Source organism: Canis lupus, chromosome 8 (assembly GCF_011100685.1).
Source record: "Canis lupus familiaris isolate Mischka breed German Shepherd chromosome 8, alternate assembly UU_Cfam_GSD_1.0, whole genome shotgun sequence".
Taxonomy (NCBI): Eukaryota; Metazoa; Chordata; class Mammalia; order Carnivora; family Canidae; genus Canis; species Canis lupus.
The window spans coordinates 64523264-64809020 of record NC_049229.1 but is presented as its reverse complement, the minus strand read 5'-3'; the positions used below and the strand labels follow the sequence as shown (position 1 = coordinate 64809020).

General features: G+C 50.4%; 2 protein-coding genes, 2 long non-coding RNA genes and 1 other non-coding gene across 19 annotated transcripts; 3 read left to right on the top strand and 2 right to left on the bottom strand.

The window, feature by feature from the left end:
• The first annotated feature begins 75221 nt into the window (after nt 1–75221).
• LOC102154374 lies at nt 75222–81107 on the top strand. The gene is made up of 4 exons (XR_005362949.1): nt 75222–75366; nt 78453–78521; nt 79668–79708; nt 80230–81107. It is a non-coding gene; the product is annotated as an uncharacterized LOC102154374 (long non-coding RNA).
• A 6979-nt stretch (nt 81108–88086) lies between these two features.
• Nucleotides 88087–98190, bottom strand: GLRX5 (glutaredoxin 5). Of its 2 annotated transcripts, XR_005363742.1 has the most exons (3): nt 97451–98190; nt 89515–89635; nt 88595–88733 (listed from the first exon to the last, which is right to left on the bottom strand). XR_005363742.1 is itself a non-coding variant. In XM_038545655.1 (2 exons), exons 1-2 carry the CDS (start codon nt 97743–97745, stop codon nt 88555–88557), a joined length of 474 nt encoding a protein of 157 aa, XP_038401583.1. In that variant the 5' UTR covers nt 97746–97809; the 3' UTR covers nt 88087–88554. The 2 variants fall into 2 exon arrangements, 1 of the variants encoding a protein (XP_038401583.1); XM_038545655.1 differs by lacking the exon at nt 89515–89635 and having other exon boundaries at nt 88087–88733; nt 97451–97809.
• A 176-nt stretch (nt 98191–98366) lies between these two features.
• On the top strand, nt 98367–98643 carry LOC119873129. The gene has a single exon (XR_005363921.1).
• A 16195-nt stretch (nt 98644–114838) lies between these two features.
• Nucleotides 114839–221685, top strand: SYNE3 (spectrin repeat containing nuclear envelope family member 3). 6 transcript variants are annotated; one of them, XM_038545651.1, is made up of 18 exons: nt 114839–114933; nt 149620–149777; nt 159411–159583; nt 160495–160804; nt 168975–169136; nt 171188–171535; nt 175141–175277; nt 176416–176590; nt 185259–185441; nt 186738–186881; nt 187771–187905; nt 191214–191375; nt 191531–191703; nt 192121–192250; nt 193810–193968; nt 197851–198000; nt 199030–199068; nt 210045–210444. In XM_038545651.1, exons 2-18 carry the CDS (start codon nt 149634–149636, stop codon nt 210261–210263), a joined length of 2943 nt encoding a protein of 980 aa, XP_038401579.1. In that variant the 5' UTR covers nt 114839–114933; nt 149620–149633; the 3' UTR covers nt 210264–210444. The 6 variants fall into 6 exon arrangements, with proteins under 6 accessions (XP_038401579.1, XP_038401577.1, XP_038401581.1 ...); XM_038545649.1 differs by lacking the exon at nt 114839–114933 and adding an exon at nt 220801–221685 and having other exon boundaries at nt 210045–210280; XM_038545653.1 differs by lacking the exons at nt 114839–114933; nt 210045–210444 and adding exons at nt 202859–202929; nt 221193–221685.
• A 25581-nt stretch (nt 221686–247266) lies between these two features.
• Nucleotides 247267–253617, bottom strand: LOC106559136. 9 transcript variants are annotated; one of them, XR_005363735.1, is made up of 6 exons: nt 253406–253617; nt 251500–251573; nt 250305–250536; nt 248115–250188; nt 247684–247747; nt 247267–247426 (listed from the first exon to the last, which is right to left on the bottom strand). It is a non-coding gene; the product is annotated as an uncharacterized LOC106559136 (long non-coding RNA). The 9 variants fall into 9 exon arrangements; XR_005363733.1 differs by having other exon boundaries at nt 250305–250516; XR_005363737.1 differs by having other exon boundaries at nt 251500–251568.
• Nucleotides 253618–285757: the final 32140 nt, after the last annotated feature.

Here is a 285757-nt window from a genome sequence, read left to right as displayed (position 1 = left end):
GTTTTTGGAAGGACAGAGCTGGACACTGTCGCCTTAGTAGGCAAACATGCCACGTACACCTTAGCTATTGTTTTTTACCTTTTATATTTTCAATCTAGAACTAACTTTAATAGGTCACATCAGTGGGAGGAGTTCTCCTCTGAGTCCACTCTAAAGTGTGGGTTAATTAGCATAGAAGGCTGAATAATGGCTCCCAAGGTGCCCGTACCCTAATCCCTGGGACCCCCTAAATGCATTATTTCATGTGTTAAAAGAAGACTCTGCAGGTGTAATTAAGTGAAGGATCTTGAGAAGAGAGATTATCCTGGATTATGTGGATGGGGCCAGTGTAACCACAAGGAACTTTCTAGAAGGAAGCCAGAGGGTCAGAGTCAGAGAAGATGTGACAGGAGATGTAAGAGTTTGGAGTGAAGTGAGGAAGGAGCCACGAGCCAAGGAATGTGAGTGCCTCAGGAATCTGGAGAAGGCAAGCAAAAATATTCTCATCTGAAGCCTCCAGAAGGAACCAGCCCTGCCAACACCCTGGAAGACTCATTTCAGACTTCTGACTTCCAGAACTATAAGAGAATACATTTGTTGTTTTAAACCAGTAAGTCTGTGGCAGCTTGTGATAGCAGTGACTGGAAACTGATGCAAACAGTATTAAACCAGAGGGGAGAGGTATCGCCGGCTAAGATGTGGCCCAGGGAGCTGCATGGAGTCCAGCACAAGGTCCACAAGGTCTGATGAGTGCCCGCTGCCCCTCTGCTCATGGCTCACGTTGGTTAGATGGGCAATAGGGAGCCCTAACTAACGATCGACTGAACAGGGATGATCAGAAATGACGTGAAGAGACAGGAGCAATTCTGTTTGACAGATTAGGAACCAAAGAGCTCCAGTGTTGAGTGGGATGGAGAGTTAATGGCAGGATGCGTCCATAGCCAGGGTTCTGCACTGCTGGTCCAATGACTGTCTCCATCACTCTCCATCCTCCGTCAATCAACCCGACACCCGAGACCTGAGGGACGAGGCAGTGCTAGCCTAGAGAGAAGAGAAGAAAGAGAGGCAGACACCATAGTGTAAGGACCCACTGATGCTCCCAATCCTGGGAGGCAGGTGCTGTCATTACTCCTATGTGACAAATAAGGGAACGGAAGCACAGAGAGGCTAAGTTAACCTGTCCAGAGTCACTCAGCCACTATGGGTAGACTGCACAGACCTCAATTAATGACTGCTTTGCACCCACTATCTTTCTCTAACTCTGTAGACCCCGTCCAATCCCATTCAGGGCTTTAGCCAAAGTGATGTGATGTAAGCAGAGGCTTGAAAGCAAGTACACGGCTCCATTGGCCCTCTTCCTTGACTAGGCTTGCTCCCTCTTGGATTCCCACCGTCACCATGGAGATGCTCCAGCTAACCCATTAGAGGTGTGTGGGAGGCATTTGAAAGGAGAACCAAATCAGCAAATCACCATACCCAGCCTGCTCTAGACTAGCTGGCCCCCAGGTGACCAACCAGCTGATCCTGGACACACGAGCAAAACACAGCCAACATCAGCCAAGCCTGGCCCAGGTTGGCAGAACCACACAACTGACCTGAAGACTTGCAAGTACCAATACGTGGTTGTTATTTTAGGCCACTGCATTTTGAAGTGGCTTGTTACACGGCAATAGCTAACTGAGACAACCAATCAGGAGCGGAGTGGTGTATTTGGGAAACAGAGTAGGCCCACTTAGGAGGGACTTTTGGTGCATATTGAAAAGAAGTACCAGCAGAACCAATAGCTTAGGAGCTGTTGGGTGGGTGTGAGGCCTGGTGCTGTAGAGGTCATTTTGTTACCACGAGCAAAGCCAGCCTGAGGACACGGCAGATGCTAGAAGGAGGAGCAACCAGAGGATTGGTGGAGACCTCATTTTCCCATCTGACCCCCCTTCTGTGCTTGCCCATGGCACAGATATTTGCCACCCAGAGCTGGGACAACCATCTTACAGAAACAGGGAAAGGAAAAATGGACCACAGAACATCAGCTCGGTGCCCTGACTCAACACACCCACGCCAGGGGCTTCCATGTGTTATTTCAGAAACATCAGCCAGGTTTTCCCTTACCTGCAGCTGGAAGTGCTCCTGGCTGATGCATTGCGTCCGTGTGGTCCCTGCAACAGGCCAGAGACAGCGAGGTTCACATTCCGTCTCCATGCCAGAGGTCTGTGCCCACTTGGTGCACTCTGAATTTGCTAAAATGCTTATTTGTGCTCAGCTCAGATGTGGGACATAAATGAATGCTCATTTTATTTTTTCTCAACTGGTTTTTTTTGTAAAAATTTCTTGGCCTGGGCTGTGTCTTTTAAACCACCCTGTGTCGGGGATCCATGGGTGGCTCAGCAGTTTAGCGCCTGCCTTCAGCCCAGGGCGTGATCCTGGAGTCCCGGATCTAGTCCCACATCGGGCTCCCTGCGTGAAGTCTGCTTCTTCCTCTGCCTTGTGTCTCTGCCTCTTTCTCTCTCTGTGTCTCTCATGAGTAAATAAATAAAGTCTTTAAAAAAAAATAAACTACCCTGAGTCACCTCCCCAGAATAGCACAACCTAATAAGGACAGGCACAGCTCCAAATCACTCTCCACTGAAGACTCATAAAAAGTCCAAAAAGAATGTGGGGCGGGGGGATAAGCCACAAGACCCAAAAGCTGCTGCCACTCCCCACCATCCTCAGCTCCACATATGCACTCAGAACTTCCCATTTCCGATTTCAGATGTGCAGCCAGAAAGTGAACAGATGTAGAGTATGAAGACGGGCAGCTCGGGGTGCAGAAGGAACATGGAAGCAGGAACCAGGGCTGCTCGACGTCAGGTGGTCACGTGCCCTTGCACAAGGCAGTCCTCCCCCTGGGCCTCAGTTTTGTCCTCTGTGCAGGGGCTTCTCACTGAGCCCCTCCCCACTCTGCTCTCCTGAGTCCACTGAGGGTCTTTCTCAAGTTCAACCTCCATCTGCAGCTACAGATGTGTCAGGGGAGTGCAGTGGGATGGAGGATGCTCAAGAGACAAGCAGGCGACCTGAGTTTTAATCCCAACTCGAGTGCCTAAGTGCTAAGTTAATTTTGAACAAATCCTTAATCAACCTGATCTTCATTGTGCCATTTGTAAAAGGGGAATAATGAAACTACTTTAATCATTAGAGATCCTGCACAGGAGGTAGATGCCCATAGCAGATGCTCCACGGATGGTGAACGTTCCTCTGTATTATTAGTGTTATTGGTGCAATCTCTCATTATATGGCTATAATGGAAGGCAGATGGGCATTTGCCTGGAGGATGGGCAAGTGGAGTCCACAAGCTCATGAGAGTAAAGCGACTAGAATGGAAACAGGAAATTAGGTGCCCCATATGCTGTAACTTGCTCTTGGCTGGAAGTTGCACAGACCTCGGTTGGGAGCATCATTAAAAACTTGGAAAGGACCGGGGATGACGGGTGCAGGTGTCCGGGCTGACCTCCGTGCAGTGGTCCTTACGTCCTGTCACATAGCAAGGAGAGCCGGGGCGCTGGGGGCCTAAGATGTGAGTTATATGGACTTATTCTGTGCGTTGTCATCATAGAGTGAGTCTCCCAGTCTACTTGCCAAGAGGGGCAAAGACTCTCCAGCTGCAGGGTCTGTTGCAATAGCCCCAAGGACTATGGACTTAAACCTGAAGTCCGAGTGTTTGTTGTAGAAATTGCATTTGTCAGAAAGCTTGTGGTAGGAAACCGTATTTGTTCACTTTAGGTGGAAAACCACCTTTGTCATGGGTGGCTGTTCCCACTCAACATTCTTGGTGATGATTAACTCACCCCAACCTCCCAACCCCGGCTCTCATCAACATACCCCATAAAAAGGGAGCCTATTGATATCTGTAAAATTAGGAACATAGCTAAAGGCAATTTTCTCCAGTTAGGTACTCATTCTACAAATAAGAATAAAGGGACTTTCAACAAATGTAGGATAGTGATTTGTTTCAACCACACTAAAGCCCCAGAGGAGCAGCAAACAGATAGCTTTCAAGTTCAGGTGCCATGGCCATTGGGGCTTTTCATTTCTGAGCCATGAAGCTGCTCTGTCCCCAGCCTGAAACCAGGGACCATGGTCTTTGTGTGGGTTTGTGTCGTGTCAACCTAGCCAAGCTGGAAACACCCTCCAGAAGCTCCTTTCCTGCAGCATCCCTGGTCAGCATGGTCCCAAGAGCGAGGAGGCATGAGATTTGCAAGCAGGAGCAGCAGCCCTACTCTCAGACATCACAGTGTCTACTTACGAGGAGCGAACCCTGGCCAGGGACTGGAGGTGAAGGAAGACTAGTTTACAGGCCTCATCCTCAAGCAGCCTGCAGTCTGGGGGACGTTTCAGCATGGGCACAGCTGCTCCCACAATCAAACACAGCAGACAGCGTGGAGAGGGGCCAAGAGCCTCAGGGGTCATGCTCACTAACAGCTGGACAGCCCAGCTGTGCCCCCCAAATCCCCAGGATCTAGTCCCTCAGACCTTATGTGGCAAAATGGAGCTTGCAGGTGTAATGAAGTTGGGGATCCTGCGATGGGGACACGATCCTGGATTATCAGAGTGGGGGAGGGGGGCATGTGCCATGCAGGTGTCCTGCCATATGACATGGAAGCAGGGAGAGATGCTCCTCTTGATGATGGAGAAGGGGCACGGGCTGCAGCCACAGCTCTAGAATCTGGAAAAGGCAGGCCTGTGGATCTTACCCTAGATGCGCCTTGGTGTAGGCCTGCTGAAACCCATTTCACACTTCTGCCCTCAGACCAGTAAGAAAATGAACAAGGGAAAGGAGGGGAACTGAGTGGGGAAAATGAGAGAGGGAGACAAACCAGGAGAGACTCCTAACTCTGGGAAATGAATGAGGAGTAGTGGAAGGGGAGGTGGGTGGGGGGATGGGGTGACTGGGTGACTGAGGAGGGCACTTGATGGGATGAGCACTGGGTGCTATACTGTATGTTGGCAAATAGAACTTCAATAAAAACAAATGTAAAAAAATGTCTTAAAAATAAATTAAAAATTAATAAAAGAAAACAAACAAAAAACCCGAAAATGGACAAGGGTTGTTTGCACACACCAGTCTGACAGCAACTGAAGGAAACTAGCACCGCCAGTCCAGTCGGGGTTCCAGCTCCTCCCCAGTGGTGGGGAGCACGCCCCATCCAGGAGCTGCCTTAATCCTTAATCCCCGCACATTTGTTTTCAGGAAATTCAAGGGAAGCATTTGGCAGAAGGTGAGCTCTTAGACGTGGAACAATGAAGTGACTCGTCATAGGCCAGAGCAGAGGATTCTAATGTGTGCATTAAACAGGGTGCCACAAAGCATTTTAAAGATGCAGGGGGAGGTCCAGGATGTGACATCAAATCAGTAGAACAAAGAATTTTCCAAAATCTGTAGAACAGGAGCTCTATCATGTTTTTTAAAAAAAAAACTGGAGAAGCGGAGCCTGAAGGAAAGAAATGAGAACACTGCAGGTGTAAATGATGGCTGTCTCTAGGTGGGGCCCCCCCAACTCTTGTTTTTCTTAATGCTTCCTGGGGTCTCACTAGGGAAAATTCAGAGCCTCGTAACAGTTGCTGCCAAACGAGCAAGATTGTGGGAGCATTTTGAAAGGTCAGCAGGTAAGAAGCTCCCGAGTCAATCCAAAGCCCCCAGTGCACAGGGGGACTTCGGGTCCCCCCAGGGGACAGGGGAGGGAGGCAGATTGCAGACAGTGACCCACCAGGCAGCTTTCGAGCCTGCTAGCCTGCACCTGCCATGATGGCCTCCTTTTGCAGAGGGAAGGACGAAACACAAGGCTCCCTTCCCACCCCCCCGGGTCTCTGAGTTACTTGAAGACACACACATAGGCAAGCAGCAGGCTTGTGTGAGCAAGGATTTTTTTCTTGTTCCTTATGCTTCTCTCTAATACCACGCCCTTCCTGGGGCCTCCTGGGATGTGGCCAACCTTCTTCCCTGTCTCATATCTTAGCTGGGACCCTTCATGCCAGGGCCCCGGTGACACTTGCCTCCAAAAGGACCGCTCCTTTTCCATGTAGTCTCGGTGTGAAGCAGCCCGGGACCCGAGAAAGAAGATAGGGCAGTGTCTGGGGAGACTGGGTACTGCTGTGTCTACCCTGTCCCACCTCATGGGCTGACCAGCTGACATCGGTGCCAGGACAGTTGGACCAGAGGCATGGGCCCAGTCTGATGGGTGAGGGGTGGATATACCACCTGCGGCAGGCTCAGGGTGGTAGAGAAAGGCCTTCCAATCTAGCAGAGCTGCGGCTGGAGGCCCGGAGCGGGGGAACTGTCTTTGGCACTAAAAATTAATAACACGGAAAGCTGAGAAAGAATGAGTCTGCGAGCCTGCCCACCAGGTGCCGGGGCAGCAGTAGATCTGTTCTATTTTTATCTAGAAATGCCACATTCTATTACGCTACTCGAAGGGAGATGCTCGTTTTAATGTGGCAAGGAGGTCTCTGTCAGGGGCGGCTCTGAAGGAAAGTCCAAGCTGCAGGATGCGTGTGTGTGTGTGTGTGCGTGCGCGCATGCACACATGCATGCAGATATGTGTGCATACTTGTGTGGGCACATGCATGCGTGTACACGTGCACACGTGTGAGCACCCACGTGGCCTATTCAGAGAAGCCAGGAAATGCTACTGCGGTGATTTCTAGCACCTGCTGCCAGCCGGGATGGGAGGCCCTGCCCTGCCGGTGGAGTCTCCCGGGCTGGATAAATAACCCAGCACCCCTCCCAGAGGTGCCTGCCTGCATGTTTGTTCCAAATTCCCAAGGAACCCAGCTGAGCACCTGTCATCCCGGCCCAGCTTGCCAGTCCTGTGCTGTGCCTGCTTGGCCCTGCACCCTGCCAAGGCATGTCCTAGACTCAGGCTTCCTTCTGCTCTGTACCCATGCCTGGTCCAGACCCTCCCAACCCAGCCCTGGGCTCCCCCTTTCCACTCACCATCAGAGTAAATACAATGCACTCCCTCTCTCACCAGCTGCACACATGAGCACCCTCTTCCCTCCTACTCCCCTCACATCCCCATGTCTCAACAGCCAGCATAGCCTTTCAGCTCTGCCCCTGATGCCCCACAACTGGGGCAGACCCTGGCCAGATACAGTAGGGTGACAGCCATATCCATCTCCTCTCTGCTCCCCAGGCCCCACGAAAATGACAGTATGGGGAAAAGTCAAAGCTGCCAAACCACAGGGAACAGGATATGGGTGCTCAGGCCAACTCAGATGAGGTCCAAGACACGGGGGAACAGCCTTAGAAGAGAGGAGGGCAGTGTGTGGTAAGGTAGGGGCAGTGGGAGGGGGCGCCAGGAACAGAGATGCCCAGAGAAGGTCAGGGCTTGGAAGGGCCAGGCCCAGGAAGGCCTTGGTGGTGAAAGCATGGGTGTAAAGTTACTGGTTAGACCCCTCACACACAGACACCCCTTCCCACACCTGCTACATTCCTCTATCCACATGTGTCAGGAGACTGGGTGATGCTGTGGAGAAGCCTTACCTGTCCAGGTTTGAGGACACCAGGTACTGAGGAAGGAAGGAAGGAAGGAAGGGGGTGTGGCTGGGTGTCGGGATGGGTGTTAAGTGAAACTTTCACCGTGAAGTGTGGCAGCCTTTGCTCCCTCCCCCACCCCACAAGCCTCAGGAGAGTGCAGAGGCAGAAAGATTCATCTCTGGAGCATCTGATAGTGCCAGGGAGGAGATTGGTACCCACTGACATCTGGGGGATCCCCCAGCAAGAAGTTCTGCTTATCATCCCGTTCCCTTCCACTGAAACTCCCAGGTGACACCCCCAGCTGTATGCAGACTGTTTGATCCTAAAAGTAACAGTCAATCCGGAGGAGAGATTGAGCAAAACCTTGTAGAGGAAAGAGAAAAGCCAAATTAATTGAAGAAAGTGGAAGGAGGGAAGGAAGGAAGGAAGGAAGGAAGGAAGGAAGGAAGGAAGGAAGGAAGGAAGGAAGGAAGAAGGAAGGGGAGATGGAGGAAGGGAGGGGGAGAGGAAAAATTAAGGAGAAAGGAGAAAATTAAAATAAGAAAAATCAACTTTCAATACTTAGAATAAGTATCTCCAGAATGACAAGAAAATGGGGAGCCCCCCCACACAGCAAGAACCAGGAGGCCGCCAATCCAGAGACAAGGATGACTCTCAGATCAAAGAAAAAAAAAGATAGGGCAAACAGAATGAATACTTCCTCAACTGGCAGATGAGGAAAACAGAATGGAAGTCAAAAAGATAGAAAATCAGAGGAAAGAGGTAATGAGAGGATCAAGCCAGTCCAACATCTGACTTGACCGTGCTCCAGAGAGAGGGGAAGACAGACGCGAACACTTGTCTGACCAAGTGGTCTGGGCACCGTGTGGAGGCTGACACAGAAGAGGAACCATCCCAGGGGTGGGGAGAGGAGCCCAGCAGCTGCCGTTGCCCTGAGAGCTTTGCTGAACCTGAAACTCAGAAGGGGTGAGAGCCCGGGAAGGGCAGGGTGAGGAGGGAGACCCAGCCAGGCCCTGCCCGACTCACTGGGGGAAGGATGATGGAACTACAAATTGCTTTTTTAAAAACCCCTAACAAAGCAGTTTTCACTCTTCTATTTTCTCTGCTGCTCAGCAGTACAGCCATTCACTGACTTTCATCTGGACTGTCTCAAGAGCTTCCAGAATCTTCTACCACACGTGTGTCCATGCTCTGGTCCATTTTAAACAAGGCTGCTTCCCAAATGGCTTCTAGAGTCTAGGACAGGTCGGGGATGCCTGGGTGGCTCAGTGGGTTGAGTGTCCAACTCTTGATTTCAGCTCAGGTCATGATCTCAGGGTCGTGGGACTGAGCCCCATGTCAGGCTCCGTGCTCAGAACCAAGCCTGCTTGTCCCTCTCCCATCTCCCTCCGCCCCTCTTCTCTGCTTGTGTTCTCACTCGCTCTCTCTCAAATAAATAAATAAAATCTAAAAAAAAAAAAAAAAAAGTCTCAGACAGGTCACTTGAATTCTTTGCTGAGACCTGCATCTTGAATGAAGTGCAGGTTCCCGATCCCAGGGCCCCTTTCCCTGGTTCTGGGCTTTTCTCTTGGGCCTTTTAAGAAACTGAGCCCCATGCCCTGGGGGCAAGAGGAGGTGGGAAAAATCCATTCCTCAACCGTTTTTGCAGTTTGGCTGCTGTGTCCACTGCACTCCCCACATCACCGCTCTATACAGACTCAACAAAAACAACAAGACTTGAGTTGGGGAAGCCTAACTATCGGGACAGGATGCTCAACACGGTCATGGAGGAGGTGACCATGAAGCTGGTAAGAATCAGCAGGGAAAAGCCATTGGTTAAGATAGAGGTTGATGGGTGACGGCAGGGGCTCGTAGGGTGAGAGCACACCCACTGGCTCTCGTATAACTACACCTAATGGGAAGGATCTTTGGTCTCTCTTCCCCAGTGGACTGTTAGGGGCCTGGGGACAGAGACAATGCCTTTCATGTAGGCACCCCCAGAAACCAGCCCAGAGTGAGACATCTGGCAGCTGGGGAATATCTACCAAATGAATGAATGAAATGATTGAATGATGTCTCCGGGCATCATCTGCGGCGCACCTGCTCTAATAGTACCTATTTAATCCTTCTCTTTTGATGTCCAACTCGGGGCCCCCAGTGGGAATGCCCGTTAGCATCGTCTCTTTCACCTACCTGAGCTTTCAGCTCTCAAGCCCCTTGTGGGCTGATCTGCCATCACGAGGACCTGTGGTTCGGAAGAGTTGCCCATAGCTGGGTCCCCACAGCATCGATGCCACAGGCCACCGCTTGGTATTGCTGTACGACTTTGTAAAACCAAGTACTCTAGGAGGATTCAACCCTGGATGGTAGGTTGCATAGACCCAACTGAAATAGATTTTTCTGCTCTCTGCAGTTGAGAATTTCCTTACTGTGGCTCCTCCAAAAAGGTCAGTGTGATCCTTTTCACCAGGCTTGACTGCCATGGACATGCTACATGTCGGAACTTCCCTCCTGCACTTGGCTAGGCCAGCCTAAGGCCAAGGAGACCACTAACCTACGGCAACACGAAGGCCAGTCTTACCATCCTCATCTCCATCTGGATTGTTTCTAGATGTTGGCAGAAATCTCTGGGTCTCCTTTGGTCTGTTGCGAGGCTGTCATATTCAGAACAGTGTCCCAGACAGACATTTAAAAAGCAGCCGTGCTTCTGCTGGCGAAGTGGGGGTGAACACCAGGATACATCCTTTGGAAAGCAACTTGAGCTCTACATTACGAGTCTTAAAATGCTTATATTTTTTTATCCTGTAATTCTGCTTCTGGGAATCCATCCTAGGGAAATGACCTAAGTGCTGAGATTTATGTAAAAAGATGTTGTAACAACATTATTTATAATCGTGAAAAATTAGAAAAGGCCTAAATAATAAAAAAAAAAAAACTTTATGGGATGTTTAAGGAAATTATGGTAAGGCCACTCCATGAAATATTATGCTCCCTTTACAGAAAGGTTTTTAGTAATATGCAAAAAAGCAGATGATATATTAGGCTTAAAAACAGAATTTAAAGCCATGTGATTGTAACTACGTATAAACATGAATAAGAAAAATACAATGAAAGAAATATGGCAAAAGTCAACAGGGATTTTCACTGGGTAGTAGAACTACTAATTTTTCTTTTTTATAATTTTTAAGTTTCTCATTTTTATTTAATGACATTTAATATTGAAAATTATTTTTTTAAAGAACAAGAATGGGGCAGCCTGGGTGGCTCAGCGGTTTAGCGCTGCCTTTGGCCCAGGGCCTGATCCTGGAGACCTGGGATCGAGTCCCACGTCAGGCTCCCTGCATGGAGCCTGCTTCTGCCTGTGTCTGTCTGTCTGTCTGTCTCTCTCTCTCTCTCTCTCTGTCTCTCGTAAATAAGTAAATAAAATATTTTTAAAAATAAAAATAAATAAAATAAAGAAATAGAATGTCCAGATTTGAAATGGCAAATGGTGGACAGCCCCAGTGCATTCTTTTCCAGCTTCCTCCTACGATAGGAGGCACAGCAAACACTGGAAACTCAAAATACCATCCATCCCAAACTGAAGCTGACAGATGATCTAATGCCAGAAGCTGGGTATCTCCAGGAATTTGGAGACATCCGGGGCTGAGTCCAGAATGCTCTGACCAGGCTTTGCTTTGTGACCCAGAAACATAAAATGGCATTGCCCCCACCTCAGAGTCTTCCCCAGCCAGATAAACTGCCAACTCATTTCTCTCCTGCCTGAGCACTGACTTCCCAGGAGATCAGAAATGTTCTCTACCCTCCCCTCCACTCCCCAATACGATTGATTCTACAACCGTTCCGACTCAGCAACTCCAGAAGACAGCTGGGAGGAAGGGGCAGGATGTGGTGTGCACGGTGGTCCGCATCCCCGATGGGTCATCCCTAGGCAAAGTCCTGACGCAGGCCGGAAACACAAGCAGTGCTGGTGGACACGTGCTCCCTCTGCACGGAGCACCAAAGAGACAGGGGCCAGGGGAGGGAGGGAGATGTCCCTGGTCATCCGAAGCGTAGGCCAGAATCACTCAGTGCAAAGGCTTCTAAACATGGGCTGACGCCCATCCAGACCATTCCAGATGCAATCCACCAGTGGTCTGGACAGAACGTGCCCCACCTGAGAAGGAATTCAGAGAATGTGTTCATTTTCATTGCAATGGTCCTAATGGAAGTGCTGCAGGGAAGGTGGAGGGGAACCATCACCCAGAAAGCTCAGAGAAGGAAGGACCTCTAATCCTCCTCTGAAGGAGCCAGGAGGGAACCTCACAAAATTGGCATTCTGGATGAAATAGCAGGCTGAGAACCAACTGAGCTAAGAAGAAAAATGACAACGTTAGAGAGACATGCAGGGAAGTTACAGCTGTGGGAACAGAAGGAACGCTGACCCTGAAGGCAGTGAAGATTGGAGCTCACGTAGGAGAGACTGTGTCCCGGACACGCTGTCGTTGGTGCATTAGAGCTGTCGTCATTTTCAGGGCCACATGGGCTGAGAAGCCACACCACCTCCCTGACACCACATGAGGAATTATTGGAGGACTTGCTCCGGCCGACCCAGAGAAGAATCACACCTGAGAATTCATGAAAGAATAGCAAGGTTTATGGTTTCTCTTCACTCAACATGGACCCCCGTTGTGGACTCCAGTTAGATCAGGCGTTACCAGGTGGATCCTGAAGTTCAGGAATCGAGCTTAGATTCCTTGAGAAGTGTCATTCATTCATGTGGGGTGTTTTTTTTTTTTTCATTTATTCATTTATAAGTCCAGGGACTCTTTACTGAGTGCTTCTCTGTGCAGATGGTACTGGGGGAACATTAAATAGTTGGGGGAGTGACATGATCATGTTTATGATCCAGGAAGATGCCTTTGTTATTAGCCCTCCACTCCCGCAAAAGAGGAAAGGAACCAAATCGTCTTAGTCAACTCTTCCGAGTAAATTACATCCTTATTATCCTCATTGCACAGAAGAGAAACCAAGATGCAGGGAGACTGAGTTAGAACCCAAAGTTTCCCAGTATGAAGAAGCTGAAGCAAAGACCCAAGCCCAGCGGGTGGGATTCTACCATCTTCACGTTGCAACCACGGAGCAGCCAACTTGTCTACCCCTTCTCCTGGAGAATTCCCAGGGCTCTCCACAGTGTCCCGGTGTCTTGGGTTTCTGACTTTGTGTTCACAGAACATGTCTCAGAGATCTATTTCAGTCGTTTGGAATTGGGTCCTCGGAGTGACAGCACTAAATATGGCTCTGCCGGCCTGGCAAGTGACTGCAGCCTCCTCGAGGCAGCCCTGTGGGAGGAATCGCCAGGGAGGGTGGCTCCTGTGCCTGCATTTCAGCACTGCACGGTGTGACATCAGCCCAGGGCAGAGGAAGGGGCTGTGCTGTATGTTTCCTGCCTCCTTCTACATTCACGGATCAAGAAGAGGGTCCTTCCATTGGAGAAAGGGAGAAAGAGGTGAAGAGAAGGCAGGAGGGTCCTACCAGGAGAACGAAGTGGTGCCCCCACTAACACCCTCTACCCCTATGTTCTCTGAACATATTGGTCCCCTTTGTGAAGTCTGGAGATTACGAGGTGTGATCAGCCCTCAAAGGTGGAAAGCAGCATTTTATTCAAGAGGCCACTCCCCCAAAACCAACCATCCATCTCTTACGGGTCTTCCTTGAACCAGGTCTGCCAGCCTGGGTTTTCCTCAAAATGTTCCCAAATGGGTCAAAATACCACATTATTTATATCAACTCCCAGGCTAAAATTCCACCCCTATTTTTTTTAACTTTTTATTCTGAAACTTTTGTAGATGGGCGTGCAGTTGGAAAACATAATATGAGAGATCTCATATACCTTCCGCTCAGCTTCCCCCAGGGGTCACATCTTAAGGAACACGAGTGTAATATCACAGCTAGGAAAGGCTACCGTACAATCTATCACTCGTACACAATTCATCTGTTTGTGTGTTTGTTTTATTCTACACACATTTGCACGTGTGTACATTGGTGTGACCACCACAATGAAGGCACAGAACAGCTCGTCTGTGGGATCCCCTGTACTACCTGTTCAGAGCCAGAGCCATCTCCCCACCCCCCAACCCCAACAAGCACTGTTTAGTTTCCATTTCTATAGTGTTACTTCAGGAAGGCTATAAAAATAGAATCATAGAGTGTGTAATCTTCTGAGATTGGCTTTTTTCACTCAGCATAATTCTCTGGAGAGTCCTCCAAGTTGTTGTGCATATTAAGAACTCACTTTTTAATGATAAATTGTATTCTGCGCCACAGATGCTCTAGTCTGTTTGAGCACTCACCTGGTGAAGGCACTTCAATTGCTTCCGGTTTCTGACTGGTGTGAATCAAGCTGCTATGAACGCTTATGTACAGGTTTTGTGTGAACATAAGTTTTCACTTCTGGGTTGTACAGTGATTGCATGTTTTATTTTTTTTAAAAATGGTCAAGCTGTTTTCTGTAGAGGCTATATCATTTCACATCTCCTCCCCCAATGTCGGAGTGATCAGTGTCTCCATATTCTCACCAGATTTTGGTGGTGTCGTTATTTTTTTTTATCATAGCCATTCTGGTGGGTGTGTATCAGTATCTTCTTATGGTTTTAGTGTGCATTTCTTTCAAGACTAATGGTGTTGAACATCTCATGTGCTTATTCTCCATCCCTATGTCTCCTTGATGAAATGTCTATTCAGGTCTCTTGCCTGTTTTCTGAGTTTTGAGAAAGTTTTGCATTGTCTGAGTTTTGAGCAGTCTTTGTGTATTCCAGATACTAGTCCCTTCTTGGACAGTGGCATGTAATAGCTTCTCCCTGTATTAATCTGCCTTTCCATCCTCTTCATGGGATCTTTCATGGAAAAGAAACTTTCAGTTTTAAGGGGGGGGTCTGACTTTTTCTTAATTTTTCTCCTTAGTGATCATGTCTTTGGTGTCAAGTCTAGGAAATTTTTACCTACCTGTAGGTTCTATATATTTTTTCCTGTTTTCTCTCCTCTATTTTCCTTACTGCTCTTTTTCTCTTGCCAATTCTCTGCCATATTTCTCCTGCAAATTATATCCAGCTTGTGTTTTTTTTTGTTTTGTTTTTTTTTTTTTTTAGTATAGCCCGTCAGAAATTCTGAAAAGAGGATCCCTGGGTGGCTCAGCAGTTTAGCACCTGCCTTTGGCCCAGAGCATGATCCTGGAGTCCCGGGATGGAGTCCTGTGTCGGGCTCCCAGCATGGAGCCTGCTTCTCCCTCTTCCTGTGTCTCTGCCTCTCTCTCTCTCTCTCTTTCTCTCTAATAAATAATAAATAAATAAATAAATAAATAATTTTTAAAAAAATAAATTAAAAAAAAAGAAATTCTGAAAAGAGATAAATGGCAACCTAAGGTGCCCTAAATTTCACTGACTGATCATTAAGGTGATCACTGTCCCTTATTCATCATTAAAGCAATGTGAATGAGGGAAGCTCAAACTCCCAGCTTTTGTCCCAATGTCAAGGGCATTAAGAGCCAGCACAAGGCTCTGGTCATCTCCCTCCATTGGAATAAGGGATCAAGTTTGCCTCCCGCACTGAGCTGGGCTCATCAAAACAAAGACCAACATGTGTAGTTAGCCATGAATATTTCCATTTCTTAGGATGGAAAGCCCTAGACTGTGACGGGCAATATATAAGCCTCTATAGCAATTTGCTCAGTGGCGTTCTCTACAGATTTGAATGACTGGTCAGTGTGTGGGAGAAATCCTCAGGTTCAAACCCAAGCTGGGTGACTTTGAAGACCTTACTCAATCAACCCTCTGATATGGTTCCTCCTCACCTAAAAAATGAAGTCATGAAAGGGAAAAATAAAATAAGATGAAATCAGAGAAGGAGACAAACCATAAGAGACTCTTAACTCTAGGGGAAAAAAAAACTCTGGGAAACAAACTGAGGGTTGCTGGAGGGGTGGGGGGTGGGAGGATGAGGTAACTGGGTATTGGGCATTAAGGAGGGCACATGATGTGATGAGCCCTGGGTATTATATGCAGTGGATGAATAAGTGAACTCTACCTCTGAAACTATGTGGCCTTTTATGTCTACTTGCTTCACAGAGCGTAACTGCACAGCTCATCCATAACACGGTTAGCACTTCATTCCCTTCGACGGCCGAATGATCTTCCTTGTATGGATGTACCACACCGTGTCTCTCCATTCATCGGATGATGTCCATGAATGCCAGGGGAGTGATGTTCTTACTGGGGAGCAGGGGCTGTGCCTGAGACGGACCTATGGGGGCTTCTGGAGGGACTAGGGTGGTTATAAAGGGATTCATCTTAAAATAATTCACTAAGCAGTACTTTTATTTTATGCAGTTTCTCTAAGTTACATTTTTATACTGATACAGAATTTTCAATCTCTTGGCCCATCTACTGAGCCCAGCCATTCCAGGAAGCAGACAGGAGCCTGGTTCTCATCTATCAGGTGCCAACAGCCTCTATGATGCAAGGTGGACCCTGATCCACTGACCATCAGCTCATTACCAGCCCCAGTGCCATCCCCTACTGCCTTCCTTCTTGCCCAGGTAACCCTGGCAGGAGGCGCCACCCCAGCCCAAGCCCAGAACAATTTATGAGCCATAGTCCCAGGGCTCGGTTTTGCCAGTGGAATCAGAAATCTGGCTCAAAGGCTGCTGCCGTATTTCATCGCCCCACTTCTCTTTGAATACATTTCAGGGCTGTTAATCTTAAAAGTAAATGACAGACCATTTCCAGGCTCAGGGCACTGGGGCACAGAAGAAAGCCATTCTGGGCAGTTCAGACAGCCAGCGCCCCATATTTCCACATACCTGCACTGCAACACATGTCACCTGCATGGTGGGGTGGCGTCCCACCTGGGAACCCCCCCCAACAGTGAACACAGGACAATTAAAAGAGGCTGAGCATGGACAATACCATAGCAGGTGTCTGAGCCAGCCCCAGGCTGCTAGCACAGAACGCTGTAGACTGGGGCGCTTACAAACAACAGGATGTTATTTGTCACAGCTCTGGAGGCTGGAAGTCCGAGCTCAGAGCACCTTCACAGTTGGGTTGTGGTGAGGGCCCTCTTCGGGGGTGCAGATGGTCATTTTCTGACTGTGACCTCACATGGTAGGAAGAGAGAGAAAAGGCAAGCTCCTGTGTCTTTCTCTAAGGGCTCTAATGCCATCATGAGGCTCCATCCTGGTGCCCTCATCACCTCCCAGAGCCCTCCCCCTGCCCCCGCCATATCATCACTTAGGGGTTTAGGATTTCAACATGTGAATTTTGAGGGGACACAAACATGCTTCCCAGTGCCCATCAGGCTCCCACATTTCAAACACCACATTGCGGTGTTGAATCCAAACACTGCCTTAGAATAGTTGTGTCAGCCTATTTGACATTTTGTGCCAGTTGGCCTCCATGAATTTAAAGGAAAGTCTTGCTGGAGAATAGAAGATCCTTGGGGGACCAGGGCCCCAGAATGGATCTCTGCCAGGGCATGTGGTCTGAGCCTGAGTCAGCCTTAACCAAGAGCCTGAGAGCGTGGTGCTAACCTGGCAGCTTCCCCACACTCTCAGAGTGGAGCTCGAAAGGGGTGCATGTCCCAGGCATGGAGGGTTAGAGGGAGACCTTTGGGGGGCGTTGGGGGCACACCCAGAGAGAGGGCTCTGCGCATTGTTGTGAGTTGCGGGGTCCATTCGCCAGCTAATTGGTGCCAGGAATCTCAGCTGCCCAGAATGGCGCCTCTTACACTCACAAAAAGAATTTAGTTTTTCATAAATAATATTTCTTTTAAATCAGCATTTTCTTTTCTTCTCTAAGAAGCCTCCCAACTGCACCAAAAAAAAAAAAAAAAAAAAAAAAGAAAGGTTTTCCCAGAGATTGTGGTTTCTGAAAGCACTACAAAATCCCAAGGAATGGATAAAGCTACAGAGCAAGGTCTCAAAACCGTGACCATCATAGCCTCCCGGGTGGCTTGAGGCTGCTGCTGGCCACCTCGGCTGTCAGACGGGGATACTGAGTCCCACGCAGCACGGCTGCTTCAGGGAGTCACCATAACCACGTGCAGTGATCGGCAGCCCCTCGCCGGCTTCCGCCCTCCCAGTGAACCTCTCACCCGCGGGGGGAGAGTCCAACTATGTGACCTTGGACCAGTCATGTACCCTGTTGTGACCTTGCGTGCCATGCCAGGGTGCTGGGAAAATAGGGAGCCACGGAAAGATTTTAAGCAGGAAGGAGACAATCGGGTCTGCACTCTTTAGTTTCCTCTGGGGGCTTTTTGGGGAGCAAACCCTGTAAATGGAAAGAACTCTTGTTTGGGAGTCAGAGAGACCTTGGGTTCTCGTGATGCTGTCCCCTCCTGCCCCTCCAGCTCGGTGACCTTGAGCCAGTCCTTCAAACAGGGGATCTTAACATGCAGAGCTGATTCAGCCGGTCTGGCCCAGGCTGAGATTTCGCATTTCGCACAACTTTTCCATGTCCTCCCCCATGATCCTTCTGCAACAAGACCCACGTCCCTGGGTATCCGCAGGCCTCCAATGAATGACGCCCACCCTTCCTTCTGGGCCACGGACCACACTTGGGAGTAGTGAGGCTCTGATGTCTGCGAGCCTCAGTGTCCCCACCTGTACAATGGTGTCGATCAAGCTCCTCTCGGGCAGGGGATGCTGTGTGGGGCAGAGCTGAGGCCCCATGGCCGCTGCAGCAGGATCTGCGCCCCGCTCTCCTCACCCCCTCCTCTCGCATTACCACCCTGTCTCAGGATGATTCAGGTCTATTCTAGGCTCAGCACCACCAACCGCTCCATTTCCGCTCCTCCCTCTTTTGTAATTGGCGTGCTCTGGAAGCTTGCTTGGCACCGGACTCACCTTTCAAATGCCCTAGAATCCTTCTTTTGGCTTCTCTCTCTTTTCTATTTAAATTCCAAACTCAACAATGCTCGCCCCAGGCTCCTACCATCCTGGTGCCATTAGGAGATTAAAATTTTGCAGCACCTGCCTCTGAGGCTCCCAGGGTCCCACTTTTCACGTCAAGCGAAGCACAGGCCACGCCACCTGCCACACGTTGGCCACATCCTCCTTCCAAGCAAGGGAGCCACCCACGGGGATGGGCTTTCTTATAAGGTTTTATGTCTGCAGTGCACCTGGGTCACCTCCCAGGCCCTGTAGGGGGGGCCTCACAGAACCCCAGCAGGATGGGGAGGGAGGGAGGTGCCGTGCGAGGCCCACTGGCTTGAGAGCTGGGGGCCTGAGAAGTAAGTACTGGCTCTGCCTCTCAGTGATCCTGGGCACGTCGTGACTGGCTTGGGACTCAGTTTCCCCTTCTCTAAGAGAGATATGTGACCAAACAACCCCGTATCCTCTGTGGTTCCTGTTTATAAGTGAGGAACTCAGGGTTCCTGGCAATCAATCAGCCAGGGCTCCCTCCATCTGTGACATATAAGGTATCACACACCCATGACAAATCACACGTGTCTGTGATCAACAGAGTGACCGTCTCCGCCTTGAAAAAGAACAGACTCTTTCAACCCAACTCCTCTGTCCAGTGGTGGCACCATTTTCTGGTGTCCTTTTATTGCAAAACTAGAGCGGCTTTTAAATATATCTGTTGGGGCGCCTGGGTGGCACAGTCGGTTGAGCGTCCTACTTCTTGGTTTCAGCTCGGGTCATGAACTCAGGATCATGAAATCGAGCCCTCCATGGGGATCCACAGGCAGAGCAGAGTCTGCTGGGGTTCAGAGCCACTCCCAGCAGGACGGACGGAAGGAGACCCGGGGTCAGCCCCCAGCTGTCCCAGCCGCAGCCACTAGGGTACTTGCCGTCAGGATCATAGAGTAATCTGCCTCCTGAGAACAGAACTATTTCAAGGCCCAGCCCTTTTACTGGAATTTCACGTTGATTCCACAAGATAGGAATATAACCCCCATGTTGCAGAGGTGGAAACGGGGGCTCACGGGGTAGTGGACATCTCCTGGAGTCACACGGAGTCAGGATCTAAACAGTTCCAAATCTCCTTACCTGCTGTGCAAATCGACAAGTCCACAAGTTTCTGAAAAGAAGCACAAAGAGGGAAGAGATAACACCCTCTGCACACACACACACAGGTGTGTGCAAGCGTACACTAGCGTGTACAACCAGGAACCTAGTTTGCTAAGCTGAGATGTTGGGAGACATGCCTCCTCTGGGCCACCCCCTGCCAGGCCTTCTGTAGCTGACACGCAGCATGGCCGGCTCCTGTCCCCTGCTTAGCACGGCTGCCACTGCACCCGCTCCCCACACGGGTCCCAGGCCTGGCCTTTCCGGTGCTGGAGGGGCTGCAGGACACCCCAGCGCCTCCCCGCTGAACATCAGCGGCCGCTGGTCAAAGCTAGCTGGAAGTCAGAGCCTCCCCCGGCCCCAGATGGGAGCAGACGGGGAATACACAACCCTGGGACAGGCAGGAGCCTCGGCCTCGGGCAGACGGCAGAGCAGCCACCTGGAGAGAACAAGGTCCCCAGGGATGGCGAGAAGGGACATCCCTGTGCCAGAGTGACCCTCTCCCCCCGGCAGCTGAGCATGGCCTGTTTCAGAGCAACTTGGGCGCCCACTGGTCAGCACGATGACAGGAACAGGCTCTTAACGAGGACCCTCCTTCAACACCTTTCCTTTGAAATGTCAACATTCATTCATTCAACACCTTCTTATTTTTTTATTTTTTTATTTTTTTTCCTAAGCACTTACTATGAATTAAGCTCTGTTCCAGGTGCTGGAGATACAAGAGTGGACAAAGCAGGGACTTCTGGGGGACTCAGCGGTTGAGCATCTGCCTTTGGCTCAGGACAGGGCTCCGGTCTGGGGATCGGAAGAAGGGAGCCTGCTTCTCCCTCTTCCTATGTCTCTGCCTTTCTCTCTCTCTGTGTCTCATGAATGAAGAAAGAAATAAAATCTTAAAAAAAAAAAAACCCACAAGAGTGAACAGAACAGACAAAGGCCTGGCCTCATCCATGAGGCTAATGTTCCTGTAGGGTAGACAGACAGACAAGCCACACACACAGATAAAGTACCCTGTGTGAGCCCAGAAGTGACAGACATTGTGGATTCAAGGGAAGGACAGGAAGGGAGTGGTTGCAATTCTACATCAGTGGCCAGGGAGTGGAGGCCTCATTTGGAAGGTTTTGTTGGAGCAAAGACCTAAAGGAGCAGAAGGAGATGGCCAGGCAGGTATCGGAGTGGAAAGCATCCTGAGTAAGAACCTGACATGCAAAGGCCCTGAGGCAAGTACCGCTTGGCTTGTTCAAGGAACAGCAGGAGGACAGCATGAGCATGAGGAAGGAGAGGAGAGGATGCGGGGTGGGAATGGGGTCAGGCCTTGTCGGCCACAGGGCACTCTGCCTGTCTTCTGACCTTCACAGGAAGTGACTGGAAGCTTTAGAGCAGAGCAGGGATGTGGCCTGACTTGAATCGTGGAAGATCATTGGCTGCTGTAGGAACAGACGGCAAGGGCAAGATGCATGCAGAGCATCCCCAGGGCCGTTTGCAGTACCCCAGCCGAGGGGAGGGTGGAGTGGCTTGAGGTAGGAGCTGTGGCAGGAGTGACAAGGGGTCAGATTCTCACACCGGTGCGTTGATAGCATATTCGTGTCGTCTCCCACAACCACGGCCCAGTGGGGGGCCAAGGGGGGCCTATGGCGTCCAGCAGGCCTGCTGTGAGTCCTGCTCTTCCTTTCTAGCTGCTTCTCTCTGGAGAAATTGACTGAATCCCACAAAGCTCCCTCGTTTCCTCATTGGAGAAACAAGGTGTTTTGAACCCCTGGGCACAGCTTCGGGTATGCAGTAAGTGCCCACTAATGACTAGACCTATGAATGCTCTTCCTTTTTATCGTGGTGCGACCAAGATTTGTGGGGTTGGACGCCACGACAGTTGTTTCCAATAGTGTGCCCCGAAATGCCCCCCTCGTAAAAATGTTGCCCGCTCCGAATGAAACCCCAGCTTCTGTTTTGAAGCTCGGGGTACTCCGACCCTGTGGCCACGCCAGCCTCCCAGTTGTGACCTCGGGGGCAGCATAGCTCATGTTTAGACTTGCAAACTCTGAAATAAAAATTATAGGGAGAAAGACCTTTGGGATCAAGAACTATCTTTGGCATAAACTCCACTGAGCTAATTTAAGTCCTTAGCCAATTTTCACGTAGTAGGAACTATGTTCGGTTTTTCCTATTCCCGTCAGTAGTTTTCCAGAATAATTTCACAGGACTTTGTGCATGGAGCTGTCACACGGCACAGCCACAGAGCCCAGCAGGGCTCAGTCGTGCAACAAAGCTTGGACTCCTTGCTCACCGGGGTCACCCTCTCGTGGCTTCTGCGAGGCAGGTTTTCTTCGGCAGCCACTATTTCTTTCTTATTTATTTATTTATTTATTTATTTATTTATTTATTTATTTATTTTTATACATGTATTTTTTATAATAAATTTATTTTTTTATTGGTGTTCAAACTATTTCTTTCAAATTCAGTGCAGATCTTGCCACACGGTGAGGTCAAAGCAGCAGAATCATAACATAACATCAAAAAAAAGGGTCGAAATAGCAGGGATTTCGAAGTCGAACCCTTGACCCTGGGTCTGTTCCCAGCACTTCAAACTCCCCAGAGCTGTGGGACTCCAAGATCTTTCCTGTGACCGTGGCCTTGTGGGGTGCGTTTAGCGCTTTAGCGCCCATCCCGGCCCTCCGCCCACCTTCTCCTGGTTCCCATCCTGAGCACCCGGGGAACCATCACCAACGTCACAGTGAGCTCCTCATCTTTGCCATCCCCCGAGGATGGGGGAGAGCTTGTCCCAGCAATGGCCCACCCTGTCCTGGCCTTCCCTTCTCTCTCCCCGCCTCTGCTCATGGGCAAGGGGCTCCACCTAACCACACAATGCAGATGCCCAGGTCCCTGCCCTCCAATCCTCCTACTAACTGAGAGGGGATTTCTGCGGACAAGCTTTGCCCCAGGGGGACCCCACCAACACCCCCAGCTCTAGGCGGCAGCGGTGAGTCACGCACAGCGGCCCACCACCCTCACCCAGACTTTACGGCAGACCCTCAGCATCCTCCCTCCTCCTCACCCCAGTGTGGGCACCACGAGGCTGCCAGGGGGCATCTTTAGGAACCTAAGTCCTATTCTACTTCTGTGCCCACCCAGGGGCTGAAGGCCACCCCCTTGCTCATCTGGGGCTCTTTGAGGCTCTACACCTGACAAAGCTCCTCGCCTAGGACTCCCTTCTCCCCTTTGATCTTCCAAAGTTGGCACACGGGCTCTTCTGCTATCCGCGAGGTCGTCCCGGGCTCCTCCCACCCTCACTCCCTGTGGCGGGTGCTGGGGGGCCTCCCAGATCCTCCTCCAGACCCTCAAACTCCAGCTGCCCCGGTGATGGATGCCGATGGCTCATGGCTGAGTCCCTCCCCAGGAGCCACCATAGGGACGTGACTTCCACAAAGTCATGCCCTCTGCCCGCTGGCAGCCTGACCACGTGAGCAGTGGGGTCGAGGGCAGAGTCGGGGAGCAGGGGCAAAGGCCCCTTCTCTTGCCTTGATTCGGGAGGATTCTGAGGAACATTCGGGATCTCCCTCTGTTGCAGCAGCATCACAGGGCAGCTCCTCCCTCCGCCGTCCTGCTTCCCTCCCTCCCCCGACACACCTCCTGCACACAACCTCCCCTTCAGAGCCTGCTTGTGGGGAACAGACCTGCAGCACCCCTTACCCAAGGCAGCACCCCTTGCCCCAGCACCCATCACGCCCCACCAGGACTCTCCAGGGGCCTGGTTTCCCCCCGCAGACCCCCATCTCCTTGGAGTATTTACTCATTCACTGCACAATGCTTACTAAGGAACCCTGACCCGCTGTCTGCCTCTCTCATTCATTCATTCATTCATTCATTCATTCATTCCACAAATCTTCAATGAGCCCACAACTGCGTGATAAGTGTTAGGAATGAACCAACCGGCATGGCACCTAGAATGCACCTCCCCTGTGTCCTTTTCTTGGGGTTACTGTGACTATGACCACAAACTCAGAGGCTTGGAAATACACGACTCTTGGCTGGAAGTCCCGCGAGGGTCTCCTGGGGCTAACATCAGGGTATTGGCGGCTGCGTTCCTCCTGGAGGCTCTCGGAGGGAGGCCCCTCCTTGCCCTGCCAGCTGGAGGGTCTGCCCACCTGCTGCATCTCTCCTGCGCCGCCTCTGTCCCCACATCTCTCCCACTGACTAGCTCTGCCTCCCTCTTCCCTAAGGACCCTTTCAATGACACTGGGCGCCTAGACAATCCGGGACATGCTCCCTACTCAAAGGTAAACTGATCGGCGAATTTAGCTCCCCTTTGCCACTAACCTAAAACATTCACAGTCTGGGGATTAGACCATGGGCAGCTCTGGGGAGGCGCCGAACCCCCCTCCTTACGTGGCCTGGTGCAGGGCATCTGGGGACAGCACGTGCTCTGTAAACACCACAGTGAAGGGTGGATGCACAACCCCAAGCTGTCCGTCCCAAGAACTGCTGCCCTTCTTCCCTCCCATCCTCTGTCCTGGGCCAGGCTGTTCCGGCTCCTGGCTGTGGTCGGCCTCTCACCTTGGCCTCTCTCCTGGGTCCTACCTGCATCGCCGTCTTCCTGGCAGGGAATCCAGGAGGGCTGCCCCGTCCCCTGTGCTTCTTCCCTGCTGGCTGCCCTTTCGGCACTTCCCCCAGGACGTGGAGTGCGCCATCCTGGGTCCTGCGGCCACCTTCTCCCGCCCCCAATCCTCAGCTGTCCACTCCGATCACAGCCCAGCATCCTGAGTCTGTCCTCAAGGGCCCCCCTTGGTGGCCCCGATGTCTGGCTGTACGGTGTGCTGCAACTTCGCCGAGCAAACCCCTCCCATCGGCTGTGCTACATGGTAAGAAGGATCGAAGGCGGCACATTTGCTTTGGCATTTGGACAAATCCCCACCCACGCCCTAACGCCCCTCCCGCCTCGGCTCTGCAAAATTTACAATCACCTCTTTTAGGAAGCAGGAACCATTTTCTCCATAATGACATTCAATACCCTAAACGTTTTCACTCATGCTAATGTAATGGTATCTTACGTTGTGAAGCCTCAAAGGAAAACGAGAAATCATTGTAATCCCCTGGAGACGCTGTGTCTGGTGAGTTATTGATGAGAACTCCTCCGGGACAAAGTTCCAGAGCAGACGTCGTCTCTTCTTCACCTGTGAACACACACCCTCCGTCCCCACCACTCCCCTGAGAGTGCTACACACCCAAGTTGTGTGCTCGACACACCTGCCTCATTGTCTGGAAGGCAAATCTTCCACGTAGAGTCTATCGTTGAGTTTGGATCTCCTTGCCTTGGAACTCACTAGATTCCCAGATGCACCTTAAGGGTGATGCTGACCAGAATTTCCAGGCATTTGTCAGGACATTAAATTTGCAAGACAAACTCGCTGTTGGGGATCGTGGGTGGCACGTAACACCACTGCTTAGTCCCCCCCCCCCCCCCCGGGGGGACTGCCCTATGGAAAGGAAGCGAGAAACTAGGAAAAGAAGAGCTGATATTTATTTAAGAGCATCTGCTAGATGCTAGATAGTTTCCAAATGTTAACTTGGTCGATCATGGCAAGTCCTGTGGGGCCAAAACTCTCCCCAATTTAGAAATGAGAGCTGTGGGAGCTCCCTATGGCTGCAGAGCAAATTATTCCAACACCTCGGGACTGAAACAACAAACATGTGTCTTCTCTCCGTTTCTGTGCCCCAGGGGTTAGGGAGCCACTTAGCTGGATGGTTCTGGCTCAGAGTTCTCACCAGTTGGCAGTCAGGGTGTTGGCAGGAGCTGCAGGCATCTGAAGGCTTGACCGAGGCCAGAGGATCCACTTCTGAGGGAGGCAGAACAATGGCCCCACAGTAATGTCTCCATCCTAAGCCCTGCACTTTGTGCACGTGCTGGGTTACACTGCAGAGGGTAACTAAGGTTGCTGACCAACCTCTGGGGATTGTCCTGTATTATCCAGGTGAGGCCAATGTCATCCCAAGAAGAAGGAGACAGGAGGGGAAGGTCAGAGCAAGAGAGGTGACAACAGAAGCAGCATCGAAAGGATGTAACATTGTTGATTTTGGAGGCAGAGGGGAAGAGGCCACAAGCCAAGGAACATGGGCCGTTCTAGACCCTGGAAAAGGCAAGGAGATAGATTCTCCCCTAGGGACCCTGGAAAGGCACACAGCCCTGCTGACACTTTGATTTTAGCCCAAGGGGATCCCTGTTGGACTTCAAACCTACAGAAATGTAAGATAAATTTGAGGTGTTTGGGGCTGCTGGGTTTGTGGTCACTTGTTATAGTGGCCGCAGACAATGAATACAGCTCCTGAGATGGTCCGCTCACGTGGTTGTGGGCAGGAGACCACAGTTCTCCACCAGGCGGCTTCCTCTCTAGGCTGCTTGAGTGGTCTTCCCACAGGTCAGCTGTCTTCCTCTAGAGCAAGGGACCCAAGAAAGAGATCCAGGAGCAGGCCTCGATGCCTGCTGGGATCTGGTGTCACAGGCCAAACGCCAGCATTCCCACCACATCTGGCTCTACTCCTAAATCCAGCTCACACCTAAGGGGCGGGACTAGGGCTCTACCTTTGCAAGGGTGGAGCATCCAGGCATCCCTGGACTTTATCACACTGTCCAAGACCACCCTCAATTGAGCAGTAGGCTTGACATTTTAAAACACAGACACAACCAGAAACAACCCCCAAAACCCTCAGGTCTCTGACTCCACCAAGTCCGTAGTCTCTCCCTTTCACCGAATTGCAGAGTTGGCTCTGAGAGGCAGACACCCTGTCCTCGCCTCATGAAGAGGGGGACCGAACCTGTGTCCCCAGGTGCAGAAACGGACAGAACGCTTTTCAATACTTTTAAATTCCCAAGTGAACATTGCACTCCCAGCCAAGATGAGGCCTCACCGGCATTTGCATGAAATGACATCAATTCAATTTGCTGATACTGTGACCGGAAGCTCTGGTTGGAAGTTATGGAGGTCTTTAATAATAAATGCAAGAATTAACGTTATTAAAGAAGCTCTGTCTGACAGACAACATCTTTCAAAAATGTGGCCTCTCTGGGCAGCAAAGAGCATCTTGGTGTGGGTGAGGTGGGGAGTCAGCGATCTATAGCAGCCTTCTCATTTTACTAATGGGGAAACTGAGGCCCAGAGTGGAGAAGGCCACCCCCAGGCCACCATGAGAATTAGATAAAGCCAGGACTGGACCGGGACATCTTCATTCTCAAGTCAGTGCTCGCAGCCTTTCAAGGAAAAGTTTTTCCTTAAAGAGAGAAGGACAAGCAGGGACATTAATGAAGAATTTCTAACTATTCCTCAGGGGCAGGCTTTGGCAGTTTTTAAGCCAGAATGCTGATGAGGAGAGGGCATTAATGCGTTTCCATGGGAACTGACTGGAGGAAAGTGATGCTTAGTCTTGGAAGTAGGAGTTGGGGAAGGAAGAAGGTGGGGTCTCCTGACTGAACAACCAGGTGGCTCCTGGAAGAGTAGTCCAATGGGCAAGACCAGACTGTGGGCTGTGAGTTTCCTCTCCACCCTGGCCAGTCCCTGAAAGAGGGGGATTCAGATGAATGGATGCTTTGGATTTCTAGAATAATTCCCAGGACCTACCCTGGCACCTGCCTCCAGCCAGGCTCAGAGCTGTGTAGAAATTCAAAAGAATCATATCCCTTTAGAAATACTCGTGACCTTCTATCCGTGTCCCCGCTCAAACCATGTCCTCCTGCCTTCCTCCTGCTCTCCACCTGACACCTCCCACATCTACCCAGCTGTCCAGGCCCGAAGCCCGGGAATCGCCTTCCCAAACCATCCAGCCAACTGGACCCTGAGAGACATCTCCATCAGGAAGGTCATTTTGCTGCAAGCAACAGAAACCTGGCCTGTCTTATTAAAGGGACATTGGGCTAAATGCAGGATAGGATCTTGGAACTGATCCTACAACACAATTAGGACATTGGTGTATAAACTGGCGAAATCCAAATGAAGCCTAGCTACAGTTTGGTTAATGGTAACGGACCAGTCTTGGTTCTTAGTTTGATCAATGTACCATATGGATGTAAGAGGCCTGCAGCAGGGGAGCCTGGGTGAGGGGTATGTGTAGGGACTTGGACTGTCTTTGCAACTTTCCTAGAAATCAAAACTTATTCCAAAAGAAATAAGTTTATTTAAAAAGTTTTAAGACTAGAGGCACCTGGGTGGCTCAATCAGTTAAGGTCTGCCCTTGGCTCAGGTCATGATCCCAGGGTCCTGGGATGGAGCCCTGCATTGGGCTCCTTGCTCAGCGGGGAGTCTGCTTCCCCCTCTCCCTCTGGCTCTACCCCTGCCCTCTCACTTATACTCTCTCTCATTCTGCTCTTTCTTTCTCAAATAAATAAAATCTTTAAATAAAATTTTACAAATAAGTTAAAAATTTCAGAATGAATGAACGGATAAACAAAATGTGATGTATACATACGATGAAATATTACTCAGCCTCTAAAAAACAGGAAATTCCGACACCTGCCACAACATGGGTGAACATAGAAGAATATGACGCTCAATGAAATAAACCAGTCACAGAAGACAGAGGTAGGATGTTGATTGCTGGGGCTGGGCGGAGCAGTGGGGAGTGGGGAGTTAGTGTTCAGCAGGGTTCGGTTTCAGTTGGGGAAGATAAAGAAGTTCTGGAGGCGGATGGTGGTGTTGGTTGAAAACGTGTGTGGACCTAAGACCACTGAACTGTATATTTAAAGATGGTTTAAATGGTGAATCTTGTTATTTGTGGTTTACTATGATTTTTTTTAATTAAGGAAGACCCTGTGGAGATCACATTCTTGGGGAGGGCTTGGAGGTGACACAGCCAGCACTGAACCCCAAACTACCCCTGCAGACCTGGTTGGGTGCAGACTCCCGGCCAACATGGCCTGGCACAGACAACCCCAGTGCTGGCCCGCGGCCCCAGACACAGCTGACCTGGAGATCCAGAGGGGTCGCCGTTGCCACCAGCCCCCTCACCAGCGTGTCCCTGCTTCTTCTCAAACTTCTGATTCAAAGGGCAGAAGCTCCGTCTTATGTCCATGGGCTGGAGGCAAAGCCCTCTGGGAAAAGAAGGATGTGTGACTTGCATCACTTTCTATTGTGCACGGCAGTTTCTAGCTCACAGGGCAAGAGATTCTCCCAAATAGTTTGGAAATATAGCCTTTCCTTCCATCCACACACTTCCAGTTCAGACCAGTTCAGACCAGCATCATGTCTTAGCCCAACAGTCTTTTTTTTTTTTTAAGATTCTATTTATTTGAGAGAGAGAGAGAGAGAGAGAGAAATCATGGGGGGAGGGGCAGAGAGAGAGGAAGAAACAGACTCCCCACTGAGCAATGAGCCTGATGCGGGGTTGGATCCCAGGACCCTGGGATCATGACCTGAGCCAAAGGCAGATGCCTAACCAACCGAGCCATCCAGGGTCCCCATTGGGCCAGCATCCTAACGTGCTCCTGGCTATCTCTGTCTCCAGAGGTATCCCCTTCTCATCTGACCTCCCCTGCAGCCTCTGTGTCCCCCTAAGTCCCTCTCTCTTCCTTGCACACATCCACTGTGTCACCAAGGATAGCTAGTTCAGCACCCCCATACCTCTTCTCCATGACCTCCTTTCCACTTCTACTCTAGAACCTTCCGACAGGCTCTCATTATTTCCTCACTGGTCCCCAGGACCAGGAGTGATCTTGACCACTGTCAGCTTCCCACCGTGATGCTTTTAGAATATAAACCAGACCAAGATGCTTCCCTGGTCAAGGCCCACCTACCACTGGCCCCTCCAGGCCTTCAGGCTAGAACACCAAGGCCTTAGCCTGGCATCCATGAACCTTCCCCCACAGCTTCCTCTCCTGTCCTAACAAGAGCACATCCAGCTGCCGGCCCCGTGTCCTCTCTCATGCCCCCAGAGCAATTAGGCTGCATATTCTAATGGAACGCCTTGCCATCATTGTTGGCCGAGTAAAAGACACCACTCCAATGTGACCTCATCATTGAAGATTTCCTCACAACTCAGGGCCAGGGTGGGACCCTTTGCATCCCCCTTAGCTCCAGCATGGCACCCATTCCTGGACTGGAGCATGCTACTCACTTCGTGCTTGGAACGCACCCTCACTGACTTGGGAGAGCCTTTATGTCTGGGACAATACGTCTTGTTCACCATGACATCCTCAGTATCTAGCACAGAAAACAACAGGCACTCAATAAATGCTCCATGAATGAATGAGGCAAGTGAACTTTTGGACCTTAAAAAGCCTCAATATCTGGGGGACCAGTCCTGGTGGAACAGACCTGGCCTTTTAAAACTGAGGGATTTTGCTCTCCTCCCGCTGGCACCTCCTGACCACAAGAGCTCTCCCCTCAAAGCCACCAGGAGGCCAGCCTTTGGCTTCTCTCTGGAACTTCCTGTCTGAGCTCAGCCCAGGACAGCTCAGAACCAGCTTTCTGCTTCCTAAGCAACAGCCCTGCTCTGCCCAGGCCGGCTTTGGCTCCACCCCAGATCCAGGCCCAGACTTCCATGATCAACCCCAAAACCTGCCTGGACATCCAAGCCCCACTTGCTACCCTCTCTTCCTCACCACCCTGCACCCTTCCTTCCTGCTCCTCTGCCTTCTTTCTCTCCTTTCCTCCCTCTTGTCTGTCCACAGACGTTTCTGGGAGTGCCTTCAGCCTGTCGGGCAGGAGGAAAATGAATGAATCAATATGTCTTGGTGTAGCTACTCTGCCCCTGTGCCAGACACCTAATACAGAGTACCTCCTGCCTCCTGCCCTCTGCCCACAAGCTCAGATGTCGGGATTCTGGTGCTCAGCTTACAAGGGAGGAGCATCCACTTCAACAGGTGCAACCATTCATCCAACCCTACTTATAAGTCACCTGGCCAGAGTTCAAACCCTGATTCCAAAGGACACCCTCTTTTCCTTGCAGCATCTGCTTCTACTTTGCCATCCATGTCCTTCTGCAAGAGGAGGACGGCCTGAGCCTTCTGACCTTGAAGATCTTTCAGCACCACAGCTGGCGGAGAGCTCCCCGCCCTCCAAGATTTAGACAAAACACAGCGGAAGCCCAGCAGAGGAGGGGAGCATTCGCTTGGGTGGGGATGGCAGGGAAGGTGGGACTTGCGACTTCAAAAACAGATTGGGCTTGGGCTTCAGGGAAGAAAGTTCAAGGGTAGAACAGGCAAGAAGGATGGGGTGAGCTGCACAAATATGCTGACTCCCCAGAACACAGTGAGGCCTGTGCGTCACTGGGAAGTGATGCCCTTCTCTGCAGACCACAGAGGAAACGGAAATAGCAGGCCATGATAAAAATAGCACCAGGAATGACGTTGACTTTCTGGGAACCACGTGGAAAGTGAGATATGGCTGGAACTCCACTGGTGAAGTCATTCGGATTGATCTGCCCTCTTGCAGGGGGAAGGTGGGGAGGTTTAGCTTCAGATGGAGGGAGGTAAAGGTCTCCTTTGATACCAAGATAATTTTCCAAGTCGCAGAGCCTGGCCATGCCTAAACCACTTTTCGGTTTTTAAATAAGGGGGCTTTGTAGCCTAGGGCAGTGAAAGTCCCTCCTCAGGGAGGGTCAATGAAGGAAACCCACAGTCATTGTTCACGCTGTAATGACAGTTAAAAAGATAAAGCAAACCAAGCAGGAGGGCCCTCTCCAGGAAGCCTCTGACAGATGATGAAGTGCAGGAGGGAGGGCCAGGGTCAGATCAGCAGCACAGGAGCCCACCCCCCTGAAGAGGCTGGGGGAGAGGGGCTAGCCTTCTCCAGCTCCAGCTCGCTGGAGATTTTGTGTTGTTCCCAAGTCTTTCTTACCAGAGTTCACCCTTTGTAGAGATTCTCCAAATAATAGATTCTCATAATAAGAGAGAGAGTGAAACATAGATTAACATGCTAATCAAGCCCTGGGTAATTAAACTTACTTTAACTGATTCTATAGGCTTTCACTTGTCAGAAAACAAAAGTAATCTCCCCTCAGTGCCTTTCCTCGTTTCTTTGGCTGCCGGCAGGAAAAATCAAGTTGGCGTCTCCTCAAAGGGCATATATCTGAGGGGCCTGGTGAAAGCTATGGGATCCTCTTCCTTTATGAAAATAACCATAATCACACACACAAATACTGTTACTACTAAGAATTTTACTCTGCATCCAGCCGACCCCAAGCCCGGTTCTTATATGCATTACCTCCTATTTAATCCTTGAGCTACTCGATGAGTAGGTACTTTGTGTTATCCCCATTTTATGGATAAGGAAGAAGAGGCATGGAGAAGGTAAGGAACATACCCGAGGTACACAGGCCATTTGTGGCTGAGCAAGGACCCAGAATCGGATGGTCAGCACCCAATTCTTAGACAGCATGGCATATGCAATTTGGGAAGATCTCTGCTTTTATTCCTAATGTCTTATTTTGTAAATGCCTTAGACTAGGAGTCAGTAAACTATATGTGTGAGCCAAATCCAGCCCTTGGGCTTTTTTTTTTTTTTTTTTTTTTTTTTTTTTTTTTTTTTTTAGTAAATAAAGCTTTATTTAGCCATGCTCATTCATTAACATCTTGTCTGTGGCTGCAGCCGCAGACTTGAGTGTTTGTGACCAAGACTGGCTGGCTTGCAGAGCCTGAAGTATTTATTATCTGGCCCTTTTTAGAACCCCCCCCCCCTCAAAAAAACCTGTCAATCCCTGCTTTAGATCCTTGGTCTTCACCCTGCAGGGGAGGGAGAGTGGGTTCAGAAACTACCCATATCTGAGGCCCACCCCTAGAGATCCTGATTGAACTTGTATGGGGTACAGCCTGGGCATCCAAATTCTGGAAAGTGCCCCCCCCCCAGTGGGGGCCCAAGTAATTTCAACTACAGCAATATTCGAGAAGCATTGCCTTAAACTGGAAGGGACTTACCTCTTGGAAGTAATTGCAAAAGTTTAGTTTGCACATAAGGAACACTTTACGGAGCACTGATGGATAACCCTGTCTTTCCTGGAAAATGAATAGCAGCCTAGAGGGTACCATGCTTGCAAGGAGAGTATAAGCCTACATCAGCGGGCCAGGGAAGACCAAGTGGCAACGTGTATCACTGGCACATGTAGACACCAGGAGGAAACCTTCCTTCTGCTCTCAGTGTTTCCATTTTAAGGGACAGCAATTAGGGTACCATTCTTGGTTTCTGCTCATCCTTCGGTCACTCTGAATTCTGATCGGAGGAAGGGGAGGTGGGCATGCCCCCCTGATCCCCTCCTTCATTTCTCCCTCCCCTCCAGAACCAAGGTTACCACAGGAAGTGTGTATTTGGGGCTGCCTTTCCCTGGGTGTCAGGTTTATAGGGACAAGTGCCTGCAAACAGTGGTCTACTCGTGCCCATGGGCAGTGGGTTTGACTTTCTGATAAAGGGTTAGATGTCTCCTTTGTTTCCAAGCACCAAAGCCATGTCTCCACGTAAAGCATGTGACTTCCTTCCTTTTCCTCCTTCCTCATCCGTCCTCAGAGTGGTTCACTGAGCTGCCGACCTTGGCCATGTGATTTGCTTTGGCCAATGGAACATGTAGGAAAGTGCCAGTTTCAGGCTGAGACTTTAAGAGGCATTGCAAGTGACCCTTACCCTGGGTGCACTCCCTGCCAGGAGAAAAGCATGCCAGCATCTCCTTGCATCCCAGAATCCGAGGCACACAGAGCAGAGATGAACCCTATCTGCGGCTTGAAGCAGGGCTGCCTTAGAGGACCCAGACCCATCAGTAGGAACAATAGGGGCTTTTGGGGTCATAACTGACTGAGATTGAGGGTTGCTTAAAATTGTGGCAAAAGAAAAACCGAATATATCCTCCAACCTAATGTTTAGAGGAGATATTTTGTTCTCTATCTGCTGAACTCATGCTGAGAAAGAGGTATTCTTTAAGGACCCCTGGAACCAGAACAAGAAGCAACATTGTGTGGAACTGGGCTGTGCTTAGGAGCTACTTCGGATTTAGATCAACCCCAAACCATTTGCACACAGGCTATAAGGTTTGAGATGGAGAGCCCCCCCCCCCGCCCCCCAGGGTGGACAGAAATAAACGGATTTGGGAACATTAAGCTGCTCTCAAAATGATAGTTTGGGAAGAATTCAAACCATCTTGCTACCTTGTTGGGCCATTTGGAGTAGGGTCAGCATCAGAACCAGGTCACTGGACAGCATTTTCAAAGCTTCCAGTTTTCTCAAATGTTTACCCCTCCCCTTGGAGTATCTTCCAATGCTGCCTCCCAGCCTGGGCAGAGCTGTACCACGATGACCTTTTTATCTGTCTGTTTTCCCTTCTATTCTGGAAGCCACTTGAGGGTACTGTACAGACTGGTGTCCTACTCCCTGTCATATTCCTAGAACCTAGCTCACTGCCTGGCTCTGAGTTGGATGAATGAGTAACAGAGAGGCCCTCTGACGTTGGCAGGGCAAGCCGAGTGCACGCTGCCTGTCTTATAAGTGATGCTTCCCTCGGTGTTAGCTTTCCCAGGCTGTCACAGTCAAAGGAGAAGGCTGACAGAAGCACAGATTCCCAGCTCCCCTCATCTGCTCAACTCTGCAGGAGGTTCCCAGCTAAATGGATGAAGTTGAGCTCCTGGGGACCATTTCCACCATTCCCTAAAAGGATGAGGCACAGCGATCTAAAATGAATTATTCTTCACAGGAGACACCCTGTTGGCAGCCACTAAAGCAGTGTTTCCAAGGATATGGCATGCGTGCTTTCAGGGGCAGAAGTGGGCATAGACGTGGGAACTTTACCTCTGTCCTCTCTAGCCCTGTGGCTTTGGGAAGGGAACCGAATCTCTTACAACCTCTTTAAAATGACCATCATGCTGCCTGCTTCAGAGTACTTAAACCATACATAGTAGATGCAAAATGTCTTGTTTGTAGTAGACACTCATTAGAACTGAGGGTCTTTTAGGGTTTTTTTTTTTTCTTAATGTTTTGGTAACAGCTGGACTTTTAGCTGAATGGGCTTTTTATAACCTGTTCGGCCCATAGACTCAAAAGGTAATCCTATTGTGTTTCAGTACATCTTGGATCTGCCTCGTTTGAGGGGATGTGAAGCAGAGAAATGCTGATTTCTTTTCTAAGGACTTTCGAGAGCACGACACCTCTTTCAATAGCGAATATGAAAGCTTTGCAAATTAGAAATTAAAGGAGTAGTTTTGAACCTGCGTGTCAACTGGTAGCCTGACCTCACTCTGCTTTTCCAACCTTCTTGACCACTACTGTCCTCATGGAGCTTGGTGGCTGGTGGCCCGCTCCTTCCCTGAACCCGTTCTTTCTGGCCCTTTCCTCCAGCACAAATAACAGTTCCTATACATCATCCTTGCCATGTCCATACCAAGTCCTGTTTTCAAGGTGGTCTGGATGCCACCTCCTCCAGGAAGTCTCCCCTGAAGCCCAGTGCACTTACTGTTTCTTCGTGCGTGCTGTGGAGCTTTAGAGGAAGACAACCCAGATTCACGTCTCTTGAGCTACATGACCTGAAAGTAAATAGCTTAACCTTTCTTTTTTTTTTTTTTTTTTTTTTTTTTTTAGCTTAACCTTTCTAGCCAGCCACTTTCTTGGGCAAAAACAGAACGATCACTTAAATTTGTAGTGTGGTTGTAAAGATTAAATGACAAAGATCTTTTATATAAAAGTCTCTGTTCGAGAAAGAAAAAAGTCTCAGTTCATGGAGAGCACTCAATAAGCATTATTTCTTTCCTTCTTCCTTCCACTGGCCTGTATCACTGTCTTCTCTGTCTCAGATGCAATGCTAAGTTCTTCTACAAGTCCACAGCTTGTCATTCATCCACTAAAAATGCCTTACTGATCATCTATTAGTTGCCAGGCCAGCATGTGGGTATATGCATGAAAAAAGTGTTTAAAGATCTCTGCCCCCCCCCCCAAAAAAATTCCCTGCCATCTTGGGGCTTAACTCCTGGTCTGGGAGACAGAAAGTAAACAAGAGATGTAATAAATCAGTACATTGTTTTCTGTGTTTGAAGGTCATAGGGTCTGTTGTGGGGTGGGGGGCAGGGAAAGGGGGAATCACAAGGGCTGGGGGGGGTACAGGTTGCAGCCTTGAACAGGTGGCTGGGGAAAGCCTCCGGAAAAGGTGAAATCTGAGCATAGCCTCCAAAGAGAGGAGTAGATTTTTTTTTCTTAATAATAAATTTATTTTTTATTGGTGTTCAATTTGCCAACATACAGAATAACACCCAGTGCTCATCCCGTCAAGTGCCCCCCTCAGTGCAGATTGTATCCATTTGTTGAATGAGTCAATCCATAGAAACCCACATTTCGTTTATTTCTAAGGGAAAATGACTCATCGGCAAGAGCTTGAAATGTTTAAAGATTTCTACCAGACCCAGATCGTATCTAATTAATAGAGGGAAGGAGACGTGTCCGAGTATTAGCCCTAAAAGGCACACCCCGCTTTATGAAGAAGGGCCTGTTGCGGGGGGCGGGAGGGTGGGGACGGGGACCTGAGTCAGCAGGGAGACATTTAATTGACTTCCTTTTGTAAATGATATTTACAAATTGCCTCTGACAAGAGGAGTCTGTTTGTATAGTGAGTAATTCCTCCAGCTAATTCTAAAATGAGTTTGAGGCCCCTGGGCTGAGCTGTGCCAGCTGCATTCGAGAAGACTCCAGAGCTAGAGGACCATCTGCGGACCCGGCCGGAATTTTAAAGATTCTCTTGGTTCGGTCGGCAGCGGAGGGCCGGTAGGGGGGCTTTGAGCCTGGGGGGACTGCGGCCCCATAGCCTGCCCTATAGGCATCTGCGGGACATTGCGGAGAGAGCTTGCAGGCCGGTCTTCAGGGGGTCCTCGGGCCAGCCCAGCAGGTGGCAGCCGGGGCTCAGAGAGGGCAAGGGATTCCCCAAAGTCACGCGGCCACCGCCCACGGGTCTTGTGATGCCCACTCCAGTGATCTGCTCGGTCCTATCCACCTTGGGCCCGGAGACCCCAGTGCCGGGAGCAGGTGAGATGAGAGGAGGACCCGCCAGCTTATTCTGCCCCCCTGCTGGAGGGGTGCTCACAGCGTCACAGACCACGACCGCCTAGTTCAGCTCCAGGGGGCCCGTGGGAAGCGTGTCCACCTCTCCGCATGGGAACCAGCCTGTCTCAGGGGCCAAGTGCCCCATACGTGAGACTCTTAAGGCGGGGGCGGGGGGTGCAAGTGGAGCCTCAAGCTGTTGACCTCACTGCATAAAATTTTCCAGCAGCAGAAAGAACGGCTTCTTCACCGGTTCAGCTCACAAATCCGCAGGGGCCAGACATCCATGCAGATGGAGCTGCAGTATCCCTTCTTTCCCCAGGCCCAACCTCACCAGGAAAGTGAAGGACACTACTAAAGCAGTTTTAGGACCTGAAAAGATCTCACTCTTTTCTTTTTTTCTTTTTTTTTTTATAAATTTATTTTTTATTGGTGTTCAATTTGCCAACATATAGAATAACACCCAGTGCTCATCCCGTCAAGTGCCCCCCTCAGTGCCTGTCACCCAGTCACCCCCACCGCCGCCCACCTCCCCTTTCACCACCCCTAGTTCGTTTCCCAGAGTTAGGAGTCTTTAATGTTCTCTCACTCTTTTCTTGATGGGACTTGAGGCTCATTCGTTCATTGCAAGCATTTGCTGAGTACCTGCTGTGCACCGGGACCTCCCACAGGCATTGGGAACCCAAAGATAGCAAGACCCTGGTCCTGCCCTTACCCATGGTACCCATGGCCATGTCTGAGATACTAGGAGCAGAATAAATACTGAGAATTAAAGGAATCGGAAGAGGTATACCTAGCTGTGCCTGGAGTAGAAATGGGTGGTCATGGAAGGAAGGCTTCCTGAAAGAGGCGGAGCAAGCCTGAGTCGAGCCTAAGGACAGGAGCAGTTATTAGGGCGAAAGAAGTGGAAGGGAGAGGGGTGAGTGGGAGAGCATGCCATCAGAGGATGAGAGCAAAGGCCAGAAGGAAAGGCCGTGAGTGGCAAGCGCATATTCAGATTATTAGAACATGAGTTTCGGAGTCTTCTCAGGTTGATGGAGCCAAGCAGTGAAGACCAAAAGAGAAAGGGAAGGCAGGGGGGGAGAGAGAGCGCGCCTTGGGAACTAGACTGAAGGAGCTTGGACTTATCTCCAGTGGAGCAAAGAGAGATCCAATGAAGGGGGTCAAGCAGGAAGGGGCAGATTTGTGTATTAGGCAGAGCAGGCTGGCACCCACGGAGAAGAGAGAGGACGCAGCAGAGCCAGCCTCCCACATGTTCTCATGGTTTCCACCAAGCCCTCCAAGCCCACGAGCCCTGGTGCTGATGCTGAGCCATCGTGGACTCTGGGCAGCAGGACCCGCCTGGCTCCTGCACACCAGCTCTCTGCTGCCTCCCACTGTCTCTAAGGGGCAAACACACCCTCCCTTCCGTCCTTAAAAGGCTTCCTCTTAACCCCTTACATCCTGGCACAAGAGTAGCAAACATCCTCGGTAAAAGATGGCATAGGAAAATATTTAGGATTTGCAGAACATACGATCTCCGTTGCAAATACCTCGCGATGGCAACCACAGAATGTAAACAGATGAGCGCGGCTGTGTTCCAATGAAATTTTTATTTCTGGACATAAAAATCTGAATTGCACATAGTTTCCACAAATCTCAAAATATTCTCTTGTTTTCTGTAGCCATTTAAAGATATAAAATTCTCAACGGCAAAAAATCCAATTTAAAGATGGGCGAAGGGCCTAAGATATTTTTTTCAGAGATGACGTGCAAATGGCCAATGCGTACACGGATCGATGCTCAACACCTCTAACCATCGGGGAAATGCAAATCAAAACCACAGTGAGACATCACGGAACATGCATTAGAATAGCTACTCTCCAAGAAAAAAAGGCAGAGAAGAACGCGTGTTGATGGGGATGTGCAGAAATTGGACCCCACGTGCATTGTTGGTGGGAATGCAAATCGGTGAGGCCACTCTGGGAAACAGTATAGAGGTTCCTCAAAAAATTAATACTAGAATGTTGATAGCATCCAGCAATCCCATTTCTGGGTATATACCCCAAAGATCTGAAAGCAGGATCTCAAAGGGGTATCTTCATACTCATACTTCACAGCAGCACTTTTTACAATAGCCAAGAAGTGGAAGCAGCTCCAGTGTCCATCGGTAGAATGAATAGATAAGAAAATGTGGTCCATCCGGACAATGGAACAGTATTTCAGCCTTTAAAAGAAAGGAAATTCTTTTTTAAAAAAAGATTGTGGGGCACCTGGGTGGCTCTGTGGTTGAGCATCGGCCTTCGGCTCAGGGCGTGATCCTGGGGTCCTGGGATCGAGTCCCACATTGGGATCCCCATGGGGAGCCTGGTTCTCCCTCTGCCTGTGTCTCTGCCTCTCTCTGTGTGTCTCTCATAAATAAATACAATCTTTTTTAAAATAATTAAAATTTTAAAAAGATTGTATTTTAGAGAAAGGGAGACTGTATGTGAGTGGGGGTTGGGGCAGAGGAAGAGAACCTCAAGCAGACTCCCCAGTGAGCCTGGAAGCCCCATATGGGGCTTGACACTGATCTCATTGATCTCACTGGCTCAGGACATGATTTCACGACCCTGAGATCATGACCTGAGCCAAAACCAGGAGTCAGACACTCAACCAGCTGAGCCACCCGGGAGCCCCAAGAAAGAAATTCCGACACGCACTACAACATGGGGACAGACCTCGAGAACATTATGCTAAGTGAAATAAACTAGTCACAGGAAGACAAATACTGTATGATTCCATTTATATATAAAGTATCTAGGGTAGGGACGCCTGTGTGGCTCAGCAGTTAAAGTGTCTGCCTTCGGCTAAGGGTGTGATCCTGGAGTCCTGGGATCAAGTCCCATATAGGGCTCCCTGCATGGAGCCTGCTTCTCCCTCTGCCTGTGTCTCTGCCTCTCTCTCTCTGCATCTCTCATGAATAAATGGATAAAATCTTTTTTTTAAAAAAGTATCTAGAGTAATGGAACTCATAGCAACAGGCAGTAGAATTGGGGTTGCCAGAGGTTGAGGGGAGGGGGAATGCAGAGTTGTTTAAGAGGTATAGAGTTTTAATGTTGCAAGATACAAAAAGTCTGGAGATGGGCTGCACAACCATGTGCATATGCTTGCCACTAGTGAACTACACCCTTAAAAATGGTTAAGATGATAAATTTTATCCCATGTGTAATTTACCACAATTTTTTTTTTAAATTGAATAAACCGTCTGAGCTTGGAGGACTGTATCAAAATGGGCAGCAGGTTGGACTTGGTGTTCGGGCCATAGTCTGCTGACTCCTGTTCTAGCAGAAGAGAATCCATGGAACTCTCGACACTTTCCCCAAGACTGTACAACACCCACCTGAGGTTCTCGGGATGAACAGCAGTTCCCAATTTCCTACAGGACATAGGGAGAAAGCCTTCTCTGGCTCTTAATCAGACATGGCTTGTGAACTCTGAATCCGGATCAAGTGTGCAGGAGCAGGTCCAGGTATGGGCCAGGGAGAGCCCTCAGGTGGAGTCACCAAGGACTGGAGTAGAACATTGACGTTGTACAGGTGACGGGGTGACAGGCAGGGCTTCCGCAACACCCTGCAAGGATTAAATAAACTAGCGGGCACGGTGCTCAGAACACTCACTGGGTACCCCGCACATAGTAAGCACTCAATTCACATTAGCTGCTATGATTATCAGGCTTGTGGCTTTAAATCCAAAATTCCACTGAATCTATTGATTCTTTATTTTTAAGATTTTTTTTATTGATTTGAGAGAGAGATAGCACGAGCAGGGGGAGGGGAGGAGAAAGAGGGAGAAGCAGACTCCCCGCTGAGCAGGAAGCCCAATGAGGGAGTCAATCCCAGGACCCTGAGACCATGAGCTGACAGAGGCAGGTGCTTCACCGACAGAGCCACCCAGGCACCCCTGAATCTATTGATTCTATTGATTTACCGAATCAGTTGTAAGACACACCATTGTCTTATGTACCTTTTATTTATTTTTTAAAGATTGTATTTATTTATTCATGATATACAGAGAGAGAGAGAGAAGCAGAGACACAGGCAGAGGGAGAAGCAGGCTCCATGCTGGGAGCCTGATGCAGGACTCGATTCCAGGACTCCAGGATCACTCCCTGGGCCAAAAGCAGGCGCCGAACCGCTGAGCCACCCAGGGATCCCCTTATGTACCATTTAGAAGGAAAACATTTTAGGCTGCTGCCAAGTAAACTATGTTGTAATGATTTTTAAATCATTACACTTGGAGTTTTAATTTTTTATGCACGAGAGAGCTCCTTGGACATATTTTGGCATTGATGTTTATCACATATCATTCTTGTGCACACATTTCATGAATACATAAATGAAGTCAACTGGGGCAGGTGCTCCCAAAATCTTTTCATATTATCCAAAGCCTAACTTTGGGGGAAAACTTTTTGTGTGCGTGTATTTTTTATTGGAGTTCGATTTGCCAACATACAGTATAACACCCAGTGCTCATCCCGTCAAGCGCCCCCCTCAGTGCCCATCACCTAGTCACCCCATCCTCCCGCCTACTTCCCCTTCCACTACCCCTTGTTCGTTTCCCAGAGTTAGGAGTCTCTCATGTCTAACTCCGAATAGTCTGTGTCCATTTTCTCTGCACAGATTCATCTTCCAGTGCTCCATGAGCATCAGAGAGGTAGGATTTGTTAAGTGTCCCCTGAGGTCACTGGGGCTTCCTGTCTAGCCCCTGACATCCATGCCTAGGCAATGGCAGCTGTGTCCCTAAATGCCACCTGGCTCGAAGTGGTTGTGGACAGCATGGTGTCAAAATATGAAAATAGATGCATTTTAGAGTAGGCGAAATGTGAGACCATCATACACCAATGACTCCAAATGTGCGCCTCCAGCCCTGATGCCCCCACGGAGCCCCCAAAGCACTTGCCCACCTCAGGGTCTCCACCAGGATGCCTACCAGGGTTCTCAGGCTGAGAATTCACTTCCTCACGCCCGTGCACACACACACACACACACACACACACACACACGCTTCTCCTCCACATTACCAAATGGCACCACCAGCTACCGACTTGGGAGCTAAAATCCCAAAGATTTAGGGCCTATCTTTAATTGTTTTCTTCTCTCCAAGCACCCGCAAGGTTGAATCCTTAGCAACTTTGTGGATTTCACTTCTAGAACATATTCCTAAACTCTCTTGTCTTCCACTTCCACGGCCTCTGCTCCTGCCTGAGTCACCAGGCCCAGAGTAGTCTGCTTAACACATAAGTCAATTCACACAACCGCCTGTTGTTTATCCTCCTCCCGTCACACTTGAAAGGGAAGCCAAGCCTCCTTATCTGACCCGGGGCGGCAATGTGAGCTGCTCTCACCTTTCTGACTTCATCTCCCCAACTCACCTGTTTTCCTGTTTTCCTTATTCTGTTCCAGGTGCGCTGCTCTTTCTTTCCGCTCCCTAGAAATGCCAAAGTCATTTCTGCCTCAGTGCCTTTGCACCGACTGTTTCCCTGCCCAGAATTCTCTGCCTCTCACTCTGCCCTTGACTGGCTCCTTCTCTCCCTTCCATTCTTAGTTTAAATGCCTTTCCTTCAGAGATCCTTTCTTGACCACAAACCTATCAAAGTTTACCTTTCCACAAACACACATACATGCACACATGTGTCTCCCTTCATCACATTGCCCTGTTCTTTCATTTTCAAGGTGCTGCTTCATTAATATGTTAATTCCATGGAATGGGGAGCCTATCTCAGCCCCTGGCACACAGTAAGTGCTCAAAACAATTTACTTAACAAATGTATGTTCACTAAGTTTCTGTGGATGAAGACACAGAATATACGATGCTATTTCTAAATTACTAAGACAGTGGGTGGTGGTTTTAAAATTCGTGCTTAAATTTTTTGGTACTCTTCCTCTCTTCAAACTATTGGCCTCCTCTTGAAATGAGGACTGGTTATTGACTCACTTCTACTGAACATCATGTGGCAGAGTGCTATTTTGTGACCTCTTTCTTTTTTATTCTTATTACTTTTTTATTATTTATTTTTTATTGGTGTTCAATTTATGACCTCTAAATCTAGGTAATAAACAGGATGGTTTATGCCAGTTTCCCTCTCCTTTCTCTTTCTCTCTCTCTCTTCACTTCTTCTGGGAAAAGGCAGCCACCATGTTGTCAAGACACTCAAGCAGCCTGAGGCCCATGTAGAGAGAAACTGAGATTTTCCACTAATATTCAGGATCTGTCCACCTGCCGCATGAATGAGCCCCTCAGAAGTGGATCCTTCAGCCACAGTCAAGCCCTCGGATAACACAGCCCCTGTTCTAGTCTTGGCTCCAGCCTCGTGGGAAATTGCCAGCTAAGCCACTTCCAGAGTTCTGACCCACAGACACTGTGAGCAGTAATAAATGTTTACTGAAGTTTTAAGTCGCCGAACTTGGGGATAATCTGTTATGCAGCAATAGCTGACGAGTACAGTAGGTTTACAGAGGAGCTTGGGATATGATTCCTGTATTGAAAGCCATCGGAGGGATCCCTGGGTGGCGCAGCGGTTTGGCGCCTGCCTTTGGCCCAGGGCGCGATCCTGAAGACCCGGGATCGAATCCCACGTCGGGCTCCCCGTGCACGGAGCCTGCTTCTCCCTCTGCCTGTGTCTCTGCCTCTCTCTCTCTCTCTCTCTCTGTGTGTGACTATCATAAATAAAAAAAAAAAATCTTAAAAAAAAAAAAAAAAAAAAAAAAAAAAAGAAAGCCATCGGAGAAGGAAGTGAAGTTTGTCCAACTTGGATTTTCATTTTTGATCAACACATTTTGAGTCTTGATTTCACCACACCTTCTTTGTAGTGTTTTGTGATATAGTTTAGAACTATCCTGGGATCAAAATCAACCTGATAGGTCTATAATTGGAAAAATGTCATTGTTTTCTTTTTCTTTTTCTTTTCCTTTTTCCTTTTTTTTTTTTTTTTTTTTTTTTTGGCAAAGTGGCACCCACCCCCATCTTGAGAGATTCCTCTTTTATCAACCACGTTTCAGCAAAGGCAGCACTGTCTGTACTTTCCTGCAGGTCCCAGGAGAATGTTCATTTAGGACAAGAAACTCATATTCTTGAAAATCTGCCATGTGCTCTTTTATAATCTCCATCCCCAAATTTTTTCTAGATGATGCCCAAGGTCCTTTGTTAGTTTCTTTGTAGAGTTCTACTGGCTCTGATCCAAGTTGCTTAGAGTATAAGGCAGAAGAATTTAGGACATGCTGGGTTTCAGTCTGGTTACTTCCCGGGACCAGGTGCAAATCAGTCTCTCAGCCCCCCACGCACATGAGCTTGCACGCACACATTCTAGGTTATTGTAAAGTCAAAAGAGATAACACAGATAAAGAGTTTTATGCAAGACCAGTAAAAAGTAGATGCTGTGGATAAATTATTATTCTAAGAGACCGCATTTGCTTGCTTGTCACATATCTAGGCTTGTCTAGGAAATCATCTATTATTAAATCCGAGCAGTTAGAAAATTTAAACAGAGACTGCTAAAGAGGAAAGGAACAGGAAGTGACACATACTAAGCATCTATTCTGTGCCCAGCATTTTACAAGCATTGCTTCTCTTACTCCTAACACAAGCAGACTTCACCACACATATGGGGAAACTGAGGCACGGGTCATGCTGCTGCTCAGAGGCACACCCAGCATCTGAGCACAGGTCTGCATCCTATGCCTGTGGATTTTTCTTTATCTTACAAGTTGAAATCCTGCAGTTTCCATGATCTTTAAAAACTTGAGCCAAGTGTGGAGTATGGCCACGGAAGAGGTGAGATGGTGAGGACAGACACAGGTGGGTGGTGGCTAATGGTGCACAGGCCCTCTGCCAAGGTGCACTGGCCCTCTGCCAAGGAGTGAATTTCCCAGCCCCTCCCTCACTCTGTGCCAATCTCTACGTGAGCTGATTCTGCAGGGAAGAGAAGAGGGGCATGGAGCTTCACCACTTCCCATCCCACTCCCGTCACTTCCTAGCATGTGACTTGACCAGTTACTTAGCCCTCTGACCCTGTGTGGGGCAGGATGGCACTTCCCAGATCCCTGTGTTTCCTGCAGATGTAATGGGATTGTGTACATGGGGTGCTCGACATGTAGTGGGTGCCAGAGCATAAGGTGGTGAGATTACAGCATCCTGGGCTTCGATCTGGGTCACAGACTGTGAGTGCACAGTCAGCCCTCCCACCCCACCCCGACATCCCCTCATATATGCACACATTCACACACATGCACATGCATGGACATTCATACACATACACACACACACTCACACATACAGACACATGCCCACATATATACACACCCTCACATGCATGCACATGCACTCACATACACACACATACAGGCATGCTCACACATATACACACTCAAGCATTCATACACATGCGCATGCACTTGCACGCATACTCTCACACACTCATGTAAATTCACACACATGCGCACTCTAACATACACACACTCACACCCACATACACACACACTCCCACCCCACTGCCACTAATTCCTTGTGAGATCTTAGAACAACACCCACCAATGGAAACATAACACAGGCCACACATGTAGCTTAAATTTTTCTAGCACTCACATTACGAAAAGGAACCAGAAACAAGTGACATTAATCTTGCTAATATGTTTTGTTCAAACCAAAATATTTAAAATATCATTTCAACAGGTGATCGATAATTTAATCACAATTTACCTCAATCTGGACTCACCAGCCAAGGGGGGCAGCCCTGGATACCCTCCACCACGCATGACACATGCCGGGGGGACCCACATGCCCTCCTCCTGACCCGACCAGCTGACCTCCGGCCACAGCCACCTTGCCACACTGCCCACTCCTGACTGATTAGCAGGGAGTCCCCGCTGTGGCCGTTGCTGGGACTTAATGAAGCAGAGCACACCAGGCTATAAAAATGTCGTTAGGCAGCCCTCCAACCACGGGGTTAACCATGGAAGCACTGAGAGAGCGCATTAGGGAGATAATCAGCTGATAATTGCCAGAGAAATGAGGGGACTGCCTTGGAAGCAGACAAAAGCACAGGGCAGTCACTCTGGGTTGCTACCCCGAAGAGGGGGACACACGACACAGGAATTAGACCTATAACTTTGATTTTTTTAAGATTTTATTTATTTATTCATGAGACACACACAGAGGCAGAGACAGAGGCAGAGGGAGAAGCAGGCTCCCTAAGTTTGATTTTTAAAAGCATAAGAAGAGATACCTCACCAAAGGCCAATAAATATGGAAAAAGGGTCAATCTCTGGAGCAGTTAAAGAAATGCATATTGAACTACACACGTGTCCCTTTTCACATATCAAGTTTACAAATGCCTTTTAGAATAATACCCAGTGTTGGGGAAGATGTAGTGAAATGAGCGGTCTCACATACTGCCAGGAGATGCAGCCATTCTGAAAAGTGTTTTGGCAGCTTGTGTCAAGTGCTTTCAAGCTTGGGGCGCCTGGGTGGCTCAGTGGTTGAGCATTGCCTTTGGCTCAGGCCGTGATCCCAGAGTCCTGGGATCGAGTCCTACATTGGGTTTTTTGTAGGGAGCCTGCTTCTCCCTCTGCCTCTGTCTCTGCCTCTCTCTCTGTGACTCTCACGAATAAATAAATAAAATATATTTTTTTTTAAAAGTGCTTTCAAGCTTCCCAGGGATCAACCTTTAGGGAATCATCAAAGAGATGTTATCAGTTACCTTGTGTTGTGAAAGACACCATCCCAAAACTTGACGGCTTAAGAATTCTTTTTAGCCCATGAGTCTGTGAGCTGGGTAGGTAGATCTTCTGATCTTGGTGGCTTGGTTGATCTTTCTCATATATCTGTGGTCAGCTGGAGGGCCGGCTGATAATGGATAGCACAGGAGAAAGTACCTCACGGATCTCCCAGTACAGGAAGCTCAGCTCCCCCCAGGCCCGGCAGCTGTGTCCTGACATCCATCACCACAATTGCCCTGAGGCCACCCAGGCTGTGTGCTACATTCTTCAGTGAGTCCCCACAAGCACAAACACAAAGGCAGGCCACCACCCCTGGGAACCACGGGGCTGCTCTGACAGCCAGCTCTGGCTCGGCGCGTTCTCATAGTGGTCTCTGAGATCCCCGTGGCTAAAACTTTATACGTCACATTTTCCAGCATCTCATCAACCACATCCAGAATCGGTGTGGCGGAAACTTATTTCAGGGCCTGGAGACGGGCGGGAGATCGATTGTAACCAGGTTTGCAGACTGTCTACCACAGAGGCTCTCAGAGGTGCATTTGCAAGGGCACTCATTATGTTATTCATTTACCCATTCCATATATATCTACTAAATATCCACTATAGGCCAGGCAAGGTGCAAGGTGCTGAGAATTTAGTGGTACCCAATGTGGGTACCAAGCTCTGTGTTTTCACAAAAAAAAAAAAACAAAAAAACAAAAAACAAAAAAACTGTATTCTAGTGGAGAAAGGCAAATATACAAATAAACAAGCAAAAGAAAGGATCAGAGTAATAATCATCATACAGAGGACCCAGAGAATCCAAATGTGGTCACGTAAGAGTGAACAGAAGGGAAGGAGCAGGCCTCCGGAGCATTCCAGGCAAAAGGAAGAGATGAGGCAAAGGCCCAGAGGTGGGAAAGAGCGCCACGGGATGGAGGCAGGGGAAGGAAAGCAAAGCAAGGCTCTCCGGGGGAGTGTGCATGTGACCAGGGCACAGAGGTAAGCCAGTCTTGGACCCCGAAGGCTTTCCTATACTGGGGACTCAGGGCTGCAATGTGTTCTACATGTGGTTGGAAATTACTAGAAGGATTTAAGTGTAGGAGGGGGGGAGGAGATGGTGTTGTGACATGGTCTAATTTCCTTTTTGGGGAAGCCTCTCTGGCTGCTGGAAATGAGGTTACACTGGGACCAAGGATGGAAATAGAATAGGTGGCAGGCTGTGCTGGTAAATGCAGCAGGAGATCCTATTGGCCCAGAGTGGGCAGCCGGGGGCGGGGGGGATGGAAAGAAATTGGTTGGATAGGGATACATTTCAAGGTAGAGTCTCTAGGACTTGCTCAGGCTTGGGCGTGAGGGGTGGAGGGAAAAGAGGAGTCGAGAGTAACTCCCAGCATTGCCTTCAGCCCCTGGGTGGTTGATGGCAGCTGCCTGGGATGAAGGGCAAGCTGGTCTGGCACTGGGAACCCAAAGTTCTGTTTGGGGCTTGTGGGATTTGAGATGTTATTGGATTTCCATGCATATTTGCTGTGTGCACCATAAGGGGCGTGTGGACGATGTTCAAAAGAAAGATCAGGGCAGGAGGCAGAGATTGGGGACTGTCGGCCTACGGAGGGGACAGCACACCATGGGCTGGCCAGGGAGAGTGCAGAGGAGAGAAGGGACCCAGGACTGAGTCCCCGGGACTCCCCACAGGAAGCCAAGCAGGGGCTACTGAAGGAGCCCACAGTGAGGATGGGAATCCAGGAAAGCATAGAAGCCAGGAGAAGGAAGACATTCAAGGAGGGAGAGGGGACGCTTCGCTGTGTCAAATGCTGCTGAGACATGGAAAATTATAAAGACAGAAATTATTATTAGATTTGGCAACACAGGAGTCCTTGCTGTCCTCGTCAGGAGCAGGTTCAGGGACTGCTGGCGATTGGAGACACGTGGATGTCAGCTGACGGGGTGGAAAGGGCAGGGGGACGCAGCAACCTCAGGCCACTGGTTCAAGAAGCTCTAGGGCGAGCAGGGGCAGGGAAGGGAGAGAGTCGCCGATGGATGGACGTTGTGTCAGGGGAGGGTTTCTTTGGTTATTTTTTATGACGTCAGAGCAGGTTTCTAACCTCATGGGACCGATCGGTTGAGATGGTGAAGTTAAATATTCGGGGAGATATAAGATACATACAAGACGGAGGTCCCCAAAAAGGCCAGAGGGGCAGGATCCAGAACCTGAGCTGAGGGTTTGGTCTCGGATGGGGCAGGGAAGCGCCGTCCACGGGAGGGGGGGACGGCCAGGCCCCCTGCACGGATGCTGCGGCCTCTATGAGCGCAGCTGACCATCCTGTCTCATGTGTCCCTCCTCTTAGCTGTGGGTTTACAACACGGTGGGCTGTTTCCTTGCACTCCCAGCGGCTGGCCCAGCGGGGGCACGTGGAAACGGTCCAAAGGGTGTTTGAGGAGTGAAGGATTCTCACATCAGGTTCCCAAGCGGATGTTAAAAGGCGGGGGAACTCTGCAGCACCCTAAAACCAATAGCACTGGATGCGCAGCCCATTCTATTTCCTGCAGGGCCTCCTTCACCCCCGTCTCTGCCTTCAAAGTCCTTCCACGGCCTTCAAAGTCCATTGGCCACGGCCAATGTCACGTCCTCCAGGAGGCCCTCGGTTTCCTCCAGCTTCAGGAGCCGGCTCCCTTCCTCCCACCCGCACCAGCCTGTGCCCCTTTGTCTCCCCTGGGAACTCCCCCCTCTGACCTGGAATTACGTCTACCACACTTTTCTCTTGACTGTATCCTAACCTAATGTTTGGGAATGAAGGGGCGGTGGGGTCCCCGGGGATGGAGCCGTGGCCTGGTGCTTAGCGGGCCTCTGCACGTATGCACCCAATTGAGCCCATGTCTCAGGTTCAGCACAGAGTCTTCCTCCTTCCTCCTTCCTCCTTCCATAGAGGTTGACATTCCACACTTGCTCGGCAGACGGGGAAGGCGACTGAATTACCAGCTCCGGGCCAACAGCAGGGGGACGGCCTCTCCGGTTAGAGTGCGTGTCTAATGGGGAGGTGAGGCGACCCTGGGCCCTGCTATAAACCCAGCCAGCAGAGGCGGCTGTTCTTTCTCGGCCAGGCCAGCCTCAAGGTGCTTGGAGACAGGGTCAACCCTGAAGCCTGCCGCTCTTGCCTCCTCGGCACCTGGCACAGGGCCTGGCCCCGGGTGGGTCCTCCATGGGCTGCAGAGGAGTTGAGTTTCAGAACCTGGAAGGCCCCTTGTCATTCTACCACTGGATTACTGGGACTTTAAGTAACTGGTAAGTAGTTTCTGAAAGATATACCTTAAAAGGTTGTTTTAGGGGCACCTGGGTGACTCAGAAGTTGAGCGTCTGCCTTTGGCTTGGGGCGTGATCCCAGGGTCCTGAGATCGAGTCCCACATCGGGCTCCCCACAGGGAGCCTGCTTCTCCCTCTGCCCGTGTCTCTGCCTCTGTGTGTGTCTCTTATGAATAAATTTCTAAAAACTCAAATACAGGGGAGCCCGGGTGGCTCAGCAGTTTAGTGCCGCCTTCGGCCCAGGGTGTGATCCTGGGGACCCAGGATCAAGTCCCACGTCGGGCTCCCTGCATGGAGCCTGCTTCTCCCTCTGCCTGTGTCTCTGACTCTGTGTGTGTGTGAATAAATAAATAAAATCTTTTTAAAAATTTTTAAATAAATAAATAAATAAATAAATAAATAAATAAATAAATAAATAAATAAATAACAGACCATTTTAATGGTCTGACATGAACTCAGTTCTGCCCTGAAGTGCAGGACAGGAAACAGCTTGCTTAGGATGCACCTGCTGATGCGGCTGATTTGAGGGACACTCATGGGGACACAGCTTAGATCTGTTCCGTGTGCTTCCAGAAGGCAGAGTCGAGACCAAAGGGCAGAGAGAACCTACTGCAAGGCAGATGTTGGCTGTGACCCGGGATGAACTGTAACGATCGAAACTGCTCACCCCGGGAGCCGGCTGGCTCACGGCGTAGCATCCTCCCTCCCCTCCAGCAGAGCCAGCAAGCAGCGGCTCCATGAACACTTTCACTTTGGAAGAGAAAAAGTGGGCACCTGTCATGTCAGCAGGTGTTCTGGGGAGTCCAGCAGTCCTCCTGCTGAGGGGACCTGCGGCCTCTCACATCCCCTGGGGATCCTCATCAGTACTCTTGTACCCTAAGGGAGCACGTTCAGGGCTGCTTCTGAGCCTCTGTGATATCATCACACTTCCAGGAGCTCCGATAGCCTCAAAGTTGAAATGCCAGGCCAGGGGGTCATGATGGTGGGAAGGCAGAGAAAAATAAGCAGTGCCCCTCGCCTTCGGGGAGCTTGCTGTCTAGTTCGGGTGCAGATGTGCGTGGCTGCGTAGGCCCACGACAGAGATCTAAGGGGGGGTCAGCTGCTCTGCTGGTGGGGTGGGGGGCTGCACACACTCTGTCCTCTCTTAAGTCACCCACCCAGCAGCCTCCTTTCCCCTCCTCCAGGAGCCACCGAGAAGCAGGAGAGGCTGGCGGTGTGCCCCCACGCCTGCCTCTACTGGGAGTGGGGTCCACCCTCCCTCCCCTCGTGGAAGCATGAGGAGTGAGGGATTAAGGCTCTTGCAACAAATATGAGCATCAAGCCGGGTAGAGTGTGCCCTGCATGAGATCACTTAGGGCTCAGGTGCTCAGGAAGGAGGAGACCATGGGCCATGCCCACCCAGGAGGACTGTGGGGAAGGTGGGTCAGCCTGGGATCTTGGCTGCAGTGGGCGAACCTGACACCTCAGCAGCTCACCTCACAAAGGTACCGCCTCTTGTGCTCCCTTGGATCACTGCCTGCATGGACTCCACTCCAGCTGGTCATTCAGATTCCCAGCTCAAGGGAGGCACCACCTTCTCATGAAGCATCTTTCTTTTTTTCTTTCTTTCTTTATTTTTTTTTAGTTTAAATTCAATTTGCCAATATATAGTATAACACCCAGTGCTCATCCCATCAAGTGTCCTCCTCAGTGCCCATCACCCAGTCACCCCATCCCCCTGCCCACCTCCCTTCTGCAACCCTCTGTTCATTTCCCAGAGTTAGGAGTCTCTTGTGGTTTGTCTCCCTCTCTGATTTTCCCCACTCAGTTCTCCTCCTTTCCCTTATAATCCCTTTCACTATTTTTTATGTTCCCCATATGAGTGAAACCATATAATGTTTGTCCTTCTCCAATGGACTTACTTCACTCAGCATAATTCCCTCCAGTTCCATCCACGCCGAAGCCAATGGTGGGTACTCGTCATTTCTAATGGCTGAGGAATATTCCATTGTATACAGAGACCACAGCTGCTTTATCCATTCCTCTGTCAATGGACACCGAGGCTCCTTCCACAGTTGGGCTGTTGTGGACATTGCTGCATGAAGCATCTTTCAACCACGTCATCATCCCAGGGTTACTGGGGCCCAGGAAGTGAGAGCAGGTGCCGCCAGGGGCTTCTCACCGCACATTCTGGAATCGGCATGTGTCCTGTCAATCCCACCCCATTGGCCAGAGTGGGTTCCAGGCCACCTAACGGCCAGTGGGCAGGACCTTGCAAGAGCCACCAGGCAGGGCCACACAGCCCGGACCAGAGACAACTGTGCTTGCCTTACAGAGACAGACCACTCTGTGGCTCCGCAGCAATCGTGAGAGCTTGTTGGCTGGAAGCAAGGCTTTTTGAAACCAACCTGGTTGATGCTTCTGTCTATCAAAGGAACCCAGTACAAGCTACCCCTGGGAAAACATCTGAGGTTCTACACAGGCTCAGACACAAGGGTTAGAACCCAGAGTCCTGGGGCAGCCTGGGTGGCTCAGCGGTTTAGCACCACCTTCAGGCTGGGTGTGATCCTGGAGTCCCGGGATTGAGTCCCAGGTCAGGCTCCCGCCATGGAGCCTGCTTCTCCCTCTGCCTGTGTCTCTGCCTCTCTCTCTCTATGTCTCTCATGAATAAATAAATAAAATCTTTTTTTAAATTTTTTTTTATTTTTTATTTATTTATGATAGTCACACAGAGAGAGAGAGAGAGAGAGGCAGAGACACAGGCAGAGGGAGAAGCAGGCTCCATGCACCGGGAGCCCGACGTGGGATTCGATCCTGGATCTCCAGGATCGCGCCCTGGGCCAAAGGCAGGCGCCAAACCGCTGCGCCACCCAGGGATCCCAAATAAATAAAATCTTAAAAAAAAAAAGAATACAGGAAGCCAACTGCAGTAGTAAGATCACCGACAGAATTTGTCATCAGTAGAAATCATAGATGTGTTCATGTCACATTACAGTTGCTGCTAGATATCTCTAAATATCATGCACACTAAGCTTTAGTTTAAAATTTTTTTAAATATTTTATTTATTTATTCATTCGACACAGAGAGAGAGCACAAGTAGGGGGAGTGGCAGAGGGAGAGGGAGAAGCAGGCTCCCCGCCAAGCAGGGAGCCTGATGCAGGGCTCCATCCCACAGAATCAGGCTAGAACTCCACGTTCAGAGTATGTTGGTTTCTTTCATCTGAGACAGAGATCCAGAAAGGCTTAAAAAAAATCAGTAATGTTCAAAGACACGCAAAAGTATTGGATGCTAATATTTCTCTAACTCTTTCATTATTTTATTTATAAGTAGTGATTAGAAGTCATCTAAAATAGATGTCTCCTTGTTACTGTTCTAATAGAGAGTACATGAAGCCTAGGACTACATCTAGCAAGCATCTATTTCCAGCAAGCAAAGTGACACCCTGAACCGACTTGGGAAGAGATGCGCAGTTATACCCTCTTGTACAATATTTCTACTCCCTAGATACGTTCGATGTGTATCCCCTCAAGAGCATAGGAAATAGTAAAATGAAGTGATAGGGAGCAATGAGTTTTGAATGTATATTAGTTTGCTTTTAAAAGAATTTTCTGGGATGCCTGGGTGGCTCAGCGGTTTAGCGCCTGCCTTTGGCCCAGGGTGTGATCCTGGAGTCCCGGGATCAAATCCCTATCGGGCTCCTTGCATGGAGCCTGCTTCTCCCTCTGCCTGTGTCTCTGCCTCTCTCTCTCTCTCTCTCTGTGTGTGTGTGTGTGTGTGTGTCTCATGAATAAACAAATAAATCTTTAAAAAAAATAAAAGAATTTACTTAATTGTACACTTATGTAATTTAATTCTTTTTTTAATTTTTTATTTATTTATGATAGTCACACAGGGAGGGAGAGAGAGAGAGAGAGAGAGAGAGAGAGAGAGAGAGGCAGAGGCACAGACAGAGGGAGAAGCAGACTCCATGCACCGGGAGCCTGACATGGGATTTGATCCCAGGTCTCCAGGATCGGGCCCAGGGCCAAAGGCAGGTGCCAAACTGCTGCGCCACCCAGGGATTCCCTGTAATTTAATTCTTAATAATGGCTGTTTAAATAACCAGTTTGCAAGATCCCCAAAACTTCCACCATGAGCTCCCACAGTCTGGTTGGGCAGGCTCAGCACACCTCTGGCTCTTCCTGAATCTTCTGCAGTGCCACACGGATGGCAACATCCCCAAGAGACTCAGAAGGTGAACTCAGCCAAGATAGAGCTGCTCTGCTGCCGATGATGGAAGGGGAGCCGAGTGTAAATGACAAGCAGGAAGCTGATGCCTCAGCTGTCTTCTGGAGTTCCTGTTGCTGGAACCTCCCACTGTCCATTGAGGCCACTAGGGTTGGGTTTCACCTAAATCAAATTCCTGTTGATGCCAGTTGCCCTGAGGATGGGACTTCTGAACCAACAGCCTCTTGGGGGGCACATTAAGGAAGTTCAAAGCAGTTTCAAAAAAGAGAAACAAAACTAGATGTATCACAATTCTGGACTTCAAGTTATATTGCAAAACTGTAGTAATCAAAACAGCATGGTACTAGCACAAAAATAGACACATAGATCAATAGAACATTATAGAAAACCCAGAAATAAATCCACAATTATATGACTAATGACTCTTTGACAAAGTAGGAAAGAATATACAATGGGAAAAAGACAGTGTCTTCAAAAAATATTGGGAAAACTGGACAGCCACATGCAAAAGAATGATACTAGACCACTTTCTTACACCATACACAAAAATAAATTCAATATAGCTTGAGGAGCTAAACTGTGAGACCTGAAACCATAAAAATCCTAGAAGAGATCACAGGCAGTGATTTCTCTGACAGCAGCTGTAGCAATATCTTTCTAGATAGGTCTCCTGAGGCAAGGGAAACAAAAGCAAAAATAAACTATTGGGACTACATCAAAATATAAAGCTTCTGCACAGCAAAGGAAACAATCAATAAAACTAAAAAGCAACATCCTGAATGGGGGAAGGTATTTGCAAAGGACATATCTGATAAAGGGTTAGTATCCAAAATATATAAAGAACCGATACAATGCAACCCCCCCCAACAAATAATCCAATTAAAAATGGGCAGAAGACATGAACAGACATTTCTCCAAAGCAGACAGCCAGATGGCCAACAGGTACATGAAAAAATGCTCAACATCACTAGTCATCAGGGAACTACAAATAAAAACCACAATGAGATACTACCTCACACCTGTCAGAATGGCTAAAATCAACACACAAGAAACAAATATTGGCGAGGACATGGAGAAAAAGGAGCCCTCCTGCACTGTTGGTGGGGATGGAAACTGATGCAGCCACCATGGGAAACAGTCTGGAGGTTCCTTGAAAAGTTAAAAATAGAACTACCCTATGATCCAACAATTATATTTCTGAGTATTTACCCCCCCAAAAAAATACAAAAACACTAATTCAAAGGCATACATGCACCCCTATGTTTATTGCAGCATTATTTACAAATTTACAATAGCCAAACTATGGAAGCAGCCCAAATGTCCACCAACAGATGAATGGATAAAGAAGCCACACACACACACACACACACACACACACACACACACACACTGGAATATTACTCAGCCATAAAAAGAATGAAAACTTGCCATTTGCAACAACATGGATGGAGCTAGAGAGTGTTATGCTAAGTAAAATATGCCAAATACCATACGATTTCATTCATATGTGGAATTTAAGAAACAAAACTAATGAGCAAAGGAAAAAAATGGGAAAGAGAGGTAAACCCTGAAACAGACTCTTAACTCTAGAGAACAAGCTGAGGGTTACCAGAGGGGAGCTGGGTTGGGGCACGGATAAGATAGGTGATGGGGCTCGAGAGCATGATGGGCACCGAGTAGCATCCAGAATTGCTGAATCATGATATCTTGTACCCTTGAAGTTTAATTAAAAAAATAGAATAAATTCTTGTTGATAGAAATCCAAGTTTTGGTAATAGTAAAAGGTAGCGTTCATGCAGCTGTTGCTACACCCGGACACTGCTCCGGGCGCTTCTACAGAACAACCCACTCAGTGCTCAGCACAGCCCACGGGAAAGGCACTGCTCTTCTCCCAATTTACAGAAGAGAAGACTGAGGCGCCCAGCAGCTGAGTGACGTAAGGGCACAGCTGGGGTATGAATCGGCAGGCTGACCCTACCGTCCACACCCGTAACCAGTAGGCTGCTCCGTCTATGGGGTAAGCAGGGAAAGCAGGAAGGTTGGGGTGCTTGTCAGCTAAGGAGACCCGGCTCTGATGAGCAAGCCACAGAGCCCACATCCGAATGAGGAGCAGGGATGAGAACCACTGTCGTGTAGCATTTACAGACCTGATACCAACCTCGGACTCGCCGCAGCCCCAGGGGTTCCTTCACAAGAGGGGTTTGAGGAACAGAGCAGTACTCATCCCAGGGTGAGGAAACCCCCGGCTCTACCCTTGGGGTGCGGGCCCATCAGCCCGGCCCTGGCCAAAGCATCCTGGGCCTCAGCAAGCAGGGAGCGAGAGGTGAGGATGACATTTTAAATTGGACCGGGCTGGAAAAAATAAAAAAAAAATAAAAATAATAAATGGAACTGGGCTGGATGCGGGCCTCGATCCCAGGACTCCGGGATTGCGCCCTGGGCCAAAGGCAGGCACTAAACTGCTGAGCCACCCAGGGATCTCCGATTATGGTAATATTTTAATGTTTTAAATTTAAAAAAATTTTTTGTATATTTTATTGGAGTTCGATTTGCCAACACATAGTATAACACCCAGTGGTCTCCTGTCAAGTGCCCCCCTCAGTGCCCGTCACCCAGTCACCCCAACCCCCTGCCCACCTCCCTTTCCACGACCCTGTGTTCGTTTCCCAGAGTTAGGAGTCTCTCATGTTTTGTCACCCTCTCTGATTTTTCCCACTCATTTTCCCTCCTTTCCCCTATAGTCTCTTTCACTATTTTTTATATTTCCCATATGAGTGAAACCATATAATGTTTGTCCTTCTCCAACTGATTTACTTCACTCAGCATAACACCCTCCAGTTCCATCCACATGGAAGCGAATGGCTGGCTTCTTTTTTTTTTATTTTTTTTTTTTACATATTTTTTAAATTGGAGTTCAATTTGGCAACATATAGCATAACACCCAGTGCTCATCCCATCAAGGGCCGCCCTCAGTGCCCGTCACCCAGTCACCCCCAGGGCGCTGGCTTCTAAGGGTCCCAGGAATCAGCCCCTCCTGGTCCTACTCAGCCTCCTGTCCTGGGGCCTGCACCCCACTCGGCCTCTAGGGGGTGCTCCATCCACACATGCTCAGGTGCCTCCGGGACCCCACCAGGTGCCAAACTCCCTTAGGCTGCCGTGGGTTTTTCTGGTTGTGGTTCCCCGTGCAGGACGCTATTACAGAAATGTGACTCGTTTATTAGCGGCGATTTACTCCTCTCATTAGCAGACCAAGGTAGTTGAGGGTCTCAATTTCTCCACCCTTAGGTTTTCTCGGGAGGCCAGCCAGCTCTTTCTGTACCCACAGATCTTTGAAGGCCTTCCTGCCTCACTCTCTGACCTCCTCCCACCCGGAGCTCCGCAAAGGCAGGACAGGTTGTGTTTTATTTACCCCGATATTCTAAATGCATTGCGGACTTTGACACATAGCAGGCCCTGAAAATCTGGGGGAGTGACTGTATACATCTGCACCTCAGCTTTCCTCACCCCCCCTTGGACCAGGAATGGGTTGTAAGACTCCTCTGGGAGGAGGGGAAGCAGCCTGTGATTTGGGGTCAGGAGACCTGGACTCCAGGCCCTGGGTGACCTGTAATAGGGGGTGGCAAATGAAAAGATGAAGGAGCTGCTAGGGACGTAGGTGAGAAAGGCACTGGGATCGCTTTGTCATGTGCTAACCCAGGACAAGTAACCAGACCCCTTGGTATTCTCATTTCTGTCTCCTTCTGCAAGATCCTGACACAGAGATACCCCCAAAATATAATAGGGTGTCCAAAGGAAACTGGTCTTTTTAAAAGATTGTATTTATTTATTTGAGAGGGAGAAAGAGAGAGAACACAAGCGGTGGGGGGGGGGCAGAGGCAGAGGGAGAAGCAGACTGAGCTGAGCAGGGACACCCTCCCCCAACTTGGGGCTCCATCCCAGGACTCCGGGATCATGAGCTGAGCTGAAGGCAGATGCTTAACTGTCTGAGCCAACCAGGCCCCTCTTTAGAATAACTTTTGCAGCAGGATATGCCATCCTTCTAAAACTTGGAAAGAGAGTTTGGAGTGGAGGCTGGGCCTTGCCATGGCCAGGGAAGCTGTGCACTGGGCCTCCAAACTTGGGTCTAAGATGAGCTGTCCCCACTGTTCTGGGACAGACCTGAAGGGATATAGCCCAGATGCAGCTGCTTCAACCGGTCCTGGATGGTTTCTATCAGAACTGCTTTCTTTTTTTTTATTTTTTTTTTGAATTTTTTAAGATTTTATTTATTTGTTTGTTTGTTTATTTTAACATATTTTTAAATTAGAGTTCAATTTGCCAACATATAGCATAACACCCAGTGCTCATCCCATTAAGTACCCCCCTCAGTGCCCGTCACCCAGTCACCCCCACCCCCCGCCCACCTCCCTTTCCATCACCCCTTGTTCGTTTCCCAGAGTTAGGATCTCTCATGCAGAACTGCTTTTAAATGTACCTGTGCCTGCACTTGGGGTGGCCTGGATTACCCAGATCTGGAACAGGAGGAGCAAGGGAGGCAGATCTCCTCCTGGAGGTGGATATGGGATATTCCCTGGAGGAAGCAGTGTTCCCAGGGAAGCAATGAGGGGGCTCTAGGACTGGGAGGGGAGCAGCCCTAGGACAGAGCTGCTAGAGATGCCAGGGGCCTGGTGTTGGGCGAGGGGCTGACCTGGCTGGGAGGAGCTCATCAAGGGCCAGGATGGGAAGTTAGCCTCTGAGGTCAGATCTGAGCCGTGGCTTCCAGGAAGGGACTCTCCTGGCAATCGTAACACCTGTGTCGTATCTCCAATAATTCCATGTCTTCAGATGGGGCCTATTTGGAGTCCTATTTAAGACCCTAGGCAGGCTTCATTGAACAGTGGGGGTTAAGGAAGGATCTGTCCTGCTCCTAACTTGGCAGAGCCATGTCCATTCTCAAGGCCACATAGGGTGTCATTAAGGAGACCTTGACAGCAGAAGGGGATTCTCCTGAGAGCCCCTGGTGGCAGCAGGCAGGGAGGATGAGTACCTAGAGGAGATAAGGCACCTATTCCTAGTGCCATGAAGTAGGACCCCCTCAGCCATGGTGCTGGGGCACTCCAGACCAGGCCCATCCCTAATAATTGGGTGGGAAACTGCATCTGTCCTTGTTTTATAGTTATGAGCTGGTGAGGCCTAGGGTGTCAGGCTCTATCCGTTTCTGTTGTGTGGGTTTTTCCTGGCTCTTTGTTTGAATATTTTATATGAACGAGACCTCACCTTTGCTTGCTTCCGAGGATCCATGCATCCAACTATGTTGGGAGAAAGGATGTGGGATGTGTTGGGAAGGACTCTCAAGAGGCCAGTTTAAAATAGGAGTTAAGCACGAGAGGTGGGTTTCTAAAAATCTGATTAGGAACAAGGCAGTAGGGCCCAGCGTGAAGAAGGCTCATCCCAGGCCAAGCAGTGGGAAGGTGCCTGCATTCCCTGGGAAGAGAGGAACTGCAAGGGGAAGGGGGCTGAGGGGAGAAACAGAGACTCAGCTACACCAGTGGTGCAAACAGTGGAAACCATGCTGGGCTCTTGACAAGAATCATCTCACTTGCTCCTCTTTACCACACAATGAGGTAAGGTATCACACTACCCCTAGTTACAGGACGAGGAAACTGAGGCCCATGCAGAATGTGGGAAAGGCAGGATGTGGACTAGGGCAAACTGGCTCCCAAGGCTAAGAAAGTAAAAGTGTTTACTGGCCCTGAGACTATGTCTTGCCCCCAATCACTAGTCACCCTGCCAAGCACAAAGCAGCAGTTGGCAAATGACTGGGAAGTGGAGCCTTGCATAAAACATATATACACACAAACACACAAAACACCCAGTCCAGGAGATGTCCCGGGTTAGCAGAGATGGCTATGGTCAGGGGACTGGTCGTTGGGGGGTTAGTACACTGGGAGTATTATTGTTATTTATTAGTAATTAATTTGAATTGTTTTTAGCAAGAGGAAAGAGACTCACAGAAGATCCTGAGGGTTGAAAGGAACCAATAGAGAACTCTTTAGGGGTTCCTGGGTGGCTCCATCAATTAAGCTGCCTTCCGCTAAGATCATAATCTCAGGATCCTGGGATCGAGCCCCAATCAGGCTCCCCACTCAGCAAGGAGTCTGCTTCTTCCTCTTCCTCTTCCTCTTCCTCTTCCTCTTCCTCTTCCTTGACCCCTAACTCCTCTTATGCTCCCTCTCTCTCTCTCTCTCAAATAAATAAGTAAACTCTTTTTAAAAAGAAAGAAAGAGAGATCACTTTATATTCGCAAGAATCTCCTCTACATCAGTTTCACCAAACAGGATAGCTGTTTGGTAGCCAAGCTTGGGGCTCTGCCGTTTAAACTGGAATTTGAACACTGACCCATCTGGGGCTCCTCTGACTCTGCCCACCTGTCTAAAAATTTGTAGAGCCCCTCCCAGGTGAGCACCTCCCACTCCAACCCAATAAAGATATTTGAGGTTCATTCTTCCCAGGCCATTCCCCTTCGCTGAATCACTTCTAATTTGACTTATATCCTTGTCTCTCCCAGTGGAGGACAGATGGCCCCCATCCCTCCCCAAAGACAGGGGCCCTGTGTCTCATCTCTGCACACCCAACAGGCAGGACAATTGCTGACTAGAAGGTGCTCAGACACATTGCTGAAGGTTTAACAAATCATGGCATTCAAGATATCAGTGGGAGATAGATTCACAGCATCCTCCGTACATGGGCCAGGCACTCTCTTTACGTTTTAGTATCTCTGAGATCAAGATGCATCTCATAATCCCCATGGCCAGTGGCCTTTGCCACTCCTGCTTGTGCAGGTCAAAGCTTATGGAATGTGGATGAGCGGCTCAGAAGCAAATCCCTTAGCACTCTTAAGAAATACTGACATATGGTAGGCAGAAGAATGACCCCACCACCACCACCAGCACCAAAGATGTACACGCGTGAACCTCTGGAACCTGAGAATATGTAACCTTCTGTGTCAAAAGGAACTTCGCAGATGGGACTAAGCTAAAGATCTTGAGATGGGAAGATTACCTGGATGGTCTGGTTGAGTCCAGTATAATCACAGGGGACCTTAATTATAAAAGGGAGGCAGAAAGTTTAGAATGGGAGAAGCAGTTATGACCACAGAAGCAGAGGCTGGGGTGATGTGACCATGAGTCAAGGAATAAGGCCAGTCTCTAGAATAGGAAAAAGCAAAGTAACAGATTTCTTCCTAGAGCTACCCGAAGGAACACAGCCCTGCTGACACCTTGAAGCTAGCTAGCCCTGTGAGACTGTTTTCAGACTTCTGACCTCCAGAGCTGTAAGATGATAAATTCGTTTTGTTTAGGCCACTGAGTTTGTGGTAGTTTGTTATAGCATCTTAAGAAACCAATATGGCGCATCTCACCATTCACCAACCATCACAGTTACAGTGGATTCAGGTAAGGCTCATCAATGGAAGATAAAACTAAGGGGTAAACATTTGAAGGAAAACGGTGTCTCCAGGTACCTTCCCACAAGGCTAATTACAGAGGGGAAAATAATTACTTCACAGCAGAAGCAGACATCACCTTGGCATGTGATCAAAGTTAGCATTACCCTAAGTGGGACAAATGGACCTTGTGTATCTCCTACTACAATGTGCTGAAAAGACTATACCAACACTTGTGTGGTTTCCATGCCAAAAATGCATAACCTAATCTAATCATGAAGAAATACCAGACAAATGTAAATTGAAGGACATTATACAAAATGCCTGGTCTGTACTCTTCAACAATATCAAGATGGTGGAAGGCACAGAAAGTCCGAGGAATGTTCCAGATTAAGAGTTCAAAGAGGCACAGCGGCTAGGTGTAGTGCATGATTCTGAATCGAATTCTGGACCAAAAAATACATATGTTTTAAAAATAAGTATTTTATTTTGTATTTTATATATATAAATACATTTATATTACATATATATTTACATATATATTTTTATATATACATATATATTCTTTTGTGGTAAAAGACTATTTATAAAATGGGGAAATATGAGTAAGGTCTGTAGATTAGGTAATAGAATTGTATCGATGTTAATTTCCTTTATTCATTGTTTTGTCATTCCTGTGGTTAAATTAGAAGACATCCTGTCTTTTGGGCGAATATATGCTAAAGAATTTAAAGACAAAGGGACATCATATCTGTGACTTAATCTCAACTGATTCAGAAAAATATAATAAATGGATCTTCCTCAATTTACGATGATGTTACCTCCCAATAAACCTGCTGTTAAGTTCAAAATATCATTAAGTCAAAAATGTATTCAATACACCTAAACCTACAGAGCATCACAACCTAGCCTAGGCCTCGCTTACACCTGCTCAGAACACTTACATTAGCCTACAGTTGGACAAAATCAAGCAACACAAAGTCTATTTTGGAATAAAGTGTTGAATATCTCATGTCGTTTGTTGGACACTATACTGACAGTGAACAACAGAATGGTTGTGGGGGTGCAGAATGGTTGTCGGTAGATCATTGTTGACCCTGTGACAGGGGGTTGTGGCTCCCCGGCCTCGCCCAGCATCATGAGAGAGGATTATACCCCTATCTAGGATTATACCCCTATGTAGGATTATACCCCCTATATATCCCTAGCCTGGGAAAAGATCAAATTCAAAGCCAAATAGCAGGCCAAATCCAATCAAATCAATCCAAGTATGGCTCCTACTGAATGTGCGTCATCATAAAGTTGAAAAATCATTAAGATGAACCATCGTAATTCAGGGACCATCCGTAATAGAAAGACACACACACACATGTGCACACATGTGGGTAATGGTAAACAGAATGTGACAAAATGTAAACATTTGGGGATCTGGGCAAAGTGCATAGAGGAATTCTATGTATTTTTCTGACATCTCTTCTCTACGTTTGAAATTATTTCAAAATACAAAGTTTTGTGGAAACAGAAATATTGCCTCACTAACACACTTTGCACGGAGAAGATCCTCTGATCCTCTGAGTTGAAAAGTGATTTAAAGGAATTAGAGCCTGAGCATAAAGGCATTTTAGAAGTACTTAATCAATTTATTTCATGTATATTTTATTTTCTATGTATGCAAAAGGGTAACAAATGGTCAAATATACATCTAAACAAATTTAAAAGAGCTTTTATGGTAAGTTTACCAAAAAGTTCTCAATGCTACAGAAATCCTGTGTCACAGTTCAGTTGCTAGCTGCTTTCCTTTCTTAGTGGTACATAAAATAATGATATATCTTTGAATTGAAAAAAAGTTGGGGAAATAAACATTCTTAACCCTGACTTTGATTAAAATGTGTGACCTTGGTTAAGTCACTAGGAGCATATTTTCCTCGTCAATATTCACTGTGCAAAGCTGCCAGGAGGGCTAAAGCATCATCATAATGATAATGACAATGTCAGTAATGGTGACATTTAGGCCAGTGTGTCTACTTCTCAGGCAAATACTAGCACTGAGTCCGGCCAAAGACAGATGCTCAGTAAGTGGTAGTGTAGGGGAGGAAAAACAATTTCCCCTCTACTTTTCTTAGTTCTTGCCTGAAACCTCTTGTAATAAAAGACAGATTAACAAGAGAAGAACAAACAGGACTTAATTAACTTGTATACCTCGTGTATCTGGAGGAGATATCCAGGGACCCCATCTTAAATACCATCAGCAGCTAAAGACAAAAGATAGATACGAGGGGGCTGGATGGAGTAGGGGACAGTTATGGGAGGTTAAAAAAAAAAAATTAAAAAGCCTGGTAAACACGGGTGAGGTTGTGATGCCGATTCAGGTCCGACAAGTTTCTCATGATTTAGAGTCATCTTCTCTTCCTGGTACAGAAAGGGAGACAGAGTTTTCAGATTTCCTTGAGAGATAAAAATGCCCCGCACAAAAGGGTAATTTGCATACGGTTTTCAGAACTTTTTCTATGTCTGCTGTTCTCAAAAATAATCAGCTCCAAACAAAAACAAAAACAAAAACAAAAAACAACAACCCTTAAGCCTAAGAAGCATATTTTGGGGTGGATTTTGCTCCCCTTCAGTAGCTGTTGAATTAGAGGTCACAAATGTAATTTTTACCGTGAGCAGTCTGTGCAGGGGGAAAAAAATTGCTTTTACTTATTTAATGTGGAATGAATTGAATTTTTTCTCCTGAGCTCTCCCCACCTCCTGGTTAGCAGGCCAAAATAGTATTCAGATCCTATTTAGAGTTGTCCCGGATCTGAGCCTTCAAGTAGTGTCCCAGTCTTTCCCAGGTGCCTGTTCTCTCAGCCGGCCTCTTACTTCCCCTGGAGACTCCCTAAGGTGATGTCTGGTGAGTGGGTGAGAGGAGCATGCTACCCCTGAAGTGTTGGGGTGTTTTAGACTGAATGCTTGTGTCCCCTCAAAGTCACGTGCTGAAACCTAATCCCCAATGGGATGGCTTTGGAGGTGGGGTCCTTGGGGGAGCTGATGAGTTCCTAAGGGTAGAGCTGTCAAGAATGGGATTAGTGCCCTTATAAAAGGGCCCCAGAGAGATCTCTGGCCCCTTCTACCACGTGAGGAGACAGCAAGAGGACAGCAGACGATGAACGAGGAAGTGGGCTCTCTGAACACCCAACCTGCTGGTGCTTTGATCCATGAGAAACACAGTTCTGTTGCTTATAAGCCCTCGAGTATTTTGTCCTAGTGTCCCGAGTGGACTGAGATGGGGGAGTAGAGGCCCTGGCCTGTCCAGAGCCCATGGATGTCCCCCCCCCCCGCCCCTGCCCCGGCATTCATGGGCCTCCAAGGGTCTCTAACATCAAAGCCTCTGGAGGCCAGGGCTTGCTCAACCTCTGGAGTTGCTCCTGCATCGCCCTTGGCCACCATCCTCCAGCCAGTCTCCTGAAGTGAGTGTCACCCCTGAGTGTCACCTCGCCTTGCCCAGGAAAGGCCCCCTGGTGGTGCCACTCAGGAGAAAGCTAAAACTCAGGCCGCCCCCCAACTGACCCTCTTGACACCTTTCTGAAGGTGGGCACCAGGGGAATAGTGATCTGTCTCCCCTTTCTGACATCCTCGTGGATCCAACACCCTTCCCCATCTGCCCAGCTTGGGCCCAGGAATTACACTCAGAGAAGCGGCTTCTGACCCCTTGGCCCTTAGCCCAGCCTCCTCCCTCCTTCTCTCCCTGGGTCCTCCAGGGCTGGCCGCCTTCATTGTCCCACAGGGCTCCCTGACTGCAGTCGCCAGGCGGGCCTGGCCCTCCCACACAGACCACCGGGACCCACAGGCTCCTGGCTTTGCCCTTGGTATGCTAACGAGGGAGATAAAGGAATCCTAGCACATCCTCTCTGCTCTAAGCTTGCAAAACCGGGTTGCAAACCCTCTCCTGCCTGGGAGCAATGAGCCTTCTGGCTCCCCTGCAGCGAGCGGCTGTAGGGAAACAGAACTGAGAGGAGAAAGTGACAATGCATTGCATTAAATTTACAAAAAGATTATCCTTGGGGCATTCTTATGATAATTCTGGCCTGGGGAGTGGAGGTGAGGTCTCAGCGCTCCAGAATGAACGACTGGCAGAGCACCGCATTCACCTATTCGTGGTAAAATCCTTAAAAAATCGAGATATGAAGCGAAGTCCTGGGAGAGAGAAGTCCAGAGCTGCCCCCCATCGCTCCCCCCCCCCACCCTGCTGAGCTCTCAGGAGCTCAGCATCCCCTCTGATGATGAAATTCAAGGCTCGGAAGAGATGACCTCCAGGGCCTTTAAACTCAGAGGTGCTCTAACCAGAGGTTCTAATTCCATGTACTTGCACATTTTGATTGAAGCTGCCAAAATCAATAAAAATTTGGGGGTGCTTAAGGAGGTAGGCTCCTGGGCTCTGCCAAAGTTGGTTCCTGGCAGGGCTTCAGGATGGCTGGTCCATCTGACCGGGAGGAAGAGGGGTGAGCTCAGAGACAGGTGGACATGAGGGCAGACCCTGGCTGCAAGAGAACCAATGGCTCAGGAGCTCTTCAACTGGCCAAAAAAGACCTTTGGGCTGGGCCAGAAGTGGCAACTGTCTGCAAACAGCTGTTCATAAGCCAACAGGACAACTGGCACCCCGAGACCATAAAACTGTGAACTTTCTGAGGACAGAAAGCTAACTCACATACCAGGAATAGTTTTGTTTGCCTCACTGATAGAACAGTCAGTATGGAAACAGAGCAGCTCAGCTTTTTAGTACTAATTGACTGGTTTTTCCCTTTTATCCAAGGGAATACCCCCTTCCTCTTTCTCATAAACACCCCTAGCTCCCACCCCACAGGCCAGACACCAGTTGAGTTTCTCCCTGAATCTCTGCTCTCTGGATTGCAATTCTTTGATCCCAAATAAACACTGGTTGGCCTCTCATTGTGGCTTTTTATTTTCAGGTCAACATTGCAGGTCAGACACCTGCTGGCCCCATCCCAGGAGATTCTGACTCAGTGAAAGCTGGGGTGGGGTGGTTCGGACGTGCAGTGAGGATCCAGAACCCCTGATTTGGCCCTGCCAAGGTCTCCAACCTCATCTCATGCCACTCCCACCCCCTCTCAGTGTCTTTGTGGCACAGCACACTGTTCGTGTCCCTAGCACCTCTCATCAGTCCTTGCCTTCCCCTCAGACCACTTGTACTTGCTCATCTCTGATGCCCAGAAATCCTCTTCACTCATCAGACCTCAGGTTTGACCTGTCCCTCCCCAAGGAAGCCTTCCCAACCTGTAAGGCTGGATCACGTCATCCTCCTTCATGCTGTATCCCTTAAGGTTCACTTGGGAAACAGAGACCACTCCAGGTATTTCAAATGGAAGGAATTTAGTATGGGAATTGTCTACACAGGTGATGAAAATACCAAGAAGCTGAATCAGAGATGGTGTAGCAATAGTGGGGAGCTGCTACCACACTTGGGGGCAGAGGGCTAAAAGGTACGCCCCAGATGCCACAAGCTGGGGCAGGCTGGCAGGAGTTAGTGTAGTGAGAGCTGCCTACTGGCATCCAGAACCACAGACAGATGGGGCTCTCTGACAAGAGACAGAGGCAAGGAGGAGATGTTGCCATTGTAGGAGATGCCACCCAAAGTCCAGAGAGAGGGAAAGAAAATACCTGGCTCCTCCCTTCCTCCCATCTTCCATCTTCCACCAGTGCCTCCCATTGGCCCAAACTGCCAAGAACCCAAATGGCAGGAGAGCTTAGGAAATTTAATTCTACATGATATCAAACAAAGCAGACGATCTAGTCATCTATTGCTCTATCAAACCACCACAAAACTTGGGGACTTAAAACTTATTATCGCTCATGCTTTGGGGCGTTGATTTAGCTCAGCTGAGAAGTTGCCACTTAGGCTCCCTCATGCAGTTTCAGTCAGATGGTAGCTGGGCTGCAGTCACCTAAAGGCCGAATCAGGCTAGGTGTCCAAGAGACACACTCATAGTTCAACCAGAATTCCTTCATATGGCCATTCTATGGCTTTGGGGATGGCTCACAGCATAAGGGCTGGGTTCCCAAAAGGAGTATACCAAGAGCAAGCTTTCCAGAAGGTCCAGCAGCAGGTGTAGGCTCCTTATGACCAAGTCGTAGGCCCCATTTCCACTTTCTCTACTGGTCAAAGCACAGATGAGACTCAAGGGTTAGAAGAATAGACTCTACTAACCAATGGGAAAACAGCGTGTGCACACAGGGAGAAAGAGATGAATAATTTTGCTTGTGAAAGGGACACGAACTGTAGTGAGTATAGACTGGATGGTGGTAGCTTGCCTCAAAGATGGTCACCATTACTTCTCTTTCCCCCTGCCCTGAGTCCTCAGCGAAGAGGAGAAAGCTGGCGCCTTTAGCATCCCACCTGCAAACCGCCTTAGCCCGATCCATACGTTCATCAAGTATCGTTTTTATGTCCCAAGTGACACAGGCAGTCATCTCACCAGCCATCCTGCCAGATGTAAACCACAAGTGCTTGGGGTGGTGCAGAAAATGTGACTCGTCCTTATCATGCTCTAAAGCAGTGCAAACTGCAGCCTGAGAACCAGACCCGGCTCCCTGCCTGCATGCGTACGATCCACAAGCTAAGAACGCTTTCATGTTTTTTAATGTTGGAAAAATTTTTTGAAGAATAATGTTGGAACAATTTTTTGAAAAATGCAATTTCATGATGAGTGAAACTTTTCTAAACTTCAAGTTCCAGTAACCAAGAATAAAGTTTTACAGGAACACATTACTCATTCGTTACCGTGTGGTCTGTGGCGACAGTGGCCACCTGACCCACAAAGACTAAATAGTGTTTGCACTCTGGCCCTTTAAGGACAAAGGTTGCCAACCCCTGCTCTGGACTGTTCGGTAGGAATATCTTTTGGAGAGCGCACCATGTCTATATTTACCGTGAAACATTAAAGACACGAGTGGAAGAATTTGACCTCTTGTAATCTGAATCCGAATCTAAGTGTCAAGCAACCTTGGACACGTATTTTTCTGTCTCTGTGGTTTGGATCCCACACTCTGCAGAGAGATGTGATGCCCTGAGTAAAGAAGAAAGCTCCCTGCCACTGCACCTGCCCAGAGGGATGCCCCTGTGTGTGTCAGCACTTCTCCCCACCAGCTAATTCAGGTCACCTCTGGGAGCCACTGCAATGGGATGGCTGGGCTCCTGCTTGGGGTGCTGCTCACCCTGTCATCGCCACCCCACCCCACTGTGCACAGGGAGCCAATGAGGGTTGCCAAGGCGCTCCTCACTCAGCCTCACCCCTGCCCCCTGCATCCACAACCACGTCTCCGTGACCGGCCTTAGGCCTTGGAATTGGCCACAGAGAGGAGTCTGTACGAGGTCAGCCGTCAAGGGAAGCCAGGTGGGAGGAAGAAGAGACAAAGTCAAAGGTAATTACTCCTATTTGCATGTCCCTTACTACTTCACCTTTGTTGCCTGTTATTTGTCTATCTCTGGGGACCAGTGGAAACCAGGCACATCGTGGGTACTCAGAAAGGAGCAGGAAGAGAGTGGCCCCTCATTTCTTGGCCTCTGACATTTACCACCTCACATAATCCTACGACAGCCCAGAAGGAAGTATGTGGGATCTCTGCCTTTTGATGAGGGGCAAAGAATTCCAGTGACCTGTCCACGATCACACGACCGGTAAGGGTTAACACCTGGATTTGCCAGGCAGCTCATGCTGGCTCTTTCCATAACAAACCTACAGGACAAATAAAGGTAGAAGCAATGGGAAGCCATGGTTTAAAGCATGGGCTTTGGAACTAGTGGGTCCTGGAGTCAAATCCTGAGTCTGCCACTCATTGCAATAGAGTGTCTAAAAGATGATGCATGCCCAATCTCCTTTAAAAAAAAAACAAAACTTTTTTTTTAAGATTTTATTTATTTATTCACGAGAGACACAGAGAGAGGGACAGAGACACAGGCAGAAGCAGCTCCATGTAGGGAACCAGAAGTGGGACTCGATCCTGGTACTCCAGGATCACACCCCAGGCCGAAGGCAGATGCTCAACCGCTGAGCCACCCGGGCTTCCCCATGCCCAGTCTCCTAGCCTCTGAATGCACCTGTATAACTATAAAGTGGCTCATGAGAGGCAGACAGACTGTGGAGGGAGACTTGTGCCTCCATCAGTTCTTTTAAGACAATAGGGTTCACCCCTCTGGGTACCTTCTTCCATTCTCCTGTTGGAAGGTAGATGTGAAGATGGGGGCATTGGCAGCCGATTTGAAACATGAGGAACAAGGCTAGACCTAAGACCCTGGGGCTCAGACAGCACAGAGAGCTTTGAGGACCTCCCACACAAGCCCCAGATTTTTTGCACAGGGGAAAAATAAACTTCCATCTTGTTTTAACCACTAATTACATATTTCTTTTAAAAGCAGCTGAATAGGGACACCTGGGTGTTTCAGTGGTTGAGCATCTGCCTTTGGCTCAGGGTGTGATCCCAGGGTCCTGAGATCGAGTCCCACATGGGGCTTCCCACATGGGGCTTCCCACATGAGGGAGCCTGCTTATCCCTCTGCCTATGTCTGTGTCTCTCTCTCTGTGTCTCTCATGAATAAATTTTTAAAATCATAAATAAATAAATAAATAAATAAATAAATAAATAAATAATAAATGTAGCTGAATATAATCCTCACTGTCATACTTTATCTCCTTGAACTTCAGTGTCCTCTCCAGAGTATGTGGGTAGTACAAGCCACACCATGGAGTCATAGGTGGGTTAAATGGTTGCTAACACTTATTGAGCACCTACTACATACCAAGCACTTTTCTGAGCACTTTACATGTGTTAACACATTAAACCCTCAAAATGAACCCTCAGGGGCAGGGAGGCAGGGAATATTATTGTTGTTACTATTTACATAAAGGAACCCGAGGCTCAAAGAAGGCATTAGTTAATTCAGGATCAGCTGTGAGTGTCAGAAACCCTGGTGAAGGATGACAATGGTGTTTCTCTCGTGTCACAGCACAGCGGCCAGGGGACCCTGGACATGTCTGGAGGCTCTGCTCCAGGATGACTTCGTAGGTCACCACACTGCTGCCTCTGGACGGTGGCCTCGCCCTCAGGTCCACGCTGGTGGCACCACAATGCAGGCAGCATGATGGGAGGGATTTTGAAAAACAAGAGAGAGGGGCTGTCTCTGGAGGAAGACTTCCCAGAAACAAACACATGACATTCTGGCTTAGATCATGTTGGCCAGAATATAGGCACAATACGGCCACATCTAGCTGCAAGAGAGCTGGGAAATGTTGCTTTCTTCCTGAATGCCATCTTCCCAGCTGAAAACTCACCTGCTATGAAAAGGGGGAGGATGGATGTTGGGCCACTGGATTAGTCAGGATTGTCTGAAGCAGAACCATAAGAAGAAATTTATGATGGGGATAAAGGCTGACAAGTCCCACAATCTGCCATCTGCAAGCTGGAGACTCAAGAAAGCGGGTGATGTGATTCCGTTGGAGTCTGAAGGCCTGAGGACCAGGGGGCGATGATGTTAAATCCCAGCCTGAGCCTGAAATGCTGGAGAACAAGGAGCGCTGATGTCTCAGGGCAGAAGACGGAGGTCTCCGCTCAAGCAGAGAGAATGCATTTGTCCTTCTGCCTTTTTATCCTCTTCAGGCCTTCAGGAGATGCGACGATTGACCATCTGGGTTGGGGAGGCTCCTCTGCTCCCCTCAGTCTACTGATTTATTTATTTTTATTTATTTTTATTTATTTATGATAGTCACACAGAGAGAGAGAGAGGCAGAGACACAGGCAGAGGGAGAAGCAGGCTCCATGCACCGGGAGCCCGATGTGGGATTCAATCCCGGGTCTCCAGGATCGCGTCCTGGGCCAAAGGCAGGCGTTAAACCGCTGCGCCACCCAGGGATCCCTAGTCTACTGATTTAAATGCAAACCTCTCCCAGAGACACACTCACAGACACACCCAGAAATAGCATCTTTCCAGCTACGGGGCATCCCTTAGCCCAGCCACGTGGAAATGAACCATCACAAGGACTAAGCCACAGAGACGGTCAGTAACCCACCTGAGACTATGGAGATAAAAAGTGGCAGAGCTTGGAATCAAGTCCAAGCAGCCGAGTTCAGAGTCTGCCCTCCTAGCCATTCCACTCTGGGATGGCCAAATCCAGCCCACCGCGTGTTTTTGTAAACCGAGTCCACTTGGTGCACAGTCAAGTGTTTGACTGAGGCTGCTTTGCACCAGGACACCAGGGGTGGCTAGTTGCAACAGAGACCATGTGGCTGGCAAAGCCGAAAATATTTACCCTTTACCAAAAAAGTGGCCCACCCCCGCACTGTGTGGAGTGCCTCTAAAAAGATGAAGCACAAAAAATGATTGGCATGGTTTGAGACCAAGAATCCCCGAAAACTAGTAATTGTGTTGCTGGTTGTGGTTACAGCTGATACTATCAGGATTGGGATTGGGATCGCCATCCGCATCAGGACAGAATCAGTAGCAGGATTTCGCCAGGCTGCCCTCCGAAGGAGGAGCCCAAATCCCAGTGCAGGTGTGGGTGCAGGTGCGGAGGCGAGGCTGGCTGGGAGATGAGCAAGCCCTCCCACCGTGAGCAGGAACCTCTCGGCTGGCCGGCAGCAGAGGTGAGGTCAGGAAAGTGGAGGAGGAACCACCTCCTGCCAAAGGGAGCCTGCGCTCTGCTGGGCTGGGGACAGGCTGAGATTGCAGCTCTTCCTCGCTGCCCCGAATGTGTGTAGGTGAGCAAAAGTTAAAAAGAGAATCTGTTGACAAAATGATTCTGAGGTCTACTGGGAAGATGAAGCCAGAAAACTATCCAAGAAAAGTTTGGAAGAGAGAAAAGATGAGAGATAGAAGAGGAGAGATGGCCTGCAGGGAGTTTTAGATCATCCTACCTCCCTTCCTCCTCACACAGCTCCAGGAGGTGGAGACTGTGGTTGGCCCCTTTTTGGGGGGATGAGACGGCCGAGTTCAGAGGTCACAAAGGTCGTCCGAGGAGGAGAGACCTACATGCACCTTATCTATGCACATGCCTCCACCTTGCGGCTGTGCCCGTATAAACGGTCAGAGAAGGCATTCGAGTGGAAGGGTTTTCCAGCAGATCCTAGACACTGTGCATCCCCCTGATGCCCCAAAGCTGTCACAGAAACCCCAGGCCCCTGGGAAATGCTATGCGAGGGATTAGCAACTGTCCCAGATTGCTGAGAACACCTGTCTTGCTGCTGGGGGAACTGTGATCTCTATCAGTGGCTCAGTCGGTTGAGTGCCTGATTCTTTTTTTTTTTTTTTAAGATTTTATTTATTTATTCATGAGAGACACACACACACACAGAGAGAGGCAGGACACAGGCAGAGGCAGAGGGAGAAGCAGGCTCCATGCAGGGAACCTGACGTGGGACTTGATCCCGGGTCTCTAGGGTCAGGCCCTGGGCTGAAGGCGGCGCTAAACCGCTGGGCCACTGGGGCTGCCTGAGTGTCGGATTCTTCATTTCAGCTCAGGTCTTGATCTCAGGTTCATGGGATCGAGCCCCACATTGGGCTCCGAGCTCAGCGCAGAGTCTGCTTGGGATTCTCTCTCTGTGCCCCTCTCCCTACTCACGCTCAGGCTTTTTCTCTCAAATAAATACAAACAATCTTTTTAAAAAAATGGTTGATTAGGAGACATGCACTATTTGGGAAATATTGTTATTGTGTAAGTAACACCCTCCCCAGTTGAAAATTGTTACATACACACAGACTGACGTACACACAGATGTGACAACTTGTCAGAAATGCTCATCGAGGGACGAGGCCACAAGGAGAGAGTGTGGACACATTCACCAAAGACTTGGAATTATGCCGTCTGAGGTCAGGTGAGCTTTACTTTGGCAGCCCCGGAGAAGGCAGCTTGGAACTAAAATTGACCAGGGTGTGGTTAGTCATCTTACGTAAGAGAACGTGCAGCTTGAAAGACTTTGGCCTGCCGCTATGATTACTGATCAGCCCCTGATTATTCTGATTATTCTGATTATTGATCAGAAGACAATTTCTGAGTTATAAACCTCTGGAGCATGAGACACAGCGAGCGCCAGGGAACCCATGCAGCCCAGCTGCTCATATGTACAGTCTGGGCAACTGAGGTCCAGAGAGGAAAGGTGATTCTCCTAAAGCCGCACAGCCTCAGAGTAGCAGACCCAGGACTAGAAGCCAGGCCTTCTGAGTCCCGGCCCTGTGCTCTCTGCCACCATACATGGGACGGTGCCTCCCCACTCTGGGGTCTTATTTAAAAAAGAAAAAAAAACACCTCTTTTCTACTTCTCCAAACAAGTTTAACCATAATTTCCAACTGGCTTCCCACCCAGCACCCTTCTATTTTCTTTTTTTTTAAGAGAGAGAGGCAGGGACACAGGCAGAGGGAGAGGCAGGCTCCATGCAGGGAGCCTGATGTGGGACTCGATCCCAGGACCCTGGGGATCACGACCTGAGCCGAAGGCAGACTCTCAACCACTGAGCCACCCAGGTACCCCTCCACCCAGAAAGCACCTTTCTAAAATACTGGGATTGCCCTTCCATTCACAAATGCCCAGGATTCTGACTCGAGAAAGAGGGGCCCTCCTTTAAGGAAGCGTGGTGCAGAGGACTCTCCCACTAAGGTCGGTATTTACTGAGCACCTACTATGTTCTCAGCACCGTGCTGGGTAGTGGAGGGGCTGCAGGGAAGACAGGAGATGTGTGCCCGCCCCCTGGGAGCTTATGTTCAGTGGTGGAGGCAAAGTAAGAACCCGGGAGCTGGCAGGCAGGAAGCAAGGGTCCCCGGAGGCACCAGCTGGGACGGCGGGGCAGGAGGGGTGGCTTCTCCCAGAAAGAAGACAGGATGAGGCCAGTGGGGTGAGGACTTTATCCAGCTCCCGAGAGGACAGCATTGCTCAGACCACAGGATGAGGCGGGATGGAGGCCCGGCCAGAGGGCCCTGGGGCCAGGAGGACTCAGAAGTCCCTGTGAGGAGCTTTCTAGGTGTCTGGGCAACTACTCTCCACGGGCGTGCGGCTCTCTAAGTGTGGACAATGGGCAGGCAGGGTGGGTTACGTACCATGAGGACCCAGTAATGGGGGCGGAGAGATGAGAACTGACTCAAGAGGTATTTGGGGCAGGTCAGGCCCCAGCCTCTCTGGAGGGGACAGAGGCATAGTGTCTGGTCTGAGCAACTGGCTGGAAGGTGGATTCAGACAACAGGCCTCATCGTCGTAACGTGTAACGTGTGTGTGTGTGTGTGTGTGTGTGTGTGTCACATCCTCCAGCACACCGTCACGCCTATCCTCCCGGCCTCATGGCCACCCTGGGAGGAGGCCAGAGCCCTCCTGAGAAGGAAAATGTTGCTAGGGCGGAACATCGGCCCCAGCAGACAGATGCAGGGACAGCCTGTCCTGAACGTGACAGGGTTAAAGCCCCCTGTTTTTCTGGGGGTCCATGGGCAAGTCAGCCTGCTTCCTGGATGACCTGCCTGCGGGCCGAGGGCTGAACCCCCGGCTGGCCCTCTGCAACGCCACCCTCCCAGCATCTCGCCGATGACACATAGACCACAGCTCCCCGTGGCCGCAGGGGCACCCACCCCCGGCTGGCTTCCCCGGGGAGGAGCAGGTTCATGAGCCAGTTGTCACCTGTGGCTGATTTCTTCTTTGACAGGAGGCGCGGGGATTATTTCAGTTTGCAGAGGAGGAAACCAAGGGAGAGCGGAGGAGGCTTGTCCGAGTTCAGTGGGAGCCAGGATCCTGCTCCTGGGCTTCGGTCCCCAGATCCCCCTCCTGCCCTCTCCCCCACCTGGATGGCTCGCAGCCTGAGAACGCCAACCACCGACCACCGGTCCTGGCCTGTTGCAGGAGGCCTTTCCAGGAGGGGAAAGAACAGACTCGACACACACCTGGGCTTCCTAAAGGATGGGGCTGCCTGGGGCCCATATACACTCCCTGGCACCCCCGAAAGGCCCAGGGAAGGCGGGAGACCCCTTCAGTGGGAGGGATGGGGCATGTGGGGGAGCCGCCCAGCTTCCTGAGCACAGGCTCCTGAGCACAGGCATAAATCTACCTGATTTGCTTTGCACACAGAGGCTTCCTCGGATGATGGGGGCCTGGCTCTGCTTGGGTAAGCCGAGTCACAGTCCCAGGGAACGGGCGCCACCTGCTGGATCTCCGGTGTGTGACGCTCCCTGTGACAGGCCAGGAACACGGAGGAAGTACCATCGGGGAGACACGTAAGAAGCTAACTCGGTATTTTACTCTTTGGAGTTGAATTTGAGATGTTTCAGGGGTTTTATCCGCTGAGCATTTAAAACAAATGCAAAATGAGGGGCACTTGGGTGGCTCAGCTGTTGAGCACCTGCCTTCAGCTCAGGGCGTGATCCCGGGGTCCTGGGATGGAGTCCCGCGTCGGGCTCCCTGCAGGGAGCCTGCTTCTCCCTCTGCCTGTGTGTCTGCCTGTCTCCCTCATAAATAAATAAATAAATAAATAAATAAATAAATAAATAAATAAATAAATAAATAAATTCTTTAAAAAAATGACACTGATGTTCACTGGGGCATGTTCAACCTCCCAGGGTTCTAGGGAGGTGAAGTAGCATTTGCCCCCCAGCCACAGTGGTAGAGGTGGCTTCTCTGAATAGACCTGAGCCCCGAGAAGGCAGCAGCCATGCAGGGAGGAAGAATGTTTTAAGCAGAAGGGACAACAAGTATAGGCTGGGTATAAGCATGACAAGTGTGAGGGACAGCAGGCAGCCACGGTGACCGGGGCATAATGACTGCTTCCCCCAGCTGAGTTCCATATGCAGAAGACCTGAATTAGTGAGGTTGATTTTTCTCAACATTATCTCTTGAAAAAGAAGACAGTCCTTAGAGTGACTGTTCCCAAAACAGCGCACTAGAGGGCATTCTTGGAATTACTTTGGTTGCAATATCTACCTCCCATCTGGAGAGCCCAAAATGACCTCACTTCTAGTGTGGCCAAAGTATTTAAACAGGAGGCAATCGATAGTCCCAGCTGGAATGGTGAGCGTCATTATAACCACATCCTTCAAAGATCACTTTAAAGAGCAGAACAGTAGGCGGTTACACCGGAGAGACCAGGAGCAAAGACCTGCAGGACAACAGGAGAAGTTCAAGCGCCCTACTATACTTAAGCCAAGATTCCTGCGGAAGTGGTCGTGCACAGATTCAAAACTGCTCCATTGCAGACAACTTAAATAAAAGGCAAGGGAATGCGCTCCTGGGACCTTCTTCTCGCTCCATGGTCTTCAGGCCAGCAGCAGCTGCGTGGGCCCAGGAGCTTGTTAGACGTTTGGAACCAGAGCCTGCATTTGAACAGGTGGTTGATGTGCTCCACTAAGCGTGAGAAGTGGGTACAGGGCTCCAAATGTGCTCTAGTGATGACAGAGACATCAATATTGAAAATGCAGATGGAGTGTTTTGATAGGGTGTCATAAACAGTTGGGGGAAAGCAATATTCCTAAATAAATGTGTTTTATAATCCATTACATGTAACTAAATTAGCAGTTATCATTGTGGCCATGGAGCTGCTTGCTTCGGCTTATTACCCAATTCTTTCTTTCTTTTTTTTTTTTTTTTTTCAACTGTAGTTTCCTGGGCCACTCGATTTCCCTATACCTCAGGGCTCTTGTTGGTAAATTTACTTTTACTTTATTAAATTATTTATTTATATGAGAGAGAGAGAGAGAGAGCGTGAGCACAAGTAGGGGGAGGAGCAGAGGAGAAGCAGAGTCCCCACTGAGCAGGGAGCCTAATGTGGGACTCGATCCCAGGACCCCAGGATCATGATCTGAGCTGAAGGGAGATGCTCTTCCGACTGGGCCACCCAGGCGCCCCACTCTCATCAGTAAATTTAAGACCAATATTAAAATGAAAATAGTTGTCCTGTAGGTATAGTTAAGATATTTGTGTGTTTGGAAACAAAGTGATTCCATTTGCATTGGGATCTATCTGGCCTGTGTCGCCCATTTCAATTCGTGTTTCTTTCTTTTTTTTTTAAAGATTTATTTTTTTAATTTATTCATGAGAAACAGGCAGAGACATAGGCAGAGGGAGAAGCAGGATCCCTGAGGGGATCCCGATGTGGGACTCTATCCCAGGACCCCGGAGTCATGACCTGAGCCAAAAGCAGATGCTCAACCACTCAGGCACCCAGGTGCTTCTCAGTTCACGGTCCTTAGCTGGATTCAGCCTAAGTCTCTGCTTTCAAGCGGTTTTTATGTTGACCCACGCACTCTGCTAACCTCAATAAATACTTGGGTAAAGTCTTCAAGTGTAAACAATCCATTAAGTGAATAGAAGAAAACCCAGGTGACTTTGAAAAGCACAGGAAAGTTGCAGGTTGCCCGAGGTCATTCTACTGTCATCTCCCGCAGCACCCTTCACCAGAGCAGATAATGGGCCTGTGTCAGCACGTGGCATAGAGGTCAGAGGTACTTGCCGGGGACACCTAGCATGCAGGAGGATAGAACCCAGACAGGAAACCCCAGCTCAGGGACTGGCTCCAAGTCGATGAAAGAGAGGGCTTAGAACAGTTTCCCTCTTGGCCTGGACCTTGAAAGGTGCAGAGAGCCAGTGTGAGAGTCTGGTGTTAGGGCCCATCAGGGGTCTGACCCAGAAAGAGGGACCCCACTGACCGAGGCCAAGCGCAGAGGCTGAACCCATGAGCCAGCCTGTCTACTCTGAGTGTGCCTGTCCCCCAAGTCTTTATTTTTTTTTTAAGATTTTATTTATTTATCAATGAGAGACAAGGGGGAGAGGCGGTGACACAGGCAGAGGAAGAAGCAGATTTCCCAGAGGGACCCCAATGCGGGACTCGATCCGAGGACCTGGGATCACACCCTGAGCCGAAGGCAGACGCTCAACCACTGAGCCACCCAGGGGCCCCTTCCCCAAGTCTTAGTCTCTGCCTGAATATCCCAGTCTTAGCCCAGCTATGCTGAGGGGCACAAGGGAAGGGTCATGGATCCTTGAGTCCCGAGGTCAGCCTGGTAATGGTGCAGGTAATTTGTAATGAGCTCATGAGACGCAGTCACTCTTAGAGAGAAGTGTTGGGGCTTCCCCGCCCAGCCAGCGGGAGCTCCTCCCCATTGTCAGGGGTCCCTAAGACCACCTCACAGGATTCCCGGGACTTAGGGAAGCTGTTATGTGGTTCATACAGCAAAGGCATACAAGTCATTTTTAAAGCGAAGGTAAAAGGTGCACAGGACAGAGCCCGTGTGAGACCGGGCAGGAGCTGCCAGTGGCCCTCCCCAGGGGAGCTGCGGCGACAGCACCTATTTGTTTCTTCCTGCAACAGTACGACATGTACCACGTGTTGCCGACGAGGCGAACTCCCCTGAGCCGGCTTCCAGGGTTTTTACCGGAGGTCAGTGGTGTGAGTGCTTATTCCTCAGCTACTCCAACCTCCAGGGGCCCCAGAGATGTCCCAGGGGCTGGGGGTTGTCTCCCAAGAACCGGTCAAAGGCCAGTCCTGTCTCTGAAACATGCAGGGTGTTGAGCAACCTTCACTGCACAGGTCCCTCTCCCCAGGCCAAACTCAAGGGTTCCCCTTTCCCTTCACGGAGGAAGGTGGCAGATGGCTGCACACAGGCCCACACCGTGCTGGCTGGCAGGAGGCGGGGGGAGAAGAATGACTGGTCAGTGTGGCCAGCACCAAACTGGTGCCCCAGCCCCGACGTGAGCCTGCAGACACTGCAGATGCACCTGCAGACATCGGCCCCAGGTGCTGCTGGGTCCAGGCCCCCCACCCCCCCAAAGAGCTCTGGAGCAGCCCTCAGTAGTGTGGAGGCTTGCCCTTCGCATGCAATCTCCAGAAGGACGCATGCCCAGTTAGAGCAAAAGGAATGGTTTTTTGTTTTTTTTTTTTTTGAAACCTTGACCCAGAGTGTTCCACGCCAGTGGTTCCCACGGTGCCGTGGGGTCCCTTTTAGTTAGTCTGAAATCCAAACTGAGCAAAGTTCCTGCAAGTCTTGTCCTCGGAAACAGGAGAGGAATCCCAAGGTAGGAAGTAAAAACCAGTGCACCAAGTGAGCGAGAGACGCCCCAGGTCTCATCTCCAAGCAGGTGGAGGGTGAGCACATCTGTTTCTCGAAGAGTCGGCTTGGAACCACAGGACCCTGGGCCAGACAGCTCCCATTGGTGCGGTTCATCGCACACGGCCTCCTCAGCACCCCTAGGGTGTCCTGGGCTGTAGAACGGCTCTGCTGGCTTCCAGGCCAGCCTTCCCAACTCAGGCTGGAGCCTCTCCTTCGGCCTCCCCACAGCTCCCCTCTGCTCCCCCATGAAAGGTCGACAGTCGTGTATGGCCATGAAGGCTGCTCCTGGGACCCCCTTGGGGCTGGTGTCCCACACCTCCCCACTTCACCCCTCGATCTTCACTCCCCATGCACCAATCACCAGAGGGCCCCAACCCCCCTCAGCCTGGCCGCAGCCTGCTTTCTGGATGCCCCCTGGGTGGTGAGTCCCGAGACACCTGGACAGTCACTACACCATGTCATTATGATCATCACAGGTGCAGCTGGAACATCCTGGATGAGACACAGGCCGCATCAGGTAGGAAGCTTCTGGCTAAATGTAGAATGCCCAGTTGACCTGCTAAATGTCACCACGCATGGGGCAGCTCGGGCCACCTCTGACAGGTGCACGGCCAGAGTGCAGACCAGCCCTCGGCACCCCTCCTTGGTCCAGCTACGTCATCCAGCACCTGTCTGGGCATGGGCATCTGAATGTGGACGCTGAGCTGGGTGTTCAGGCTCTATCCAACACTGCCCGTGAACTCCGGGCAGAACGGCCCCCCACCTGGTGTGATGGCACTGTCCTGTCTTGGGGACGTGGACTAAGAAGCTTGCAGGCCCCGGAAGCAGATGCTGGGCATCAAGGCAGGGAGCTCCCCGATTTCAGTTACCTGTAGTATAGTCTGGGGAGGAAGAGAACAGGGTTCCAGGTAGGCATGGCCCTTCGGCCCTCCTAATCGACTGCCCTGAATGGATGGGGGGGCAACTGGAGGGAGCCAGAGTGGGCCCAGAGTAGGGGGCCCTGATGCAGGGTCTGAGGGTGGCTGCCTGCCTCTCCAGTGGTGCAGCGCATCAGGCCCTGGCGCACACTCAGGGCTGAAGCATACATCCTGCCAATGCAGTCACTGCTGAACATGACACAGTACTCTGCGGGGACCCTGGCCACCCCCCACCAGGACCCAGCCTCGATGGGACTAGGGTGGCAGCAAAGATGACCTACAGAGGAGCACTGTCTGAGGATGCCTGGTGGCCACCGGGGTCATCATCCTCTGAGACTCAGCAGCGGGTCCCCCTCTTCAATGACCTCAGCCCAGGAAGAGAGCTGCTCTGTACTTCCCAGGCACCCAAGCAAGCTCCGCTGGCACGTTAGAATTTTCTATGGACTCAGCTACTGTTGCCACTAGACTGCGGCGAGGAGCTGTCTTACTCAGAACTGGGCCCCTGCCCCCCTGTCTGTCCATCAGTAAGTAGACCCCGAGGGTCTGCCCTGGGGTATATCAGAAGACAGGCTCACAGCCTCGAGGTGCGTGGCCCGAGAGATGTCCAAATACCCACAAACTTAATAGTGGATGGCCAGGGGGGTGTCTCCCCGAAGCCCCGGCATCCCCAGCCACGGGCTTCATTGGGATATGAAGGCAGAATTCAGTGGCAGCAGGGGCATCTCCCTCTTAGGGCTGTGCTCTAGATCCAGCCGGCACCAGCCGAGGATGCAGTTATAGGGCCAGGCCTCTGAAGGGTGATCAGTGTGAGGACCTCCGCTCAAGCCCCAGCCCTGCTACTCAGGAGGTAGGGACCTTGGACGAGTCACCCGACCTGCCCGAGTCTGGTTTGACACCGAGGCAGAGATAATATCCCACATTCGCAGACCTTTTGCGATGGGTACTTTAGAGATCTAAATGCCTTTCAGGGATCCCTGGGTGGCGCAGCGGTTTAGCGCCTGCCTTTGGCCCAGGGCGCGATCCTGGAGACCCGGGATCGAATCCCACATCGGGCTCCCGGTGCATGGAGCCTGCTTCTCCCTCTGCCTGTGTCTCAGCCTCTCTCTCTCTCTCTCTCTCTCTCTGTGTGACTATCATAAAAAAAAAATAAAAATTTAAAAAATAAATGCCTTTCAGAGGGTAGGGGTTCACTAAATGATTGTCCCCCGCCCCCTGTCCACTTAGATCAAGGGGCCCCTCTCATAAAGATCCAGAAAACTGTATCGGTTTCCTGTTGCTGCTGTAGCAAATAACCACAACCTCGATGGCCTAAAACGACCTGAGCTTTTTCTCTTGTGGTCCTGGAGGTCAGACGTCCAAAATCACCGGGCCAACCCCAGGGCAAGGGGCCCTCACGGAGGCCCCGGGGGAGAAGCCGTTTCCCCGGCTTTCCCTGCTGCTGGGGCCACTTGCCTCCGTGGCTCGTGGTCCCCTCCCTGTCTGCAAGGCCCTTGGCTCCAGGCACTGTCGCTGACGTCACAGCTCCTCTGTGACTGCGATCCTGCTCCCCTCGTGGAGGACTCACGTGCCTGCAGGGCGCCCACCCAGGTCACCCAGGGTCGGGAACTGTCCAAGTACTGAACCCTGGCGCAGTTCTCCGACTGCTTCCGAGGATTGTGACACCCATGTCGGACCCCAGCCCTGCCTCCACTGACCCCCAGGGGAAAGCTCGCCCCAGCCAGCCTGGGTCTGGGGCAGGAAGATGTCCCCCTGCAGAGTTGGGGGCTCAGCTTGGACTCCCCCGGGGGCTGGTGCCCCCAAGCTTGCTGATCACCAAAGCCCCTGCCTGCTCGGGACTAGTGACAGACACATCACCTGGAAGTACTGTCCACACTTAACACCTAAGTTCCTATCAACCAGGCTTATTGCTACCTCTTTTTTTTTTTTTTTTTTTTTTTTTGGCAGAACATATCCCTGTGAAAACTTAATTCGGTGCAGGACAATCCAGAATCACAATCCTGGCTCCTGGGAAATTAGAACTAACTCGGGACGCCTGGGTGGTTGAGCGGTTGAGCATCTGCCTTCAGCCCAGGGTGTGATCCTGGGGTCCTGGGATCGAGTCCCATACTGGGCTCCCCGCAGCGAGCCTGGTTCTCCCTCTGCCTGTGTCTCTGCCTCTCTGTGTGTCTCTCATGAATAAATATATAAAATCTTTAAAATAAAATTTAAAAAATAAATCAGAATCAACTCAAGGTTCAAGTGTGTTCTTTCAAGCATCATTCCACACTGTAAAAGCATAATCTATCAATTAAGACTTCCCACTAGATGAAAGTAGTATTCAAAAAAAAAAAAAATTCTGCAGCAATCAGTGAAACCATAATCTTAGGAAAGTAACTTGGAATTTTTTGTCTGAGGCTCTGCCATCCCCAAGAGCAGCGGGGTAAATGCGCTCCGCTGAGCAGATGGTCACAAGTGTTAGATCTTGTCATTTACCTTCGAAGGGGAGTCTCCATGCTCCCGGGGCAACTAACCGTTAACAGGGTCTGTTGACTGATATGGACTTATCTCTCCTCCCTTTGGCCTTAAAATGCTGGTGAAGAGCACACCACAATACCGAGTCTTGATGTGGTCCAAGGTCGCCGTAGGGGTTATCGTGTCCTGAGAGCTCATTGTGGGCCAGGCTCCTGCTGGGGACTCTCCCATCTGAGCCTCTTACCCAGCCTGATGTAGGTGGCGTTGGCTACTTTCCCGTTCAATTGAGCGGGAAAGAGAGGTTATTCTTGTGTCTGAAGCGTTGAGATGGGATTCCAGAAGCATGACCTTACTGGTGCCCAGTGCTGGGCTGGTAAACCAATAAATAACCTAATGCTTCTTGTGACCAGTCCAAAAGGAATGGAGACAGGGAATCCTTCCCTCATGTTTTACATGTTTTTTGAGCACTCCATATGCCAGATATGGGGGTCCCTGAGCGAAGCTAAGAGAAAGGCCATTACAACCCAGTGTGACGGACCAAAGGAGCTGGGGGAAGGAAGTGGGATGTCAGGGGAGGCTTTCTGGGCAGTGTCCCCAGTAGGTTCATAGGCAGAGGAGCGAAGTGGCCAGGGAGGTGTCTGTGGAAGGCCACCACTCTGCTGAGGCTGGGACAAGATCTCTGAGGCAGGGTGCACTTTCTGTAGGATTTCCTGCCTGCGATCCAGGCCAGATCTGCTCCCAGCCCAACTGGCCGTGGCCCGGAGCTGCAGAGATGCTACTCTCAGGAAGGGAGACCAGCACCCCTCGGTCACCTCGAGCATCCCCTCCTGGGCTCACAATCAGCGCTTCTCCTTTACCACCCCTCCGCTATCCCTCCAGTTGGCTCTCATAACTCCCTAGGTACAACGTAAAGCTATTTTTAGGCTCACTAGACAATTCTTAAGTGGAATATAAAATCTTTTTTTTCAATCTATCAAATCAGCTTTTTGTCTGACTGTCCATCAATATCTATTTTTTCCTGTCAGTGACTCTCAGGAACAAACACGGAAGCTTCCTTGTCTCTGGTTTAAATTTACTTCAACAAAACCTCACTAACACAGGGGTGGTTCCCTCTGAACTCTGAGCACAATCTCTCCTGGGACCCGGCACTCTCAAGATAGAATTTATCTCTAAACATCTAAATAAGCTATACTGAATACATTTCCAAGAATTCTCTCTCAAGCTAGCCGCTATGGCTTTATTAATTATAGGAAAGCTTCACGTCTCAGGTTCTGCATAATTAATTGGATAGGGCCAATTGGATAGGGTGATAGGAAGGGGCAGAGAGAGAGAGAGAGAATCCCCAGCAGGCTCCGCACTCAGCGCAGAGCCCCACTTGTGGCTCAATCTCATGACCCTGAGATCATGACCTGAGCTGAAATCAGGAGTCAGATCCTCAACTGAGCCACCCAGGTGCCCCAAGCCCATGAGACCTCTTAAAATTTACCTTCGGTCCTAAAGCACCTCTAACAGTCATCGCTTAAATGAAGTGCGATGACATTTATGTAACTACCAACCCAGGAAACAAAAACCCCCTGAAATCATGCAAACGTTTAAGTTTCTAAAATAACTTCTGCTATTTCTAAAGGGCCTATTAACACGGCACTTTGAAGTTGTGACAATAAGCCAATAAATCACAACGATACAAGCCAAACCTGCTGTGCTGGAAAGCTGTGAAGCGGACCTCGCATTTGAAAATAGATGGCGTGCGATGCCGCTGTTTGTACAAGGAACTTTGGTGTCACTGTTCTAATTGTCACAGTGAATTCTAATTATGCAGATCATCACAGTTATTCAGACCGGCAGAAGACAGCATCTTCCATTTTCCACTTGGTAAAGACTCGTGAAGCATATAGGAAAAAAAAAAAGTATTAATTAAAACTTCTGGAAAGAACATTTGTTTCTGTAGAGCTCAGTGATCCCTTAAACATTGAAGCTCTCTGGCGATGGATAGGATGTCACCGTGACTCATGAGCATGAGTGAGATGCTTCAGTTGGCAGCCCTAACCCCATCCTACTGGTCTGGGGAGCTTTCTCACCCTGATGTCTCCCCTGCTGATCTTCCCATCGTTTGATTTTTCTGATGAACCCCCAGGGTACGTAGGTGCATCTCGGCAAAAGCCAAAAAAGGCAAGAACACATTAAAGTACCACCTACGCGCCAGGTGTGAAGGCGAGGAACAGTTTTGCAGCTGTGTGTGCCCCATGGCCAGGTGCTCATCCAGGGACCGTATGAAGTGATTTGTCAAGGATATTCTCTGCAAAGGCTAAGGGCGCACACGACCTTGCTCCTCACCTCCTCAGGGCAGCCCAGTGGAGGGGGAGACCTTGAGCCTTCCTTCTACTGTCCACACTTGCACTTGCAAAGCAAGAAGGGCCACCTGGCTGAGTTCCAATCTCCTCTAGGGGTCTACGGAAACTCATAGCTTAGAGCCAACACCACAGTGTTGATGGGTGTTATACTACGTGTTGGCGAACTGAATTTAAATTTTTAAAAAGGAAAAAAAATAAAATAAATAAAATAAATAAAAACTTTTTAAAAAAGGAGAGAGAAAAAAAATTCAGGTCATAAAAAACCTTTTTGTGAAACCGATCTGCTTCTCTTTCCCTGAAGCCCTGAGCTCTGTGCCAGGCCAGGAGTAGACCTCTCACCCGGTGGGACAGTCTTCAGCGAAGTGGAGGTGGAGCTACCCCTTTCCCTTCTTTTCTTCTGGAATCCCCAAGCCTCTGGGGCAGGGATGGTGGCAGTAGCCCAGAAGGTCAATCCTACCTACGTCAGTCTGTTCTCTGAGCCTTTTCAAGAGGTGCTCAAGTAGACTAAGTACACAGAACAGGCCTCTGAACAGCACTGGGGAGTGAGGCTCCCGTCCTTCCTGGTCACTCTTGGCCTGTTCATTAGTAACTACGTTCTTCCTCCCACGTCTGCCATTGGAAAGCTTCAATTCCAATAGACATTCTGCTCAAGGCCCTGAGCTGACTGAAGGGCTCTTTGCTTTTCATCCCCTTCACCTGTTTCACACACACCCCACCTGCCTCCCCTCTGGCAACCATCTGTTTGTTCTTTATAGTTAAGAGTCTGGTTTGTTGTGCTTTTTTTTTTTTTGGTTGTCTCTCTTTCCGAACCTCCCCCCACTTTGTTCCTTTGTTCCTTAAATTCCACATCTTACTGAAATCATATGGTATTTCTCTATTTCGCTTAGCATTACGCTCTCTAGATTCACCCACGTTGTAACAAATGGCAAGATTTCATTTTTTATGACTATGTAATATTCCCCTTGTATATATATTCGTCTTTCTCCATCTATCGATGGACATAGGCTGCTTCCATATTTGGCTATTGGAAATAATGCTGCCGTAGACACAGAGGTACATATATCCTTTCAAATTAGTGCTTCTGTATATTTTGGGTAAATACCCAGTGGTATAATTATCATAGGGGAGTTCTATCTTTAACTAGAGGAACCTCCATACTGTTTCCCAGAGAGGCTACACCAGTTTGCATTCTCAGCAGTGCAAGAGGGTTCCTTTTTCTTCTCATCTTCACCAACATTTGTTTCCTGTGTTGTTGATTTTAGCCATTGTGACAGGTGTGAGGCGACAGCACACTGTGGTTTTGATTAGCACTTCCCTGATGATGAATGATGTTGAGCATCTTTTTATGTGTCTGTTGGTCATCTGGATGTCTTCATTGGAAACACATCTATGACTTCTGCCCATTTTTTATTGAATTGTTTGTTTATTGGGTGTTGAGTTGTATCAGTTCTTTATATATTGTGAATACCAACCATTTATCAGATGTCATTTGCAAATATCTTCTCCCATTCAGGATTTTTAGTTCTCGTTTCCTTTGCTATGCAGAATTTGATGTAGTCCCAACAGTTTATTTTTGCTTTTGTTTCCCTTGCCTCAGGAGATGTATCTAGAAAGATATTGCTATGGCCGATGTCAGAGAAATTACTCCCTGAGCTCTCTTCTATAATCCTTATGGTTTGGGTCTCATATTTGGATGCTTAATCCATTTTGAGTTTTTGCATATGGTGAAAGTAGTCCAATTTCATTCTTTTCATGTGGCTGTCTAGTTTTCTTAACACTGTTTTGAAGAGACTCTTCCCCATTGCATATTCCTCCCTGCTTTGTTGAAGATTAACTGACCATAAAATCTTGAGTTTATTTCTGGGTTTTCTATTCTGTCCATTGATCTATGTGTATTTTTATACCAGTACCATGCTGTTTTGATTACTACAGCTTTGTAATATAACTTGAAATCTGGAATTGTGATACCTCCAGGGTTTTTTTTTTTTTTTTTTTTTTTTCAAGATTGCTTTGGTTATTCAGTCTTCTGTGGTTCCAAACAAATTTTAGGATTGTTTATTATAATTCTGTGAAAAATTCTATTAGTTTGACAGGGATTGCTTTAAACCTATAGATTGCTTTGGGTAGCGTAGGCATTTTGACAATATTTCTTCTTCCAATCTGTAAGCACACGTCTTTCCATTTGTTTGAGTTTTCAATTTCTTTCATCAATGTTTTAGAATTTTCAGGTCACAAATCTTTCACTTACCTGCTTAAGTGTTATTCCTAGGTACTTTATTATTTTTGGTGCAATTGTACATGGGACTGTTTTCATAACGTCTCTTTCTGCTGCTTCACTATTAGTGCATAGAAATGCAATGGACTTTGTATACTCTGACCTTACTGAATCCCTCTATAAGTTCTAGTAGTTTTTTTGGTGGAATCTAGGATTTTCTCTACATAGGACCGTGTAAAGACTGTACTTTTTAAGAAATAAAATGCTCAGTGGATTCCTTTCTTTGGAAGACTGCCAGTGACTTCTCCCTATATGACAGCAGTGCAGCTTGCTGAGCACCAGATTTCAGAGGTGGGCGAGCGGGGCTGCCTCCCCTTGCCTCAGCCACTTCACTTCTGGGCACCACACTCAGGCCTCCAACTGGACTGTCCCCACCATTGAACGTTCACAACGCTTACCTCCCCTCAAGAAATTAGACCCTAGCTTGATGGCAATTTCTATGTCAAATTTAATAGAAGAGCATGAGAATCACTCTTAACTTCTACAAATGAAAGGTCACAGGCACTAAACATCCTTAGACTGCTACAGACTAAATGTCTGTATCTCAACATTCCTATGTTGACACATACCCCCTAGAATGGTGGTCTTGGGTGGGGGGGAAATGGGGAGGGGAGATGAGGCCAGGGTCATCATGAATGGGATTTGTGCCCTTCTAAGAGGGAGCCCAGAGAGCTTCCTTGTGAAGACACAGTGAGAAAGGTCATCTATGCACCAAGGCATAGCCTTTGCCAGACACCTAATCTGCTAGAGCCTTGAGCTTGGACTTCCGGCTTCCAGAACTATAACAAATAAACATGTATTGTTTATAAAGCCACTCAGTCTGCGGGATTTTGTTACAGGAGCCCGAGCAGATTGAGGTACAGACTTACTGCTATTTAGAATTAACAACTCGCACACGGTATCCCTGGGTTGCCAGTTTATTTTAAAAAACAACGCCCCAGTTACCAATCTTCTTCCTTGTCCATCATTTTTCTTAACAGAAGTAGATATGAAAAATTTGGGGGGACATGTTATCTTTGCAGACGGACACATTTGCAGAGGATTTATGAATAATGATGATTCCAGAGCTCCTTGTTTTACTCCTGAATCAGGCAAAGGGCAAATGACAACGTAAGAACATATTTTGTTCATGACAATATCATAATACAACATTGAATTATTCCAGTGCAGTGGTTGTAATTAAGTTCACAATAGAATATTCGCAGCCCCAACCCTAGACACACTAAAACCACCCAGCTGCTTACAAACGGGGGGAATCCAGGCAAGCAGCTGCTGTCTGAAGAGCGAAAACCAGAATCGGTAAGGCTTTGCTGGAAGTGAGTCTTGGCACCAACAGCCCCCTGCTGCTTGGGGAGGCCCTGGGCCACCCTCACTTTGAGTCTTGGTCTTTCTTTTCATCCAAAAGGGCAGAGCGAATCCCCAGCTTTTTCAGTTCTTCGACCAGGTCCCCATTCTGATGCATCTGTAGCAGGATGTCACAGCCCCCCACGAACTCGCCATTGAGGTACACCTGCGGGATGGTGGGCCAGTTGGAATAGTCCTTAATGCCTACGGGGAAAGAACATTTAGGTATCATTTAAGCGATCCAAGCTGAACTTTTCACAGCAGAATACATTTTCTACTCCCTGCTAGAACACCTGGTGTCCCTCCCTTGCTTCCCCCATCCTTGGGGGATGTGTCTGCCACAGGAGTAGAAAAGCCTTAAGAGTCAACTGGATCACTGCTTGAAGCCCACCTGTCCCGATTACGAACTGTGAGGCCTCATACCAGTGACTCGACTATCCACCTGTTCCCACTCCCACCTCACAAGGCTTTCATGAGTATCGGGTATGTGAGGCTCTCAAACGATGCCTGACATGCCATCAACAGGGACCCATGGCGGAGAAACCAGACTGATTGGGAGTCACACAAGATGGACAAAGCCACCTTCTCCACTCATCTGCCAGTCATGGATTTGGTGAAACAACACTATGACTTCATTTCCAAATGGACTTAACATGGGTCCATCATGTAAGTTGGCCAAATGAGGCAGTCCCCACCTTATGCTTCTAGTGCCTGTCTGGGCTGGTGAATGCCATCAATGGTGAGTCACTGAGTTTTATGCTTAATCATTCTTTTGCCCAGAGAAAAATCTCTTTCGTCACCCTCAGATAGGCTCTCCATGGAGCAGGTTAATTTGGCTCAGCACAGAACTCGTGGTGACTGAGTCAAAGCAAGGAAAGGTCCAAAACTCGGTTTAAGTCCCTGTCCTGGGTGCAGAGCCACGGGGTGCGAGACATCCCCCCTCCGCCCCCCATTCTCAAGAGCGAACAGCAGACAAGAAACCAACCAGCATGCATGTGATCAGTCCTGTGTGCAAAAGGCTCTGAACACACAGAGATGAGGCCCCTCCTAGGACAGTGCAGCCATGTGATTATTCTGTTCCGTTCTGGACCACGAGGCTGATGGGGCTTCACAAAACAGTAGGAAGAAGGTGTGGTTTCAATTTTAAGATAAAAGATTATTCTTTCCTCACATTCTTCATACTATTCTACTCCTTTCTACAGATGAGATACACTTTTAAAAATACATCCATCCATAAAATACCTGTTAGTCCTATTAAGAACAGAGGATGATCAAAATCATGCCGTGATAATTACTCACTATGGATATTTGATATTTTTATACTTCTATAAGTAAGCAAGTATTTTTAAATGGTCACAAGGAGCAGACAAAATAAAACAGAAGAGTCAACAGATTCTTCAAACAAAATACAATACTATGCAAAATAAAAATTACTCAAGTGGTGGTTTTCATGCAAACAAACTAAAAATACAAAAACTGGTCCTTGATATCCTATCATTTACTATCAAACATTTATTTTCCAAAGAAAATCACCAATTTCATTTATTTCACAAGTCCTAAGATATGATGTGTTTTTTCTCTTTTAAAAGTCACTATCTTCTAAAAAAACTACGGCAAATTTGCTCTAAACCACAACACTAGACAAGGCCCCTCACTTGGGGGCTTTATCTTTCTCCTCCAGACTTCCCTAATGGAGAAAGGGTTACAATTTCAAAGGCCCAAAACAGCACACTTCTTCTTCTTCTTCTTTTTTTTTTTTTTTGGACCTTTTTTTTGAGTTATGATTGACATACATTTTATTTCAGGTATACAACATAGTAATTCAATATTTGTATATATTACAAAATGATCATCACCACAGTAAGTCTAGTTAACATCTGTCACTGAATGCACTTACAAAGGTTTCTTCTTATGATGAGAACTTTTGAGATCTCTTCTCTTAAAAGCTTTCAAGTATGCAATACAGTATTATTAACTACAGTCACAATGCTGTACGTTACACCCTCAAATCTTTTTCTACTTTTATGTGACTGAGGGTGAGGGTGGGGATTAAGACATGTTTAAAGTAAATATGAATTTCTTTTAATTCTTTGGAACTGTCTTAAATATCTTCTATACTGTGTACATGAACCATTTGTGTACATGATTTTATATCTGTGTGATTTTTCAGCTAGTGATATATTGTGTTAAGCCTTCCAAGACAACGAATATCTACTGATACTTTCAGTGAGTGCCTACAATTTTTGAAACACACCAAAAATGAAAATAAATTGGACATCTGAGGTCCACCCCAAGCCACCTACAACCAATCCTAAAAAGCAGTTTTTTAAAAATCAAATCTGGGAAAGTGTGGGTGGCTCAGTGGTTAAGCGTCTGCCTTTAGCTCAGGGTATGATCCTGGAGTCCCAGGATGGAGTCCCGCGTGGAGCTCCCTGCAGGGAGCCTGCTTCTCCCTCTGCCTGTGTCTCTGTCTCTCTCTTATGTTTCTCATGGATAAATAAAATCTTTTAAAAAATAAAATTAAAAATTAAAAAATAAAAATAAAATCTGTACTAAGTAAAAGAATAATTTGCTCTCATCAATCATGTGGGTAGTACCACATTCAATCAAAGCTTGAGGCTTGCCTCGTTCATTAAACTTCCTATTGCTGCAGATCACATGTCCAGTCTAGGGGGAAGAGGACATGCCACCAGAATCAACTGTTACCATTAAAACTACTAAACAAGTGGGCTTTCCAACCATCCTGGAACATGTGACACACACAGTCACATGTGAGGGAGATGGACTCCTTCCAAACCCCAGGGCTATGCTACCTTGCCTAATAACTTACATTGCAAGAACTCAGAAGAACCCCGCCTTTGAGTGCAGGATAACATTGTGACAGTGGCTAAGGTGCCTACTGGCTGGCAGTGTATCAAAATTAAATGTACCGGCTTCTTTGGTTTTAGGGTAATAAGTGTTACAGGCAGCTGATATCAAGGCCTTAAAAAAATACTGCTTTCCATTTTTTTAAAAGTCTGATTAGAGGGGATCCCTGGGTGGCTCAGCTGTTTAATGTCTGCCTTCGGCCCAGGACGTGATTCTAGAGTCCTGGGATCAAGTCCCACATCAGGCTCTCTACATGGAGCCTGCTTCTCCCTCTGCCTGTGTCTGTGCCTCTCTCTCTGTGTCTCTCATGAATAAATAAATAAAATCTTAAAAAAAAAAGTCTGATTACAGGTTTAAATATTTAAACAGATACCCAACTGATTCCTACAGCATGAAGCAAGTTAACTTCCAATAATAAAAGACATAAGTTGAAATTGAATCCCATCAATTCACAATTGTCTAAATAAGGCTAACGTCTCTTACTTTTTAATCTTCAAAAACTGCAATATACAGTGACAGCTCTTAGAAATTTCACTCCAAACAAGTCAGAATCAAAGAGAAACTCTTGAAAATTAGGAAATCGTATCCAAGAATGGATGTTAATGGGAATCATATTTCACAGATGATAGACAAAAAGATTTAATTTGGGACCAAAAAAACAAACAAACAAACAAAAAAACCACTGACTGCCAACAGAGTGACACTAGGGGTTGGGAGTTAGGAAGGAAGTGATCTTGCAAAATCAGTGCTACATATACCTACTGCCCCACCAGAAAAAAATTAATATTCCAAAGCATCAAACCAGAGTGGGGGAAAAAAAAGTACTAGAAAGTTCCCTTCCAGAACTTTCAGAAGGGACTTTTCAAAATTCATCACATTCCAGAACATCAGACTTTGTTCCTGGTTTGGAGAACAAATTTTAAGAGCACCAGAGTTTTCTTTCTTCCTGGTAGATTTTCACCATAGGAGCTTCGGAGTCTGATGCAGATTAATTCTGCCTTGGGCAAGTCACCTGGCCTCCTGCCTTCCTGAGAATGATGTCAGCGCATCTTCCTACCTGAGAGAATGACACCAGCACCACAGGAGATCATCTGGGCTGAGAGCAAGAGTGAGGCAGACCCTCAACAGGCCGGTGACAGAGGGAACAGAGCACTCACTGGCTTAACGTGAGCCGAATGTGGCTTGCCAGGTTGGGAATGCAGCCTCAGGTCAATCTGCTCATCTTACTTAGCCTCAGTTTCCCTCCCTGCGAAGTGGGAATAACTCTACGCCTCAAGGATTTATTATCAGGATAAAATGAGATGTAACTGGCGACAGGATTCAACTCCCACAGTTCCAGGTACAAGGTGGATATTCTCTCCACGGTGATGTCCCCTATGCCGCCCTTCAGCCAGCCTTCTCTGAGAAATACACACAACTGGGAAAAACACAAGAAAGCTATCAATCCTGCTGAGCAGCATAAAAACACTCATTTGCTGAAAACACTGCATTTCATACCCTTTAAGGGTTTTACACACATAGCCTCACTTTGCACAAATCCTGCAACACGTGCATAATTATCTCTGTTTTAAAGATGAAGAAACCAAGGCTCAGGGGTGTTATTTAACCAAGGTCACAGTGCTGGTAGATGGTGGAGCCTGGATTTCCATCCAGGTTTCTGGGAGTCCGAAGGCCAGGTTCTAGATCGGCAGAGGTGCCCTTTGGCTTGTGGCCATGAACTATACTTGCACTACATGTGTATCCGCCATACATGGGACTGTTTCGCCACCTCTAACATCTGTGGACACCAATGGCATTGTGCCATAATTACATTTTTTGCAACTTACTTCATGAGTAAACATTGTATTCTTTGAGATAGAGTCATATGGAATACATCTAGCTCTAATTCAACTACAATTTAGTTTTCTAGGACCTGACTACACTACAGTTTGTTTATCTGGGCCAATAGACCTAGATCTTCTCTTGCCAATTTTTCAGTATTACAAAAGCAGTGCTTTGATGAATATCCTTCCATCTGTCTTGTAACTCAAATGCGGGGGTCTTCCTCTCTGTATAAAAGGATGGCAACTATGGTCTTTGGGCCAACTGTGGCCCACTTCCTGTTTTTGGAAATAACATTTTAGTGGGACTCAAGCCACACCCATCCATTTACCTACCATCCCTGACCATTTTCATGCCACAATAGCAGAGTGGAGTGTGTGCAAGGGAGACGCAGGGGTCCACACAGATTGAAGTGTCTACTCTCTGGCCCTCTACGAAGGAGGCCTGCCAACTCCCACTCCATACCGTATACCCAGGCGTGAAGCAGCTGGGTCTTCAGCTATGCTCACCTTCAACTTGACCCGGTACTGAAAGTTACTCCTCCACAGTGTTAGTACCAATGTATACTCTCATCTGCAGCATATAACAGGAACACCAAACAAGCCCAGACACACCATTTAACTTTTTCAAGTGTCACAAATTTGTTACTGTTGCCTTAAACTCCCTGATACTGAAAAGGCGGAGCATATTTTCAAATGCTTAATAAACATTCAACAATAGGATAATGGCGATTCATTCAACAGACACAGCATCTGATTCAAGGAATACAATGGTGATCTGTGCAGGCAAAAATTTAAGAGTGTTTATGTTTTCAATAGCATGGAACAGAGTTTACAATATAACAAATATAAGTAGTGTTTATTTACCCATTAAAACAATCAGTGAGGGGCACCTGGGTGGCTCAGTGGGGTAAGCGTCTGGCTCCTGGGTTTCAGCTCAGGTCAGGATCTCAGGGTTGCAAAATCGAGCTCCGAGTTGAGCTCCAAACTCAGCACAGAGTCTGCTTGAGATTCTCCCGCTCTCCCTCACCACCTCCCGCTACTCATGCACACATGCTATCAAAATAAATAAAATCTTAAAAAAAAAAAAAATCACCGAAAGCTCGCTCTACATAAGCAACATACAGGGTACTTAGGCAGTTGCATAAGACATATTGCCTGCTCTGAGGAGGGCAAAATACTATGCACAGATATGTATGATCTGAAAGGCGGTTAAAAAAAAAAAGAAAAAGATTAGAAACTAGATCCAAATGTTGACAATGGTGTATATGGAATTACAGGTAATTTCCTTTCTTTATTACTTTCAGCGTTTCCAAGTTTCTTTAATGAGTGTGATACGCTTACAACAGAAAATGAAAGATATTCTTTGTGAAGACAAGGATTAGGAAATGCTGAAATCTTTCTACTGGGACCCAGAGGGACTACCTTCCGTGTGTATTCCAGATAAACAGGAGAAATAAAAGACCTGAGGAAGACCTCATAGTCCTCTTTGTTCTCTGGGTCACAGGCTGAGATCTCTCTGGACCAAAATTCCGGGACCTGGCGCCCAGAAGAGGAAGACAGCGACTGTCTGTGTTCTTCAGGCTTTGGGCCCTTTGTAAAGCTCTGGCACAAGGCAAAGGAAAGGCAATTTTGCAGGAGCCCCTCTCCAGTTACAAGCAGTGACCTTGGGTCTGGGAAAGGTGCAGGGATGTACCGTTGGCTAGCAAAAGCATCAGGCTGCCTGTCAGCTTCTCTTGGTAAAACTCAAAAGTGCAGAAAGCAAAGAGATGAAGAATCTTCACGTTTTATAAAGTCTCACTCTGGCTAAACTCATCCCCACTGTGGGAATGTGCTCACACTACCCTGCCCCAGTCTGAAGTTTAAGACTTGCACGCATGTTTACTTTTCTAAGCAACAAAAGAAGTGTACTTTTTATGTTCAGTAGATATGCAACCCATTTATTTTACCAAGATAACAATCTGGTATGAAACAAACTGGGCATGAAAATGATGAAACTCAACGCTCAAGAAATTTAAGAGCTAAACTCCTACTGCAGTTGTTTGAACACCTGAACGTGAGGCTGTAAGGCAGATGCATGAAATATAAGACAGGAACCTAAGTGCTATGCGTAAATCTTCTTATTTCTGCTCCGACTTTATCCTTATATTCCAGTATACCTCATCTCCAGTTATATTAAGTGGGGGAACATGGGACACCTGGGTGGCTTAGTCAGTTGAGCGTCCAACTCTTGATTTCGGCTCAGGTCACAATCTCAGGGTCACGGGACAGAGCCCTGTGTGGGGCTTCCCAATCAGCAGGGAGTCTGCTTGAGATTCTCTCTCCCTCTCCCTCTGCACCCTCTCCTGTGTGCGTGCTGCCCCGCGCTCTCTCTAAAATAAATAAATGGTTAAAAAGAAAAAAGATTGGTGTTGTGAGTTGAGCTGTGTCCCCCCAAAAGATATGTTCAAGTCCTAATTTCTCTCCCTCCACTCCTCCCCCTTGTGCTCACACTCTCTAAAATAAATAAATACTAAAAAAATAAAATAAAAATAAGCAGAACAGAAACCACAAACCAAAGATCCCCAAAACCGTGCACTAAGCAAGCTATCAATGACACGACTTGTTTATTAACAGCCATACTAGCCATTTGCAGGGAACCTGTCGCGAGGACCCGGTTGAAAGAGTGCAGAGTAGCTTCTCCTATCTTATCTCTGAAGCAGAGCAGCCACTGCTGGGCGAAGGCTGCAGCACCCTCCTTAAAAAACACCCCAGGGCCTAGCAAAGGGTGGTGTTCTAGCAGGAAAACAAGGATCCGGAGCCTAATACAGGGCAGTTATCACACAGAGCTGGTAATGTTAATCTGCCTTCACTCCTCCTAGTTTCCACCCACGAAAACCAAGACTTTCCCAAGGATTAATCTGGGAGAAAAAAAAAAAAAAAATACTCTGAAGACCTTAAAGTCCAAATGATAAAACAACTACCATTCTGTGTGCCAGATAAAATGGTGGGCACTTTCTAAAATGTTCTACTCTCTCTTTTTTACCTCCTAAAGTCGTTGTCAAGTTTGGTTTCGGTATCTTCCTATCGCCAAGAGGGGAAAATGCAATCGTGCGACTTAGGGTTGCACAGCTGACTGACTGCAGTGGGATTCCAGCTCAAAGCCTTTCCACCACATCAGCCTGTCCCATCAAGGAGGAAGGACCTTGGTCAATCATTTCAACTTCGGAATAGCGGTCCTAAGTACATAATAACGAAATGCAGAACTCTATTGTAGGATAATAGCAGGGAACCTGGTGCCTTAAAAATTGTTTTTAGAACACTGTAACTAAAGAATAGCAGCAGGCTCAGGGAGATGCCAGGCCTCTGTCCCTGGAGGTTTCTAACTGGCATGCAGGATACTAAGCCACCCTCCAGGAGGTGCAGGCACAGCCGCCTCATTTCTCCACCAGCTCTGATCAAGGACTCTAGCCAACCAAGGGGCAGATCCACCGACTCCTCTGCCCTCTTTTTCTCCTCCCCCACTGGGATAAAGAGCAGAATGCACGTAGGGTTCCTGGCATGCTGCTCAGCAGCAGAAGAGGTACTCATTATCTGTCAGGGCCTCCCCTCCTTCCCCTGAGCCAGCGAAAAGCCGTGAGACCTGCTGCATCTGCTCCCACACCCTGTCTGGCTCTTCATGCCTCCAGCTCCAAGCCTGAGTTAGCTGGGACCTAGGGGTCGTTTCCCCATGCTGCTGCTCCCCACGAGCCTCTCCCAACCCTAACCCCCCCAAAACCCCGCCCTGCCTGCAAAATTTAAAACACCAGAGCTCCTGCCTCTGTCTCCCACAGCAAGCGATCGCAACTAAGACCAGCCCCAGAGCTGGGTCCACCCCCTCCTTGCAGCAACAACCCCAAGCCTCAGGCACCAGGTGAGTCAGTGACCCCGCAGGCCTAGGGCAAGAGCGACTCCGGCCTTCCCTCGCTACCACCGACAGCACCAGCCCGGTATCCACGAGGCCGGCCAGCATCCTCAGCGCGTCCCCCAAGGCGGCCTGGACCTCCTGGTGGCTGTGCCCCCCCCCCCCCCCGCGGGGCACACTCTCCCCGGACCGGGCCTGGGCGGTCTCAGCCATCTCTCGGTGCAGCCTGGGGGCCGGTGAAGCGCTGGGGCCTCCGAACGCCCAGGCCGGCAGGTGTGCGGGGTGGGCCGTGCCCCCGCCCGACCCCGACCCCGACCCCGCGCCGCGCCGCGCCCCCGGCGGGCCCTGACCTTGCCGGAGCTGGGGGTCGTCCAGCACGTTGTAGGCCGCGTAGTCGCGGACGCCGTGCAGCCGCAGGATCTGCACCACGGCGTTGCTGAAGCCGCACTGGGGCTGCTCCGGGGTCCCCTTGAGGAAGACCACCACCTTGTCCTTCTTCACCAGCGTGTCCAGCTGCGCCGCCGAGCGGCCCCCGCCGTCGCCGCCCGAGCCCGCCGCCCGCACGCCCGGGGCCCGCAGGCCGCCGCCCGCGCCGCGCCCCCAGCGGAGCAGCGCCGCCGCCGCCCGGCTCAGGGACCCGCTCATCGCCGCCGCGCTCCGCCGCCGAGACCTCGGCTCGCCCCCGCGCACCCCGGGGAGCCTTCCCGGGGCCCGCCCCCCGGAGCACCCCATTGGGCCGCCTCCGAGCTCCTCCCCGTGATTGGACAACGCTAGCCCGCACTTCCTGGAGCCCACCAATCAGGCGGCTCATCCGGCCTCCCGACAAGCTTGGGGGCGGCCCTTCAACCCGAGCCGCATCCTGCGGCCGCACTATTGGCCGCCGGCCATCGCGTTGTCAGCTGATTGGACACAGCGGGTGTCCGTCAGGGTCACGCCGGGCACGCAGAGGCGGAACGCGACGGAAGGCGACTTCCCTCCGGGGCGCGGACGGGCCTGCCGGGAGACTCCGGGGTGGCTGCCTGTCTCCCGAGGCCGGACGGGCTCCGAGGGTCGCCGGGAAGGAGGCACCTCCAGGCGAAGGTTCCGGTTCCGGTTCCGGTTCCGTTGCCGTGGCAACGCGGTAAGCGGGCGCGCGGTCCCGCCTCCGGAGGGGTGGGGGCGGGGCGGCCCTCCGCAGCCTCGGCCTGCGACCCGGGTGGCCCCGCGGGGCCTGGAGCGGGGCTCGGGATGCGGGTCGCGGCGGGTCGCGGGAGGCGGGCGGCGCACGGTCTGCAGTCCTGGCGCGGCGCTGGGTGGCTGGTACCCGGGGGCACACCAGACTCGCAGAAAGAGCATCCTCCGGAGGAAGCTGAGGCATGGCCGCCCCAAGGCCAGCGGCTCTATGTGCAATGTTCCTCCGATAGCTACCGGGTGCTGTTGCCACGGTGATGATGACTGTGCGCAGTGTCGTTATCTATCGACCAACAGTAAGAGAAGCTCTGCAGGCAAGATATTGTTCAACAGACGGAGCGCTTTCTGTTGGACACTAAGCACTGCTACAAGTTCGTTTTACAAAGTGTGTGTGTGTGGGGGGGGGCACCCGGGTGGCTCAGCGGCTGAGCATCTGCCTCGGGCCCAGGGCGTGACCCCGGGGTCCTGGGATCGAGTCCTGCGTCGGCCTCCCTTGCAGGGAGCCTGCTTCTTGCTCCCTCTCCCTCTCCCTCTCTCTCTCTCTCTCTGTGTGTGTGTGTCTTATCGTGAATAATTAAAATCTTTAGGGATTTTGAAGAGTGTCTTAAAAATTGTGGCTGCAGGTGACCTGCTTCTGTTTTTGGAGCTTCTCCGGCTTAAAATCAGAAAAGCGGCCCCCCCGGGGGTTCTGTTAGCAAGTCACCGTTCAGCACAAGACTCCAACCTTAGTAAATTGAGAATAAACTCAAGACTCGGAAGTGCTCCTCGGCGACACATGTATTGTGTCCTCTCCTGTATAATACATTTCTTGTATCTCTCTTGTATCATAGCATCCTGTTGATGCTGTGGTTGTGGGATGGTTTTCTGATGGAGGACCCTATATTGATCGGCTTCTTTTTTTTTTTTTAAGATTTTTTTTTTTTTAATTCATTCATGATAGAGAGAGAGAGAGAGAGGCAGAGACACAGGTAGAGGGAGAAGCAGGCTCCGTGCGGGGAGCCCAACACAGGACTCGATCCCAGGTCTCCAGGATCGCACCCCGGACCAAAGGGTCCAAACCGCTGAGCCACCCAGGGATTCCCCATTGATCGGCTTCTTAAAGAATCTTTTTTTTTCTCCCTCCCTCCCTCACCCCCTGCCCCACCAGATTCATGGATTCAAGGTAAATCCGAGCAACACGCACCGTGAGCACAAATACTATAGGAAATGGGGGTGCTGAAGTCCAGGCGTTGTTGCAGAAGAGCAGCATCTGGTGTACTTACCGTAGAGAATATATGATTTCCCAAACCGCCCAACTTTTCCTCGGTAAGTTTGGGTTTGCTTGTTTGTTTGCTTTTAATAAATGCTGATAATTTGTTCCTGAAAAATCTAAAACTGTTCATTGCCTCCTCTAAACTCCTCTGTTTTTGTGTTCACTGGGATGGAGAGACGAGCTTGCAAGACTTCGATTCCGAAGAGGCGGAGACGTGTGACAGTGAGTAACCGTGGCTTGGAAGCAGAGTCGCCTTTCTTGGTTGTCAGACATTTTATTAAACTGAGAACAGAGCTGTGGTTAACGATTACGAGTAACCCTGACCAGAGAGAATACAGAGCCTGTTTTTTCGAACTCTACAGTAAGTAGAGTTGCTGCACGCAGTAGAGTGTAAGAACATAGATGACACCTCAGGATATGGGAAAGCACGTTGCTGTTCTTTCAGGATGCGCAGTGGGGCGGCTTTGATAGCATGATCAAGGGCAGGAAGACAAATCAGGTAGCTAGCCCAAGGAAATTGAAACAGTGGGTCTCAATTTTAAGTTTTTAGTAAAGTAACCAAAAATATAAAACATTGCATATGTGGGGGATGTCTGGGGACTCCGTGGTTGAGCATCTGCCTTCGGCTCAGGGCATGATCCCAGGGTTCTGGGATCGAGTCCCACATCAGGGTTCGCTGCATGGATCCTGCTTCTCCCTCTGCCTCTGTCTCTGCCTCTCTCTGTGTGTCTCTCATGAATAAAGAAAATCTTTAAAAAAGAAATATTACGTATGTGAAATATAGTCCTTTCTGTCTTTGGCTTAAAACCTCTCTTGGAGTATTGGCACCAAACATCACTGGTTTAGAGCATGTGGGTGGCTCAGTCCATTGAGTGTCTCTTGATTTCTGCTCAGGTCATGATCTCAGGGTCATGAGACTGAGCCCCGAGTTGGGCTCCACTTGGAGTCGGCCTGAGATTCCCTCTCTCCTCCTCTATCTGCCCGTCCCCCTGATCATGGCACACTCTAAATAAAGAAGTGAAAACATTGGTATTCAAAATATTTCTTCCAAAGCATCAAACTCTTATGTATGATTCGGCATTTTAGTTTTGAGGTTTCTCTTTAGAAATTCTACAGTGACTGAATCACTATGTTGTACACTTGAAACATCTGACACTACATGTTAAGTATACCGGAATTAAAAGAAAAAATTCTATAATGAAGGCATGACAAAAATATACTTCTTAAGTAACAGTTGTCAGAAATCCGCACTTAGACTCCAATGCACTTGGTTGTTTTGAACACATAAGTCAGGAACCTTTATCAGTTTATGATCTCTCTCATGTAGACATGAGTGAGAGGTGGGGGTGGGAAGTACACAGAAACTTCTTTGAATCCTGGGATTTGGGTCACAAAGTGTAATTAGACCGCAAACCAAATCATCACGCCGTGTGTACACATGCTGACTCAAGCATCCTAAAAATGTTTTCTCCCTGTGCTTATTTATAGATAAGGTTTTACTATATTTGGCAGAATTTCTCCTTTCTGCCCACCCCTCTAACAGCAAGTTCACCATTGAACCTATGGTTAAAAACCTTACAAATCTGAGCTACTTTCTTTATATCAGCCCTCAATGAAGAGTCAGGATTGTTGAGCCTAAGACGATACATTATTCGGATGCTCAGTATCATTTTTTTCCCATACCCTGACTTCAGTCTTGAAGTCCCTGCTCTATCCCTGCAAAGAGGGTGTGTTTCTGTGCCTAGCACGTGTGATGGGGACATGGTAGGTCCAAGCCAGGCAGCACATTCTATAAGTGTCATTTTTAGAGAAAAGTGCCTGCTTGGACTGCACAGGGGGTTGAGCCACCAAACATTCCTGAGCTAAAATAGCATCTGAGACCCAGAGTTCCACAGATGTGAGCTGGAACCCGAGCCCTTTCTCAGTGGTGCACTTCACTATTCTCCAGTAATTTTAGAGCATCACTACAATCATGGAATTAGCTTGATTCCCCAGCCATCCTAAAAATAGTGTAATGTTTGAGAAACCAAGGCAATGCCCCGACCTCAGAGCATTTTTGCCAACCCCTAATGCCAAGATAGAAATGCCTTTGGGATTCTTAACTACCTCTATCTGACAAGACAGCTGGGTTTATAAATACTGCTCTGGCCATGGGAATGGCTTCAGTTTTGCTAATCTCTTTCCCACCTCACGAGGGCTCAGCCTAGAGCCAAGAAGGCAGGCCTCATTAGCGTCCACTTCCACTGGTCCCGCTCTCCCTGCCTGGGTGAAATGGGAAGAGCTGCTGTGCTGTAAATTGGGTTAGTTTGGTCTGGAGCAAACCTCGGGAGATGCAGGTGGAAACGGATTCGCCAAAGAAGCCTTTATGAGAAGCCTGGGTGCCACACCAGCACCTGATTCCGCCCCGGGATCTGGAATGTTCGAGGTGTGTGGCCTGGGTTCTAGTTCTGACATCACTCAGACTTGAGCTCCTTCTCCTTGAGATTTTCCACCCCTCCTGTCTTCCTCTTCCTGAGTCTGTGAAAATTGTTCGTGATGTCTAGCTTATGTCTATTCCAAGGTTATGTTGACTCCAAGATGTCTTTATATAAGGGCTGCAGACTTGAAAGGATTCTATTTGTACTCCATTCCTCTCCTAAACAATCATCCCCCAAAGAATATCATCTTGCGTGTGTAGCCTACCATTTTGTTCTTGCACATGACCTCATTTCAACTTTTCATTAACCCTAGCGGCCTCCAAATTATGTTCTCTCTCCAGTATTTATTTGTAACATCTTTTTGGCAGACTGGAGCACTTTGGGTTCCTCCGTGTGTTTTGTTGCCTTCTAAGCTTTTTTTTTTTTTTTTTTTTAACTGCTGAATCATAGCATCACCAGCCAGTCCCACAGAAAATCAAATATTCCCGAATTATCCTGCTGTGTGTGTATTGGATACAGATGTGATTTTTAGGCTCTGTGAAATAAATGGCAGCACTTTCAATCCAAAACTCCAATGAGAAAAATATCAACGTAGCTTTTCACTTCACGAGCTCTGTGGTCCCTTGTTCCCATGTGTTTTTTCCACATTAAGGACGAACTTGGCTGTAGGCACTTAAAGTCAGGCATGCACTGGATCTTGCTCTGTTGCGAACCTCATCTGATTCAGAGGAAGAGAACCCCAATCATAACTTCCGACGCGGTAACATTTAGAATTAAGTGGTAACCAGGAACCATGTTAAGACTTGATTAAAAGTGATAAAATAGCAGCACCTGGGTGGCTCATTGGGTTAAGCATCCGCCTTCAGCTCAGGTCATGATCCCAGGGTCCTGGGATCGAGTCCTGCTTCAGGCTCCCTGCTTCTCCCTCTTCCTTTGCCCCTCCCCCTGCTTGTGCTCCTTCTCTCTCTCTCAAATAAATAAAATCTTAAATAAAAATAATAAGTGATAAAATGTTGAATTTTCCTCAGCTCTCTGTTCGATGATACTTTTCATGTTTTGCATTATGTGCTTTTTATTTTTGTTTTACCAGCAGATAGTTTCCATAGCTCAAACTGTTACTATATCCCGGCTTCTGAGAAGGTGCCTAGAGCCCAGAATGTAAAAAAGCAAGCAGCCAGTGCTGTTGTGTGTCAAACCTGTTGTGAAGATTTATCTGTTAGTAGAAGGTTATATCTCTCTCTAATGATCACCCAAGTTTGCAGCCAGAGGAACATTTGGAAATTTTCATTGTTTTCTTTTGAATGATTGCTAAGATGTATTGCCAAGGCCATAAATATCCTTTAGGATGAGTCAGAATTTCACTTTGTACTTCAGCCTTTGAGTCTGCATAATTTCATGCCCTCAATTAAATCTTGCTATTGTGGGGCCCCGTGGCTTAGCCTCCTGCAATAATCCATCCAGCCAAGGAGGGGAAATTCAGCCCCTTTGACAGAGAAGCGGGGCCGGGTTGGAAATGGGAGGAGACATTAACTTTGTTTTCCCTGACAGGGAGAAATTGCAGGATTTTAAATAATTGTTTTTCTTTTATGGCCAGAAAAGTCCCTTTTTATTAATTCTAAGCCTCATACTATTTGAAAGTGTAGCCTACTGAGATATAATTAATTGCTACCAAATTTCTGTCGGCTGGAGCTTCAGGGTTTTAACAAAAGACTATATTATAAACCAATTCTACTCTGGAAAAGAAAAAAGGGAAAGGGAAGCGCTTTGCAAAAATTGGGGGGGGGGGCAAGAGAATTGTGTATGAAAACCCTTTAGGAGAAGATGTATTTTAGGCCCTCTCCCCCTTGCAGGTATGCAGTGTGACCTGGCATTGTCTTTTCTGCGGGGACCTGTCTGCACAGCACATAGGGACGGGGGTATGGTGGCGGATGAGAGACTCCCAGGCAGCTGCAGCCCTGTGATAGCTCACACATCCTCCTGGCTAGGGACAGGGCCAATAAGATCCTTTGACTGGAAGGGATTTTTGCTCCTGTTCAAAAGTAAGGCACTTCTTTGAAAATCATGGTCTTCTGTGAAACTCACTTCCTGAGTGTCTGCCTTTCCCCGCAAGGCAGGTAGGGGGCACTAGTCTATTTAGGAACCCAGGGCAGCAGGTGCCAACATCTGCTGTCCTTGTCCTTGCACACAGTGTCTGGGAAGTCATCAGCTTGCCCGATTCCAGGAAGAGTCCTCCAGTCCTCCAAGGCGTGCTGTTGTTTTAGGGAAGGGCTAACTTGCTGACTTTTCTAAGTCGCAGCACAGGAGAAGCAGTAAACCTGAAAGGCTAACGCGAAGGGCAGGAAGAAGCAGTGACTCCCAGGTGAACAGGAGATTCTACAAATGAAGCAGCCGACACTCTGGGAATTTTTTTTTTTTTAAGCAGCATTCTGGGAGCATTTGATGTAAGCAGGGCAAACAGCCCTCACGTGTCCCTATGCCTTGAGCTTAAGAGCCCTGTATAAGAATTCCAAGTCACCAAGAAAAGGGACATTGTATTCCACGAGCTCTGGCTAAGAAGTCAGGGAAACATAGCACAGATCAGATTGCCTACACAAAGTATACACACGTGGCTTCATTAAAGGGGTTGTGTTAAAAAGTTAACTTCAGGGGCGCCCAGTGGCACAGTCGGTTAAGTGTCCGCTTCTTGGTTTTGGCTCAGGTCATGATCTCACAGTCTCGGGACCAGGCCCTGCGTCTGGCTCTGCATACGGCAGGGAGTCAACTTGGGATTCTCTCTCTCCCTCTGTTCCTCCTCCCTGTGTGCACTCTCTCTCGCCCCTAAATAAACGAACAAACAAACTTTAAAGGAATACATTTTTCCATCATTATGGGAGATAAACAGTATGGACGTCCATACGACATTTGGATGGTGTTGTATTGTGCAATCCAGGACGCACACTTAGAGGCATCGGAGATTATATCCTACAGCCCAGCACTATTTCCCTGCTGTTGGGGGCCAAGCCCTTCAGAGGTTTTGTATGGATCACAGTTTTATTTTTTTCCGCCCCACCCCCACCCAACCAGCTTCTAGGCAAACAGAATTCATTATTTTGCCCCTGGTCCTTACCACTATATCTGGCTCTTAGTACGTGCTCCATGCATAATTCTCAAGAGAAGAACACATACAACGGTGAGCAATCCAGGGCGGTATCGCAGAAACCCCAAATTGCACAAAACTCCTAACACCGCCCACAGATCCCGCAGGATGTGAAGACACATCCCAGCAGGGGATGTGCTAAGGGGGACACAGAGCGCAGTGAGACACTCCTGCTCCCAAGGGCCTCAGTCATATGGTGGGACAGATGCAAGAATGTCACAGTCCTAGGGCCAGTGGGGGCCCCAAGTACAGCGAGTCAGCGCCTCAGGTACCAGAGAAAGCTCGGTAGAGCAGACTGAGTGTCGAAAGAAGGGTGAAGAGCTGCTGTTTGAAAGGGAAGGATGAGGGCACCTGGGTGGCTCAGTCAGTTAACTGTCTGCCTTTGGCTCAGGTCATGATCCCAGGGTCCTGGGATGGAGGCCCAGCTTCAGCTCCCTGCTCAGCTGGGAGCCTGCCTCTTCCTCTCCCTCTCCCTGCCACTCTCCCTGCTTGTGCTCTTTCTCTCTGTGTGTCAAATAAAATCTAAAAAAAAAAAAAAAAAAGTTTAAAAATGAAAGGGAAGGGCAGTCCAGGGCGAAGGCTCAGAAGCCCAGACGTGCTCCAGGGAGATAATGACATGTGCACGTAGCTGAAGGCCTTGGGATCTCCTCCCCACAGAGAGAAGGTCACAGGAAGAGTGTAAGCTGCAGAGCTCTGCAAAGCTGCCCCTGGCAGGCATGTTGAGGACGGAGGGGAGGCAGCAGAGTGGCAGAGGGGGACCAGGCAGGAACTGGGGTGAGCAGAGGGCACCAGTGTGAGAGGTTCCCTTAGGACTGTCAGGAGGTGAGGAGTGGGCTGGGAAGGAAAGCTTGGGCTGATCCCCAGGTTCCTGGCTTGGAGGCTGGTGAGAAGGGAGCAGGGATTGAAAGGCGAGTCACATATTGCTTTTGGACATTCCAAGGGGAATTGAAATCACTAGGTTGTAGCTAAAATACAGGGGCACATTATACTCAGATTGTTGCCTCTATAGGTCGGGCTATAGATTTGGGGAGGAAAAGCGATCAAAGGAACAACAGAAGAAACAGAATGTGTACAGTTGGGAAGGATGGGCCATGGGACTGAAGGGAGACAGGTGCAGAGGCCAGAAAGGACCCAAGTGAGTGTCACCTGGATGATCTGGCAACTGCGGTGAGCACGGTTGTGGGCCGAGGTGATCAGGGTGTTCCGTGAACCTGTCAGGGCCTCTGGAGCACAAAGGAGCCAGGCCAGTGGATGTGGAAGGTGGCTTCCGGCTGTCATCTCTGTGTCCACATGCGAACCCAGAGTTCGTAAGCCAAGCACACAGGGTCCAGTCCCTTTGCTCAGGTTCAGCAGTGACACAAACAAGCAAACATTTCGGTGGGGATGGTGAACAGCCTTGACTCCCGCGGCCCGCAAGGATCTTTCAAACACCCAAGGACACTGAGATGTGTGTGTGGCCTTCTCTCCTGCCTGAGAAGGGCTACTTCTCTCTGCTGAGTAGGGCTTATTAATTAGCCAGGAGGCACGATGAGTGGCACTTGCCGTCCTTCTCTGTATCCCGACTCTACAATATTAAGGAAGAAATCGAGGATGAAAGTTCTTTAAAATCCAGGGCTGGGGGCAGCCCGGGTGGCTCAGTGGTTTAGCACCGCCTTCAGCCCAGAGCCTGATCCTAGAGACCCAGAATCGAGTCCTGCATTGGGCTCCCTGCATGGAACCTGCTTCTCCCTCTGCCTGGGTCTCTGCCTCTCTCTCTCTCTCTCTATCTGTGTGTCTCTCATGCATAAATAAATAAAATCTTTAAAAAAAAATAAGATGAAATCCAGGGCCAGGGGGTCACCTGTGTGGCTCAGCAGTTGAGTGTCTGCCTTTGGCTTAAGTCATGATCCTGGGGTCCTGGGATCAAGTCCCGCATTGGGCTCCCCACAGGGAGCCTGCTTCTCCCTCTGCCAGTGTCTCTGCTTCTCTCTGAGTCTCTCGTGAATAAATAAATAAAATCCTTTAAATAATAAGAAAATAAATAAAATAAAATCCTGGGCCAGGGGCAGCTCCTGCCTCGACTTGCCGCAGAGTCCATCTGGAGACCACTCGATCCGTGTGTTTGGGTTCATCCATTTGCAGCAAGATTCTAAGACTTTGTGGATGAGGCTCCTGCAGGGAAAGATCCTCTGCTGGGGAATCGTCTTGGGCTGTCAAACTGTCCTCAAGAGCAGCAGGTGTCACACAGACCACAGACCTGTTAGATACAAGCCCCTGCCACTGGAGCACAGGGCCCTGAGTGTGGGCTTCCCCAAAGAGCAGAGCCCCGCATGCCCATGTGCTGCTGGGGTGTGTGTGTGGGGGTGGTGGTGGCACAAATGCCCTGCCCTAGTTCCGCTGCCCGCCAGATGGGGCTCAGAGGCCTCCCGGCTTCCTGGGCACGTTGACTGTCACACAGCCCTTCCCCATTATCAGAGATCCAGAACAGCCAAGCCTGCCGAAAGCAAGCAGAGAGCACTTCAGCAGATTTCAAAAACGTGTCTGCAGGGAGCAAAAGAATAAAAGATCCCTCTGCCTCCTCAGTGGAGAAGTCTTCCTTACTCACAGCCTCTTCCTGAGTTGGCCTCTAGCCCGAAGTTGTGTTTGCAAAGCATAGTAACTGCAAGATCAGATTTCCCACGGTAGCACATATTTGCACAGAGCGAGTTTGTAGCACATTCTCTTCATCCTTAATCCTCATGACAGCTCCTATAGGGAAGACAAGGCCAAACTGGCCCCACTCTCTCGATGTGGAGAGATGGGGGGCAGAGGGAGAGGTGGCCCTCCAGGCCCAGTCAGCTGGGGGATGCAGAGCCAGGAGATTCTCACCCAATGAGGTTTTCACCCTGCCCACCCACCCCAGGGCTGGCAACACCCATATTCTCAAGGCTGCATGTAGACTTCAAAACAGAACAAATAAGCCAGGTTGCTGGTATCCTGTTGTTTAAACCAAAAGGATGAAGCTGTAAGGGGGAGCGGCATGGGATGCTGTATTTTTTTTTTTTTATTGGAGTTCGATTTGCCAACGTACAGCATTTCACCCAGTGCTCATCCCATCAAGTGCCCACCTCAGTGCCCATCACCCAGTCACCCCATCCCCCCGCCCACCTCCCCTTCCACCACCCCTCATTCATTTCCCAGAGTTAGGAGTCTCTCATGGTTTGTCTCCCTCTCTAATTTTTCCCACTTACTTTCCCTCCTTTCCCTTATAATCCCTTTTACTATTTCTTATATTCCCCGTATGAGTGAAACCATATGTTTGTCCTTCTCCGATTGACTTACTTCACTCAGCATAATGCCCTCCAGTTCCATCCACATTGAAGCACATGGTGGGTATTTGTCCTTTCTGATGGCTGAGGAATATTCCATTGTGTACATAAACCACAGCTTCTTTATCCATTCATCTGTCTATGGACACCAAGGCTCCTTCCACAGTTTGGCTATTGTGGCCATTGCTGCTATCAACATTGGGGTGCAGGGATCCTGTCATTTCACTGCATCTGTATCTTTGGGGTAAATCCCCAGCAGTGCAATTGCTGGGTCATAGGGCAGGTCTATTTTTGACTCTTTGAGGAACCTCCACACAGTTTTCCAGAGTGGCTGCACCAGTTCACATTCCCACCAACACTGCAAGAGGGTTCCCCTTTCTCCGCATCCTCTCCAACATTCGTGGTTTCCTGTCTTGTTAATTGTCCCCATTCCACATTCTCACTGGTGTGAGGTAGTATCTCATTGTGGTGTTGATTTGTATTTCCCTGATGGCCAGCGATGCAGAGCATTTTCTCATATGCTGGTTGGCCATGTCTATGTCTTCTTTGGTGAAGTTTCTGTTCATGGGATGCTGTATTTGGAGAGAAACCACACTTTTAGCCTGTGTCAGCAGCCACGGAGAGAGCTGAGCGTGGACGTGGCCTTCCTGGTATACAGCAATTCAGAAGACACGAAGCCACGTTCATGATCTGAAACGCACTCAGCCAGACCTGGGCGGTTTAGGGTATAAAGCTTAGAACTTTGATGCTTTTCTTGCTGCATACACAGGTAATCAACACAACCCGAGGGTTTGATCCTGTTGTTTACACACACCCACACTGCCCCCCACTGCCTCCTCTTACCCCAGGACAGACTTCCAGGCTGCTGCTCACCCTCTCATGGCACATACATTACATGCAGGCGGCTACTAAAGCTGGTGCAGTTCTTTGCAAAGTACAATTAATTTTTCATCAATAACCTTGGCCCCTAAGAAACTCATCACACCGATGAGGCCAGAGATTCACATTTCAGCTTCAACCAAACTCTGTGTAAGAAATGGATGGAGAAAAAAAAAAAAAAGAAAAGAAAAGAAAGAAATGGATGGAGATTGAATCATGACCAGGAAATGGTCCTCCCCTATTGCTACGAGACAGAAGGCCTAGTGATTAAGCGTGGCCTGAGGCCAGAATGCCTGAATTTGTACCCGGTCCCATGATAGCTGTGTGATGATGGGCAAGTCATTACCTTCTCTGTTCCTTCATTCGTAAAATCGGATAATAGTAGCTGCCCTGAAGGGTGTCAATTAGGATTACATGAGTTAATGTAAGTAAAGGCTTAGTACAGTACTTGGCACTGGTAAGCCCTTAATCAGTGTTAAATATCATTACCACCCAGAATGCCTACCCCTAAACAATTAGGCCTTCACGCTTCCCATTTCTGGATTCCTCTAAGGTTCAATTCTGTACCGTACAGCCTAGCATTTGATGACATGCAGCGTTGTCTAGTTATTTCAGTATTATTTTGATGCTTGAGTCTTAATGTTGCTTCCTCCAGAGATTGTAAGTTCCTGCTGGTGGGAACCATGTAGTTTGTTTTTGTTGGATTCCTATGATGCACAACCCTGTCCTGAGTATCCGCCAGACACATAAACATCCCTAGAGTGTGTGCATCACTATAAACAAGTAGGAACAGATCCGGTGGTGTGGCATTATATACAGCTACTACCCCCAACACTAACATGCTAAGTTAGCTAACACGCTCACCTTTAGGGTTGCTTGTCTCACCATAAGCCCCCAAACTGGAAACAACCCAGATACCCTTCAACGAGCAAATGGCTAGACAAACAGTCCTCCCTCCAGCCATGGAACACTCCTCAGCAATGAAGGGGTAGGAACTTTTGATACAGAAACACTCTGGAAGAATCGCCAGTGAATTGTGCTGAGTGAAAGTAGCCAGTCCCCAAAAGTTACATACTGTATGATCCCACTTATATACTATTGTGTAACAGAAATGTAATATCAAATGGCAAAATTATAGAAATGGGAGCTGATTAATGGTCGCCAGGGGTTAAGGAGGGGATGAAAGCAGGGGAGAGGAGCAGCATGAGGGATCCTTGGAGGGTGGGAAGACCTGCATTATGATGGTGGCAGCATCAACATCCTGGTCGTGATATTATGCTCTATGGTTTTATAAGACATCACATTGGGGGTGGGGGTAGGGAACTGGGTAAAATATACAGGGGTCTCTCCGTATAATTTACCACAACTGCATCATCTACAATTGTCTCCTAATCAAATGTTTAATTTTTTTTCAAATGTTTAATTTTTAAAAACTGCTTATGGCATCCCCAGCAGAAGCAGAAAGAATAGATTGGGTTGCCCATCGATGGGAGAAATATGGCAAGCCTCTTCCAGAAGGGTTTTATTGTTTAGGAATAAAGTTTGAAAAAACAACAACAACAACAACGGAATAAAGTTTGTCCTCGTGGAAGGGGAGGTGGGCGGGGGATGGGGTGGCTGGGTGACGGGTACTGAGGGGGACACTTGACGGGATGAGCACTGGGTGTTATACCATATGTTGGCAAATCGAACTCCAATAAAAAATATACAAAAAAAAGGAATACAGTTTGTCCATTGTACTTAACATTTTTGTTTCCATTAGTACTTAATCCTTGGGATGTACTAACAGCAGTGTTCAATCATGCTAAACAACATTATTGTCTAATGCCATCAAGATTCACATGTGGTTTTTTTTTTAACTGCTGGGAGGAGTCACTGAAAAATCATATTTTCCAATTCTCTCATTTCACAGATTCAGAAACTCAGAGGTGAGCCAAAGTTACACAGCTAACCAGCAGCATTAACCAGGACCCGGACCTGGTCATCCCAGGATCGAGTTCTTGCTTCCAATCACTTTAGATTTTTATTTTATAAAAGCACAGTACAATTAGTGTATCTAGAGGAATATCCTGAATTACTTCCATTTCCAAGCTTAGAGCCCGAGATGACTTACTGCCCTCCAGCAGGGGCGCCCCTGCCCAGGTATGGGGTGGCTGCTGCTGCTGGGCACACAAACTTACCCTGAGAACAAACCAGGCTGGTGGACCCCTCTCCCTACAGGTACAAAAATAGGACCAGAGTGGGAAAGGACAAAACTACTCTCAGAGGACTGGCTAGAAAGAACAGAGAAAGAAGCAGCTGGGAGCAGAGCCAGGATGAGAACCAGCCCTCCACACCCACATTGGGGCTTCTCTGACGAGGGACCCCAGAAACGAGCACCCCGGTGTGAGCTTTTCGTTGCTGTGTGGCCAACAGCATTTATTTAAGTCATCGTGAAGGGGGAAGTCAAGCTAGGGACAGGAAAATGAAAACCCCTGGGCAGGGGCCCTCCTTCCTGCCATCTTGACTCAGTTTACCCATACATACAACGAGGGGTTTGGATTACCCAGAAGAGCCGCTCCAGCTTTTGTTCTAAGCTTCCTGTGGGGACTGAACACACAAACAACTAAAAAGCAGGCTTGCGAAATAAGGCTTGTCCAGATCGCTACCCAACTGCTAATGCGTAACAGACCTGAATCATTTCCCCGGGCTCATTAAATCAGCCCCTGCTTCCCCCTGGAGGGTGGTGGAGATGCTGGCTGCAGAGGGGGGAGTAGGAAAGGAGCAGTCAAAATTTCACTTTTTTGGGAGACATTTTGTACGCTGCACAAACAGCCCCCACTGGCAAATGAGTCAGAATTTCCGAATAGCATAATTTTAGGGCCCTCCTTGTGGTTCCCTCTCTGGGCCACTTCTGAAAGGGAGGTCTCAGGGCGGGGTTTCCTGTGTTCAATTCCAGAGATGCTGCGGGGGGGCTCTCCCCTCCGTCCTTTGCCAGAATTTTCTTTCCAGAGCACTTTTCGCTTCCACTCCTTTCTGTAGCCGTGGGTCATGCCAAGATGAGGTGAAGGTTTCGAGTCTCCCTAGCTGCAAACTCCCCAATTTCTCCCACACTGATTACTCAACATTTTCCGCTCCGCTGTGGACTACTTTGGAGTGGCAGGAGCCTGCCACAGAATTAATAAAAAAAATCAGGCCCTGTGTTTATGTCAGGCTTAAGAAGGGCAACAGGAGAGTGTCCTCACAAATCACCAAGCCCTCTAAAGCCAAAGGTAATACAACGGTGACAATAACTCTACTGAGATCTTCATATATCATATTTTTTATCACATATGTTTTCACCTATGGAATATTCTTGCTCCCCCCACTTAAGAGTTGAGAGAAGCCAGGATCTAAGAGGTTGCATGGCTTACTAGGGGTCTCTCAGTGAAGGAGTGGGGAGGAAGGCCCGGAATGTGGGCCTCATAGCTTTGAGGTGGTGCTCTGGACTGCATGAGCAGGGAGATGGTCAGGGCATCTCTGTGCACACCCCTGTCCCGTTCAAGAGACAGCCCCCTGGACACAGAATCATTGCACTGGGACCTTGACCTCTGGCAGTAGTAGTACCCTGTGCCTCACTCTCCGTATCCCCAGGGATCAGCACATAGTAGGTGCTCAGGAAATGTCTGAATAGCTGTATACCAGAATCTGGTATATAGCTGGTCGTGATCGCGCTCTGCCCAGAACAGCTCACATGAGCGGGGTGCTCACACTACCAGGCGCAAAACCATTTAAGATGGACTCTTACGATGAGGCACCCTTAACAGAAGAGGAAACCAAGGATGAGTAATGAGCAGAAAGTCGCCAACTCGGGCAGTTTGGCGCCAGAGCTCGAGCTCTTTACCCCAACTGTGCCAAACCACCTCTCACTACAGGAAGTGGACTTCTGGTGGCCCGCTTCTCCTTCTTTCCAGCAGTGCCAAAGGGACCATCTGAATCCTTGAGCCAAGCACCTGACCTGTGTGCCTTAGTTTCCATCCTAAGACAGAACTAATTAAACTTTTCCTAACCAGCTGGGAAACCCTGGCAGAGAGGTAATGAGGAGATCCTTGTGAAAGCGTCTGGAAAGGCAAAGAGCATTATCCAAGTGCCAAGGATCATAATGGTTCATTGCTGTCTGTACCTTCAGCTTGGCTAATGTGACCCCTGTGACAGCCCCTCAGATGGAGTCTGGGTGATAATGAGAAACATAATAGGACATCTAGAACAGGTCAAGGGGAAGCATGGGAAAGGCCCTATGTGGGCCTCTCCTATGACCCTGTGAATAATTATAGCTTAATGAACAGAGAGTTCTGAGTTAGGAGGTGTGGCTGACACTGGCATTCTAGCCCCAGCTAGGTCTACAGTGTGACTTCTGGGCTGCGGCGTGCTTCTGCTTTGCTCTCAGCTGGGAAAAGACACACACACCTCCACCCCCCTGCCCCATGCACACCCCAGTACTATCTGGCCCTGTTTGACAATTTAATCTTTGTCTTAGGACACTGATTGATTCCACAAATATGGATGGAGGACCTGCCAACCGCTCTAAGAAACAGAAGCGGAAGACGCCCCCTTGGAAGCAGTAGATCTGGGCCAGCTCCCTAATTCCTCAAGCTCAGCCTCCATTGTCTCATCTGCAAAATGGGTGAAGCCACGCCTGAACTGCGAAGCCTGGAGTCCCCGCAGGTACACAGTTCCACGAGCTGTGTCCTTAGCGGCTCTCCTCGCAGTCCAAAGGAGACAACCAATCAGGCAAACCTGTAATTACTCTGACAAAGATCAGGGCTGGGGTGGAGGGACAGTTCAAAGGGCCCCAGTGCGCTGGGAGCCAAAGGCACGTTCGCAGATAAGATTCAGACATTCTGCTGCAAGGTTTAAGAGTTGGTGGAGCCTCGGATCAAGGGTGAGAAGGAGAAGGGTGAGAAGGATGCGTCTTTTGGGTGGGAGTGTGGCGCTGGGAGACTTTCCTGGGCCTTGCGTTGGTGGGAGGTCCAGATGATGCTTAGAATTCACGTTGCTTGTGGCTCACGTACCCTGGCATCCTGGGAGGAGGGGGGGGCTCCCACCTGAGCCCAGGCCGGAGATGGCTGGCGGCTGCAGCACTGTGGGGTGGGAGGGACCGGATGGGGCGCCCCCACTGTCAGGCCAGCTGATAGGTGTCACTTCCTTCTTGGATTTCGCGCCTCCGGGAGGAGCACCCTTGCATTTGGCCCCACCTTGGCTCTCCAGGGGGCAAGGCCTGGCGGGCTCCCCCCAGCCTTCTCCCCAAGTCCGGACGCCAGAGAAACTCGCTCCAGACCCAGCTTTCCCCGCGGGGGGGAGGCAGCTCCGCGCCATCCCCAAGGATGAGACCCCCAGGCGGAGGCGGGCAGGGGTCCGGGGATCCGGGCGCTCCCGGGGGGCGCGGGGCCGCGGGGGAGGAGGGGAGCCCCAGGGCACCCCGGCCTCCCCGGGAGGGGTCTGCGATGGGCGCCCCGCGGGGCGGGAGGGGCGCGCCGGGGACCTCGGGGGCGCGCGGAGCAGGGCGCGTCCTCCTCCGGCCCCGGGGGCAGGGCTCCGGGGCGGGACCCTGACCCCGAGGGACTGGGCGGGGCTGGGGGCGAGTGTCGGCCCCGCCCCGGAGCCGCCCGGGACGCAGGGAGGAGGGAGCGGGGCCGAGCTGCCCGCGGCGCCAGCTCCTGCACGCTCCGGGCCGGTGAGTGGCGCGGGGCCGGGGCCGGGGCCGGGGCCGGAGCAGGGCCGGGGCAGGGGCAGGGCCGGGGCAGGGGCAGGGCCGGGACCGGGAGGCTCGGGGTCGCCGAAAGTCGGGGGTCCCGGGGAGGCGCGCCCGGCGCGGGGCGGGGGCCGTGGCTGACAGCTGCGGGCGGGCGGGGGGGCGGGTATTTCTAGTTTAAACCCAACGGCTCCCTGCAGCCCGCGAAGTCCTCGAACCTTTCGGGTCCCCGAGCCCGGAGGCCCGGCCCCCAAGAGAAAGCCCCTAAATCCCGGGCAGCGTGTCCCCTCCGGGCTTGGCTCCGCCTGCAGCCTCCGCTGGGGGCCGGCGACCTGTCACCGCGGGCCGGGGCCCAGGACGGTCCTCCCGGGCCGGGCACCCCCCCCCCCCCCCCCCCCCCGCCCGGCCCCGCAGTGCCTGGGACAGCCCGGAGCCTCCCGCTGTGCAGCTTTGGGCAAACCCCTCGGCCTCTCTGAGCCTCATCCCTCTAGGCGGCTGTAGGGGGCCAAAGATCTCTTGCAGGGCCCACCAGCGAGCCCCAAATGATTGCCCACTCCCCTTAGGGCCTTCAGATCTTGACTCCAGGCAGCAGACCCCGTGGGTGTAACCCGATGGTCAACTCAGAAGTAGTGAGTGTGCCCCACGCAGGGCCGCTGACCTCTGCCTCAGAACTATAAGGCTGCTGCCCGGTGATGATGAGCGTTGTTATTTGGTCACCTTGGCCCCCGAGCTCTGGCCCAAGGCTGCCCTGGGACCCTCTCCTAGGTTCCTGGTCTCTTTCACCTCTGAAGGGTCAACTTCCCCCTGGCACCAATGAGGGACCTGCTACAGCTCGGGGATGCCAGTGGGGGAGCCTGACATACCCTGGAAGCCTGCCCCATCCCTGGTGAGTGAGGGCAGGAGGAGGCAGTGGGGCAAAGGGACCGTCCTCCTGGGAAAGGGAGCCTGTCACAAAATCACTGCCCTCCTGAGCTTGGCGGGACAGCCTCCTTCATCCACCAAGGAGAGAGAAAACAGGCCCAGAGGTGGGGAGGGACTTGCCCGGAGCTGGACGAGAACAGAAGCTGGCTCTCTCAAAGGGTCGGGCCCTGCCTCCTGCACAGCCAGCAGCCTCCCCCCCCCCCCCGCACCCCCCCGCCCGCCCCAGGGGTCAGGAGCTGGGAGGCGCGAGGGCAGAGTTGATGCCAATGGGTTGTTTTGCTCTGTTTCCTGTAACCGTGCCCCAGCGGGGCTCCCTGACACGTGTGGGTCTGCACATTCCTCAGGCAGGGACCAGGCTGGGCTGCCCGACAGCCACAGCTGTGCCAAGCCTGCTGGCCCCGGGGCGCTGTTTTCAGCTAGAGAGGCCCCTCTGAGGGCAGCTGGAGGGGGGAGTGGGCCGGGAAGGCTTATTTCTGGAACTCCTGTCTTGCTGGGGGTCCCGAGGAGGCCTGAGGATTTGCCGAGGGCACTGAGGGGAGGGGAGAGAATCCAGGCTCTGGTTTCTGCTTCAGGGTCCAGGCTGGCCCCCTGCAGGCACCCTTCAGGGTGAGGCTGAGCTCCTGTCTCCATGGGAACAACCCTCTAGGACAGCTGCTTTGCATGTTCTGTAGCTGCCGTGAACCTGTCCTTGCCTGGGTGGCCGCTGCGCCTTGTGATGCCAAAACCTGGGGCCCGGACAGCTGGGGGATCCTGGCTTGGCTGCAGGGTGACTTCCGCTCTGGGGAGGTAAGACTGGACAGGTCCAACACAACCCCCTAAACACCCGGGGGCCCCCCGAGAGCCAAGAAGGCGACGGGGCCTTCCGTGTTGCCCAGCTGTTAAGAATGGGGGTGAGCATGTTAGACCACCTGGGTCCAGTCCAGCCTTGGCCATGGAAAAGTCACTTCACCTTTCTGAGCTTGGATTTTCTTCTCCAGGAGACAGGGGTAGTGTCCCCATCTGGGGGGTTGTGAGCATTCAATGGGGTGCTCCATGAACAGCGTTTTGTATGGGGCCAGACACAGCATATACAAGCGGCTGTCACAGTTTATGATGATGGAGCCTGGCAGGGACACCTGAGTATGCCCTGCCCACCTCAGCTCTGCCCTTTTCTCTCCACCTTGAATCCCCATGTCTGTCCAGTGGCACGTGGCTGTGTACTCCTGAAAGCTGGTCTTTGACCCAGGCAGAGAGATTTGAGAGGGGCCTGCCATGGGACCCCATGTGTCTGTGGGCTCTTAGAAAGCATTTCCTGTCTCTCCTATGGCCCTGACAGCAGCCAAGGCCACCACTGCTGGCCCATTTACAGATGAGACAGATTCAGAGGCCAGGAGTTGAACTCTGGGCTCTTGACTTGGTGCTCTTGCTTACACCCCGCAAGCGTGTCTCAGACAATAGCAGCATCGTGATCATTAGGAGAACAGTATTGACGAGGCAAGATTTTGGTCACCAATAAGACATTGGTATTTGCTGGGAAAGAGTGGATTTTGAACTTTTTCTCTCTGTAATGTTGAATAAGTAGCTCAACAAGGTCACCAAGAGAGGACCCTGGGAAGAGGAGATGGAGGTTTTGGAATTGTCAGCTGACCCTCTCCACCCCCAGGGAATCATTGCCTCTGGATGTGGGGAGGGCGTTCTGGGGGCTGAGCAGCTAATGAGCAGGTAAAAAGGGGTGGGGGTGGGGGATGACAGTCCCAGCAGCTAAAACCTCAGTTTTGTCATCTCTAAAATAGAGATAAGAGGCCCCAATGCCTCCGTGTGGGGTTGCTGTGGGGATAAATGAGACAATTGGGGGCAAGGCTCAGCAGAATGCCCTGCAGGGTGGGAACACATCATAGGAGGAGTCACCCTGGTTTTATTATTAGTAATCCTCCTAATGTAACTGTAACAATGTACTGCGGCCTGCACCTCTTGCCTGGATTTCTAGGCTGCAGCCTCTGGCTGGGCAGGGAATCCCAGCATCTCCGAAAGGCTTTGAAAGGCCGGGCAGAGAGGCGCTAATTACGAAGCTCAAAACACAAACACTAACTACGAGTTGTTTAGCGATGAGTACACGAGAAGTAAAGCAATGGCAAAATGTGAGAAGTGATCACCTTTAATGAGTCAAAGATGACCACTGAGGGGGGTGGTAAGAGGAGACTGGGGCGGGGGGCATGGATCTGTGACAAAGGACTTCGCCTTGTAACTATTTGTCAGGACATGTGTGTTTTATGTACACTTCTCTATGTAGATCCTGTTCCATAGATTTAAGTAGGTTTTATAAAAGGCAGGGGAATAGTGACCCCAAGTCAGGGTGGTTATCTTTGATGGAGAAGAGGGCACAGGGTCAGGAAGGAGCCAGCTCCAACCCTTGGTGGCATCCATTATGCTGTTTCTTCTGTCGAGTGGCACGCTCGTGGGTGCTATTTAAAAATATTTTTTTATGCTTCATCATTTACAAATGTGTATTTGTTTCCATATATACATACAAATTGTATGTCTATCAAATTGTCTCTATCAAATCTTACACGCAAATAAAATTAGAAGTAGTGTGAAACATTTCACAAAGCCCTCTTAGGAAATCACACTCTTCCCATGGATTCAAATATTAATCCGGCTGGATCTCAAAAATAAAACACAAATCCTATTGTGTGACAGACACCTGACTTCTAATTCTGGAGAAATGACTCCCTCTTCTGAAGTCACACAGCTGGAAGACGGTGTGAATACGGCAATCTCAGATTATCAACAGGAGTTTCTAAAGTCTCAGGGTAATGATTTATGCTGATGAATCAGAAAATCCTGAAATGTTTGAGCTGGGAGGAACCTCGGGTCACCTGGACCAACCTGCTGGTTTTACAGCTAATGGAAGTGCCCCGGCCAAGGTCAACATTAGGCACATGGGCAGGAAGGACAGCTCGCTCTGGGCTGCCACACCTGTGTGACTCTCATCGGACACCACCTGCCACACCCAGGCCACCACTGTGACAAGGGCCATGGCCTCTTACTCGGGACAGACAGGGAAACAGGTGTCATATCTGAGATTAAACTAGTGTGATCATTTTAATTCTGAAGAGTCAGAAGAAAGCTACGATGTGCCGTGACCCCACACTTCTAGAACTTAACACAAACACAAGCATCATCAAAGGACATCCCTAAGCAGTGCCCACACTTTCCTTTTGCTAGAAAACTCTCTTAGGACAGCCACTCACATCCTTCCTGCACACTTGATATATTCATCAGTTATCAGAACAACCTACTGCCATAGGTATGGTTCCCTGCATTTTTTTCAGTTGGGGAAACAGGTTCAGAGAGGTTGAATGCCTTGCCCTAAATCCCGGGGCAGGTAAGTGATGGAGCGCGAGTCCCGCCAGAGGAAGAACTGAAAAGACGAGAAACTTTTTCGCGTGTGCTGTGTCACGAACGCATCCTTCACTCCCCAGAAGCTGCAATCCCCGGTGGCCCAGCCTAGCTGGCAGGTCGTGGGGACATGCCCTCGGCGAGCCTGGTTGGGTGGTGTCCGCCAACCGTCAGATCACAGAAGGCTCTGGAGGCTGATGGCTCTCACTGCCACGCCTTCCTCCTTCTGATCGAGCAGGGCAGCAGTGTGCTGGGATTTGGGGAATCCATCCCATTTTTGGCCCTGTGCTTTGAACGCTCACTTCCGTTCCGGGCTACCTTCCTTCTGCACAAATCTAAAGTCTTCTTCGGGCCTTCCTGGTGCAGAGCGATCTGTCATGACCAGTGGGGCTCAGGACGCCAGGGGCCCCAGGACTGACATGTTAGGTGGTGGTTCTCCTGATGTGCAGCGGGTGTAGAGGCAGCTGTTGTGTCAGCACATGTGCCCACCTGCGCAGTAGAGACCTGGGACCGTACCCCCCTCCCCTGCTCTGTGTCCTGGGGCCAGTTGCAGCACTGTGACCCCATTCATCATGGGCCTGGCAGGGCTGGTGGTGCCTGCCCACAGGCAGGGCTGATGTGAGACGGAACTACGCAAGTCAGGCAGCTTTCAGAGGCTGGGGAACAAGCCCTCCCTGTATGTGCCTGCGGAGATTGTGTGTGTTTAGAAGTGACAGCTGCAGTGGAGAATGAGAGACTGCCACAGCCAGCCAGAGCCTTGGGTTCATCTCCCCCGAGCCTCTAACATTACCCATGGGGAAACAGTCTCTGCGAGTGGAAGTGACTGGCCAAGTCCCTCTGGTGCCTTGGGGCCGATCCGGGATCTGAGATGGTGTCTTCTGGCCCCTGGACACCCTTCCCAGCTCCCCTGAACATCTTTTTGTCTGCATTCTTGCTGCAACCCAACGTGGGCTGGTCGTGCGACGTAAACGGGGAGGCTTGTCTTTGGGCTTAGGCCCTCCGGCTCATCACCGAGGCCTGCACAGAATAGGTGGGCTCCTGGGCTCACTGGCTGGACTCTAATTAAACCAAGAGTTTTATTTGAGGTCTGAAAAGGGCCGAGCCCCTCCCAAGTGACATTTGCTGAAATAATACAGCAGGCTGACTCACTGCGGTCGCCTTTTCCCTTGTTTCAAAGCGCTGGCCCTACTGTGATGATGGGTGACACCGGCCAGGACCCCAGGCACGTTGACCTTCACTTGGGCCAGTTCTTCGAAGGGCCCTTCCTGCCCTTCAGAATGGGAGGCTGAAGTTAGGAGAGCTCGAAGGGGCCTTGAAGTCTGGCTGTCCTCTCATCCAAGGATCGCGCTCCCCCCCATTGGGTGTCGGGGGACTCGAAGTCATATCACAATCTGCCACCTATCCCTGCCAGTGGCACCCCTTGCTCTGAGGACTAAGTCCCAGGCTCCAGGCTGCCCGGCTGGCATTTCAGGCTTTCTACCATCTGGGCTACCTCCTAGTCCCCCAAGGCTGAAAACCCATCCTAGACTTTCCCACCTCCTGACTTGCACTCCCCTGTGACCTCTGCCCCCACCCTGCCCCCTCCGGGTCCTCCCCATCAATACCTGCTAGATACCTCCTCCTCCTCCTGGAAGCCTTCAGGCCACCCAGTGGGGCTGGTGATTTGTTCACCTGTTCCCAGTGCACTTTCCATTTGGTATTTAAATTTCAGCTCCCGTGTTCATTCCCCGAGGATTGTGACCTCCTTGAGGGCAGAGATATAGGGGTTTTTCCTTGGCTCGTTATTATGATTTAATTAAGAGACTTTACACTTTAAAATCAGATCTTTTTTTTCTTTAATCAGATCTTTCAGACTGTAGGCGGGCTGATGCCACCCTAATGAGCACCCCCAAATGAAGTGGACGGGGCAGATCCTAGTGATTTCCAGAGCACTTAAGAGAATGGTGGGCTCCAGGGTCCACACCTCCCTTTTGTGGCCCTGTTTGGAGATTGGCCACTTGGAGAGCTGTCCATTTTCCTGGGCTCTCCGGGGCCGGTGCTGGACCTGGAGCCTATCTGGGATCTGACATCTCTTGGCCCCTCTGGAACTCACGTCTGACGTCCATTCCTTCTCTGAGTATCTCTTGCACTTGCACTTATCACTACCTGAAATCATCTTTCATATTTGCTCTTGGGCTTATCGTCCATCTCCTCTGCTAGCACATCAACTCCATGAGGGCAAGGATTTTTTTTTCTGTCCCCAGGGCCTAGGCATAGGAGTAGCTGCTCAATCCCTATTTATGAAATGGAAGAAGGAATGAATGGAAATACAAACTGACAAGGGGCGCTGGCTGCCAGCCTGAGGGCCCTTGCACGCTTGGTCCTGATGGCTGGCATCTGCCCAACACTTCAGAGTGGCCACGTAGCTCTGAGTGCTCTCTGCCTTTTCCCCCTCTCTATCCTCCCAGCAGCTCGAGAGGCAGGCTCTGAGGGTCCCATTTTACAGAGACGTTAAAGGACCTGCCCTCAGCTACTTTGCAGCGGAGTTAGAATTTAGGTCCGATTATCAGACCCCACGGCTCATGCAGGTAACCCCCAGCCTTCACTGGCCTTTCCATGTTCCCTGCTGGGAGTGCCTTGGGCAGGACGTGGTGAGTCACATCTAGAACTTGGGGCCTCCTCCCGGAGCATCTAGTTCTTTCTCCGCAACCCGCAGTGGCTCGCACGCCGACAGGCCATTCCTCAGAGGAAATCCTTTCTGTGTGGCCAGTATCATGTGGGTTCAGGAATGCCACAGGTTTTCCAGAGTGGGGGCCCACCCTGGAGCACCCCACCCTGACCACCACGACCACACCCTTTCTCCCTTGGTCCCAGGGAACTCCGCCTGTGGCTTGCTCACTCGCTGTTGAGAACTTGGTGATCACAAGCCGGCGGTTGTAGGTTGGACATGAGCCATGTGGAGGTGCCAGGTTAAATTCCTTTATTTTTATTTATTTTATTTTTTTGTTAAATTCCTTTATTAGGGACTGGGTGGCAGTGGAGTCTGGCTTATGTAATTTTCCTGCTGATTTCAAATTCAACTTGGCTCAGAAATAATTTTAGAAAATAGATTTATAAAAGTTTCATTGGTGGCATCTCTTGTCCCCACTTCCTTCTGGGTAAAACCACCTGATGGGGCTGGGGGGCGGGGAGCAGATGCTCCCAGCAGGCTTTGCTTGTTGATGTGCTCCTTTGGCGAGGTGAGAGGGTGGGCCCGTACATCCCCACATACATCCGGCCCCCATAGGTAGCAGTGGGGTTGGTCATGCAGCTCCTCGCTGGAGCCACTTTGGTTTGGGACCCAGAGAGGCACAGGTTTGTGGCTGGGATGTAGCCCCTCTGCTCTGGAAGCCATGTGCCTTGGGAACCACCTTCCTTCAACATGCTGATGTCAACTGAGCTGGACGGGGGAGGAGGGCTCCAGAGGCACATCTGTGCCCTGTGGTTGGAAGCAATGTGGTGGGTAAGGTGGGCCCTTAAAACAGAATGTCCAATCCTGGAGCGGGGTGGGGGGGGTGCACGGCTCAGAGAGAGAGAAGCCCCCGGGGCTGCAGGTGCACCAGCAGGGACCCTTTTATTTTGTTGGAGGGCAAGGTCATTTGGGACCTCAGCTCCCTTCTTTGTGAGGTCTGGGGACACACGCTATACTCTTCGCCATGCTGAGTATGTCTGGGCATGTGTTGCAAACTGAAACCCCCCACTTGGAGTAAGGGGTCATTAATATTGCCAGTTTAGCCCACAGACCAAAATGTCACTGTCGTCTGTGCCCAAAGACAGACCTCCTGCTTGGACCTTGTAGAGGAGGAATTAGTTCCCAGCTCCCAGGGAGTGCTTGGTCCCAGCGGCTCTGGCTCTTCCATTTCCAGCTTCTCTGAGCACTCCCTGTTTCCTGGGGTGCTCACTAGATGGGGAAGTGACTTTGGTGGCAGTGTGGGTCACGTGCGAGGGAGCTGGCCACTTCCGCCTGCCTCTGGCCCGGCACTCACGGTGGTTGGATCCGCACAGCTGCTGGTGAGTCAGCCCTTGGCTCAGGTGTCCTTGGCGGAGGCCCTTGCTCTGGCTGGTCCCAAGGGTGTGCTGGGCAGAGCCTGCCCCACGTTGGAAGACTCTTCTTGGGGCATACCAGGTGCAGGCCACATATGTACCTTGATCACTCATTTCCCTCCTAGGGTCCCCACCATCCCTAATGGCCAGTGTGATATCTTTCTTTTATAGAACTGACTATAGGAAAAAGTCACCCCACTAGGCCCTCTAGTCTCATCCCAGCGCCGAGCCTCGAGGTCCTCAGTACAGTACAGGGAGTGTAAACCAGGTCTGAGCTTGGACTGAGTTTGGACGGGTCACAGAGAGGATGAATGTGGTGGCATGTGCTCAGAGCAGAGTGACAATAATTCCCTTCTCATCTTCCTCTCTCAATTCTCTTTGATTTTTTCCTTTTATCCTTCTGATTATGCAATGTTTTTCTAATCACCTGGGCTTCACAGTAGGCCAAGGTACAAATCTCTGGACCCAGAGCTACTTATCTCTGTTTTTTAAAGGCTCCCTGGGTGATCTTGCTGCGAGGGGCTGGTTGAGAACCACTGGATTTTGGGTGGTGCCAGTCTGGTACTAATGCTTGCCCATCCCTAACTACGAACAGGCCTCAGGCACAAGCCAGCAACAGCTTCAGATGGAGTTAAAGAAATGGTGTTGATGTGCACTGTATTTATCCCTTATGATGTTCTGTACATGGTAACTGATCCTCATTCTGGTTTTCTATTTGATGTCAAGATAAAAAATTCTCCTTTTGAAAGAAATTTAACTTTAAATGGGTAGAATTAAAAAAAAAAAAAAACCAATGAGAAAAAAAATAATGAGAGCGGGCATCCCTAGCTGTGGCCAAAATCATAGGTGTGATGCACAGGTGGCCGAAGAATGTAAAAGCTGTAACTGGGTGACCTCAAAGGGCCCCTCTGGACCCCACATCCTGATGGATCTGAGGGTTGCTCACTGTGGACGGCCTGACAAAATGGACAGGTAGCCCAGACTGTTCACACCAGCCACCTGGACCCAGGGGAGCCCTGGTTAGCAGATTCAGGGTTGATTGCGCATAAGGTCTCTCCATCTCGCTTTACGCAGTGACCCCCCCACCAAAGAGGCCGGCTGGTTCTCTCCATTGCAGTGGGTCTCTACCTCTCCTGCATCATAGTGGCATCTCGGGAATCCTCTTGTGCAGCACTTGGGGCTTCCCCCCCACCCCCACCCCTCCGGAGACATTGCTGCATAAACCTGGTGAAGGCAGAGTTACCAAGATGTGACTGCACAGGGCCCTGGCACCCCCATTGGCACACAGGTGAACCAGGTCATGGAGCAAAGTGAGCAATCCACTGCCCCAGCAATGCTGGCCCCAGGCCCTGACTTCGCAGATGGAGAAGGGCTCTCACCCCTGCACCCTACTGCTTAAACTATCCAGGAGGGATGTAGCAACCCAACTTCAGGTGAACCAACCTAGCCCGGCCCCAGCCCGTGTTTTCTGCTTGTGTCTGGTGGCAGCCACCTGTTACCACTGGCAAACTGGCCTGAGTGCCTTTCTTTTAGGATTGCATGAAGTTCTTGTTGTCTTTTAACTGGTCAGCCCATTCCGGATATCGTGGATTGCATACTTGTTGCTGAAAGGAATGGTATGGAGTCTTCTAGATTTCCAGACGTCTCAGGAATGCTCTGCTGATAGGTGGGGGTGGGTGAAGTATTTCTCTTGAGCGGATAAGTAGCATCGGCAAACCTTTTCTGTGAAGGCACAGATCCTAACTCTCTTTGCCTTGTGGGCCACGCAGACTCTTGTCATTATTCAGTTCTTCTGTTGTAGCTAACGCTGCCGTGGCTGTGTGCCTATAAAACTTCGCTTAGGCACACTGGAATTAGAATTTCAGGTCATTTTTACCTATCATAAAATATTGCTCTTTCAATTTTCCTTTTTTTCCCAACCATTTAAAAACAGAAACATCGTTCTTAGCCGGAAAGCTGTATACTGAAACCGACAATAGGTCACGGTTTGCAGGCACCTGTTCTAGAAGCCCCCTCTGCAAGGCTGAGCGGGTCTTGCAGATTTGAGCTAAGTCACTGTTCTAATCATTTCAGTTCTGAAAACTAGTTCGGAAACAGGTCTCGATCTTTTAAGCCTACTGGTTAGTAGGAGCTAAGCCATGACTTAGGTCCGGCACTCAGCTAAACCTTAAGTCTAGTGGCGAGGAGGAGAGGCAACTGGAGGGAGAACATTTGTCCTCTGCTGGCTGTGCAACCTTAGGCAGGTGGCTCAGCCTCTCTGAGCCTCCCTTCATCCATCTGGAGAGGCAAGAATAGTGGGGCCCGCCACATCAGTGAAATGATCAATGCATTTGATCACGTACCAGGCACCCTCTCCAGGAAGGCCAGCTATGGCCTCCCTCCTCCTTCAGGAGCGCAGGTGGATGGGAGTACCTTCTCCCTGCAGCCAGCAGCTCGGCACAGCAGCACTTTACAGAGAAGGAGGCCCAGAGAAGTTACAGAGTTTGTCCAAGGTCACAGCTGATAATACATAGTAGATCTAGAGGGCTGTGTAACTTGAAGGACCCAGCTCTTTCCATACAATGCCCTTGCAGGGCACCAGAGTGGGGATTAAATCTAATTTAGCTGGGGTGCCTGGGTGGCTCTGTCGGTTAAGCATCTGCCTTCAGCTCAGGTCATGATCCCAGGGTTCTGGGATTCAGCCCTATATCGGGCTGCCCACTCAGCAGAGAGCCTGCTTCTCTCTCTGTCTCAGATAAGTAAATAAAATCTTTAAGAAAAAAAAAAATCTGATTCAGCTATATACTTGCTAAGGGGTTAATGTAGTCAGCATCTTTCCCTTTACAGCCAGGCTCTTGTAACTCCTCTATACTCTGCCTTTTTTTTTTTAAATTTTTATTTATTTATGATAGTCACACACAGAGAGAGAGAGAGAGGCAGAGACATAGGCAGAGGGAGAAGCAGGCTCCATGCACTGGGAGCCCGACGTGGGATTCGATCCCGGGACTCCAGGATCACGCCCTGGGCCAAAGGCAGGCGCCAAACCGCTGCGCCACCCAGGGATCCCTATATTCTGCCTTAAATTCTTTGGGGGAGGAGCATCATTTGGGGGAACCTCCCAGACTTCCAGCAGCTTATGGGGGCTCTAGGCTGAGGGTTTTTGTAAATATCTTAAGGAGAACTTTGTCACTCTACAGGGAGCCCTGGTATAGAAGTCCCAGCCTGGAAGCAGGCATCTGGGGAAGTCTTTTAAGTTTACCTGGATCCCCATGAGTGAGAACATCTGTGGTGCCTGAGTCTCTGCGGGGTTTGTGGGGAAGGCTCTAGAAGATTCTAGAAGACTGGATTCAGGGTAGCTGCATGTGAAGAATGGAATCATCAGGGTCTTAGGAAACAAATACCGGCAGTGAGTTCCTAATTGGTGTTAGGCCTTGGCTTTCCCTTCTGTAAAGTGGGGATGGAAATGTCATAATTAGTGGCCTGTAGCCTGAGCACGTGTTTGTCAGGCACCTGCAGTGGGCCTTGCTCTGAATGCACAAAAGAGGGCTGGGGAGGAAGCCTGGCCTTGGACTGTGGAGGCCTCTGGAGATAAAGCCCAGACAAGGGAAGCAGAGAAGAGATGGGTGCAGTGGGTCAGGCTCCGAGCTGGCGAAGGCGGGCCGAGCTGGGGTCTCCTGCACCCCTTGCACTTGTCTGAAGGTTTCATCAGAGAAGTGAGGGCGCACTGACGTTAGACTCGCCAATCAGCTGGCCCGTCTGTAACCTGGAGCATCTCCCTCTCCCTTGTGGTTACCTGAGGACGAAGGGCCTGGACCTGGACGTGGGCTGCTGGGAACCCAGCCCCCCATCTGTGAATGGCTGAGAGGTTGGGGTGGGGACAGCGGTGGCAGGAGTCGGAGGGGGTGGCCTTGGGAGAGAAAGAAAGGTGGATGCACTTTGCCCTAGATTGAGGGATTTTCTGGGATACACGACTTTCAGGTCAAAGACAGGGAAAGTCCTGGGCAAACCAGGATGCTTGTTCCCCCTGGGTCAGCCAGTCAGGCAACCCTGACTGTGGCCTGGGGCAGTCTGGGTCACAGCGGGGCAGTGAAAGAGGCGTCTGCCCTCCCCTGAGCCCTATATCTGCTCAGAGCCCATGCATGCGGGGAATCCCTGGCTCTGCTGTCCCCTGGGCTGTGGGTGCAGGATGGGAGAAACCAGCCGTGTGGGTCCTCTGTGGGTCCCGGGCACAGAGCGTTTTGTAAATGCTGGAGGGTGAATGGCAGAGGGCTGAGGGTCTCCACCACACTGTGACACGGGACTCAGTGCTCATTCATGCTTTGCCACCCTGCGTGTGCTGTTCCCCGTCCCTTGGCCACTTCCTCTGTGACACATCCCTTGCCTTCTCACCACAAGCCCTGTCTGCCACCCACACCATGTCCCTCTGAGCTAAACCCTACCCAGCTCCCTACCTGGGCTCCTGTATTTCTGCATCTTTCTCCCCATACACTGTGAGTCCCTCAAGGGGAGGTCCCCCCTGCCGTAGTGTGTCCTCTGCTGCACTTGGCACCTGTAAGTCCTGTAAAGGTTTCTTGAAGGAATGAATGGCACTGAACACGCAGAGCAGAGAGTCATTCACTCCTTGCTGAGGACCTACTGTGTGCCAGGCACTGTACCAGGAAGTGGGATGGGAGCAGTGGCAGGTCTTCTGCTCTGATGGAACTTCCTTTCTAGAAGGCTCTAGGATCCTCTAGATTCAACAAGCAGGTAGTAACTGCACAGACCATATTAGAAGGTCACGTAGGTTCAGAAGAAAATGCAAAGGAGGAGGGAAGTCACAGAGCCCCTGTCGATTGCCAACAGGCTGGGGACAGAGGCCACTGCTCGGTGTGGGGAGGTGGGGGGTGGGTGTTGGCTCAGGCCTGGCCTACGCGGCGCCTTCCCACGGAGGCAGCAAGAAGGCACCTTCCCCTGGGGGTGGAGACAGCCCTGCTGTTCAGTGTGGTCAGCTCGGGGTTGGTGGCATGCAGGCCATCGGCCCCTTCAAGGGAATCTGTGAAAGCCAGCATTGTGTGAGGGGGGTGGCGGGAAACACAGTTTGGAAAGTCAGATGGTGTCCTGTGCCTCGCGTGGGAGCTGAGGGTGTGTCTGGCCTTCCCGAGAGAGAACAAAGTACCAGGCTCACGTGCTGGCCGCCCTTCTCCGCCCGCGCTGGGTGGTGGCCTTGCCAGGGCAACGGCGAGAAGGGACCCGGGCTTGTGAAGGCTCTGGTGGCAAGAGCCCAGGAGCCCAGGCTTGTCCACTAGGAAAGGGGTTGGACTCGCTCCAGCCCCAGGCAGGGCACTGCCGGGGAGAGGGCCAAGGGGGATCACGAGGGTGGCTGACAGCTTCATCACCTTCCGTGGGTTGCATGTGACAGTGGAGTATCCCCTGGGACTGATGGGGAGCTCAAGCCCAGACACAGGTCCCCCTCCAGGAGGGGTGCAGGGCCACAGCACCCTGAGATTGGGAAACACACCGCTCGCCTGCACCCCAGGGGATGGCTTCCACCTGCTGCCTGGTGTGGGAAGCCCCTGGTGCTGAGGTCCGGGTAATTCGGGTGGCACCTCAGAGTCCACGAGGATGTCACTCACCTCTGTGGGTGGCACCCTCATGCTGAGAGGTAAGAGAGGAACAGAAGCCAGTTCACAAGCAGGGGCCCTTGGCCTCCCAAAGACACATCTTCAACCTGGCGTCTTGAAGTCCTGGCAGGAACAGGCATGTGCTAATTATAATCTGTACAGCCTGTTAACAGTTGACCTTGGACTCCAGGGAGGTGAAGGTTCCCCCGGGGGAATGTCTCCAGGGTGCTGTGAGGCTTGCAGATATCAGGCAGGGGTTAGGGAAACAGGGGTGGGCTCTTCTGGATAGCCCAGTGGGTTTCACCTTGCAGCCTCAGCAGAATGGGGACAACGTAAAACCTCTTGGGCTCTGCCAAGAAGAGAGAGGAAGACAGCGGGATTGCTTGCTCTGTGACCTTGGGCAGGTTATGTAACCCCTCTGAATCTTGATTTCTTTATAAAAAAGCAGTCATTCCTATTCAACGGTGGCGGGGAGACCCCACCGAGCTGGTGTGCATAAGCACCAAATACAGTGCCTGACACCGGTAGGTGTTTACCAATGGAAGTTCCCAGCCCTCTGCCCCTGAAAACTCCTGGAAGGCTTCCTGGAGGCAGCGATGGGTTCGGTATGCGTAGCCAGGGAAAGAAGAGCATCGAGGGAGAAGCCCCAGGGAGCTCCTGCTGCAGGGAAAGGAAGTGGGAAGTAGTGGGAGGTAAGGCTGCAGAGGTATGTGGAGAAGGACCTCAGCTGTGCTGTTAAGCCTTGAGGATTTTCTCAGCTGGGGGTTATGGAGCTCTGGAGGGTTTAGTCAAAAAGGCCTTGACTGTGAGCCCTTAAATGCCCCTTTCTGCCAAGGAGAGAGGAGTCTGGTCCCTCTGCCTCCTGCAAGCCTGGCAGGCTTCTGGCACAGGAGTGGAAGCACCCTGATGCCTGACACTCAGGGACCGGACATGGCTTTGGCTCTGCAGGGCTGTGGGTCTCCCCAGGGTTCACTGAGGACAGCCTCCAGGGCTCCCTCCCTCCGAGAACTCCCATCTGGAATGAACAATTCAAGTTATTCTGTTTTCTTTTTCTTTCTTTTTTTTTTTTAAGATTGTATTTATTTGTTAATGAGAGAGAGAGAAAGAGAGAGAGGCAGAGACACAGGCAGAGGGAGAAGCAGGCTCCCTGCAGGGAGCCTGATGTGGGACTCGATCCTGGGACCCCAGGATCACACCCTGGACTGAAGCCAGGCGCTAAACGGCTGGGCCACCCAGGGATCCCCATTATTCTGTTTTCTAAATGAAACCTGAAGACCATGGGAGAGCATTTTGTCTTTCCTTGAAAGAATGCCGGGCTTTCTCATCTGCCTTGTTCTTGGTGATGCCACAGGCCCGGGGTCAGCAGGATCTGGCCCATGTGGGGGTCCCGGTGGGTCTGAGAGGCAAGCCCTGCTGTGCCCCATGCTCAGTGTCAGGCTGTTGTGTGCTTGTTGGTACCCTTGTCATCCTCACTTTTCAAACAAGGAAACTGAGGAACAGAGAGGTCAATAAACTTGCCCAAGGTCACACGCTAACAGCTGGAAACAGCCTGATTCAGTCCGATACTGGCTTTACTTCAAAGTCTGTATCTTTTCTGTGCAGCCTAATGTGACTGCTGGGCTTAATATTTATCTGAACTTATTTGGAAAATCTAACAGAACAGCAAAATTTCTTATTATGTTGTTACAATATGTTACTTTAAATAAATAATATATTTTTTTTAAGCAGTAAAGAAATTGGAATTTCAACAATGTACCTATGATTCCACTGCTCTAAGAGAACCTCTTGTCTTTTTCCGTATCCCTTTTTATCTTTCTCTTTTTTTTTTTGACACAGCTTTTGCAAAATTTACCAGCAGGAGTTGGCAAGCGACACAGCCCACTGGCCAAATGCCACTTGTTTTTATAAACAAAGCTGCTGGAACTGAGCCATGCTCGTGGTTTGCATATTGCCCCTGACTGTTTTTCACACCACAACAGATCTGAGTAGTTGTGACAGGCACCATCTGGCCTGCAAAACCTGGGATACTCCCGATCCTTTCCAGAAAAAAGTTTGCCGACCCCTGGTCTAGAATGCATGGAGTCTTTTTTTTTTTTGTTAGCTGCAACCTCATGCCAACGTGTCAGCTGTCACATTTTTTTCATCGTAAATGGCCCAGAATATTCCATGAAATGATCTCACAAACTTTTCCTGATCGTTACCTTTTTCCTGGACAGTTATTTCACATCTTTGCTTTTGTTTTGTGTTTTTCCCTCCTTTGTAAATTTATTATTTATTTAGAGCACTTACGTAACACCTGCTGCTTCCCTGCGCTGTTCTAAGCACTTTACCAATAGAACTGCCTTTCTTCTCAGGTCAGTGATAGGAAGATCGTATTATTATGACCCCCATTTTAAAGATTTTATTGGGGGCAGCCTGGGGGGCTCAGCGGTTTAGTGCCATCTTCAGCCCAGGGTATGATCCTGGAGACTTGGGATCCAGTCCCATGTTGGGCTCCCTGCATTGGAGCCTGCTTCTCCCTCTGCCTGCCTGTGTCTCTGCCTCTCTCTCTCTCTCTCTCTCTCTCTCTGCCTCTCATGAATAAATAAATAAAATTTTTAAAAATTTTTATTGATTTATTTGAGAGAGAGAGACAAGCAGGGGGAGGAGGAGAGGGGTACAGGGTTAGCAGAGTCCGTGCTGAGTGCAGAGTGCATCGCCGGGCTCAATCTCATGACCCTGAGACCATGACCTGAGCTGAAATCAAGAGTCAGGAGCTTAACCGACTGAGCCACCCAGGTTGCCCCTATTACTCCCATTTTACAGATAGAAAGTAAAGTCAGAGGAGTTAACTTGATTTAGGTCTCAATCTGCTAAGCAGGCTAGCTCTGGAGGCTTAGCAGCTTTTAGGAAGTTTCCAGAAGAGGCGGGCCTTTGTGACCAGCTGTGAGGGGCTCCAGGGCACTGACTCACCAGGATGAACCCTGCCCTCTACTCCCCTGCCCTGCTCAGCCCAGCCTCCCCACATCACCCAGATTTGGCTATTCTATGGTCTTCCTTGTCCCCAGCCAGGCAGCTAGGGCCCTGTGACCACAAACTCTGTTTCTTTGTAGAAAAGAGGGTTGGCCGCCGATGCTGAAGAAAGAATGTGCAGGGCCAAGAAAATGATGTGTCCTGGTCAGAAAAATACCATGTGGGTGGAACCAGCAAGAGTTGATCGGGGGCTCTGCTTTGTGGCCAGAGGGGTCTGGGCTTGCTCACTTGTTCAATTAAGCGATAAATTTGCAAATTCTCTAGTCACACTGAGAACAACAACGACAAAAACGCCACGTGAAGTGTCCAGCAACACAGAAACGGTCGAGGATGGTTCCACCCGTGGGTCATTTATTCTGGGTCACTTATAACTGTTGATGGTTAACACCATGGGTGGCGTGTTACAGGCTCGGTGTTAGTCTTCCCCGAGTCAGGGGGCCTCGTGACACCTGCAGACCTCACCAGGAGGACCAAGGGACCCAAAATGCAGCAGAAGATTCCAGGCTCGAGGAGCCCTTGTGGCCCATCCAGGGGCCCTCCCACAGGGCCACGGGGGACAGATGAAAATCCCTGATCCATAGAGATGTTCTGAAAGGTGGATTCAGTGAGTGCTTCCCACAGGACACGTGAACTGGTGGATTATAGAAGGTCTCCGGTTGAGAAAGGCCGTGCTTTGGAGATCGGGCTGGGAGGGAGGCCGTGGGAACGCTGATCGCCATGCCCATCTTCCAGAAAAGGGAGACTGGGCTGTCAGGCCACCCCGAGGGGCAGGACGCGGTCAGTTCTCTTCCCCTCTGTGATCTTCACACCCACCGACCACCACGCAGAGTAGGCGTTGAAGCAAGATTTGCCATTAAAGGCACCGGGCCTCTCCCCACCTTTGGAACGAGGGAAACCAGGCCCCATGTGGTTCTCGCTTAGAGGATGAAGTGAGCCCCACCCAAGCCTCTGCCTTCTTGCTCGGGGTCCTTTGAGAGCATCCCCTTCATCTTTCCCTGGCCTGTCTGGGTGGAATGAGAAGTTGCAAAGAGCAAAAAGGAAGAGCTGGGTTTTTCTCAGCCTCCAGCTTCTGGAACCAACCCTAGGCCCGAGGCCCCTGCAGCTGGGATTGGTGTCCCCCTCCGGCCTGGTTCGTTTTGAGCCACACACCCAGGAGGCCCCCTGGGAAGGCGTCACCAGGCCTCATCAGTGGTGACCTCAAGCCCGTCTCGGGCTTGTCCCCATCTCAGCCACGCTCGCTGTGCTGGGCGCCTGGTCGGTCTCAGCCACCGGGGTTCGTCCCCCCAGCTCATCTGCCTCTGCAGGCAGCCCGGTGTGTGATGGGAAATCCTGTTCTGACTCAAAAAAAGGAACTCCCCTTTTTCTGCCTTTCTGACTCACTTCCTCAGTTTGCTGACCATTTTTGCAGCCTGGCATGGGGGCTGGAGCCAGACAGGCATGTGCCTCAGCAGCTCTCTGACCTGAGCAGGATGGTTGGCCCTACTGAGCCTCAGTTTCCCCATCTGTAAAGTGGCGTAGTCATTCCTGCCTTGATGTCTATGGGTCATGGATGCACGGTGTCTGTCTGGCGCCTGGCACACAGCAGGTGGCCTCCCATGTAGGAACTTTTGCTCACATTCTCCCCAACCCACAGGAGCCCCCTCTGGCATCCAAAGGTCGAGATCCGTGGTGAACTTGACACCCACCCAGGGCATTTGTAGGTCACAGATGAGCCCGGGGTGGGGACAGTAGAGGAGGCGGGACACCTGTTACCCGCCAAACAGCCTTGGCCACAGTGCGTGGCTGGGTGCGTCGCTGGCTGAGGGCCCAGCTACGAGGACAGGCTTCAGGCACAGACACTGGTGGGGGGCTGGAGGCTGCTCTCCACAGCTCGTCAGATGTTCACACCTTCAGCCAGTTGTCCAGAAGAGATCTGTAGACTTGAACCCTTGCCCTTGTGTTGGAAGAGCAGGTTTGTGATGAGAAGGCTGCCTTAGGGAAATGACACTTTACGAGGCATTTCCCAGCATGTGGCCCGAGGTGCCAGGTTGCAAGGAGCCTGTTCGCTCTCGCTTTGTTTTCAGATGACTGGGCGGATGCTGTCTGGCCGCTTGTAGGTCTGTCACTGATCAGACGATGCTACTCCCTTGCTCATGGACCCTCACTGGCTCCCTCTTGCCTGCAGACGAAGTCCGTGCACCCTTTTGAATCCCCTGCCGTTCAGACCCCACTTCCTTCTGTCACCCTTCCAGTGACCCAAGCCCGCTCTGCAGCCAGAACTTGGCCTTGCATTTTTTCACCTCCCGGCTTTTGCTCACACTGGTCCATCCACTTGTCATGCTCTTGGCCACTTTGCATCTTATTCAGATCCTGCTTATCCTCCACATCTCAGCCAGGGTGTCCCTTTCTCTGCAGACCCCTCCCTGGGTCTCCTGGTCAGCCTCATGACTTCTGGTGTGCTTCTCCACTTGGGCACCTGGAACACCTTCATTGAGAGTTTGTGGTCATGCAGACCATGAGCCTTGTAATCTGCAGGCCGCACCAGGCTCCCTCCGCACTGGGCACATCTGGATACTAAAGTCACATGATCTTGGATTTGACTCCTCATCTTCCAGCTACTAGCTCTGGGACCCTGGGCAGCCCATGCAACTTTCCCATCTCAATGTCTTCACCTATAAGGTGGAACTGAATATTGAGACCTGACTGTTGAGTACAACAAAATATTTTTATGATTAACTCAGCAAAAGCTGTTGAATCGAGTAGCTTCTCCCAGGGAGGGTTTGCTCCTCATGGGAATTCCCAGCACCAGATGATGCGTCCTTGAGTTGAAAACCCTGGCAAACTCATTGGAACGTTTCCCAGGGCTTCATTTTGCTCCTCTGAGACTGTGCAGTGTCAGCGGGCTTGTCATGGTGATATGGTCCTGGCCACTGGCCCCACCTCCTGCTCTCAGGCTAGCACTTTGCTCAGCCCAGTGGTCTGCCTCCAGCCCCTCTTTGGAGTGTCAGAGTTTGCTTTCTGTTTGTTCCAGTGTGTGATTTGAAAGTTTTAGGCTACTCATATAATGTCTGTAAGCCTGGTGTGGATGCTGACATGGTGTCAGGCTCTCAGAAGCAGTCTGGCCCAAGTGGCTGGCTGGGCTGCAGCTCTCGAGTCCAACAGACCCAAGTTCAAACCCCAGATGTGCCTCTTAGGCGACAATAGTGACCAGTTCTGAGAGTTATTTTATTTTATTTATTTTATTTTATTTTATTTTATTTTATTTTATTTTATTTTATTTTATTGACAGAGATTGCAGGAGAGCTAGTTGGGGGAGGGGCAGAGGGAGAGAAAATCTTAACCAGGCTCCATGCTTAGCAGGGAGCCCAATGTGGGGCTCTATCTCCCGACCCTGAGATCATGACCTGAACCAAAATCAAGTCAGATGCTTAACTGACTGAGCCACCCAGGCGCCCCTAAGATTTTAAAGTGAAGTTATTTCAACTCTCAGAGACTCAGTTTCCTTATCTTTAAAGAAGGGACTATCATAACAACCTTCAAAGTTATCTTAAGGGTCAGGTGAGGTGATGCATGCCTACAGAGGGAGGAGTATGTTGGCTGGCACCTAATACATGCCCAGTGGATGGAAGGTACAGGTTTATCATTTTGAAAAAGATCTCAACTAGCCCCTTAGCTCCTTATATATGGGCACACCACTGGTAAGATGCAGGGTTTGGATCCCCAGAGGGAAGAACTTCCTTATCCCCTGAGCTATGTAAAAAGAAGATGGGCTGCCTGGAAGAGGTAGTGAGCCACCCATCACTAGAGGTGTGCAAGGGTCTTGGAGGCCTTTTGGTGGGTGTATATATATACATATATGTGTGTATATATGGGTATATTTTTAAGGAAATTCAAGCAAAGATGAGTACTTAATCTAGGTCTTTTTGAATGACCCTCTTAGTTTTCAGATTCTGATTGTTTCTTTAAAAAAAAGCTTATTGAGATATAATTCATATCATATAATTCACCCATTTAAAGTATACAGTTTGATGCCTTTTAGTATGTTCACAGAGTCGTACAAGCATTACTGCGATCATTTTTAAAAGATTTTTATTACCCCAAGGAGAAAACTGTAGCACCCCCATCCTCCCCCCAATCCTCCCCCTAGGCAGCACTAACCTACTTTCCATATTTTTTTTAAGATTTTATTTATTTATTTATTTATTTATTTATTTATTTATTTATTTATTATTCATTATTATTTATTTTTATTTATTTATTATTTATTATTATTATTATTTATTTATTTATTTATTTATTCATGAGAGACAGCAGGCACTCAACCGCTGAGTCACCCAGGGATCCCACCTACTTTCCATTTCTATAGATTTGCCTGTTCTACATGTTTCATAGTGGAATCATGCAGTATGTGACCCTTTGGGATTGGCGTCTTTCATTAGCATCATATTTCAGGGGCATTTATATCATGGCATCATGGATCGCTTCATTCCTTTTTCTTGCTGAATAATATTCCATGGTAAGGATATAACATTTTATTTACCCATTCATAAGTTGGGTAAATTGGTTGTTTCCACTTTTTTCGGCTATCATGAACATTTGTGTACAAGTTTTCGTGTGGGGACATATTGTAATTTCTCGAGTAGATACCTACGGATTGCTGGAACCTCTGGTAACAGCTATATGTTCAGTCACTTGAGGAATTGCCAGGATGTTTTTCAAAGTGGCTGCACCATCATATATTCTCACCCGCAGTTTATGAGGTTTCCACTTTTTCGACATCTTTGCACATAGTTTGTTATTGTTTGTCTTTTTCATTCTAAGCATCCTAATGAGTATGAAGTGGTATCTTATTTTGGTTTTAATTTCCATTTCCCCGATAGCTAATGATGTTGAACATCCTTTGATGTGCTTATCCGCTATTTGTACGCACATCTTCTTTGAAGAAATGCCGTTCAGATCCTTTGCCCATTGTATAATTGGGTTTTTGTCTTTCTAGATAGAAGTACCTTATCAGGTAAATAATTAGCAAAATTTCTTTCATTCACTGGGTTTTCTCTTCACTTTCTTGATGGTGCCCTTTGAAGCACAAAAGTTTATAATTTTGATAAAGTCCAATTTTTCTAGTTTTCCTTTGTTGCTTGTGCTTTTGGTGTCACATCTAAGATATCAGTGCCTAGTCCTGGGCCAGGAAGATTTATGGTCATGTTTCCCTCTAAGAGTTTTATAGTCTGGCTTTTTATAACTTGACCTTTGATCTATTTTGAGTTACTCTTAAAGAAAAATTTTTTTAAAGATTGTATTTATTTATTTGACAGAGAAAGAGAGAGACAAGCAGGGGAGGGGCAGAGGGAGAGGGAGAAACAGATTCTCTGCTGATCAGGGAGTCTAATCTGGGACTTGATCCCAGGACCCCAGGATCATGACCTGAGCCGGAGGCACATGTTTAACTGACTGAGCCACACAGTCTCCCCTATTTTGAGTTACTTTTTGTCTATGGTGTGAGGTAGGGGTCCAAGTTCTATCTTTTGCATGGGATTATCAAGCTGTCCCAACATTTGTTGAACAGACTCTTCTTATTGAATTTTCTTGGCACCCTTGTTGAAATTTAACTGTCTGTAAATATGATTGCTCATTGTTTCTTTATCAGTGGGTCAGTTTGAAATGTGCATTACATAGGATGTATTTATACTAAGATAAATCCTGGTCATAGCTCTACCACCGAGCGAGATCTTGGGTGGGTCTCTTTCTTTCTGTAAGCCTCAGTCTTCCCATTCATAAAATGGCACAGCTAGCTAAGAGGATTCCTCAGAAGTGGCCCGATTGTTATATGCTGAGACTCAAGGAGGACTCTGCAGAATCTTTCATTGGCTCCTTGGGGTATCCCATCATCCTGTGAGACCGGCCCTGCAGCCTGAGATCTGGAGCCACCCTCAAATCTGGAGGCAGTGTTGGCGACTCCCTAGCCCAGACTGGCCCCACAAAAGCCAGCCCTGTTTTTCCAAGAACAGCGACATTGCGCTCAATTAGTAAGCAGCACCGCTGACCTCTTCCATGCCACATATGCTCTGTGTATATAGAGCAGATGAGACATGGCCTCTGCCCTCAAGGGTGACAGTCTATTGGGAAGGTAGACACATCCACCAGCAGTCATGGAGCTAAGTGGGGCGTGTTGATTGGTGCACCAGGGGCTGTAGGTGCAAGGGGGGAATGGCAAAACATAGCTTTGCTGATAAGGCCATAGGCCTGGCCCAAATGCTCTAGGAAGTATCTGGAGAACGTTAGTTGAGCTGTACCGGACCTTCACAGATCTTTCACCCACCACCTACCTGTGGCTGTTACTTAACTGACACCTTTGGCTTTCCAGCCATCCCTAACATGCCAACCAGGTAGTACTGACCACTTGCCACAGGTAAAGTGATAAGGGGATAAGGAGAAGAAGCCTCTGGAGCCAGACTGTCAAAGTTTCAATTCTAGCTTTGCATGCTTGGAGGAAAGTCATTTAAGATCTCTGTGCTTTGTTGCCTTATCTGTAACATGGAGCTAATAATAACACCTCCTTTGTAGGGTATGGCACAGAGAGCTAGTATGAAGGTCTCCAGCTGTGACAGGTTGGAGTTGTGGGTTAGAGCAGTGTAGCATTTCCTCCAGCATGTACTCCCGCCTGCTTCACAATGGCTGGTGATAGCCCATGGCCATTGGGGGGCTGTGACCTGGTAACACAGTAGTTAGTCTTTCTGCCCCCAGCAGTGAAGATGGTCATTACAGTCCTGGGCATTTGGATAGAGTGGGGCTTCTTGGCCACATAGAATTCCCTTACTAAGAGTGACTGTGTTAGAAAAAGTCCCGAGGTGAATTGGATATGCTCTTTCCCTGCGAGACAACTTTCCGATTTAAATCTCAGAGAGGGGACGCCTGGCTGGCTCAGGGGTTGAGCATCTGCCTTCGGCTCAGGGTGTGATCTTGGGGTCCCAGGATCGAGTCCTGCATTGGGCTCCCCATGGGGAGCCTGCTTCTTCCTCTGCTCGTGTCTCTGCCTCTTTCTCTGTGTCTCTCATGAATAAATAAAATCTTTAAAACAAATAAAATAAAGTTCAGAGAGGATGGAAGTCAGGTGGCAACTCTTGCTTCCACTTTACCAACAAGGAGACATCAGAGCCAGTGTTCCCTAATCCCATGCCGGGGCCCACATGCCCTGCAGGAAGGCTCTGATACTGGATTATCAGAGTTGCTGTTGTCTATCCTTCCCATCCCTGCCTTTCTCGGGTTTTTCCCTGAACCCACAGCCTGTGTACATCAAGCACCAGTAAGACCAGAGAGATGCAAAAAAAAAAAAAAAAAAAAAAAAAGACCAGAGAGATGCTCCTTCTGGTTCCATACTTCTTCCTTTTAGTAAAAAAGAAAAAAAAAGCATTGAGCTAATAATTATCAAGTACCTACTACTAAGTGCCAATGGGAGTAAATATTATTTGTTTTTTTTTAAGACTTTATATATTTATTCATGAGAGGCACAGAGAGGCAGAGACACAGGCAGAGGGAGAAGCAGGCTCACAATGGGGAGCCTGATGTGGGAATCGATCCCAGGACCTCAGAATCATGACCTGAGCCAAAGGCGGGTGCTCAACCACTGAGCTACCCGGGCATCCCCGTAAATATTATTCTTCCATCCAAGTACTAACCAGGCCCGACCCTGCTTAGCTTCCCAGATCAGACGAGATCCGGTGCATTCCAGGGGTGTGGCCATAGACAGTATATATTATTCTTTATAATTTCCAGATTTACCTATCTCTTGGCAAGTATTTGTAGTACCTACTGTATGTCAGTGTCTATCCCAGGCACCTTGATCAAGACAGGCAAGGGCCGGGTGGTACAAGTTTGAGTTCAAACAAGAATAGGCCGAGATCAGCACAGTTGGGGAAATTGTTGATCTCCATCCCTGGTGTGAGGAGACCACAATTGTTGATCTCCATCCCTGGTGTGGCAGCCACTGAATTATTAATTCAGTGCAATTAATTCAGTGCAATTAATTAATTATTGTGCAGCCATGCACATCGCTTTCGAACCCTGGGAGCTGAGGGAGCACAGAATAGGACCCCCACAGAAGCCCTGTTTTAGAGCTTAGAGAGACCAATGCACATTACATGCTTCTGGCTGTTGGTTCAAGGGTTTTGGCCTCAGAGAGCCACCTGTTCAAGGAGCCGGCTGGCAGGCCCTTGGCATTGGAGCGGATCCCTGTTGGCTGTGTATCCCTGTCACTCAACTACTCACTCCTCTGGCCTGCAGCCCTTGGGGCCAGGAGCTGAGCCACCAGCACCCTTCAAGGGGGGGGGGGGGTGCCTGGGAAGTGCTCTGCAAAGCTCGGCAGCTTAGTAAGGCAGCTCTAGGTACCGTGGCAAGTCCATCAGGTGGTTGGCCTTGGGGACTGCAGATTAAAACCGCGTTGAGCCCTCGCTGCCCACCTGTTAGAAGAGCTAAGATTGGAACACCTGGCCTTGGGAGGATGTGCGGGAACCAGAACCCTCGCACGCTGCTGGTGGGAACCGACAGGGGTGCGGCCGCTTTGGAAAACAGTCTAGCAGTTTCTAAAAAATGTAAACAAAACAAACAAACAAACAAAAAACAAAAAAAAAATAAAAAAATAAAAAATGTAAACATAACACCTACCATGTGAGCCAGCCTCTCCACGCTGAGGTGTTTCTGCAAGAGAAAGGAAAGCAAATGCCTGCACACAGTGTTCAGAAAAGCTGAAGACTGCCCCTCCGGGGGGGGCTGCAGAAACAACCTGCGGTCTGCACAGACTGGGGGATATTATTACTCAGCACGGAGAGGAATGAGCCATCCATACCAGGCATCGGCAGGGAGGTATCTCAGAGTAGTTGTGCCGGGTGAACGGAGCCAGGCCCAAAATACGTACGTACATATATACATAGTGCATCATTCACTTTATGTGAAATCCTCCAGAAAAAGGCAAAGTCATCTCTAGGGATGGCGCACACATCAGCGGTTGCCTGGGACGGGGTGTGGGCAGAGGGGGGAAGGAATCCGGAACCTGGGATGGACGTGTTCTTTATCTTGAATGGGGTGATGGTTTTATGGCTGTACCTGCCCGGACCTACAAATGGTACAACGTGACCATGTGTTTGTTCATCAATTAGACTCCCAGGAAAGCTATTAAAAAGGAAGGCAACCCCATCTCCAGTCAGTGGGTCAACCAGAAGAGTCCAACGCCGGCCTTCTTCAGAGAAGTCTAGAAACAGGAACGGTGAAACACCAACAGCACAGTCCAGCTGTGGGCTCCCATGCTGGGTCGGTGGCTTATTAGCCAGGTCGTGCCTCCCAAAGGCCCAGGTTTCTTTCCGTGAGATGGAACCAGTAGGGATCGTAACTGCCTCCCAGGTCGGGAGGAGAATGTGGGGAAAATCCATGGAAAGTGCTTACTAAACCTGCAATAAATGGCAGCATGCACAGGGTCCCTGGGCTCCGGGGGAAGGGCAGGGCTGTCGTGTGGGGTAGGGGGGGAGAGAGCCGGGAAGGTCTCCCCTTCTGGGTGGCTGTTAAGGGGATCTTGGAAAGGAGAACAGGGAAGAGTCTGTGGGAAGCAGGTGTGGAGGGGTGTGGCAGGGGAGGACTTCCCTGTGCAGAACCAAGCTGGAGGGAGAGGGAGGGGGAGCACCCAGGCTCTAAGCTTCTGGAAACATTCCCCGTGTGGTGCAGTGAGGTGGGAGCTCCATCCTTGAGGGTGGAGAGGAGCTCTCACTTCATCAGCCCATGCAGGGTTTCTCAAACTGGGATCTGAGGAAGACGTCTTTCTGGAGGCCACAGGTTCTATGAGAAGTTTTACAACTTGTCCCCTAAGAACAAATAACAAGTTAAAAACTGTACACATCAGTGTGACACCTTCGAACTGCAAGACATTTTCATCTAGCAGAAAGCTCTCATTTCTTTAGGATTTTATTTATTTATTCATGAGAGACACAGAGAGGGAGGCAGGGATGCAGGCCGAGAGAGAAGCAGGCTCCAAAAGGGAGCCTGATGTGGGACTCGACCCCAGGACCTGGGATCATGACCTGAGTCAAAGGCAGACGCTCAACCACTGAGCCACCCAGGGGCCCCAGAAAGCTCTCGTTTCTAAAGTCCGAGTTGCTCAGAGTGGGTTCTGAGAATGTGTTACTGTGCAGCCCTGATTTTTCCTTTGAAGCGGTTTGCCTACGTGTTCTTGGATCCGGGAGCTGCAGGAGGTGTGTGGCAAGGTGTGCGCAGTGGCTGTGGCCAAACTTGCCCCCATGGGCTACCGTGTGGAGGATCCAGACAGTCTAAAGAGGGGGCACTGGTGGGGGGGGGAAGTGCCAAGGAAGGTCAGGCCGGAAGGCCAGGCAGGTCTGGTGGGTTCAGGAGTGACTACTGGAATCGCCCCTCTCTGGGGAAGATTCCTCCCTGAGAGAAGTTGTGAGGCCTGGAGGAGGGTCAGGGGACCTCTGGCACTGCCATTGCTGTCACAGATGCTGCCTGCCGTAGATCACGTGGGGAGGGAAGGAGGTCAGGGCAGGTGCAAGGAGTAAGAAGGACTGACATCCCATCCAGGCTTCCATCCCATTGGGCTAGATCTCAGGGAGGGGCCTTGGGGCCTGGGCAGTGACGGAGCACTGTCCTCTAGGCCCAGAGCCTTGGTGATGTCATCCCCGGAGTCCTTGGGAGTGTGAGTAGGTTTTTACTGACCAGGCAGGGGATTGAGTCACGGCCCATTGTGTGAAAAACCAACACCCACCTAAGTTCTCTCCTGAATCAGCGGCCAGGAGGACCGCATCGATTGGCCTGTGCAACCTCATGCCTGTGGTGTGAGGCCCTGTGTCCCAGGCAGGTTGGGCTGGTGCTCTGACGCCCTGCCCAGCACTCTCTGACCTGCACCTGATGGCCAGTCCCTGCCTCCTTGACCTTTGACCGTCCTGCCCACACTGCCAGCAGCTGGCTGGACCCTGGGGCCGGGGTGCCTCTCAGGACCCCCCTCAGGATCCCTACAGGGAGCCCTCCCCTTCGAGGCCTCTGATTGGCTGCCCTCCCTGCACACCTGTGCCCGAAGAGCCGTGGCCCCACACCTCGGAGCCACCTGCCCCACCCCAGGGACGTGTTCTGCTGCCCCCCACCTCGCATTCTCTTTTCCTTGCCCTGTACATTCTCTACCCTCTCAGATAATCATATTTGACCTTTGACTATGCTTGCAAAGGTCAGTGCCCTCTGGGTAGAAATCTAGGCATCCTCTGCACTGTGCCTTTTGATGGAGAACTTGGCTTTGGTCAGTTTAGAGAAATCAGAAATGCTGTTTTACGGTCAGTGTCGGGGGCACAAACTGGGCTAGAGAACAGCTGGTTTTCCCTGCCAGTCACCATTTATCCGTGACGGGGGGCTGTTTGAAAATCGCTCTCAGAGCCCTTGCTGTGAAAGCCATCCCTGGCCCGTCCTCTTTGTGGCTGGAATCGTCACGTGGACCCTACAACCCTGTTAGGACACGGGGTGTCTGGTGTGAGCATTCACAAGGCGGCGGGCAGAGGGGGGCCGTGGCGTCCTGTCGGTGTGGCTCTGGGCCCATCCCTCAGCCTCTCTGAGCCTGTGCTTCCCTCCGAAACGGGACAAAGCCCAGCAATTGTTCCCAGCTCTGGATTCAGACACCTTAGTGGCTGTTACAAGATGAAACAAGGTGGTGTGAAGCTCTGTCCCCGCCTTTCACGCTTTGCTCTCAGAATCACCTTTTCCGCATGCCACGTGAGAGAGGATCCCCCAGGAGCATCCCGGTGCTCCGAACGGTGGCCTCGCCACATCATTGTCTGTCCTCCGTGAACAAAAGAGCGCGTTCCCCGAATCCACTCGGAATAAGCTTTGGGATTAAACCCAGCTGCATGCTCAGTTCCTGAAATTCCATCCGCGTGTGTGAGAGCAGTGGGAATGAGTCGGTGGAAACTGTGGCAGGGCAGGGATGAGTCACCGAAGGGGACTCTGGGTCAGTGCGTGGCGGGGGCCCCTGGCCAGGCCGGCGGAACAGGCACACTGAGCTGTCACTGCCCATAGAGCCTGCCATGGGGGCCCGGGTTTACTCAGGTCTGCATCCTGAAGCCTTCTGGGTCCCAGAACAAATGCCAGTGACCAGGCGCTGCATGACAGGCTGCGTGGCAGCAGGGGCCAGCTTTCTGAGCAGAGGCCCAGATTTACCCTGGAACTTAGGTGTTCATCACAGAGGATCTGCAGAGGGCTGGCCGCCCCAGGCTCTCTTGGCTGCATGGACAACCCTCGGGGGGTGGGGGTACGCAAGCAAGGGCGTGGAAGCTGCATAGAGCCATGGTGTTTAAGAGCAAATTTGGACTCTGTCCTGAATTCAAATCCTGCCCATTTGCTACATCCCTCTGGTTTGGGCAGTGTTCTTAGTATCACTGATCCCCAATTTTCTCAGCAATAATGGAGGGGTAATAACAAGTCTCTCACTGGGGCCTTGTGGGATAAATGAGCTAATAGCTCTAAGTCCTTCATCCCAGAGTCAGGCACACAGAATGCCAGATACTTGTTGGTTATCACGATTATTATCCTTGATCCTGCATCCACTGCTTTGGCAGGCCTTTTTGCCTTTCTGAGCCCGTCTCCGTCTTTGTAAATTGGTACCAATAGTGGCCAGCCACGTGACTGCCACTCTGTGGCCCTGACTGTGGCCCTCCCTCTGGCTAGGTCCTAACAGGATGCTTACAGTGCCCAGATCACCAAACGGCGAGCTGAGTTGGAGTGTTGGCGCATTCCCAGAGAATGTGGGATTGAGGCAGGGGACTGCCCCCGCCTGGTCCTTATGGTGTCTGCCCCTTACAGGTGGCCCCTCACCCCACCCTCCGGCTTCAGCTCTGCAGCATCCTGGGAGGGGAAGGGATGGGGAGGGAGGGGCCTGTGCTCACTGAGCCTTCAGCAGACAGGGTTTTGAGCCCCGGTGGGCAGTCAGCGTCCGGCGATACCCAGCTCCTGCTGCCCTTCGTCCCTCCAGTGTAGTGGAGAAGGTGGGGACACCCCGGCCTCTGAACACCTGCCTTCCTGATGAGTCCCCACTACCTTCTAAGAGGAAGGCACAGGCGGAGAGGAGGAGGCTGGGTGAGCTCCCCCCGCCGTGCAGCCGCAGCACACAGCACGAGGGGGAGCCCCACTTCTACTCAGTGGCCCCCTATGTCACCTCCCTCACAGGTCAGGGGTGCCCCGAGGACTCAAGGCCAAGCCTAGCACAGTGTAGGCCCTTTATTATGGCAGCCCTGTTGGTGCCCTTCTCTTCCCTTTAGGCTACATCATGTTTCCAGCACTTTCTGCACACAGCACACGTACTGACCACGCTTCTACCCCCATTTTTTCCTGAACTTTCCCCCTCAGGCTCTGGTTAAGCTCTCCCCTTGTGATCTGGAGGAAGCCTACCAGTCTCGCCAGCCTCCTGCTAGCATGTGGGTCTTGCACACCTCTGGCTCTTGACCCAGGTTCCCTCTGAACACGTGATGTGACCCGACTTGGCTTTATTCTGTGCCCTGGCTTGGCTCGTCTGTTGTCAAGGCAAAAATATCCTGTCCCTTCCCACTGTCATTTGTGACAACAGGATGCTGGAAACCGGGGCAGTTTGGCTGTGCTCTCTCTCCCCTCCAGCAGACCAGCAGCACCCGAGCCGCAGAGGGCCTCGTCCTCCTGCTCAACCCTGTCACCGACGCCTCAGAATAGCCCAGACACACTCCTGGAGGCCCAGCCTCCTGCCACCTGCAGCCGCGCCCCAGGGCTGCTGCTTGGACTTGGAAATGGAAACTTTTTTTTTTTTTTTTTTTAAGCCCTGAGTTCTTTTTCTTTCTTCTTCTTTATTTGGGGGGGATGGAGGGAGGGTTTACGGGGGGTACCGTTGGCGGGCGGTCGGTCTTTATGTGTCAATGCATTCTTCTGTACTTCACTTCCTTCCTCTTCCTTCCTTCCTTCCTTCCTTCCTTCCTTCTTTCTTATTTTTCTTTCTTTCTTTCTTTCTTTCTTTCTTTCTTTCTTTCTTCTCTTCCAAATAGTTTGGAAAATACATAATCCCCTTTATAATACTATGTCCGTTCAACCAATCCAAGAAGGACAAACAAACTTGCCAAGGATGCTGGTGCTCCTCCGGAGAGGCATGCGTACCACCATGCTCACTCGCACAACCTTCCTTCCCAGTCCGTGGCCTCCTGCAGCTGCCCCCCCACCCCCGTGGGTGCTGCCCCTCTCTACCCTCCCTGGTCAGGGGCACCTGCTGGAAGCTCAGAGATAGTCATGCCCTCCCTCGACCTGAACCCTCGCTGGCTCTTGTCTCCAGAGGCCAGCCCCGCCTCCTGGACGTGGCTCTGAAGGCTCTGATCTGGCCCTTGCACCCCAACCCCTGTCCAGAGTCCTCTGGTCACCATCTCCCTGTTCCCATGCTCCAGCCTCACCCCCCCACCCCCCCAGTGCAGGAGCCTTCCACTTATCCCACCTGCTCCAGGCCAGGTGACAGGCAGGCCCTCCTTGGCTGTTTCTCAAAGCTCACGTGGTGTTCCCCCACCCCCCAACCCAGGGCTGTACCTCTGCCCCTGGCTTCCACCGGGGAAGTCCACGAGGCTCCCAGTAAACTCAGTTGAGGGATGCTTACAAGGACCAGCAGTCCTGCTCCTTAAATCAATTGTGGATGGGCTTGGCTTTTCTCCTGCCCATTTGATTTTTAGCTGAAAATTTTCCACCCTGTGGAACAAAATAGGCTCTCCTTCCTCCTGGCTGTGAGAAGGCGTAGAGCAGAAATCCTCCCCCCCCCCCCCAAGCTCTGGGGACCCAGAGGGAGCTACAGATGGAATTTAGGGGTGAAGACCTTAGTCTTACTGCTGAGAACCTCTACCTGTGAGCAGTTCCTGCCGTCATGCTGGGGGCAGAACCAAAGCAAAGCCCCCTCTCGCATGACCAGCTCGGGTAACGTTGTCACATACGCTTTTATGCTGCATTGCAGTTGGAGATACCTTGAAATGTTGTCCCTCCCCATCACTACTTCAAAATTAGGGTAGTAATAAACCCCACTCTTAGCTCTTTTGATTTAATGCGTTAATAAAAAAGCGTGTGCGCACGCGTGCATGTGTATCTCATTAATTTAGTCTTTTGATAACTATGGGTTTTTAAAAAGATTTTATTTATTTATTTAGAGAGCGAGCTGGGGGCGGGCGGGGAAGGGGCAGAGCAGGAGGGAGACAGAGAATCCCAAGCAAGCTCCCCTCTGAGCTTGGAGCACGACCCAGGGCTCGATCCCAGGACCCTGCGATCACGACCTGAGCCGAGACCAAGAGTGGGATGCTCAACCAGCCAAGGCACCCTGGCCTCCCGATAACTGTGTTTTAATATGATTGATTTCCTTTGTAATTCTTTGCATTTTATGGTTGGCATTTCAAGCCTCTGCTCAGAGAAGGAGTCCACAGAAGTGCAAGAGCGGTCCCACATCCCTCAAAACCCGCACCCTGGCCTGCAGCTCATCCACCTGCTGCCCACGCATGCGTTCAGTGTGCAGCCTTTCTCCCGGGGCCTCTGCAGGCAGGCCTGGCTGGGAGCACGTGCTTCATCCCTGTGCAGGACTCTGAATGGGAACAAAACGGTTGGCAAAACAGGCCAAGAGGCCCCAGGGTCTTGAACGCCACCTGCAAGCTCACAGGCCTTGAGCATTTCCAGCCAGAAGGGCCCTCCCAGGCCTCCCTGCTGTTGTGATTAAGGCTGTCCCCACCATCAGAGGCACGGGGAGACTCCTTTCTGCCCCTCCCATTCCTTTTGCTTTGTAAAGTTACGTAAAAGCCTGAGCTTTTGGAAGCCAATCAAGTCCCAAGCTAGACAAGAGATTAAAGACACAATGAGCCAATTTAAACGCCCGCGCATCCTAATGTGCTTTACAAACGAAGCTTTCAAAGACAGGGAGTGGCTTCAGGGAACATATTAAACTGTTAGAAAAAAAAAAAATCAAAACAGCTCTGAAAGGAAAACAGGACGGGCCACTGAGCTCTGAACTGCAGGCCCAGATCCCACCCCCGCGCGTGGATAGCATCCTCCAGCCTGGAAGGCCTAGCTCGGCGCCCACCTGGCGGGGGTGCTCAGAATCTCAGTTTCTCAATCAATGCTTGTTGAGCGACCAGCTGCTGAACCAGAAGGAAGGGCCGGCACACAGTTCAACCATGTGAAGAAACTGGGTTTGTTTGTTGTTGCTTTTAATTTTTCTTTGTAAAGTGATGCTTGCTCTCTAGAAAACTCACAAAGCGTCTGTGGAAAAACAAGGAAACAAAACCCCCCCCAGCTGCACGTTTCCACCATCCACAGGCGAATCGCCTTTGACCAACTGGCCTCCAAGGACACTCTGCCAGGAAAAGAGAGGCCTGAGGTCACATGGGCCCCGGCTCGAGCCACTTCAGCCCACACCCCCCCTCTGCTCTAGTTAAGTCACGGGGACTCGTCCTGGCAGGACTGCCCCAGCTCTTCCCATGAGCGCAGTTGCTTGTGGTTTTGTTTGCTTTTATTAGTTGTAGAGTCGTACCTACTAAATACACAGTTTTGCCTAGTTTTTGGGTATCATGTCGTAAGAATTCCCCATCATCGATTCATTTTCAATGTATTTTTGTGGGCCGCTTGATATCCTGAAATGCAGTGTGCCTTCCTTTCCTTACCTAATCCCCCCACTGTTGGGCATTTGCGTATTTCTCGTTTTGTTCTGTTTTCCATGGTGCACTAAACTTTATACCAATTCCGGGCTGTTTCAACATCTGCAGAGCGCTTCCTCTGTGCTAGGCGTTGTGGGAGGTTGGGGATAAGCTACACACAATCCCTTCACCCAAGATGCGGATATAAATAACTTTAATCCAAAGCAGGTTAGCAGGTTATAGTTGCCATAAGCAGACAGCTAGAACTGGAGTACAGAATGGTTTTGCCTGGGCTTCATGGGACTCTAAGAAAGTTAAGTGCGAAAATCTGAGCTTCTGTGTCTGCAGCTAAAAGGTGAGGGTCAGGGAGCAGAGGGCAGCGTCGTGGAGGGCTGGTTTACCTGGTGGCGGGGGGGGGGGGGGGGGGGGGGTGGGCAGTCCATGCTGGCAGGCAGGTGGCCCCTAATACGCCAGAGCAGGTGGGGCTCATCTCAAGTGTAAGGTCAGTTGATTGTCCGTGGCTGCCACAAGCCAGGTGGTGTGTGGCTCGGTGGAAAAACACCAGTGATGGTCTGCGGTGGACCCAAGCTGGTGGCAAACTAGCAACAAGACACCTGGCTACATGGTTGGCCCTGACCCTGGGACCTTTATATTCCGGTGAGTTTCCGGGGCCGGCGTCAGCTTGGCCGATGCCAAAAATCATTTCTTAGGTTAAGGCTTCTGGGTCCATGCAGATCGTGATTCATTATGTCGTGGCCATCTCAGACCACATGTGTTTGGGGATTCTCTTTTGGAGGGGCGCCAACCCGCAGAGACCGGAGAGGGTTGGCCCTGAGTCCCAAGGTAGGGTGAGGGGGCCAGGGAAGCTGAGAGGCCCGAGAGAATCTCGCCAGCCCAGTGCCCTGAGCCCCCCTCTCCCTGCTTGGCCACAGCAGAGGCCTGCTTTCCTCCCTGGTCCTTTGGCCTTTTGACACACACAATTGCCGCCGTGCATCCTCCCCAGCTGTGCAGCTGTCCCCAGCATCAGTCCCCCAGCCCCGCTGCCTTACCCCTGCCCCGGCCGGCCTGATCTCATGTGGTCTTGTCTTTAGCCCCTGCAGGTGCCATGACTCAGCTGGCCCAGGAGAGCTTCGACAGGAGCGTGGAGGACGCCTGGGAGTGGATGAGGGCCGTGCAGGATCGGCTGCAGGTCAACGACAACACCCAGGGGCCCCGGGCGGCCCTGGAGGCCAGGCTGCGGGAGACCGAGGTAGGCAGAGGCCGTGGCCTCCGTAGCCCCATGGCCTTGGCCACGTCCCTCCCTCTCGGGCCCCACCTTCCTGGACTGTTAAATGGCAGGGTGGACTTGACTCTTGCAAACTTTGATGTGTTTGAATCATCCGGGGATTTGGGTTTGAGGACGGGTTCTGATGCAGAAGGTCACAGTGGATGCCACCCACGGCATTGCTAACCTGCTCCGGGTGAGGTGTCACTATTGGTCCTGGGACCGCACGCTGCCAGGTGCCCTCTGGTTTTCCTGTCCTGGCAGAGGCACCGTGCGGCCAGGTGGGCCCCCAGCCAGCCCAGGTGGGCCAGGCCTGGTGCCCTGCAGCTCCCCTGCTACCCTGGGCCTTAGGTCCCTGCCAGGTCTCGGTGGGCCCAGATCAGGCCTTCAGGAAGGTGCGGAAGGAGCTCTATCCAGTTGGAAGTGACCCCCCAGCTTCCCCAAGCAGGGCTCAGAGCCTGTGGGTCTACACCTGTCGGAAGTGCTGGTGCCCAGTGCCTGGCCTGGCATTATGGTGCCCCCATCCAACGGCATCTGCTTCAGGCTTGGGGCCAAGGGGAAGAATGAATGAATGAATGAATGAATCAGAGACCTAGGTCATAGTGTCCATGCCGATGCTAAAGTGCTCTGTGGCCTTTGGCAAGTCCCCGTCCCTCTCTGGGCCTCACTTTCCGATCTATAAGCAAAGCCATGACGTAGGCGTCTCTTGGGTCACATCCACTGGGCTATTGCACAATTCTAACTTGTCACATCACCATGGTCACTTTTGAGGGGGGCTAACCTTTTCCTACACAAACTGGTCTCCTGACCAGGCTAGAAATGGGGCTGACCCCACACTGTGTGCTTTCTTTCTTTTGTGCCTCTTACAGAAAATATCTAGTGCTCTTTTTAAGAAATGGACAGTCAAAATTAAGACATTTATATCACGTTGCTAGGGCTCATCATTTGAGGTTCAACACAGCATCGTGAAGGAGGAGCCATTGTCCGTGTTTTCCCATATGGGGAAAATGGGTCTCAGGTCATGTGACTTGTCGAAGGTGGAAAGGTCTCTGGATGGGATATTCCATCCTGGAATTTGAATCTTCTGAGTCCTTGTCAGATGAGCTTTCTGCTTCCCTGCAGTGTCATGTGCTTCTCAGATGATCAGAGACGGGGTATTCACAATAAAACCATGCCTGGCAGGGCAGAGAGCAGGGCATTCTAGTTTCTTGGGTGTTCTGTTTGATAGAACAGCTCACTGGACTTGAGAGAGGACAGACTTTGGAGTCTGGACATCTTGGGTTCAACTCCCAGCTCTGCTTCTTGCTGGCCTCATTTTGCTTCCTTTCTAGAAAGGGGTAGGGCTAAGGATCTCAGAATGGTGCTTCTCATGCCTTCACTGGCCTGGCTCTGGTGGACCAGAGACCTGTCACTTTGAGTCACATTTTTTCACTAGCTTCCCCTGTGTCAGGTGTCAAACTGTGGCCGTGGGACCACCGGGTGATGGATTCATCCCTGGTCCCTGCCCTCAGGTTGCTCCCGACGCAGCCCCTTGCCACACACCTTAATTAAATACAGCCCTGCTCTTCCTGCGAGGTAGGCGTGGAGGGGCCTGCCTCTCTCCATGGCTTACGTTGCCTGCCTCCTGGTGTAGCGCCATCTGAGCCCTCGCCATCCTGGGCCACGTGTCCTTCTATGACAACCAAGACCAGGTGCTTGATGGGCCTGGTAAACGCCCCCCCCCCCCCCCGCCTCCACCAAGTGACCATCATGGCAGAAAGATGGGAACACTTTTACGTCATGGTCATAGGCTTCCCAGTTGGACAGTGAAGTGAGCAGAGAACCCAGGGCTCTTGAAAAGCCCCAGTGAGGTCACGTCCTCCAGCCTGGGTGATCAAGGGAGGCCTCTGGGGACAAGTGACTTTGCTATTGAAGCTCATAGAGGAGGTAATCAGCTTGGGGGATGCAGGGGTGAGGGGGGTGAGGAGGGAGCTCCAGGCAGGGACAATAGTGTAGGAAAGGCCCAGAGGTGGGCACAGTCTGTAGCACATGCTCAGAACCTCAACAAGGCTATAGGGGAGCACCAGCCATCAGGCGGAAGCAGGGGACAGGGCCAGAGGGGTGGTCAGGGCTCAGAGGGTGACAGCTTGGAACAGCGAGCCCGGGCGCTTGGACGTCTCTTCTGCAACAGGGGGATGGTGGATTGGAAACTTGGATGGTCAGGGATTGAAGGGACGGGCGAGCCTGGAGTGGGGAGAGGAGTTGGCAACCCAAAGCCCCTTCCCTCGTCAGACTTGGCCTTTGTCACCATCAGCACTGTTATTGTCACCAGCAGGCATTTATCAAATAATGAGTCCTCCCGGATCACTGGGAGCGGGGACCTGACACTCATTCAACACCTGCTCTGTGCTTGGGGCTGCGCTAATCGCTTTCCTGTTTAATTTTACGAAAGCCTGGTGAATGTGGTTTTATTGTCCCTAATTTTCAATAATAAAATGCGGTTCTGAGACACAGCGATGAGCCAAAACTCAAGAAATTGATCTTGGGGGCACTTGAATGGCTCAGTGATGGAGCATCTGCCTTTGGCTCAGGGCGTGATCCCCGGGTCCTGGGATCGAGTCCCACATCGGGCTCCCCTCTGCCCGTGTCTCTGCCTCTCTCTCTGGGTCTCTCGTGAATAAATATATAAAAATCTTAAAAAAAAAGAAAGGAAAAGAAATTGATCTTGTCAGGGCCTGAACCCAGGGCTGAGTCTGGAGCGTCACTGGCCATCCCTGTGTGGGCACCTGGAGCAGGGAGGCAGGTGAGGGGCGCCTTACTCAGGGGCTCACCGCATAGAAGGGGACAGGTATGCACATAATCCACGCCACACGAGGGTCCCATGATGTCATTGATGTTATTCCCCTCCTCTAAAGCCTTCCATGGCTCCCCATTGCCCACCAAGGAGAAAAACCAAACTCCACCTGGCATCAGAGTCTCCCACTGTCTACACGACTCTGCTGGCCTCGGCTTCTCCAGCCATCCCGCCTGCCGAGGGCACATCCTCTCCTGTTAGCAGAGAGCCTCGAGGTCCTCTCAGCAAGCCTCTGGCCTGTGCCGTTGCCTCTACTTGGAATGCCCGTTCGCGTGGGTGTGGCCGTGCTTGTGAAATGAAGCGCTCCTAGCCCCAGCCCCATCTCCTGATGTCTGTCCTGGAACACCGCAGCCCTGCGCGAGTACTTGGTGTCTCGGGAACTAATCCCTTTGGGCCTCACACTCTTACCCTGGCAGCTCATTGCCCTGGGTGTGGGTCAGGCATAAGCCAAGGCGAGGGTGGTCCTTAGGACTTGGAACCTAGGCGGAGGGGTCACATCTTGGGTGCTCCCACGCAGGCTCTCCCACGGGGCTCAGGCGTGCTGTTTTCTGGGCTTTGACATGTCAAAACCAATTTCGCAATAAGAAAGAAAACATTTGGGCAGCCCGGGTGGCTCAGTGGTTTAGCGCCACCTTCAGCCCAGGGCCTGATCCTGGGGACCCGGGATTGAGTCCCGCATCGGGCTCCCTGCAGGGAGCCTGCTTCTCCCTCTGCCTGTGTCTCTGCCTCTCTCTGTGTCTCTCATGAATAAATAAATTTAAAAATCTTTAAAAAAAGAAAAAAAAAAAACATTTCGCTCAGGCCCTCTGGTGAAGGGAGCAACTGGTGACTTTCCTACCTCCCCAGTCCATGGGACCTCTCTCTGGGGCCTGGTGGGGGGCACCCCAGCGGCTCAGTGATGTGCACTCCTGGTAATTGTCTGCCTCAGTGCCAGGATGTGAGTTCCAATCCAGCTCTGATGCCTCATAGCCACGGGGCCAGGAGCACATCCCATGCCGTCCTGCCCTCCCTGCCTTCTGCACGAGGAGTGTTGGCAGCTCTAGGACCCTCATGGTGGTGGAAGCCTTCTGCAAAGGGAGACTGGAGAGAGTGTTGCTCCTGGGAAATAGGACTGGCCAGCTGGGGTTCGAATCCCCACTGTGGCCGTGGCACCTCGGGAGCCTCAGCTTGTTGGGGTGGAGGTGGGGGTGCTGGTTGTCACCTTGCAGGAGGGAGGGACCCTGGAGGCGAATGACTTACTGGTGCCTTTGGCAAAGTGCAGGCACCCTGGCAGAGCCAGCCCCATGGGTGAGGTGGTTTCGATGCCAGGATCACATGTGTGCCGACCCTCCCTGCCCATGCCCAGCCTCCAGGAGCTGGTCCCCCGAGTCCCAGCGTCCTGTCTCTCTGCCCACTGGTTCCCAGCCTCCGTGGCCCTGCACTCGGGGCCTAGCCTCAGCCGGGCTGCTTCCTAGCTGCCTTCCAGGCTCCTGTGTGGTCCGATACAGGCTGCATTTCCCAGAACTTGGCTTCCAGATGTTGGACACACTGTGCCTGAACACATCGTGGTTCTCTGCCTCTGCTCAAGCCCCCATCACAGATGCTTGCGTGTCACTAAGACTCGGTGCCAATGCCACCTATGCACGGAGCCTCCTTGGGTTTCCCCACATCCCTCATTGGAGCTCCGATCATTATTTTGTGGTATCTGTGGCTCATTGACAGTCATCTGTGCTCTCAGCCACAGCCTGCAAGCATCAGGCCTTATTTGTTCATCTGGGACCCCAGTGCCCAACACAGTACCCAGCAGAGTATGGAGAATAGTACCCAGTATAGCACCTAGCGCCGTGCCCAGCACAGTTCTTAACTTGATACCCCATGTAGTACAAAGCATAGGACCCAGCACAGCGCTCAACTCAATGCCAAGCGTAGTACTCAACACAGTGCCCAGCACATGCCCAGCATAATATCCAGCACAGTACCCAACTCAGTATCCAGCACAGTACTGCACATAGTGCCCCGCATAGTACTCAGTATAGTACTGAGCATAGTACCCAGCACAGCGCCTGCCTGGTCTTGGCTGCATTGAGGACAAGCCCTGACTAACCTCGTTCCTCCAGCTTTCCTTATCTATTTGTTCTTCTCTCCTCTGAGGCCTTCTCTCCTCCAACCCCCACCAGTCTGGTCCTCACTGCTCCTTCCAATCAGGGTCATTCTGTGGCTGCAGTTCAAGTACCCCTTCCCAGCGGGCCAGTCCCTCCTGCCACACACTCCTGGATCTTGCTGCTAATCAGCTAGAAAAGAGCCTCCCACCAACCGAAGAGCATGATCACAACCGTAGTGAAGAAAGGCAGAATCTGCTTCTTAGAAGCTTAGGCCCGGCCTCTGGCCTCCTGGTCCCGGGCCCACAGCAAATATCCCGTTGGTTGATGTTTCAGCTTGCGGGCAGATGTGTCAGCTTCGGGCCAGATGGGGCTTGGTGTTCCGCCTGCTTTGGGCCTGGCCGGCTCTTCTCTCTTGGGCAGGGAAGCCGCAGAGCACTCCCTGCCAAGGGCAGGGGACCTTGGGGTCCAGCCTACGCCCCTCTGAGCAGGGAGTCAGAAACGCAAAGGGCCAGAGGCCTAGGGGAGGTCACACAGGATGTGGGAAAGGGGGGCTCTTGTCCTCATGGGGACTTTCCAGGCCCCGCTGGCTCTGTCTCTGGGGCTGACGGAGAGACAGAACTTAGCTTCTTCCCCCACGGCTGTTGGCTCCCTGGTTTATGGAGCTGGATTCTGCTGGGGCCTCATCTGGGCAGCAGGGATAGAAGAGGCCGCTCCAACCTCCACAGAGAACTGGCCTGCAAAGCTCCAGGCTTCTGTGGCTTCCCAGCACCCCTGTTTGTAAAACTGCAGTTCCCATGGCACCCCTCCTGCGAGTTCAGGGTGTGGGCATTATGTCTACTCCTCAACGCTGAGAGTCAGAAATACCAGGTCCTTAAATTAAATCCCAGGGGATGGCAAGTAATTCATTCTGAGCTCACTGTGGGACCCCTGCTCCTGAGTGGTGTGAAGTTCTGTGCAGGGGGTGAGTAATCTCACTCGGCCCAGAACATTCCGCAGTGGCCCTCAGATCTTTAGTCCACACTAACCACTATAGTATCTTTGTCGCCTACGTTGCAGCCTGCTGCTGAGCAGGACTTGGCAATTCTGTTGGGTTCTTGCTGCAGCCATGATCCTCTGGCGTCCTTCTGCGTCCTGACGCTTGGCCGGGATCAACAAGCCAACAGAACCTCTTTCCCCCTCTTGGGGTAGCTCCCTGCTCCCCATTTTCCCTGCCTGCCAACACCCCGCCCCCCGACACACCTAGACCACAGAGGCAGCCTGTGGAAGGAGCTTGTTTAATGCCACTCTTTGATGGCACAGGTAGGAGGCGAAATGCCTCTATCATCATCATCATGGTAGGCCATTCTCATAGGAAGTAACAAAAAGGATTGACACCATTGCCCCTTTGCACATGTTGGAAAAGGATCTACATCATAGCTCAGCCTTTTACAAAGTATACTAACTAACACATCAATGTTTTAAGTAACTATTTTTTTAAAAAATATTTAATTTATTTATTCATGAGAGACACAGAGAGAGAAAGGCAGAGTCATAGGCAGAGGGAGAAGCAGGCTCCCTGTAGGGAACCTGATGCGGGACTTGATCCCAGGACCCTGGGATCATGCCCTGAGCCCAAGGCAGATGCTCAACCCCTGAGCCACTCAGGTGTCCCAGTAACTGTATTTTAAAAAATTAATGGTATAACCCTATGACGTAGACAAAGTGGGAATTGTTATCATTATCTCATGGTGCCAAAGGGAGACCCAGAGTGACCCAGGGGCCTGCTGGGGGCACACAGCTATCAGTGAAGCAGCATCTGGCTCCCCCAACCTGGCCCCGGCCCAATGCCATCCACAGAGAAGAGTCAGAGACAGCCAGCCCACTGGGACTTCATTCTGAGAAGGCTGGCTGCCAGGCCGAGGGAGACAGGCTGGGCAACAGAGCTTGAGCTATCAGCAAATTGCTGTTCAGTAAAGAGGGATCAAGGGTGGGAAAAGACAGTACTAGCAGTGAACAGTCAGTAGCTGACAGTGGAGCGTGGGCCAGGCAATGTGCCCAGGGCTCTCCCAGCATCAGGAAATGTGACCATGACCCTGGGTGGTGTCAGTGTCCTCTTCCCCCATTTCACAGGCCTGGAGCATCTAAGTACCATGAGGAAGGTCTCGCAGGTAGGGGGAAAGGCTCTGGAATTGGAATCCAATTGTACTTTTCACTACAGAGACCATACTTTAGCTGTCCAAAGAAATAAATAATGGCAATAAGGACCAGAGCTGATGTTAATCAGAGGCGTACTACTTGATAGACATTGTGTATTCGTCTGGGCCCTCCAAGAGGCCAATGCCAAGATGAGTTTAAAAGCTCAAGATGTTTTAGTACTGGAAGTCCTGCCCTCAGCATCAGATAGCAAAAAAAACAAAAGGCGTCCAAACTGGCAAAGAAGAAATCAAACTTTTATACTTCGCAGACGACATGATACTCTATGTAGAAAACCCAAAAGCCTCCAGCAAAATAAATTGGTAGATTTTTTGCTATAGGAATTCAGCAAAATCGCAGAATATAAAATCAAAGCACAGAAGTCAATTGCATTTCTATACACTGACCAATAAAGCAGAAGAAAGAGAAATCAAGGAATCGATCCCATTTACAGTTGCACTGAAAGCCATAAGATACCTAGGAATAAAAAGCTTTTGTGCAGCAAAGTTAAACAGTCCACAAAACTAAAAAACAACTTATGGAATGGGAGAAGATATTTGCAAATGTCTTGTCAGGTAGAGGGCTAATGTCCAAAACCTAAGCACAACTCATCAAACTCAACACCCCCCCAAAAACAAAAAATACTGTCAACAAATGGGCAGAAGACATGACCAGACATCTCTCCCAAGAAGACATACACATGGCCAACAGACACATGAAAAAAAAATGCTCCACATCAGTGGGCATCAGGGAAATACAAATCAAAACCACAATGAGATACCACCTCATATCAGTCAGAATGGCTAAAATTAACAAGACAGGGAACAACAGGTGTTGGCGAGGATGTGGACAAAGGGGAACCCTCTTACACTGTTGGTGGGGACGCAAACTGGTGCAGCCACCTGGAAAACAGTGTGGAGGGTCCTCACGAAGTTAAAAATAGAGCTACCCTATGACCCAGCAATTGGTATTTATCCAAGGGACACAATCATAGTGACTTGAAGGAGCTCCTGTACCCCAATGTTTATAGCAGCAAGGTCCACAATAGCCAATAGTTTTTCCATCTATGGAAAGATCCTAGATGTCCACTGACAGATGAATGGATAAAGAAGATGTGGTCTATATATTTGTACACACACACACACACACACACACACACACACACAGAGTGGAATATTACTCAGCCACCAAAAACAATGAAATCTTGCCATTTACAATGACCTGGGTGGAATTAGAGTGTATTATGCTAAGTGAAATAAGTCAATCAGAGAAAGACAAATACCATATGATTTCACTCATATGTGGAATTTAAGAAGCAGAACAGGTGAACAGAAGGGAGGGGAAGGAAAAATCAAATCAGATGAAAACAGAGAAGGGGGCAAACCATAAAGACTCTTAACTCTGGGAAACAAACTGAAGGTTGCTGGAGGGGAGGGAGGTGGGGGATGGGGTAACTGGGTGATGGGCACGAAGGGAGGCACGTGATGGAATGAACACTGTTATATGCAACTGATGAATCACTGATCTCTACCTTTGAAACTAATAATACACTATGTGTTAATTAAATTGAATTTAAATAATTTTTTTTTTTTTTAAAAAAAAGCTCAAGACAGGGCAGCCCGGATGGCTCAGCAGTTTAGAGCTGCCTTCAGTCCAGGGCGTGATCCCGGAGATCCGGGATCGAGTCCCACGTTTGGCTCCCTGCATGGAGCCTGCTTCTCCCTCTGCCTGTGTCTCTGCCTCTCTCTCTGTGTGTGTCTCTATGAATAAATAAATAAAATCTTTAAAAAAAAAAAAAGCTCAAGACATTTGATAGGGAAATGTCTATGAAATAAACCAGGTTGGGAGCTCAATGAGGCTGGGAATGGGGAGATCTGTCCAAAGCAGGTCTGACCCCCCAATCCAGGAGACCGGGAAGTGTCTGTGATTGTGATGTGATTCTAAGGGAGTCTGGCCAGGCCTTGGGGCCTCCGGGACCAGTCACCCATCAGAGGAGCCCAAAGTCCCACAGGCACAGGCCTGCCTTGGCGTTCTTGCCTCGTCACTGGTGGGAGCAGCCGAGGGGCCCTGGCTCAAGCCCACTCCCTGCAGTAGATCCGAGAGGCAGATCCTCACAGCCCCCTACACTGCGACATACACCTCACATTTTGTCATTTCATATTGAAAAAAAAAAATCTGGGAGCTAGGTACTAAGAATGATCCCATTTTACAAATGAGAAAATCGAGTCCAGGACGATGATGAAACTTGCCTGAGTTCACACAGCTGGAAGTGGCCAAGTAGGGAAGGGAAGAGAGTTAGATCATCACACGGCCCTGAGGTGGTCGCTCATCTCCCTGGCTCCCCGCTTCCAGCCTCAAGGCCGTTAGCTAACTGCCCACCGTCACAGGAGAAGGTGCAGGGGCCTTTGATTTGAACCCCAGCTCCTCTGGCCTCAGAGTCCTGGCTCTTTCCATCAAGTCACTGTCTTGCCAAAGCTCTGGCTGCTTGTATTTTGTCTAATTCCTGGAAACTGGTATTTGTGTCCACAACAGAAAATATGCCAGCTGGAGCCGGAGGGGCGCGTGAAGGTGGACCTGGTGCTGCGGGCGGCTGAAGCCCTCCTGGTGTGCTGCCATGAGGACCAGAAGCCCGCGATCCTGGCCCAGCTGAAGGACCTCAAAGCCCAGTGGGAGGAGACGGTCACTTACATGACTCACTGTCACAGGTAGGGTGGCTGGGGACCCTGCCAGGCCTTTGCAGCTGCCGTGGACCCTCCTCGTCCGCCACCACACTGTCCTGGGGCCTCCACCCAAGGGACGTTTCTCCAGGCCTGGGATGGCTGGGAACAGGATGTTCTCTTGGGATTTGGGCCAGCCCCGCCTGCCTCTTTCTAATTATAATCAAGCTTAATGATGATAATGGACAGTGGGAGCCCATCGTGTTTTGCCAACAATGAAGTCTTAGTAGACTTGCCATGTGTTCATCCTCCAGCACGATGGCAGAGTGGCTCTGGCGTGAAAAGGCTCTTGCCTTGCTAGCAATTTAGCCTAGATTCTCTGCCTATACCTGGGGGCCAGGGAGGGAGGGGAGGTTACACAGACCTGAGGTTGCCTCTTGCTCTGCTGGTTATTTGCTGTGTGGTCTTGGGAAAGTTACTTGGCTTCTCTGAGCCTCAGACTCCTCATCTGGACAATGGGTATAATCAAGCGTTCCTTGGCGGCTGTCAGCAAGATGGAAGAGGATAACAAATGTCAAGGGCAAGGCATAGTAGGCCTGCAGCAGACAGGAGCTGCTGACATCCCCTCCATCTTTATAAAACCAGAACGCTGCGTAGCCGGGGTGACTTTGCACGGTGCTGTTTGCGTTTCGAACCCTTTCACTTGGAATTCCAAAGTGGTTTGATGTTGGCTGGAGAGATGAGGCCATCTCCATATAACGGATGGGGAAACTGAGGTGGGCAAGGAGGCAGAGAGATGCAGCAAGCTCTGGGCCCCCAGCTTTCGGCCCTGCTGAGCAGTGACAAGCCCCCAGATACTGCCGCCCAGGTGACTGTGAGGCCCTGAGACGGTGTCATTGTGCCCCTGGCACCGGGGCCAGGTGGGCAGGGGGCTCATGGCCTGTGCTCTCTGTCCACAGCCGCATCGAGTGGGTGTGGCTGCACTGGAGCGAGTATCTGCTGGCTCGGGATGAGTTCTACCGCTGGTTCCAGAAGATGCTGGAGGTGCTGGAGGTCCCCGCGGAGCTGCAGCTGGGCCTGAAAGAGAAGCAGTGGCAGCTGAGCCACGCCCAGGTGCTGCTGCACAACGTGGGCAACGAGGCGGTGCTCCTTGACCGGCTGCTGGAGGAGGCGGCTTCCCTGTTCAACAGGATCGGGGACCCCAGTGTGGACGAGGATGCCCAGAAGAGGATGAAGGCTGAGTACAGTGCTGTGAAGGCCAAAGCTCAGGTGCGTGAGATGCAGGTGGCAGACTCATTCTTCACCCCTGTGCCCACTTACCTGCCTCTGTCTCCCCATGCAGCCACCCTTTTGCTCCCTAGACATTGATCCCCTGTGTACTCGCCATCGACTCACCGAACTCCTGCTGACCCACTGGCCACCACCACATGTCCACCTGCCCACCCTCCTCCCCACTCACCTGTCTCCTCACCAAATGGCCCAGTCTGCCATTCACTATCCCCCCACCTCCACCCTTCCTTACCCCTCCAGCCCTCTCTCTGTGTACCCACCCTCCCATCCCTCTGTCATCCTACTCATCCAGCCGTCTCCCACCAGCCTAGCAAGCCTCACATACGTCTACACAACCACTTAATCTCCCTCTCCTGCATCCACACGCTCCTCCAACTACCCATCAACCCACCGCCTGCTCGTTCAGGTGACTGTCTGCAGTCTGCTACCTATCCCCTGTCCCCCCTTCACCACCTGCTCACTCCCTATCTGCCTGTCACCACTGTCCATGCACGCACCCACCCACCGCCTAACTGCCACACCCCTGCCTTCCATCTACTCAGCCACCCACCCCTCTGCCTCCACCCACCCAACAGCCTGTGATGTACCATCCATACACTCAGTGCCACGCAGGGCCGCGTACACGTGTGGTGCTTAGCATATGTACGCTGTGTACACTGCCTGATGCACTAGGATGCTTGGCCTTGCCAAGATGCTTGGCTCATCTCCTCTTCCCCGGTCCCTCCCTCCTACCGCCCTCCACCCTTCCTCCTCTGCTCTCTTTGGACCTTCCTCCAATCCTTCTGCCCATTCTTTGTCTCCATCCCCACACCTTGATTTTTTTTAAGACTTTGTTTATTTACTTATTTACTTACTTATTTGTTGAGAGTCTGGAAACAGGGGGAGGGGCAGAAGGAGAGGGAGAGAGAGAGAGAATCTCAAGCAGACTTCCTACTGAGTGCAGAGTCCATATAGCCTTGAGTTTTAACCAGTCCATAGAGTTACCAATTTCAATTATTAGTATAGATTTATTTTTTTTTTTAGATTTTATGTATTTATTTGAGAGAGAGGGAGATAGAATGATCAGAGGGAAGGATAGAGGGAGAAGCAGGCTCCCCCACTGAGCAGGGAGCCTGATGTGGGGCTTGAACACAGGACCCTGGGATCATGACCTGAGCTGAAGGCAGACACTGAACTGGCTGAGCTGCCCCAGTCATTAGTAAATTTATTTATTTAAAGATTATATTTATTTATTCATGAGAGACACAGACAGGCAGAGACACAGGTAGGGGGAGAAGCAGGCTCCCTGTGGGGAGCCCAATATGGGACTCGATCCCAGGACCCCAGGATCAGGCCCTGAGCCAGAGGCAGGTGCTCAACCACTGAGCCACCGAGGCATCCCTAGAGTCCTGTTCTTCTGATGCATTCCCAGATCCCTGTGCATTTTAGGATTGTTGTCCTTAAATTGTAATCAGAAAGGACCCGGCAATATGACAGGCTAGAAAGCCCGAATACCCTTCCGTTTCAGACAACCAAAAATACTGCACAGAATTTAACAGGCGTTGCTTAAATGCAGACCCGTGTGTGCAGACACCAAGGTAGGAGACACCGTGTGGACCACAAGCAAAGATGTTCTAGATTGCTAAACTCACAGGTGCGCCTGAGGTTTTCCTGGGGTTAGTGCTCAGGCTGGAGAAGGAAGTAAGACTTTGGGCCCAGAGGAAGCAGAGGCAGCAGCAAAATGTGAGAGCCCTTGAGGGTGAACTAGAAAAATCTCCTCATGTGCAAACACAAGAAAGGAAGTCCGGGTTTCAGCTGGGGCTCTGGGATAAAACAAAACCCAAACAAATGAAAACATAATCACCCTTCAGAGTACGGGGCCAGGGGCCTCTCGCATAATTTTGTCTTGGGGTTCAAGTTTGGACGTGGGAACTCCTGAGCCCACACACTGACATGACTGTGAAGCCAAGCAGGTGAATTCCGGGGTGGGGAGGCTGGCTGAAGCAGGCTCAGGCCCCTCAGAGGCTCAGGCCCCAATCACGGGGGTGGGGGGAGGTGGTGGTCTGCAGATAGAGTCCTGCTTGGGGCGAGCTCACAGCTCAAAACTACAGAGGCCCCAGGGAAACGATCCACCACGTCAGGAGACCCAGCGGACGGCAGAGTCAGACTCTGGAACTTCAGCTGCCTGAACAATCTGATGGAGACTGTAAATGATGTGTATACTCAGAATGCTTGCGGACAGAGCCCAAATCTGGGAGGAGGGAAACATTTACACAAGGAAAGAAAAAACATTAGAGCCTCTTTAAAATATACTAATAGGGACGCCTGGATGGCTCAGTGGTTGAGCGTCTGCCTTTGGCTCAGGTTGTGATCCCGGGTCCTGGGATGGAGCCTGACATAGGGCTCCCCACAGGGAGCCTGCTTCTCCCTCTGCCTCTCTCTGTTGTCTCTCATGAATAAATTAAATCCTAATAAAAGAAGGGGGAAAAAAAAAGAACAGGACTGGGTCCCTGCATGCTTGTGAAGGGACCTGGGTTTAAGCCAGGCTCCGCTGCTTCCTAGCTGTGTGGCCTTGGGGCAGCGCACCCTACCTGCGAGCAGGTTGAGGACTGAATGGGTTCACAGGTGAGCCCCTTGGAGCCTGGCAGGTGGCCTCCCTACCTAAAGAACCTCTCTACTCTCAATAGCAGGGGGAATAAATAGCAACCCCAGTGAAGTTTAACATACAGCAGGTGCTCGGAGCTGTGCTTTGAATAAATGAAGGCCTCACCTTCAGCTTGGAGGCACTCAATTCCTGAGGCCCCAGAGGGCAGGGACAGGGGGTTGTGGGGTAGCTGTGCAAGGGCCAGGACGGACAAGCAAGGAGAGCAGGGAGTGTGGCTCTTGCATGTGTAGCCAGTTGGCCCTCACCAAGTCCCGAGTGGCAAGGGCGGTGGTTCTCTCTCTCTCCAGAGCTGTCTCTGGGGCCCCAGCAGAGGAGGTGTCTGCCCCCGTGGCCTCCCAGTTGTGACTTTACAGGAAACAGGTGTTCGTGTCAATCAGCAGAGAGCCTTCCGTGCGGCGTGCAGAGGACAGGAAATGGAAAGTAGTTAGACCTGTGTGTATTTGCATGTGTGTACATGTGTGTGTGCGTACATGTGTGTGCGTGTGTGTGTGGAGGGGACATGCCTGGGGCACTGGGTGAGTGCCTGTCCTGGCCTACATGTGGACATGATCACCTCAGAGATTCTCAGGGTCACTCTGGGGACTCTTCTCTCACTGGATCCAAAACCCACAAATCATAGAAATCACAATTCTTCTTGGCAGCTTCTATCTTTCCTTAGTCTCTTTGTGTCTTTGATCTCACTGGGTCCTCCCAGCCTTCCCCTGGGGTAGATAGAGAAGATTTGACGGGCCCATTTTGCAGACTTAAAACATCTTAGTGACAGACACCACTGTCCCAGTAGAAAGATCCAGAAGTTCTAGGTGACTCTCGAGATAGAGGGGCTCTATCCTCACTGGTGCTTCAGGTCCCACCCCTGTGCTTCTGCAGGTCGCGCTGAGAAAGAGGAGGGCAGTTGTAAGTGGGAGGCTTGGAGCCCCTGGAGGAGGGAGCACGGTGCTCCCAGGAGTTCCCAGAGGTCAGCGAGCAGGGTCTGGGGTGCAGGAGCGCGGGGGCTCGGGCATGGAAGGACGGGGTGGGGCAGGAAGCCGTCTCCCCCTGGGTGGAGGCCCTTGGAGTCGCCAGGCGTGCGGGTTAGTTCAGAAATGGGCGCTGGTGTTTGCAGGGTGACCTGATCCTGCCTGGAGGAGTAAATTCCATTTGGCTTTTCCAGCTTGTGGCTGAAGCTCACGGACACTTGGATTTTCTCTTCCTGGCCACCAGAGGTTTGGGACTCTGTCCGCTACTCACAGGGAGTCTTGTCTGCCCGCGGACGGGGAGGGCCTGGGGAGCCCCAGAGCTGGTTCTTGTCTCCCCCAGGAGGATTGTGGCAGACCAGAGGTGCTGGCCGGAGAGGGGCCGGGCAGGGCTGCAAGTCCTCTGAAATCATATGCAAGCTTGTATGAGTGCCTTTTCCCGGGGACTGGAGCCATAGCTTCCATCAGATTCCAGAGGGGGGCATGGCCTTCAGAGGGACTGAGAAGCAACTGAGAAAATCCAACTTTGGTGTTGTCCTTAGTAAGATATTTAACTCCTAACCCCAGGGTCCTCATTGGTAAAATGGGATATAGCCCCTGCCCCCCAAGGAACCCTCAGGGGCACAGCCCAGCCTTCCAGCCCTAGACAACAGGAAACTGCCCCAGCTCTAGCCTAAGCAAGGTGGGGATGCTGCATGTCCTGCGGTCCACATGCCTCCTGGTCCCCTGCCTTGGACATTCGACCAAGGCCTCACCTGGCATGAGAGGCTCCATGAGGCGGGTAAGAGAGGCATCCTGAGGCGGGCCGCTGAAGTGCCCCCAGCCCGGGGACAGGATGAGGGCCGCGTAGGAATCCCCGGGGATCCAGGCCCGTTCTCAGGGTGAGTCTCCGTGGTGCTGTCTCGGTCGGCTCCGCCTGCCATAACCGATCACCCTGGACCGGACGGAGGGCTTGCACGGCAGAAATGTGTTTCTCACCGTTTCGTAGGCTGGGAAGTCCAAGATCAAGGTGCTGACAGATTCAGCTCCTGGTGAGGGGCCTTCCCTTGGCTTGTTGCCGGCTGCCTTCTTGCTCTCGTAGCGGAGAGAGGGGAACAGTGGGCTCTCTGCCGTCTCTCTTTATAAGGGCACCGATCCCATCATGGGGACCCCACTCTGACGACCTCACGTGACCCTAATGACCTCTCCAAGGCCCCACCTCCAAATACCATCAATCTATGGATCCGGGGCATACCACTCAGTCTGCAGCAACATTATCTGTGTCAGTACCTTGACTTTCACCAAGAGAGTCCACTTCAGCGTCTCTCCAGCTAGTGAGCAGGCCATTGTTTCCACCCTCTGAAAATCCATTTTTGACTTCCGATATGTTCATTAGCAAAGCCACTGGTGTTGAGGGGGACAGGAGCAGGGAGGCACTGTGGAGGCCACCTCTGGAATGTGGCCTTTGCGACCACCCCACCTCTCCCTGCCCCTGAAGGGAGGGAGGTCCTGGGACCAGGCCCGGGAGCGAGCAATAGCGCGCCGTCCACTCCAGATCTTGAGACACAAGAACAGAGCAGGCTGGTTGCCAGCGGGGTCCTGCTTGTTTATTATGAGTTTTTTTAATTCACATTTTGTGGAGGTTCCAGGCACACAGCAGCCTCCTCCTCCTCCTCCTCCCCGGGCGGCCTGTCTGTCTGGCATCTGGGCCATGGATCCAGGCCGTTGGCGCAGGCTCGTAGAGGCATAAATCCTCACCGCCCTTGTTAATTGGTTGGGTTTTGACATTCCCGACGGCCCTGCCCGCCACAGACGGTTTAATTGTTTGGTCTGATGAGGGAAGGTGGAGGACTCCCCCATTTGTCACTGCTGTCATCCTGCACCGGTGGCCGCCCGGCCGTGGCTGAATTGTGCTCTGTGCTCGTTATGCCTGGCCCGGAGCTCGCCTGGACGCCTGCCCTGCTCGGCCGCGCTGCGCTCTGAGCGCCTGCATCGTGGATCGTGGAGGCTTTTACTGACTCTGGCTTCGTCCAGGGCCAGCACCTCATCGCTCACACACAGGGCCTCCGGCCAGCACGTTCAGGGGAGAGACTTCGCCTCGCTATGACATTTATCACCATCAGCTTCAACCCGGGGCCCAGCTCGTATTCTCTGCTTGTTATTCCTGACCCACTTTATTTCATAAATGAGGCTTGCCTGTGGATGGGGAGAGCTCTGGGAGGGTGTTGGTGGATGCGGGGAGGGGGAACCAGCAGGTGAAGCATGAAGGAGGCGGCCCCTGTCTCCTGGTCCACGTTTCGAATTCAGACACCTGCTGTGTGCTGCTGTTGCTGCTCCGAGCCTCAGTGCCTTAGGCAGCCAGCTCTTCGCCAAAAGACTTGGTCCTGTGCCTTGGTTTCCCCATCTCTCACGTGAGGATATTTTCTCCTCCTTGTCATGGTTGTTGGAAAAGTCTAAAAGAATGCACTGGTATTTTCAGGTTTGTTGAGGACTTTCTCACCGGCCGGGGAAGGCACATTGACATAGGGAAGTTTTGTGAATCCATGTATCTGTCCCTACTTCCCATTTGAGAACTTTTGACTTGGTTTTGTCGAGGGTCAGCGCCCTCCCGGACTTGGCCTGCTCCAGGCTAAGAGCCGAGGCCAGCAAACTAGGGCCTGTGGGCCCCATCCACCCCATCTCCTGATTTCATGTGGCTTAAAGGGAGGAAAATCAACAGCAGAATCTTTCAGGACATGTGGAAACGTTGCAAAATTCACATTTCAGTGTCCATGTTTGAGTTTTACCAGGATGCAAGCTTGCTTTACATGTTTGCTTCTGGCAGCTGTGAACCACTATGTAAGTAGCACGGAGCCGGCTGCCACCACAGATACCACAGGGCGGATAAAAAGTCCGAATCATTCACTGTCTAGTCAGCCCACCTCTGGATTAAGGCAATGGCTTTGGGAGCCAGGCACTTGCCATTTACATCTTGCCTATAAGGCCCTTGAAGAGTTACATGACCTCTCAACATCAGCCTGGACATCTGCATAACGGGGCAGGCTTGGCATCATCGTGATGGCAAAGTACGATCGTGCTCGTCACGTTCCAGGCGTGTGGTGGGTGCTTATTAAAAGGAAATCCCCTCTTTCCATCTTGTTGACTTTCCTTAAGAACTTCCCTTTGTTGGCCACTCTCCATGTGATTTCATCCTGCCACTTAGGGCCGCGTTCATTCATAGAGCCACCCTGCGGGCCCTGGGGAGGAAGTCGACCAGGGGCAGCGTGGTGTGTAGGGAGCCCTTGGCTCTCCCAGCGGATGACAAAGTGTGAGCAAGGCCTGGAGGGAAGCACAGGACAGAGGGAAGGCCGATCATTGAGCCTGGGGCAGCAGGCTGGGTCAGAGAGGAGGCAGGGTCAGTGTATCCAGGCCGAGCTGCGTGCTTGCCCCGTCCTGCTTGGTTGGATATGCCAGGAGCACAGGAGAGAGCAAGCGACGATAATCAAAGGCTCACAGGGATCAATTGCTGACTAGCTGCCCAGCGTGGTTCTGGGGTTGTGTGAGCTCTGACTGATTGGATCTCACTGCACCCCAAAGAGGCGGGAATGACTATTAACCACATGGGTAGATGGGGAGACTCAGGCATGAGGCAGGCCAGGGTTCAGGTCATGGGCTGTGGGCTTCCAAGCCCAGGGTGTTGACCGCAGGGCTACAGCCACATCATGGGGTCCTGCCCTGGACACTGAGATCTGGGCCTATGGGCAGTGGGGAGCCATGGAAGGCTTTAGAGAAATGGGACTGTGATCAGGGGTGTGTTTGAGACACGGAGTCCCTGGGCACAGAGGTCTTATAGCAGGGACACTGCTATTTCCCAGATGACAGCCGCCCTCAGGACACCATCTTGTCCCTGCTTGGTTAGGACAAGAGTGGGATTGTCTAAAAAGTGAGGTGACTGCAGCCTACACTGGCAACAGCGCTGTCCCTGTGAGGAGATGGGGGCCGCCTGCTGTTTATTTGCCGTGCCCTGAAGACACTGCTGGAGTCTTGGGCCACTAATGCTGCTGGCCCAATCTGGCCTTCTGGGTTTGAATCTCAGTGCTTTCCTACCCACTGGAGATCTTGGGCCACCGCTTGGTGCCTCAGTTTCCCTGTCTGTCAAACCAGGATAAGAATGGTGTCAGCTGATGGGGTGGTCAGGAGAGCTCCGTGAGATGATCATGCACATGAAGTTCCTCGAGCAGTCCCGGCACTGTGGTGAGTGCTCCAATGATAGTGTTGCGTAGCAGGAATTGTTACAACGCCCCTGTCTTGAGTGTCATTCCCAGGACGTGGCAGGAAAAAAGCCAGCCGTATAGTTGACAAGCCCAGTGTGGACAGGTTTTGACCAAGAGTCTCTTGGTTTACTGCTAATAAGGTAGAGAAGGGCATCTGGGACTTCTTGATCTTCGGCAAAAGGACAGAGGGTTGACCTCAGCTCACACCCCATAAACACACACACACACACACACACACACACACACACGGAGGCAGGCCTTCCTTGAAGCAGCCTGGGCTGGGGACCTGCATAAGTGATGATTCTCTTCCCTTCCCACAGGCCAGAGTGGATCTGCTGGAACAGGTGACGCGGGAGCACGAGCATTTCCAGGCGGGTGTGGACGAGTTCCAGCTGTGGCTGAAAGCCATGATGGAGAAGGTGAGCAGCTGCCTGGGGCGGAGCTGCAAACTGTCCACCAAGCACCGTCTCTGCATGCTGCAGGTAAACTCGGCTGCTTCTCCATCACGGGGGCCCCTGAGGAAACGCTCGAATATGGGCGTTCTGTGTTGTTGTTTATCTAATAGGATGTGCTGGGAGACACAAAATCCATGGCACATGGACCCCACATATGGAGAAGCATGGGATCTGGGGCGATATGTTTGGGGCCTTGGCTGCTTTCTGGAAGTCTCTGAGCCAGCAGGGCATTTGGAAACCCAAGGCCACAGCAGCATGGTCTGGACCAAGGGGTCTCAAATAGGGGACTTCTGGAAATGTCTGGAGGCATCTTTTGGTTGTTACAGTTGGGGGGTGGAGATGCAACTGGCATCTAATGGATGGGGGCCAGAGACCCACAGGACAGTTCCCTCCAGGGTTATCCGACTACAGATGTCAGTAGTGCTGTGGGTAAGGAGCCCTGGTGCAGGCATCAGGTCTACAGTGGGGAGAAGCGTGGTCCGCCCTGGCCTTCCTAAATGCCTGTGACCTCCAATGAGCTTCTGACTTCCTCTATAAAGGGAGTGTTAGATTACCTTCAGTAATTCTAGGACCACTTTATAAATTTTGCCACAGATATACACCTGTACCATTTATTTAATATTTGTACTTAAGGTGATTTATTTTTTAAAAAAAAGCAGTGAACAATGACCAAAAAAAGCTTACATGACTAGTATAATAGTGTTCATCAGACCTTCTTTGTGATAGTCCCAAACTGAAGGCAGCTCAGACTTTAATCAGCAAAGTACTGGATAAACATATCGTGGAACAGGAGAGATGGATGGATGGATGGATGGATGGATGGATGGATAAAATCTACTGACAAAAAAGGGACAAAGTACTGCTATCTATGACAGCATGGAAAAATCTAAAGGGTGTTACGCTGAAAGAAACCAGTTTCAAAAGCTAATATATTTTATGATTTCAGACATGTGGAGTTCTAGAAGCTTTTGGGATATTAGAAATCCTCTACATTTTGATAACAATGTGGACTGCATATGCATGAATATTTCTTAAAACCATTTGGACAGTAATGTTTAAGATCTATGTACTTCACTCCATGCAGTGACACTTGGATAAAATAGTAAAATATTTTGAAGGCATTTGCAAATAAAATAGTTTCAAAGGCGTTTATATGAATTTGTTTGTAATTAAAAGCAAATCGAGTGTTTTCTTTGAAGGGAAAATTGATGTCATTGTCATGAATGCAAAACCAGCACTCACTCATAATTAGTAGATAACCTTCCAAATAAATATAATGAAACTGGGCAGCCCCGGTGGCTCAGCGGTTTAGCGCTGCCTTCAGCCCAGGGTGTGATCCTGGAGACCCAGGATCGAGTCCCATGTCGGGCTCCCTGCATGGAGCCTGCTTCTCCCTCTGCCTGTGTCTCTGCGCCTCTCTCCCTCTATGTCTCTCATGCATAAATAAATAAAATCTTGTGAAAGGGAATAAAGGGGAAAGGAGAAAAAATGAGTGGGGAATATCAGAAAGGGAGACAGAACATGAGAGACTCCTAACTCTGGGAAACGAACTAGGGGTGGTGGAAGGGGAGTTGGGCGGGGGGTGGGGGTGACTGGGTGACGGGCACTGAGGGGGGCACTTGACAGGATGAGCACTGGGTGTTATTCTATATGTAGGCAAATTGAACACCAATAAAAAATAAATTAAAAAAATTAAAAAAAAATATAATGAAACCAAACAGAATCAGTAGGTTCTATCTGGCTCCATACTTATGTGAGCCAAAGGCTCCAAGCCTGAGGCTGCCTCTTTCTTTGTTAAAAAGGAAGATCAACAATTATCAGAGGGGGTTAAAGCCAGAGATTTTTCTCCTTGACTTAATCAAATGGGCATAAATGACCTGGGAAAGGGAATTCTGTCCTTGTGTCGCGAGTGAACGCTACCAAGGCAGACAGTCCACCCCTTGGAAGGGCACCTTGGACCCTAACCAGGGAATCTGGGTGAGTGGAAGGCTATGACATCCCCAGGGGATCTGGAAAAGGCAGCACACGTTTTCTCTCTCCCCTCCCGTGTCTCTCCATCCCCCCTCTACCCCCTGTAGGACATCGCCGAGGATTTTCCCTGGGGTGAGAAGTCCTTGAGGAGGTTGGAGGAACAGGCTGTGGGCGTGCTCCAGAACACCTCTCCTTTGGGTGCGGAGAAGATCACCAAGGAGCTGGAGGACATGCGGAGAGTTCTGGAGAAGCTGCGGGTCCTCTGGGAGGAGGAGGAGGGGCGGCTGCAGGGCCTGCTCAGGTCCATGAGCGCCTGTGAGCAACAGCGGCAGCAGCTGGAGGCCGAGCTCGCGGAGTTCAAGAAGGACCTCCGGAGGCTGGCCAAGGAGGGCCTGGAGCCCGCAGAGAAGGCGGGGACCGAGGAGGAGCTGGTGACCCGCTGGAGGCTCTACTCGGTAAGCAGGCTTTGGCTAAGACGTGGACCTTCCGGGTGCCGTGGGGCCTCAGGGCATCGCCACGTGGAGCTCCTTTGGCTGCGGGGAGAACCAAGCTGAGCCTTAGGCACACTCCCTCTGGTTTTCCTGGATCTTTGGTAGCCTGAGTTCCCTGGGTGTAGTATACAAGCCGGGTGTTTGTTCCCATTTTCCAGATGAGGAGACTGAGACCTGGATAAATTTCACCATCCCCCTGCCCCCTCACCCCACAACAACATCCCCAGGATCACACGATGAGTCAGTGGGTAAATAAGACCAGAGGTGGATTGGCTTGGAGCCTGCCATTCCCTTGCCCAGTGGTGGGATGTGGGGTGGACTTCCTGAGCCCAGAGCAAGAAGAGTTAGGTCAGAGGGAAAGTTGTATAGTGTAGAGATGATGGGGTTCTGGGGAGACCAAGCAGGACCATGCCCACCCTGCGAGGGTGGGGTGGGTTCCCACCCGGACACCATGTGTGGTCGGAGCATATTCGCCTTCCTCCCACCCACGTGCATGCTCAGGAGGTCTGACCTCTGGACAGAGAGATTTTTAAATAAGGACTGACACCCTCCCGCACTCCTATCTTTACTCATTAACTCAGCGGGGTAGCTCTGTGTCCGTACCATTCGGGGAAATGTCTAAAAGAAACGCTGCCCAGATCCCACCTCCACTCTGCATTGTTGTTCTATTTTTTGTCTTCCTTCTTATGCTTGCCCAGATGCAAAAATATTTTCGTGTGGGTCGAAACAAGGCGCATAGTCCTTAGGGCTCCCTGAGCCTCCTAGTAGACCAGATTCCACTGCAGCGACCAACTTTGCACACAGGGACCTGCTACCTCTTTAGGACTGTCCGCCTCGGCACAGGTGGAGGTGGGGAGTGCAGGGGTCAAGGGCGGGGGCTTTCCGGTCAGGCTGCCTGGGTGCAGGTCCTGCTTTCTCTCCTCGCTTGGGAGAAAGGCTTTAAACCTCAGTTGTATGTAGAGCAGGAATGAACACGTGGGAGCTTCAGATGTGCTCAGCATGGCACCTGCCAAGGTTGGGGCTCCCAGAGTATTGGCTTTTCCCACAAGATATGGGATAAAGGTCAAAGAATATAAACTCGGGGCGGGGGACAGGGCCCAGCCTTGGAAGCCCCGCCAGTGCCCCATCACACCAGCCACCTGCCTGTGGCCAGCTGCGTTTCAGGAAGCCTCTCCTGAGGCAGGAGGCCGACCAGATTCCTAAGAACTCTCTGCCCCACCCGATTCCAGTGTGGCCTCAATGACCAGCAAGTCACGACTAAATGAAGTCAATGAAAGGGAAGTCTGGAATTTATCACTATAGACTTTTGTTCTGAAAGCAGCATTCACACTGGGGCTGTTTGCACCGATTACGTGTCCTATAGTAAGAACAGGCACACCTGACCTGCTCCCACCCGGCCTCGGAGTGGGACGAGGCCTGGGACGAGGCCAGGTGTGTGGCTGCGAGGCAGCCCGACCGGCTTTGGCCCTGCAGAGCAACGGAAGGGTGGAGTGCACTAATCCTCGCTTGCACTGAGAAGGAGATTTGGACTGTTCCCTCTTTGAAGAAACAGGCCGGCCCCACAGAAGCAGGTTGTGCGAGGACCCCAGCTGAAAGAGCAACGTGTTCATCTTCAAAACTGACACGGGAACGTGCTGAGAGCTGTACAAACCTATGCCAGGGGCAGCAGGGGGTCGGGGGGCACCGCCTTTTACAGATGGGGAAACTGAGGCACTCAAGAGTTTGAGACCCGCCTGCGGTTATGCACCCTCCAGGTGGAGGCAGGGACTTGAACTCGAACCGAGGCAGCCTGACTCAAGAGCACGTGCTTCTGCGCCAGCTCAGGCTCCCAGTTTTAGAAAACTAGCGCGGTGAGAGGCGAGGACCAGGAACAAGGGCGCTGGAGCTCAGTCTGGCTGTGACCTTCTCATCCCAAACCCTCCCTCACCGAGAACGGGGGCTGGGAGTGAGGGGTGGGGTCCCCACGTGGAGCAGGGCAGCACCATTCATCCACGTCAGGGAGACTTCTAGTGGCGAGGGTTGAGATCAGAGTGGTTTTGTGGCTAACCCAGAGTCGGCCACAGCCGCTGCCCACGGTCCCCCTCCCGGGCATCCCAGCAATCCAGAAACTAAAGATGCCCACGTCATGGGTATGGAGTGCACAGCAGGGCCAGGAGCACCCCCTCTTATTTCGGGGTGAAGGCAGCTGTGTCCAGAGAGGGGCAGCTCTTAGCCAGGCCGGCACTCGGGCAGCAGCCTCCCATGCTGGTCCCTCCCTGCTCCCCTGACGTTTCTGTGACCTGTCTGGCCCCATAGTGACTCTTGACCGTCCTGTGGGCTGGACAGGCCTTTCTCCCGAGGCAGCCCACGAGGCTGCTCCTCGCTGCAGACCCCTGCCCTGCGCCGGCCAAGTCTCTCCTGCCTGCAGGCTGGCCAGCCTCCCTGGGGCTTCTTCCTGAATGGTGTGGAAACTGCCGATTCCTACACCCCAATTGTGTCTTCTTCATCTTCTACAAAAACTTGTGCAGATTTCGTTGCGTGTGCTTAACGATTAAGTATGGACAAGAGTAGTTTTTGAGGATGAATAAGGCTGCCCGGGGAAGATTCCACGTCCTGCTGCCTATACAGTGTTCCCTCCTTCCCCCAGCTGCTGCCTACAGTCCCTCTATCTGAGCCTGCTCCCTTGAGCCCCACCCTGGTCCCAGTTCATTTGTGGTTCACCCAAGACTGAGCCTGGCTGGAGCTGCCTCTGGTCCCCGTGGATGGAGGATCTGGCCCAAGGCATGAGGTTGCATGTGGGGCGCCTGGGGAGGGGCACAGCTGGGCTCCTGCTCTGTGCCCAGTACCTGGGTATGGGGGTGGCCCCCCTTTGCCAATGAGGGAAGAGCCCAAGGTTGCTCAGCGGTGAAGGGGTCGAGAAGGTTTCCAGAGCCCAGCACTTTCCGTTACCCCATCTCTTCTACCGAACATGGGCCCAGCGAGAGTCAAGGTCAAAGTCAACCCCCCCCCACACACACTTCCCAGCATAGCAGGAGAGGGCCCTGTCTGGTGCCAGGACGTGCAGCCCAGTGAGTGGAGCAGTTCCAGAGGGCTCAGGGGAACTAAATGCCCTCGTCCTGCCAGGACGCTAACCGGCTTCACGGGGCCTCTTTAGACTGTCGTTTCCCTTTAGTGCTGCAGTGTTAGAGCCAGAAGGCCCAGCTCCCACGTCAGGTCCACTGTTCACTTGCTCCGCAACCGTCAGATAACTCCTAGCCGGAGCTTCCTTGGGTATGCAGTGGGGACACGGAGAGTTACTTCTTGGGGTCTCTGTGCAACTTTAATGAATGGGACCCCAGAGCATTCAGTGAGGTGTCATGAGGACTCATGACTCTTAACGCTGAGGTCAGTGGTGATACATAAAAAATCAGCTTGGTGGCAGCAAATGCCAAGTTCGGGGCACAGAGCAGGAGAGCAGGGGCTGAGCTTCCGGGGACCCCGGCCCCTGCCCTGGCTGAGTCTTCTCCCAGGCTCGTGCACCCCCACCTGCTGTGCTCATTGCCCCGTCCCTGAACCTCCCGCACCCCTCTGGTTTGGTCTGTGTGCCACAGGCGACGCGGACGGCCCTGGCCGCCGAAGAGCCCCGGGTGGCCCGGCTGCAGGCGCAGCTGAAGGAGCTCGTCGCCTTCCCCCATGACCTGCAGCCGCTCTCCGACAGCGTGGTCGCTGCCCTCCAGGAGTTCCAGAGGTACCCGGGCCGGCTGAGGGAGGGGAGTCCCCTGGGTGTGCCTCGGACCTCACGCTCGAGGGGTCTTCTGACCTCATCGAGGGTGCCACCACCAGGTGTGCTGGCTTTCTCTTGCAACCTGGTCACTCTTGCACTCCTCAGCCACTGACTTTCTGCTTCCAGAAAGAGGACTAGACTTGGCTTGTTCCGTGCTGAGTGGCTCATTCACCCATTTCCACCCAGTCTCTATGTGGCCTAGCACGGGGGAGGCGTCCACCAAGCAGTGGCCCAAAGGGAGGGCTTTTCAACAGACAGACACCATCCCCCTCCCTGCAGATGGTGCCCACACAGCGTCTGAGCCTGTCTTCAGAGCAACCTCTGTGTCCCCCTCCGCCCATGAGCTCAGCAGAACAGGGGCTCCAGTTCCTAGCCCTGCAAATGTCAGTAGATCAAATGTCTGCCCTCCCTGGAGCTGAACACTGTATCTTTGCAGTCTGGAGCAATTTGTGCTACGTGAGCCTCAGAGGTGCTGGGAACACAGCACAAATGTCCCCATATCCAGAGCACCTCTCATCCCTCTGCTTGATGCAAAGCTTCCTTTAGGATGAACTCAGAGCCCCCCTCCCCCTTGCTGTGCATCTGTACCTGAGAGCAGAGACCTGGATCCCCTGCAGGGGTGCTAAGGTGGTAGCAGGGCCGTGACCTTCTGTGCACGGGGAGCCGAGGGGCTCCCCCCTTCCCTCTAGCTTCTCCTATTGAGCTTTTATGTGCTCGCTCGCTCTGACTGGCTATTGTATTTGGAAGATTATTTCTAGAAATGATTTGGGCCTAGGATGATGGTCTCTTACTCAGGAAGGGATTTAGCGTTAGCTTCTGCGAGGTGCCTGGGGGTAGGCAGTACCAGGCTAGGGGCTGCATGATTCCTTCTCCAAGGTTCGAGGCTCTCTGGTCGTGAGGCTGGGCTGCTTCCAGTGTACTTTTCTCCAGAGGTGTAGACCTCTGAGGCCCCATAGCCACTCCCAGCAGCCCGTGGATGGGGGAGAGTCCACCGTGGGAACAGTGTAGGCTGGGATGCCCCCCGGGGTCCCGGGAGAGACCTCTGTTCTGGACTGATGCCATGCTTTCCTGTCTCGGTTTCTCCCCTCCATGGCCCTCGCAGCATGAAGGGGAAGAGCACCAGGCTGCGCAATGCCACGGGGGTGGAGCTGTGGCAGCGCTTCCAGCGGCCTCTGCAGGACCTGCAGATATGGAGGACCCTGGCCCAGAGGCTCCTGGATGTCACCGCCAGCCTGCCAGACCTGCCCTCCATCCACACCTTCCTGCCCCAGATCGAGGTAACCGTGGTCCTGCCAGGAGGGCTGACCAGTGTGCAGGGGGGAGGAGGGAGGCCACCAGCCAGGCATGACATGGTAGCCAGGCTTCTAGGGAAAGTCCCTTCTAGGGAAGGGCCTCCAGGTATGTGGGTAGAGCTCATTGCACCCTACCTGGAAAGTCCCAAGTCTGCCCAGTAAATGTTATCAGTGACAAAGGTCATCCTCAATTCTTGGGAAGAAGGCAAAGTCTGGTACCTGATGTGACCCCAGGACTGTGTACTGACCCTCCCACACCCCTTCCCTTCAAGATTCTCCTGCAGTTGGTCCTCTGGTGGAAGCACCAGCAGACCTGAGGGAGAGCATGTGAGGCCATTCCCTTTCCTGTGTGTGTATCAATTAGGATGCAGGTGACAAGTGACAGAAATTCTGACCAATGGTAGCTTAAAACCCAGAGGCTTTTAGGTGGTTCCAGGGATGGCTTGATACCTCAACAGTATCTTCTAGAACCCAGACTTTTCCAAGCCCTAAGCTATATCTCCCTTCATGGCCCTAAGATGGCTTGCCACACAGCAAGCTTGCATCTTCACCTGAGGAACATCTTGTTCCAGAAGGAGTAGCAAGGGGGCAAAAGGGTTTCTCTATTCATCATTTTCAACAGGGAGGCAGACCCTCTTTCCCAGAAGCCCCAGTGGACTCTCCTTGCATTTTTTCTGCTCAGCTGGGCACATGACTGTCCCTGGACCAATCACTGGCTGAGGATGATGGGACTGCCAGGACTGGTTTTACCAATTTCAGGCATAACCCTATATTAACATGTGTTTATTTTTTATTTTTTTAAAAGATTTTATTTATTTATTCATGAGAGACACAGAGAGAGGCAGAGACACAGGCAGAGGGAGAAGCAGGCTCTATGCAGGGAGCCCCATGTGGGACTCGATCCCAGGACTCCAGGATCACACCCTGGGCCGAAGGCAGATGCTCAAACACTGAGCCACCCAGGCATCCCCTTAAAATGTGTTCAAAGAAGACAATGTATTTTTTTTTTTTTATTTTTTAAAGATTTTATTTACTTATTCATGAGAGACACAGAGAGAGAGGCAGAGACACAGGCAGAGGGAGAAGCAGGCTCCCTGCAGGGAGCTCAGTGTGGAACTCGATCCCAGGACCTGGGATCACACCCTGAGCCAAAGGCAGAGGCTCAACCACTGAGCCACCCAGGCGTCCCAAAGAAGACAATTTAGACGATACAAACAAACGTTATTTAACACTTCACGAGTGGAAAGTCTCCTTTTGGAGAACTGCAAAATGGGGCAGAAGGCAGGAAGGTTTAATAAGATAAAGAATAAAGAACAAGAAAAGATAGAAAATATCTGATTGGCTGTTGGTCAGTCAGCCTTGTTTGGGGTGAGAAGGTCCAGAGCTGGCTTGACATTTGGGGATCGCAGACTAGATATACTGTGTTTCTGGTCAAGCAGAGCATTTACGGGAACTCAAAACTTATCTGGGAGTTTCACTTTGCTGCCTTGGCATCCAGGGTGAAAGAGCCCCACCTTGAGCCTAGAAATGTATTTCAACACCACTGACTGGGAGGCCATCTAAACACAGTGCTGGGTTTGGTGACTAGGAAGGAGGAATGCGTGTTGGGTGAATGGACAGTGGTGTCTACCACAAATGTCCATCAGCGTGGCAGCTCTGATTAGCCCATCAACACTGCCTTATGGTATTTGCAGCTCTGAAGCCCAGAAAATACTTTCAGGTCCAGGGATTCTAAGACACCCTGAATGGGAGGAGGCACAAAAGAGTATGAGATATAAGCCTTGTTCTGTATTAATTTTCACTCTGGTTATAAAGGTCATGCCTGCTTGGAGATGTAAAGATTTGTGGAGAAGGAAACAAAATGCGTCCATCATGTCACAAGCCGTAGGACCACTGTTAACATGTCAGGGGACACATCATATTTTCTACCCGGACTTGGTATTTCTTGGGGGTCCTCACCCTTAAACACGCTACTGAGCCACAGAGTGGTGCCTGCATTTTGGAGCATCTGTTCTCATGATTTTCCACTTGGGGCTCATGCTGGCATAAGAATTGGTTTTCTCTATCCAGTTCTTCAACTGTGGGGCGTAGCTTTTCTTTCTGAGGGTCCTGGAGGCTTCTTTCTTCCATGTTCTGAAAGATGACTGTCCATCCTTCTGAGGGATTCCTCAGGGCTCCCAAAAGTGACTTTTCTGTGTGTCACAAAAATCACTGTTAGGTCAGACAATCCAAAATATATACCCTTTATGTCTGATGAAAATCCATCTAGTCATTTCTGTGCAATATGGTCACCAATAGACAGAAGCCTTCATTCATTAATTAACAACTTTTGCATATTTGGGATCATGCTATACTGTTGAGCATCAGAATACTTTTAGTTGGTGCATCTGAGCTTTTTCTTGGCGTCATTTAAAATGGTTCAGAGAGATGGTCCAGGATGACAGCATAGAAAGATCCTGAACTTCCCCTCCTCCCGTGGACATGCTGAATCTACAGCTACGTATGGAATAACCTCCGTTTGAAAATGCCCTGAAAACTCACTGTGCAGCTCCTTCATATCTGATGGTCAAAGGGCATCACTGACATGAGTAGGAGAGGCAGAGACAGCATCTGGCCAAAAACCTCAACTCCTAGTGCAGCAACCCACAGTCAGGAAGGATCTCCAATCTGTAGCTTCTACTGGAGGAACAAGGGGTTTGTGCCCCACATCAAGCACCCCAGCCCCTGAGGCATACGTGGGGGAAGGTAAATCCCCAAAACATCTCATTTGGAAAACCAATGGGGCTTGTGTCCAGGAAACCCAAAGGGCTGTAGGGCACTGAGATGCTTTTTCCTAAAGTCTTGCGCACAAACACACTTGCTCCAGGGACCAGGGTGATAGCAGCAGTTCGAAAAGCCCCCAAACTATATATGAAGGAGATTCATTTGCTAATCTTAGGGGCAGGTGCCATTTGCACTCTCCTTCTGCCTCGCTAGCACCAGTGCATACACCCCAGCCCTGTGCTTTCCTGCCGCCTTGTAAAGCTGGTGAGTGCTTGCTGTTCACACAAGGGAAGCCCCTTGATCTCCTAGTTGGGGTGACTGGGGGTAGGGGTGAGGGCTTACTACATTCCTGGGTCTAGGGTCCAGGACTCTAACAATCAGAGAGGCAGATTTTGGGAGGCAGATCCTGGGGCCCTGCCCAGACAGCAGATTGAGACATACCTTTAGTCTTTCAGTGAAAAAAAATCCTCTTTGCTTGTCCTGGAGCTTCAGCCTCAGGAGCAGACTTCAGTTTTTGCCACCTACTGAGGGGCCTGTAGAGGTGCAGTCAGAGAACATACGGTGAGATACAACATCTTTGCACTATCCCTTGGCCTTGCTATGGCTTGCTGACATCTCCCAGAGATGACCTTAGACACTCCTCTGGGGCCCCAATGTTTGCACCTGTTGTGCAGAGAATGCCTCCAAATCACCTGGCCTGGAGACCAGCAGGGTTTACAATTGTGATTCTGCAGAACTATATATATTTGCATAAAAGTTGTTGCCTGAGGGTCTAGCTTCTAATCAGCCTGAAACTGGGAGCCAATCGATCCCTTCTTCTGGCATGCTGGGAGGTCTTTGTACTCCCTTAACAACTGGAGCTATTACAAATAAATCAGGCTGGTGGTGCCTGGCTGACTCATTCAGCAGAGCGTGCCACACTTGAGCTCAGGATCATGAGTTTGAGCCCCACATTGAACACAAAGCTTACTTAAAAACAAACAAACAAACAAACAAACAAACACACAAACAAAAACAGAACAAAACAGGCTGCTTAGACCATCACAAAGGTTCCAGAGACAATCAAGAGCAAGGGCAGGGTTGAACAATAAGCTTTATGTTCCACACAAGGCCACTCTTTCAAGACTGAGAGAGATGACTGCTTTGCCTAAAACATAGAAACATATGCAGGGATCCAAGCAAAATGAGGAAGCAGAAGAATATGTTCCAAATGAAAGAGCAAGATAAAACCTCAGAAATGAAATGGAAATAAGCCATATACCCGATAAAGAGTCCCAAGTCATGGTCCTAAAGATGCTCACTGATCTTGGGAGATGAAGGAGTGAACACAGCAAGAACTTCAACCAAAAATATAAAATACAAGAAAGTACCAAACAGAAGTCACAGAACTGGAGAATACAAGGACTGAAATGAAAAATACATGAGAGGGTTCAAAAGTGGACTAGATGCAGCAGAAGAAGGGATCACTGATCTGGAAGACTGGGCAGTGGAACATACTTGAGTGTCAAAAAGAAAAAAAATAAATTTATTTAAAAAATTTTAAACTATTTTATTCATTTATTCATGAGAGACACAGAGAAAGGCAGAGACATGGGCAGAGGGAGAAGCAGGCTCCCCACGGGGAACCCGATGAGGGAGTCCATCCCGGGACCCCATGATCATGACCCGAGCTGAAGGCAGACGCTCAACCACTGAGCCACAGAGGTGCCCCTCAAAAAGAATTAATTTTAAAAATGAAAATAGCTTAAGGCACCTAGGAGACAACCTCAAACAGAATAACGTTTGCACGATAGATGTCCCAGGAGAAGAGAGAGAAAGGGTGGCAGAAAACGTACCTGAAAAATAAAGACTGAACACTTCCCTAACCTGGGGGAGGAAACCTGCATCCAGGTCTGGGAAGTACAGAGAGTCCAAATAAGATGAACCCCAGGTGGCCCATACCAAGACACATTATCATTCAAATGTCAAAAGTTAAAAATAAAGAATCTTAAAAATAACAAGAGAAAGATAATGTGTTACATACAAGGGAACCTCCGTGAGGCTCTAGGCAGATTTTTCAGCAGAAACTTTGGGCAGAGGATCTGGATAGACGTTTTTCCAAAGAAAACATCCAGATGGCCAACTGGCACGTGAAAAGATGCTCAATGTCGCTCATCACCTGGGAAGTGCAAATGGAAACCACAATGAGATATGACCTCGCACCTGTCACAACTGTCAGAATGGCTAGCATCAAATGACAAGAAATAGCAAGCATCGGTGAGGATGTGGAGAAAAGGGAACCCTGGTGCACTGTTGGTGGGGATATAAACTGGTGTGGCCACTGTGGAAAGCCAGTATGAAAGTTCTTCAAAAAAATTAAAAATAGAGCTACTGTATGATTCAGCAAGTCCACTTCCGGGTATTTATCCAACGAAAACAAGAATATTCATTTGAAAAGCTATCGGCACCTCCACGTTCATTGCATCAATATTTACAATAGCCAAGGCCTGGAAACAACCCAGGTGTCCACTGATGGATGAATGGATAAAAGAGGATATTATATATATATACATATATATATGTGTGTGTATATATATATATATATGTAACACATCATATGTATATAATGGAATGCTACTCAGCCACAAAAAAAAAGAAAAACAAACAAAAGAATGGAATCTTGCCACTTACAGTAACATGGGGGGACCTCGAGGGCATTATATCAAATGAGATAATGTCAAATGGAGAAAGAGATCCTGCCTACACAGTCCTGCCTTTATGTGGAATCTAAAAAAATAATCTCATAGATAACAGAGAACAGAATGGAGGTGGCCAATGGGATGGGGTGTCAGGGATGGGTAAAATGGGTATAGGGGTTGCAGGGATACAGACTTCAGTTCTAGAATAAATAAGTCCTGGGGATGTCAGGTCCAGCATGGTGACTACAGTCAATATCATAGTACGTATTGAAAGTTGCCAGAAAAGTAAATCTTAAAAGTTCTCATTGTCATAAGAAAAAAAGTCTAACTTTGTATGGTGACAGGTGGTACTAGATTTATGGTGGTGATCACATCGCGGTGCATACAAGTATTGAATCATTATGTTGTGCATCTTAAACTAACGTAGTGTTATATGTCTATTACACTTCAACTAAACAAATTTTAAGGAAAAAGGGTAAAATGTTTCCAAAAAGTCATCGGTGTAAGTGGATGCATAATATTGTTTTCCATTCTTGCAATAGTTAGGTTGTTTCCAGCTTTTTTTTTTTTTTGTCATAATTTGTATGCGTTGAATACCTGTGTACACAGATATTGGTCTCCATTTCCATCATTTTCCTCCTCGTTTTGCTGAAAAGGGACCAGAGCCAGAGAGAAGTTAGGGTGTTTGTTCAAATTCAGGCCACTTGAGAGGCAGAGCTGAGGCCAGAATGGTGGGCTCTAGACTCTCATCTTATGCTCTTATTCCTGATGTCACATTGGGTCCTGGGAACGGGTTTGTGAAGCCGACTGAAAAATCTTATTTTCATCAATTGACGGCTAAGGAAACCGTGTCTCAGGGGAAGGCATTGCTCAAGGTAACACGGGAACTCGATGTCAGGGCTGGCTTTGACCCAAGTCTCTGACTCCATGGCAAGTGCTTTTCCCACTGGATCCCGACTGCATTTCCGCCCTGTCCTTCTCGCTGGGGCAGAAAGCTAACCAGCACCTGGGCCTTTCTAGAGCGTGACTCAGGACTCCCAGGGCAGGAGTTTTGCGGATTCATGTGTTAGAAAAGTGGGCAGGACTGTGGTTTGCCCGTGTTTAAATGCCGTTTGCTGCCCAGGATCCTGTCTTGCGTTACACTCACCAGCCTTTCCCAGGAAGGATGGATTTCACGGGCCAGGCTCAAGCTGCCAGCCCTGTTTGTCTTGGCTCAGCATCTAGACCCAGCCTCAGAGTAGCCTCTGGACCTGCAAATTTCCTCTAGAACGGAGGCACCGGGCCCCAAAGTGGGGCATGGCTGAAATAGCCGCTTCCAGGGATGACTGTGACAAAGGACTCAAACTGGGTGGCTTAGAGCAACAGAACCTGGTTCTGGAGACTGGAAGTCCACAATCAGGCTGTCGGGGGGCCGTGCTGTCTCTGAAGCCACTAGGGGAGGATGCTTCCCTTCCTCTTCCAGCTCCTGGTGTTTGCCAGTGCTTGTTGGTGTTCACTGGCCTGTAGACCCGTCACTCCAACCTCGGCCTCTGCAGTCACAGGGACAGCTTCCCCCCTTGTGCCTTCACACTGTCTTCCCCCCACGCGTGTGTGTCTGGGTCCAGATTCCCCCCTTCATTTATTTTTTAAGATTTTCTTTATTTATTCATGAGAGACACAGAGAGAGGCAGAGACACAGGCAGAGGGAGAAGCAGGCTCCATGCAGGGAGCCCGATGCGGGACTCGATCCCGGGACCCTGGGATCACAACCTGAGCTGAAGGCAGATGCTCAACCGCTGAGCCTCCCAGGCGTCCCCAGATTTCCTTCTTTAATAAGCGCCCAGGTCGCCAGGGATTAGGGTCCACCCTAATGACCTCATTTCAACTTGATTACCTCTGTGAAGACTCTGTCTCCAAAAAAGTCACATTCTGAGGTAGTTGGCAGGGGTGGGTGGCCAAGACTTCGCATCTTTTTGCAGGGAGCACAATTCAACCCATAAGCGCTGGTGGCGTGGCCCTAGCTGAGGGGGCCGCGGGTCATGGACCACGTTAAATGCTGTTTAGGCCTCACCTCATTTCAGCCTCATACAGCCCTGTGAGTTGGGTGTGACTACGCCTATTTTATGGATGGGGAAACTGAGTCTCGGAACTACCCAAGGCTTCCCAACTAGTATGGAATTCACACTCCCCATGGCAACTTCTCAGCCCGAACTCTTAACCCCTGTGGTATCGTGTCCAGATTTGCTGAAAAGGGAGCACAGGTCACCCTCTCCATAAGGAGGCTTGTCCTCTCTGCGGCGATCACACACCACGTGCCCTTGTGGGGAGGTGACACCGGTCCAGCCGTGTCAGCTGTGATTATGCTGCCCTTCCCCTGGGGACTCTCTCTGCCGTCCCAGCTGTTGGCAAAGCTGCCTCCTCTATGGAGCCTTCTCGGATTTCCCCAACTGGGAGTGTTGAGCTCTGCCTCGAACGCCCACAGGGCTCTGTGGAGACTTGAAGGGAAATGATCACTTTCTGCCTCGCAGTTCCCTACCTGGCGGGGGTCTCTGCTCTCCCTTCCCAGCCCCGTGGCTAGCTCAGCGTCTCAGTAACATCACAGGTGTAAACGGAAGGACTCTGGCCAGCCAAAGACAAGACCCTTGGCCCCCGGGACCTGGGTCCTCAGAGCAGCAAGAGGTGCTGACCCCAATCGGCAGGACCCTGAGGCTTGGCCCAGGGCTTGGGGGTGGGAAGAGTGAGCGCAGGCTGGGGATGTGGTCAGGGCAGGCTTCCTGGGGGAGGTGGGGCCTGGGCTGTGCAGAGCTTCCGGCTGCGCAGGAGCCTGCCACTCATCCCATAAGTCTCCTTTAGGTCCCTCCTTCACCTGGCGAGCTCCCACACAACACGACTCCATGGCTGTCACCTCCTCTGGGGAGCCTTCCTGGATTCCCACTGCTCCTGCTCCCATAAGCCCTTTCAGTGTGTCCTAAACAGCACCGGGAGGTGGTCCCACTGCTGTCGGGGGTGGGGGGTCACTGAGTAAAGGGTCGCCGGGCGGTGGCCATGGCTGGAGGGGAGGTGGGGCTCTTGCCCAGGCTTCGGGGGGGAGATGGGAGTGGGGGACAAGAGAGGAATCGGGCTGGCCCCGAAACGCAGGGCCTCCTGGCGTGCTGTGTCCCCCCCCCAATCCGGGCAGGTGCAGGGACGCGTGTGCACCAGCAGCCAGGCTCACGGGGCCCTGCTCCTCCTAGGCCGCCCTGGCCGAGAGCTCGCGCTTGAAGGAGCAGCTGACCGCCCTGCAGCTGAAGAGAGACGTGCTGAGGAGCCTCTTCGGCCCCGACAGGGCCACGGCGCTCCTGGAGCAGGTGGCCGGCTCCGTGCGGGACAGGGACCTGCTGCACAACAGCCTCCTGCAGAGGAAGAGCAAGCTGCAGGTACGTGTCAGGCAGGGGGGTGGGGTGAGGGGCTCGCCACTGGGTGCCCTGGCCAGCCCTCGGGCCCCGGGCCTCGCTCCTCCCCACTAGGCTGGGTGCCACGGACGTGCCTGACTCCCAACTGCTGTCCTGCACACCAGCTCTCCCACCCCTGCCTCCCCACCCCTGCCCCCCACCTCTGCCTCCCCCACCAGCTCCCCCTACCCCTGCCTCCCTGACCCCTGCCTCCCTGAGCCCTGCCCCCCACACCTGCTCTGCACCCCTGCCTCCCCCACCAGCTCCCCCACCCCTGCCTCCCTGACCCCTGCCTCCCTGACCCCTGCCCCCCACCTCTGCCTCCCCAGCCAGCTCCCCCCACCCCTGCTTCCCTGACCACTGACCCCTGCCTCCCCATCCCTGCCTCCCCACCCCTGCCTCCCTGAGCCCTGCCCCCCACCCCTCCTCTGCACCCCTGCCTCCCCCACCAGCTCCCCCACCTCTGCCTCCCTGACCCTGCCTCCCTGAGCCCTGCCTCCCTGGCCCCTGCCCCCCACCCATGCCTCCCCCACCAGCTCCCCCACCTCTTGCCCCCCCAAGCCCCGTCTACACTGCTGTCAAACACAACCATCTTCTCCAGAGGGGTTGGTGGGAGGGGAGTCAAAGCAGAAAATGCAGAGAAAATCGCCTGTAGAATGTAAAGCACCCTAGACCCGAAAGCCAGTACTTTTAGGAGCACGTTTCTGGACGAGGAGCCTGAATCCGAGGCGCGAGGCGGCACGTGTGCGGAGTGTACTCTTTCGCGTGCCAAACGTGTGCTGAGCATCTGCTAACGTGACAACGTAGCTGTTGGCGGCGGGACCCTGAGAGGGGCCGGGCACTGGCTGAGAGCCTCCTTCCCGTCCAGGATCCCGTCCCCCCCCCCCCAGCAGACGGTCAGCAAACATCTTAGGGTTCGTGGGGCGGACGGTGTCGGCTGCAGCTCCACAGCCCGGCCTCTGTAGCCGGGAAGCAGCTATAAATGAGTGGCTGTGGCCGTGTCCCGATAAAGCTCTACAAAAACTGCCCTCTGGTGGGATCTGGTGCGTCTGTTAGGAGACGTCTGTCCTGTACCAGAGAGCAGAGCAACTGTCCCGTGAGGACAGCACGGAGATTCCAAGGAGGGCTCCGGGAAGGCTTCCCGGAGGAGGTGATGCCCGAGTGGGTATGAGCCGGCCAGGACAAGGCTGGGGAAAGAGCAGTGTGACTGTGAGTGGCCGGTTGTACAGGTGCCTGCGAGGACTTCTTCATTTCCATGCTGCCCATTCTGTGTCTCCGCAGAGCTTGCTGGCTCAGCACAGAGACTTTGGGGACGCTTTCCAACCCCTCCAGAAGAAGCTCTCGGACCTCCAAGCCAGGGTCCAAGCCGAGAACGGGTTTCGGCACGACCTTCCTGGGAAACAGGCCCAGCTCCTGAGGTTGCAGGTAAGGGCTTGGTGGGGCCCGGGTGGCCCTGCTCCGGGCTCCGCTGCGCCCAGAAGCAGCTCCCCTCCTGCGGCAGTGACTCGCAGCACAGCAGCCACCGGGCCCCTCACCTGAGCTCTGACCTTTCCTCCGAATCTCTGCTGATTTATCTGGTGGTTTCTGGCCTCTGCGGGACCTTTAGTACCTACGCACTGCTGATTCTCGAGCCCAGCAAAATGATGTTTACTCTGTGATTCCAAAGTCTAACGTTGGTATTTGGTATCATTTTTTTTTTTAATTGCTTTGCCAAGGGTTCCTAATGAGTACAGAGGCCTTCAGTTAAATCGTCGGATTTCGAAAGTGAGAATTAATGTTTTAAAACACAGGCAGACTATACACAGGCTGACTTGTCAGTACTTATCGGCTTGATAAGGAACTTGCGGGATTTTAAATGCGTGTGACACAAGTATCCTTTTATTTTTATTTTTTTTTTTTTACAAGTATCCTTTTAAGACTCGAGCGTAGCTCATGCATACATTGAGAGGGTGTGTCCCAATAAAACTATATTTACAAAACTTTTTTTTAATGGTGCATTTGGGGCCTTTGAAACTAAAGCTGGGGTGTGGTTCTTCATAGTGAGAGGTGGTCATGAAGTAAGAATTCAGATGGGAGTTTGACCCCCAGAGATACGTCCCAGGCTGGTGTCCTAGAGTATTTATGTCTCCTTTTAAAATTCTGAGAGGGGGCCCATCAGACAGCCATGTAGTGCAGCCACTGGGGTGGGGGAGCCTCATCATGAAGGGATCCTCCCCAGCTCACCCACTCAGAGGACCCCCTGCCCCACCACCACCCGATCAGCTCCCATGACAAGAGGCAAACAGGACAGCCTCACTCGCTCCTTTTCCTGCAGGGGCTGCAGGAAGAGGGCCTGGACCTGGGGGCACAGATGGAGGCCATGAGGCCTCTCATCCAGGGGAACCCCAGCCACCAGCACAAAATGGACCAGCTTTCCACCGACTACCAGGCCCTGCAGGGGTGTCTGGAGGTAAGCGGGGCGCCCGAGATCCTACACACAGCAGGTCTCTCTCTGCTTTTTCTTCTTCCTTTAGTCCTTCAAACCTTTCTATTTGTCTTTTCCCCTTCCTCTCTTCTCTCCCTCATTCATTCAGCCCATCATTATGCCCGGCAGTGTGCTGGGTCCTGAGGATGAAGGCAGCGCAGGGCCGGACAGCCAAAGCCCCTGCTCCCCCGGGGGCTTATATTCTAGTGGGTAGACAAGTCATGAGTCAGCAAAACAAGTTCGGATACAATTCCAGGTGTGCCAGGAGGCCAAGGAACAGAACAGGCTGCTCTCAGCACCCCGCACCCCAGCAGCTCCCGGGTGCAGCGGGCAGGTTCAAAGTTGCAGCACGGCCTCGGGGAGCCTCCCTGCAGTGCCCTCTAGCGGCCGCCCTGGGGGGGGGGCCTGGAGCCCTGGGAAGGGAACAGGGTGCAGGCGGCTCCCACACTGGCCCAGGACAGGTTTCCACCACCCATTCACACCGGGGCTGGGTCTGCATTTGCAACAAGTGCCCTGGGCTTGTAGGGCCGGCCCTCCAGTAGCCATGCCTCCAGAACACTTAGCCTAACAGGGTTCTCCACCCTATGGGGACCCGGCCTATTTTAACAACAAATATTCCCATGCCATCCCGAAAGTCATGGGTAGCGCGAGTTCCCCGCACAACTTAAAATTTAACGTAACGCCCTTCCTGTGATTGAGAAGAGAAAAGGAAAGTTAGACTAAAATGCTGTCTTTCATACTTGAAAGTAACTTGATAGTAACTTGGTTTTCCACGTAACTGCTTCTGGGAAGAGCATGCACCGTTCATGCTGGTGCAGGCACACCAGTCTGCTTGGTAAAAAGTTACCCGACGGCAAAATAATAATAAAATAATAAACTGGCTGGTTTATAATGTGAAAAATAGAATAAAATAAAATAAAATGCTGTCTTTCAACACGTGAGTTCTGAAAGCAGCCACAGGGAAGACGCGCCCCCTCTGGGTGGCAGCCACAAATGCCCCTGTTTTATGCGATTTTCTGAAATGTGAACAACCTTTGGTGAAGTTTCAATGAAACCAAAGCACAGCCTTCCATCCGTTGACGGAGTAGAGGCGTTCCTGGGAAGAGCAGTGTGTTTATTAGAACTGCAGAAAACCTCTATGTTTGTCCTTGAGCCAGGGAACGTCTCTGAGCTGGGGTCACGATCAGCAGGGTTTTCAGCACCGTGGATACCGGTAGGGTTCGGGGAAACCTTGTCGGCCATGGGGGGGACCTCCCACCCGATGGCAGCACCTGCGCCTCTCACTGTATCTGCAGGGGTCACCCCTGCGCCATCGTCGTCACAGCAACCACAGCAGCTCCACCTGCACAAGCCCGTTGGTCTAAGTGAGGCATCAGGTCTAGATGAACTGATTTAACTCCCCTTAATAAATTAGCCACTAGCGGTCTCAGGGTCGAGGTGGGGGCCTAGAGAAATAAGAATCACTGTCCCTGCTGCGTGGGAGCCCATGGAGCCCAGAGAAACACCAAACATCAGCTTTAATGCCTGCATCAAATGATGCATGAGCTCGATCGTGATAATAAGTAGAAGCAGCATTAACTGAGCATGATTAGCAGTTGCAGGATGTTGATATTCAAATTCTCTCATGCCTCTTCATTTATTGTCTAAATATATATTTCTTTTTTTAATAAATTCATTTTTTATTGGTGTTCAATTTGCCAACATACAGAATAACACCCAGTGCTCATCCCGTCAAGTGCCCCCCTCAGTGCCCGCCACCCAGTCACCCCCACCCCCTGCCCACCTCCCCTTCCACCACTCCTAGTTCATTTCCCAGAGTTAGGAGTCTTTCATGTTCAGAACCTGAACATAAATATATATTTCTTCAAAGAAGTATTGCCCCTCCTTTTATTACTGCGGTACTTAGGGCTTTTTAAATCTAAGAAATTCTAATAAGTCCTCCCACAGCCCAGGCGATCCTCCTGTCTCCCCTGGGGGCGGGGGCACATACCCCACTATGCAACCCAAGGCCATTGAAGGCACACAGGACAGGAGGGGTGGTGGTAGCGAGAGTGCGGAGAAGTGGAGTCTTAGGCAATTGCTGAGGCTCCCATCCCTGGTTTGTTGCAGAAAGATGGGACGCACCGTCTCTGTGTCCCCAGCTCTAGTGGGCCTGGCGTCCAGTGGTGTCAGCCAGTGTCTGGAATGCAGGAGGGCAGGGCCTGTGGTGGCCTGGGGAGAGATCATAGAGAGCTCCTGAGGTCTGGTCTGCGGTGGGCTGAGAGGGAAGCCTCGGAGGGCCCCAGGTTGGGTGACCAGGAGGACAGGCGCCCTCCTTTCCTGAATACAGAGAAGAAGATAGGCCCCAGCCTCAGAGAGCTGAGTGGCTGACCCAGAGGAGAGGGGAAAAAAAAGCAAGACCATTTTCAAACACTGTCAACGTATAAACCTATATAGAAAAAGCAAACATCTAAGTGGGCAATTTGATGGATTTTAAAAAACTGAACCCGTCCGTATTACCGGCACCCGGATCATGACCCAGAATACTGCTGGCTCCCCCAGGCCCCCAGAGCCCCTCCTGCCCCCGGCAATCACTGCCCACTACTCCTGGTCCCTGAAAGTAACCCTGACTTTCGACGTGGAACACCATGCATTGGGTTTGCCTGATTTTATACCTTATTTTAATGTTTTCTTTTGTGTCTGGCTTCTAGCTGTCCACATGTTGGCTGGAAAGTCATTCATAATGTTGTATTAGATTACTGCACAGATTGCTCGTTCTTGCTGCTGTAAAATATTCCATTGTCTGAATATACGTCATCGTATTTATCCATACTTCTGTTGATGGGCACTTGGGTAGTTTCCAGTTTGGGGCTGTTATGAGCAGCACCACACGCATGCCATTGGGTGACAGTATGTTTGTGTCTGTTACGTACACGCTCAGAGGTGAAATGGTTGTGTCAGAGGGATGTCTGTGCTCAGTTTTAGTAGATACTGACCTATGGTTTTCCCAAAAGGTGTATGATTTATTCTCACAGCGGTGGTGGACAGGAGCTCCGATGGCCCACACCCTCATCCAGGCAGGGAACTGTCTATAAAAGATAAGACAGGCTCAGAGATACTTTCAACCAGAGCTGGTCTTTCCAGAATAAATTCCCTGTACTGTGCAGAAGAGGACTAGCCTCTTGTGTTCCTGCTGGGCGGGGGGCCATGGGGCACATCTTGCCCGGGGGCAGGTCCGGGGGTCCTGCAGGATGGAGTGGTGCCCACAGCACTCAGGGTGCCTTGGGCCCCCCTGCCCGGGGGCTGTGCTACAGGACCTCACGGACAGGTGCCAGCAGAGCGTGCAGGAACATTGTGTCTTCAGCCACGAGCTGCTGGAGCTGCAGCAGTGGATCACCATGGTCACCCAGAAGCTAGAGTCACACCAGGAGGAGGCAGGCCCGTGGGACGCCCAGTCCCGAGAGGTGCAAGTCGAGGTAAGGTGTCTTTCCCCAGGGAGATGCCGGTTGCAGCTCACTTGCAGCTCAGAAAGCAGACTTGGGAGGCCAAAGATGCCATACTGGGGAGCAGAGACCCCTGCCCCGAGAGCTCACTGTGTGTGTGCGTGTGTGCACACATGTGTGTCCTTTAGAGGCTGCTGGCTGAATTCCCGGAGAAGGAGGCCCAGCTGGCCCTGGTGGAAGCCCACGGCCAGCTGGTGATGAAGAAGTCTTCTCCAGAAGGGGCCGCTGTGGTCCAGGAGGAGCTGAAGGAACTGGCGACATCGTGGCAGGCCCTGAGGCTGCTGGAGGAAAGCCTGCTGAGGTGAGGGTCCCTGGCTCTGAGCCTGCTCTCGGGTGACACCCCTTTCCATCCAGAGAGGAGCTCAGCGGTCCCCGTGGAACAGGTGCCTGGCGTTCTGCTGTGTGCCAAGCGCGGTACCAGGCGCCTCCGTGCGTCTCCGGTCTGGCCCAAGGGTGATTCTAGCAGGAGCAGTAGGAGCAGGGAAGTGTCCCGCTTGGGGGTTAGCCTGCAGCCCTCCCCCGCATCAATGGGTACATGCACTTTAATGACAGGGTCACGTAGGTCTCAAGTAGGAAGCTGGAAATATATGTGCCCAGGGAACGTTCCAGCAAACCCAAAGGATTGACTCCTACCCTGTGATGCCCCAATTCTGTTACCTCTGTGACCTGACGAGTCCCCATCACATCACCGCGGGGCCTGGGCCGTTTGTCTCCTCAGCCTCATCAGAAACCAGCAGCTGCAGAGGACGGAAGTGGATTCGGGGAAGAAGATGATTTTCACCAACAACATCCCAAAGGCCGGGTTTGTCATCGATCCCACGAATCCTGTTTCCAGGCATCCCCGTCAGGTGCGTCTACCCGGTGGGGCTTCCAGGGGGAGACCGGGGCCCGCGTCAGTGACGGGGGTTGGTCTTCAACAAAGCCTCCCTCCCTGCCTGGGGCCACACACACAGCTCAGGACTCGGCGGCCGTGTCCCCTCCCGGGTGAACCTGCCCCTGTTCCTTGTACCACCGCGCAGAGGGCCACAGAGACCCCAGACCCAGGAGGCCACGGGGAAGGTCAGGGGCGTCCCTTGGATGGACAGGCCCTCACCCCTCAGAAACAGTAGCAGGTGGCCCCGCAGGGTGAGAGCTGCCAGCTGGCCCCAGATTGCAAACTGAAATCTTGCAGGGTGGGCACATTTCTTTTTATGCCATAAGCTGTATTTTTTTCAAATATGCCTTGTGTCCATCCCTCTTTCTGATGGCTTTTAAAGAAAGGAACCACAGTGAAAAGATGTTCCTTTCTCGTGCTTCAAAAACCACACGCCGGCTCTCATCCTGCCCCTTATTCTTGTATTACCCCAAATCACCGGCCGAGGGTCGCTGTGCTCTGAGCTCTGCGCTCAGGGCCGGGGTACAGCTCTGAGTGGAGCGGAAGCGCTTCGAACCCGCAGGAACTTCCACTCCAGCGCAGAGCCTTTCACACTGCAGGGCGCCCCAGGTGTAGGAAAATGCAGATTCTGCTTCGGCAGGGCCCAGGACTCTGCATTTCCCGGAGCTCGCGGTGGTGCCCATGCGGCCCACGCTGCGAGGAGCAAGGAAGTAGGAACCACAGGCAGTGAAGCGAGGGTTCGCAGAGAGCGCGGTGGGCAAGGGCAGAGGGGCAGACGCCGTAGGAGCGGCTGCAGAGGGATCGGGACCCAGTTCTGGGCCAGCAAAGTCCTCCCGGGAAAAACGAACGGTCAGGACAATCGTCGTGGCAGAGCAGGAGTCGAGGAGAAGAGAGGAGGGCTGCGTGCCGTGCAGAGGAGACAGCGAGTGTGCGGAGGCGCAGAGGGAGACCACACGAGCGCCAGGGGCCAAGGCTTGTCTGCGGCTCAGGCTTGGGGTGAGGCAGGGCCGGAATCTGGGCCCTCCGACCACACCGAGGACTCGGCTGAACGGCCCTGCATTTTGGACAGCTCACTCTGGCCACAGAGCCCGGGGGTGGGGGACACGCAGAGCAGAGGGTGACCACCGTTATAGCCATCCCGGTTAGGAATGGGGGTGGCTGCCCCCAGGAGACCAGCAGGTGACCGCGATGATCCCTTGTTGCAGCTCCTGCAGCTTGGGGCTGAAAGCACAGTGTCCCTGCATGTCTGCTGGCACCTGTGTCCTGCGGCACAGCCCCGGGGGCCCTGAGTATGGGCCGAGGCAGAGACCCTGGACCACCCCAACCCCACAGGATCCCCAGGGCCAAATCAGAATGCAACTCCTAAGGTGGCCACACTGAATGGAGAGCCGAGCCTCCTCCCCCCAGGCCTCTCGCACCTCCTTTGAGCATCCTGGGCTCCCTGCGTCACCGCAGACCCCCAAGACGCGGGGCCGTGGGGCCAGTAGGCTGTGTTCACCTCTGATGCGTTGGTCGTGCTGTGCGTGTCTGCAGGCGAATCTGCTCCAGGGAGAGGGCGGCCGTGAAGGTTTCTCCCGGCTCCTGAGGGACTTTGAGCAGTGGCTGGAGGTGGAAAACACTAAGCTGGTTAGAATCATCGCAATGAGGATGGCCACAGCCAAGGATCTGAAGACCAGGGAAACGAAGCTACGGGTATGTTCCCACGGGAAGGCCCTTCTTCTTCCACAGAGTTTGCCTCCCGGGTTATGTTTGCTACCAGAGAGTTCTTAAAAAATAAATAAATAAATAAAACAAAAACAAAAACAAAAAACAATCACACACATGGCTTATGAGCCATTTTCCCGTGTGTATAAATAATAGTTCCTTTTTTAAAAGATGTTATTTATTTATTCATAAGAGACACACAGAGGGAGGCAGAGACACAGGTAGAGGGAGAAGCAGGCTCCTCGCAGGGAGCCCGATGTGGGAATCGATCCCGGGTCTCCGGGATCAGGCCCTGAGCCAAAGGTAGACGCTCAACCTCGGAGCCACCCAGCTGCCCCTAAATAATAGCTCTTAAGCTTTTTTGGTTCACATATTTTAGAAAAGCTTTAGAAGAACCATTCATTCATTGAGCCTACTTCTGTATTCCCCAACTTGAAACATATCACTACTAACCGCCGCTCTGATACCAGCTAGCTATTGCTGCGTAACAAACCATTACAACAGTTGGTGGCTTCACACAGCACATGTTTATTTAATTCATGATTCTGAGGGTTGCCAGTTTAGGCTGAGCCCGTGTGGGCAATGCTTCTGGTCTTGGCTGGGCTCCCTGATTTGCCATCAGTTATAGGTCGGCTGGGTGGGCTCTCCTTCTGGGAGTTGGCGGGCTGCTGGGGATGGGCATGAGATGGACCACACATCTCTCATTGTCTTGTGGGGCAGCTCAAGGCTTCTGAGGCCTAGAGGATGAACTGGCACATTACTTCCCCTGTATTCTGTTGGACGAAGAAGATCACAAGGCCAAGCCAGATTCACAGGGAGGGAAAACAGACTCCACCTCTTTATGGGAAGGACTCAAGGTCATATTGCAAAGGGCATAGATATGGGAGGGGGGAGGCGGGATGGGGGCATTGTGGCCATTTTTGCAATCCTTCTACCCCAACTCTTCTTCCTCCTTCACTCCCACATCTAATTAGTCCTCCAGCCCTCCTGAATGTCACCTCTGGGATGTTTTTCTGTGCCCTCTTGCTACCACTATTAATCTAGATACTTAACCATTTCTGACCTTGATTATGGCAATCAGCTCCAGCTGGCCTCCTTTCTTCCTGTTGGGCTCCCATCCAGGTCACTGTTCACTCTGCAGCCAGAGTGCCCTTCAGCATCATAAACCTGACTCTGTCCTTCCCCTGATAAAACCTTTCAGGATAGAGTCCAACCCCCGGCCCCCAACCCTGAGCATATTACATGAGGTCATTCTCAACCAGGCCCCAGCCTACCCCCCTTTTTTTCTTATTTCTCTACAGTTTTACTATGAAATGTTACGGTTTAGATTTCTTTTCATTTCTCTTACTTGGGATTCATCTGAATTCTGAAATCTGTGGTCTAGAGTCTTTTGGGAAAATTCTCTGATATTGTCTCTTTCCTATTCCCTCTTCCTTGTCCCCCCTCTCCTCTCCTTCCATGATGCTGCTTAAACGTGATATTCTTTCTCCCTGTGGGCTCTATGTCTCCTACTTTCTCTTGTGTCTTGTTAGTCCTCTGGTCTCTTCCCGTTGGCATTTTCTTTTTTTTTTCTTTTTATTAAAATATTATTTCAAAGAAAAGGTTTATTAAATTAGACATGTACTTATAAGGCTACAATTTTTTACCTTGTTATATATTTTTTTATCAACTATTTTTTTTTTTTGCTACAATTAAAAGAAGTTCAAATATTTTTGTTTCTCTGATCCCAAAGTCACTCCCAGTCCATACAATGTTTGGCAAAACAAAATTTGTCTACACAATTTCAACATAGTATTTGCAAACTACCCTGTTATATTTTAAATATAGTTTTAGCACTTCACTGTATTCCTAATTGCATAAAATGCATATTCCAGTATATATTCCTTTAGGGAGATTTTGTTAGCCAAAGCAAAATGATGAGAGGCATGATGATGTAGATAAATTGGTAATGACAGATACATTTTTTCTGAATTCTCATGAAAAAGAGACCATAAATAAGACTCTAGGGAATGGTAAGCATTATGCATAAATCATCTTTCTTAGTCCTTTATTCTATAAGTTTTATAAAGCTAGGTAATATTTCTTCAATACACCAGTCTATAACTGAGTTCGGGCTTAAGGAAAATACCCAAACCTCTATCGGAACTACAGTGCTACCTATAGTTTTCGTCAGTGGGAAGATATTGTGTCGATTTTAATCTGTATTTATTTATATTGGATTTTTTTTAAATAAAAGATTATCCCTTTTGTTTCTTTTGGATTAAATGACTTAGCCCTTTTTTGTGTATGTTTTCTAGATGTTCATGTTTATGTGAATAAATACCAATAGTATAATTTAAATGAGAGAACATGCATTCTTATATGTCATATTTTTCATATAATTGAAAACTGCCATTCTTGAACTGAAAAATGTCTTCCAGTTCATTAACAAATGGTAAGCTGAAATTTATATGTAATACATTTTTTTACATAGATTGTTGGCATTTTCTACTGTACCTTCCAGTTTACTAATTCTCTCTGTAGCTGTGTCTCATTCACTATTACGTGCGTCTGTTACGCCTTTAACTTTTGATACTGTATTCCCCAGTTCTAAAATTTCTACCCAATTTTCTTGAAATACCACTGTGTTACTTTGTGTAGCTTCCAGTTCCCTGCTGAACTTTTTAAGCCTGGCTTTTAATTCTTCAAGCACGGTAAACAGAGCTGTTCTACTGAGTGTGTGTAATAATTCTAATATCTTGAGTCATTTTAGGAGCATTTCCTCTGTGTGTTATTTCTCCCTGTTCTTGTTGTTGGAGTCTTGCTTGTTTGGAGCTACTTTTGATTGTGTGCCAGGCATTGTGTTTGACAAACTAGATATAGGGTTAATTTGAGATTAAGGATCATCTCTTCTCCAGAGAGGATTTTGTTTGTGGCTGCCAGGCAAGGAGGCCTTTATTGTTCTGAAACCAGTGGATCCAAGTTCAGAGTTGGAGGCTCCCTGCACCCCTGATGACTTGGAGCTGGACTGCAGTGCACATAGGGTGTGAGCTTATTTCTGATTCACCTTTAAGAGTCTCAGCCACAGGGGAAGCAGGTTATGAGAGTCTCCACCTCTGCAGAGCCCAGACCTTGACCTTTGTCTCCATAGCCCTGTGGGGCTGGCAAAAGCATGATCTGTTTCACAACTGTTTCTTCCAGATTGACAAAAGCAGGCCTGAACACTGGCTTTACTTCCTTTCCTGGGTTTTAGCCTGAGGTGCCTCTCTCTCTTGCTAACTCTTTGATGCCCTTTAAGTGTTTTTAATACTTTGTCCTCAGTGACAGGTTTGGTCCAACTACCATAGTCAATTTGACTATGACCAGAAGGTCCTCCCTACATACCTCCTACCTCACATTTGGCCACAGCTCACACTTCTTGCCACCACTGCCAACTCCAGCCATATCAGAGGTGACTTGCAATTGCCCCAGGTTAAGCCCCCTTACTCTTGTAGAGCTTACATTCTAGTGGGTTCTGTGAAGCTAAGCAAACTGCCCATATCGCATTACGAGTAGGATGGGGTGAAAGTAGGCTACAAAGCCAGAATTTAGACCCACATGCTCAGAGTTAGAGCTCCACTCATAACCCCACATCACTGCCCCTTGGGAGTCCTGATGATGAAAGGTGCCATCCTGGGGTGACACAGTACTATATTTGGATAGAAACATCTGTCCAATCCCAATAGCACTCTGTCAGGCTTAAACATGCCAACAGAAAAGCATGTTCATCAATGGTAGCTTTTATAATGATGGCAACTCTTATGTCAAGCGCTCCGGAGGACTTGGTTCTAGAATGTCAGAAATGGAAATGACCGTGGAGGTCAGCAGTGCAGCTGTGCCTTTTCCCCACAGGAGCTGGAGACTCGGGTACCAGAAGGTCAGCAACTCTTCGAGGACCTCCTTCATCTCGGGCCAGCAAGGGGGACCTCAGACGAACTGGAAGACCTGCGTTACCGGTGGATGCTGTACAAGTCCAAACTCAAGGACTCTGGCTACCTGCTGGTAGGTGCTGAGGAAGCCCAGGTCCTGGGCTCCAGGGGTGGGACTCTGGCTGAGCCTGGGCTCATCTGGGGAGACTTCGCTGGGCCACACGCACTCTGCCCTGTGCCTCCACTCACCAGACTGAGGTGACCACTCCAAGAGAGGCGACAGAGGCTCACAGGTCCTAGGTGCTTGGCTTGCGAGGTGTCATGTGGCCATCTTGCCACCCCTTGTGGCCGATGCTCCAGGAGTGACGGCAGTAGCCATCATGTTAATGTTCGGGGAGCACTTCGGCATCTAGCGAGTTGAAACCTTCAGGACCCCGTTTAGTCCTTACGGCAGAGTCACCATCTCCAGTCTCTAAAGGGAGAGCCGAGACTCTGAGAATCCCAACTCCTGGGGTCACGGAGTAGAGCCAGCACTGAGCACGCCCCGCTGTGGAAGGCGCGATAGAGGAGAGTGCTCCCCCGGGGCCCTGGGATCCAGCCCTGCTCCTCCACTCCTTCGCTCTAGATGCAGAACAAGTGCCTTCCCCTTTTGTGTCCCCGTGTCCACCCTAAGCAAAACAATAGCAATAGCCATGAGAGGCTTTGCGACATGCGATGTCCTCATAAGAACCCTATAAAGGAGGTACTCTTGTTATTCCCTAATAAGCAATGGGGGAAACTGAGGCTCAAGGGTTAGCTCGCGATGGGGGGCTGTTTGAGATGGCCTCCGAGGGCCCCTTGGGCCCTCAGACCCCAGATGCCAAGCGTCCAAGCCAGCTCAGCGGTCCCCGCAGCAGCTGTCCTGGCCACTAGGTGTCAGCGCAGCCCCGGCCAGGTGGCCCCGGCCCAGGCCTTCCCAGACGGAATCCCACCTGGGCCTGCAGTGCGTTAAAAAGCTCATTAAATCGAATCACCTGCTGGTTCAGCCTATCCAGATGACCAGAAGTTTTAAAGAAACATTCCCCTGACAGAACGAATATTCCATTACAGGCTCTGTTGGGATTTGAGTTTCACTCACTTAACGTCTTTTTTCCCCTTTTCCTCTCCTTCCCGAAAATAACAGACACAGAGTTCTCCAGGGGAGCCGACCGGATTCCAAAAGGTACGGTGTCTGCCATCTGTTCCACACGCTAGAGGGCAGGGCGTCTGGAGGTTGGTAGGCCTGCGATGCTGAAGCCGAACTCCTGGGCTTTCTGGAAGGTTCCATGAGGCCCGAGGAACATTTCTAGGGAATGAGCTCTGGGCTACCCTGTGCTGGGCCCCCGGGGTCCTTAGGAAGCCCCAGGAACATGCAGAATGTACTCAGCTGTGACACCCCCGTGGTAGAAGAGGGACCCTAGAGTTTTTCAGGCAAAACCATGTGGTGGGAATGGACCAGGACAGTAGTGATAGTTATGTTGTGACAACAGGTATAAACCCAGACTGTCTCAGGAAACCCGGACCATTCCAGGCACCCTGGATCGTGTGGCCACGGAGCAGTGGGGGGGCATACGGGGCTCAGTGGAAGACAAAAGAGCAGGCATGGCTGTGCCTGTCCTGTTCCACCAGCAGGTGTTTCCATGTAGGCCCGCCAAGAAGTGCTCAGAGCCCCTCCCGTGTGCTTGCAGGCCGAAGCAGTCACAGTAACAGCAGTAATAATAATAATAATCATAATGAGGAATAATTACTGTTACTCTAGATGCTACATGGTGACTGTCCACTGTGTGCCAGGAATTGTCCTGAGTCGTGGTTAGGGCATCTCATGTAACATTCCCATCAACACTCCAAGAGGCATTATTCCCTCCACTTGAGCATAGGGAAACTGAGGCATGACAGGATTGGAATGGTTCGCTCAGCACAGGTGTGCAGCTTCTGGGTGGTCTCTGGCCTCGGGCTCCAAAGCCCGTATCTTGACTTTCCACACTGTGCTTTGGAGACCACATCCCTGGTGGGTGTCCCCACTTCAGGGAAAACCCAGTGTAAATTGACGTCACCTTTTCCAAGGGAACACACTGGTTTTTCTGCCGAGCACTGGCCCATAATGAAGGGAGCTTTCAGTATGCTCTGCTCCAAAGAGCTCTGGGTTCCTCAAGATCCCTAATGCCATGGCATCTGTTTCCAGGTGCCTTGCAGGATTTCTTCTTGGTCTCAGGCTGCTTTTTTTTTTTTTTTTTAATTTTTTTAGGATTTTATTTATTTATTCATGAGAGAACACACAGAGAGAGAGACAGAGACACAGGCAGAGGGAGAAGCAGGCTCCCTGCAGGGAACCCGATGCAGGACTCGATCCTAGGACCCCAAGATCATGCCCTAAGCTGAAGGCAGATGCTCAACCACTGAGCCACCCAGGAACCTCCCCCACCCCAGCTGCTATTCATGTCTCCCACATGCAAGAGAGTGAGTGTCCCCTGGACTGCGTGGGGCAGTCGCAAGACCAATGCCGTGCTTTGGGCCTAGTGCATCATCTAACTTTATGGCTTTGGGCAAGTCACTTTGCCTCTTGGGGCTTACTTTCCCTACCTGTAAAATGGAACTATCAATGCTGCCGTTACTTCATGAATGAATTCTGTAGGTGGTGTGAACTGTTGTTTGTAGAATTCTTCAGAGAGACCAAAGTCCTGGTCTCCTCCCCTGCCCCCTCCATTTGGAATAACAGAGAGCCTCCTCAAGAAAGGGACAAGAGCATCAGGAAGGAACGGGGGGGGGGGGGTGGCTCACACAGTGCAGCCTCGTGGCTCCTGGAGGCCTCCACACTTTAAGGTCCTCACTGGGGAGCCCCCATCTGATCTGGAGCTCCCAGGCACAATCCATGGGAGTCCTGTCTGGGTCCCCTGATGCATTGCACACAGTAAGTGCTTACTGAATGCCTCTGAGTAGGGGGGGCACGTGGTTGTGGACACCAGGCCTCCAGAGCAGGCTCAGTTTCCTGGCAGCCTGTGATTGGCTTAATGTGGAGTATCCACAGCCCTGTGTTCATTTGTTGTCTCTCATTCATTCATTCATTCATTCATTCCCAAGGATTTCCTGAGCACTGATTTTGTGCCAAGCACTGATTTGGGCACTTGGGATCCACCAGTGAGCATGAGAGCAGAGACCTGCCCTGGTGAACAACCCGTCCTGGCTGGGTGAGGGTACCTAGGAGGAAGGGCTCGCAGGTCCAGACTGTGGTGCTCTGCGTAGTGGCCCATCTCTGGGGCAGGTGCTCCAAAGGGCAGCAGTGGATTGGGGTCTTTATAGGGGCAGATGTTGGGCACACTTTTGTAGGGTATGCAAAGCAAGGAGGCTCTACGTGGCTAAAGAATAGGCTTATTCAGGCTATGTTTAAAATAATTGGATATGTGAAAATTTGAGTTTGGTGCTGGCAGGCTGGCTTCTGTGAAGCCCGCTGTGAAGAGGTAAGCAGCCTGCAAACCGATGTGCAAGAGGTCATCTTGGGCTCACTTATGTGACCAAGTAAGCACAGATTTCTGGGTCCCACCCTGAGTTTTTGATTCATTGGGTCTAAGGTGGCCCAAGAACCTGCATTTCTAGTAGGGTCCCAGGTGACACTGCTACTGCTGGCCTGGGACCACACTCTGAGAACCACGGCTTGGCGAACTGGATTTGAATTTAGGATCCACCATTAGCGGGTGTGACTGTTGACGAGTCACTCGGCCACAGTTTTCCGATGAACAGAAACAGGGTCCACTGAGCTAACAGTAGGCAGAGTTCTTGTAACAGCCTGAACACAGTGGATTCATAACTGCCATGTAAGACTTCTGTGCCCCTGCCCCTGCTTATCTTAATGAGAACAAAGGCAACAATAATACTTCTAGGGGGTGGGAGGACACCTCCCTCGTGTGGTTTTTGCTGCTCACCGTATGTGCATTCACCTATGTGCACACGAGCACGCGTGCACACACGCACACAGGCCTAACAGGCAAAATATAGACTCTGTCTTCAGGCCTTGTAATCTTGCCAGCTTAAAAATATTTCATATGTGATTTTTAGTCCAAAAGGAAAGGGGAAAAAACTGCCCCAAAGCTAATTATTTATGAGCAGTTGGTTCTCCACACTTTTTTTTTCTCTCCGTGCACCAAGTCATTGAAAGCTCCAACGACGTCAATGGCTTCAGCCTGCTTGTTTGTATAAACATGATAATTAAGATTTATTAAATTTGCAGCTGCCTCCACACTTGCCAGCTCCATGGCACCGGATACACAGGCCTGCAGCATTCAGGCACATGAAATGTAATTGCTTTTTAAATTGCAATTGGGCCGTGAGTCAGCTGAATCCCTGCCTTGGCCCGGGGAGGTGGTGCAGTCCTTCTTGAGGCAAACTTTGAGTTGAAGAACAGATTTGCCAGTGTTTCTGTTTGCCTGGGTGAAGTGGGGCAGGGCCAAGTGTGCCAGTTTGCGGGAGCGGAGAGCAAACACCTCCCGTGCACGCTGGGAGCTCTGGGGATGTCGCCCCAGACATGGAGCGACCCAAAGCAGCATCCTATTTATTTGATCGTATCTCGTAGGTCTTAAGGCTCACGATTTTTCACATTTTCATGTTTCTGGAATATTGGGTGGCTTATTATGATTACTCCTTTCAGCGAGGATTTGGGCTTGAAAATCTTTGCTTGCGGGTGGCGTTCTGTTTTGTGTTCCCTTGGCTCACACTGCTTGTGTAAATGCAAATGCCCAGCCTCTGGGAGCTCCAGGCTGCAGTTCACATTCGCAGAGAAGAGGAATCCCCCTCGCTTCACGCAGCACCAAGATGATACCTCATATCTCCTCGTTCTCCCCTTTCCATTTCCCCTGGTGCGGAAGGCACGGGCCCCCAGGTACCCCAGGTTTATGAGGAGTCTCCGGTCAGAGGCTCCACCTTGGCTGGTTGTGTCCTTTCTGAGTGGTTTGTGATATTAATAATGACACACCTCACAACAGGCATCCCAGATGAGACGAAATACTCTGCTGCGGAGTCTCAGGAAGCCTTAGTGAGTTTCCCACGTTAGATGGTAAGCGTCTTCATGATAACTATGATTTTAAAAAAAAAAAAAATCTCTGCTGTGTGCCAGGCACCACACTGGAATGCTCACCTGCCTGGGCTTTGCTGCTCACAAACACCTTCTCCTTTTAGTGGGAGCAGCACGGCCTCTTGGCACCTTCTCCATCCATGAGAGCAGGCCCGATTGGCGTGGGGGCAGAGGAGATGTGACTTGACTTGGTCGCCCTGTGATTCACTGTGTCGCTTTGGGGGCTAAGTTTGGCCAAGGGGCTGGGCTTTGCTGGGGATCTGCAGTCTCTGACCCTGAAAAGGAGACAGCCCGGGATGGGCCTCAACCTGTGTGCTGTGTTATACCAGGGCCCTGTCTGCCTGTCTGTCCCCCGAGCCCAGAAGCGACTGGCTACTGCCTGCATATGAAAGAGTCCACGCAGGGCGCCCGGGTGGCTCAGTCAGTTAACCTTCAGCTCAGGTCATGATCCCGGGGTCCTGGGATCGAGCCTGCTTCTCCCCCTGCCTGCTTGTGCTGTCTCTCTCTCGTTTTCTGTCAAATAAAGAAATAAAATTTTAAGAAAGATGGGATCCCTGGGTGGCGCAGTGGTTTGGCGCCTGCCTTTGGCCCAGGGTGCGATCCTGGAGACCTGGGATCGAATCCCACGTCGGGCTCCCGGTGCATGGAGCCTGCTTCTCCGTCTGCCTGTGTCTCTGCCTCTCTCTCTCTCTCTGTGACTATCATAAATAAATAAAAATTAAAAAAAAAAGAAATAAAATTTTAAGAAAGAGAGAGAGAGAGTCCACAGTCCATGCAAACTCTTCTGACATCAAGTTTTTGAAACCTGTCTTTGACTTCAGAAATCCAGGCAAGCTCTCTGTGCTCATCTTCCCATCACCCAGCACCCCTGCCCTGGGCACCCCCGCTCCTCTGAAATTCACCCCAGCCACGTCACAGGAGCTACTGCTTCACGACGCCCAGTGAGCGTGTCTCTGGCCTCTGGGCAGCCGGGTTGGTGACCGCGCTCCCCGCCCACAGCCATTCCTGTTCTCCTCACTCTCGTGGGTTCCTCTCTCTTTACTTCTCCCAGTTCACATACTGGGTGTAGACAAAACCCAGTGTGGATGAAATTCCCTTACTGAAGGCAGAGCCCACATTCAAAATTTTAAAGCTGCCTCCATAGCCTTTTAAAAAATTAATAGAGATTTTTTGGGGGAGCAGTTTTAGGTTCATAGAAAAATCGAGTGGATCATACGGAGGGTTCCTCCCTTATTATTAACATCTTGCATTTCTACGGTCTGTGGGTTACAATCACTGAGCCAATATTGCCGCATCGCTATTAACTGAAATTCGTAGTTTATGTCAGGGGTCGCTTTTTGTGTTGTGTATTCTATGGATTTTGATAAATGTGTAATAGCACGTTTCTTCCATCCTCCTACCCTACAGAGCAGCCTCACCGCCCTAAAAATCCCCATGTGCCACCTATCATGCCTCCCCCAGCCCATCCCCTGGAAACCACTTTCTGTTTTATGGTTTTGTTTTTGCCAGAACATCATAGAGCTGGCATCAGACGGAATGGAGCCTTCTCAGATTGGCATCTTTCGCTTGATAATATGCATTTAAGGCTCCTGTCTGGTTTTTGGCTTGCTTGATAACTCATTTCTTTCTGTCACCGAGTAATATTCCATCATATTAATATTCCACTTATGGCCTTTTAATAGGCTTCTCTCCTCCGTGCTGGGTCCAGTCCAGGGCCACCCATTGCATTCAGCTGGCAGATGTCTTTGGTTTCCTCAAGGCTAGAACTACTCTTCCATCTTTCTTGACCTTTACCTTGAGTCCAGGTCAGAGATTTTATAAGATGTCCCTCAAGGCACATTTCCCTGATAACTCCTTGCAGTTGGAATCGGGCTGTGCATTTCTGGCAGGAATGTCATAGAAGGGATGCTGTGTTCTTCGCGCGTCTTCCTGGGAGACACACGATGTTACTATGGCCCCAACATCACTGATGCTAACTCTGACCACGTGACTAAGGGGGTGCCTGCCAGGCTTCTCCCCTGTACAGTGCTGTCCTTTGGTTTGTAATTAATAAGTCATCTGTGGGGCACTGCTTAGAGACGCTGGAAATATAGGGCCTCTTTCTTCAGTGGTTGGATCTATGGGGCTTTCTGCAGCCTCTTTCTTCCCATGACCCATCTGGGCAGTTGCATCTGCTGCTGACTCCAGGCCTCCCGCTCTCTTGGGTCCATCTGTCCAGTCCAGGTCTCCCTTCTGGCTTCAGTCCCAAAGGCCCGACCATCTGCTGGATGCCTACTTGGGAGTCCCATAGACCCTTGGACTGAGCATGTCCAAAGCTGACCTCCTTGTATTCCCTGCACCCAACCAAAGCCTGGTCCCTGCATCAGTGAAAAACATCATAACCACTCACATTCCCAAGCTGGATGTCTCCAGGTCATCCTAGACCTTCACCAACCTTGGTCCTAAGCTCAGAGCTTGGCCATGGATGGAACTCAGATGAGACATATGAGGGAAGGAAGGGAGGGGATGGGGTAGGAAAGAAGCCATATACATATACATCTGCTCCCAAATGAGTCTCTGTCCCTGCCTGAGTAATGACAAGATCTCTCCTCACTCCGGTCACTCCGTCCAGAGGTCCTAGCCGCTGATTAACTAAACCACCTCCTAAAAGCCAGCTCAGATGGTGTTACCTCCCATCTCCCTCCAAAACCAACTCAAGGTTCTGGAAAAATACTATCTGTGGCCTGACCATCATGTGCAGAGCCTCCCGGGGAGGAGATAAAATGAACCTAGCCCCACCCCAGCCATTGCCAGCCATCCTGTCCCTGCCTGGCAACTGTCCAGAGCCCCTGAGGTCTCACAGGAGGTGAATCTGGGGCTACCTCGGTGCTTCGGCAGTGAGCAGTTAGTGAGGAAATGATCACAGGCATGGTGAGCAGGCCCCAGCCCAGGAAACCCTGGCCGCCCTGAGACCCACTGGCACAGATGGGGAGGGGTCCCCTTATGAGGGAAACCCAGGGAAAGGAAGCCAGTCTGCATGTGGCACTGCAGGCCACCAGAGGGACCCTCAGGGACCAGACAAATTGCTAGTGAGAACATCACGGAGGCCTGGGGGCTGGCCCGTCTTGAGTTAACAGAGGAAAGCTGGCCCCTGCCCATCACTCTTGGCGGTGGCCTGGAAGCACCTTTGTGGTGGTGAAGGAGCACCCGCCTGCACCCAGGAAAGCCCCTGCGAGCCCCAGGGGTGATGCAGTGTGACTCCCATACTCGGAGCCCCGGCTCAGGATGGGACCAGATTCAACAGCTCAAGGCTGACTGGCAACCCCGGGCCTGGGCTGACCCTCATTGGTGGTGTGGCTAAGTTGTTCCCTGTGAGAATGCCACGCAGGATGGTGGGCAGAGCCTGGGCGTGGAACGATACTGGTGCTGTGGGCCTGTCTGTGTGACCTCGCAGGGAGACCGGGGCTGGGTAGGGGGGCAGAACAAAAGCCGCTGGGCCTGGGGCCTGTGCTCGGGGTGTCCATCAATGGCAGAGCCTCTGAGCAGTGAGAACAGCCACAGCCAGTGGTCAGTGCCTACCTGCGTGCTCACACGATGGGCACCAAGGGAGCAACAGGTGGTCAGATGCCCAGGAAGGGAGGAGGGACTCTTTCATTCACTGTTTCATTCATTCAGCACATATTTGTTGAACAAAATTAAGGTCAAGGGGAGTCAAGGGGACCACAGACTTTAATCAGTCATCCAAAGGAAAGGTACTGGGGCTATGAAAATGTGTAATGGGGCTATTGTGGTCTACGGCAGGGACGGTCCCCCCGAGGAAGCCACTCACAGGCTGAAATTCGAGTGATCAGTAGAAACTCACCAGGTGCATTAGACAAAGGAGGGAGATTAGTATTCCAGACAGAAGGGATAGCCTGTGCAAAGGCCCAGTGGCAGGAGGGCCCTTGAGGGACTGTTGAGATGGCATTTAAGGAAGCCAGTGCTTTTTTTTTTTTTTTAATTTTTATTTATTTACTTATGATAGTCACAGAGAGAGAGAGAGAGGCAGAGACACAGGCAGAGGGAGAAGCAGGCTCCATGCACCGGGAGCCTGATATGGGATTCGATATTCGATCCCGGGTCTCCAGGATCGCGCCCTGGGCCAAAGGCAGGCGCCAAACCGCTGCGCCACCCAGGGATCCCTAGTGCTTTACTCTCTGATGGGCCTGGGTTCTTGATCCCTGGCTCCACCAGGTGAAGGGGGAAGCTTGTAGGGCCATAGGAGTGGCCTATCTGCCCCTGTCTCCACCAGTTGGAGGAGAAAGGGAGTGGACATTTACTGAGCATAGCATGCATTGCCTCATTTATCCTTCTGACTTAGGCAGGCAGGCCTCATTCTCTGACTTCTCCCCAACAGATGACGGAACTATGGCTCAGGGAGGCTGGACGACCTGTCCTAGGTAACACAGCTAGGGAGTGACAGAGCCAGGGGAGACCTCAGGAACTCGAAACCCTTTCTTTTCCCCCACATCGCCTCTCATCAAGGGTAGAAGATTAGGTCAGAGTTACTGTGATAACTCGTCTTGCCTGAACCCCTCAAAATTCCACAGAGTCTCCAGTCTGCATGAGGTCTTGAAGGACCCCCAAGCATGTAGTTACCTTATATAACGTCTCCTAGTTCCTCCCTACCACCACGTGCTGTCGAGCCTCCACTTCTATATCCTAAGGGTTTGGGAGTTTATTGCTTCCCTTCTGTCTTGGGGTAGTTCTGACTGGGTGGGACACAGGTAGTACTTTCTGTAGGGGAAACTGAGGCACAGAGCAGCTCCCAGATCTGGGAAGAGCTGAGATTATCAACTTCTTTGTTGGCGTCTAGGAAGGTAAAGGTAGCTCATGCCTCTGTGTGTGTGTTGTGTGTTCTAAGTGTTCAAGGATCATACGAAAGTGCATTTTTTATTTCAAAGAGCATTTTAGAATGCAGGTCCCTCACAACAAAGATGTGAGCTCCAAGCGAAGAGCCACTGGGCAGACTGTGGGAGTCTTTTGAAAAAGACCACCTCTTGTTAACACTTGTAAATGCAAACGCACTTTGGAAACTTCAGAGATGTTTTCCCCAGAGGATCATGGCCCAGGCACCTCTCCTCACTTAAATAAGCAAAGTGTTAGCTCCGGGAATGTAAGTGCAAACAAACAGGACACTGTAAACAGATTTTCCATTTGAAAAACTGTTAATATTAGGTTTTTAGTTTGCTGCAAAGCCAGGCTACCATGGGCCTGCAGCATGTTGCTCTCTTTTTCTTTCTCCTGGGTGGGTCAGAGATTTGGAATCAGACAGTCAGTGTGAAATGTCAAGGAGTCAAGTTAGAGTCCACGCAGGCTAAGACAGCCCCACGTGAGCCAAGCATGTGCCAGTGAACAGAGCACATGCCAGCCAGGTCTAACCCAGCCCGGCAGCCGTGGGAACTCGTGCACACTCAGCTGCTCGGGCGACCTACCTCACCCCACTCCTGGGAGTCACTGCAGCGCAGCCAGGAGGGTCTCTCTGCCCTGTGGGTTGTAAGAAGTCTGTTATTGCAAAATCAGTGTCAAAGGGCTTCAGCAAGTGAGAACATTTGAAGCTGGAGTGATAGGGTCAAGTGTTAGCAACCTGGAGGAGATTGTTGGGGCAGGAGAGCAGGTGAGGTGACTCGGGTGTGAGAGCTAGAGTCAGAAGTGCCCAGGTCAGAACCTCCCAGGAACACTCCCATTCAGCAATGCTTTTCCATCCGCATCAGCAGCACCACCATCATCATCCTCACCATCACCACATTATCATCACTGTCACCATCACTACCACTATCGCCGTCATCATTCTCCCCATGATCATCACCACCTTCCCCATCCCCATCACCACCACCACCACCATCACCATCATTATCCTCACCATCATCACTATTATTGCCATCACCGTCACCACTGTCATTGTCACCATCATAATCATGCTATCATCATTATTACCAGCATCATCATCACATCATCATCATGATCCTCACCATCACCCTCACCATCCTTACCATCATCCTCACCATCATCCTCACCATCACATGACTGTGGGCTTTAGTGTCCTGGAGAGTGACCCTTTGGTTCTTCAGGGAGCCAACAGATCCATTCTATAATAACAATCCTACTAATAGAAGCGAATATACTTTTAAATTGGCATGTAAATATACTTTGCTTTGAGTCCTCACCACAACCTGGCAGATGAGGGTAGATATTTTATCCCCATCTTGCAGAGAAGGAAATGGCTCAAAGAGGTTACTGACTGTCCTAAGGTCACACAGATACTGTGTGACAGTCTGCCCTGGAACCTAGTCAGCCAGGTTCCTGACAGTTAGGCCCCTGCCCTGCATCATGCTATATTTTGGCCACGAGGCCTCTACTTCCGTGAGTAACCAGCTCTTGGGCCTGTAGTCTTTGGCAGTGAGGACATCCCATGAGGCCACAACCCAACTACTTTCTCTAGAATTTAGGAAATGTCTTTTGGTCACTTTCTTGTTGCAGCAAGGAAGTTCACGAGGCATTCCGACCTGTGTGTCTGACCTTCAGGTGATATTGGTGGTGTTGATGGTACAGGTGGTGACAAAGAAGGTAGAGGAAGAGGAGGAAATGATGATGAGCATGGTAGTAATGACCATGATTTAGATAGTGATCATATTAATGAGGCATACTAATCATGACAGCAGCTTTGAGTACCTGCTATGTGCCAGGCTCTGTCTCATGAACCCTCACGGCGACTCTGTCAGGTGGGTACCATTTTTGTCCATATTTATGGATGAGAAATTTGAAGTTTAGAGAAGTTGAGCCACCTTCTCAAGGTTTACAACCGGGGCTCTTACCACCAGGCAAAGATTTCTGTAATAGCCAACCAAAGCCTGCAACTTTGCATTTTTCTTCTACCTTTCATACCTGGAATGGTTGGAGAAAACCAGAGATCTTCATTTCTGGGAGAACTGACATTAGCCCCATTTCACAGTTGGAAAAACTGAGGCCTGTAGGGTCCGCCGGTCAGCCCAGAGCCACCGCCGGCCCAGCGGCCTCTTCGCCCTCTCCTCCTGCTCGGGGGGGCCCTGAGCCCACTCACACCTGCTTTTGTTCTGCAGACTCCACGGTGGCGGTGGCAGTGGCGGTGGCGAGGACTCTGCTCCCTCTTCCGGAGGGCGTGCTGCGTGGCGCTGCCCTTGCAGCTGCTGCTGCTCCTTCTCCTGCTGCTGCTCCTACTGCTCCCGGTCGGGGAGGAGAACCGCAGCTGCACCGTGGCCAACAACTTCGCCCGCTCCTTCCGGCTCATGCTCCGCTACAGCGGCCCGCCGCCCACCTAAGCCGCCCGGGCAGCAGGGTGACTTTCTTCTCCGACCGTCCGCCAGCCCCGGAGGTGTAAATACTCTATTGATGTTCCCACAACAAAACCACTTTTTATACGGTGTTGTCTTAGTCTATTTATACGAAAGGCGTACTTCTGTGTGCCTCGGAAGAATGTATAGAATTTTTATAGCCTCTGTATGTGGCTGCTCGGCGTGTCTAGTTTCATATACGACGTCTATCTGTAGGTGGGAGGATGTCCAGCAGTCGGTGTGTCCAGCGGGATTTCGGGGCACGTTTGCACATACACCCACCCCACCCCCCATCATAGGAGCAATCATAATGTGTCGCTTTTAGGGCAACCGCTTGCCCGGGAAGCCAAGCCCCGAGCCCAGATGTTGGTGAGAAGGCCCCTGAGCTGCGGACATAGCAGAGCAACACAGGCCCTCGCTCGGCCCCCAGTTACTCTTGTTTTGTGCACAGTGAGGACAGAGGACGCTCTCTGGGTTTGAAGCAGAAATGGTGACTATCGATGGCCGGCCTGGTGACCGCAGTGAAAAGTGCCAAGTGGTAGAGTGATGTCAAGGGAGGAGGAGAAGAACTATAGCGAGCAGACCTGGCACGAAAACAGCATACATGATCGGGGCTCCGTGCACGGGGGTGGGGGGCGGGAGCGCTAACCCCCACCTCGAAGCCTTGGACCCCAGCTGGCTCCTAACTGCCTTAGAACTGGATCGTGCTTTCCCTAAATCAACACTAAGTGTCCTTTTAGTAAATGCCTCGCGCTTACTCTTTCCAAACTGATTTCGTCTGTTCTCCTCTCGTAGGAGACCAAGAGGGGGTCCTGCAGGCCTGTGGGTTCGGCAGGTGTCGAGCCGTGGAAAGGGCCTGTAAAGGGAGGGAAACCGAGGACCTGGGAGGGTCCTGGCCGCCCGTGTCGAGCCCTGCCCGCCGCGCCCCTGCACCCACGGGCCCACCCTCCCCAGCCCCGAGGGCCCTAACTGCTTAGCCCTGACCGCACAGGCCTGGGAGGAGCTGAGCACCCCCACCCCAACCCCCGAGCCCCGAGCCCAGGCCCACTGTGGTGCGACCCCCCCCCCCCCCCCAGCAGGCGCTCAGGCCCAGGCAGCTGTGTCCCATGAGCCCGCGCCAGGGAGGGGAGGCCGTGGGTGGGCTGGCCGGGGGCAACGTCCCTGGGTGTTTTTTAAACTTTGATAATGAGGCTGCAGAGCCTGCTTGTTTGCATAACTGTTTTAAAGAGAGAATTGCTATTTTCATTACTTTCCTACAAATACAGTTGTGAAGTAACAACAGCATTTGCTGGTGCTTCTCAAGTGTCATCTCTTCTGCTTAAAGTGGATGCTGACAGTTAGGCTGTTTATGACTTGCTAGCTCCCCGATCAACCACCGCCAAGAGCTTTCAGGTGCCTTTCCAGAAGGGGGGCCGGGGGGGGGGGGGGACCTGCATGTGTTTGTTTCCTCTGTCCCCAGAGTGACAGTGGAGAGAAATGGGAATATCTCCACCCAGCCCAGCTGTGTGTGTGTGTGTGTGTGTGTGTGTGTGTGTGAGAGAGAGAGAGGGGGGGGGGGGCGGAGAGAGAGGGAGAGAGACAGGGAGAAGGAAAGAGGGAGAGAAAGAAGAAGAGGGGAAGAAGAGGGGAAGAAGAGGGGGAAGCAGAGGGAGAGGGGAGGAGGGAGGAGTATGGAGGAGGACAGGAGGAGGAGGGGAGGAGGAGGAGGAGGATGGGATAGGAGGAGGAAGGGGGAGGGGGGAGGGAATAGGAGGAAGAAGAGCGGAGGAGGGGAAGGGAGGAGGAGGGAGGGGATAGAAAGGGGGAGGAGGGGGCACAGGAGGAGGAGGGAGGGGATAGAAAGGGGGAGGGGGACAGGAGGAGGAGGGGAGGAGTGGAGGGAGGAGGAGGAGGGAGGGGATAAGAGGGAGGACAGGAGGAGGAGAAGGGAGGAGTGGAGGGAGGAGGCGGAGGAAGAGGGAGAAGGGGAACGGGGGAGGGGAGAGGAGGGGAGGATGGGGAGGGCAGGGGAGGAGGAGGGGGAGGAAGGGATAGGAGGAGGGGAGACAGGAGGAGGAGGGGGGAGGGGATAGGAGGAGGAAGAGGAGTATGATCAAAGGCGCAGGTCCCCTCCTCAGCTGCCTCCCCTCCTCCCCCCCCCCCCTCAGTTGGGCCTCCACAGGGAGAGATGCAGGCAGGACCCAAGGCTGAGGGGTGGGATGCGCGGAAGCGGCGGCAGAGGAGACCCTCGGGGCCCCACGTGGGCCCGAGGCGGCATGCCCCTAATGCCCCTAAGGCAGAGCGCCTCGCACCTGGTGCAGGCGGGGCCCGGCCCCTCGGTAGGCGCCTGGGGAGCCAGCGTCCCCGAACCCCCGCGACAGCGCCCGGGGGTGGCATCACCTTCACCTGCTTTCTCTGAGACAGGAAAGCTGACACGTCAAGACAGACACACCAGCCGTGCGGAGCTGGGATCTGAACCCGGGGCGGCCCCGTGCAAGCCCGGGCCGCGGGAGGGGGAGGGGGCTGGGGGCCCGGGTGCACGTGCCCCTCAGCGAGCCCGCTGGACTGGACGGGGTGCTTCCCTGCAGGCCCGGCCCTGGGCTCTGCGCGGGGGCGCCGGGGGGCACAGTCACGGGGTCCTCTGCAGACACCTCACACCAGTCGCTTCCCGCGGCAGGGGAAGCAGGGCAAAACTTCTGCCTGTGGGGGGGCTGAGCACCTCTCTGTCCTGTGCACCCCCAGGCGTGGCTGACCCCAGTGGAAGGAAGCCCAGTGCCCAGCACCAGGTGGGGACTTCGGCTGTGGTTGTTGATTGGTGTGAAGAACCCCAGGGGCGGGTGCATTAGGTGACCCCAACCCTCCCCCCCAGGATGCAGAGGAAGTGGCTCCCCATGGACTCACTCGCATCTCTCACCACCTCTCACCTCCTGGCGTCTGGCTGGAGTTCCCAGCAAGGACCCAGTGTCCAAGGATGCATGTCCCCGGGCAGCACCGGGAGACAGCAGGTCTGCACCTGGGCAGCTTGTGCCACCGGCGGTTCGGGCCACCCTGCCTCGCGGGGCCCTGGCTCAGGCTGCCGGGCAGCACAGGGCCCGGGGGTGATGGCATCTCCCGGGAGGAGCCTGAACCAGGGCCTGACCCCCGAGGGGGCACTGAGTGGCCCCACGTGGCTTTGGGGACCTGCCGGGAAGCTGTCCCGGTTAGAGACGGCAGACAGAGCCAATGGAGGAAGGGATGGCGAATGGGTGTCGAAGGCAGGAGGGGACAGCCACTCGATGTCACCAAACTGTACACTTAAAACTGGTGAAGATGGTAAATTTCAGTTTTGCTACAATTAGAGAGAGAGAGAGAGAGGAGGGAGGGAGGGAGGAGGGAGAGCAGGCTGTATGTGTTTACTTCTCAACTTTTATCTGAGAAACAAGGACTAGTGGCAACGTTTTCACTGACCGAAGACAAAATGAAAATAATAGTCATAATAAGGACAAAAGCCTGGAGGTTCGCTCTACGTTTCATCTAAGCGACAACCCTTTGTTCTGGAGCATATCCTTCCTCCTGTTGGCGTTGGGCGGCCTGGAGGAATGCGGGGCGGTGAGCTGCAGCCTCCTCTGGGGTATGCTTTCAGGGGCCTTAGAGGACAAAATTAAAAGCTGCCAACTCAATGTTGGTTTTCCCCAAAGTCACTGTTCTTTCTGGAAGGCCAGGAGATCCCTGCCGGAGAAGGCCAGGAGATGTGAGGGGGCAGCTCGAGAAATGCCTTGTGCTGGACTCTCAGGGTGGGAGGAAAGAGCCCTGGGAAGTGGACAGAGTGCGAGTCCGGTGGAGTTTGTGACAACGGGGCCAGGCAGGGTGCCCTGTGCCTTTGTCTTTAAGCCAACGCAGCAGGCGTTCTCAGGTCCCTTGTCTGTGCCAGGCTCGTGCTGGAGAATTCAGGTGAATAAAAGCCCTGCCAGGGGCTGCAGGCCCTGCCCTCTGGGAGCTCACAGCCCAGGAGAAGGGTTTGTGCCACAGAAGATGCCAAACCAAACTGAGTCCTTGCGCTTGACTTTGCCCATTGTCCTCCTGGAGGTGGCACAGCCACCATCACAGAAGCTGGAAGGAGGAGGTGCTGGGATGGCCCAGGCCGTGGCCTGCATGTGTCTTGCTTCCCCTGGAAGTTCCCTTGGCTAAGTCCTCAGGAGCAAAGCTCTGCCATCGTTGCCCCCAAAGACCTGGTGACACTAACCTGATATGTCTGTCCCTTGGAGGTCACCATGCAGCTGTGAGGCAAGCCGTGCAGAGGACAGATCAGGGCCTGGGCATGGCAGCAGGAGCCGGGTCGGGCTGCGCTCAGTCAAGGGGTGGTTCCTCGAGGTGTGCTGTGCCTTGGAAAAGGTTTCTGGAAGCTTCTGGCAAGGCCTAAGGCGGAAGCCATGGATGTGCAAGCCCTCAAACGCTGCATGTTTATTGTCATTTCTATTCCTGGCACAATGATTCATCCGCAATCATGGGTCATGGTAAAAAATTTGTGGTTGGAAATACCAAACCGAGAAGCCCACTTTTCCACCCTGGAGATTTTCTGGGTTGGAAGTATACATTCCCTTGATCAATTTGGCCAAGAATTAGGATTGTCTCCTGCCTCTCCCCACCTCCTGCCTCTCCCCACCTCCTGCCCACTGTTAGTCTCCAGAGCAGGCGCACTGGGGGACCCCCTCGAGAGGCTGTGCCTGGGGCAGAGGGGGTTAAGGAGGGGTGCAGGGTGTTCTGTGGATCCGAAGGAGCAGCTCTCGTGGGCTGTATAGCACAGTGACGTCCAGTAAGCCTCTTGTGTCCCTGGCCTAGCTGGACTTGGGCCCTAATTCCCTCTCTCATGGCAACTCAGCTACTCCAGTGGGACTCCCCCGACCCCACTCCTTTCACCCAGTCTGATTGTCACCAATCCCGGGCAGCAGCACAGGAGAGGGACGAGGCCATGAGCTTTGAGCTCAGCACAGCCCCAGCACAAAATACGCCAGCAGGTACTTCTATTACTGTGTCCACGGCAGACATTGGTAAGGGATTACCGAGCTCTTCCCCTGCCCCTCTCCAGCCGGACTGGACCTCACAGCCCTTCTCAAAACCATTGGCAGCTGCTGCCAATCCATTTGTCATGCCAGAAAAACCTGTTTGACCTCCTTGCACCTGATACTACCCATCCCCTCAGAACTCTCAATTCTGGCCTCTTCCTCTTTTTTTTTTTTTTTTTTTTTTTAGTTTTAAAATTAGGATGTTCCCAATCAAAAATCACTTTCCTTAGTTTTGTAGGTGAGTGATACAAGCTAAGCCCAGAAAGCAGATAATCGATGAATTATCAGATAATCGATGAATTGATAGAACTTCCAGGGGAAGCAAAATGGAGTAGGAAATGCTAAATTACTTGGTTTTCCAGGCTGTTGGTAGTAGGGACTTTTATACACTTGTCCTGTTCCAACCTGTGCCCATTTTACAGGTGAGCCAACTGAGGTCCCGACAGTTCTTGTTCACCCAGTGAGGCAGGGAGTTAGTTCCAGAGCTGGGGACAGGTCTCAATGCATCAGGTGACAGAGTGACAGCAGTGAGCAGTGCTGGATGGGGCGCAGTTGGAGCTCTGCCATTAACAGCTGGGTGACCTCGGGGGAGCTTCCCCACAACCATTAAAGGGGAAGTTAGCCCTGGAATCCCCATGCTGCTTGAGATGTTAGAAGATTCCCAGAAGATGGTGGTGGGAAATCCCCAGATTCAGCCCTGAGTCTCAGAATCCCTCCTCCCACCAGCTGTGGGTTAACCAGGAACTTTGCTTTTACCTCATCCTGAGAAATCGAGCCAGGTAGTCGTTGGCATCCTCTGCTCAGCTCAGGGATGTCAGAGCCAAGGATTCTGTAGCTCTCTTTCCCGCTCCTCCTGGTTACCTCATGGCCCTAGGTGCTTGCTCTACCTCCGATTTTTCATCTGGGTTCCAGGTAGGAAGAGCCAGGATGAGCAAGCTGAACTGCAAGGAACCCAGGAAACAGGCATCTCAAGAAAGAGGGTAGGGTGGATTCAGGTGGCACTAAGGTGTCTCTGCCTCTGATACCTGCATCTTCCATGTCTTGGTCTCACGCTCTGCCACCGGGGCTCGGAGGTGCTCATCACTGGAGCAAGAGCAGGACCACCTCTGCCCACCACCTGCGCCACCAGCTGGCAGGGCTCCCTGGGTCCGTTGGGTCCTTACCCTCCCCAAGGTATTACGGGCATTCCTTCCGCCTTCAGGGCACTTCCAGGCCCACCTGTTGGTAACACTTGGGGACGCCAGGCAGATATGTCACGTGCCCCTGCTTGCCCAGGGTCTGTAGAGGCAGCTCCTCCCCTGTCCTGCCCCTGACACCCCGGGCCAAGCTTTTTAACCCTGCCGTGTCTGGAAGTAGCCCAGGAAATTCATATTTGCTTTGATTACTTCTGGAACATGAATCACTCCTGGGTGCAAATCCCAGAAAGAGGCACTCTCTGAGCTTTTCCAGGCCGGTTCCCCATTTTCTGGCAGATCAGAACGGCGGGTGCAGGGACACATCCACAGGTGGCTCCCACGGACGGGACGGGCTGACAGCCCCGGGCACCCCCTGCAGAGGGCCAGATTCAAAGGACTTAACCAACCATCAGTTCTCCCCCAGTTTCAATTACAAGAGAAATGCCTTCTGTCTGTCAAGGTGAGAAGGAGGAACTTGTTTTGAAAAGGGAATTAAAAAACAAAATTTACAGCCTAAAAACAGATCTTCCTGCACAGCTCCCAGAGCCTTAGAGAATAGTCAGCCAATGTGGCATCCGCCACCCCCACCCCACCCCCGCCTCGTGCTGCCTGCTGGTTGTCATGGGAACATACCCGCGCTCACTGGTTGGTACCCAACCACCTTGCCCAGATGGGACAGCGATTGTACGGAGGGATCTGTTTCCCCAAAGGGCCCGGGCTTCCTTTCAGGGTTGCAGACTCCTAAGGTCAGCAATCAGGGCTGCAGGCCCCCCCACCCCACTTGCTGTTCTGATGAGAAGAAGAGGGAAGAAACATCCATTGAGGCCCTGACTCCTTCTAAAAGCTTGCATCATGGGTCATGATCTCGTGGAAACTGGAGCACAGGGAGGGTTAGCCGCTTGCCTAAAAGCAACCAGGGAGTCAGCAAGTGGCCCGATCGGGACTTGAACTCAGAGACTGTGAGCTCTGGGCCTCTCCATGGAACTTCAGCCTTAGCTGCATTTCTGTTCTTGGTAGCCACAGGCTGTGGCTGCTTCGGCCGGTTAGCTCGTGGAGGGTGACACTTGGCCCAGGGGCTGCAGGGCTTTCCCCCATACCCACTCCCTCTAGGGAATTCTTCACCTCTTACTGGCATCAGGACAAGTTATACCAGGGTGAGGGCCAGAGGTTGGGGGCGGGTGCTTGTCTTCCCTGGAAGAACAGGGACAAGCCACCTCTCACAGGGTAGGTGGCAGAGTGGGTTTTGTGACATTGCTGCCTCTAAAGCTTCTCCAATTTCTTCTCTTAGGGGAAAAAGAGTCACTTTCTCTCTAGGGGATGAGGCCATACATGGTCTAGAGGTTTTATTGGCAAGGAAGAAGTGGACAGAGGAAGTGTGTGTGTGTGTGTGTGTGTGTATGAGTGTGAATGTGGTGTGTCTGTGTGAATGTGGTATCATGTACACAATACACATATCTGCCCAGAAGCAGACATGCAGCCTGGTTCCCAGCCCTGGGCTTCTGGAAAACAGACATACCACGGTCTCTGGCAACCTCAGGATGACTGTGCCAGACCCAGGACATTTCCCCTGATAAGAGCATCTTGTACGTCTAATGGGAGCACCTGTTTGTCCCCTGCCGTTCACACTGAGGGGAATGTCAGTTGACCCCTGAGATTGTTTGCCATCTGGAAATTTCCTAAAGCTGGTCTGGAGGTGATACTCTCTCTTTCTCTCGGGATAGCTTGTGAAAGAGGACTTAGCTTGATGGGTCCTAGGTTCACCCACGTCTCTCTTGCCCTGTGTGTCTGTCTGTGTCTTTGTGTTTTAGAAGCCACTGGTGTTCATAGAATTTGTTAAGTGCCTTAGGTGCCAGAGGCAGGAAAAAATGACAGGTTTCTAGGACCAGATTTGGAGGAATGAATACTTTCCCCCTCCATTTCAAGTCCAAGAGACCAACCCTCTTGTTCCAAAGCATGTGAGCTTTATGGATTCATTAGTATGTCTTGTCCCCGCTCCCACGGGAGGGTCCAGGCCTCTACAAAACCCCACCTGGAGGCATCGGCCAGGGCTCTCTCTGGGCTCTCTGTACCCTCAGCCAAGTCATCAGGAGCAAAGCTCTGCCATCGTTGCCCCCAAAGACCTGGTGACACTAACCTGATATTGACCAGCTGTCTACACCACTGGGCTGGTCTGGTTAATGCAGTGTAGACCAGGCAACTGGCCTGGTGGAATGTGTGTGTGTGTGTGTGTGTATGTGTAGATGCCACATAAGTGGGTTTTGGCATCAAAAGGAAACTAACTTCACTGTTTAGAATGTTCTACTATGTAAACAGTCTTCACGGGGACCATATCCATTCTCATCATATTATTTGTGATTGTAAAACACGCATTTGCAATAAATTAAGCTTTCTGGGAAAGCAAGCAGTATCCGAGCCAAACGAGTGTCCTGGAACATATGTGTTTTATCTCGGTTCATATCAAGTCCACAACCAGCCTAGAGCCTTCCCTGCTCCAGAGGGAGGGACGCCGGGCTCTTCTAGTCTCTTCTCAGTACTGTGTTTCAAAGTCACACTGAAGCTTTCGGCCCCTTTCTGTTGTTCAGGTTGGAAGTAGCTGTGTTCTCAAAGACAGCTTGGTGTTTCTGTTGTTGCTTTATGTGTTTAAAAAATGTATCTGCTTTATGTTGGGAAATAAAAATCTCTATTTTGGTCTATGAAGCATTGTATGGTTTGGAAAATCTTTTTCTGAAGTCAAGGGGTTTTGTCTGAAGAGGTTATGAGGAGAAAGAGGGCATGTGGTTGGGGCTGGCTGATTTGTATATTCTGATTTCCGGGCAGAGTCGGTGCCTGGTTTGGGCAGAGTCAGTGCCTTGTTTATGCAGAGGTTGACCCCAGGGTGATAGCAGCTCTCAGCCCAATGGGAACATCAGTATCTTCACAAATACTGCCAGCATCTCCCCAGACCTCGGGGCTGCAATCCAGGGGGGCGGGGTGGGGGGGCAGGTAAGCCAAGTGGATTTTGAAAATCCCAAATGCACTGAGTAGAGAGAAGACCCAAAACAGAGACAGGCACCAGGCAGATAATGGAAGGCCCTTCTAACACTTTGGTCCCACCCCTTGGATCAAAGCCCCACATTGACGGTTTGTTTAACAACGAGTTCTTAGGTCAGGGGATCTAGCTTCTGAACCCACGATGCACCGGAGGCTGTACCCAGAGAGGGTGCAGATGAGGAGAAGGGAAGATGCTGTCCCTACTTTCAAGGAGAGGTCTAAGAAACCAGCGGTGAACCCCAGATCCACTACCTGTTAATGAAGTCCTCCTGGCAATGGCCACGGCTTGCCAAGAAAAGGGGAATTTGCATCCAGAATCTTCTGTTTACAAAGCATACACTTCAGTTTAGAACACTTTCCATGAGAAGGCTTTCTTTTTTTCTTTTTAATTAAAAAAAATATTTTTTTTTCACGAGAAGGCTTTCAAACAGAACGGCTTTGCCTCTTGCATTCTTTATCCACCCCCGCCAACCCCAGATTTCAAAAATCTGCTGTTACTTCAAACAAAGCTTGTAATACCTTTCCCGCTCTGTTATCTGAAGCGACTCCCGTCATGTATCGAGAGGAGAGAGAGAAGATCTCTCAAATGAGAAAAGTGTGTCTAATCCCTCACTCCTTAAGTGGCTGGTGAAAGATTGAGGCAAGGTTTCAGATTCCATGGTGTCCAGATTGGTGAGTGAGAAGGACTTGGAATCTTCTTGATGCAGGATCCGGTTCCATGGCACATGCCCTGGAGTTCAACACCATTCCAATCGCTCTCTGAGTCTCTGAGGTGGATGGGAGAGTCTGTTCTGCTAGAAGGGGGTCCTTGGTTATTTAAATATAATAAATAGTAAGGTTGGCCTTACTAGCAAGGGAACCAAGGAGGATCCCAGTGCCCCAGCTGGTAGCTGCTGGTGTCGAAGGACAGAATGACTCTCCACCACCAGACTACAGCAAAAACAGTGTTTGTTCACTACAAGAAATTTCCTGAAACTTGTGAGTCCATCACATATCCTGGGACCCACTGGCTATCACCTTAGAGTAGCACCCAAGGCCCTCGAAGAAACCCTCCTGAATCTTGTGGCCTGGGTTAAGGGGGCTCCTCGACTTCTAATTGGCTGTCCCCCCAAACAAAACATATGCTGTGCAGAAAGACAGAACTTCATTCCCCGGGATATTCTGCCCTTTAGGTGTTTGTAGGTCATGACATTGGCCTGTTGAGCTGATTCTAAAGAAGCCTTAATCTGCAGAACATCAAAGTGTGCGGTGCCTCGTTTATACTAACTGCGGGCTGTACGTGTTTGTTTCCACAACAGGCATTAAACCCTGGGTGAGAAACTTCAGTGTTAAAACATGATCTCAGTGGGAAAATCATAGTTTCTAAATCTTTATGGAGTTCTTATACTTCTGGCTAAGAGAGAGTGAGAGAGAGAGAGAGAGAGCAAGAGGAAGCAAAAAAGAGAGAGAGATGGAGAAGCAGAGAGAGAATCTCAAGCAGACTCCATACCTGGCACGGAGCCCGATGCGGGGCTCGATCTCACAACCCTGAGATCGCAACCTGAGCCGAAACCAAGAGTTAGACACTCAATCGACTGAGTCACCAGGCTCCCCAAGTCATTTTTATGAGTATGTGTTTTTTTTTTTTTTTCACAACCAACCCTGCTATGGAAGTAATTATCTTCCCTCTGTTTTCATCTGTGGCTTCCAAGCCCAGCCGTGACACGTCTAATTGGAGAGATTCATCATCTTTCGTGGAAACCCCTGGGTGAGAACGTTATTCAGCTACTTGGCCTTGGCCTCATCTGTCACCGTCTTGCCAGCCCTGGCTCCCACTGCTCCTGCGGTGACCTTTCTCCACCCTGCTTCCTTCGATCAGGCTTCAGGGGGAGCGACCCCAGCCTGCTCGGGGCTTCCGTGGCGGGGATTCCGAAGTGCAGTTGTGCTTTGGCATGCATCCTGCTCGGCCACTGCTTCAGCTCCCACTGGGTCTTCACCGTGGCCTTCTGCTGCCAATTTCCAACAGGAGGGCTCCGCTACCAGTGGACGTCAAAGGAAATTGCTCCAAATTGTCCTGCGACAGCCTTTCTCACAGCGAGTGTGGGGAGTGTGGGTTTCCTGTCCTGGAGCATGTGCAAATAATTGAGGCCCGTTTGCTTTGGAATAAGGTGATGGGATGACAAAAAAAAAAAAAAAAAAAAAAAAGCTAAATGCAATTCAGTATCCTGGATTGCATCCTGGAACCGGAAAGGGACATTATCGAAAAACTGAATGAAACGCAAATGAGGTCTGGAGTTTCCTTAATAACATTGCACTGGTGTGAATTTCTTGGTTTTGACATGTGTCCCACGGTCATATAAGATGTTAGCATTGAAGGAGACCAGCCGAGTGGCATATGGAAACTGGGTGCTACGGTTGCATCTTTTCTAAAATTATTCCAAATAAAAGAAAAAAATTTAAATATAGATTTTTATGGCCTTGGGGGAAAATGTGAGGGTTCTCTTTTGCCCATAAACTGCTCCCTTAAAAATGGGGTTGGATCTGTTCTAGGAGTGGGCTTGGAGACAGCCCGATCTGTGTTTGGCTCCCAGTAACCACATCTGCAAGGTAGTGAACTTGTGGAAATTCTTCAGTGGTCTGGAATGATATTCGGCACGAAGGGATGTGGTTGGAAGTTTGTTCAGCGAGACAGTGTGTGCAAAGAGCTTGCACAGCGCTTGGGAGCTGTGCATTCAGCTCCATCCCAGTCGCCTCCTCCATCATGCTGGGCGGGTTCAGAAGATACATCTTGTTTTAGCCATCTGAACTTGGAGCTTGTAGGATACCTAGTTTGATCCCAAAGTGCTGTCTCGAAACTGCTCCTAGGGGTCCGGGGTGTCCCCTCTGCACTTACAAGGGTCCCGGGAATTCCTTGCTGCAGAGGGGGCTTCTAGAATCAGCCAGGATTCCATTGCAGACAACAGAATGCACTCTAACTAGTTTAAGGAGAAAAAGGTAAATTACGGGGTATTAGGTGACTCACAACATTGTTGGAAGGATTGAAGGAGTAGAGTCTAGTCTGAGATTCCAGGAATATCTCTGGCCCTAGGACCACTCTGCAAAAAGCTGCCAAACCGGGAAGCCACGGCTGCTGCTGCCTGAAGAGTCTCGTCTCCACTGCCACCCACCGCGGCCACACAGGGGCCCCACGCCAGGCTGTCTCCGCGTGTCCCTCTCTTCCAATACTGCACACCGTGCGGGAGAATCTGAGCGGGCTACTCCTAGGTCACATCAGCAACTTGGCAGCAAAGGAGTCGGGAAATGTCATTTTAGCTTTATCCTCTGCATGACAGGAGGGCATCTTGAAAGGAGCTTAGTGGGTGGTGAAGGAGCACCCAACAGTCCACACCGTTAAATACGTAATATCGGGGCACACCTCTATTCCCATATTGAAGCTTCCAAATGAAAACAGTAGCAGAAGCAATCAGCTCCCACTCCGTGGAATGCATCTACCTCTCGCATAAACAGGTGCACACCTAGCAGCGTGTCTCACTAGCCAGTGCTCCATTTCCATGCTCCATCCATTTCTGTGCTCTGTTTCCCTCGGGTTCATTCACAGCCTTGACTTGATGTCCTGAAGTCTGCAAACTAAATTATAAGGTTAACCACCCAGTCCCTGACACCTTTCAGTGTTGGCCATGAAAAGGCACTGGGGTGGCTGGGGAAAGAGGCTGTGGGATTGCCCATCCGACTCTTAGGAGCCTCTTCTGTATAGACGGGCTGAGAGCCCACACATACCCTCGCACATGAGATCTCCTCCGAAAGGGCTACCCACACACCTCATCCTCGAACCTCCTTGTTATCCATCCCCAAAGTCGAGCTTTTCAAGCCCTTGACCATCCTCGAGTCAAGAATATTTAAGTGAAGAATATTATTGAGCTCCTATTATATGCCAGGTATAGATAAAACGGTGAACAAAACACAAACCCAAGCTCCTGCCTTCATGGAGCTTAGTCCCCAGTGCTGACCACTGCCTACCATCCACGTAGATCTGTATTCCCAGTCCCTTGTTCTTCCAGGAAAAATGGATTACCAATGACCAGGTCTCAGTCGGTCCCTGGATGGGGGACGACTTCCCTTCCCAGCTCAAGAAGATTAACATGATTTTTATTTTTTTTATTTTTTAAAAAATATTTTATTCATTTATTCATGAGAGACACAGAGAGAGAGGGGCAGAGATACAAGCAGAGCGAGAAGCAGGCTCCCTGCAGGGAGCCCGACGTGGGACTCGATCTCGGGTCTCTAGGATCACACCCTGGGCTGAAGGCAGGCACTAAAGCACTGAGCCACCCCGGCTGCCCTAATATGATTTTTAAATTTTTAAATGGTTATATGTTTAAATGGTCATATGTGGAGTGGTTATATAAGTACCTACATAGCATCTTTAATTTTGCCTCTGAGCTTAAGGCCTAAAATATTTCCTATTTGGCCCTATAGAGAAGCATCTGTCAACCTCTGATTAAGGATGCTGATTATGCAACTCTCACCCCCTACCCAGCCCCTCCTTGTATCTAAGCTGTTCACCCCTGGATCCCAGCCAGATCCTTCTGGAAGACCAACTCCCTGTCGGCTGGCCCTGACCCCCCTGAAGGGGACCAGGGAGAAAGCACACTGGACTAGATGTCAGGAGAAATTGCTTCCAGCCCCAGCAGTGGCCACCAACTCCGTGTCTCCAGGGAACTCAAGTGGCCCGCTCTGCTGTCAAGTGGGGGCTTGGATGTGAATTGCTCTGGAGAATTCCTACAGGTTGTCAATCCTCCTTACGCTGTCACCCACCTAACCAGCAACAGCACGCAGGCGGTGCCAGGGAAGCTCAGGGTAGAGCCTCTGTTTAATCTTTCCTGCTGTGGCCACGCGTGATGAGCCATGTAGGTATCTGTGCACACTCACATGGATGCACACCCTACGCAGCATAGACACACGCTTGTACACACATCCCACACACACCTGCATGCGTGCATGCTCACATCAGATACAAACCCACGTACTCCCCACACAGACCGTGCACAGCTGCACACACCACAGACATACAGACACCTGCAAACACACAGATGCACACATATAGACATGCACAGGACACACGGACACACAGACACACACCACACCCAGTTACCTTCCCTGCAAACCATGCACAGAGGCACACACCAACACAGACACACGCACATGGCCCTCCGTCCGGCCTTTGTGACTGTGTTTGCTGGGGTGTTAGGCTGGGAGCCCCACCAGAGTTCTGGGGCACATCCCTGGGGATTCCCTCTGGACTTCTGGCCTGATTAAGTCTCTTCAGAAACCAGAAAATTAAATTTGGGGCCATTTTCTGTTCCGGATATTGTGCATAATTTGAGGATTACTGCAGGAAAGGAAAAGAGAATGGACATTTCTTTCTCTCTCTCTCTCTCTCAAATTCTCTCTCTCTCTTAACTGAGCTTGAAAAGAAAAAGGCTGTTGTGTGGGTTAATGAGCCTTTTGGTGGGTGAGGTCAGGAGGAGGTGGGGCCCGGAGCAATCAGAGCCAGCATCTGAATACGCAGCAAGTCTTGCCTTTTGGGGTCAGGGAGGGGGTCAGTAATATGGAGGCTATAAAGAAAGAGATTGCATTTAATTAAAGAAACATCTTCTTACAATCATGTTTTTGCTGAAAGGCATGTCCGACCTAGACCAGGGGCCCAGGGGGCCAAACACAAAGTGTGTAGTCTGGGTTACCAGAACTCCTCCCACAAGCTACATTTTCACATGTAGCAAAACCTGAGTTTATCCAGGGGTGGGGGGACGTCAGGGGGAGAGCCATTTATTTTATGAGTAATGCATACTGGGCTTAATAACGTGATAGCGTAATCGTCACAGTTTGCTAGGCACTTATTTCATTTGGTTCTTACAATAGATGTCAAAGGCATTATTGTGTCCAACCCCCAAGACTATTGATTTATTGGGAACTGAAGAAAGAACAAAGCCTCAAGGTGAAGAATACAGCAGGACTGGAGGATGTTGGACAAAATCACTCACTCCAGAGGTGCCTGATAGGTTTACTTGAATCACTGCCCAAAGCACAGGGTTAAGAAGGACTCCGAGGCTTGGCCTCAGCAAAGCTCCGAGATCGCTTGGTGACCACAGCAGTGGTGGGGTCTCCCAACAGGTGGGGCCTGTTTGGATTCCTTCTCTTAACCTTATTTGTCTCGAAAAGCAAGAGGATTGCTCTCCGTTGGGGCTCACAAACTCACATGCCTGCAGAGCCCAGCCAGGAAACGCAAAGGAGAGATGAGACCACGTATAAAAAAATATCCTGAGAACAGGTTGGCTGTTGCCATGTGGGTGTGTGAGCTTTGGGTTATTGTGTTTGACAGTTTTGAGATCACATAAGATTTTAGATTTTAATATTAAAATTTGTTTTGCGGGGCAGCCCGGGTGGCTCAGCGGTTTAGCGCCGCCTTCAGCCCAGTGTGTGATCCTGGAGACCCGGGATCGAGTCCCACGTCGGGCTCCCTGCATGGAGCCTGCTTCTCCCTCTGCCTGTGTCTCTGCCTCTCTCTCTCTCTCTCTCTCTCTCTATGTCTCTCATGCATAAATAAATAAAATCTTTAAAAAAAATTTTCTTTTTAGTGGCAAGTAATGTGAATAATTGCAAAGTACCTGTGCAAACCCTGTGCGTGTGCACCTTTTTTAGGCTGCGCGTGGCCTACGGGCCTTTGCTTTGCACCCTTTAGTCCAAATAAACCCCAAGATTCCTTTCAGTTCACAAATTCTAAAATTCTATGTGGGATGCAGATCCAGACACCGTCGCATGTGGTATGTTTCTCAGCAGACCCGTGGTTCAAACCCTGGTCGCTCCCACACTGGGCCTGAGAGCGGTTTGAGCACCTACTATGTGCCTCTCAGCAGGCTCTTACACACATTGTCTCTGTCAGGTCCCCAGTGACTTCCAGCTGGCTCTTCTCGTTCTTCACAATGTTGGAGGCACAGGCTCAGAGAGGTTACAGACCTGCCCAAGACTGCACAGCACAGACCCAAATCAAAGTTTACTCCTCGGGGATTTTTCCAGCTTTCGGGTTTTATGGGTGGAAATTCCATGATATCATCTGCACCAGAGGAAAAAGACTCTCTGAACACTTAGGACTGCATAAAGCTAAGGAGGCCTTGAACCTGATGTAGCATCTAGGTCCACTGAGGCATGCCCAGTGTTCGCAAGATTGAAACTTGATCCCCTTTGATGAATAACCCAGTAGGTGCTGTCGGGGTCGGGCCAGTACCTGAGGCCTCTGGGCAAGCAGTCCCTTGGCTGCCTTCCAGCCCATAAATTGTCCTAAAGGGCCGCCTGGTTTTGGCTGTTGGTGGAAGGTGGGAGAGGAGAGGTCCCGGAAGGCAGTATCTTTCCCATCTGTTCCGCATTACGATGCTGTTAAATATTTCATGCTCTCCATTGTACCAACAAATAAAAGCAGAACTAATCTCTTTGTTTAAGGTTCCCTGACCGACGTTTCTGGTGATTAAGCAACGTAACTTATTTTCTCACAACTGGAGGGGACTGGTTCTGCGGGAGGTTTGGAAAGAGAATGGTTCTCACCCACAAGGCCAAGTGGGAAGGGGCCTGACGCGCCGATGGAGAGAGAAGAAACAGCAGCTCTGGGGATGGGGGTGAGAAAGATGCTTTTCAGTTGTCCTAGCCTTGGAGATGACAGCCTGGGAGACAAGGCTTTCTGGCGTGCATCCATCCGTCTATCCATCCATCCGTCTATCCATCCATTCTTTTATCCCCATTGCTGGAAGGCAGGCCACAAGCCAAGGGGTGCACACAGCCTCTAGAAGCTGGAAAAGGCAAGGAATGAATCCTTTCCTTGAGCCTCCAGAAAGAACACAGCCCTGCTGACACCTCGACTTTAGCCCCATTTCAGACTTCTTGTTAATTTTTTAAGGGTTTTATTTATTTATTGGAGACAGAGAGAGAGAGAGAGAGCGCACAAGCAGGGGGTAGGACAGAGGGAGAGGGGGAAGCAGACTCCCCATTGAGCAGGGAGCCCGATGTGGGACTCCATCCCAGGACCTGAGCCAAAGGCAGACACTTAACTGATTGAGCCACCCAGGAGCCCCAGACTTCTTATTAATCTTATTAAGATAATAAATCTGTGTTATCTTGAGCCACCAGGGGTGTGGCAGCTTGTTACAGCCACAATAGGAAACTAATACACCACCTCCTAGGGTCACTGTGGATGTTAAATGAGCTCATATTTAAAAGCATTTAGCAGGACGCCTGGGTGGTCCAGCAGTTGAGCGTCTCTTTTCAGCTCAGGTCCTGGGATCAAGTCCCACATCGGGCTCCCTGCATGGAGCCTGCTTCTCCCTCTGCCTGTGTCTCTGCCTCTCTCTGTGTCTCTCATGAATAAATAGTTTAAAAAAAAAAAAAAAAAAGACAGTATCAGCAGAACCTTGAAAACAAATCCCCAGGCCTTCCCTTCAGCTGAGTGGAAACCTGAAGTGGTTTAGCTTCTGAAAGGCCGGCAGGTGCGTGGGGCTGGCAGGTGTGTGGGGGCAGGGTGGAGGCGGAGGCCATGTGGAGGTGAGGGAAGGCCACCAGCCAGGTAGCAAACAGGGAAGTGACACGAGTGATGGTTACACGGGCTGGTCCTTCCGTGGCGCTCACCACGTGTCAGGTGTGTGCTAACCCCCAGAGGTAACCCCTCCTTCACTGCCGTGAGGCAGGTACAGCTATTATTCCCATTACACAGATCAGGAAACTGAGGCTGCCTTGGTCTCCACCCATTTTGAAGCCAGATCTTCCACCCTTTTGGTATTTTTGTTCAGTGTCCCTACCTCTGTAGTCGCCTTCCTTCCGCACCCTTTATTCCAAATAATCCCCATGCCTCTTGGGTATGTTAGCCAGGATGGAACAGTGTCGTTTGCCCTCAAAGGCCCTGGCCGGTGTGGGGCGAGCCGAGGAGTACCAGTTGCCCTCATCTGCCCCCATCCCAAACCCCTCAGCTCCCACTAACCCTCAACCAGAGACGACTCGGCCCCGCTGGCCTAGGGGCGTCTGGTGATATCTGCAGACATTGTCACATGTCACAACCGTGAGTGGAGTGTGGCCGGCCTCTAGTGGGTGGATGCCGAGCACCCCACGGCGCACAGGGCGGACCCCACAAAAAATGATCAGCCCCGAATGTCAACAGTGCAAAGAGCAAGGAACTCTGCTCTGTCCCCAGGTCCTGCCCGACTTGTATCCGGCCCCAGATAGGAGGGTCTTACCTCTGAATGCCCCCCACGTTGACTGGACCCCTGAGAACTCATTCCGGCCTTCACCTAAAGCCTACAACGCACCTTTGGGCATCCCGTGGCTCCCTGTCCATCCTGACCCCTTACCTGCTCCCCGCCACCGTTGCCACATGCCATCAGCCATGTGGACATCGTGCCATCACCCACAGCGGGTCCACCCACCCACCTGCCAACCCCAGCACTCGGCCCTGACGGCCCCCAGGTCTTTGCCAAGACCAGCTACTGTGGTGCTGCCAAGACACCAAATGGGCCCACCCCCGCCGCGATGAGCAGGACAGGGTCCAGCTCAGGCCAAACACCACCCACCCAGCCTCCGGCCACAGCCATTCGTTGCCCAGGCGCCCAGAGGCCCAATTCCCTGGGGCTCCGGTGCGGAGGCGAGCCTGGCAGTAGAATGAAAAGACTTGGTGACCCGTGCCTAAAAATAAAAATATTATTCAATTGTCATGTCTGACAGGCCGGGTGCCTGACGCAGAAAGCAAACCCATGGCAACCGGGTAAACACACTGGAAACCTTTTCACTCGGGTGGATTAAAGCAGATCTCAGCTGGGCCTTCTGGAGAGGACGAGAAGGAACAGGCGTCTACGCAGCTCTCTGGTTTCTGGGCTTGGATGGGGTTGGCTGTGGGTACATGCCAAGGAGGAGGCCGATGGGCACCCCTGGGCTGGTCCCGTGTAGAAAGGCTTATGCTGCCTCCTTGGGCTGTCCCCTGCTCCTGCGGGGGACGCGGCTTTGGGAACAATTTCCACTAGAACGGGGGGATCCTGGAGGGTAAATATGAACACACTGTTTGCCTCGGATCCTCTTTCCTTTTGTGCCCACAGGAAAATGTGGGCTCTGGACCAGACAGGCTGATCTACCCCTCTGTTCCCCCAAATACTTCCCCGCCTTTAGGTCTTGCTTCTGCTCCATGCCTCGTCCAAAACATCCTTCCTTCCCCGTCACCTCTGCACGACTAAATCTGACCGATCCTTCTGGGCCCAGCTGAAATGTCACTTTCTCTAGGAAGGATTTCTAGATTTTTTTCCATCCACCAGGCCTACCCCAACCATCCGCAGGCAGCTTGGCCTCCGTCTGCCCGGGGGCTTTCCATGGCACTTCATCAACACTTGTGTTGTGCCCTTTCACTCAGCAAAGTGGAGCTCTGAGCGGAGTGGATGTGAAGTCAGACAAACCAGCTCAGAACCCACCTCCGTTCCTAAGGAGGTGTGCGCCTTTGAGCACTTCACCGCGCCACGCCTTGAATTCCTTGTCTGTAAAATGGACCCAAGGGGCCTACCCCATAGGACTGTTGTGCATTTTAAATGGCAAAATGTAAGGCATGGTCTGCGAAAGCAGCCTCCCTCCTGAAAATGCCCTTCGTCATTACCAGCACCTACAGGCAGGAAGAGGGTGAGCTCTGGATTTGGGGCTGACTTCACTGCCCAGTAGGTGTTAGGGGTTGAATTGGGCCCGCCTGCCCCCAAAAGATATGTTTGAAGTTCTAATCTGGGGGTTAGGTATCTTAGAGTGTGACCTTTTTCGGAGAGAGGGTCCTGACAGATGTCCTCAGTTTAAGATGAGGTCACATTGGGGGGAGGTTGGGCTCCAACCCAGTATATCCGCTGTCCTTCCAAGATGATGTGAAGACACACAAGAAGACAGCCATGTGGCCACAGAGCCAGAGGCCGGATCCAAGCATCTACAAGGTGAGGAATGCCAGTGATTTCTGGCGATGACCGGAAGCTTGGAGAGAAGCACCAAATGGATTCCCCCTCACAGAGCCCAGGAGAAACTAGACCTGCCGATACCTGATTTTGGATGGCTGGCCTTCTGAATTCTACAGGACTGTATTTCCATGCCAGCAGCCCTAGGAAACTCAAACAGGCACTCCCCTCTCTCCACCTTGGTTCCTCAGCTGTGACCGAGCGGTCAGGGGGATCACAGATGGGAAAGCACTGGGCACCTAGTAGGGGCTGAATTCATATGCATAAAATCTGAAACTCAGCCAACTTCAGGGAAAAAAGGCAAACAGAGATGGGGAGATGTGGCTGTTCCCAGGGCAGGCGAGGGGGAGGCCACGTGGACTCCACATGAGAAATCCAGTTGGCAACATCTGCTTGTGTGTCCTGGCATGTGTTTGCATTCTAGCACCTTTCACGGAGGTGAGCAAGGTACTACCTTCACCAAACAGTAAGATAGAAAAAGAACCAGCCAAAGCAAGCACTGATAGAATTTAAAAATGGCACAGCCGAGGGGCGTCTGGGTGGCTCTAGCGGTTGAGCGACCGATTCTTCGTTTCAGCTCAGGGTCATGATCTCAGGGTCATGGGATTGAGCCCTGAGTCGGGCTCTGCACTCAGTGCAGAGTCAGCCGGAGATTATCTCCCTTTCCCGTTTCCCTCTCCCTCTGCTCCTCCCCAGCTCTCTCTCTGTCTCTCTCGCTTACTCTCTAAAATAAAAATAAAAAATATTACAAAAATGATGCAATCGAACAAATAAGTCTAAGAAAGCCAGGAGTCTCGCCATCCTACACCCCCAGACCAGGCGGCGAGGGGGTCCTCTGCTGTTTTTATTTGCCCTGCACACCCTCCCATTGCTTCTTAAAATAGGTCCTTCCTTCCTTGAACTGCTCTGCTCTCCATCCCTGTGAGTCTCATGTAATCTGGTACCTCAGCCAAGGGGGTGGCGGCGTGACCCAGGCCTGGACAAGCAGGAGCTTCCCATCTCACTGGCCATAGTAAGGTAATCATACAGGCAATGCAGGTGACCAAGTAGGACCAATCCCCTGCTGGGACATACAATATGGAAGGTGAGAGAGAGAAGGTCTACTTTCAAGTGGCTGAGCCGGGCTGACAAACACCTGGACTCCTGCAGCTATGACACTTTCTCCCCCTTACTACACGGAGAAAATCACCTACAGCGGAAAAAAAACTAGCTCTACACACAGAGGACAGCAGTGGGGGACATTGGGGTCCACGTGTGTGTGAGTGAGTGTGACAGACAAAGGGAAACTGAGGCCCAGTGATACTATTTTAGTCCTTAGGCCAGCCCCATTCATGAACTTTCTGGTTACATCAGCCAATAAACCCTCATTTTTACTGTAACCAGTTTGATTTGGGATTTTGACACCCACAGTGAGAAAGTCCTGCTCGACCCAGGAGGGTTGGTTGACATGAAGATCAAAGAGGGAAGCTCCCTGCAGAGAGCAGGCCAGCGCTCTGGATAGGTCCCGAGAAAGAGTGATTGCATGCAGGGAGGGCCTTGCTTGGAGGGGTGTTCGGCGGAGATCTCAGAGTGGGGGGCTTTCCAGGAGTGCCTGTCTGGCCGTCCATTTGAGCACGCAACCCACACTCTGGACATCCTTCCCAGAACTATCGCCTTCCCCTCCCACGCTGGGCTTTCACCCACAAGACCATCTTAAGTAATGTGGAGTCGAAATGCTAGTTGATTTGCTTTCTGGAGCAGACCCAGAGCACAGAGGGAGGGATTGGCCCCAGACTAGGGGAGTCATGCCTTTTCTTAAGACAGATGTGAGCGAGGAACGAGGGACCACTCCTGGACATAGGCTGTAGGTGTGCAGAGGTCAGCTGTGATGGCTATTTCTGTGCCAAGCAGACTGAGCCACCGGGTGCCCAAATACTCCGGGTGTGTCTGTGAGGGTGTTCCTGGGTGAGAGTAACATTTGAATGGGTAGCCTGAGTACAGCGGATTGTCCTCCTTGCTGAGGTGGGCCTCCTCTAATCAGCTGAAGAGCTGAATAGACCAAAAGACTGAGTCAGAAGGAATTCCCCTGCCTGCCTGCTTGAGCCTCTGGCCTGAGATTGGAACGGACGCCAGGCCCTCCTGGTTCCCAGGCCTTTGGATTCGGACAGGAACCCCACCACCAGCTCCCCTGGGTCTCCTGCTTGCCAACCGCAGATCTCAGGACTCCTCGACTCCCTCCATAATTGCGTATAACAAATCTCATTCTCGCTCCACAGCTACATCCTTTTGGTTTGGTTTCTCCGGAGAATCTTGACTAACCCACCAGGCGGGAGGGACACTCCCAGGAGACCTTCATTTCTTTCTGTGAATTGGGTGTTGAGGCTTCTCCTGGGGTGGAGAGGCTGAAGGGAGGAAGGGTTTGTAGACTGCTGGAAGCTGGAAAGCGCTGGTGAGGGATAAGGAGCTGGGAATGGCCCAGATTGGCTCAGAGGGTCACTAAGAGGGCAGGGCCCACATAACATGGAGACCCCAGGTGTTCGGTGGCATCAATCACCCTACAACAGCACTCAGCAACCGGGGCGAGGGGGTGGAGAAGACGGGGTTGTTCCAGATGGTGGCCCAGATGCCTGCAGCCAGCTGACCTTGCACTGGTTTCTTCACTGCTTGGAGTCTCAACTGTTTTATCCACACAGCGGGGCAGGAGAGGTGAAGGGGGAAGGCCCCTCTGGGTGTTGATCCAGGTAAGACCTGAATAACACAAAGGTATGAGTATCCTGAACCCTGGGGGTGAGGGTCCAGGGTAAAGCAAGCAGCTGCTCCAAGGACCCAGGACGGCCCCTCAGTGGACCTGAGGAAGAACAAGTAGACTGTGGCCCAGGTCCTGGGTCCCCAACTCAGCCATGCTCACACCCTCCTCCCACCTGAGTCTCTGCCTGACTGTCCCCTTGTCCTCGTCCCAGAGGCCTTCCTGATGCCATCCCCATCACACGGCAGATCCCTTTACTTGGTCTGTAGGATTTCTCTTTAGGCTCATGGTTTCCTCGATGTACGGTTTCACCTGTTGTTACTATCTTCCCGCCAGATAGTCCCTGGGAGGATGGGGACTTTGGTCTGTCCACTGAGTGCCCAGAGCCTGCCTAGTGCCTGGCACATACGGGGCCTCCAGGACTTGTTCTTGGGGAGGCTGGCAGGAGGTGCTGTGCAGCCCTGTAGCTGCAGGAGGGGTTCAGTTCTTCCACACTCTAGGCTGGAGCCATTGGCGGGGCTCGAGGAGGTGCACATGGTGGGCTTTATGCTCTGACAAGGCCCCTCCAACTGTTGAGGAAGGTTTCAGGGCCAAGAGAAGCAGCAGGGAGCTGTTGTTAAGAGTCCAGGCCAGAGAGGAGGGACACAGGGCCAGTTTAGACTCTGAAGGCATAAGAGCCAGACTTCGCAGATCCACTAAACGGGAGACTGGAGCCCCCCAAACACTCTTTCCAGGCCAGAGGCCGGGACTAGACCAGCCTCCCTTCCAACATGTACACTGGCCCAGGGCAGAGCCAGGCTCCCTGGAGGGTGGGAGGAGGGGAGGTGCTCAGGTGAAGCCAAGAAAATGTGAGAGGGGCAGGATGGGTATATGGAGCTCTGGATAAGGATAAGGATAGGGCTAAGGATAGAGGCAGGTGGAGGGAGAAGCAGGTTTTCAGGATGCAAACGGAGTCCTACTTCTGGACGCCTTAACACGCCAGGTGTCTCTCCGCCTTTTTTACAGAGCTACCCATGCTTAGTGCCAGATTCTTTTTTTGCACCACCTCAACCTTTGGTTGATTTTAATCATACGAGAACTACTGGACTGTTCAGATTCCTTAATGCCAGAGACCAGGGATCTGCTACTGTAAGATTTTCACTTGTCCCCAGCACTTTCGTGGACAAATGAGACTAGAGATGAGGCTGGTGGTCCCCATGCCTACGTACTTTCTAGGTGGGGTCCATGGACTCCAACGCCCTGGCCCAAGCCCTGTCTTTACCACATTTGACCTCGGACAACCCTCAAGAGCCCTCATTCCCTCACCTGTATCTCCCTGGGGTCGCCGTGAGGACTGCCGGGAGCTCTACCAGGTCTAGGGAAAGTGACCAAAAAATGTGAGTTTCCTCCCCTGCTCAGCCTGCCTTTAAAAGCTGGGACTGGGGCACCTGGGTGGCTCAGCTGGTTGAGCATCTGCCTTTGGCTCAGGTCCTGATCTCAGGGTCCTGGGATCGAGTCCCATGTCAGGTTCCCTGCTCAGCGGGGAGTCTGCTTCTCCCTCTCCCTCTGCCCCTCTCCCCTACTCATGCTCTCAATCTCCCTCACTCTTTCTCTCTCCCTCTCTCAAACCAATACAGAAAAAATATTTTAAATATAAATAAAAGCTGGGACTGCTGGTACAGCCTGGTGCCTGGCACACAGAGGTGGGGCTGAACAGCTCTGGTGAATTGAATCATCTCAGGACACAAACCTCCCAGACAACACAATTTTATAAACTCATCCTATTTTGGAGTCTCCTGCTTCCCTAATTGTAGGGAAACCAAGATACTGAACTTCGATGACCCTCCCGTCTTCCCCAAGGGCTATAAATCCTGCCAACAAGTTCTCGGATAATAAACATTTTTGCTTGTGGAGTTTTCGCATTCTCTTCAACAGTAAAAGTGACCCTTTGGCCCCGCTTATCACGTCTCATGACAGAGTCAGGCCTCGATGATGGGCCAGTCTGGAGGTCACAGGAACATCTGTGCAAAAGCAGAAGATAATGCCCACTCCAGATGAGGGCTTCAAAAGGAAGGGTTCCATGCAATATAAAATCCCGACTCTCCTCCCCCCACGGATAAACTTCCTTAGAAACTCGGATCTGACTTGGGCCCCAAAGGGGAAAATTAAAACCAGAAACCCAGATGCAAATGCCATACTTTGTTTGTTTGTTTTGTATGTGCATTTTAAAAGAGAGAAACCCAAATATCTTCCTGTTCTACTTTCAACAAGGTTAAACTCACTGAGTCATTGTTCCCAATGGCAGACACTGTGGCTTTAGAGGCTTGGAGATGCTTTTATTGATGTGCATAAAGTTTCAATTTTATGAGGAGAAGAGAACTGGAATTTCCCTGAGCACACACACAGTCTGTCTTGTCTGTAGCTAGGGCCCAGCCCCTGGCACAAGGCCTGCCCTAACAGATGCTCACCCAATATTTGCCTAAGAGATGAATGAAGCCGTAATCACAGCGATCCTAATCAGATTGGTAAACATTTTAGAGTCACAATGCACTTTCATCCCTGTGTCAATAGGAAGCCCCAAACAGCTCTAGTCCAGTACATGTGGGCTTCAGAAGGTACATTCACCTAAAGGACAGTGCTTAGAGCACTCCATCTCCTGTGAGAGCCCAAGCCAAGTTCTGAGAACCCCATAGCTAGAAGCTGCCTCCCTAGTTGGAGGGCTAGTTGTTTTCTCATTTCTTTTTTTTTTTTTTTTAAGATTTATTTATTTATTCATGGAAGACACAGAGAGAGAGAGAGGCAGAGACACAGGCAGAGGGAGAAGCAGGCTCCCTGAAAGGAGCCCGACGTGGGACTCGATCCTGGGTCTCCAGGATCACATCCTGGGCTGAAGCGGTGCTAAATCGCTGAGCCACCCAGGCTGCCCTCTTCTCATTTCTCATTTGAGGAATGTCACACACACACAGTGGCACAGGCGCCATCAATTTATTCTTTGTTGGTTACATCTGCAGGCAGGAGAATTAAACCTGAGTAATACTGGAACAAAGCAATGGAGAGAGAAAGGCAGATAAAAGTCAGAGGGAGGAACAGTCAGGACACTTGGATAGTAGGACATCATTTTTAAATATGAAAACAACAGAACAGCATGCCTGGGTGGCTCAGGTCTTTTTTTTTTTTAAGATTTATTTATTTACTTATTTATGATAGACATAGAGAGGGACAGAGACACAGGCAGAAAGATAAGCAGGCTCCATGCCGGGAGCCTGATATGGGACTCGATCCCGGGTCTCCAGGATCGTGCCCTGGGCCAAAGGCAGGCGCTAAACCACTGAGCCACCCAGGGATCCCCATGGCTCAGGTCTTGATCCTGGGGTCCTGGGATAGAGCCCCGAGACAGGCTCCCTGCTCAGTGGGAAGTCTGCTTCTCTCTGTCTCTGTCCCCCTCTCCTACTCATGCTCTCTTTCTCTCTCAACTAAATAAAAACAAAACCTTTTTAAAAAAGATTTAAAAAAGAAAACAGCAGAAGAAGGAGTTCTGTGAAGTTAGAAGAGTTATTTGAGCTGAAACCCCCAGAAAAAAAGTTCATGAAAACTGTATTAATATTCAAATGAACACTCAAAGATTATCAGGGACAATCCTATACTGAGTATTTATAAGAAAATAGAGAACAAGGAGAATTAGAAACCCACAGACAACGAGGTGTAACAGAAAGACGTGCTTACAAAGATAGATCAAAATGGAAACCTAATATATTTTTTAAAAAGCCAAAAAAGTCAGGGCAGCCCTGGTGGTGCAGCGGTTTAGTGCCGCCTGCAGCCCATGGTGTGATCCTGGAGACCCGGGATCGAGTGGAGCCTGCTTCTCCTTCTGCCTGTGTCTCTGCCCCTCTCACTCTCTCTCTCTCTCGCTCTGTATCTTTCATGAGTAAATAAAATAAAAAAATCTTTTAAAAAAGCCAAAAGTCATTAATATGTTACAAAGCACACAAAAAAATATAAAGTGTATCTCAAAAACCAAATCAGGAGACAGAACTCAAGAATTAGAAGTAGAAGAAAAAAATCATTTTAGAAAAAATGCCAAAAAAGCCAAAAGTCATTAATATGTTACAAAGCACACAAAAAAAATATAAAGTGTATCTCAAAAACCAAATTAGGAGACAGAACTCAAGAATTAGAAGTAGAAGAAAAAAATCATTTTAGAAATGAAGACAGAACTAGAAGAAACAATTGCAAACAGCAGCATAGAAAATGTCTGAAGAGAAATAGATTAAAAGTAGATTCATTTTAAAAATAAAAATAGAGACAAAAAAAGATTTGAAAGGCAGTGACAAATACTAAAAATAAAAAGAGAAGATCCAACATATGGATAATGGGACACCTTTAAAAAGAAAACCAAAGCAAGGAAATAGGGGGGAAAAAGCACTAAAAACCAAAGTTCAAGACCACTTTCCTGAAAAGAAAAATATCTGGACCTTCGTACTGAAAGAGCACACTGTATACCTAAGAACATTAACCTGATTAAGTCTCCTAAAACCACAGAATTTAATGAAAAAGAAAAAGTCCCTTGGGAGCTCAGGGACAAAGAGCATATGACTTACACATGCAAAGAAAATTGAATTGCTGTATAAAACTTTTAACAACAATTTATACCAGAAAATGTAATAACTTAGTCAAGATATGCAAGAGGAGAAAATACGAACCAAAGATTTTACATTTGAGAAAACCAATTTTCAAACACAGAGAGACACGAGCAGGGGAGGAGCAGAAGGAGAAGGAGAAGCAGACTCCCTGATGAGCAGGAAGCTCAATCTGGGACTCGATCCCAGAACCCCAGGATCATGACTTGAGCCAAAGGCAGACACTTAACCAACTGAGCCACGTGGGCACCCTCTTTCTGAAGAAATTGACTAGAGAATGAGCTACTATCAAAATAGTAGGGAGGCACCCACAGTTGAACATAGTGAAGATGGAACATATGAGTACATATAGATGTACCGACTGTATGTTCTGACCACAGAGCCACAGGACAACTGCAATAGGACCTTCGGGAGAGGAGCGGGAAGCACATGTAAAAACATTCTTAACTATAGTCAGCAACCAGAATTGGTGGTGGTTGTGTGAATATTATCATGACTGACGTGCATATGAGATCATGTAAATGAATTGTGGGATATTTGAATGTGAACACCTGTGTGTCCTTGATAAGTGGGATGCTCAGTGCAGAAGAAAGAAGAGATGTGATAGAGAAGAAGTTAAGCAAACTAAACAAAACACTCTGATTGGTTTTGATTTGGTTTAGAAATATCAGTATGACTCATGAAGCATTGAGTATTACAGGTATCCTAGCCCTGTTTGCTGAGAAGACTGAGAAGCAGTACCCATCACCCTATGCAAACATTAGCTCAAATAAATCATAGACCTAAAGGTGGGAGCTAACAGTTTTGTAAAACTCTTTAAAAAATAATTAGAAAAAAAAATGGAAGAAAATCTCGGTGACCTTGGGGATCGGAAAGATTTCTTAGAACACAAAAAGTACTAACCATTAAAGAAAAAAATTGACCAATCAGAATTTACTACTTTAAAAACCTTCTGCTTTTCAAAAGATCCCATTGTCACAGGAGGTATATGGGAAATTTCTATACCATCTGTGAACCTAAAGCTGCTGTAATAAAATTAAGTCTATTTTTAAAAGAATTTTCAAAGAAGAGATGAAAGCTTTGTATCATTTTATAGAAAAACTATTATGACAATTTTGTATTAAAACTATAGTGAAATTTTAAGGTCTGACGAGTGCAGGAAGAGTAGTTTGGGACCATCATTTTATGGGATGTATTGTGCTTCCTTTACTGAGGGGTCCCATCTCACTGAGGAGACGTTCACCTTCAAGTAATGTTGGGTTTTATGATATTTTGGTTCCCAAAAAGGACATAAAGATATGATGCTTTTCCTAAAATTGTCTAGCTAACACACTCTCTCCTACCACTAGACTGTCAGCGATTCCCCTATTTATTTAACTATTTGGAAGCTCACAGTCATTTTCATGCCTAAAGTGAACAACTTTGACACATGGTCGTTGCAGCACACTTATGCAAAAAAAAATGCACATTTTTATTTCAACTAATTGACAACATTTCAATATATAAAGAACAAAAGAGATCTTCACTCCAGGCTTCTAGATGAAGGCCTGCTAATACTTCAAAATGAATGTTTAGTAGTTAATAAATCTGAATGCCATGCCTTGTTCATATCACTGCTCTTGTTCTGATAACGAGATATGAGACAATCACATGATTGTTGATCACATACAAGTTCAGGGATGCCAGAAATTACATTGAAGCTGGCATCAACTGTTTGACCTTTCAAAGCTAAGCCAGAGTGAAGGCCAAATATCAGATTGTGGCTCACTGCCAAAAAGCTGAAGTTGAGTGAAGTTAGTGCATCACTAACGTATTCCTGATCACAGTGTTTGATTTTTTAAAATAAGAAGCATGTATTTCTTTATGATTTTGAATAGACATTTCTATTAAAATCACACATTAAAAACACTAGCAGGGGACCCCTGGGTGGCTCAGTGGTTGAGTATCTGCCTTTGGTTCAGGCACGATCTGGGGGTCCAGGGATCAAATCTTGCATCAGGCTCCCCATGTGGAGCCTGCTTCTCCCTCTGCCTATGTCTCTGTCTCTCTCTCTCTAGGTCTCTCATGAATAAATAAGTAAAATCTTTAAAAAACAACAACAACAACAAACAAACACTAGCAGTCTCCCACACCCCCAGAAAAAAATATGGGTAAGAACATTGGGTGGGATCTCTAAATAGTTCTCAACATTTTTTAATATGAAGGGGAAAAAAACAACAAACCACTAATGTGCACCAAAGAGAAGTAAATGTTGGGCAGCCCGGGTGGCTCAGCGGTTTAGCGCCGCCTTCAGCCCAGGGCCTGATCCTGGAGACCCGGGATCGAGTCCCACATTGGGCTCCCTGCATGGAGCCTGCTTCTCCCTCTGCCTGTGTGTCTGCCTCTCTCTTTGTGTGTCTCTCATGAATACAAAAATAAAATCTTAAAAAAAAAAAAAAGAAAGAAAGAAACTGCAGAGTCAAAGCACAGACTGAGAGAAAATATTTGCAATGCATCAACCTGAGAAAGGACTTGTATTCAGTACACATAGAGAACACCTACAACTCAATGATAAGGAAACAAACAACTTGATTCTTAAAATAGGCAAAAGGCTCGAACAGATACCTCTCAAAAGAAGATATGAATGTATGGTACAGAGGAGATACCACTATACATCCACTCGAACAGCTACAATAAAAAATTCTGAAAATACCAAGTGCTGGAAACAGAGGGAGTGCCTGGAATTCTAGTAGATCACCAAGAGTACACTTTTGAAAGACAGTTTGGCAATTCCTTACACAGTTAAGTGTAAACCTGCCATAGTCTCAACAATCCTACCCCTAGGTCCTTATCCAAGAGAATGAAACCATAGGACTGCATAAAGACTTATACTAAAGAATAGGATTCGGTAAAGAAAGGAAAGAACCCACTCTTGGAACAGAACATTCTAGATGCCTCCATACACATGACGCTGCAACATAAGCAAACTATTCCATAGTGACTGAATTTGATTGGAAGTTGCCAGGCTGAGGTGGGTGTGGATATCTGGCTAGGACAGGGCATAAGGGAACTTTCTAGGATGATGGAAATAGTCTCTCTCTTGACTGGGATGGTGACCACTGGGGTACATAATTTGTCACAATTTGTCCAACTATACACTTTGTTGTATGTAAAGGATAGATCAGTAAAGTTGATTAAAAATAAGAAAGTAAAAAAATAGTCGCATATTCATCCCTATGAATGGAGTTCAGGGGATCGTGCTACACATCCATCACACCTATGGAGGCCCAAAAGCATGGGACCCTCAGAGAGGCATCCAAAACGCCTCACAGAACTGTCTGAAGGAAGCAAAGCCAGAACATTCACTCAGGGCTCCTCCCCACACCTGTGACTGGTGACAGGACAGATCTCGACTTTCAGAAGGCGGAGTGGCTTTGCCTGGGATGGCCAGTATCTGCAAAGGAAGTGAGGCAGGGCCAGCTCTTGCCATGAGACTGAACAGCTCAGGGGCAGAGACCCCAAGTTTCTCATTTTAGTATCCCCTGGTGTGTCATTAGGCACAAAGCAGGCCCTCGGCATCCACCGCACAGTGATTAGTCAAGAAATTCAGGAAGGAGGGAGGGAAAAGCTTTCCCTTAAGACGGGGCTGGTCCTCAGACAACTTCACAGCCTCAAGGGAGACAACAGGACTCACACAGGGACTCTGAGGGGCTTGGGGAAAGAGGGTCTAGAAGGATGAAGGTCCTCAGTGTGCAGACGACTACTGTCCCAGGGGGAGAGCACAGGGTGAGGGCTGGAGAGACAATCTGTCAGCAGATCCAAGGGTCAAGTGTGGAACCAAGGTCAGAGGTGAAGGTGGGTGTGCAAGGCAGTGGAAATGGGTCTTAGTGAGGAGCAAGGAGACTAGAGGTTCTAGGACTTTGTCCTGATCTGCAGGAAGGGAGGCCAGGGCAGTGAGAGATTGTCATGCAACCGATAAGCAGAGGCCATTGGTGCCCCCACCCCAATCCCTCAGGCCACGCTGGAAGACATTCCTCCCCACACGCTACCAGACCATCTTCTATGTCTCTGGCCTGGCCACCATCCATCTCCAGCACCTAGAGTAGCCCTGGAGTCAATGCCCAGGGTAACCCTCGATGAATGAGGAATGGGTGGCCCTTGGAGGGACAGTTATAAGCAGCGCTGCAGTGTCTCAGCAGGTCCCAGGATTGCATGCCCATTGCTCACAACAGTAACTCACTGGGTAGCTCTCACCTTTCCTTTGCTTTATGCTCAGTGTCGTGAGTTCAAGCCCCACATCGGGCTCCACGGTGGGCAGGGAGCCTACTTTAAAAAATTCAATTAAAAGTTCTGCCGATAACTTCCTTCCTGGTGCTAACTGCCTTTGCTGCTGGGGCTGCCGTAACAAAGCTCGCAGAGTGGAGGCTTAAATAACAAAGATCCATTTCATCACAGTCTGGAGGAATCCAAGGTCAAGGTGAGGGTGGGACTGGTTTCTTCTGAGTTCCCCTCTCCGTGGCTGGTAGACAGCTGGCCCCTCCCGGCGTCCTTGCCAGGCCTCTTCTGGGTGTGTGTTTGTGTCCCAGTCTACTCTTCTTATAAGGACACCAGTCAGATTGAGTCAGGGTCATGCCCATATGGCCTCATTCTGCCTTAATGACCTCTCTGAAGACCTGTCTACGAACAATCACATTCTGGGGTCCAGGAGGCACTAGACTTCAACATCGGAGTTTGGGGAAACACGATCCAGTCCATAATACCAACCTCGAATCTTTTATGTTAAGTAGGCTGGTTGTTCATTCGGTGTGGGGGCCACCAAGCTGGAAGAAGGGCCACATGGTACACGGGACCCTCCGGGAGAGGCCCATGCTCCCACCTCACTTCCTTCCTGGCTCAGCCGCCAACCACTCTCCTGCCATCTGTTGCTCCTTTTGAGCTAAGAGGGAACTGAACTCCCCCTGGAGTTTTCTTTTTAATTTAAATCTCCTTGCAGAATATATGGATCCCCTCCGCCTTTTTCCTACTCCGGGTCCCATAGGAGCTGGCAGTCCCTGAGACCCGGCCATTCAATCCTCTCTCACAAGCCGGCTTGGGCTCCCGAGGTGCAGGGGACGTGGAATGGTTTTTATTTGTGTTTTAATGTCTTCCAACGCCAGAGCATTTCCCCTCCGCCCTGCAAGGGCCGGGGCTCTCGGCCTTCCACCTGCCGCCCAGACACAAAGCTCCGTTTGTGTCCTGCGGCCGTGGGGGGACGGCCGCCCCGCGCCACCTCACCCACACCCCGGCCACAAAGCCCAGCACGAGGTGAGGATCTGAACAGGCCAGGCCAGGCGCTGCCAAGCCAAACACGGAGGGAACGGGGTGCGGGCCCGGCGGAGAAACCAGATTCCCCTGGAAACCGCTGCTCCCCAGCGCGTCTGGACGGCGGCTCCAATAAAGTGGCTCCGGAAGGCCTGAAGGACCCCCACGGCCCCCATCTCGATGGAGACGCCAATAAAAACCTCCCAACATCCAGGCTGCAGGCCCCCCGGCGCGGCCCGGGCCGTAAACCAGGCTACGAGCCGCTGGGGAGCCCGCGGGAAGAGGCTGCTCCCAGAAAGCCCCCAGCCGGGCCGCAGGCCGGAAGGTGCCGCAGCCGCCGTGGGGGTCGGGGGACAGGGGACGGGCAGGGCGGGCTGCGCGGGGAGCCACCGGCCCTGGCCCCGGCCCGACCAGCGCGGGGCCCTCCAAGGCCCGGGGGCCCCCGACCAGCACGGGGCCCTCAAAGGCCTGGGGACCCCTGATTAGCACAGGGCCCTCAAAGGCCCGGGGATCCCTGGCCAACGCAGGGTCCTCAAAGGCCTGGGGACCCCTGACCAGCGCAGGGCCCTCAAAGGCTTGGGGACCGCTCAACAGTGCACAGACCGCCCCGCTGGGGCAGGTCTTGGAGAGCCACGGGGGCAGCCGGCCTCAGGAGGCAGCGCCAGAAGCGCGGCGGGGACCCAGCTGCGCCCAGCAACATGGGAGGGCGCCTGCGCCTGCAGGGGGGTCTCCGCGTGTCTGTGCACGTGCACATACGCACATGCACATCTGGAGCCACAGGCACTGCACACCCGTCTTCTGTGTACCCACACACGTATTTGTGTACCTGTACCTGGGTCCTTGTGTGTGTGCAGGCACACGCACAAACGTATATGTGTGTCGACAGGGATAACAGGTTTAGCAGATAAATAGGATGCCCAGTTACATTAGAATTTTATTATTTTTTTATTTTCTTAAAAGATTTTATTTATTTGAGAGAGCGAGCGAGCACACAAACAAGGGGAGCAGTAGAGGGAGAAGCAGACTCCTCGCTGAGCAGGGAGCCCAATGTGGGGCTCGATCCCAGGACCCTGAGATCATGACCTGGGCCAAAGGCAGACACTTGACTGGTTGAGCCACCCTCATGCCCCACCTTTGAATTTTAGTATTTAGTATTACTCTTTCGATGGAAGTGTTCCTAAATATTGCCTGTGGTATGCTTAGACAAAAATTAGACAGTTTATCTGAAATGCAAATACAAGTGAGTGTCCTGTATTTTATCTGGTAACTCTATGTGTGCATGAGTATCCAAATTTATAAAACAAGGCATTTGAAATTATAGAAGAGGATTTTTGGTAATGAGGTAAAAAATATTATGATTTTTTAAATTTATATTATTTGTATATGCTTATTATAGGATTTGCATATATTTATATTATTGTTTTTTATTATTATGTTATTAGTACGGCAGTCCTTAAAAGTTGTCCTAACAGGTGGTTGATCACTCTTCATAAGACGTAGGTTGCTTGCCTTATACGATGCGGCTGTAACCTAATGCATTTAACTTGCAAATTCATCTACAGGGACTTGCACAGAGAAATAACACATGGAAATGGTGCATTTGTATTTCCTGCTATCCCATCCAGAGGACGGAGGCCCTGAGTGAGCCGGTGCCATGTGGGGAGACGTGAATCTGGGCTCCCCCACCATCTCAGCCCAGATGTCCCCTCCCAGCAGGAACACTGACTGCCCCTGGGTTCTCTATGGCTTAAATACATGCTTTTTTTTTTTTTTTTTTTTTTTCTCCTATCTCCTTCATTCAAGGCTTATCACAGTTATCTGTTTGAGGACAATGAAAAAAGTAATTTGCACCTCCTGGACTCCAGAGGAACTGATCATCTAATACAAAGACTTTTTCTACAAAGACTTTTTCTCTTTGAAATGATCTTAGCTTACAGACTCCCAATCCCTAAGAGGATCCTCAGATAATGCATTCAGTGGCATTACCACTACATCCCTGCTCAATGGAGTAAACATTTCCTGAGTCCTTCTTAGCCTATTCCTGAGTATGGGTATGAAGGATGGGCGTGCAGAAGGGTGAGGCTTCACCTGGTGCTGGGTGTCTACCCCAACTGGCCCTACAAATGCTCTAGTTGAGGGGTCTCAAACCAGCCACCTGTTGGTCAAGTCTTACTGACTGGCTAGCAGCTCACAATATCTTTTAGATGTTTGAATTTGCTCACAGGCAGGGCATGCACCCCTATTTTCATGCTCTACCCTCTACCCACTATGATCTTAGGATCAGCCAATTGGCATATGGATACTACATCTGCTCCCGCTTGGGACTGACCCCTCCCCCCGAGTTAGGGCTGAAACACAGGCGCCCTGACTCCCAGGCCAGGATGATGGTGTAAGCAAAACAGCATAAGCAGGCACATGCAACCCTAAACCTGAGACGGGGGACTGACTTTGCAGAAGGTCGCATGGACAGCAGCACCTTGCAGGTGCATAGTGGACCAGGAACAAGTGCTTTCCCCTACCCCATGCTGCTCGATTGTTACCCCAACCCAATTGCCCAGGAGGATGGACTGTTATTTCCTTTCCATATGAAGAAGCTGAACAACTGAGCTCCAAACCCCTGCCGTTCTTGGGACGCCTGGCTGGCTTAGTCAGTGGAGCACATAATTCTTGATCTTGGAGTAGTGAATTCAAGCCCCATGTTGGGCATAGAGCCTACTTAATAGAACAAAATAAATAAAATAAAATAAAATAAAATAAAATAAAATAAAATAAAATAAAATAAAATAAAATAAAATAAGAAGCTATAAAAGTGGGATGCAAACCCCAGGCATTCTCGAAACACTCGTCACAAACCCACCACTTCCATGTACCACGCATGCTGCTATTTACTGAATACTTATCTTTAAGTCCACTTGTTTATTTTTCTAAACTTCATTTTCAAAGGAAGCTTTACTTCACCACCAAAAATGGGAAACCAGCAGTGCCTGCTGTAAAAGACTGTAGCCACAACAAAACCTGAGGACCGTAAGCCCAGGGTGCCAAATTCCAGCCAGACAGGAGGTCATGGGTCCATGGCTCTGAACCTGGGGTCTGGCTGCTCTGGCTTAAGGAGGGAGATCAGTGAAAGTCAAAGAGGCGTTAGAGGCAGAGCAGCACCAAGCAGAGGTTCTGTCCGTGACTTAGCCAGACATTTGGAAGCAAACGGAAAAGGGAAAGATGACTTCATGTCATGGTCTGCTGTTAAAGCAACGGTCCCTGTGCCATCAAAATCGCCTCTAGGGGCACCTGGTGGCTCAGTGGTTGAGCGTTTGCCTTTGGCTCAGGGTGTGATCCCGGGGTCCTGGGATCGAGTCCCACACTGGGCTTCCTGCATGGAGCCTGCTTCTCTCTCTGCCTGTGTCTCTGCCTCTCTCTGTGTCTCTCATGAACACATATGTAAAATCCTAAAAAAAAAAAATCACCTCACTCTTGGGGAACCACTGACGTACGTGGACCTACTTAGGTCTCAGCGATGCTAAGCGGCCTGCCCGGTGGCACACAGCACAAGAGCAGAGAAACAGTAGTCTGTGGCTGGCCTCCGACCACTGAGGCCAACTGTTCCTGCAACACCCAGAGTCTGGAAATGCTCAGGGAGGGACGCAGAGGACTTTACTTGCTCAGGAATTCTGTTTCTGGACTTGGCGGATGCAGACTTCTCTCTTAGAGATCCTCCTAGGAGCAGGGCGATCCAGAGCATTGGTGGCTTGGTCATGGCCATCACCTCCAATGGAGAAGCTCTCATTCCATGTGGCTGCTGATTTAGACCTGGGTCCCTCAACCTTGACACTAATGGCATTTGAGGCCAGATTCTGTGTTGTTGGAAGGCTGCCCTGTGCATTGTAGGATGCTCAGCAGCAGCCCTGGCCTTGACCCACCGGACAGCATAGCGTCCATCCCCCAGTGGTGGCAACAATAAATGTCTCCTGGGGAGGGGGGCAAATGACCCCCCCTCGTTTGAGACTACCCCTTTTGATGCAATGAATGTGATTTTTAGTCCCCTTGGGAAATTCTAATATTACTGAAGGGTTTTTTTTTAAAACCTTTTAAGAGAAAGGATGAGAAATCTGCAAGTAATATTTATTTATTTAAAAACAGGCTGTCTAAAGACTGATAAGCCTTGGAAGGGGAAAGGTCATTTATTATTTATGTCACTGGAGGCAAACTGAAAGCTAATGGACCTGAGGGCAGAAGAGAGAGAGAAGGAAAGAACAGCCATTTATTGAGCAGCCGCAGTGCCGGGACCTTGACACCCATTGTCCTCTTCAACTGTCTCAAAAATTCTGCAAGAGTAGGATTGCAAAGGTCAAAGTTCGTGTGCGGGTGAGAGCAGAGCTGGATCCTCACTGCTGGGAAGGAAGCCCACGCCCCCTGCCCCAAGTGCCCCAAGTGGAGACAGAGGACGACAGCATTGGTTCCAGGGCCTGGAGCCTGGCTGGCCAAACGTCCCCAAACCCCGAGAGTGACAGGACCTCATGGGGGCCATCAGCTGGCTATGCCCACAGCCCATCCTGTCATCAGGAAGAGAGCGGAGAGGCACCTTTAGCAAATAAACACTCTCCATCTCTTGAAGCTTCCCCAAAACCGATGATGCAGACTCTCTCCTGAGGTTAGGGGAAGAGGAAATCAGTGTGAACACGGAGTGGTCACCATGCCAGGAGAGGGGCCATCTCTTCGCCCTCTGCTCTGTACTCGGGCTCAAGCACATGGCCCTTCTCTCCATTTATACACAGGTGCAGGGCAAGTGTTAAGAAAGCAAGGGAACAATCAGATGTCCCTGCCAGGGTCCCAGTCACTGCAGACCTGGGATGAGGGCGTTTGAGACCACCAGGTCTCTCACCTGCCTCCCCCGCTCCTTTCAACTTAGCGACCCCCGCCTGGTTGCAGACAGAAGCTGGGGTCTGATGGATCAGCCCCTCGAAACTGGACAGCTAGAGAGCACACAGGTCACTCCTCGGGCCATCTAAGTACCTTCCGCCGTGCTTGGGTGATAAAGTCCGGCTCCCAGAGCGAGGGTCGCATTTGCTTGTTGCATCCGACAGCACGTAAGGGGTCACGGCTCCTTCCCGACTGGCCATCCTGACATCAGAGAGTGGACAAGGAGCCCCCCTACACCCTCACCTTCTTTGGAAACCATCAGGGGACTGGAGAAGCTTATCACTTCCAGTGGAAATTCCATCTGAGTGGATATTTGCCTTTCTTGAGGCTTCTCTGAGTCCTGGGCGCCCAGGCTCACGTCCACTCCATGGCAACCTTATTAAATACCGGCTGCAAGAGAAAGGTGAACACTACCCCTTTCTGTGATGGAAAAGCTTCCTGGCAGAAACGGCTACTCACATGCATGGGCCTCTCCCGAGGGCCCCGGCACCTCCGGGAGGTCAGCCCTCCGTTGCTCCGTCTGCTACGTGGAGCCACCTCTTACCCTCCTCGAGCCAGGAAGTCAGTGGGAGCATTTCAGATGAAAACTCAGCTATTTTGTCCAGAGTTCCCTCTACTTTTGTGTCCCCCGAGAGGAGAGATGCTAGAGTTAAGTCAGAGAAACGGAAGAATGAACTTGGTTGAACTGAGAAAGGCAGTCCTTGGCAGGATGTGGCTCCTCCGGCTCGCACAAAAGGATTCACCTGGGAAAGGGGCCAGCTCAGGACGATCTTTGTGAGCGGCTCCTTGGCCGGAAGGATCTGGCAAGCCAGCCAGGTCCCCGGGCCCCTCCTGCAGGGGCCCCAGCCTTGTCAAGGCGACTGGCCCCTCTCCCAGTTCTGCAGACTGTCCAGTAGGGGGCACTGTTGCCTCCACAGAGTTCAAACACCTGCCATTCTTGGGGGGCGGGGGGGGGGGGGGGGGACCGGGGCCTGCCCCAGGTGCCCCCGGGGAGAGTGGAAGGGAGAGGAGGCCTTCTCCAGCTCCAGCTCCAGCTCCAGCTCCAGCTCCGCAGCAGACTCAGGGAGCTGGTGTCTGCAGGCTGCCCAGGCCAGCCTACCTGGCAAGCCCCCTGCGACAACTACGTCTGCATCCTGAGGGATGACAGCCACAATCGTTATGGCTGCTGTTTGCTGAGCACCTACTACATGCCAGGCACGCTGTGTCACCTCGCTAACACTTCACAGGAACACCGTGGGTCAGGTGTAATTGTCTCCCTCGTACAGGTATGAGAGGCAAAGCTCAGAGGCCGCCCAGTCAGTGAGCATGGGAGCTGGGCTTCTCTACACCCCAGGACTTGGGTGAGTCCCTCCCCGTCCCTGACTGAGCCCCCAACCCCCCATCTGTAAAAATCATCTGCAAGCGTTGTTGGGAGCCTGGGGGAGACATGTCTGGAAGCACAGAGGACGGCATTAACCTAGCAGGAGAATCAGATGGCTCTATGGAGGGGGTGACGCCTCCCCTTGGACCCCAGGATCCTCTAGGTTGTGGCATGGGATAGGCACCGGTGAATGTTTGCAGAATTGGTTTCTTGTGTGATTGCTTACTGACGGTTTCCGATCTGAAGATGAGGTCCTCGGGGGCAGGGTCATGCCACCTGCAGTACCCAGCAGAGCACCGAGCACACGGGAGGTGCTCACTCTGCTCACCTGCTCGGATGGGCGAAGAATATAACCTCATCTTTCTGCTCCAGGGACATCTGGCACCGTCTGGACATAGATTTGGTTGTCACAACTGGCAGGTGTGGCGGGGTGTGCTAGTGGCATCTAGTATGTGGAGACCAGTGATGTGGCTGGGCGTCCTACATGCACACACATCAGCCCCCCACAGCAAGGAAGTATGTGGCCCCAAATGTCAGTCATGGTAGAGGGTGAGAAGCCCACTCTAGTCCAACTTGTCTGCCCCCAAACGTTTCACCGATGGGGACAGTGAGGCCCAGAGGGGGAGATGCTGACCTGGCTCTGCTGAGGCCCACCTGTATTACAGACCTGAGGGTCTCAGTGTGAGTCACCACATGCGACCTGGCAACAGCGAGGACAAAACCATGACCAGGCGCCCACGAGCCTGGCTCTGGATGGGCTGAACACAGGTTATCTCACTCGATCCTCACAAGCCTGGGAGATGGGTACTATTGTAAACCAAGCAGAGAGGTTAGACAATCTGCCCAGGGTCACGCAGCCATAGGAAACAGCAGGGCTGGGAGCCTGGGACTGTGGGGATCCAAGCCCACATTCTTGCCATTACCTGGCCTGCCTCCGGCAAAGCTCCCATGAGAAACACATGCAACCTTGTTTTCCAAAGCAAGCAGAAGCGTCCTTCCACGATCTCCGTTATCATTGCTCTCAGGGTCAACAGTGTTGCGCTCCAGTTGTTTTGGGGCTTTGCAGTCCTCAGGATCGGCGCCTTCCTGGGGCTTCGGTCTAGCGCTCCGACTTCTCCAAGCCTCAGTTTACTGCCTGGGAACAAATTTCAAGACCTAGTCTGTGTGCAGGGCGGCTGCATAGAAGGGGATCCCAGGGATGTGGTCCCTCCCCAGCGGTGGTGGCCGAGCTCGGGGTCTGTCCCCCTCTCCCCAGCCCTCCTTCTCCTCTGCGATTCCAGTTCTAGTTCCAGGGTGACCGGGTGGGCCTTCTCCACAGGCAGGGTAGGAAGGCTTTGCATATTTGTGTGGGCGGCCAAGCAGCCCCCACATGAGCCCCTGAACAAAGAGTCCTCATGACTCTTCGCCCTGGGCCCGTCAATGGAGCGCTTGTGACCGAGCAGCGCATTGTGCATTGTCTGGGACCAGCGCCACCGCCCCGGCGAGGGGCCTCGATCAAGGTCACGGTGTGCGCAGGGCACGCAGTGCCTCCAGCAGGGCCTCAGCAGCGCTGCGGGGTTGTCCCGGGGCCCCTGAGAAAGTCATCCATCCTCAGAACTCGGATGGGCGACCCAGCCCTGCAGGGACAAAACCTCACATTCCGCAACGGAACCCTGAACTGAAATGACCCGAGACCCCAAAGTGGAACGAACCCCCAGATGAAGCCAAATGTTCATTTGTCACTGAACTGGAGCAACACTTGTGTGCTTTCCAAAACCATTCACTTGGAACACTCGTGCATTTGTTTATTCATCCAATAAACATTTATTGGCCACTGTCCTACGGGTCAGACACAGTTCGGGGCCCTGGGGGTTATGCCAAGAGTAAGACTGCGGTCTGTCTCAAGTTGTCATAGCCATGTAAACAGAAATGATGGAATATTCGAGAAATGGCGGCTGCACCCACATTCTTAGGGCAAGCTGGGGGGAAGGAGAGCCTCAATCTGTTGGGTGGAGGAAGGAAGATGGAGGAAGTGATGGGGGGGAGGGAGGGAGGTACCAGGTGCTACAGCAGCAGAAAGGGGAGTCCTGCTGCTGCTCCTGGCAACCTGAATTTGAAGCAGACCTGAATTCCACCTACCTGGACTCCAGGAAAGTCAGTAATATGAGAACAGTAAGAGGTGCAATTGAGTTTTCAAAGGTCCACAAACTGTGCTAAAGAGAATGCCAGGTTGTTCATTAATTAATGCATTAATGCATTCATCTTTCTTTCATTCAACAAGCCTCTGTGGAGCACCTACCCTAAGCCCGGATCCTCCTTAACCCCCAGACCTTCCCATTCCCATGGCAACGATAAAGCACCTCCTAGGGAAGCCCACTCAGGCATGGAAGCCTGCAGACCTGAGTGCAAATCTCACAGCAAGGGACTGGAATAAAGAAATTTAATTGATTTAATTTAACCTCCCTTACAGCAATATTGGGAGAGGAGTGTATAGAAGAGAGTGGAGGAAAACTTAGCGGTTTGGTCTGAGAGTGTTACAGAGCTTCATGATGATGCCCAGAGACACTGAAGACTGGTATTTCCAAAAAGCCATATCTGACATCTGGGAGAGACTCAGGATCAAACACCAAGCACCTGCCACCTATTTGGGGCATGTTAGCAGCCCAAGGAATGTTCTAGGGGGATTGCCTGGTGCTACAGATCTTATTTTCCAAAGATGGCCACAATAGATTCTCTCCTCCCACGTGGTCTTCTGTAGTATGACTTTTCCACCCTCCCATCAGGCAAGGGAGTCTAATTCCTCTCTTCGTGTCTGGGCTGGTTTGGTGACTTGCTTGACCAAGAGAAAGTGGCATTGCTGATCGTCCGGGACCTCTAGAGCTAGGTCTTAAGAGGCTGTGCAGTGGGCAGCCCTGGTGGCTCAGCAGTTTAGTGCTGCCTTCAGCCCAGGGTGTGATCCTGGAAACCTGGGATCGGGTCCCATATCGGGCTCCCTGCATGGAGCCTGCTTCTCCCTCTGCTTGTGTCTCTGCTTCTCTCTCTCTCGGTCTCTGTGTCTCTCATGAATAAATAATTAAAAAAAAAAGAGGCTATGCAGCATGCACTGGGGCCCCTTGGGTTGATCCAAGAATGGTCTCTCTCAGAAGTCAGTCACCATCTGTAAGAAGTCTGCATGAGACCCCATTTTTGGGTGTTCCTGTTGACAGCTGTGGCTGCTCTCCCAGCTGACAACCAGCATGCCATCATGCTCCGTGAGCCATCTTCGACATTTACAGAGTAAAATCTTCGGATAATTCCAACCCCAGTTAAATTCTGACATGCAGACAGCATGGAAGACCATAAGCAAGAACCCACGAGCTAAGCACGAAAAATTTCATGAAATACTGATGCATCTGTATTTTAAGGTGAAAGCTCTGGGTGGTTTGTTACATACAGCAATGGAAAACTAGAACACCTAGAACACCCTCGGGTAGCCTTCAAGTCTCTTTGGTTAGAGAGAACCCAGGGTAAGAAATTAATCTGGGCCCCTCCTCTGGGCTCCCAGGCCCCCCAGTGTGATCACAACCAGGGTATCCTAAACCCAAATAATTTCTTTATTTGTCTGTCCCACTTGACTGAGATCCTGGAGGGAAGAGAATATGTTAGGATTCTGGGGCTGCTAGCAACAGAAACGAACACAGGTTTACTTAAGCAAAAACAATTGATCTGGAGAATTTGGGAGAGCTTGAAGAATTCAAATAAAAAGCAAACACTGGATTCAGAAAGGAGTGAGGATCCCTAGGGATCCAGGTATCAGGGACAGATGTAGGGTCTTTTCAAGTGCTATAAATAACAAACCCCCCTTCATCTTCATGCCACTCTGCTCAATATTCCAATTCTGGGGCGGGGGGATTCTTGGACTACAGAAGGACAGCCCCACCTAGATGACAGCCCAATCAAGGCTATCTCCATTGGGTGGGACTGTCCCCTACACAAAATCAAGGTAGTGACACCAAAAGAATGGGGAGTGGGTACTGAGCAGGTAAAGCTGGGTTATCACACTTACCTTAGCAACCCCAGTACGTCTGGCATGTAGTAGGTGCTCAAGAAATTCTTGTTTAATGGTTAAACAAAAGAATAAATGTACATGAATGGATGAATGAACAAGTGAATGAATGCCTGGACAATGACTGGGCAGTTGCCAGCCTCTGGAGACACCTGCTACATATGATTTGAACTCTCCTCCACCCAGCCAACTCTTCCTTTCTCAACAGAGTTCCTAAGCCTGGATTCTAGAATGTGCAGAATTTTAACCCCCTCATCCTGTCTCCTTGAGAACATTAGACACTTTGAACAGGGCCTGTGATAATTCCTGAAAACACTCCTGGAGCAGGGACTCCCTAGCCCTGCTTGAATTTAATTAAGTTTTCAGGGGCAGGTGGTGAAGGAGACAGGTGTGAGGCCAGAAGCTGGGAGGTCTGGTGTTTCCTTTGCTGAGTCAACCAGCTGTTTAGCAGGAGGCAGCTGGACAATGCTCTGTCTGCTGGAGGCCACGCTTCACCCAAGGAGGGTGAGTCATCCACACATCTGCCTAGAAGCTGCCCATAAAGGACGTTAGATCCTGGTGCCTCAGCCCTTTACACAGTTTCCTGAGAGTAAATGGTTGGACTTGACCAACCCCTGAATGAAATCACGCTGCCACTATTGTTTGACATGCTCTTGGACACTCATCCTGAGTATATAACACAAACTAGAAGCAAAAAGCTAAGTGTTTGCAATATTGAATAGAATCTTTGATCCCTTTACAATTCATTAAAACATACAATTAAAGAAAAAATGAGAAAGCAAATTGGCTCAGAGTATATTGATACCTAGAAACATCCTAACTTAATTATATGATGACTACTTAAGTCAACAGCTACTCTTCAGATAGGAGGGAAAGGGGATAGAGAAGGAAGGTCATTTGTGTTGAACACCTACTACGTGCTGAGCCCGTGCAAGACACTTATACTATATTGTGTCCTCTTATCCCTGCTACAAACTGGAGAGTCATATCTACCCCATTTTACAGGGGAGGAAACAGTCCTGAAAGGTGACCACCCAAGGTCGTGCAACAGCTAAGGGGCAGAGCCAGGCCTGGGACGTAGGTCAGACTCGGTGACTCATCTCCATTTCATGGAGTCACATGGCCTCCCAAGGAGTCAGCAAAGGAGGCTCTGGAGCTGAGACTCAGGGACCTCACTCACCGCCTCCTCTTGTTTTTACACAATTCTCACAAGTGCAGTTGTCTGATCTCCTGGTTCACAGACAGGTAGACACAGCAATAAGAAGGAGGCAAGGCTCCACGGGGAGGCGCACTGATAGTGAGAAACAGTGAGATGAAGTTCCCGCTACATTACATGGGAATTCCTTTTCATCAGACTAACCCTTCTGATTCTAACAGTTAAAATCTCTGGACAACACATTTTTATTTATTTTTAATTTAATTTATTTATTTTTAGAAAGAGAGAGCACACATGTGTGAGCTGGGAGGGGAAGGGCAGAGGGAGAGGGAAAGAGAGTCTTAAGCAGACTCCATACCCAGCAGGGAACCTGATGCAGGGCTCGATCTCACCACCCTGAGATCATGACCTGAGCAGAAGTCAAGTCAGTTGCTTAACCAACTGAGCCACCCAGGTGCCCAGGGACAACACATTTTAAAAAACCATCTGAAGAGGACACCTGGGTGGCTCAGTTGGGTAAGTGTCTGCCTTCAGCTGACGTCATGATCACAGGGTCCTGGAAGGGAGTCCCACATCAGGCTCCTTGCTCTGTGGATAGTCTGCTTCTCCCTCACCCACTGCCCTCTCCTGAATTGTGTGCACTGTCTTTCAAATAAGTAAATAATATCTTTAAAAAATTTTTTTGAAGGCACTGAAAAGCCACCAAAAATGGGAGGAGATCCAACTCTTAAAAAAATAGAAAACATCATTTTATTGTTCTTCTCAAAGAAAAAAGCATTTGATATCATTCTCCTCTTCAGTTTTCAAGGTTACTGATTTCTAATTTATTTCATTATTTCTTTACTTCTGACTTTGGTCTTAATTTGTCTTCCCTGTTGTTTCTTCAGATGAGAGCCTAGGTCATTGCTTTCAGAACTTTCCTCTTTTCTAGTGGCAATTGGTACTATAAATTTTCCACTAAGCACAGCTTTAACTGCATCTTACAAATGCTGGTATGTCGTGTTTTTATTTTCATTCAGTTCAAGTAATTTTCTGGTTTCCCTTTTGATTTCTTCTTTGGGTTAGTTAGAAGTGTGCTATTTAGTTTCTGATATTGTGGGGTTTTCCAGATATCTTTTGGGTATTTCCAATTTAATTCCCTCGGCACAGACCACACTTTATATACCTGGAATCCAAAGGCACATATGGTGACCTAGTCAGTAGCCCAGAATGCAGACTGCCTTGACGTGCATTCCACGTGCATTTGAAAGGAGTGTATTTTCTGCCATCTGTGAGTGAAGTGTCTGCAAATATCAAGTGTGTCATGCTGGTTGATAGTGTCCCATTTGTTTTTTGTTCCTTTTGTCCTCTTTTTCTGCCTTCTTTTGGATTGTATTTTTCATGATTCCATTTTATCTCTTTTGTTGGTTTCTTAGCTACAGCTCTATATTTGCTTTAGTGGTTGCTTTAGGGTTATAGCATATGTTTCTAACTTATTGCATGCTTCCTTCATGTGATATTATGTTGCTTCATATACTGTATGAGATATACATCAGTTTATTACATTACAGCAGTGAACTTCCATTTCCTCTCTCCTGGCCTTCGTGTGCTAATGTGTCAAGTGTTTTTGCTTATGTGTGTTATAAGCTGCATACTATGTTGTCAGTATTTTTCCTTTAAACATGTATCTTTTTTTTTTTGTTTAAGTAGGACCCCTACCCAATGTGGGATTTGAACTCATGACTCGGATATCAAGAGTCACTTGCTCTACTAACTAAGCCAGCCAGGCAACCCATAGTCCCTTTTAAAGGGATTCTTTAAAAGAAGAAAAATTTGGGATCCCTGGGTGGCGCAGCGGTTTGGCGCCTGCCTTTGGCTCAGGGCGTGATCCTGGAGACCGGGATCGAATCCCACATCGGGCTCCTGGTGCATGGAGCCTGCTTCTCCCTCTGCCTGTGTCTCTGCCTCTCTCTCTCTCTGTGACTATCATAAATAAATAAAAAAAAAATTAAAAAAAAAAAGAATTTAAGAAAAAAAAAAAAAAGAAGAAAAATTTATATTTACCCACATATTTATCATTTCTGCTGCTCTTCATTCCTTGAAGAAGGCTGACTATTCCAAGTATTGCCAAGGGTGTGGAGCAACTGCAACTCTCTGCACTGTTGGTGGAAATATAAAATGATACAACCATTTTGGAACACACTTTGGTGGTTTCAAGCTAAACACACACTTATGTATGATCTAGCCATTGTCCAAGGAGTTTATGCACAAGATATGCAAGTCTATTTCCACACAGAGACCAATACATGAATGCTCTCAGCAGGCTATTTTTTTTATAATAGCCAAAAACTGAAAATAACTCATGTCCATTAATAGGTGAATGGATAAACAAACTGGTACATCCATATAACAGAATACAACTCAGTAATAAAAAAAAAGAATTCATTGTCAACCCCTGCAACACCATGTGTGAGGTGCAAAATAATTATGTCATTAAGAAAGAATCCAGACAGAAAAGAAAAACAGCACATACTGTCCAATTTTGATTAGATAAAATTCTAGAAAAGGCAAACTAATCTGTAGTGACAGAAACCAGGCCAGTGGCTACCTGGGGATGGAGGGTGAGAGATGGGAATAGATTTCAAAGAAGCAAAGGAAATTTTGAGGGGTAATGAGTAAATCCATTTTCTTAATTGTATGATGGTTTTGTGGGTTGTTTACATATATCAAAATTCTTCAGAGTTTACACTTCAAGTATGTTTAATTTATTATATGTCAATTACACATCAGGAAAGCTGTGAAACTATATTGAATGGGCTTAAAGCAGATTGGACATAACAGAAGAAACAATCAATGAACTTGAAGAATACACAATAGAAATTATTCAAACTGGATAAATAGCTGTTAGTAGGACTAGTCAGCAGGTTAACATATGCTCATCCAGAGTCTCATAAGAAGAGAGTGATATGGGGACAGAAAAAAAGATAAGGAGAAATCATGGCCATACTTTTTCTTTTCAAATTTCCGACAAACTACAAGTCCTGAAAATGTCAACAAACCCCAAGCAGGAAAAGATAGAAAGAAATCCACATCACAATCAAAATGAAAGAGAAAATCTTAAAAGCGTCCAGTATAAAAAAAAAAAAAAATTTAAGTACAGGGCAACAATAATGGGAGTGACAGCTGCCTTCTCAGTAGAAACAGGATGACAGAAGAAGACAATGGATTCACAGCTTCACAAGTATGAAGGAAAATGTCTGTCAACCTAAAATTCTGTAGCCAGTAAGTACATTTTCTTCAGAAATACAGGGAAATTAAAAAAAAAAAAAAAAGAAATACAGGGAAATGAAGACATCCTCGGATAAACAAGAGCCGAGAGAATTTGCTGCTGGTGGATCCACACCACAAGGAATAGGAAAAGCAATTTCTCATGCTAAAGGAAACTGACGCAGATGGAAATAGGAATCTCGTGGAAGGAAAGAGCAGTACCAGGAATGTTAAGTATTATAGTAAATATAATGACGATTTTTTTCTTAATTTCTTTAAAAGACACATAAGCACTTAAAGCAAAAACATTTTAAGTGCATTGTAGAGTTTATAACTTAGGAAGAAGTAAAATATATGACAGGAAAAGCACAAAGGACAGGACAAGGGTAAATGGATTTCTGCCCTTCATGGCAATGCTTGCATTTTACATGAAATGGTGTAATACTAATTCAAGGTGAGCTGTGGTAAGTTCAGAGTGCACATTATATACCTAAAGTAACCACTAAGAAGTAACACAAATGCTAAAATGGAACACTAAAAATATTCTGTTATCGCAAAAGGAAACCCAAAAGGAGAAATAAAGAAACAGAAGGAGGAAGACAAAAAAAAGTAGGAAATGAAGACCTGCACCCGACCATATCAGTAATTCCTTTATGCATAAAATAAACACTCTGGTTGAAAGATAGCAGTTGTCGAACTGGATCAAAGAGTAAACAATCAAAAATTAAAACAAGACCCAGCTTGACATTGTTGACAAGAGAGAACTCTCAACATAATGAAAAAAGTAGATGTGAAAGTCAAATGATGGAAAAAATGCATAACATGGAAAACACTAAGCACAAAAAAGCTAGTGTCGATACATTCATATCAGACAAAGTAGAGTTCAAGACCAGATGTATTGCCAGAGAAAAAGAGGAACATTCCATAATGTTAAAATGATCAATTCATTAAAAAACCCATAATAGGGCAGCCGGGTGGCTCAGCGGTTTAGCGCCGCCTTTGGCCCAGGGCCTGATCTGGTGACCCGAGATCGAGTCCCACGTCAGGCTCCCTGCAGGAAGCCTGCTTCTCTCTCTGCCTGTGTCTCTGCCTCTCTCTCTCTCTGTGTGTCTCTCATGAATAAATAAATAAATTTTAAAAAAAAACATAATAACCTTAAAATGCATGTATGAATAGTAAAGCTTCAAAGCGAGTGAAGCAAAAATTCACAGAATTAAAGGGAGAAATAAATTCACAATCACAGTCGGAGATTTTTTTTTTTAAGATTTTATTTATTCATAAGAAATACAGAGAGAGAGGCAAAGACACAGGCAGAGGGAGAAGCAGGCTCTATGTAGGGAGTCCAACTGGGATTCTAGGATCTTGCCCTGGGCTGAAGGCATGCACTAAACTGCTGAACCACCCAGGGATCCCACAGTTGGAGATTTTGACAGTCACTCCATTGATACCTGATAGATCCAGGGTCAGGATTAGGGTAAGGCAAGAGAGGCACTCACTCACCTTGGGGGCAAAATGTAAAGGTTCACCAACAAACTCTGTCATCACAATAGATAATATTTTAAGGCAACAAATTGCCTTTTTAAAAAATAACAAAAATATATTTTTAAAAATCAAAATTAATGCAAAAAAAAAATCCATGAGGAACAAAACACCAAAATTTTAAATAATGGTGGGATCAGTATTTCTGATTTTTCCTTTTACCTCAGGCAACAGTATGGCTCCAAACAACATTACTGATCCTTCTCTATTTAACATTTTTAAATTTTCTTCAGCACATCTACTCATGAGTCACAGAGGAAACACCAAGGGAATTAGAAAATATTACAACCTGAATCATAAAAAAAGATAACATAGTGAGAGATGTAGGATGCAGCTAAAACACTTCTTATGTTTACCTTTAAAGGCCTATGTTATAAAAAGAACAAAGTTTTAAAGTCTAAAAGACCAGACTGAACTCGAACAAAGCTCGTTATAAAGATGCATAGAAATCAGTGAAACCAAAAGCAAACAGGCAACAGCAAAAATCAGCAAGGTTGAAAGTTGTTTCTTTGAAATGATGAATAAAACATAAATCTCCAGTTGGATTGACAAAGAAAAGATAGGGGGGAAAAACCAACGCAGCTTACCAATACCAGGAATGAAAGATGGAGCATTGCTACACATGCTACAAAGTTTCAGTGGATAATCATGAATAACTTTATGCTGATACATTTGTCAACTTGGTGAAACAGATTACTTGGAAAGCGCATCCTAGTAAAACTGACTCAAGAAGAAATAGAAAAATCTGAAATTAGTCTTGCTCTCAGACTGAGCTACCTTTCCCTCCAGCTCCAGATAATTTTTCCAGCCCCTGCATAGCTTGTATCTCAGGGTTCCCTGGCACCTGGTCCCTCTCCTAGGAAACATAGTAATGAAATGTTATCAATTGCTATATTTTATTTTACAGCTTTGTGTCGTTGAGTATATATTCATTCTTTTATTAATTCAGCAAAGGTTTACAGAGTACCTACTAGGTATCCGGGCACTGCACTAAGGTATTAGGATACACCAGCTAGTTAATTAAGTTTCATCATTTGTGTTCATTCTTATTCAAATTCAGCTTTGGATCCTTGGTGAGGGACATTGTCCCTTCTTATGACATTCTTTCTATGGAAAAATCAGATTCGTTTGACATTATTTCAATGCAGTATCTTTGCATTGGAAATCAAGTTTATTATAAACTTGATTTGGTTTATAATAAACCAAATAAGACAAATGGTTGTCTGTATTCTGTTCTGTTATAATAAACCAAATAAGACAAATGGTTGTCTGTATTCTGTTCAGGATGGAGGGACATGCATAATATGCTTTAGAAAGCTTTTTAACCAAAACAAAAACAAAACAAAACAAAACAAAAAAGCAAACAAAACAGTGGTCAAGATTTTCAAAGGAGTATCAGTTGTCTGAGAAATAAATACCCATAGAAGCTGATTCTTGACAAGATGCTCTGGATTGCCAGCACCATGAGCTCCACCAGCTGTGGTGTCATCCCTGACAGTGACAGATAGGGGGGTACTGTTGATGCTGATAAATGGAGAGTAGGGAAAGGAGCCTGGGTGTTAAGGTGAGCAGGCTTGTGTGTGTGTGTGTGTGTGTGTGTGTGTGTGTGTGTGTGAGCCAGCTTTAAATCCCAGCTCTGCTCCTTACCAGCAGCATGAGTCTGGACAAGGCATTTCACAGGTAACAATCACCTCCCAGGGTGCTCCAGGATTGCAGGTTCCGCACTGGGCTCAAAGTCACATCTGTTGGATCTGCCCTGGGTGTGGCTTATGCTGACCCGGCCACCTTCCCTGAACTGGCTAGGGGACCAGAACAGCCAGACAGAAAGGGGCCTGAGAATACCTCCCCCCAGTGCTCTGGTCCTGCACCCCTAGACAGCACAGAATCCATTCATACCCACCCAAGAACCACAGGAAAATATCAAGAGGAGAAGGAGGTACTTGTATGGTAAAAATAATATCCAGGTCTTTGTGCACGCACTTGACCACTTGTGAAGCCCTATTTCTTACCTCACTTGGTTTTCACAACCATCTCTTAAGACCCGGGAGTATGAATTACACACGCATTTCACAGAAGAGAAAACTGTTCATGAGAGGGACATAGTGACTCGCCCGGGGGGCCCCGAGGGCTGCAGTAATCAGCACAGCTGGGACTGCAGGCCTACCCAAATCTTCATCCTCTGCACCCTGGGCCACACAGGGTTCTGTTGTCCCTCCCAGAGAGGAAGGCAGATGTGCAAAGCTGTTGTGGATGGTGGAGGCCTAGCTGGGGCTTTTTTTGTCTTATAATGGACACCTGTAAATACCCCTGGAGCCAGGTGGGGCCAGTAAAATGTTAAACAAATAAGGACTATCATTTAGGACCTATAGGTTGCTTCCTGGAGTGGAGGCCAACAGGTGTAGGGGGTGGGGAGTGGGGCTGTCCCTTTTGTTGTAAAAGGGCCCAAAGCAACCCTTGGGGGTGGGGAGCTTCTAGGGATGGGCCCTTGGTTTACTCTCCAAACCTGTGTCAACATCTGAAGGGTGTCCAAAGGCTAGAGCGGTGTTTCCTGAGGCCACACAGCTAGGCAGAGAAGGAACTGGAAGGCAACTTGTACCATGAGAAGGGGGTGCTGTGGAGCTGTTCTGGGCCAGGGTTTTCCCACTGTGTCATCTCCCCCAGCCTTTTCTCCCCACCTGCATGAAACTCGCTTCTTTTCAGAAGCAAAAGTCTGGGCATCCTCCTGCAATCTGTCTTCTCTCCAGTCCCCGATCTGTGGTAAATTTCTGACCTTTGGCATCTCCTGAATGCCATCTGAGATTTCCATCTCAAGTGCAGGGTCTGCATACCCAGAACTACCCCAGGACTGTTGCACTGCCTTGGGTCTCATCCAGGGGGAGCCCTAGAGCCAGCTCTGGGAGGGGGCTTAACCATCTCCAGCCCCGAACTCCACCAGCCTCCCCACTCCCAAGCCACTCCACGTAACATCAGGGAGGACAGCCTGCTTGTCTTGGGAACCAGGGAACAGCTCTTACCTCCTCCTCCACTTGGCAGAGAGACCCATCCTCCTGTCCTGTACTATAATTCTTCACCTCCAGTCTATCCTTTCAAAACCCTGTGCCTCAGCCCTGCACCTCAGTTTCTTCATTTGTAGACTAGTAAGAATAATAGGACTGACCTCACTGGACACGAGGCAGGTCTGCACCTGTTCCAACATATGACAGGGCAGGGCTTAAAGGTGAGACTGCTAAGCCGCTCCAGCATGCCTTCCACAGCCTGCTCTTCCACAGCCTGCTCTTGGGGGTTAGTTTCCGCCCCTTGATGAAATCTTGGGCAGGCCTCCTGGCTTATCTGCTCACCCTGGAAGGATCTCACTGATAATCATCATCATCATCACAGTGGTCTCCTGTCTCGTTATAGTCAATATTGTGTTCATTCAATCTAATGACCAAAACTCCTAACTTTGTTCAGAGTTCCAGTTTCTCCTCCCTCAGCCGGGAAGCAAATGGCTAGAAGCATCATGGTCCTCGGGGAACGCTTCTGCACCCTTTGTCCCATTTTCAACGTGAGTACATTTACGCTGCTCCCTCCCAGGCTGCCAAAGCCACTCGGGCAGCCTCTCAAAGCTCTGGAGACTCCTTAAGAATGAGTCAGCCAGCCCACTGTGTCTCCGAGGCTGTGGAAGACACATGACAGGCTCTCCGCTGCTTCCTTGAAGTCCCCCCCACCAAGGAGCCTGGAAGAGGAAAGCACCACCCACGTGTCCCTGGTTGGAGGAGGGGACTAAGGGTGGGGGTGAGGGAGTGCTCACGTACAAGGAGCACTTCATTGAAGGAGTCCTCCCATCTTCTGGCCTCTCTTGTGTTCTGGGAGAAGCAGATGGAGGTCCTGAGATCCGTGGTTGGCAACCTCCTTTGCAAGTTCCACCTAGGCAGGCTGGCACCCATTCTAGAATGTGGGCGTCTGTGCATTGGAGCCATCCTCTCAGGGCCTGGCTAGAAAAGGAGAATAAAATAGCTCTGCCTAAACACTACAGGATGCAGTGTTCTCTCCATTGAAAAGGGCCTAGCGCACAGCAACCATGCAATAAATGTCGCTATTCAACTAACTGAATAAATGTTACCCAGCGCTATTGTTATAATAGTAATTACTATCATTACTCGCCCAGGCTCCAGCTCTTGCAAGTCTTCTCTCCATTTATGGTCTAAGCTCTGCAAATGCCTTGCAGTTTTCTGCCTTTGCCTCTACTGCTTCATCTGCCCTGGGTCCCTCCCAGTGTGGGGGACTGGACCAATTCCACCAAGCCCCAGGTAGCCCTTGGCCTCACTTGGAAGGTTGTCTCAACCTCCCCAGACGAAGCTGACACCTCTCTCGTTGTGTTGCTTCCGGACAGCAACTCTACAGGCTCTGTCCTGGCACTGGTCCCGTCCACTACATGGCCTTTATCTGCTGTCATGCCCCGCCCCCCAACACAACTTTGAACCAGGTCTTCTACTTTTACAAAGCCCTAGAGTGCCTGTATTCAGCAAGGATTGTTGAATAAAGAAGTCATGAGTGAATGAATGAATGCACCAAAAAATTTAAAAAATAACCAACCAAGCAAGTAATCAACCAATCAACGTGCTAGTAGGGGAAGCGAAATCCTCCTCAGTGAACTTAGCCCTAAGCTACCACCCTTGCTGAGAGTTTCAAGGAGGCCTTGATGGCTGAAATGGAGCTGGGGACTTGCTCTGAAAAAAAAATAAAAACAAACAAACAAACAAAAAAACAAAAAAACCTAGATTTTTCTTCCCTATTCACCTAAAAATAAAGACTGGTGAGTGGTAGCAAGAATGTGATTCACTTCGGGTCTTCACGGCCAACCACCTGAGTGCCCTGACTCTGACAAACCCCAAAGTTTCTGAGGCCATTAAAACCAGTACTTTGAGTGACAGTGGTTGCTCCTTCACATTTCACTTGGGATCACCATTCCCAGGATTCAAGAGATTCGAGGGAGCTATCCCTGTGGGGTACTGGTAACTGTGATCACAAACACGTGTCCGACCCTGACCAAATCCTGCCCTTGACAGTTTATGAAGGGACGTCATTTATCCAGTCTCACTTGGAGTCAACAGTCTTTAGACATCCAGTTTACCATATCCAATGGTCCACTTTCATCCTCATCTTCTTGGCAGCGTTTGACATGATTGATCACAATTTCCTCCATCTTGAAACCCTTTCTTCACCTACTTTGAGCTACCACATCTTCCTGGTTTTTCTGCCACTGAGCTGACCGCTCTTTCCAGATCCTGCCTTCCCTGGTCTCTCTCCTCATCTTTCCTCCTCTTCTCCTACAGTCACTCCATTAGTGACCCATCCATTCTCAAGGCATTGAATATCACTTTACCCTTATGGCTCTAAAAGATGTCTCCCCTGCTCTGTCCTCTCTTCTGAGCTTCACATTCACAAACCCAACTGCTTATTTGACACCCTCTTGAATGTTTCAAACTTGAGTCTCTGGATTCCCACTGCTCACCTCATCACACTTAAGCCTGTCCCGGCCCCCTGGCCTCGTCCATCTCAGTAAATGATGGACATTCTCAGTAAATGATGGACATTCATCCAAATGTTGAAGCCAACAACTTAACATCATCATTCTTGCCTCCTTTTTCTCCTTTTCATACTTCACATTGGCACATTCTGTTGGCAGTCCCCTTGAAATACCTCTGGATTCCGACTGTTTCTCTCCGCTCTCTACCTGCCCTGGTCCACATGACTATCATCCCTTGCCTAAATGAGCAACAGTCTCCTAAGTGGCCTCATTCCTGCCAAACTCTGCCCATTTGTTCTTCAGACAGCCACGAGAGTCATCTTTCAAGGCAGCAAATCATATCATGCCACTCATCTGCTTGTAATTCTCAGATGATGTCCTAGCCAATGCAATAAAGCAAGAAACAGAACTGTCATCATAGAGTCTGGTCATGAGAAACATCAATTTGCATTTTGTGTTCATGTCTTTCCAGTCTCCTCTAATCTGGAATGAATTCTCATTCCTTCCCTAGCTTTCATGTCTTCAACAAATCTGTAGGATGACCCTCTACTCAGGCCCATCTGATGTGTATGTTGACAGGATATGTGTACACTCAGCTTCAGTAGAAACCACCCAAGAGTTTTCCAAAAAGGTTGTATTTAATATGCACTCTTGCCAGGAGTCACTGCAAATCCTTATAAACACTTGTTATTTTCTGTTTTGTTTCATTTTAGCCACACTTGTGGGTGTGTTAGAGCAATCTCAAATAGTTTGAATTTGCATTTCTCCAATGACTAATGACATCAAACATCTTTTCATGGGCTTCTTGGCCATTTGGATGTCCTCTTTTGTGAAGATCTTGTTCAATAATTTTATTCATTTAAAAAATAGGTTTGCCTGGGGGCACCCGGCTGGATCAGTGAATAAAGCATATGACTATTGATCTCAGTGTTTTGAGTTAGAGCCCCACGTTGGGTCTGGAGATTACTTAAAAATAAAATCTTGGAAAAAAAAGTTTAAAAAATGGGCTTGTCTGTTGTTTTCTTATTGATTTGTGTAAATTCATTAAATATTTTCAAGTCCTTGGGACGCCTGGGTGGCTCAGCGGTTGAGCCTCTGCCTTTGGCTCAGGTTGTGATCCTGGGATCCAAGATTCAGTGCCATGTCGGGCTCCTCGCAGGGAGCCTGCTTCTCCCTCTGCCTCTCTGTGTCTATCATGAATAAATAAATACAATCTTTTGAATAAATAAATAAGTAAATATGTTCAAGTCCTTAAATGTTAAAAATAATACAATAAAGCATCTAAAGAAAACATAGGGGAATATCTTTATGATTTTTGTGTAAGCAAAGATTTCTTTAACCAAATACAAAGAATACTAACTACAAGTAAAAAGACTGATAAATTGGATTTTATTAAAATCAAGAACTTCTGGTCACCAAAAGACACCGTTTTTTTTTTTTAAGATTTTATTTATTTATTTGAGAGAGAGAAGACAGAGAATGCTAGAGAGAGCAAGCACAAGGGGGTGAGAGAGGGAGAAACAGGCTCTCCAATGAGCTGGGAGCCCAGTACAGGGCTTGATCCCAGGACCCTGGGATCATGACCTGAGTTGAAGGGAGACACTCAACCACTGAGCCACTCAGGTGCCCCCAAAAGACACTTTAAAAAGCGCCAAAAGGCAAACTATAAAATGGAAAATGAAAGAAATTAAAAAATTGAAAAATTAAAAAATTGAAAAATAAAATGGAAGATGTTTGTAGTACATATGTCCAAGAATCACATTTTTTGGCCACTCTACTGAAGCAGACTATATATATATCTAATGAATATATATATTCATTAGATATTATATATTCATTATATATTCATTATATTCAATATATATTCATTATATATATACATATTTATATATATATATACATGATACATGTTCTTAGGTATGTATCTAACAGAAATGCTTACATGTGTGTCAAGAAACATGAACAAAAATATTAGCAGGATTTTTATTAATAGGCCCATGCTGGAAACTATTCAAATGTCCATTAATAATAGAATAGATAAGTAAATTAAGATATAGCATATGATGGAATAGTATATAGTGATGGCGGGGATAAAAAAGAACCTAAATGCTATATATAAGGATATGGATGACTCTTGCAGACCAGGTTGATCAAAAGAAGACAGGCACAAAGAAATACTTTACTAATTCCATGTATATATAGTTCAAAATAGGCAAAACTCGCCTTTCATTATGTAAACATTTATCACTGATGTGTATACTTCATTTTTGTGTACTTTATTCGGTGCCACCTACTTTGATTAAAATTCAAATAAAGATTAATAGCTCCCTGGTGGCTTCTCATCACATGCATTAGTTCAAATTCTGATCAAGGCCATGTATGATATGGCCCTGCCCGGGTCATTGACCTCAAATCTTACCTCTCTGCTCTTCATCCATTCCAGCCTATGGCTGGTCTATGACTGATACTCAAACACACAAAGTTGCTTCCCATCGGTGGTAAATAGCACCACTGTTCCCAATTCTTCACCTTTCCCTCTCTGTACTTTGCAGTTGCACCCGCCAGAGGTAAAGTCTACTTCTCTACTCCATTGGTGTTAAACTTGACCCTGTGATGTGCTCTGGACCATGAAGGATGGGTAGAAGGCCCAGTGTGCTAGCCCCAAGCCTAAACTCTAACAGAGTTCCACTTTTTTCCCTATTGCTCTCCTGCTGTCAAAATGACAACATGGCCTCCCCAGCATGCTGATCCAAAGAGGATGAGAGACACGGATTTGCAGAGTGGAACCAAGGTTGGCTGAGGCCACCCCAGACCAGCCAACCACTAACTGATCTGCAGAGGCATCATCAAGAATAAATAATTGTTGTCTTAAGCCGCTGAGTTTGGGAATGCTTGTTATGTGGCATTATTGTGGCAATAGCTGACCAGTTTGTCATCTATGGATCATTACCTTCTGCCAGAAAAGCTCCCCACTCCCCCCACCCAACACATGATTCACATCCTCATTCTCTTCTTTATTCAAATGTCACTTCTTGGGATGCCTGGGTGGCTCAGTGGTTGAGCATCTGCCTTTGGCCCAGAGCGTGATCCCAGTCCAGGGATCGAGTCCCACATCGGGCTCCCCGCATGGAGCCTGCTTCTCCCTCTGCCTATGTCTCTGCCTCTCTTTGTGTGTCTCTCATGAGTAAATAAATAAAATCATAAAGAAACAACAAAAAAAGTCACTTCTTCAGAAAGTGAAGAAGGGACATTTGCCTAGCCACTCTATCCACAGAACCCCACCCCTTCCCCTCATTCCTCTTTATCTTCTTGCCCTGCTTTATATTCTTCATGGCTCTTATTGCCCCTGCATTTTATTAACTATATATGCATTTGTTCCTGCCGCCTTTTATAAGAGTATATAAGCCCCACAAGAGCAGGGTCTTCATCTTTTCATTACTGGATCTCCAGTGTCTAGCACAGTGTCTGGCACTAACTAGGAACTCAGTAAATATTTGGTGTGGGCTTGCCTTCATCCCCATGCACAATGTTGCTGGCACACGGAGGAAAAGACTGACTCAAAGGTCATATCCTTTCCCCTGCTTACCCGGTAGAACTAGCACAAAAACACAAAGCAACTAGCTGCTGGGGTCAGGGAGGGAGAAAACGGAAGCAAAGAATCTGCAAAATCCACAAGCTGTCACCCCAGCCCCAGGGAATGCTTTTCCATCGTGACGGTGGTTGGGTGTGAGCTAGTGGGGCCCGTAAGTGCATACTTGCTCACCTATCCCTCAGGGAGGCCTTTCTGGGGCCCCCGCTGTAGGAGAACATGCCCCAAGCAGGAAGCAGCAACCCGTCGGTGCAGCTCTGTGCATCTGCCAAACGCCACCCACACACCTGATGATTCCAGAGTCTACCCGCAGTCCACAGAGGGGGCTGAGTGCCAACTATGTGTCCGGCTCTGTGCTACGCCCTTTGTGGGCGTTATGACATCAATCCTCCCAGGTCCATGCCAGGTAAACATCATCGTCATCACTATTTACCAAGGAAACGGCAGCCAGGGCAGTTAAGAAGCTTGCCCAAGAAACTGGCAGAGCCAGGCTTTGAATCAATCCCAAGCCTGCTGATGCTGAAGCCCATATGGCTTCTACCACATAACCCAGGTCCTCTGCACAGAGCTGGGGGGCCTTGGGGCCGGCCGCAGGTGCCCCCCACAGCTCCCTCAGCACTTTGAGTATTACCACACGCTTCTGGGTCTAGAGTTTGATTTTGTGGAAGCATCCCATCAAACCCGACCTGCTTGCTGTGAATTATTTTTGAGGTCACTTAGGTGGATAAACAGACAGTCCTTGCCTGGAACTTTGGGTCCCTGCCTCCTCCTGAAATGACGAAATGAAGGCAGCAGAATGGCACCTACATACTATAAATACAGGTGTAGACATAGCTATAAACATATATCATTGTAAAAAAGGAAGGAGGAAGTGACCACAGAAATATTTAGAGGGAATTGAAATAGAAAGAGGACCAGGAATAAAAATTGCTTCGCCTTCTACAAGGAAATAGCACAGCAGAATTTGCAGAATTATGTATGCAGAAGCCTCTGGCAAGAGAAAAAGAAAGATGCAGAAAGTTTCTTGTTAAATAACTTTCCCAACTGCAGTGCAAAGGTCTCTGGGTGTGTGCCCGGCGGCCGGGATGGCAATGCGGGCAGTGCAGGTGGGGGTGGAGAGGGTTCCGGGGCAGGACAAACCCACAGGAATGAGCCCTTCAGGTCGCCTTGGTGCTCACCCACCTAGACCACCTACAACATGAATGGTGGTGGGCCCTGAATCAGCCCTGAGAGAATGAGACCTTCATGTGATGTCTTTGTGGCTCAGCAAGCCTCCTGGGCTGGTGGCCGGGGGTCGTGGCTGAGAGCGGGCACTGCTACGGATCTAGGTACTGTCCTTAGCTGGCTGTGCCACTGTGAGCAAGTGGCTTCACCTCCCTGGTGAAACATAGACAATAGGATTTACCTTGTAGGACCACATGGGGAGGAAGAGATATCTTCACATAGCACGCATAGGACTCAGAGCCCCAGAAAGCCAAGGGGGGTTAGGGCTGAGCTGCTGCTGATTTGGGCTTCTGGCAGTTGGAGGTGGCTCTCCATCAGTTCAAGCCACTATTAAAAATTATCTGCATCTTTCGAGCTTGCGCTGGTGTATCAGGAAAAAGCTGGTGCAGGTATTTATTTTTGCACAGTAAATAATAATACCGCTTGTGCTGCTCCCAAAGAGCCTTCTCATTTGTATACTTGCCAATTGTCTGTCGACCCGACTGGAATATGTTTCATAAAGGGAGCAAGGATGTCGAGCCCTCAGGACCTGCCCAGTGTCAGCACACCGAAGGAGCGGAGAGATGTGGTGATGTGAACCTGTGCTCACCCAGAAGCTGGGTTAGATCCTTCGGTGGGGTCAGGCTTCAGGGGACACTCACCAGGGTGCTCCCAAGTCAACCATGATTCAGGGTTCAAAGCTTAGCAACCAATGACACCTCCTCCTGGAAGCCTTCCTCTACCCATCAGAATCAATCCCCCTACCCGGTGCTTCCATGGCCCACGCTATGGGCCTTAACCATTCCACTCTTGGCTGTAGTCCCTTTACAGGGATGCCGGGCACTACGTCAATGACCCCAGTGAATCTCCCCATGGGGGAGCGAGGGGCAGCTGGACGGTTGGAGCAGAAAAGCAACAATATCTGAATTAAGTATTTGCAGGATCCATCCAGCTGCTGGGCTGGCCTGCGGTGCAGCGGGGGGGGGGGAGCAAGGGACAGATGGTGGGAGATTAGTGAGGACGCAATTTCAATAATCTCAGTGAGAGGTGGTGGTGGCAGTGAAGGTGGGGTGAAACTGTTGGATTGTGGATTTTTTTTTTTAAGTCATACTGACAGGATGTCCCTGAGAACCCAAAAATGAAGATCTTCAAGACTGCAGGGGGAGCCTGCTGGGGAGGAACCCGAGGAGATCAGTTTGGGACCGAGTGAACTGGATGTGTCTGTTAGACATCCGGTGGAGACATCACATAGGCAGGTGGATCCATGCGACAGAAAAGTGGGAGGTGTCAGGCTACACACGATGTCTTAGAGCCAGTAGCTTGGATGACATCCCTGACAAGTCAGTGTGAGAGAAAAAAGAAGACAAGGGACTCGTCCCCACGCTTGACTCCACTAGGCTGGGTTTGCACCATGGCCGGTGCTGCACTAGGAGCTGTGGGAGGCACAGATTCGAATGGGACCTGATTCCTGTCCTCGAGGAGCTCCGAGCCTGGTGGGGGAGATGGAGCCTGGCGTCGCCCGCAGGTCCCAGGAGCTGGGCAAGGCGGAAAGATCTCTGAGCAGAGCCAGGTGGACCTGGGCCAGACCCCCTGCACCTCCCACCACTCCCCACCCACCAGCCATGGCTTTTCTCTGAGCCTCAGCATCCTTCTCTGTAAAATGGGGATAAGTATACATCCCAGCAGAGGACATGCTCAGGGCTTTAGAGGGAAGGGATGTGCTTGGCACAGAGGTGCTTGGGGTCTGCGCTCTCTATTATCTGCTAGCACATCCCTCCCCACTGCCCCCCTGCTCCCCCAGGCTCTCTGCTCTGGAGTCCCACCGTCACACATAATGTCAGCTGGGTTTCCAGAGGCCCCAGCCCCCAGGAAGGGAGCTGGGGACTCCCCTCACCTGTCACCCATCCTCCCTCCTCCGCAGCTGCCGCCTTGTGCAGGCTGGGGACGCGGTGGCAAGGTCAAGGCCGCGCTGCCCCTTGCGGTAATTGGAGATGACAACAGCATTTTGTCTCTCCTGGAGACTGGTAGAGATCAAAGCGGGCATAAAGGAGCGGCTGCGACAGGCAGGAATGCCCCGGCAAATGCCACCAATTACCGAAAATTGGCCGCAGTTAGGACTATTACCATTAAGGGCCGCCTGGCTTCCCCCAAACCGCCCCAGAGACGCATTCCTGATGGCAGGGGTGAGAGCGTCCCATGGGGCCACGGGACGGCAGATACAATTCCAAGGGTTTCCACTGACCAGGGCTCGGGCTCCAGTGTGCATCGCGGCCAGGAGACAGGCCAGAGGGGACTCTTGGAATGTCTGGGCGAAGAGGAAGTGGGGGGCCTGGGGAAGTAAGTGGGGGAGAGAGAGCGAGCTCCAGAGCCCGGTAAGGAAAGGACCCGTGGGCTCCGGGCTCTCTCGCACCTGCTGCAGCTGTACCTGGCAGAGAGGTGGGCATCAGGCCTCTGCCCTCCGGGTCCTGACCACAGGGCACGGCCGTCAGTGACGTGCCAGCGGAAGGCCTCCTTGGGCGTGAGAACGAAGCAGAGGGAACCCTGGTGGGATGCAGGGCCCTGAGCCAAACTACAGGGCCTGCTGGTGTCTGATGCTCACACTGCCGTCTTGTCCCAGCAGCAACTTCAGGGAAAGAGTCCTGGGGAAGATGGGCAGCCAGAGAGTGACCCCCGGAGCAGCACGGGGCACACAGAGGCATCCCAGCAGGTAGCAGGGACGAGAGGAGGAAGTGGTGAAGGAACAAGAGAGACCAAGGTGTAGTGCAAAGGCCACGGTCTTTCTAGCCGTGAAATAATGGATCTGATCTCTGCCGCCAACACTTAGGAGCTGTGTGGCCTTAGACAAATGACTTAACGTCTCTGAGCCTCACACTGCACATCTGAAAAGTGAGGAAAGTAATACTGACAGCAGGATCCTGTAAGACGGCACTTTAAAAGTGAATCGTGCGGCATGAGCACTGGGTGTTACGCTATATGCTGGCAAATTGAACTAAAATAAAATAAAATAAAAATAAAAATAAAAATAAAATAAAATAAAATAAAATAAAATAAAATAAAATAAAATAAAATAAAATAAAATAAAATAAAATAAAATAAAAATAAAATAAAATAAAATAAAATAAAATAAAATAAAATAAAATAAAATAAAAATGAGCCGTGAAGTTATGGTTGCTGTTAAGAAGTCCAGGCTAACGGCTGCTTGGCGACGGTATGAGTGGGTCCTCACTTTTCAGCATCAACACGTCTGTGCACGCGGTTATCTCATGCACTGTCACTCAGCTGCTCTGTGGGGGCCCTCATGCATCATCCTGAGAGTAGAAAATAAAATGACTCTGTGTCAGGATGCTTTTGGCTGCAAGTAACAAGATGTCCTCCTGACAATGCCTCAAACAATAAAGAGAATTCTCTCGGCCAACAGCTGCAGGGGGCTTTTCCAGAATTGGTTTAACAGCTCAACCAATGGAGAATCCAGTTTCTTTCTATCCTTTGTGTCTGTCACCGCCAACCCGTCATCTCAGCCAGGGGCAGCTACATAATCAGCAAGGCCCAGCTGTAATGAGAACGAAGGGCCAGTTATTTAAAAAAGCAGGATAAAAGTGCTATAGAAAGTACTAAAATATAAAACATTTTCTTTTTTTCTCTTGTCTCTTTCTTGACCCGTCAAGGTGTTTTTATTTGCTATTTAATGAGACCCAGGTGGCCAGGGGCATCCTGCCCCAACTGGGCACGCTGGCTGCTGGGCTCCTCTCCTTGCCAATCATGGGACTGACATGTGGTGGCCCGGGGCGGGGGGGGGGGTGGCCTAGAGCAGCAGGAGGTGGGCAGGGGGCAGCTGAGACCCCTCCTGAGACGTGAGGAGGCAGCAGGAGGCAGGACCAGTGGTGAACGAAGGCTTCATGCCTCCAAAGCGTGCTCCATTGTCTCATCGGACTTCACTTACAAAATACAAATTCAAAGATAAAATAACTCAGTATTTTAAGATTAGATCCAGAGCATTAGATCCCAAATGTGGGGCGCTGTGGGATAACTACACTGACTCCATACCCACAAAGCCAGCCTCTGCTTCTTCTCTGCACTTGGCATGGTCACAGTGGTGACATCTATGGCTAGGAAGAAAGAGGCCTTACCCACAGCAGCTCACCTTTCTTTAGGGAAATAAATATTTCCCTGGAGACCCGCCTACGAGATGAAAGAGACACTTTTTTTTTAAGGTTTTATTTATTCATGAGAGACACAGAGAGGAAGGCAGAGGCATAGACAGAGGGAGAAGCAGGCTCCTTGTAGGGAGCCTCATGTGGGACTCGATCCCTGGACCCAGGATCACACCCTGAGCTGAAGGCTCAACCGCTGAGCCACCCAGGCATTCCAAAAGAGACCCTTCTATGGTCATCTCACTGGTCAGGGCTGGACATGTGGCCACAGGGGAGTCTGGGAAAGTATCTACAGCTTAGAGCTTCTGTAGGAGGAAATGGGCAAGGAAGAAAGAGGCTGGCTGTCGCTGCTGCAGACAATCTACCTCCAGCTTCTCTGGGCTGCTGGATGACCAGCTGTCAGGAGTTCAGATCCATCCACCTGCAAAGGGACGGGCATGGGGGCCAAGCAAACAGGCTGCTGGGCACAGAGCATCCCCTTCCCACCCCGGCCTGCGGGAAGGAGGTATTAATTCCACCTTGTGCAGATTAGGGAATTGACAGTCACAGTTTCCAGTATGTTGTCCTGTGTCACACAGGAAGTGCGTTGAGTGAAAGGGTGAGAAGGTGAATCTGAACGTCCCTAACTCTGACGTTCTGTCCCAGCCCTGGTCTGGCCCAGTGCCCACTGCAGAGGAGGGCATGGGGGTGACCTGCCCTAGGGGGCAGGATTGCAAACCAGGCTGGTGTTTGCCGTGCTCTAGACCGCCTCGGGCCCTGAAAGGTGGGCTGCAAGCGAGTGGTTCTCTCCTAGAAGGTCACGACTAAGTCCATTTCACACCGTTACTAAGGAAAATGAGGAGACCTGCTTAAGGAAGGTCTCTACTCTTGCTTGTGAAAATCCATGGTGGTATTGCTTGGCAAGAGCGGGAAAGACATCCCATTGAATACGACTAAAGAGGGTGAGGGACGCCCTCGGAGCTCAGCTCCAGCACCCTGGTCTCCCAGCTGGCTCCACGGCAACGAGGCCACATGGGTTCCTGTCGCCAGCCTGTGCCGATGCCGTTCTCCAAAATCAGAAGGCTCTCCCTGTGGCAGGACCCCCCAGGCCAGCCTGGTGGAAGGGGTGGGAAGAGCACTGGCCCAGCAGCCGGCTGATGGGGGTCCTCGATCTGATGCCGCCGCTCATCAGCTGTGTGCCTGGAAGTGTCACTTCTCGTGGAGGCTGGCGTTTGGGGGACACGACCAACAGAAACCAATCTGGCTCATGTGCACAAAAGAGGCCAGGCTCAGGAGGGCCTCGAATTGGAAGGAAAGTGAAAGACCAGATTCTGGAGGTAGAATAAGACTGCCTGGGGGTGACAATGGGGCAAAGGAGGCGGCCAGAGGGCAATAACCAATGAGGGACGGATGGGATCTCCTCACACCTCCCCCCCCAACCCTCTTCCCTAGGACAAGTTAGCCTTAGCCATCCTTAGTGCTTTCATCTCTGTGCATGAGATGGGAACTGCAGGGACTGAGAGACAGAGCTTCTGATGGGCTGAGGATGTGGGCACCTTGATTGGGAATCCCACCTCCAGCCCATCAGGAGGAGGAGGGGAGTCCCCTCAAGGAAGTCAGGGCACTCTTATCAGCAGGAGGGGAATCAATGTTGGACGGGGAAAATGAACACGATTCTACTACATTCCTCCTTCAGGGGCTCAGCTTCCCCGTCCATAAAATGGAAATACTGATATTCATCTGAAGGGAAGGCGGTATTGATTCCATGCTGCTGTGTGGGCCTGGCCCGGGGGCACCCAGCTTCTGTTCTTCTTACAGCCCGTGGGCATCCCATGTGATCCAGACCACCCCTTGGGTCATGCATGGTGGTGCAGTTAGAACTGATGGAGGACTAGATGTTCGTGGCTGCTCCTGTGAGTCCAGGAAGTGATTCCTCCGCCAGGAAAAGGGGTAGGCCATGCAGGCCTCCAGCTTCTCTTAATCCCACAGCCAGCCCATTTTCCAGACGGGAGCTGAGCCTCAGAGAAGCTAGAGAGAGAGCTTGCTGGTGGTGAGCCCCGCTGAATCCGGCTCAGGTCTATGTGGCTCTGAACTCATGATGGTGGTCACAGTTTGGGGGCGGTGACACACATCCAGAGTGAACAGCCTGATGCATTGTCACCCAGCGGAGATGCTGCATCCCTCCGGGAGGGCCTCATGTGGAATCCCTCAATGAGTCTTAGGCCCCTTGAGCTCTGCAGATGGTTCTGCTTTGCCTCTGAAGGAGTATTACGTGGATTCACCTGAAGTCATTTTTGGGGTGAACGAGGCACCAGATGCTGGCATACAGCCGCCCCCTCACTCTTCCTGAGAGGTATGAAGCTTTAATTTTTGCTTTTCTTAAAAAATAATAGTTGTGGGGGCAGGAGGACACGTAAAATGAATAGGAAATTACAGGCAACGTGCAGACAATTCTTAGTTTCCAGATGCACGTCAACCAACGTAAGGAAACAGGTCCTCCTCACAGGTAGGGGCTGCCAGAAACCCTTTCCGGCTTCGGAACATCCAGAGAGAGAATTAGCAAGAGTTTTCCCTTCTCACCTGGGACCCGTCACTGTATTTAGCAGCTTTTAAGAAACAATCCCCCCATCACTGCTGATTAAGAGGAACATCAATTGTAATGGCGAGGTGTTAGCAAGCCTGGCCATATGCCCCAACTGGAAAGGTCACTTTTCTCAGGGCGTCTGTGCTCCTTTTCTTCCCAAATTAGACACGGGGGTGTGGCAGTGGCTGGCCTCTCTCACCTCCCAGGACCCAGGATCCTCCTGACAAAGGTATCGGGTGGCAAGTAGAGCCCACTTGTTTATACAGGGTTGTGGGTCAGGAGAGGGGTTACAGATTTTTCTCGTAGTGAGGCCTCACCTCGAAACCCTGGGAAACATGATAATCCCTCCCCGAGCCATCTTCTCCTGTGTGCTATTTCACGCCCGTGTGCATTTCCAGCAACCCAGCAAATTAGGTGCACACAAATTGCAACTTGTAAAAGCAGAGAAGTTGGACATTTGAATGGAGACCCAGTTCCCTTGGGTTGCAGGGCTCAGGGACTTCCCTGAGGCTGGTGGGGGGCGGTGGGGAGCGGGGAGATTGGATGGGCTTCCAGCAAGCACGGAATAGAGAAGGACAAAGGTTATACATGGCTCATCAGTCTTGCCTAAGTTCCACGGAGAGCATCACGCACGCTACCCCATGCACTGGTTATACTCTTGTATCTTATAAAGCAAAACACAGGGACGCCCGGGTGGCTCCGCGGTTGAGTATCTGCTTTTGGCTCAGGGCGTGATCTCCGTTCCAGGGATCGAGTCCAGCATCGGGCTCCCTGCATGGAGCCTGCTTCTCCCTCTGCCTGTGTCTCTGCCTCTCTCTCTGTGTGTCTCGTGAATAAATAAAATCTTTAAAAGAAATCAAATAAAGCAAAAAACAAGTTATCGATAAGATCGTTCTACAGCTGGACGAACACCCATGCGGGCCATGGGGCCAGGCTGGTGGGAGATTGAAGATTGACGCTAATGCAGGAGATGCTCCTGGATTCAACTGTTCACTCGTTTCCCCAGCAGGTTTTAAGTGGGGGCCTCCCCAGTGCCGGGCGGCATTCTAAGCGCTGAAATCCAGCAATGAGCAGGACGGACCAGATCCCCGTCCCTAGGGGGCTGTACCTCTGGGGTGCAGCAACAGGGACAGGGAGGAAGGAGAATGAACAGAAGCACATCAGCAATGCCAGCTTATGAGAAGTGCTCAGAGGAAAAGGCCAAGGACTGTGGGACAGTATCTGGGGCTTCTTAAAATTGCAGATAAACGCAGATGGATGTCACCAGTACAGAAGTAGGTGCGTACGGGATCCAGTGCTGCTGCGGAAATGGGCACGAAGAGCTCCCTGGAGGTGAGGACCATTTTTCGAACTCCTATTAGATGGCAGGCGCCTGGTGTGTGTTTTCGCACTCTTGTTAGACGGCAGGTGCCTGCATGTGGACCCCTACAGCGTCCAGAAAGGAAACCTGATTGTCCTACTGTGTCGATGAGGAAAACTGAGGTTTCAGAGAAGTCCAGTCACTTGTGCAAGGTCACACAGCAAAGTGAGGCAGGGTGAGGATGGACCCCAGGCTGGTCTGTCTCAAAGGGTATAGGTTGTCCAGTCTCACTGTCTTTGTAGAGGTGGTGAGGTCTGAGTGAAGTTTTTTGGTTTTTGAAGATTTAATTATTTATTCTGAGAGAGGGAGAGAGAGAGAGCACGAGCAAGAGAGGCAGAGCATACTCTGTGCTCAGCGCCGAGCCTGACGTGGGACTCGATCTCAGGACCCTGAGAGCACCACCCGGAGGTTACAACCTGAGCCGAAACCAAGAGTCGGACTTTTAACCAACTATACCACCCAGGAGTCCCCTCTGAGTGGGGTCTTCAGAGAGAAGGAAGGGGTTACCTGGACGGTGGTGGCCGAGGGGACGGAAGGGCAGCAGAGTGTGACCCGAGTGGTCCAGGATGCTGAGCGAAGCGCCACCCGGTGTGCCCGGGAGCAGGAGCTCAGTGGGCAGGGGAACGAGGAGGTGAGGCTGGAGGGTCCAGCCTGGTCTTCTGGTCCAGAGCAGGAGCCATGGAGGCCACAAAGCAAGGGAGGGACATTCGTAGGCTCCTTCCGACCATCTCAACCACTCTGCAATCAGACAGCACAGCCTGGGTTCGAATCCCAGCTCCTGTGAAGCCTCGGTGAAAGGACTTACCCACTCTGCACCCTCCCTTGTGAAATGGGGGTCCTAGGGTCCCGGTGAGTTTGTTTTTTTTTTTTTAAGAACAGACTTAATTTCTTAGAGAAGTTTTAGGTTCAAAGCAAAATTAAGCAGGAAGCAGAGATTTCCCATATGCCCCCTGTCCCTCCAGACACACAGCCTTCCCCAAAATCACCCCTGACCAGAGAGGTGTGTTAGTCATACTCGGTGAGACCGCACTGACACCTCACTGTCATCCGAAGTCCATACTTCACATTCGGGGTCACTCTTGGTGTTACATTCCGTGTTTTGACAAATGTGTAATGACGCGTGTGCACCATCATGGTGGCCAACAGAATGAAATCGTTCTGTCCTGACCATCCTCTGTGCTCTCCCCACCAGTAACCCTTGCCAACAGCTCATCTTTCCACTGCCACATAGTTTTACCTTTTCCAGAATGTTACGCAGTGGAAACCTATAGTAAGCAGTCTTTCCAGATGGGCTCAGTACTACGCATTTAAGTGTCCCCCATGGCTTTTTAATGGCTCGAAACCACTATCCTTCCCTTTCCTTTTTCCCGCTGAATACTATTCCACTGTGTGGGTATACCACAGTTTACCCACTTGCCGTGGTGAGTTTTCAACAAGGTGATACATGAACGGTGTCAAGAACTGTCCCTGGCACATAGTAAGCATGCAAAGAGGAGCACGCTCTATCCTTCAAGGCATCTGATAAGCACCCTGAAGGCCCAGGATGCTCTAAGGCAAGGGCAACCCTCTTCCAAAAGCAGGACCCCTAATGAAGGCAGGACCCCAAGTGAAGACAGGGTCCCCAGGTTTCTACTGGTCTCAGGATCCCCATTCAGTGGTGACAAGGGCCCAGTCGGAGCTGTGGCCTCCCCTGGGAGACCCCCTGGACTCACAGGATCCTTGAATTTGGTTCACAGAGAGAGGAAGGCCTCGCGTGGCCTTGGTCGCAGACCACAGTTCCTGCACACAGCTCATTTTACCAATGAGAAAGCATCTGCAACATCTCCTATGCTAATTAGCCAAACCCTTTGGTGCCAATTTAGCAAAGCCATATTCGAAGCTCTCTGTTCTGTGGATTCATGATTGTGTGACTTCAAACACCAGCCCCTAGGGTGTAGGTTAAAGTTAGCTAGTGCACCCACACTCACCCTGCAGTTTCTACTGAAGCGTGGTTCTAAAGATGGTCACAGATGTGCGACAAAGGCTGATTATGGGTTGCACCCCATGCCTAGCCCGCCTGCTCCCTCAGCCAGGCCCCTTCCCTGGGGGCCTTCTCAGTAACCAGTCTCAGTTCCCTGGGCTGGTCACAGACAGGGCTGGCAGGTGGGAAGGGGGTGGGGGGCTGGGAAGGCAGTAAGGAGGGACAGGCTGCGACAGAAAGGACGCTGGCCTCGATCGGCAGCCCCGGGCTGCCCTAGTTTGCTGTGTAGCATTGGAAGTCCCTTTGCCTCTTGAGAGTCAGGCTCATCTCTTCTCTGAGCAAATAGGCTGGGCTTGCCCTGACCTTCCTTGGAATACGTGGCTGTGCGCTGCCCATAGGAGCCTCGCCCTGGCCGCTGCAGGTCTGCCATAGGGCCCCATCATCCCAGGACAGCCCCTTGCTAACCAGGAGAAGGCAGGTTCCTCCCTGTCCCCTTGGCTACCCTCTGTCTGCTATTGCCCAGAGGTCAGAACTCCGGATTCTCCAGCTTTGGCATCTGTGAGGGCAAACGGCTAGTAACCCAACCCCCCAGCTCCAGGGCCTCTTTCAAATCCCATTACCTCCCACCTGCCCCAGAGCTTTCCCCTCAAGACAAAGTTCTCATCCGTTTCACGGAAACATCGGTATAGCCACCCTAGATTGCCCATGGGGCTGGCGGGATGTTCGATCAAAATTGTGAAGTAAGATGCCTTCATGACACTGTGGGCATTGGATGCCAGGCATGCAGATATCCGGGTGGAGGGGATGGAGGGGAAGTTTGCTGGGGTGATGGGCAGACTTTGAGCTGCCCCCTGAATAATCCAAGGGCTGGGCAAGCAGAAGGAGGGGGTGGGAGGGCAGCCCAGTGGGAGGGACAGGGTGAGTGAAGATGCAAAAGTTAAGAATAGTGAATTTGGGGGGTGGATGATATGTGGGTACCTAGCCTCTCAGAGGTGGCCCCGGGTGTCCTCTGCCAAAGGAGTCCCTCCATTTCTTCTAGGACTTCAACTACCTTCCTTCATTTCCTCCCTCCCTCTCTCTCTCTCTCTCTTTTTCTTCCCCCTTCTCTTCTTTCAACTTCCTTCATCAAATATTTATTAGTACCCATCGTGTCCCAGCCACTGTTCTGGGCATGAGTTGCACACACCAGCCCTTGTGTACAGACTTGTAGGGAAGTGAGGGAGGACAATGATGAACAACCCCGCTCTATAAATAGTCAATTACAGGGGGGTGAGTGCCATGGAGGGAAATCGCAGGGATCGGTAACAGGGAGGTTCTTCTCTGGAAGGAGTTGGGAAGGGCAGCAGTGGTGGAATGTTACAAAGACCTAGCCTGAATAATTCCTCCTGTTCAGAGACGGAATTTATTTTTTGAGCTCTTGAATCTGGACTTGGCTCCATACTCGCTTTGGCCAGTGGACACTAGCAAATGCGCCACAAGCAGAGGCTTAAGAAGAGCTTATGCACTGAGGCTGGCCCTCTTTGGTGGCCCTCGGAGTCCTGAGCCCGTGATGTGACAAGCCCACCTAGCCAGCTGGAGAGGTCGGTCACATGGAGGAGGATTGAGGTGCCCCCACCAACACTGTGCCAGCTGCCCCACATGTGAGCCCATCCCAGAACCGTCTGGCCCAGCCAGGGTGCAGGTACGTGACCAAGCCCAGGTGAGGCTCGCACAGGACACACCCAAGCTGGCAACCATAGAGTCACCAGTTAGTTAATGATTATTGCTGTAAGTCAGTACATTTCCGGATGGTTTGTTACGCAGCCAACACTGATGGATACAGCAGGAAAAGGCTTCCCCAACGAAGGAAGAGCGGAGCTAGATCTGAACAACAGGCAGAAATCCACCGGGGTAAGGGTAAGAGAAGCTGAATTCCAGATGGAGCAAGGAGCATGTGCTCTTTGGCAGGAGGCAGGACTGTGCTTGTATTTTTTTTTTAAAGCTTTATTAAACATCCCCAGAAAAATGTACAAATTGGTGAACTGTCATGTAATGAATAAACATGATGTCATCAGACCCATATAAGAAGCAAACCATGACCAGGACCCCGGAGGACCTCCTATGCCCTTTCCCAGGACCACCTCCCTCCCAGGCTGACCACTACCCTGACCTTCTATCACCACAGAGAGGAGTTGTTTGGAACTCCATAGATTGTTCTTGAACTTTTTACCGTGGAATCCCATAGGATACATCCTGCAATGCCTGGCTTCTTCTGCTCCACACCATGGTTCTGAGACCCACCCGTGTTGTTCTTTCATCTTCCTTGATGAATTTTATGATTTATCCGCTCTCCTCCTGGTCAGCACTTGGGTTATTTTAGCTACTAAGAGTAAAGCCACTATGAATGCTTTTTAACACGTATTTTGAAGGAATCTGAGAGCATTTGTGCTCAGTATAGACCAGCAATGGAATTGCTGGGCCACGAAACTTGCATATAGAGCAATTCTTTTGAGGAAGTGAAAGGAACAGGTGGATAGCACGGGGCAGAGGGTGTTCTAGGGAGAAGTGAGACCCTGCAGAGCACTGTAGACAGGAAAGTCAACATCTGACACTAACTACAAGCATGAATTCGGGGAGATCACCTAAACCGGACAGGACTTGTTGCTGGCGTGGATAAAGACGTTTGCCCTTTCTCCTTTGGAATCTGCATGCTCAAATCCATTTGTATAGTATGAAATATGTACTGTTCCAGCTGAGCCACTCTGAGGGTTCTTTACAAGATGAGTCACCATTTGAGATGCACAGGGCTTGGCAGTGGAAATACCTGTGAATCTCTAAGATGAACGGTTCCACTTGGTGGCCTGGGTTAGTTCCAAAAGGTCGGTGGTTGCTGACATGGAGCAGAAAGGTCAGACTTGGTTTCTGCAAAATATTTGGGGTCAAGTCCCTTCTCTGTTAACCTGCGAGCTGTGTGGCCTTGGAGATATTACTGAATTTCTTTTATCCTCAGTTTCCAACCATAAAGAGGATAATAGTACCTCCTTAAAAAGGTAGTTGGATTAAATGAGATGATGCAGAGCACTTGACACAACCGTTGGCAGGTAGCCAGCTCTCCACAGCTGTTAACTGCAGGGCAGAGAAGAGATGCACAATAACTTTGTTGAGATCCACTAGCTGGTCTGAGAACATAGGCTTGAGGGGCTGGCCCAGGGATTTTATTTGCACCAAGTTTTGGCTTTTGTTTTTTTTTAATTTTTTTAAAGATTTATTTTTATTTATTTATGATAGACATAGAGAGAGAGAGAGAGAGAGAGGCAGAGACACAGGCAGAGGGAGAAGCAGGCTCCATGCTGGGAGCCCGACGTGAGACTCGATCCCAGGACTCCAGGATCGCGCCTTGGGCCAAAGGCAGGCGCGAAACCGCTGAGCCACCCAGGGATCCCCAAGTTTTGGCTTTTAAATCCCCCTTCTTTGTTATTATCATCAACAAAGTTTGCTTTTGATTCCAAAATGTTAAAAAATTATATATATTTCTGGAGGGTTATTGCAACAACAATATAGGGTGTTTTGGCTCTGTCCATAACCCCACATCTTTACTTTGCTAACATCTCACAAGTTCCATTTGCTTAACTGAAAAATCTACTGTCCTTAGTGTTCTAATGCCTGAAAAAAAAATTAGCAGCACTGTCTCCAGGGAAGCAGCCTTTGACTATTCAAACCTGGAAGAAATGAAGGGTTTTATTTGTGGAAATTGGGACATCCGGTGCTATCTACTTAGGGAAGCAGATTTTTTTTTTTAACCACCCATCAACACCTACACATACCAAGAAAACTAATAAAATCCCAGAGAACACATTAATATTTTACATTATAGGTAATCTCCCAAGTTCTAGGGGTAATTTTTCTTCTGAGTGTGGTTCATTTTATTTAGCAATGAATCTGAATCTTACTGAAGAATCTTAACTGAAGCATCTCTTTTCTATATGCCTATGTTGGATCTCACAGCAAGCCTGCCAGGTAGGGACTCTGGGCCCCATCTCACAGATGAAAGCAGAGAGGCCCAGAGAGGTTAAGAACTTGCCTGAAGTCACACAGCTCAGACCATTACTGTCTACCCACTGTCCACTGCCCCATGTATCTTCCCTCCTTTTTGCTTGAGCCCGATTCCTTCCGTGTCTCAGCATCTCTCTCTGCTACCAGCCTTTGCATCATGTCCTGCAGGATTCCTGGGGGCAGGTAGCAATCAGGGGGAAATACTTATCAGGAAAAAAAAATCGGCAGACAGGTAAACATCTGGCATTCCTAAGACCCAGAGGAGACCCTCTTTTGGGGAGCCAAGGGCTCAGAAAGTTTTAGGAACTACTGCTTGGTGAAGTTTTCAGTATAATTTGTTTATTTACACAACCCACAACCCACTACCCCTTCCTGAGCACCTACTACATGTCCAGCGCACGGACAGGCACTGCAATAGTCTGTGCCAGTCACAGGTGCTGTCATTTTCACCACCCAAACAGCTGGTGTGGTCCGCCACCACCTCACACCTGTCTGAGACTGACACCTCTGACCCTCTCTACACCACGATGAAAGGGACAGTCTGACCCATTTTACTCCTCCAAAGGATCCTCTTATGACAATACCCAAAGCCCTGAGCAGGGACCCCCTCCTCGTAGGCAGATTCTGGCTTTTGCCCACCGTTGGGTCCCAGCGCAGGGCCAGGCCACGGGTAGGATACTCAACCAATGCTAGTTAAGTGAATACACGAGCCTGGGGGTGTTCACGCTACAGTGCATCTTGTGACATCATAATGCAGACCCCTTGCCTAGGAAGTATTCTTGGTCCTTTTGAAGAATTGTCATTGGTGAATTTAGCTAGGATCCACTACAGCCTCTTAGTTGGACTTAATTGAAATCCCCAACTGTTTTTTTTTTTTTTTTTTAAGATTTTATTTACTTATTCATGAGAGACACAGAGAGAGAGGCAGAGACGCAGGCAGAGGGAGAAGGAGGCTCCCTGCGGGAAGCTCAGTGCAGGACTTGATCCCGGGACCCCAGGATCATGACCTGAACCAAAGGCAGATGCTCAACCACTGAACCATCCAGGCACCCCCCCCAACAGTTTGTATACACTGATGATTAAGTCTTTTTTTTTTTTAATTTTTATTTATTTATGATAGTCACAGAGAGAGAGAGAGGCAGAGACACAGGCAGAGGGAGAAGCAGGCTCCATGCACCGGGAGCCCAACGTGGGATTCGATCCCGGGTCTCCAGGATCGCGTCCTGGGCCAAAGGCAGGCGCTAAACCGCTGCACCACCCAGGGATCCCTAAGTCTTTTAAAAAATATCGTGTGAACATGACAATACACAGGTACATACGACTGATACCAAGTTGCTCAGTGTTTGGTCCATAGTGTAAGTCCAGGCGTGCTTGGGATGGATGTGGGCAGGCAGTGAGAAGTACAGTTCAAAGTCTACTTTTGCCTTACTCTTTGACCTTGGACAGGTACCTGAGCATTAAGCCCCACCTAAAAATCACCCTGCTTTATTGGCCTCATGAGGTTATTGTGAAGTCCAACTGAGCACTGGCCGAAGATAAGCTGGCCAGACCTCAAGTGCCATGGACATATAAGGGATCGTGACAATGACCAGAGAAGACAGCCTCCTCCTGGCTGGAGCCCTCATCATTCCCTTCTCCTGCAAGGGGTGGGAGGTACACTGAGGCTATCTTAGTTCTTATCCTTTCCCAAAGTGGGCCTGGGATGATGTGGACATGGAAACCTTCTGTCCAGATCATCTGCCTGAAGTCATTCATCCCCATAAACAGAGGCAGGAAGATCACTGGGCCAGATGTTTTAGAAATCCTTACATAGGAGAGATGTTGGACTTGATCTCTGAGGTCTTATCCAGGGATTTTTTTTTTTTGAGATTCTCTGACTCCATGTCCTTTCCCTTGGCAGAAGTCAGTTTTAAACAATGGCACAGATTCTAGTGGAATTGGGCAATTTCTAGAAAATTCATTTCTGGAAACTCCCGGGAAGCCAAGCCTTCAGGCAGAGTACTTTTCCTTCCCAAAAAATAAAAGTGCGAAAGAAAAGTAGTAC

Coding starts and splice junctions, on each gene's coding strand:
- GLRX5 (XM_038545655.1), bottom strand. CDS start 97,745: ATGAGCGGGTCCCTGAGCCGGGCGGCGGCGGCGCTGCTCCGCTGGGGG. Junction 88,734..97,450: donor CGACCCCCAGCTCCGGCAAG/GTCAGGGCCCGC, acceptor CTTTCCCCGTAG/GCATTAAGGACTATTCCAAC.
- SYNE3 (XM_038545649.1), top strand. CDS start 149,634: ATGACTCAGCTGGCCCAGGAGAGCTTCGACAGGAGCGTGGAGGACGCC. Junction 191,376..191,530: donor CCCGAGAGGTGCAAGTCGAG/GTAAGGTGTCTT, acceptor TGTGTCCTTTAG/AGGCTGCTGGCTGAATTCCC. Junction 192,251..193,809: donor TTTCCAGGCATCCCCGTCAG/GTGCGTCTACCC, acceptor GCGTGTCTGCAG/GCGAATCTGCTCCAGGGAGA.